The 256,267-nt window shown below is 43.9% G+C and overlaps 1 protein-coding gene and 1 pseudogene across 3 annotated transcripts; one reads left to right on the forward strand and one right to left on the reverse strand.

The window, feature by feature from the left end:
* The first annotated feature begins 56,861 nt into the window (after positions 1 to 56,861).
* Positions 56,862 to 241,107, forward strand: ME3 (malic enzyme 3). Of its 3 annotated transcripts, none has more exons than XM_045038640.1 (15): positions 56,862 to 57,016; positions 57,394 to 57,591; positions 141,278 to 141,411; positions 144,496 to 144,645; positions 175,275 to 175,350; positions 185,668 to 185,829; positions 196,373 to 196,476; positions 218,038 to 218,147; positions 232,275 to 232,372; positions 232,643 to 232,756; positions 234,628 to 234,733; positions 235,339 to 235,481; positions 236,050 to 236,223; positions 239,423 to 239,521; positions 240,870 to 241,107. In XM_045038640.1, exons 2-15 carry the CDS (start codon positions 57,409 to 57,411, stop codon positions 241,029 to 241,031), a joined length of 1,815 nt encoding a protein of 604 aa, XP_044894575.1. In that variant the 5' UTR covers positions 56,862 to 57,016; positions 57,394 to 57,408; the 3' UTR covers positions 241,032 to 241,107. The 3 variants fall into 3 exon arrangements, with proteins under 3 accessions (XP_044894575.1, XP_011284866.3, XP_023095122.2); XM_011286564.3 differs by having other exon boundaries at positions 56,881 to 57,066; XM_023239354.2 differs by lacking the exons at positions 56,862 to 57,016; positions 185,668 to 185,829.
* LOC101082433 lies at positions 108,605 to 112,168 on the reverse strand (annotated as a pseudogene).
* Positions 241,108 to 256,267: the final 15,160 nt, after the last annotated feature.

The following is a 256,267-nucleotide window of genomic DNA, read 5'->3' on the forward strand; positions in this document are numbered from 1 at the left end:
AACTAATCCAAATGTAACCAAACTGGGCTGGGAGTCTTTGCATTGCTTTTTTTCTACTAAGTTTTTCTTTCTAGAATAAAAGGGAAATGCTATTATCACATGGCTTACCACAAATCAAAAAGTATAATTAATGACAAGACATTCAATCTGCATGAGCCTACATCAAATGGATTTAGAGCATGTCATTTCTTTTCATTATAGCTCATGAAGCATGAAGAGTATTTAAAGAGAAAAAAAAAGTTTCATTCATTAGCCTCAGAGATGCCAAAAGGGGAAATGACTTATGTACAAATGACATAAAGCACATATTTTCTTGCTCTGAGTTTACATATCCCATATGGGACGAAAGGAAACCCAATGTCACCATCATACCAAGTGCCTTGGATGAGAAGAGTTCCGGACTTCAAGGATAAAATAACAATCTGAACAATGAGAGGTCAAAGGTGAGCCTCACCAAAGTGGAGTGACCTTGAGTTTGAATAGATTCTTAAGGCATTACGTACTTTCTGCCTTGAACGATGGAATTGTGATATGGTTAACAATTGGTACTGAGACCAACCTGGCTAAGTGTCCACCAAAAATTTGTGTTCCTCCTTCCATTGTATGAAGTTGTGGCTTCTCAACCACGTGCTATATTTCCCAGGCCTTTATCATTAAGTGTGACTGTCTAGATAAATTCTCAACAATGGAATGTAAGTGGAATTGATGTTTGTATCCACTTTGGAGAAATATGAATATAATCCTTGGCCCATTATTATTTGGGTTATTTTTCTTTTCCTTATTGAGTTGTAATAGTTGTTTATATATTCTGGCTACTAGTCCTTTATCAGATTTATGATTTGCAAATACCTTCTCCCATTTTGTAGATTGTCTTCACACTTTTTAAAAAAATTTTTAACGTTAATTTATTGTTGAGAGAGAGAGAAAGAGAGAGAGAGAGAGAGAGAGAATGTGCATGAGGTACGGGCAGAGAGAGAGGGAGACACAGAATCTGAAGCAGGCTCCAGGCTCTGAGTTGTCAGCACAGAGCTTGACGCAGGGCTTGAACTCACAGAACTGTGAGATCATGACCTGACCTGAAGTTGGATGCTTAACCAACTGAGCCATCCAGGTGCCCCCACACTTTCTTGATAGTATCCTATGAAGCACAAAGTTTTTAATTGATGAAGTCCAAGTTTTCCATGTTTTTCTTTTGTTACTTTTGCTTTTGGTGCAATAACCAAGAAACCACTGCCTAATTCAAGGTCGTGTACATTTTCTTCTAAGACTTTCGGAATTTTAACTTTTACATTTTGAATTTTGAACCATTTGAGGTTTTTTTAATATATGGTATAAGGTAGGAGTCCAGATTTATTTTGCCTATGAATATCCAGTTGTACCAACACCATTTGTTGGAAAGATTATTCTTTATTCTTTCTGTATTGAATATTTTGGCACCTTTCTCAAAGTCAATTGATCAGAATTAATTTCTGGATATTCTATTCTATTCTATTCTATTCTATTCTATTCTATTCTATTAATTTGTATGTCTACCTTCTGCCAGTACATGCAGTCTTGGTTGCTATAGCTTTGTAGTAAGTTCTGAAATTAGAAAGTGGGAATTCTTCAACTTTGTTCTTTTTCAAGACTGCTTTTCTTTTTCTGGATCCTTGCATTTCAATTTGAATGTTATCAACTTGTCAATATCTGTAAAAAAAAAAAAAAAGAGGCACCTAGAATTTTATTTATGATTGTGTTGACTGTGTAGATCAATTTAGAGAATATTGCCATTTTACCAATATTATGTCTTCAAATGCATAAGATGTATTTCCATTTATCTAGATTTTCTTTATATTCTTTCAACAGTGTCTTATAGTTTTCTTTTTTTTTTTTTAATTTTTTTTTTCAACGTTTATTTATTTTTGGGACAGAGAGAGACAGAGCATGAACGGGAGAGGGGCAGAGAGAGAGGGAGACACAGAATCGGAAACAGGCTCCAGGCTCCGAGCCATCAGCCCAGAGCCCGACACGGGGCTCGAATTCACGGACCGCGAGATCGTGACCTGGCTGAAGTTGGACGCTTAACCGACTGCGCCACCCAGGCGCCCCATCAACAGTGTCTTATAGTTTTTAAGTGTATATTTCTTGTGCTTTTTAAGTTAAATTTATTCCTGAGTATCTTATTCTTGTTGGTGCAATTATAAATGGATTTATTTTCTTAATTCAATTTTCAGGTCATTCACTGCTAGTTAGTAGAAATAAAATTGATTTTGTATATTGATCTTGCAAACTGAAACCTTGTTGTACTTGTTTATTGGCTGTAATAGGGTTTTTTGTAGATTCCTTAGAATTTTCTATATACAAGTTCATTTTACCTGTGAAAGAAGATAGCTTTACTTTTTTCTAATTTGGATGCCTTTTATTTGTTTTCCTTCCTTAATTCTCATGGCTAGAACCTCTGGTACAATACTGAATAAAAGTGGACATCCTTGTCTTCTTCCTGTTCTTAGAAAGATTTCAATCTTTTCCTGTTAAGTACGATGTTAGCTGTGGGTTTTTCATAGATGACCTTCATCCGTTTGAGGATGTTCCCTTCTATTTCCAGTTTGTTGAATATTTTTTCATGAAATGGAGTTGGGTTTTGTCAAATGCTCTTTCTGCATCTATGAAATGTGGTTTTTTAATCTTTATTAATATGGTGTATTACATTGTTAAACTTTTGTATGTTGAACCAAACTTACATTCTTGGGATAAATTCCAATTGGTCATGGTGTGTGATCCTCTTTATATATTGTTGGATTCGGTTTGTTAGTGTTTTGCTGAAGATTCTTATATCTACATTCATAAGAGATATTGGGTGGTAATTGTCTTCTTGTGACATCTATGGTTTTGATTTCAGGGTAATACTGGCATGATAGAACGAGTCAAGAGGTATTTCCTCTTCTATTTCTTTGGAAAAAATTGTGAAGGATTTGTCTTAATTCTTCTTTAAAGAAGTTTTGCACCAATGAATTGATCCTATTTAAAATTTTTTTTTATTGTTTAATGTTTTTGAGAAAGAGAGAGAGACAGAGAGACAGAAAGCAAGCAGGGAAGGGGCAGAGAGAGAGGGAGACACAGAATCAGAAGCAGGCTCCAGGCTCTGAGCTCTCAGGACAGAGCCCAACACGGGGCTCGAACTTAAAGACTGCGAGATCATGACCTGAACTGTAGTTGGCCGCCCAACCGACTGAGCCACCCAGGTGCCCCTGAGTTGATCCTGTTTTAGACTTTTCTTTGAGGAAAGTTTTTGATGATGCATTCAATCTCTACTTGATATGGGCCTATTCAGATCTTCTGTGTCATTTTGATTCAGTTTCGATATTTGGCTGCATTCTAGGGATTTGTTCATTTTATGCAGGTCATCTAATTTGTTAGCATGCAGTTGTTCATAGTGTTTCCTTGTAATCCTTTTTATTTCTGTATGGCTTATTCCTGATTTTAGTAATTTGGTAATTTGGATCTCCTCTCTCTCTCTCTCCTCTTCCCCCCCCCCCCGCCCCCTCCCCCATTTTCTTGGTCAGTCTAGCCAAACACTTGTCAATTTTGTTAATCATTTCAAGAAAACAACTCCTGGTTTTGCTGGTTTTCTCTGTTGGCTTTCTATTCTGTATTTTCTTCCTATTCTGATCTTTATTATTTCCTTCCTTTTACTTGCTTTAGGTTTAACTTGCTCTTCTTTTTCTAGGTTCTTAAGGTGGAAGTTTACACTATTGACCTGAGGTCTTCTTTTTTTCATAAGCATTCAAGGACTTCACAAATTTTAGCAGCAAACTTATAGAGGGATACAATTGTCCCCATTTACAATATGGAAGCTGAAAGTTAAAGAGGCTAACTGACTTATTTAAGGCTTTACAGCCAGTCAGTGGCAAAGTTGGAATTAAAATTTCAATCCTCTAAATGGGAAATGAGGGATTAGATTCAAACTCACCATGCTTTCTTCTCTGCCACATTACTTCTAGAAGTATTAAAATAGTCCCAGAGAATTGTAGCTCACAATTTGTGTTACACTATTTTATGTGATTCTGTAATCATTGTAACCATTATGTGTGCATGTGTGTGTTTTGACAGCTTATGTAATCTGTGTGTGTGTGTGTGTGTGTGTGTGTGTGTGTGTGTTTGGAAGGCTCAAGAAAAGCACATTTTTTGAAAGCAGAAAGTATTCTATGAACTTCTGTATCTGTAGCACTCAGAATGATAAATTGTTTAATATTTGCATATTGTAAGGGAGTCTACTCGATGCCTCTTCTCATCTATTGTGTTATTTTAATTTCAGCTAAATCCTATTGATAGGTGATGCTCCTAGACCCAGAAACTGAGACATGTTAGTATGTGCCCAGATCACAGGGTTAATAATAGGTGGCTTATAGGCATAAAACCAGGTGCCTGATTCCGAATTTTGTGCTCTCTCTGTTCTGCATATGGTGCTATGGAAAAAATGGAGTAGGCCAAATGGAATACTTTAAAAATAATGTTTCTTTCATTCATTCATTCCAAAAACATCTGTTGAGTTTCTGTTATGTGTCAAGCATTGTACAAAATACTTACTTATGAGAAGTGGCAAGCCAAATTAGACATTATCCTTTTACTTATAAATAGACAGATATTAATAAAGTGGTTACACAAAAACATGTATAATTGCAACTTCATAAATGTTAGAAGGCAGACTCCTTATGATGAGTAAATAATGAGGCAATCTGACTGGTAAGCTAGGTCAGGTAAGGCTTACCTTGGAAGTGCTACTTCACTGAGATCTGAAGTTAACAAGAGCTAAGTCAAGGGCAAGTGAAGTGCATGCCACACAGAAATAATAGTCTGTGTAAATGTCCTGTGGGGGCCTCAGCTCTATGAGAAATGGAAGGGTTTTGTTTACTTCGTTTAAAACATTGTAGTCAAAATCAATATGATATATGACAACTGAACAGTAAAACAGTGCAGTGTATGAGAAAGGCAAGTTAATACTAACTTCTTCAAAGACTGAGTTATCTATCTCTCTGTTTACAAGCACTCACATCACAGGATAGAGAAAAGAGCAAAAAAGGAAGTGAGATTATTACAGTTTTCTAAGCCCAAATCTGTTCATGTCCGTCCTTGCTTTAAAAATGTGGCCATTTCTGGGATGCCTGGGTGGCTCAGTCAGTTAAGCGTCCGACTTCGGCTCAGGTCATGATCTCGTGGTTCGTGAGTTTGAGCCCTTATGTCAGGCTCTGTGCTGAAAGCTCAGAGCCTAGAGCCTGCTTCAGGTTCTGTGTCTCCTTCTCTCTCTGTGCCCCCCACTCGCACTCTGTCTCTATCTCTCAAAAATGAATAAACATTAAAAAAAATTAAAAATCTGTTCATTTCTTCCCTGCCTGTAGCAAGGTTTCTCTACATAAACAAAGTGCTTTTGGGTAGCAGAGAATTCAACAATTTCAATTTCAATGGTAGTATATTTTTTTAAGGTGTAGCAGAAATTACACTAGTAATTTCGTATACATTTCTTCCTAGTGGAAACTTAAGTACTTAATCCCATGGTATGAACTTTACACAGTTGGCGTGAATTACATGTGCCTTTTTCAGCCATGCCTGGTGATCTTTTCAAACATCGGTAAGCAAACCTCTGCCTCTACAGCTCAGAAAGTATACAGTTCAGAAGTGAACTCTGTACATGCAATATGGTTTGCTGAACATGCATCCTCACACCCTGAATCTCCATGTTCAGTGCTCTAATTTTTCCAGCCATACATCCAAATGCTATTTCCAATGATACACAGATACAATGACAACAATCAAATGTTTTTTAGTTCTTTCCAGGTTCCAGGCACTGTCATTGGCCCTTGACATGACTAACACATCATGTGAGGTATCCCAATACCATGAGCTATAATCTCCTTTCTGCAATGAAGAAATTGAAGCCCAGAATGGTGGATAATTTGCCCAAGGTCACACTGTCAGGAAATGGCAACGCTGAGCTACGAACCAGACTGACAATGCAGCACTCTTGCTCTTAATCATCACATTGCAGGGTTGTTCAAATCCACGATGGTGGCACACAACGGAGCAACATTCGGGAAACAGAAGAGTATGAGGTGGAGTCTAACTTCCTCATCGGGGTACCATTCTGGGCTCATTTCCTGTCCTTCGTCTCATGTCTCATTGGGCCACTCGCCACTCCCCTGCTGTGTTAGGGCCCTTCAGCCATACAGACCCAGACACTAATCCCCCATTCACTGCTGAGTGCACAGCCTCCAACACAGAGCCCCGCTCAGTCTTGTCTAGTGAGTGTTAGAGCCAAGAATATTAGAGGCAGAAGAGACTTCAGAAATCATCCAGAAAAATTTCATAATTTTCTAGATTAAGGAAATGAAAGCCTAGGGGAGGAAAGCATGCTGCTCACAGTCACCCATCAGGTCACACATAGACAGGATCAGAACCAAGACCCCGCTCAGATGCCTTGCTTATCCACATGACTCTCAGCCATTTGTCCTTTAAGCACCTCAAGGAAAATGTAAGGAAAAAAAAAATGAAGCACAGATAGCAAAGGACTTTGGATACTTATTTCAATGTTTTTTATTAACTCTTCAGTACATTCCAGTGTACTTCAAAGAGATCTGGAGACCCCAGAGAGGGCCTGGAAGTCAAAGCCATGCTAAGCAATTATAGTATCTATCACATCAACACTTCACAAATGAATCCATAGAGCATCTGGGAGCCTGAGAGAGGCTTGCTCAGACGAAGGGGGAAATCTCTAAGTAAAGATTAAGAGATTTTTCCCAAGGCATGTGGGAACTCACTGGTTTGGGATTAAACTTCACGTGCCCATATTGTCCAACCTGATTCCATCTGACAATCCACCAACTGCATTAGCCTTGCAGTGAAGACACTCATTCATTCATTCATTCATTCAACACATTGGTTGATGTCTGGTCTGTCAGCCAGAGAGCCAGGTATGAGGTCCTAGATGCCTAAACAGAACATCGCTGTCTGGGTGGCATGTAGGCACCTACCCTCAACAGCATGATGAGAGCCAGAATAAGGACAGGAAAGAAGTGCATGTGGGATCCCAAGAGGAGGGAGTCATTCGGTGATGGCTACACGTATCACCGGTTTGAATTCTCTTTCCAACTACCTAGGTCTGGACCTTCAGAAAGCTACTTAGCAGCTCTCAGTCTCGGTTAGCCTGACCTTAAGACGGGAGGAGGAGTATCGAATAATAGTGTCTACTGCATAGGACTGTTGTGCAGATTAGATTAAATAACATCTGTCAAGAAGTTAAGATAGTGGCTGACTCACGAGTGCTCAGTAAAGGGTGTGTTAACTGTCAGAGGTTAAGGGCTTCCTGCTCTAACCCTATTCCCACTAGCCATGTTACCCCAGGCCAGGGACTCAACTTTCCTGCATTTCCATTCACTCATATCTAGATGGCAAGATGTTCCACAAGAAATCAGAGATATGTGTTTCCCCTACTCTTCAGCAAAGAAATGATCAGAAAGCCATTCTGAACTCTGAGAGAGTAGCCTCCAATAGGGAGAATGATGTGTGGTACTCCACAAGTCCCCCTTAGAAGCTCTATTCATGGGCTAGGGCTGCCGTAACAAAGTACCTCACACTGGATGGCTTGAACAACAGGAATTTACTGTCTCATGGTTCTGAAGGCTAGAAGTCCAAGATCAAGGTGCTGGCAAGGTTGGTTCCTTCTGAGGATCAGGAAGGAGGATCTGGTCCAGGATCTCTCCTTGGCTGGAGATGGCACTCTTCCTATGGCTCTTCATCATGTCTTCCCTCTGTGTGTATCTCTGTGTCCACATTTCCCCTGTTTTTATGAGGACACTAGTCATGCTGTAGTTGGCCCCACCCTACCGACTCCCTTGAACTCGATAACCTGTATGAAGACCCTCTTTCCAATTAAGGTCCTATTCTGCAGCACTGGAGCTTAGGACTTCAACATATGAATTTGGGGGTAACACAACCAACCCATAACAGAAGGAAGATAACACTTGAATCTCTGAAAAGAAAGTATCCTAAGAAAAATATATGGCAGATTGTTTTACTACCCACTAGTATCTGGTTTTTTTCCTCTGGGAAAATGATGTTCCCCTGTCCCTTGAAATGAATCTTGGCCGTGTAATATCTTTGGATCAATAAAATGCAAGCAGAAGTAACACTCTGGGCAGCAACTTGTGAGCCAGTTTTTGCTTTGTCAGGCCGCTACTGCTGGCTTCGTTTCAAGTGGCTCTTCCTCCATCAGCCTGGATCCCAGAGCAAGGACAGCTATCAACAACAAGACCCAGAATGTGAATAAAACATAAATCTTTATTTTTACAAGCCACTAGGATTTGGGTGTTCTTTCTTACCTTGACCTAACTAGACAAAGGGTAGGCAAACATTGGTTCTTGGGCCAAATCCTGTCTGCCACAGTTTTTGTAAATGAAGTTTTATTAGAACACAGCCAGGGCACCTGGGTGGCTCAGTCTGTTAAGCGGCCGACTTCGTCTCAGGTCATGATCTCGCGGCCCGTGAGTTTGAGCCCCGCGTCGGGCTCTGGGCTGACAGCTCAGAGCCTGGAGCCTGTTTCAGATTCTGTGTCTCCCTCTCTCTGACCCTCCCCTGTTCATGCTCTGTCTCTCTCTGTCTCAAAAATAATTTAAAAAAATTGTTTTAATTTAAAAAATTTTTAATTTAAAAAAATTAAAAAAAAAAAAGAACACAGCCATGTTCATTCATTTGCCTATTGCCTATGGCTGCTTTTGAATTGTAACAGCAGAGTTGAGTAGTTGTGACAGAGACTTCATGGTCTGTAAATCCTAAAATATATACTATCTGGTTCTGTTTAGAAAACTTGCCAACCCCTGACCTAGACAATTCTTATTGATAAAATATATTTGAGGCTTTAACTTTTCTTTTGAATCTTGTTTTTGCAACATTCTGCAAACTTTCATATGTAGTATAATAATGATCATTTATTTGTAAATAGTTTATAATTTATTTTTAATTTGAGTTATTTTAAAATGTAGAAATAGTTTGTTTCTTAAAGGATACTACCCTTTTGTTGCTAATAAATACCATTACATTGTAGTAAAAGAACAGAGTGTTTTGAATTCTATTGTTGGAATTTATTGAATTACTTTGTGCCCACATACATAACTTACGTTTGTAAATGATCCTCATATATTTGAGAGGAATGTGTATTTTTCTTTGTTAGATGGTGAGTTCTTTCTCTGTCTCTGACTCTCTCCCTCTGTCCTTTTATATTTTTGATCAAAATAGTTAATGGTGTTATTCAGATCTTTTTCATCCTTACTTTCTTTTGGCTTTTTGATTTGCCCATTTCTGAGATAATACGTTAAATTCTTCCTTTATAATTGTGAGTTTGTCAATGTCTAACTATGCCCATCATTTTTTGTTTATATATTTTGAAGTTATGGTCTTACATATATAAAGGGGGATACCTCTTACATCTTCATGGTGAATTGTACCTTTAATGAACTTGGAACATCTTTCTTTGTTCCCTTGAATGTGCTTTGTCTGGCGTTAGTACTGCTACATCTGCTTTCATTTGGTTAGCATCTGCCTGTTATTTCTTAACATTCTCAGTTTTAAGTTTCTCTAGTTAATTGTTTGTTTTAGTAGTGTCTTTGGATCTCTTTTTAAACCACGCTGAGAGTCTCTGTCTTTGAATACTGAGAGTTAATACACTCATACTTGTCATTACAATTTTTTTTAATATTTCCATTTGTTTTGTATTTAATTTTTTTTCAGTTTCCCTTGTTTGTTTTTAATTGATTTATTGAAGTTTCTTTGTTTCTGTCAGTGTTTAGATTAGATGTGATTCCTCTAGTTCTATGCAAGTTAGAATGACATCTTTTTCTTTTTTTTTTAAATTGAAGTATAATTAACATACAGTGTTACATCAGTTTCAGGTGTACAGTATATTGATTCAACAATTCTACACATTGGGGCTCCTGGGTGGCTCAGTTGGTTAAGCATCAGACTCTTGGTTTCAGCTGGGGTTGTGTTCTTGTGGTTCATGAGTTCAAGGCCCTGGTTGGGCTCTGCACTGACAGTGGAGCCTTCTGGGGATTCTCTCTCTCTGCCCCTCCCCTGCTCTTGCTCCCAACCTCTCTCTCTCTCTCTCTCTCCCCTCAGAATAAATAATTTAAAAAAAAAACACAAAACACACACACACACACAATTCTACACATTACTCAGCACTCATCAAGATAAGTGTACATTTAATCCCCTTTATCTATTTTGTCTATCACCCCCCTTCCCATGTAACCACCAGTTTCTTCTCTGTATTTTAGAGTCTATATTTTTGTTTGTCTCCTTTTTCTTTGTTAATTCATTTGTTTTGTTTCTTAAATTCCCCATATGTGTAAATCATATGGTATTTGTCTTTCTCTGACTGACTTATTTCACCTAGCATGATACACTCTAGGTCCATCCATGTTGTTGCAAATGACAAGATCTCATTCTTTTTTATGGCTGGGTAATATTCACTCATGTGTATGTATGTATATACATACATACATACACATATGTATACATACATACATACATACATACCATGTTTATTTTATCCATTTGTCTATAGATAGACACTTGGGTTGCTTCCATATCTCGGCTATTGCAAATAATGCTGCAAAAAATATAAGGATGCATATATCTTTTCGAATTAGTGGTTTTGGTTTTCTTGGGGGTAAATACCCAGTAGTGTAATTACTTGATCATATGGTAGTTCTATTTTCAATTTTTTGAGGACATCCATACTGTTTTCCATAGTGGCTGTACCAGTTAAATTCCCACCAGCAGTGCACAAGGATTCCTTTTTCTCTACATCCTTGCCAAACTTGTTATTTCTTGTCATTTCGATACTAGCCATTCTGACAGGCTAGTAAGGTTATATGTCATTGTGATTTTGATTTGCATTTCCCTGATGATGAGACATGTTGAGCATCTTTTCATGTATCTGTGAGCCATCTGTATGTCTTCTTTGGAGAAATGTCTGTTCAGATCCTCTGCTTAATTTTTAAAGGGATTATTTTTTTGGGGGGTGTTGGGTCATAGAAGCTTTGTATATATTTTGGATATTAACCCCTTATGGAATATATTATTTGAAAATATCTTGTCCCATTCAATGGGCTGCCTTTTTGTTTTGTCAATGGTTTCATTTGTTATGCAAGAGTTTTTATTTAGATGTAGTCCCAATAATTTAATTTTGCCTTTGTTTCCCTTGTCTGAGGAGACATATCTAGCAAAATGTTTCTACAGCCAGTGTCAAAGAAATTACTGCCTGTTTTCTTCTGGTATTTTTATGGTTTCAGATCTCAAATTTAAGTCTTTAATACGTTTTGAGCTACTTTCTGTGTATCATTTAAGAAAGTGGTCCATTTTCATTGTTTTACACGTAGCTGTCCAGTTTTCCCAGCACCATTTATTGAAGAGATTGTCTTTTTCCCCATTGTTTATTCTTGCCTCCTTTACCAGAGATTAATTGACCACTTAATCATGGGTTTATTTCTGGGCTGTCTGTTCTGTTCTTATTGATCTATGTGTCTATTTTTGTGCCAGAACCATAATGTTTTGATTACTGCAGCTTTGTGGTATATCTTGAAATCTGGAATTGTGATACCTCCAGTTTTGTTTTTCTTTCTCAAGATTGCTTTGGTTATTCAGGGTCTTTTGTGGTTCTACACAAATTTTAGGATTGTTTGTTCTAGCTCTGCAAAAAATGTTGGTATTTTGATAGGGGTTGCATTAGGTCTGTTGATTGCTTTGGGTAGTATGAACATTTTAACAATATTGATTCTTCCAATCCGTGAGCATGGAATATCTTTCCATTTGTTTGTGTCATCTTCAGTTTCTTTCATCAGTGTTTTATAGTTTTCAGAATGCAGGTCTTTCACTTCCTTGGTTTATTCCTAGATATTTTATTCTTTTTGGTGCAATTGTAAATGTGATTGCTTTCTTAATTTTTCTTTCTGCTACTTTATTATTAGTTCGTAGAAATGCGACAGATTTTTGTGCATCAGTTTTGTATCCTGTGACCTTACAGAATTCATTTAGCAGTTCCAGTAGTTTTTCAGTAGTTTTTAAGGCAAGTGGATATTCAAAGTATCGATTGTAAAATGAAAAGGGATATAATCATATTTGTACGCCAAGTTTATGGAAAGTTCTTACTGCATATAAAATGGAGGTAATCATGGAGCACCTGGGTGGCTCAGTGGTTAAGCGTCAGACTTCAGCTCAGGTCATGATCCCGTGGTCTGGTCTGTGGGTTTGAGCCCCACATGGGGCTCTGTGCTGACAGCTCAGAGCCTGGAGCCTGCTTCAGATTCTGTGTCTCCTTCCCTCTCTCTCTCTGCCCTTCCCCTGCTCATGCTCTGTCTCTCTCTCTCAAAAATAAACAAACATTAAAAAATTTTTTAAAAAGGAAGATGATCATTCTATCTGTTCTCCCTGTGTTACAAGAGGATAAGGAGATAAAAAGGGAAGTGAAAGCCAGTTCTGTTCTGTTAGTGTTTATGTTAAGCTACTTATGACTCCATTTATGCAAGTTATTTGAACTAATTCTCAAAGCCTTAGTCTTACTTACTAGTTAAAAGTCATCGGATGAATTTCAGGCACAAGAAAACACATAAGCCTGACTCTAGGTCAATATTGACTTTTCCCTATTTGCCAGATTTCCTTTCTACACTGAAGGCCTCTGAGCAGGTAAACAGCTACAAGGTAAAGTAAAGGACACAGTAGAGCTGCCTTGTTCAAGGGCTCAAAGTACCTGTTCTCACCAAGATTCGTAAGAAACCTGTGTCATTTCCTATGAAGCTAAAGAAGGAATTCTATCTGTTCAAAAGTACCTTTAGGTTTTGCTTACGTGGCTCAAAATCTTGTTTATATGTCCTGGCATTTTACTTCTTTTCTTCTCTGCAGACATCTGGTTTATTCTCCTCTCCTAATGTTTCATCTGCCACATTTCATTGATTAGTCCATTTGTTCATTTATTTATGTCGTCAAAATCGATCAAGCGCCTACAAAAATGGTAGGTGCTCATGATATAACAAAAGGTACTTCTTTCCCTCCAAAGCACAGGAGCCAGTTCTTGGAGGATGAATGGTAGGAATTGTATACACATGGCAGGAGGTCTAGGCAGAGTGAAAATTATGTACAGACTTATTCTCTCTCCACGGTTCTGTTCTAATATGTCTGGAATGACTTTGGGGTACTTTGGGATGGCAAATAGAACCCAAGAAAGCCTCTTTACTAGGAAAATTACAAGAAATTCCTCTGTCACATGACCTTTAAGTATTGAAAGAGCCCTCCTACCTGGGATTCAGTTCCACCTTTGGGGACACTGGTAAATGCTACCTGAAATCAGTGTCAGAAGTACCAAAAAGGGTGGCTCAGTTGGTTGAGCATCCAACTCTTGATTTCAGCTCAGGTCATGATCCCAGGATCGTGGGACTAAGCCTCCAAGTTGGGCTCTCGCTCTCTCACTCTCTCTCTGTCCCTCTCCCTTTCTCCCTCTCTCTCTCTTTGTCCCTCTCCCTTTCTCCCTCTCTCTCCCTCTGCCCCTCTTCCTCACTTGTGCTTTCTGTCTAGAAAAATAAAAAATAAACTTAAAAAAAAAGAGACTGAAGACAAAAGAGGCATAGGATGAAGATAACCTTCAAATTAAATCATTTACTCCTGGATTATCTGGAAAGTTTAAGCCATAATTCTCTCCAGCCCAATTTTAAGGAATTGCTTTTCTATGCAGAAAAGTCCTCTGTGGAGCTGCGGCAGATCCAAGCTCTGTGGGGCCTGGTGATTATTATACAACTGGGGCAGGGAGGAGGGTGGATCTTTAAGAAGATGGCTACAAAGTTACAAATCAGAAAGTAGATGCAGAGCCTTGGAAGAGGCCCCTGCAAGGGAGGGGCCCTGAAGCTTGTATCTCATTAGCTTCCTGGTAAACCTGCCTCTGACTAGAGCTTCATCCACGGGGAGCAGGGAAACATTTGAGTTCTGCAGGCATGTTTGGGCCATGAAGTTGCTAGGATATGCTCTTCAGCATGCTTCATAGGATGTAGCTCACCCAGGTATCTTCATGACATACCCTTTAGTGCCAATTTTATTTAGCCTTATTCGGTACCAAAGTTTTTGGAACCCCAGAACCACACAATTAATTCAGAAGACTGTATTTGTTGAGTATTACAGAAACCTTGGGACGCTAGTCTCTTCTCTGGCATGGCTGTTAGTCCTCAGAAGAGTAAGTCCTCAATCCTTTCCAGGTGGGGGGAGGACTGTGAACATCCAGGAGGCTGCAGAGGCCCCAGGTGGTCCCCGAGGCAGAGTAAGTGAGCTGCCCTGCTTGGGGGAGTCAGGCATGTGCCTGCGTGTATTCCTGTGTATTCCTTGAGTTCTGGATTAAAGGCAGTGAATCACCTTGAGGACAAACTGTGCTGTTAATGCTTGCAGCAGTTTAAATGGCCAACTTGGAATCCAACTATTTGGAGGGGAAAAAAATTCACACATAAGAAAGATGTTTCTCTCTCCGACGGAACAAAATAGAACTAATCCTTATTAAGAAGGAGGGACACCTACAATGACTGGTAGGGAAGGAATGTCTGCGGGGAAATAGTGATTTGCTAATTCACTCAGTATCCTCACTTCTGTTTGATTTCCTCCTCATCTAGGAGTTTTGTTTGGCATTTTATGTGCTTAGTCATTTTGTCACGCATCAGTCAGACACTACAGATCCAGACACAGGCAGGAGCTGGAGCTGCACAGAAATCTAAGAAACAGGTCTTGCCTTATAAGAAGTGGCCAGCAGGGAATTTGACCCAAGAAGTGTTTCGTAAATATCTGTTGAAATGAAGAGAGTTGAAGTAAATTAAATGTGCTCATAGTTTGAGGGAGAGTAAACAGTAAAAAAAAAAAAAAGTAATCATCCTACATTGCAGCAACTTTGATCCCCCTTAGAAATGCAAGGTTGTATAGACATTAAGGACTCTAATGTAGAGAGACTAAGGGCTCTAAATGTAGAGTATGAAATCCAGGCTCAAATCCTAGCATCTAGCCCTGTTAATAATCACCAGTGTGACCTTGATCAAATTGCTCAATATCTATATGCCAATTTCCTCAGCTGTCCACTGAAATAAAGGCTAATAGTTATCTCAAAGCGTTGTCAAATTACAAGAGATAATACATGTAAAGCACTTAGTAAGATGCCTGAGCACAAGAGCGTTTTGAATTGCAAAGGATTTACAAGGGCTTAAGGAGCACAATGAAACAGAAGAGAAGGAAGTTTTATATTTGGATGGTTGGGGACCACGGTGTGTGATTTGGGGTGAATTTGAGGATGTATGGAAAGGAAGACTGATGGGAGGACGGATCATTGGATCAATGAGTAGGTGGGTGAATGGATGGATAGATGGATGGATTGGCAATAGGATAACTTTGGTGTAGAAAAGGGCTAGCTCTGGGGTGCCTGTGTGGCTCAGTCTGTTGAGCGTCTGACTCCAGCTCAGGTCATGATCTTTCAGTTCATGAGTTGGAGCCCTGAATAAGGCTCTGCTCTGGCAGTGCAGAGCCTGCTTGGGACTCTGTCTCTCTCTCTCTCTCTCTCTCTCTCTCTCTCTCTCTCTTTCTCTCTCAGATAAATAAATAAACTTAAAAAAAGAAGAAGAAGAAGAGGGTTAGCTCAGGACCTTTTGTTCTATCTGGCCCTAGCAGAAGTTGTTTTTATATCCTAATGGCTCTCATGTCATTCATAGGATGGACAGGTGTGAGGGAGCTCTCTTTCTTTACATTTCTACAGAACCCACAATGTGTGATTCTGGCACAGTGAATTATCAACATACCAGGGTTTTGGAGTTTAGAGAGAGAGAGCCAGGTAGGGAAACAGGGATAGTCAGGGAAGGCATTAACAGTGGTGGAAACATTCAGGTGCTGTGCGACAATGAACACCAACAAGGAGGCTGGGGCAGTAAGATGAGTTTGGACTTGTTCCTGAAATCCGGTGAGATCTAGGGACTCGACCAAATAATTGAGGGCATCTTTGAGGAAGAGTTGAGATCCTGCAGGTGGGGCTGTGAGCTTGCAAACTTGGCTACCAATGAGAATTTATTCATTCCCTCAGGTTAGTAGGACTTGAAGACATTTGGGTTACACAGGTTTTAAGTAGTCACAATATTATTTCTTCCTTTAGAGCTTCTGCTGTGAATTTTAAACATCTTGTTCACCTCTTTCAGTGACAATTTTTAAGGAAAAAAACTAAAACCTAAGTGTCTGTCGAGAAGGACAAACTTTTCCTCTTCCAATTTGAGTCCTGTGCTTGGGGTCTACAAATTAACTGAGAACAGGCAAATTGAAGAGGAGAAAAGACAAGGTTTATTTACAAGAGGATAATGGCAGCTATAGTTTTATGCCATATTTCATAGTTTTCAGTCTATCAGTATTGTACAGTTTCCATTAAATTCCATTAAGTTTGCATTTGTTCCCAAGTATTTTGTATTTTTTGATACTATTGTAAATGTACTTTGGAAAATGTTTGTTTGAATTTTACCTTCCAATTGGTTGTTGCGAGTAAATATAAATACAATTGATTTTTGTATGTTGACTCCGTGGCCTTGCTAAATTCACTTCTCCATTTTAGTAGGTTTTTACAGATCTCTTAGTTTTTGTGTTTTTTCTTTTTTTTTTCTTTAGAACTAAATGCATTTTACTATACAGCTCACTTAGAAACCCTTGAACGCATAACTTAAGATGGTATATATTGAGTTTTGAAAGAAATTCCACCCACATCACTCAGCACAAATGAAAACCAGTGCATTACCAGCTAAAGGCTGAGTTCTCCCCTCTAGAGTTGCCCAAGCTTGGCTGCTCCTCTGTTGGAGGAGTGCCTGTCCTTCCCCCCTTGCCAGTCTGAGATGCTGCTTCTTTCCCCCAGTACTCTGCACCATGATGGCTGCCAGCTGGGTCTTCACTTCTCCTTTGGGGATTGGCTTCTCCCACACCCTCTCTCAGGCTCAGGAGCTGGCCAGAGTATATTCTGTGGTCCAACCACATTTCGGCACTATGCTTCACCCTCCATTAGTCATGGAAAGGAAGAGTGTCATGGAAAGAGTGATTTCAGTGGCTGGGAATAGAGATAAACAAAGGATCTGGCCTTGGCAGGAACATAGGCTTACTGGGCAAACTTCAACCTCCAGGCTGCAGACTTGGTTTCCAACTTGACCTTTGAGATCAGTTATGTAGGTGGTGTAGGGATGAAGGGGTAAAAGGTGGTACATAGAAAATCACAATAGAAGGTGATCACAATAGTAAAGCAGTCATTTTTATTTGACCCAAAACTTTTCAACTCTCTTTATTGCTCAGGAATAGGAAAATAAAGTAATCTAAATGCTGTACATACATATTCACAGCATTGTTTCTTTTAAGACATGAAAGTATGTTCAAGACTTTCATTGATTTGAATTGTTATTGACCTACATTAAAAAGCTGGTCTTCTTTATGCCTTTCCTGGTTTTCGATCTTTCACTATTGTACTTTCCCCTCCTCAGCATCTTTTGTTCTCTATAATGATTCCCTGTCTACTGCAAGACTGAGAGCACCTTATGTCTGGCATGGTCATTGGTTAGCCCTGTATCTAGCACAACACCAGGCACAATAGGAGGGAATGATTCCTTAGCATTTTTTATGTCAACTATTATGTTGTCAGTGAATAAAGACAGTCCTACTTTGTTCTTTCCAATCTTCACGCATTTTATTTATTTTTCTTGCCTTATAGCACTGGATAAAACCTTCTGAATAGTGTTGAATAGAAGTGGTAAGAACAGACATCCTTACTTTGTTTTCACTGTAGGGAAAAAAACATTCAGCATTGAAGATTATGTTAAATGTAGGGTTTTTTTCATAGATGCCCTTTATCAGGATGAGGTGTTTCCTTTCCCTTCTTATTGTGCTAAGGAATTTAAAAATAAATAGATGCTGAATTTTGTCAGCTGGTTTTTTTCTGTCTATTTCAATGACCCAGGGTTTTCCTCCTTTATTTTCCTAACATAATTATATTGACTGATATTTAAATCTTGAACTATCTTTACACTTCTGAGGTAAGTCTCACTTGGTCATAATGTATTATCCTTTTTATGTATTGCCACATTTTATCTAGAGATATTTTGCTAGAAATGCTTTTATCTATGTTCATGAAGAGTATTGATTTTTAGACTCTTTTTATGAATATAATTTATTGTCAAATTGGCTTACATATAACACCCACTACTCATCCCACAAGTGCCCTCCTCAATGCACATCACCCATTTTCCCTTCTCCCCCATGCCCCCATCCACCCCCAGTTTGTTCTCTGTATTTAAAGAACAAATTGTGGTTTGCCTCCCTCCCTCTCTGTTTGTAACTTTTTTTCCCCTTTCCCTTCCCTTATGTTAAGTTTCTCAAGATCCACATATGAATGAAAACATATGATATCTGTCCTTCTCTGACTGACTTACTTCACTCAGCATAATACCTTCCAGTTCCATCCACACTGCTGCAAATGGCATGATTTCATTCTTTCTTATTGCCAAGTAGTATTCCATTGTGTATGTAAACCACGTCTTTTGTATCCATTCATCTGTTGATGGACATTTAAGCTTTTTCCGTAATTTGGCTATTGCTGAAAACACTGCTATAAATATTGGTACATGTGCCCCTAATGCATCAGCCCTCCTGTGTCCCTTGGGAAAATTCCTAGCAGTGCTACTTCTGGATCATAGTTCTATTTTTAATTTTTTGAGGAACCTCCACACTGTTTTCCAGAGTGACTGCACCTATTTGCATTCCCACCAACAGTGCAGGAGGGTTCCTGTTTCTCCACATCCTTGCCAGCATCTGTAGTTTCCTGATTTGTTCACTTTAGCCACTTTGGTGTGAGGTGGTATCTCAGTGTGGCTTTGATGTGTATTTCCCTGATGATGAGTGACATTGAGCATCTTTTCATGTGCCTGTTGGCCATCTGGATATCTTGTTTGAAAAAGTGTCTATTCATGTCTTCTGCCCATTTCTTCGATAGATTATTGGTCTTTCAGGTGTTGAGTTTGGTAAGTTCTTCACAGATTTTGGATACTAGACCTTTATCTGATATGTCATTTGCAAATATCTTTTCCCACTCCATCTGTTGCCTTTTAGTTTTGTGGATTGTTTCCTTTCCAGTGCAGAAGATTTTTATCTTGCTGAGGTCCCAATAGTTCATTTTTGCTTTTAATTCCCTTGCCTTTGGAGATGTGTCAAGTAAGAAATTGCTGTCAAAGAGGTTGTTGTTGCCTGCTTTCTCCTCTAGGGTTTTGATGGTTTCCTGTCTCACATTCAGGTCCTTTATCCATTTTGAGTTTATTTTTGTGAATGGTGTAAGAAAGTGGTGTAGTTTCATTCTTCTGCATGTTGCTGTCCAGTCCTCCCAGCACCATTTGCTAAAGAGACTATCTTTTTTCCATTGGATGCTCTTTCCTGCTTTGTCAAAGATTAGTTGGCCATACATTTGTAGGTCCATTTCTGGCTTCTCTATTCTATTCCATTGGCCTATGTGCCTGTTTTTGTGCCAATACCATACTGTCTTGATGATTACAACTTTGTAGTAGAGGCTAAAGTGTGGGATTGTGATGCCTCCCTCTTTGGTTTTCTTCTTCAATATTACTTTGGCTATTCGAGGTCTTTTGAGGTTCCATACAAATTTTAGGATTGTTTGTTCTAGCTTGGAGAAGAATGCTGGTGCAATTTTGATTGGGATTGCATTAAATGTCTAGATTGCTTTGGGTAGTATTGACATTTATTTATTCTTCCAATCCGTGAACATGGAATGTTTATCCATTTTTTTGTGTCTTCTTCAATTTCCTTCACAAGCTTTCTATAGTTTTCAGCATACAGGTCTTTTACATCTTTGGTTAGGTTTATTCCTAGGTATCTTATGGTTCTTGGTGCAGTTGTGAGTGGGATCAGTTTCTTTATTTCTTTCTGTTGCTTCATTATTGGTATATAAAAATGCCACTGATTTCTGTACGTTGATTTTGTGCCCTGCAACTTTGCTGAATTCATGTATCAATTCTAGGAGTCTTTTGGTTGAGTTTTCCATGTAGAGTATCATGTTGGATTTTTATAACTTTTTAAAAATTTTTTTTAGTTTTTGTTTTATTTTTGAGAGAGACAGAGCATGAACAGGGGAGGGTCAGATAGAGAGGGAGACACAGAATATGAAGCAGACTCCAGGCTCTGAGGTTTCAGCACAGAGCCTGACATGGGGCTCAAACCCACAGACCTGAGCCAAAGTCAGACACTTAACCGACTGGGCCACACAGGTGCACCTTAGATTTTTTTAATGCAAGGTTTTTTATATCAGGGCTGCCATGAATATTAGGAAAAAAATAACTTACACAACGAATTTTACATGGTTACTAACCATTTAATGATGCTAACTATGTTAGATCCGCTTAGTTGCAAGTAACAGAAAGTAAGTTGAGCTAGCTCAGGCAGCTAGCACTGATCCCAAGATCAGATGTGAGACATGTACAGTGGCTGCTAGAAGAAATTGGAACCACAAACCATCAAGCCCTCCATCTTCCTAAGTTATTCTCCTTAATCCTCAGCGTCATTCTTCCCACTTCGAGGATTTTATCTCTGCTTCTCTGATTCATATGGCATTTCCTAAGCATATTACTAACAAACAAATAAGTAAATACATAAATGAGGTCCAGAAAGGTTCAGAAACTTTTCTTATGCATCACTAGTCAAATGCATGCACAATTATAAAGTAATGGACTAGTATTAGTCTGAGAAAAAGGACAAAGTGGATCAGTTCAAAGCAAAAATTTCATTAGTAATGATTATAGCTAATACTCACTGAATGCATACTATATCCTAGACCCTTGGTAAACACTTCATTTGTTTTATCTTACAAGCTCTTAGACACACCCTTATGGATAAAAACTCATATTATCTCTATTTCATGAACGAAAAAGTTGAGGCTCAGTAGGTGAGATAAGTTTGTATACTCCTCTCTGAATTATAAACTTCAAAGTCATCATTGTTGCATCTAAATGCAATGCAGGCCTCTGGGTAGAACACAAATTTTTTGAAACAAAAAGGAAGAAAGCAGAATGTTAAAACTATTAACCTTCATATTGTGTCTGAGGTTGCATTTACTATCTATGGCAGTATAAAGATGGTTGCCAGCAACATGCTACAGGAAGACGTGGAGTAACGGGGATGCTGCATCGTCAAAATTGTAAGATCAATATATTTTTATAGTACAGTAAAGCTTTTGTATTTTCAATAGCCAAATGAGCACCATTATGGCAGAAGATTATCAGAAAGAAAAACAGAACGTAACTTCGGTACTAAGGAAGCATTTTAAATGATGAAAAACAGCCAATAACAGTATAACAATGATTACTACTTTATTAACTGTTTTCTAAGTACTGGGTGCTCCAATAATGCTTTGCCTTTACTGGTTTATTTGCTAGTCATACAACCCCCAAAGTGGAATATTATTGGGCCCATTTTGGAGACAGAAAAACTGAAGCACAGAGAGGTTTAGGAACTTTCCCAAAAATCAGTCCTGGCACTAGAGCCACAAGTTTAGCTTGCATGGTAACAAAAGTTTTACGAGCACAGATGGGCTCTTTGCTTTTGGATTGGTGTGTCCCATTCATTAGAGGTATTTTGAAAAAAGGACTTAATATGAATTTCGAAGATTCCTTGCTCCCCTTTGGAATAAGACAGTATTGTGAATCCAGGAACTCTGAGATGTTCTCTTTCTGGCTCTCAACTCTAGAAACTGCTGCATTTTCTTGACCGCAGAAAACACTGGCTTCTGCGGCCCAGAGGCTCAGGGCTCATAACCATTTCCAGTTCCCCGAAAGTGCTGAAGACTAGAATGTAAATAGTCCTTCAGGATGAAACAGAGAAGGGCAAATACATCCACAGGCATACACAGGCTGGAAAGTTTGCTCAATACACAGAGCTCTAATGGCAAACACAGCAAAGCAAACACGGCACTGAGATGAGAAAAGGGGAGAGGAAAGTCAGATGATCATCTAGACATTATCTGCCTGAACATCTGGTTCCCTGGGAAGGTACAGGGAAGGACCCGGGAGGCCCACATTTGCCTCTTTGCTGCACTGATTTTGGCCTAGCCTACAGTTTGAGCAATGAAAGCCATTTGAAGAGGACTTTGGCCATAGCACAACTCAGCATCCAAGATGAAAACATTTTGAATATTGACAAACATCCCAGATGGATTAAAAAAAAAAAAAAAGGACAAATATCAAACCAAGGTGCTCCCAACCACTAACGTCCACAGGTTTGCTCTAGACTAATGATACCTGAGCAAATGGAAACTTGGAGACTCTTCCTGGGGAAACTTCATGGTACTTCCTTCAGTAAAGTTTGCCTCCAGGAGGTGCTTTATGAGTTAGGAAGAGGAAATCCTTCTCTGCCATTTACCAGCACACACTACTACCATGATCTTCACACCCACCCAAACTAAAAATTCTTAATTCTTTTTTTTTTTTTAAGAGAGAAAGGGAGCACATGAGTGAGTTGGGGAGGGGCAGAGAGAGGGAGAGAGAGAATCTTAAGCAGGCTCCATGCTGAGCATAGACTCTGGGCTTGATCTTATGATCTTATGATCACGACCTGAGCCTAAATCAAGAATTAAACACTTAGCTGACTGAGCCATCCAGACATCCCACTAATAAATCTTTAATATGCTTCTTCAGTGATTATTGATTGATTGGTACTAAAATCTTGAGGGTAGCCATTTGATTATTAAGAGATAGAACCCTCAAAAACCTTATGGTTTTCCATTCATAGAGATAGAAAAAGGCATCACCCATGGATTGGTCAAATCCATTTGTTGGCAAGTCTGGAAAATGCCCTTCAGGTGAACTGACAATAGTACAAAGAGGCTAACTCTGTAGGTTATGAAGAGACAAGGTGAAGTACAATACACAAAGCATTTTCTCAGTTCTATATGAACTGAGAAGTAATGAGTCTCCAAGAAAAGGGGAGCAGCACATTGTAGAAGTAGCCAAGCATATTATGGGGTTTTAATCACCCCACCAGGTCAGGAAAATTATTTCTAAATTATTAGATCCGATGTTTTGAAATTATTCTGAATTATGTCTTGAGCTCCCTGTATGTTGTGGGCACAGGGTTGGGTACTAAAGACAGAATCTCATCAGAAGCATGCGTGGTGGCTGGGGACACAGTCACAGAGACAGACTGTCTCCATTGGTCATGTAGCTGCAGGACCAGAGCTCTGTGCAGGGCACTATGGGAGTACAATGCAGGGGACCACTTAGCCCAGGCTTGGGTGCAGGCAAGGGAAGAGGTTAAGAAGTGTTTCCTGGGAGAGCTGAGCTTTAAATTTTTTTTTTCAACGTTTATTTATTTTTGGGACAGAGAGAGACAGAGCATGAACGGGGTAGGGGCAGAGAGAGAGGGAGACACAGAATCGGAAACAGGCTCCAGGCTCTGAACCATCAGCCCAGAGCCCGACGCGGGGCTCGAACTCCCGGACCACGAGATCGTGACCTGGCTGAAGTCGGACGCTTAACCGACTGCGCCACCCAGGCGCCCCATGAGCTGAGCTTTAAAGAGTGAGTTAGGAGAGGGCCAAGTGGAGATGGGGAGGTGAGGGCACCATTGTGCAGTCTTGCCAGATCCTGAAATGGGAGCTGGGGAGGATGTGGAAATGAAGCCAGAAAGGCAGAGGACTGGTAACGGAGAAGTGTGTGTGAAAGGGACATCTTAACACCCATCCACAGAGCACAAAAGAGATGCTTCGAGAGGGTCGATCAAATGCCCATGATTTGAAGTCAGCCAGTCCTAAATTCAAGTGTCATGTCTGAAACCCGGTCATCAAGTAAACATCTAGCAAGTTGTTTACTTCTTCTTCTTTTTTTAATTGTTGCTATTATCTCTCTCTCTCTCTCTTTTTAATGTTTATTTATTTTTGAGAGAACAAAACCAGGGGAGGGGCAGAGAGAATGGGAGACAAAGAATCCCAAGCAGGCTCCACACTATCAGCAAAGAGCCTAACATGGGGCTTGAAATCATGAACTGTGAGGTCATGAGCTGAAATGAAGAGTCAGACAGTTAACTGAATGAGCCACCCAGGTGCCCCACAAGTTATTTAACTTGTGAGCCCAGTTTCCTCATCTGCAAACCGGAAAAAATGATAATACCTACCTGATAGGGCTGTTGGAAGGACTAAGAGAGGCAGTGTGTGCAAAGCCCTTGCTGTGGTCTCAGCATATTGTAAGCCTTTGATAATGATAAGAAAGTTAACTTTTTAAAAAACATATAAATTTGCTCAAGATCTCACGGGAAATGGCAGAGGGTGAATCCGAAGCCATATATAGTGACACCCAGGAAGACAGTGGGAGTGACCTGTGCTGGGTGCCAGCAAGAAGAGAATACAAACTCAGTAGAGAATTTAAAACTATAATAAAGCTGAGTAAACATTAGTCTGCTTTTAATTATTGTCAAACACAGAAAATTCCAAACATTGTTAGTGATAAAATACTCCCCCCCACCCCCGCCGCCACCTCCCATATGTTTTGTTCGTCTAAGATTTCGAAACAATTGCTACGTGGTTACTGCGGAGTTTAATGATACATATGAAAGCCACAGTGGTCTCCAACATATATTGTAAACTAGGGAGCTTCCCCTGGATCTCATTTGGTGGAGCATAATTTTCAGATGATCACTCCAGCTGCTTTGTTTCCCCCTTTTACATTTGGACAGATAAACATTCCAAATGATCACACAGGGTGACAGCATTGAAGTGACTCAAATTCCCTTTCTCTGTCTTTCAATCACTGCGCTATCACTGTGTATTCTGAATCCATTGTTTCAACAAGGGAATACGTACTTCCTTAGTTAGGATTGGAAAATTCACCTGCACCCAAAGTGTGCTCAAATGACTGTGAACTATTAGGAAACTATAAGGAGTTCTCGGAATTAACTTCCATGTAAATAAAATGTTTATTAAAGATAAGGAATAAAAATGGGCTAATTAAAATCTATTCACCACAAATAGTTTTTCATACAGAGGAGAGTGTTGAAAAGTTACCTGTTCCGGGGCGCCTGGGTGGCGCAGTCGGTTAAGCGTCCGACTTCAGCCAGGTCACAATCTCGCGGTCCGTGAGTTCGAGCCCTGCATCGGGCTCTGGGCTGGTGGCTCAGAGCCTGGAGCCTGTTTCTGATTCTGTGTGTCTCTCTCTCTCTGCCCCTCGCCCGTTCATGCTCTGTCTCTCTCTGTCCCAAAAATAAATAAACGTTGAAAAAAAAATTAACAAAAAAGAAAAGTTACCTGTTCCATGTTTCAAATGTGCTAGGGTCCCCACCTCTGCTGGTCTGTCAGGATCTGCTGGCCCTGCTGATGCTGCCTTTATTCCTTCCGGACTCCTGCAGGGCTCTGATTGTCCCGATGTCTCTGCTTCTCCATGCTGGAGCCCCAACACTCCTATAACTAGAGTCCATTACTCGGGTTATACTGTGTCCATGTGAGGCCTTGTTGAAGTGTATACTCATCACCCCAGATGATCAGCAGCTCAGTGCTTGCAGGGACAGCTTAGCAGGGACGGTGCCCTCTGAAGTAGAGAGCTCTAGATGAAGCATTAAAAGAGTGTGAGGAGAGTGGAGAGAGGCTGGGGTTCAGAGTGAGGGAGTAGATCACCAGGGGTACAGTGGAGAAGATAACCCAAGTGAGGAGAGAGCCCAGAAAAGAGAGGTGGCTTCCAGGGTGGGGTTGGGAGGTAGCATCAACATTGAAGTGTTTCCACTCCACACTTTTGCCTGGGGCAGAGGAGTATAAATTTGCTCTTTGTGTTCTGCTGGTTTGGAGGAATTCCAAGAAAATCCCCAAAGCCTTGGAACTAATTACAGCAGATGATGAGCACTCTTGTAAATACATGAGGAAAAGACAGGAACAGCCTTCTTTTCAAAAGAGAACTTAAGTAAAGTAGCCAAAAACCTGACAGTGACAAGACTGTGGTATCTAGGCACAGAGACCCTATAAACTCTCCTTGTTAGAAGCCTATGTGTGTGCCTTGTCTTCCAAGTAACTGATTTTAGAAAGACCTTTATTAATGAAAGGTTACTGTGGAGTTTGCAGAAGTAATCTACAAAATGACAATGTACTCTGGACATGGCCAATGTCATCAGCTCTTTTCACTATCTCCAGACATTCATCCTGTGTTTTTTGGGCATTTACTTTGCCTCGGGCACTTTGTTTGACCCTGGAGATGCAATTATGAACGAAAAAAAACACAGTCTCTATCCTCACTGGGATTAGAGTCTACCAGTGGTGACAGTAATTAAAAATACAATAATTAAACAAATTATTACACACACAGCAACAAATTCAATGATTTCAAGTGGGCAAAGTGCTGTGAAGGAGAAGTACAGGGTGCAATGGGGATAATGGGCTGGAGGAATTCAACCATGGCAACTCTTAGTAGGAAATCAAGAGAAACATGAGGCTAGGATAACATGGTGGGATCATATACCCACAAATGAAATCTCTGACATTTTCTAAGGATAGCTATTGGAAGCTCTTTGATGCACTCAGACTAAGATATATTTAGGAGTGACTGACACTCATATAACTTTATCTTGGAGAAATCAACATTTCTAGACAGAAAATACATTTCCAAATGGCACACAGACAATGACCATTAACAATGACAGCAATGAGTACGGTGGGAGAGGCCACATGGGCGTAAATACTTTCAGTGAGGACTATGTAAAATTGATGCCAGCCTAGGGGACCTAGGACAAGCCAAATGCACTTAGAGTGAGGAAAGATACAATGAAGAAAAAGACTTACAAAAGGGATGTTTTTCCAGGAGGAAGGGAAGGGATACAGCCTGAAGCAACAGTTTAACATTAGAAAAATGGACACAACAAATTCAACAAATAACTAGACAATATGCTAGAAGATAGAGATGATAGGCAGGAGTTTGCACCAGAACTCAAGAAGGAATGTTAAGTAGACTCATTTAAATGGAAATGGAAGTACTGAAACAAAGTTGGCCATGATTTTGGCAGCAGAAGCAGGGAATAAATCTATAGGGAGCCTCTGGTTTCCCTAATCTGTGGCAAATCACAAATGGTGAATGCACCTTACATAGGTGCTCTCTTACTAGTCTCATTTAGACTCCTCACCTACATAGAAATAAGAGATACTCATGGAACAGTTGGAGGGAGTATAGAAAGTTTATTACATTTGATGGAGTATTGCCCCTAAATGGAAGACGGACTTACTCAGTGAAGAGAATGGTAGTTTTGTTAGAATAGGCAGTTAGTGAGTTTCTAACAGGATGCCTGGAGGCCAGCAAAGAGGAAGCTGTGGCCAGCTACTCGGGAATGCAGAGGCCTGTCCTGGCAGCACTCCATAAGAAGTGGGTTCAAACTAGACAGACCCAAGATGGCGGATGCCAAGACAGGAGACCCCTGAGCAAATAAGGAAGAAAATGTGCACAACCCTGGTTCCAAGAAATCCCCACCTGAGGAAACGAATATTCCACCCCTAGTTAACAACTGTCAATAAAAGATGGAAACCCAACCCCCAAGGTGGGCAGCTCCCTCCCTCTCTCTCTCATCTTGAACATATATTTTTCATTTTAATACACTTTATCCCTTGTGTTGCTCATCCACTGTTGACACATTGTTGTGTGTCTGTCCTTGAACTCCTTTTTCAGATGAGACCAAGAACCTTTGGCAACTCCTTTGGGAGGAGCTGGGTCAAGGCCCCAGAGCCCAGTGTCTCCTCAGTTTACTCAGCAACAGAAACACCTGGATCCATTGTACTGACCCTTACTTCTTATTGCTTTTCATGGTCTGGAATGATTTTTATTTACTTCTATTTTTTACTGTATAAGTCTCCCTACTCTATATAGTTTATGAGAGCCAAGACTTTTCTAGTTCAAAGATACAGTTCAACTTCTCACAGTCCTTGGAGCAGAGTAGGCACTGAAATAAATATTTAAGGAATGAATGGATGATATTACATCAAGATTGGGCCAGGCACTGAAGGAAGTACGTTCCAGATCAGAGATACACAGTGGAGACGAGGGCACACTGCTCCAGACTGCTCCAAGTGAAGGAAACTCTCATAGTGAACAAACCCCACATAGCAATTCTAAGGTTGAACAGGAGATAAATAAAAAATGACAGGTGCTTCACTCTTTGAGAATATAAGCTGAGCCTCACAGAACTCTAAGAAAAATCTGGAGTTTTGGGCATGATGAGTTTGAGATCTCCTGTTCTCCTTCCAGGTGGTATTAATAAAGTAGGCAGTTGGATATACAAGTCTGAAGTTCAGGAGAGAAGTCGAGGCTGGATTTGAGATGATAGTGCTAAAAACAAAATTCGATTGAGTAAATATGAAGATCTAATTGGCTTTTTAAAATAATTTGCATCAGTCAGGCTCCATCCCATATAGCAAGTAGAGGAGTGCTCCTAGGAGTTGTAAAAATTGGAAGGATTTTATAGGAAGGAGGATGGAGCAAGAAATTTATAAGCAAAAGAAAAGAAAGTATCTGTTCCAGGTTAGATCACCTTCCCTTAGGGGTAAGGAAAGGGAGTCTTACCTTGCAGATTACCTCATGTTCCTTTGGGGCATGGAGAGGGTCCCTGTGACAGATTACCTCATTGGTGCTTATCACAAAATTCCTGATTTGGGGTGCCTGGGTTGCTTAGTTGGTTAAGCGTCTAACTAAGGCTCAGGTCATGATCTTGGGGTTCATGGATTCAAGCCCCACATCAGGCCCTGTGCTGAGAGCTCAGAGCCTAGAGCCTCCTTCAGATTTTGTGTCTCTCTCTCTCTCTTTGCCCTCAAGTGTGTGCGCAATCTCTCTCTCTCAAAAATAAGTAAATGTTAAAATATTTTTTTCAAAATTCCTGAGTAATAGGTTTCTGGGAGAGGTTGAAACTGCAATTAGGTAAGCTATCAAGTCCTGATATGATGACTTGGCCTGATCCAATTTACACCATTTGGGGTCTGTGGTCTTCTTTTCAACAACAGAGATTCCATTTACCTGAACTTTAAAGAGTGAGGGAAGTAGCAGTGGAAGAGAGGACTGGAAAGGCAGTTGGGGACAACATGCTGAAGGATTTTGAAAAGAAAGGTACATTCTAAGCCTTGATGATGAAGATGAGGAAGAAGATGAGGATGATGACTGACTTACCTGCTGGACCAGAGAGAATATGAGGGTCAGCGCTCGGCATTGAGAATGTGTGCCCAAGCCCACGGGCCTTCAGGGATGGCATGCTCAAGCATAAGATCTCCCAGATGCCTACGTACTTCCCAACTCCCCTCCACTGAGGCCCCTGAAAGGAAAAGGAAGGGGGCAAAGGAAGATGACACAGTGACCAGACAGACTCTCTGCACAGGATTTCTCCTGCTTGGAAGGAACTGAATGTGGGATTGGTCCTGTAAAAACACACAGCAGATGATCTTAATGGGAATATTGTGACATTGTGATATAGTGAGAAATATATATTTGGTCTTCCCTTGTTCCGGGTATAGAGCTTCTAAAACCCTTGAAAAGTGATGGGAGTGAGAAGAACATCTTTTGTTACTCATTGTTAAGCCCCTTTCAACCATACCTGAGTTTATGCTAATGAGATGACTGGAGGAACTTTCAGCCTTAACCCCTCCCCCTCTCATGGCCTCACCATTGGCCAATGACTTAATCAACCCTGCCTATGTAAAGGAACTTACATAAAAACTTTGCATGAAGAAGTGCTGGGAGGATGGCCCGCCCAGAGAGGGTATGAAAGCTCTGTAACCCTTTCCACACACTTTGCCCTATGCATCTCATTCATTTGGCTGTTCCTAAATTGTATCTTTTATAATAAGCTGGTGATAGTAAGTAAATTGTTTCCCTGAATTCTGTGAGGTCATTGTGGGAAATTATTGAACCTGAGGGAGGGGTCGTGGGAATCTCCCATTTATAGCCAGTTGGTCAGGAGTATGGGAGACCCAGACTTGTGATTGGCATGTGAAGTGGGGACAGTCCTGTGAGACTGAGCCCTTAACCTGTGGTCTGCACTGACTCCTGGGAGGTACTGTCAAAATTAAATGGAATCATTGGACACCCAGCATCGGTGTCCAAAGAGTTGGAGAATTGGTTGTGGATGTGGAAAAAAACCCACACATTTGGTGTCAGAAGTGGTGTTGAGTAGAGAAAAAGTTTTCCCATTATGTATATACACCTGTTCCCTTGACTAGGAGTGAAGAGTTATAGGGCCCTGCCGCCTTAGAACAGCTCAATAACATGGCTCTATTTTAAGACCTTTCTGCATGCCAAATCCTTGCTAAAAGTTTTATATACAGTATCCCACTTAAGTCTGTAGGGGTGGAAAAGTTTTCCCTTATTTCCTTCTAGGTTCTTTGGCTGATCTAATAATTCAATTAATATAAGATGAATGGGAGAAAAACAAGAAGTTTAATTACATGTATGCTTCCTTGATTACATGGAAGAGACACGGGAAAATGGAGTAACTTTCTGAAATGGCCAAAGTACCATCTGCAGCTAAAGACGAAAGGTTTAGAGATGGGGAGTTGGAGAGGTTACCAAGCAAGGTACAGTAAACAATAGTAAGATTGTTATGCAGATTTAAGTTGCTGCTTTGTCTATCATACCAGCGTCTAGAGATTTGGTCATCCTTCTCTTTAGGATGCAGCTTGGAAGATTATGGAGATTTCCCCTATAAATGTAAATGTCTCTTACAAAAAGATGTGGAACTTCTCAGTTTTCAGAGCACCTGTGTTTGTTGATTCTTAAAATAACCAGTATAGGGGCACCTGGGTGGCTTGGTTGATTTGAGCATCTGATTTCGGCTCAGGTCATGATCTCATGTTCATGACTTCGAGCCCCACATAGGGCTCGCTGCTGTCAGCACAGAGCCCGCTTCCAATCCTCTGTCCCCGCTCTCTCTGCCCCTTCCCTGCTCATGCTCTCTCTCTCTCAAAAATAAACATAAACAAATTAGAATTCTTAAAAAAAAAAAAAACTTCTGTTTAAATTCAGGTGGCAAAATCTAATCCTCCTGCTCATGTGTAGTTTGCTCCACAACCCTAGAATTTGCTTAAGTGGTCCCTAAGGCTATGGAACAAAGAAATATGCATTTGAAAGCTTCAGTGAAATAATTAGTTGCAACCTCAAAGATGCACAAATGTTATTTCAGGATTTTTGGCCTGCTTCCTCTTTGTGTGTGGGTAGGGAAGGACAGCATGTTTTCCTTTTTCAATTACTTAAGAGTGATAATGAGTCTTTCTTTGACTCAATATGTCACACCAGGGAAAAACTGGTTCCGATTTTAGTTGACATTTGTGAGAACTGGGTGAGCAGTATTTTTGCCAGAGAACTTTCTCCTCTCTGTCTTGTGTGTGACAGCATTGTGTTAAGGAAAGAAGAGTCCCATTGCTTTACCAGCTTAAGTCTCGTGTCAGACAAGGGCATCTCTGTTGCAGGCTTTTGATGTTCTAGAAAGATGTAGGAGTTTCTAAGCCAGACTCCAGGAGGATTCGTGAACCCACAAAGCAGCGAGTGATAAGTATTTGTGAGGTTTGTGCATTTTTCTAGGATGGGCCCGTCACTTTCATCTGAGTCTCAGAGATGTTCTTGACCTTACCAGATATTAAGATCACCTCTGTAGAGCTTTCTAGAGGTATAAACTAAATACATGGAATAATAGAGACTCTTTATAGCTAGATGTATTGTAGTAATTTTACGTAAATGCAATGTTGCAAAAGAGTAGGAAATAGTTGTATGGTCCTTAGTCGTGATCCCCATGTTTCTCTTTCTCTGAGGCTCCCTGGGTCCAGGCCTTTGTTAACAATGTTCCACCTATGCCGTTGATACTGTATAAGAATGCTGTCCTCCATGGCTGAAATATGATGTAGAGGTGGTATTTTGATTTGTTTTTCTTCCGTTGGAGAGGATGGTCTTGCTCCAACACACTCTCTCATCCGTTCCCCCTGGACTATCAGAAAGCATTCATTCTCTAGTTGATCAGGCTAAATAATGTACGTGTACGTGAAAACATATCTGTGTACACATGATAGCTAATGTTGAAAACTGCCTGCTCTTTAACATTTAGTGTATAACGTGTAAAAGTTTCAACAGCCTGGTGACTCCATCCTCGTATGCTTTCATACTGAACGAAATTTGGCACTGCTTCCCAAATAATCAAAGAGAAGTTTAATCTTTTTTTTTTTAATTTTTTTTTCAACGTTTATTTATTTTTGGGACAGAGAGAGACAGAGCATGAACGGAGGAGGGGCTGAGAGAGAGGGAGACACAGAATCGGAAACAGGCTCCAGGCTCTGAGCCATCAGCTCAGAGCCTGACGCGGGGCTCGAACTCACGGACCGCGAGATCGTGACCTGGCTGAAGTCGGACGCTTAACCAACTGCGCCACCCAGGCGCCCCGAGAAGTTTAATTTAAAAAAAAATGTTTAATGTTTATTTTTGAGAGAGACAGAGAGACAGAGAGACAGAGCATGAGCAGGGGAGGCACAGAAAGAGGGAAACACAGAATCCAAAGCAGACTCCGGACTCCGAGCTATTAGCACAGAATCCAACACAGGGCTCAAATTCACAAGTTGTGAGATCATGACCTGAGCCGAAGTCAGATGCTTAACTGATTGAGTGACCTAGGTGCCCCAAGAGAAGTTTAATTTTTTTATTGAAGTCTCTCACGCAACACTAAATGCAAAATAATGAAAAATAAAAATTATTTGATATTCTCTTTTCCTATCTCATGTCCTCATCATTTCTCATGCATGGTATCTGCTCCAAGAATTTTTTCTTCCCCTACTCCATGCTCCCCAAAGTTTTCCCCAATTCGATGCATTTAAGCTCTAACATCGTCTCTCCTTTTACTGTCTTAATTCAGTGTTCTGTAGATCAGCCTAATTAATGTCTGTGGTTTCTTTCTTTTGCCTACTTGTCAAAACCCCGTTTCTTCCCCCTGTGCAAGAGGGTGCACCTCCCCCAAAAAGCTGATCTATCAAGCAAGGTCTTTTCACAGGGGCAGGGAAAGGAGGGAGGGAAAATGAATTGCATCTGGAGCTTGAATCATTTCTCATGTCTCTGATATCAGTGTAAAGAAAAACACCACATTCATTTGAGGCCAAAACATAACTTCAATTTGGGATTGTCTCTATCTTTTTTTTTTTAATTTTTTTTTCCAATGTTTTTATTTATTTTTGGGACAGAGAGAGACAGAGCATGAACGGGGGAGGGGCAGAGAGAGAGGGAGACACAGAATTGGAAACAGGCTCCAGGCTCTGAGCCACCAGCCCAGAGCCCGACACGGGGCTCGAACTCACGGACCGCGAGATCGTGACCTGGCTGAAGTCGGACGCTTAATCGACTGTGCCACCCAGGCGCCCCGGATTGTCTCTATCTTAATTAACCTGTCTAATTAAACTGTTCATACCTGATTAATTTGATAAAAAGGACTGTTTTTGCACATGCATGCACACACACACACACACACACACACACCCATCTCTTGTTCAGCTTTTCATTTAATTGAACCAATCTTTCACTCTAAGGGCCCCTGTCCAGGAAGGAAGAGCTTTAAGCTCCAGGCAAATGGGAAACTGATTTGCATAACAGTGGCTCTGCACCAGTGAAAATCTGGCACATTCTAAATGCTGTAAGTACTTAGTCTCTCTTCACTTTAACCATTAAAACCTGCAAAACAAACCTCCAGGGAAAACGTCATGAAGAGACTTGCGGAGTAAGCCACATTGGTAACTGTAAGTTTAAGAAGACTTTCATGTATGTTCCCACGGCAAGGGAGCCTGATATGCCACCTGACATGAAGCTGTGCACACATGGAGTTCAGAACGTGCCAGGCCTAAATCCTGGAAGCCAGTAATCCCAGGTAATGACTGTTGCTGAAACCTGCCTGGGTTTCAAAAGCAAGAAAGGCATAGGCCCATCAAACCTGCATATAACCCTCTGAAAATTTCCATCAGTAGTAAAAACAATCCAAACTTGAGAAGTCAACAACTAGCCTTGGGGTGGCTGTATAACAAAATTCCCACTTGGGGCAGGAAGTTTACCTCACCTGAAACAGTTGTCACCTCAGTCCACAGTGATGTGGCGGACCCACAGAAAGAGCCTGGGATTATGGAGGAAGCATCAGACTGGAGGTTGGGAGATGCCTGGCTCTTTTCCTGGCTCTGTCACCAATTACTTGTGTGATTTTGGCCTTGAGAATGCCTTCCGGGTCTAATATTCTCTGATATGAGCACCTTCATAATTCATGATTTCAAATCAATGTGCACGTGAAACCATGTAAGACCGTGAACAACAGAGATACTTTTTGGCTCTGGGCCTTGGGTTCGTCATTTGTAAAATGAGTGGGGACAGAGCAGGGAGCACAAAATGATCTCCTAAGGTGTAGTCCAGCTTAAATGTGTGTGCCTGTTTTATACAAGGAAAACACTGACAGAGGCTCTTATAAAGAAACATTAAAAAAAAAAAAACACCTCTGCCCACATGAGAGTTCCCATCTAGCCAGTAAGAAAATATGCATTCTCTTGTTAGCTAGATGGAATTCTCCACATATGTGTTTGTACACACACACACACAAAATAACACCAATCAAACAATTTATGAACAAGAATTTGACAATCTATGTCAATATTAGCAAGCGTTTGTTTGGAATAGGCTATTTGAAATGATAGCAGTGTGTTATTAAAAAATGCAAAATGTATATAACATAGAAAATAGTGTGAAAGATGGTAATCCTGCATGCTTTGCCTGGCTCCCAGCCCTACTGTTTATGTAGGCCTGACTTTTCCAGATGAATCCCATAACCCTTGTTTGCATGTAGCTCCAAACCTGCTGTCAATTCCCCTGGTTTGGGGAAATGTAAGATATCATGGCAGCAGCTCACTGTCTCAGTAATTTATCACTCCTGCTACTTGTCTTGAAGTTACCTTGGTCCCCTTGCCTGGTACCTCATTCATTCATTCATCAGAGAATCGAAGCACTTTGTTAGGCTATTCAGGGTGCAAAGACTCAGCTTAAACATCATTTCCTCAGGAAGGTCAGATTACCTGATCCCTCAGTGCAGAGACCCACAGCTCCTGTATCCCTCCTGATGTTAGTCCAAGTTGTCTCATGCATCAGGAGTTTGTTCTTTTTGGTTGCTGAGTAGTATTGCACTGTATGATTGTCCCAGAAGATGTTCAACCATTCACTCCTTGAAAGACATTTGAGTTGTTTGCAGTGTTTTGTTACTATGAATAGAGGTACTATGAATATTTGCATACAGGTCTTTGCGTAAGTGTAAGTTTCCATTTCTCCAGGATAAAATGCCCAAGAATGTTATCACTAGGTTGTATGGCAAGTGCATGGTTAGTTTGGTACAAAAAAAAACCTGCCAAACCATTTTTCAAAGTGACTGTACCACTTTACATTCCCACCATCAAGGTAGGAGAGATCTGGTTTCTCTGCAGCCTTTCCAGCATTTGGTGTTATCACAACTTTTTATCTTAGCTGTTGTCATAAGTTTGTAGTGATATCTCCTGTTGGATTAATTTGAATTTCATCAATGTCTAATGATGTTGAAATTCTTTTCATGAGAAAGAGCCTAAGTGTCCATCAACTGATGAATGGATAAAGAAACTGTGGTTTATATACACAATGGAGTACTACATGGCAATGAGAAAGAATGAAATATGGCCCTTTGTAGCAACATGGATGGAACTGGAGAGTGTGATGCTAAGTGAAATAAGCCATACAGAGAAAGACAGATACCATATGTTTTCACTCTTATGTGGATCCTGAGAAACTTAACAGAAACCCATGGGGGAGGGGAAGGAAAAAAAAAAAAGGTTAGAGTGGGAGAGAGCCAAAGCATAAGAGACTCTTAAAAACTGAGAACAAACTGAGGGTTGATGGGGGGTGGGAGGGAGGGGAGGGTGGGTGATGGGTATTGAGGAGGGCACCTTGTGGGATGAGCACTGGGTGTTGTATGGAAACCAATTTGACAATAAACTTCATATATTGAAAAAAAAAAAAAAAGAAATTCTTTTCATGTGCTTCTTTAGCCATCTGTGTCTCCTCTGTAACAAAATATCTGTTTATGTCTTTTCCCACTGTATAATTGGATTATTTGAGGGTTTTTTTTTAACTGTTGAGTTTTGAAATAAAAAAAAAAAGGTTATTTATTTTGAGAGACAGAGAATGCACGAGCAGGGGAGGGGCAGAGGGAAAGGGAGAGAGAGAATTCAAGCAGTCTGTGTGCTGTCAGCACAAAGCCTGACGTGATGCTAGATCTCACGACCACAAGATCATGACCAGAGCCAATATCAAGAGTTGGATGCTCAACCAACTGAGCCAGGCACACCGAGAGTTTTTTAATATCTTGTGAATATAAGACCTCTGTCAGGTAAGTGTTTTGCAAATATTCTTTTTCAGTCTCTAGCTTGTCTTTTTATCTTCTATTTAGAAGTACTTTCACAGAATGAAGTTTTAATTTTGACAAAGTCCAATTTAGTAGCATTTTTTAATGGATTACTCTTTTGGTGTCATGTCTAATAACTTGTCACCTCGCTCTAGGTCTTGAAGATGTTCTATGTTTTTTTCTGTAAGTTTTGTATTTTGCATTTAAATCCGTGATCTATTTTTTAGTAGTTATATATGATGTGAAGGTTTAGGTCAAGTTTCTTTTCTTTTTTTGTTTTTTGTTTTTGTTTTTGTTTTTGTTTTGCCAAAGGAGGTCAAGTTGTTCCTGAACAATTTGTTGAAAAGACTATCCTTCTTACTCCATTGAGTTGTTTTGCACAAGCAATCGACACCTTAAAATTGACTTTCATGAAAACTGGTCCATGTCCTCATGGAGATGACAATCTCTAGAGGGAAAACAGCAATAATCACAGCACCTTAAAAGAAAAGCTGGAACAGAGGTGTGCTGGGGAAGCAAGGAGCTGTGCCTCAGTGCCTGGCTTCCTCTCCATTCTCCTGCATCCATGCCCCTCTGTGGCTGAGTGCCCGGAGCCATGCCATCTGCTTACAGACCCTCCTTGACTAGAATAATAAGGTCTCGCCAGCTGCGTTGGAACAATGGCCCTGAACTATTCTCCAGGATTTTCATCCCAGATCTCCACTTGCTCCCCTAGCAAGTTAACTAGACTCATTCTAGGTCTACTTTAGTCTTGACCATCAAATGTCACCTGAGATGCTCTATTCCCAAGTGTCAAATGCATATTTCTCCCCAGTTTTCTTTGGGGTTGCTTACCCAGACCAAGGATATCAGGATAGAGTAAAGCAGAGAGCTGTGCTTTCTCTGTGAACTGTGCAGACAACCAGTTAGGTATACTCTGACTCTAGCTTAAGGATGAGGGACAGAGAGAAGAAAGGGACATTTCTTACAAATGACACTGGACTCTATTTGAGCTCATTGGCCCACAATGTGTTAAAAATAAGTTAACAGCCATAACAACAACAAAAACAATAACCTGCTGTGTGGCCTAAACTGTCTGGAGTGTTGATCTCTGTGGTTAAAGAGATTAGCCACAGAATTGCTCTACTCTTCCCAGTAGAGGATTTGCTTGGCCCTTATCACATTTTGCTGTCTCTGCTTAACAATTTATGGCCTGAACTGTGAATCAAAGTCTTTGAAGAAAACTCATCCTTGCAAAAACAATTCTCCTGGCATGGGAGAATTTTTCCTGTAGCCACAGTGACTGCTAAAATTGAGAGTTACTTTTTTTCTTGCTGGAAATGTGATTAATCAGTTAAGGGCTGAAAACACTGGACTTTTTCATCACCGAAATGCCAGGAATGCTGATCAATCAGAGTCATCCTATTTGCACAGCGACCTGGTATGTAGTCAAGTCTTAAAAGGAAAAATTCTAAACATGACCTGTTAGTAGTGATGAACTTTCCCTTTTAAAATATCTATTCATTAATGAAGTTCTCTTGTCTTGGGATATGTACTTTAACCAGAGAGATAATCCCTTTTTAGGTAATGCTAGCTCCTATAATACATAAACTCCAAAATATCAGTAGCTTAACAAAATAGAAATATGCTTCTTGCTCATATAAAGTTCAGATGGATTTCCCTACTTAGTGGTTGGTTGTGTTCCAAGTGATAATTAAGGAATCCATGCCCCTTTCATCTTGGATTTCCTTCATTCTCAGTATGTAGATTCCAAGATCACTGATTTGGGAGAAAGAACACAGAGGATGGTCATTAGGTGATTTGATGGGCCAGGCCTGCAAGTTGCTCAGATCATTTGTGTTCATATTTCATTGCCTGGTCTTGTGGCCATACTAACTTCAAGGGTGCCTGGGAAATGTAATAAAACCATGTCCAGGAGGAAGAGAAAATAGGCTTGGTGACCCTGCCATAGTGTCTGCCATAGTCCCTGAAGTCACCGCACATCAATGATCTCAAGCCAAGTAATTTGCAATAATTTGGAGATCTTCCAGGGCATATGGTCCCATATAGTCTTGCTTGCTGAACATGATGGTGATGATATGATGATGACGATGTCAGTAGGGTTGTTGATGCATCAAAGTTCCTGACAAGACAGTGAGCTCACCACCAAAACTTGTTTAGTTGTCTTGCTTCTTTAAATCTGTATATGAGTGAGAATATAAATTGGTGAAATCCTTCCTTTGCCATTGAAATAAATTAATGGTAAAAAGTCACTAGCATGCTTCTCATATCTTCACCCAGAATTAACACACTGTCCATGAGTTAAGCAATTCTTTGCCTAGAGAGGCAATTTGGTGTAGTGGCTATTAACATGGCCTGGAATTATTCCTGGGTTCAAATTCTCTCATATGCTAGTTGTATTAAGACTCCTTAATTACAAGGAACAGAGAAAAACAAGCTAGTTTATGCTAATAAGGAGACTTTGTCATAAGGATATAGGGTATCTTCTGGAAATCAAGGGTAGGAATAGAGCGAGAGCTTAAGAAGGGAGGGAAGAAGGCTATCATGACTGTTTCTCATTTCTGCTTCTCTCTTTGCAGAAGCTTTATTCTCATTTTCTCTGCCTCCTAAGAGGCATTTTCTCTGCCTTCCTTCTTTAACCATATTATTGCAATCTGCCTCCACAAGGCTGTCTAATCTATGTGTTCCAGCTGCAAGCAGAGACTCTCCGTCTCTGAATTCCAATTTTAAATTTCTAGGAGAAAGAACTTAATTAGCTCAGCTTGGGTCACATGTTCATGGGTGATCCCAATCAATAATGACAAAGGAGGTAAGATTCTGTACAAAAATAGCTTCCAGAGGTCAGATCCTGTAGATGTAGGCTCAGTTCCTTGGGGGAGTGGGGGATGGGGTGGAGAGAAAGAGAGAGAGAGAGAGAGAGACTCTGCTAACAAATGTCTTATTTCTGAGTCTCAGATTCCTCAAAGGGTTATTCTGAGGATTAAATGAGACACTGTATACAAAGTCTTGCATGGTACCTTTCACAAAGAGGTATTCAATAAATAGCGAATGGATGGATGGATGTAAAGTAACAATACATCACTCCTTTTACCCAGGCTGCAGGCATTAAAGGATAAATTTGATTAAGTAGGTAGCAGCTCTGATATAAAAGTTATTGAGTTTCAGTTTTATGCAATGACATTTTTCATGTTGCAATTCTGAAATCCTGAAGTTGTTATGCATAAACAGTGAAAATAGGATCTTGAGACCCAATGTCGGTATTCAGGCTTGCCGCATTCTGCATCTGAGCTTTGAAAGAAGTGTTTATGGAAGAGCAAATAAGCCTATTATAATAGGAAACTGTGGTTGCTAACTCATATGATTTAATGTGCAAAGGGTTGAGCCGTCGGAGGTTTTATAAAAACAATTCATTCCCTGGCTTCCAACCTGTCACTGAGTTGCTAGTGTCCAGAGGCAGTCTCTGCCGTCATGTGTATTATTTGGATCTTCCATGCCAGCAAAACAGAGTTAGAGGCAAAACTCCTCCAAACCCCATGCTGAACCCTATTTGGCTCTCACTGTACAGGGTGAAGCAAAGGTTTCAATCCTGCTGCCATGCATGGGCTGCACTGTATTTTTCCTGGAGCAGAGAAATGGCTCCCATGCTTATTCTCTTCTCACCCCACTGCCACAGACCTTCCCAGCCTTGCCCCCCAAAAAATGAATAAATCACAGACTCCTCAGCTTGGCATTCTGATCCTTTAAGACCTGATTTCTTTTCTTTTCCTGTTTGTTTGTTTTTGGTGGTTTTTTTTGTCTTTTGTTTTTGTTTTTGTTTTTGTTTTGTTTTTTTGAGAGCAAGAGCAAGAGCTGGAGAGAGGGGCAGACAGAGAAAAAAGTTTAAGCAGGCTCCATGCTTAGGGTGGAGCCTGAAGCAGGGCGATCCCAGAATATTTTCTAATATTATTTCTCCTCAATCTTCAGTCAATTTGAATAGCTTCCTTTCCATCTTCTAAACACTCTTCAGTGTTTGGACTTGATTTCTCTGCTCATGCTTACATTTCTAACTGGAATGTTCTGCCAACTTCTTTTACTGAGGTCTTGTCTATCTCAACTGAAACCTCAACCTCTCCACAAGGCTTTCTACAATCTCACCAGGTAGCAACTGCTCTCTTTACCTGTCCAGGCACTTGTTACCTCCTGTGGCAAGTCAGTGGTTTGCATCAGTTGTTAAGAATGGCAATAAATAATTCATCTATTAAAAATGTATAGTTAATTCTGAGCAGGTGACGGTAAATTCTGAGAACTCATAGATGCCAAAAGAGGCATCTCTAAGGAAAAGCTTATTTGTAACCTTGAAATAAATTGTAATTTATTTCAAGAAAATTTAACTCTTGTGGGACAGAGAGCTCATGAGATGGAGAAATAAAAAACATGGTCCAGGTTTCATTTTAGTGAAAGTAAGGGAAGTTGAGAGTAGAGAAGCTAACGCATGTAAACAGTCTACTTTTGGTTGGGACTATAATATATTTTTATATCAATAAAGAAATATAGGTTTAATATGACTAAAATAGAAAAAAAACAGTGTAACTCTCATACTAAATAACAGGAAAGAAGAAATTTTAAAAACTTGAATAAACTAGCAAAAAGAAGAAAATAAAGAATTAATAACAAAATGTAATAAGTGGTAGGTGCAAAATATGATGGAAGGAATAAAACTAAGCATATCATTAATAATAAATGTAATAAATTAATTTATCCCATCAAATGACAAATTGGAAGAAAAATCAAAATCTGGCTCTTAAGTATTTTCAAGAAACCGAACAAAACAAAAATGATTTTTAAAATAGTTAACTAACAATGGCATGGGCGCTAACCAATTAGAACAGATGTTTCTTATAAACAATACTGGCATGTCAGCGAATACCAGCTTCCTGTTCGACCTGGCAGAGAAACATTGAAAAGTGTACAAGGCATATGAAAACCAAGCAATAGCAAGGAGACAAAATTAATATCAAATACAGTAGAATTCAGAGCAGAAGTTTCAATAAGACAGAAAAGGATATTTTGAATGATAAAAAGAAAATCTGACTGCCACAAATTCTTATGAACCAAACCAAATAGGAGTGAACTGCATATGACAAAACTGTTTGAAATAGACGGAGAATTTGATAAAACCACAATCAACACCAGATTTGAGTTCTTTCCAATTTAGGGCTATCTGGTTATTATAAATAAATCTATGAACTTTCAAGTAAATATATTTATAGACATATTTTTTTTAAGGTTTATTCATTGTTGAGAGATAGAGAGAGACAGAGTGCGAGTCAAGGAAGGGCAGAGAGAGAGGGAGAGAGAAATTCCCAAGCAGGCTCTACACTGCCAGCTGTGGAGTAAGAGTCAGAGCTTGAACCCATGAACCGTGAGATCATGACCTGAGCCAAAACCAAGAGTCAGACGCTTAACTGAGTCACCCAGGCGCCCCCAGAGAGTTCCAGGCCTTCTAAGGAGAAGAGACACTAGCCGATATTCCAGGTCCTTAACTGGGGCCCCAAAGGGCTATACTCTAGACATGAGGGTGAACTAGAAATAGCAAAGGTCTGTTTAAAAAGGATAGAATTAGTATTTCCTTGTCTTTCTAACCCTCTTGTTCCAGACCCTTAGCCCCAGACTATGTATTTTTTCAGCTGAGGTCAAAATTCATTTTGAAAGTGTTCCTCCAAGTCTATTGATCAGACGTGATAGACATGAACCATATTCTTTTTATTCTCTTTTTGTTTCTGTTGTAATAACTTGTGGATAACCAGTGTCAAAGGCGACTTTGAACAGAAGAAAGGCACCAGTTTTAAAGAGGAAAAAATTAATATGCACAAGATACATAAAATATACTAAAATGCACAAAAATAAAAATTCATATAATATTAGATGGAGATTATGAAACCTACCATGTAAAGCTGTTGGTGGAATAGAAATAATAAATGCGAAGTGTCTACCATACAGTAGGACTGAAATAAATTTATAACCCGCTCTTTAAATATTATCTCAATTGAGAATGAAGATAAGAAGTGTTTATTCCAAGCCCAGCCAAGTATGTGAAAAGGCAGGACACTATAGTTGACTCTCAAGTTTTCCCTTTAATAGCTACTATTTGACATTTTGGACAGTTGTCTATGATCAGTGTTTTTCTGGAACCAGACCTTTGAAGTTACAGCAATATTGAATACAGCGGAGGTTTGGTTAAAGACTCAGAGAGGATTAGAATAAAGGCTTCTCATTCTCAGTTCAGCCTCCCCAGAACCTTAAGCATTTTAGAAAGTAAAGCTGAATGTTCAAAAGCTATTTTCAGCATTAAATAAAGCTTTGCAGAAACCAAAAGCTTGTCCCACCAGGTAAAATAAAAAAAAAAATTTTTTTTAACGTTTTTATTGATTTTTGAGACAGAGAGAGACAGAGCATGAACAGGAGAGGGTCAGAGAGAGAGAGGGAGACATAGAATCTGACACACGCTCCAGGCTCTGAGCTGTCAACACAGAGCCCAATGCAGGGCTCGAACCCATGAACCGTGAGATCATGACCTGAGCCAGTTGGATGCTTAACTGACTGAGCCACCCAGGTACCCCACCACCAGGTAAAATAAAATGTCAATTTTCTTCAGGCTAAAATATACCAACTCTGTATTAACACTGCTTAGCTCATGTTCATCAATAGCTTTGATGGCTTGTTGATAAGATTGTTAGAATTTCTGGGATAACATTGGTGGGTGACATGTTTTTACTGACACACATTGGATGGCTTCAGTGTCCCAATGGAACATGTCCGGAGCAGGCATGACATTGGACACAAGTATAACACAACAGCTGGAGTTAGACCACTAACTGCTGACTTAACTTTTCCCTCATTATTATAATTAGTGCCACAGCCATGACAATGACTCATGTGATTATGCAATTCATAATATTAAATAGAAATGACATTATTGATAGTTACACAATAACTGCCCAAGCAAAAGTACTAACTGAATCATCCCAATTTTTTCTTAATAAATTCTGTTTACATGGGAGATGCACCTTTTCAAAATGTGGAATTCATGGAAGGGAGGACAGGTCTTGATGATGAAGATTTGGGAAATGGCCTGCTTGAAGCACAGACCAAGGCTTTGAGTGGTGGTAGTTCTAAGAGGAAAGATGTACTAAGCAAAGCTTGAAGGGTGAGGGGGATATGAACAAGGCAGCGGAGAATACCTATGATTTAGACATACCTATGATTTAGACATTGTGACTAAAGAGTGCTCAAGGAGGAGGTAACTGCTAGAACAAGAAGTAAGGGGGAGCAAGGTGAGAGCACTTGTGGGAAAATCTAGAACAGCAATTCTCAGTTACCAAACCGGGGTGCCAGAATCAATGCATTTCCTGGTCTTCCTGTCTCAGAAAAGAAGGTCCATGAAATATATTTTCAACACACCCTTTCTTGATGAACTGAAATTGCAGATATCTTGAAAGATAACCATAAGATTGTTAAAGCCAAGGTAAGTAAAGGAGTTTATTTCCTATTCTGTATCTTATGCTCATTTCTCATTTATAAGTCATCTATTACTTTGGGCTGTTAATAATAGAGCTATACCTACAATAAAATGAATAAAAAAGAAACAAAAATAATAATAGAACATGTTGCTATGCCCTATATTTGTATACATATCACACACACACACACACACACACACACACACGTACACGTTAGCTTTTTAAAACCCTGTCACTAAAACGCTGATGTTTATGTTTGCTCCAAGAAATACACAAGATGTAATCATTACTCATGCAATTCCATAAACTTGGGTTAAATATATTGAGTGTTAAGATTTGGTTTTAGTCTTTCTTTTGAAGCTTTTATACTATCCTAAGAACCAAGTAGCTGTTTTAACCTTGTAAAGAGGATCACTGTTGTCCACAAATTTTAAGCACAGAACATTCACTGTGTTCCATTGTGGCAACCAAAGGGTTTAGAGTTGAGAGTCATAATGCGATCATCTTTTCTGCTTTACCAATTCTGGCATTTGGGTGGTTTTGCCTGTTGGGACTCTCCATGTACTGTCCCTATGAGTCAGAGAGGGTTATGAGCAAATATGCTTTGGGCTCCCCAAGGAACCAAGACTGTCTGGAAAAGGCTATGTGGTATAGGATCCCAGGCACTTTCAGGACATCCAAGGCAGAGACACCCAGAGGTTTTCATGTGTCTGCATGACGTTTCACTAATAACAATAGTGAGTCAAGAGGATCCATGACTGGGAATGGGTTATTGAAGGAGATTCAAATATGAGTCATGTTTGCTTAATCCAAATCTGTGTTTCCCATACTCAGTAATCCTTAATGCTCTGGTATCACGATGTAGTCTTAATGTAATTAAGCCTAAACACCTCAGAATTTGATAATAGCATTCACTTTCTTCCTAATGATTAATAAATCGATCCAAGTCTGCTGGGTGACACCTCTACCTCTGCACAATTGGAGTCAGGCAGGCAGTTATAGAACTCTAGCCTTCTAGTTCTAGTTCAGGTGTGTCATCTAATTTAGTAGTATTCTTTTTTTTTTTTTCTAAAATTCTCAATCAGGGGGATGGTATTTTGTCCATGAGCTACAAGCTAGATGCCTGTGCCCCAGAGTCACTTCATCTCTGAACTTCATGTGTTACTTACTTCTCTTGTCAGTTCTCCCTCTTACTAAATTCCCCCTCTAACCCCTTTATCATCATATCCCCGAGCCACCATTAAAGGTGAAGAAAAGGAGAATAGGTTACGTTACCAAAAGTCAGAGAATGGTGGTGACTGGACAACTGATTTTTTCAGTTAACTCAGAATTAAATGGATCTTTTTTGTTTTCACATCTTATTGAAAATGAATTAATCCATTCTTTTGGTTGTTTTTGCCTTGAAATTATTGAAAGCTACTAAATGGAACATGAATTCTCAGTTTGCAGACCTGTATCTATAGGCGTAGAATGGAAAGGCTATTGGGCCAAATGAGATTGAATCTAGCCTTAGGGTGTAATTTTTTTTTACTGAGTTTGATATTACTTCACTTTGCTAGTGTTTCTCTAAAAACGCCAATGCTGCAAAAATAACTAAATAAGAGTTTCAGAGTGTTGATTTTTTTAAACCACAGACTCTGTTCCACCCCAAAGTTCCTGTTAATGAAGTCCCAGAATGCCAATTTACCAAATGTGTGGATGATGGCAAACTCAAGAGCTAACACCTGGGAAAGAAAAGTCAACACTATGAAGATGGCAACAAGTAGAAACATGATCTGAACATGAATGAACATGAACAAAATTACAATTAAAGGACACGAAAGAACAGAGAAGTCTTTAGGTTTAAAATTCTCTGCAATCTTAAAAAAATCAATTGTTCAAGTAGCTAATCACCTCTTCAGCCAGTTCATTTGACTTTGGGACTTCTATTATTAACAACTTAATCTAGCCAGCAGTATGGCAAAGCTCTTACACATTTCAAGTAATCTGAGGCTGCATTATTGAAATTTTAATGGATTGGGGTAGGTAATAGTCACACTGTGCTTTTGTCATCAGTTCATAACTAGAATTGGGGGTGAGGGAGGTAGGAGAGAAATCTGCTATTAAGAAAACTGCTTGTGAGTGCCTGGGCGGCTCAGTCAGTCAAGCGCCTGACTCTTGATTTCAGCTCAGGTCATGATCTCATGGTTGTGAGATCAAGCCCCACATTGGGCTCCAAGCTGGGCACAGATCCTGCTTAAGATTCTCTGTCCTTCTTCCTCTGCCTATCCCTAGCTCTAGAGCACTCTCTCTCTCTCTCTCTCTCTCTCTCAAAAAAAAAAAAAAAAAAGAAGAAGAAAAAGAAAAGAAAAAGGGAACTACTTGTTTTCACTCTTCCTGCTTCAGTGATTGACATTTAATACAATTTTGTAGTTTGGATTTCCAATGAATATTTGTCCCAAACAGCTAGTCCCTTCCTAATATGATGGTCCCTGAGAAAACGTAATATCATGCTTCACCTCAAAATTGTGCTTTTCTTGTTCAAGAAAAAAATTACCCAAACTCTTTCATTAGAAAAGCATAAACTATTAACTAATATTAGTTAATATAATTAGTTTACTGAATATAATTAGTATAATTAGTTTACTGAATATGCTGAACCCAGTCCACTACTACAGGAAATGCCTATTTTATCCCTTTCCATCATGGCCTTTGATTATGCTTGGTCAGGTCTCCCCTTCAGCACTCAAGAAAATATCAGGCAGATCCCAAAACTTCAGAGTTACTTTGAGGTGATATAAGTTTAGTGAGGTACAATTTAAAATTTCAATCTCACATTTGTTTCAAAGATCCTTCTCCAAAGGCCTGTTTCACATGCAGTGGGAAATCTCTGGGGGAGAAAAGGGTGTGTGTGTATATATATATATATATATATATATATAGTCTGTTTCTTCCCTCCTCTTCTCCCTCACCCTATGTGGTCCCCTTGGAGGCTTCTTTCTTTGTCCACCACCAACAAAAGAAATCAGGGCTCTAGTCTTGTGCTCTTGGGGGTGAGAGTTAGAAGATCATATGGCCACTCCCTAGAGACCCTGGATGCCATGCCTGACGGCTCTTTCCTTCCTTTATAGAATGTGGGGTGTCATTTATTGTCCTTAGTTTGGGGATGTAGCTGAAATCCTGAGGTAACAAGAAAAATCACATTCAATATCCCGTAATACAGTGTACAGATCGGTAAGTAAGACTTAAAAAATGCAAACATTCTCTACAAATTCTAATCTCTCTACAAATTCTAATCTATTATCAATCACTTTATTTTTTATTTTTTTATATTTTAGTTAGTTAATATACAGTGCACTATTGGTTTCAGAAGTAGAATTCAGTGATTCATCACTTACATACAACACCCAGTGCTCATCACAAGTGTACTTCTTAATTCCCATCACCCATCTAGCCCATTCTCTACCCATAAACCTTCAGTTCGTTCTCTATTATTAAGTGTCTCTTGTGGTTTGTTTCCCTTTCTTATCTCACCCCCTCTTCCCATATGTTCATCTGTTTTGTTTTTTAACTTCCACATATAAGTGAAATCATATGGTATTTGTCTTTCTCTGATTGACTCATTTCACTTAGTATAATACATTCTAGCTCTAGCCACATCATTGCAAATGGCAAGATTTCATTTTTTGATGGCTGAGTAATATTCCATTGTATATATACACCACATCTTCTTTATCCATTCATCAGTCGATGGGACATTTGGGCTCTCTCCATAGTTTGGCTATTACATCAATCACTTATTATTCTGTTCAAGATTTTCATCTTGGCTTGGTGAGAGCTAACTGGGATTTGTGATTAGATCAAAAATCTCAACTCAGAGTTCATTAATTGCTGTGAACTTTCTCCCTATGCTAGCTCTAATGCTCAGCATATAGATTATTTATCAATCTAGTCTCTCACTTTCTTCTTATAAAGGAGAAAATACCTTTCTGCAACACAAGGCTTGATGAAAGTTAAAAAAAGGAGAGAAAAAAAAATAAGGCAGCTGAATGTGATCATTCTTTTTTAATCATAAGGAATGGCTTTCTGCCTCAAAGGAAAGAATTTCCTTCATTTCGTTAGAAACCCCACTGTTGCATGGATGCTGAGTGTCTTCCTGCTTCTAGAAAGTTCTTCCCAGGGAGCAAAGTTTCTGTTCTTGGCACCATCACTGATGTGTTATAAAACCTGGATGATCTCTGAGGTCCTTTCCAACATTAGAATTATGTAATTTCATACACTCTGTAATCAGCAGAAGTTTTAGAAAGTCCTCAACTCCACTTCAATACTTCTCCTGGTTTATCAAGAAACTCCAATGCTCCCTTCATTTCTGTCACATTTATCTTGTTAAAGCAAAGGTTTTTAAAGATAGGTGTCAGGGCATCTCAACTGAGTTAAGAGCTGTGGTTTGAATGCCGTTTTGTTGAATCGCACGGTTTCTATTGGTGGTCCCCTCCGTGCTCCAGGCAGACAGATGTCTTTAATGTGACAGGGTGCTCAGACATTTAAATAACTGTCTGGGCACATCTCAGATTTGTATGAGGCATTGGAGACTCATGAGGAGAAACTTGGGCTTCACTGCAATTGACCGAAATATAAGTCTATTGAACCTGGTAAGCCAACTGAAGCTTGACTTTAGCCAGGGAAAGTGCCTCTGCTCCAGAAAAGCCATATTGGACAAAGAATGTTTGCAGGGTAGGCTAGAATTAGAAGCCGGGACAGGAGGAAGCAGAAGTTCAGAGTGTGGCAGGAGGTTGTCCTGGAATCCACTTCTGCCCCATCTTTCCTCAGGAACATTTGTGTGCTCTGAGAAGGGCAGAGCTGTAACACATGAGTCCACAGAGGCCCATGCTATTTTGCCAGGTAAATCTGAAAGAACAAGAGGAGTCCTAGACCTTCATCTCTACCTTCCCCTGTCACCACCAAGAGAGCTAAACTTTTTTTTTTAATGTTTATTTATTCTCGAGAAAGAGAGAGAGAGAGAAAAAGAGAGAGCATGAGGTGGCGGAAGGGCAGAGAGAGAAGGAGACAGAAGATATAAAGCGGGTCTGCTCTGACAGCAGAGAGCCCGAGGAACTGTGAGGTCATGACCTGAGCCGAAGTCAGATGCTTAACTGACTGAGCCACCCAGGTGCCCCAAGAGCTAAACTCTTTTATGAGTCCAGCACGAGGGGCACCTGGGTGAGTCAGTCGTTTGAGCATCCGACTTTGGCTCAGGTCATGTCCTCACATTTGTGAATTCAAGCCCTGAATCGAATAGGCTCTCTGCTGTCAGGGAGGAACCTGCTTTGGATCTTCTATCTTCCTCCCTCTCTACCCCTCCACCACTCATTTTCTCTCTCTCTCTCTCTCTCTCTCTCTCTCTCTCTCAAAAATAAATAAAACATTTAAAATAATCATCAAGAGTCCAACAAGAGAAAAAAAGCAGGAAACCACAGAAATTCAGAGACAGGAAGAAATAGCAAAGATTTTCAGGCTTCCCTGGCTGAGAAAGCAGTCACCCTAAGAACTTCAGAAGTTGTAGTGGTCAATTTCACTAAGTGGGAATCTGAGTAGAGTGTCAACAGTGCTGGGGACTGGAACAGGTGGCCCCAGACCCAGGTAGCAGAGGGTAGCAGAGGAGCCATGGGTGTAGCTCAGATTATAAAACCTGCCTGTCTTCTGGGCCGACTCCTAGATATCACAAAGTCTGAGTGAGCTTAGATCCTGGCATTTGATAGGTGGAGGGAGATAGAGTTTGCAAACTAAAGGCCAGTGGTGCAAGTGAATTTAGCAGCAACACGAGATAGGAAGGGCCTGGGGGACATTCACATGACTCCCATTTTAACAGAACCTGATAAAGTATCTGAAAGGTTTATGCTTGTGTGTATGCATGTGTGTGTGTGTGTGTGTGTGTGTGTTCCCTCTATGACAATTAAAATATAGCTAAATCTTACTGAACATTCAGCTTCTACGGTTACCTGCCTTAGAGCTATACCAATATTTTACACTGAGCCTTTGAAACCTGAACTCTTGAAAATTCGGTTAAATGCAATTCAAACAATGTTTATTTGGCAATTATTACATGCCCAGAATTGCTCTATGGGAATACAGAGGAAGTATTGAAATAATTATAGTTAATATTTGTTGAAGATTTACTATGTACCAGATATTTCATCCTCACGAACACCTTATGAATTAAGTACTATTATCATCCTAATTTTATAGATAAGAAAACTGAGGTTCATAAGGAACAAGTAAATCCCCCAAGATCACACAGCTAATAAATGGCAGAGCAGGGATCCAAACCCAGATGTATCTGAGTGCAAAAAGAAAGTTCTCAGCTACCACACAAAGAACTTGAAATTTAACATTGGCAAAACTCTGAGATGAAAACCCCAAATGGTGACCTTGGTTTATATCCCTTATTTTATTGAGCAGTGTTAAATAACATGTTAGTGGAGCTCAATCTGAAAACCCACTTTTATCATCAGGGTCCAGTGTGTAAAAAATTAAAAAGGTGTGTAGCTAATTCTGAAGCCTAAAGAGCAAAAGGGCATCTCTCCAGTCCATATCACCTGGATGCTGCTTGATTGGTCTCCACTTTTACCCTTTGTAAGCCAGTCTTTCAGATTTGAATCCAAGCCCCAAGTGCATGTGAAGGAGAATTAAATCCACCTGCTCTGAGAAGCTCGTATTCTTGAAAACCACCGGCCTGCATGGAACAATTGGTGGGACCTGGAGGGAGAAACCCAGGCCTTTTGGTCAGAATCCACATTCGTTTCACAGCCCAGTGAATGCAGCGCTGGGGGCTGCCGGATGACACAGATAAATCCAGCGCAGTAATAAACTATGCAAGCCAAAGCTCTAGCTGGTGAATCCACAAAGGAAACAAATTACAATCTCTTTGAGGCAAGGCCCAGTGAATCAGGCAGGGGGGTGGGGTTGAGGCTGAATGTGAGCTGAGGGGAGGGGTTGAGTGCTTAAATCTTGTGAGAAGGGGAAACAAAAACCACTTGAAGTGATAAGGAGCCGAAGAGAACCCAAGTTCACCAGGAATTGCCTGTCAAGCTCACCAATTATAGAAAACGTGCTTTAACCAGAAGACAAAAAATGACCCAAACTAGTGCGATCCTCAAGATTCCTCCAGAAAGCTAATGATTTCTGTCCCACTGAGAAATAAAACTGTCAACAGAGGAAAACATTTTTCCCCCATTATGGAAGTGGGTCGAAACTGTGGCAAAGTCAAGGAGGAAGCGGCAGGATATGCTCATTACAGTTTAACAAGCTGGGAGCTGAAGAGGCGAAGGAGCCAGAGAAACAGGGGTCAGCGGTGCAGGGGATGCTGAATGGGCCAGATGGGTGAATCACACCGTGGACAAAGGGCCCTCCCCTTACCCTGCTGGGCCGCTGCCCTGACCTCCAAACAACACCCAGGGCACAAATTTGTTCCCCCTTATCAGCTGCTTAGCTCAGCAGCTGCTGCCATGAATTTCTGTTTCCTCATCTTGCCTTTTTCAAACAGTTGCCTTTTTGTCTAACTTTTGTGTGAGAAGGGAGGAGGCCGAGGGGCCAGGAGCAGAATGGAGAGATGGCGTGGTGGCGGTCAGAGGACTGAGTGCTTGAATAGAGCGTTTCAAGAGGGGCAGAAAATAGATTTTTTAAAACAACCTCTGGGAAATCCGGAGGCCTAGAAAAGATACATGAAGTGCTGGTAATTCATTCTCTCCCTGCTTACTCTGATCAAGGGCGTTTTCTTCTCAGACTTTCTGTACCAGGGCAAAAGTGGCCGGAGTGTATGAAATGGATTATGAATTGTTTGGGCCTAAACCAGCCATGAAAATAAGAGCCGGCCCGGCCCGTAGGCCAGGCTGGGAAGGGAAATGAACCTGTTGAGGATTAGTACGGAAGTAACTGAGAATCAGGCAGGGAGTCTGATGAGAAAGAAATGCAACATGCTGTATCCTTCTATCTGGGAGCAATTATGTTTGGTACCACAAGTACTTGAGTAGAAGCCTGAATGGGTTTATAAACAAGGATTTCAAAGTGTTTTTGTGATAACATTCTGTAGGGATAATGGAGTCTGGTGGCCACCTCTATTTGAAATATGGTTACTTCAAAGATATCCTTTTCTTGTTAAAATTAGGTATTAAAAATTATGGCAATGCAACAGAAGAATAGGGAAATAAAATGCAGTGCAATAGAAAAATAAGAAACATGTTTTCTTCTGTTACCCAACAAAATTACTCTTTCATTTCCCCTTGTGGCATTTTCAGAACACCAGGGAACTGTTTATTCCCTCCTGATCGGAGGAGAGGAGGGTGGCAGGGAGGTGGAGGGAGGAAAAAGAAGAGGGAGAGCCAGTTACCCTGGAAACAGCTCCAAAGGAGGGCGTGGGAGGCTCCAAGGCCCCTTTAACCTCCACATCCTTTTCTAGCTCAAGCCTTCTGTGCCACTTTGTCCTTCCCTATTCAGGTGAATCAAGTTTGGTCTAGGGGGCATTTATCGCACACAAGCCTGTGCCAGGTGTTGTGTAAGATACAAGGCTGAGGAGTTAACAATGAGGATGATAATTGGGGATTGGGTGACCGTTCAGGGTACACTGAGTGCTCACCCGTTCCAGGCCTGGCTAAGCGCTTCCCAAATGTGAGCCCTTAATGTGCTAGTGAATGCCTTGGCCTCCGCAGATTGGGTTAAACCCTGGTCCACTTCGGCAAGTTATTTGACTTCTTCAGGTTTTGTTTCCTCATCTATAAAATGGAGATAATAATTGTACCAACCCATATCAGGCAGGGTCCAGGCAGGAAGTCCAGACTGCAGTCAGTGTAGCTCAACAAAAAGAATTTAACAGAAAGAACTGGTTTGACAGATGCTAGAGGGCTGAATGAGAAGGGAGTTTTGAGAAGGTAACCATAGCAAGCAGTTCCCAGCACTGAGGTGGGAGGAACAAAGGGAAGAGGCTGGGACAGCCTGTAAGGCTGGTTCCAGAATGTGGGAGGATAGTGGAGGCTGACCAGCCACTGATGCTGGGTGTTGGGGGGGGGGGAGGGGGGGAGGGGGAGGGAGACACAAAAAGGAAAAAAAAAAAAGCAAGTACAGGGAAAGGAGGAAATACCCCCTCTCTGGCCTGTCATCTCCTTGGAGTGCCCCCTTTTGGCAGAAATTACTAGGAAATCTGCATCAAAGAAGAACTGATTTGCATAGTCCAGGCACCAGCTGTCAACCCAAGTATAAAAAGGTAGATCTGGAGCTGAGCAAAATAACTTAATAACAAGCTCAGTATTTCATAAAAATATTATAAGATTACATGAGTTGATATTTGTAAACCACCAGAACAGTGCCTGGCATGTGGGAAGTGCATTATAATGTGCGTTTAAAAAACAAATATATACATTAATCCACCAAAATCCAACGTGGGAAGTAATATTAGAATCCCAGGTTTATTCATGAAGATGATGGAGCTTATATCGGTCACATAAAATGCCCAAGGTTATACAAGCTCAGCACTGGTGAAGTCAAGACTGTCTGAATCCAAAGCTGTTGCTTTTACTTCTCTAAGTCCCTTGGAGGCTCAGAGAAGACAGGCACATAAGTAAATTGCTTCACAGAGAGACTGTAAAAGTGCAATAGGACAGATGCATACAATAGAGTTTGGGGAGCCTGTGGGAAACAGTGCAAGCTACTGAAGAATGGAAAATCTGGGAAGATTTACCTGCTGGAGGATGTGGTGTTTGAGCAGAGTCGGGGAAGAATGATCAGGCTCTAATTGGCAAGTGCTGGAAGCAGAGGAAACTATGTAGCAAAGTCTTAGAGTACAGGGTGTGTGCAGAGCCGTGTGTCTGAGGACAAGGACAAAAATGTTCTTCACCATTCTCCTTTGGCATAAACAGTAGAGTTGAAGTATCTTCAAATATTACTAGCACCAATGTGAATTAAATACTTCTTTTTAGGGCAATCACAAACACGAAATGTTGTGTAGAACATTACACATTTGTGAAGCAATGGGAATAGCTGAAAATTAATTAATTTGTAATGCACATCCATTTTTTTTAAACCCATATGTAGAGACATTAAAATCTGCTTACAAAAAACAAATGGTCTTGTTTCAAGATAGCTGACTGAACTAAAACTCTAATTTGAAGCTATTATGATGCCCTTTTAACAATGAACCAAATGTGGTTTCAATCAAGTTCAACTCCTTGGAAATTTAGGCACAAATTTGATTCCTCTCAATTTTATTTAATTCAACAAATCAAGTGCATTCTTGGTGCCAGACACTGTCCCAGCTATTGGGCATGCAAAGAATTGCAAATAGTGGTGGAGTGATTCCAGCCCTCAAGGAATTCAATCTAGTATGGCAACAGATAGTTATGCAAATTTCTGTAATCAGAATGAAAAAACAAAGGTACTAAGTGCACTGTGAATACAGAAACTGGCCAGGGAGGACGGGAATGGGATTTCTTTACAGCGACCCTAGGAAGCAGCATCACAATCATGGCAGAAGTCAGTCAATGGGATGTGAAGGGAGGGTGGCCAAGATGAATTATGGAGACACATTAGTTCTATCTAGTGCTGGACCAGACCACAGGGCTGGCTAGCTAAGGAAGTCAGAGTTGAAGGGAGCTGGAAAGAGTTCTGGAAAGTTCCCATGGCTCTGAACCTGGTCTCTGTAATCCTATGTTCAGCTCTAAAAGTAAAGAAGTTGTCATGAAACCAGAGATGGACACCATGGATGGCAATAATAATAATAGCTAACAGTTTCTGTGTATCCTCTCCATGCCAAGCGCTTTAATATAAAAGTATTAAATCTAGACTTGTAGTTTTCAGTCCCCAGAAACCTATTTTCCCATTCTTTCTTGTGGTAGAATATGTGCCTTTCCCACTACAGACAATATTGTTCAGACTTTCCTGTAGTTTAATGTGATTGTGACTTAGTTTTCACCAAGAGAATGTGAGTAGAATATGGGCAACTTACACACGGCACTTCCCTGAAGGAGTGCCCTTCACGTCCTCTCTCCCCCTCTCCTCTGGCTGGGGCTCTGATGTGGTATCTGCTTCTGGGGAGAGTGGACAACACCCTGGAGAGAGAACCTGGGCCCCTGGATGGCTCTGTGGAGCAGTCACTTCCTCTTGCTACTGCCTTCTGCTGCTAGCACCTCTCCTTTACTGTGGCGAAAGATCAAACGTGCACAAAAGAAAAACAATATTGCTAGAGTTATGTCTGAGTTAAGAAAAGATAGGCCACAGACGGGGACTTGTGACAGACTCTCATATATAAACTATGCATGCTTCAGTGAAGAGATTATATAAGAATTATTATTGGCTTGTTTGGAAAACTTTGTTGTTTCCATCCTGGTTTCCAGCAAAGTTTCAAATGACTGAGGTTACCTATTAAGTGTCCTCCAGGTGGGAGAAAGCTCATTGTATCAAGCAAAGGCAGATTCGTTCAACAGTTTGTGAGGATTTATGTGTCAGAAACCAAAGATGGACACACACACACACACACACACACACACACAATCTACCCCCTTGAGATGTTTGTTGACCGGTGGGAAGATGTGCAAATATAAAAGCAGTATTGAGAGAAAAGTATCAGTTAATGCTCTTGGTTGCAGCAAACAAAAATCTGACTCAAATTGGTTTAAAAAAAAAAAAAAAAGATCATTTACAGGCTTATTTAAATGATCAAGAGTTCTCGGTGTCTGCTGTTGCCCCTGCCTGGAGTCAGGATCCTCTCCTCTCCCTCAGGAATAATCTCCTTCAGTCTCCTTTCCAGTCCAATCTTTATGAAAGTGGCTGTCACTTTCCTTCATTCACCCAACTATTTATTGGGCAGTGAAGCTGGGCAGTGAAGATACAGGGGTTTAGAGGCAAAGGGTCTTTCCTCAAGAAGCTTACATTCTAGGTGGAGACAGACAATAAACAATTAGAGAAATGAGGTAATTATTGGCTTTGGCAAGTTCTAGGAAGGGAAAAACCATTCACTATGTAGTCCCTAGTGGAGGCTGACATTGGATGAAGTGGAAAAAAGGCCTTACGTTGACAATTTAGTGGAGACCTGAGAGAATGAACACTGTAAGTAGAGGCAATAGCAAATACAAAGGCCCTGAGGTGGAAAGGGATTGGATGGGGGTGGGAGGTGGGCCACAGGAAGGAGAGAGGTGGCTACAGCGCAGAGAGAGGGAGATTGGAGTAGGATGAGCCTGAAGAAGTTGGAAGGAGCCCGGCTGTGGGATAACCCACAGGCATCAAAGAGTCTGGATTTTATTCTACATAGGGTGAAATGTTTGCTTTAAAAGGAATTTCCTGGCTACTATATGGATAAAGCGTAAAGTTAAATTCAAGACTAGATGAACCTCAAGGTCTCTGTCCACAGCAATCCATGACAGGCTCCACAGGGTACCCAGGAGCCCTACCGGTAACTGTGGACCTTGTTATCACTGGTGTCTAACAGAACTTCCTGCAAAGATGTAAATGTTCCACACCTGTGCTATCCCATCCCACAGCCACTACGTGCCAGTGAAACTAGGCTAGTGCCACTGAGGAACTGGATTTTTAATTTTATTCCTTTTAAATTAATTTGCTTAAATTTACGGAGCCACATGTGGCTAATGGCTATTGTACTGGGCTGCGCAAAGCAACACTGAGCACCGGGTGTCTGAGGGTGTCTACTTTGAATCCCAACGCCAGGGCCTCCCTAAAGGGTGAGAGAATAAAGGCTATGTTAATCCCTAAACGCTACCCCCTCTGGGCGTTCAGTTTGGCAAGATGGAGCGGCTCTTTAGTCAAGATGGAGCGGCTCAGGAGGCAAGCTGAGCTTCATTTAGGCACTGGGGAGGCACGTGCACACGGTTACGAGGCGCTCCACGCGCGTCCTCAGAGGAAGCCCCGCACTGCGAACAAAGGTTCGGGGACCTCTCTTTCCAGAACGCAGGAGCCTGGCGCTCTCGCGGCTGCGGTTGAGGTCCAGCCATTGGCAGGAGGGGAACACTGGACCGCAGCAACTCGCCCCGCCTGCCACATCAGCTCTGGGCGCAGCACAGGTGGTCTGGGGAAGGAAGGGATCGAGGCAAGCCACTGAGCTAGGCTGGAGGTGCGGGGGGGGCCCTTCGCTGAGCAGTTGCCTCTTCCTCGCGGGGATGGGGGCGGGGATGGCGCGGGAGGTCAACCGCACCGGATCTGCTTCCTGGGCTTGCTTTCGCTTTGCCGGGGGTTTGGCGAGGCCTGCGCACCGCAAGCGAGCCGGGAGAGCGGCGCAGGTGGCCGCCGAGGAGGGGCGGGGGCTAGCGCCTTTCACCCTTCCCGACCCTCTGCTCTTTACCCGAGGACGCAGCCTCGGCTCAGACTCGGTGCCCTGAGGCGCGCGTGGTTCGTGGTTGGCCGTCAGGCGCCCCTGACCTTGGTTTCTCCCCGGTGCCAGGTCTGCGCAAGGACCATGGGCGCCGCGCTGGGCACGAGCGCACGGCTGGCGCCCCTGCGGGGCCGGGCCTGCGGCGCCGTCCCGCGCTGGGCGCCCTCTGCACCCGCCCGAGGCTGCCACTCCAAGCCCGGCGCGGCGCGCCCGGTGCCCCTGAAGAAGCGCGGTTACGATGTTACCAGGAACCCGCATCTCAACAAGGTAACGGTCCGGGAGGGCAGGGTGGCCCTGGGGCTGGCGGGGAGGGGCGCCCCGCCCCCTAGGTCTGGGTTGGATCTTCCCAGGCGCCCTTCCAGCGGTTTTCCATTTTTGCCTTGCAGAGGCTTGGTGTAACTCGCTTCGGCTCACCCCCCCCCCCCCTTTTCTGCATGGAAAGAGGTGACCAGTCATGTAGGGGGGCTTATTTCTTCTACAGGAACAATAAAAACTGGGTTGATATCCTCGTGGCCCGTACGACCTGGTGTCAGATCTTCCCCTGAAGCTTACTAATTCTGTTGGTCTTGGGCAGTTCATTTAACCTCTGTCAGGTTCATGTTTTCTTATCTGTAAATGAGAGACAGTTGTCTCCTGCGTGTTGTGAGACGTAAAGGGAAAATGGAGGCAGAATTCTTAGCACGGTGCCTGATACCCAGTGAGAACAAATGTCGACTAAGGTTGTAATTATTATTCTGTAATTTGAGAGTGGGAATAAGGAAGTCTAGAATTAAAGAACTTTTAGACCTTGACGGGGCATCAGAGAGCCCTAACTCAAATCTCTCCTTTTACAGATGAGGAAACAAAACAAAGGGAACTAGCTCAAGGTCACGAGCTAGTTAGTTCTGGTTCTGCCACTGGAATCCAGAACATGGTGCTTAAGAGCACACGCATTTGTTTCTGGAAGTAGAGTTTAGTATCACGGGTGGTAAAACCCTGGAAGCAAGACACTTAGGTTTGAGGCCTGTCTCCCGACGCCTCCTCAGATTAATTTGGGCATCTCATTTACTGTCTACAGGGTTCAGCTTTCTCCTGCTTAAAATGATAGCATGACAGACCACTATTCCTACCTCATTTGGTTATTGTGACAATTAAATTAATTACTGAAGTTGAAATGATACTTTAAACTATATAGTGCTTGATAAACAAGTAATTACTACAAAACATTTTTAATAATTTCTTTGACTCAGGATTGTAAAATTCAGGTGAGGAAATACACGTGGAGAGGTGTTTTTGAGAAATAGGAACAATTATACAGATGCTAAATATTGGGTTTATTTCCTGCAGAATTAATAGAAGCTATGAAAAAAAAAATCTTTCCCTATCACGTCACTCTTTGCCTCCTCCAAAAGACACCTTAAGTCCTTTGTATATTACTACTTTGGGGTATTTAAGGTGTTTTATGAATTTTAATTACTTTGGTAGCAAGTGTTAAAAAAGTCAACTCAAACTGGCTTAAGCAGACAAAAGCCTTCTTTAACTAAATATCTAGAGGAAGGGTTGCAGGCAAGACTTGACCCAGCAGTCCAGATGGCATCTCTAAGGGTGCAGGTGCTTTCTGGCTCTCTGCTTCTGCAATGTCAGCTTTATCCTCAGACTCCATCCAGGGGAGTCTTTAGCCTCAGTGCTGCCAAAATGTCCTATCTCTTTTTTTCACACCACACTGTGCAGGGATAGAAAGACACTTTCTTCTGGTAGAGAAGGATACTTTCTCTGAAGTCTCAAGAAAAGAGTCATCTGTCCCACCAACTCTGATGGAATTCCCTTCCTATTCTCAAACTGATTACCATAACTTAAGCCTGTCAGGGCTCACTCTTAGAATTAAAGATAGAGTTTAAGGTAGTGCCACTCATACCAACTGTTTTAGAGTAAGGGGATGTGGCTTCTGCACAGTAAATCTGTGCACAGTCATCAGATGAAGGAGGGGTTGGGGCTGGAAAGCAAAACAATAAATTCCCACCACAGACTCCAATTGTTTTGACAATATGTGCCTTAGAAGTACTGGCATGTTACCAGTCAGCACTTAACTGCTTTGTGAATAGTTAAAAAAAATAAAAGAAGGTCTTGAATGTCTTCTTTTTTAGCCCTAGGTGTATGACTGCCTAAAAGCACTCTCTCCTTGTCCCTGATATAAATTTTTTCTTCCTAAATAATATAAATGGGACGTTGTCCATAAAGCTAGTGGGCCTGACCCTTTCATAATATTTTAAGATTTTTTGTATATCCTTGAAGTCAGGTGATGCTGGTCTGGGGTGAGGAAGGTATCTGGGGTGATGCAGAGGGAGTCTGTTGGCACCCCCCCATTCACCCTTGGGGAGGGTGGGAGGAGCAGCAACGGAAGGAACAGCACTGCAGGGCGCTGCTGCTGACACCCTTCACTTCCCCCTGCAGTGCCCCCCACCCTTGCTGTCCCGCTGACCTCCAGCACTCTGAGACTCTCCAGGGAAGGCTTGAAGCGTGCACTTTCCATCAGCCAGATGGGGAGACTTGCTGACTTAAACAGAACTGAGGTTATCACTGAGAAAATAAGAGGAAGGCAGCTTGGAAGGGAGCTGCACTTAGTGGGTGGATCTGTGGGTGGATTTTGTTGTTTTTTTTTTTTTTTTTTTTTTGCTAGACGATGAGCTCCTCCAGGGCAGGGGCTGAGTTTCTTGCATTTGTGGCTGGCGTGGGGTATTTCCTGAAGGATCTAGCAAGGCCATGAACATGAAAATTAGCATTACATTCTTGGAATGTGTTTACGAGGTTCTTTTTAATTTTTAACTTTATTTTTTTAATTGAAGTATAGTTGACATATGATATTCCATTAGTTTCAAGTGTGGTTGTTGCCAGAGGCGAGGTGAGCGGCGTTGGGGATGGGTGAAATAGGTAAAGGAGGTTAAGAGGTACACATTTCCAGTTATAAGATAAATAAGTCATGGGGATGTAGAGTATAGCATAGGGAATGTGTTCGCTAGATTTGCATTCCAGTTTAGATAGGTCAGGAGAGGCATTTAAGAAGAAGCTTGAGGGCAGCACATTGTTGGGAGATGGAATTCTCTAGGAGAAGAGCTGCTGAATGGGCCAAGTATCACTGCTGTTCTGGAATGACTGAGTCTGGTTCCAGCTCGGTCATAATCTGCCCGTGTGATCTGTGATGAGTTCATGAGCCCCTCTGCCCATGTCGCACCACTGCTCTGAGGATCATGGGAGATAACCTGTGAAATCATTTTGCAAACTGAAAGAAACGAAATATTTAATGATCATGTTGACACTCCAGAGGTGGGGGTGGAGGGGCCCTTAGAAATGACCTAGTCTGCAGGTTTTCAGATTACGGGTCACAAATTTTGGAACATGAAGTTAAGCTTAGTGGGTCTAACCAGCATTTTTATTTTAAAGAAATAGGTTAGAATAGAATTTAAAAAGAGCAAATGCATTAAACTTCATAAAGAAAAGTATTAAGTCACCACGTGAAAAACCAGTTTTCACTATGGATTGTTGTAAAGAAAAAAAGTTTTTGAAAATCATTGTTCTCATTCAGTTCCACAGTTTCAGGTGGAGGGACAAGCCGAGAAGGTAAGCCCAGAGAGATCATCATGGTTGCAGAAGTGGATAGAAGCAGCATGCCTTCTGATTTTCAGTCCACTGAATAGCAGTGACAATTCTCATTTACATCTGCTTTGGCTGATTTAGGCATATTCCTAATAATGACAGAATTAGAACTAGAGGATTCTGAGTTCCCTATTGGAGTCTAGGTTTTCTAAGTGATGCAAATTCAATGGTACGTCAATTTCTGTTTCTTTTTTTTACTACCATTTATACTTTTCTTGAAAGATTTATGTAAGGACCTCTTCTATTACCCATTGACAGTGGCAACAGGGCAGATATTTGATACATATTACAAGATGTCAGCTATATTTTACTTACATTAAATAGGTAACTATCAACCCCTATTTATAGGGCTGTCTTCATAGGCAGGTTTTCATCCCCATTCTATTCAGGTAGCAAGTGGGCCTTCAGAACATTTCTGGCCTCACCTTTACCGGTACCCTCTTTTGGGAGGGGCCTTCCTATTCCCTGCTCCCCATACTAGATTCCAGTCCCTGCATTCGTCTTATCTCTCTGTTTCCTTTTGGCACTGAGCACCCTGTGATAATGACTGGTTGGTGTTCCACACTAGGCCCTGAGCACCATGCAGACAGGCTGTTTTGTCGCATGGTGTTCTCTGTGTCTGACTTGAGATGCCCAATGAATAGATGCTCTTTAACGATCTCAATGGAGTTATGACCCCTTTCCTCTCAACTTTATTAATCCTAGTGCTGCTACTTTGCAGGTACCCTAATGCTCTTGTTGCCCGGAGAAATGCCTGCCAGCAGCCTGTTTGGAGGACCCTTACCTCCCCAGACTTAAGGGCATTTCACTGAAGGTATACATTATTTCTTGGAGTTCATCAGCCTCCTCCTTTGACCCCTATGCCAGCAGTGACTTTCGCCGTAAACTTCCACCAGCCCTCCACCTGCCTCTCTGCGGTTTTTTCTCTTGAGCTTGATGGGAAAGAACGAGTGAGAAGGGTCCTTAGTCAAATCACCATGATTATGTGCCAGCACATTTCATGCAGCATTCAGAGACTGCAGGGCCCTGCAGATGACCACCTTCCTACGTGGACCTGATGCATGTAGGTTAGTGAACATGTCAAGGTTTGGTGGCCAGTGCTACAGCGTTTCAGCTGAATCTCTTGTGTCTTCAGTGGTGAGTCCTTAGGTTCTCACACAGCTAGGATTTGCCTTTGGTTAAGCTGTATGTTTTTATTGGTGCCAGCTTAGAACTTGATCTTGCCTCCTTTGCGTGAGGGGAGCCGGTGCCATACTTGGCTCACCGATCAATCAGGAGATGATGGCTGGGTCATATGGGCATTTAGAAGTTTGTTGGTGATGCTGTTTCCTGCACCCAAAGCAGAAAACATCATGTGTCTTCGTGAGACCTCTGCTTTGGACAGGATGTTGACTTGGGCACCCCTGATTGACAGAGAAGCAGTGGGTTAGGAAGTCAACACTATTTCCATTAGCAGCAGTTCACTCTACACTTGAGCTTCGTGTGCAGTGACTCAGGACATTGAAGCTCAACTATCGTTCCAATATTTTAAGAACAAACAAGCAGAGGCAGGTTGGAATTAAATCCCACCTTGTTGGCTACCGTTCTGGCTTCATGAGATTGAAAGCATTTGCTGTTAGGGCTTCGTGCTTGTAATGGCTGACAGAACCCGTATTAGTCTGGCTAAAGGTTAGGCAATTGTAACGAAGCAAACCCAATATGGAGGCTTAAACAAGACAGAGGGTAGGGTCTGTCTTATAAACAAGTTGGGATGGACGATTGCAGGTTGGGGATGTGGCCTAATTTTATTTTTCTCCATCTTCAGCATCCATCTTACGTTGCATGGTCCACGATGGCTGCTCTGGCATCTGCCGTCAGTTCCTTACAGAAGCCAGAGGGAAGGAGAAGTGTCTTTCAAGGGCACAGATTGAATATGGCAGATATCTCCACTCACGTTCAGCATCCCTACTACCACCAGCCTCGTTCAGTCCATCATCCCATGTCTAGATTTTGCAGGAGCCTCCTCATCGGTCTACCACCTTCCAGTCTTATTCCTTCCGATTCTTAACCCCATCTTGAGAGGCTAAAACTTGCACACATCCTCAGCCACTCTCTTTCTTTCACACCCCATAGCCAGTCAACCAGATAGTTCTGTTGCTGTGTTTTTGGACAAGTCTGGAATCCAACCCCTGCTTACCACGGGTCCCACCCTGACCTAAGCCACCAACATTCCTTGGCTGGATAAACTGCAGCCTCCTAGCTGGCGTCCTGGCTACCACCTGAGCTCCTCTTATTTGCTCTGCACACAACAGCCAGTGTGATCCTTTTAAAACTGTTTGGTCACATCACTCTTCTGCTCAAACCCCACAAAGTCAGAGTCCTTAGAACACCTTGGGTGATTTGACCCTCTCTGACCTTGTCTTTGCTACTCCTCAGCCTCATTCACTGCCCAAACCAGCTGGCCTCCTCGATGTTCCTCACACACTGCAAGCATGCTCCTGCTTCAAGTCTTTGCAGTGGCTGTTCCCCCTTCCGTGAACACACATCCCCTCCATAGCCACATGGCCATCCCCTCGTGTTCTTCAGGGCATCTCTCTGTCGCAGTGAGACCTACTCTGCCCCACCAGATGCAGTTGTGAATGTCCTTCAATCTTCCTGGTCCTCCTGAACGTGGTCTACTTTCCTCCATGGTGTTTGGTATTTCCTAATGTACTATTTAATGACCTCACCTAATATATCTCTTGTTTATTGTTTGTATTTCCCCACTATCACGTAAGCTCCGTTAAGACAGGCATTTTTGTCATATTTGTTCATTGATGTATCCAAGCTACTCAGAACAGTGGCTGGCCCATACTTAGTGCTCAGTAAACAGTTATTGGATGAGTGAGTCATTCAGAGACACTAAGAATCTGCTAAGAATCTGCTAAGATTCCTTCCTTTCACCTCCCTTTTCACCAAAGCCCCCATCTTTCACCCTGTGTCTCTGCTCCCCAAGGATCTGCCTGTGTAGTGTGTATATGCCCAGGATCACCTCTATCTGGAGTGTAGGTCACTATGGCCTTCTCTATGGCCCACTATTGCTCTGACCCGTCTCTAACACAGGGGTGGCATTCTTATTCTGTGTCCTATTTCAAAGTTTGCCTGCATATCATTAGTTATCTTCTAGAGGCAATATGTTTAGTTTCATGTAATAAAATGTTAACCTAGGAACCCTGCCACCTGTTCTAAAAATGATTGTAAACAGCAACCTCTAGATCTTGGAAATAGTGACACTGGAGGGCACGTCCCATACAGAAATACGTGTTGTCTGGCTCAGACTTGAACCAGCTGGCATCTCAGCCAGTCCAGCTCTCTGGGCTGTCTGTGTGGAGTGTCTGTGGATACATTTCCAGGTTCATCTCCAGTCTCCCTGTTTATAGTTTCTCTTGGTTCCCTTGGACCTTTGTAGGTTCTGGGGTTACGGCTTTATTTTACTTTGCATTTTTGCCATTGCTACCAAAGGTTTCTTTTATCATCTACCCTCTTCTTTCCAGATGCCCATTTTGTGGCGAGGGGGAGAAAAGGGCCTTTCATTCCTATGGCCGTTGCAGAGGGATCACTAATGCGCAGCACTTTTGTTTGTAAGGACATGGACTGTTGTCCGCTTCCAAAACTTCACTTTGATGTGTGAAAAGTACATTGGGAAATCCTTTGGGGTGATGTCTGACTGCGTCTCTGATGCAGAACACAAAAGATGCTCTATGACGGTGTGATGAAAATCTGAGGGATACCCTACAGTTGGGGAGCTGAGGTCAGCGGTTAAAAGCATGCATTCATTCTGTACCCAAACGGTTGCCTGGCAGCCTGCTTAAAACACAGTTCCGACCAAAAGGGACACAGTAAAGAGTAAAATGTACCAGTCATTTGAGGAGAGGGATATTTGATGGAAAGATCATCAGCTTTGAGGAACTTGAATAAGAGAAAATCAAAGCTGCATTTGCTTTTAGAAGTTTTACTGAAAGCTGGAGGGACTGTAGAGTTGAATTGAATGATTAGCAACTTGAGAATATTTTTTTTTTAAAGCATTTTGTCTGGATTCTGCACTGTTGTTGGCTAGTATCTACATGAAGCCCACAGCACACTTGGTCCTGAAACGTACTCCCCTAAGGTGTGGAACTCTGGAGAGGGCAGACCCTGCTGGGTCCTTTGTTTTGTTTTGTTTTGCTCTTTCAGAAAACAGAAGGACGGAGCCACTGTCTGCACAAGTTCGTGTCTCTCCTGAGTTGCTGAGGTGTCCTGTGACTTTCCCAGTAGGAGAAAGAAAGGAAGCCAAGTGCCTTCATTGTGTAAGGGGGAGCTGGGTCTCCACTTACACTAGACAGTCTCTATTCCCTCTTTCTCTGGTTTCTGAAGGAGGTGTTGAGTTTTCCAAGCCAGGTTCCTACTGTACCGAATTTCCTTCCAGAGTGGAGTGCCTTGTGGAGGGGATTCAAGTAATAATTAAATGAGCTAGAATTTTTTTAGGGCATACAGTGTGCCCAGAATTGTTCTAAGCAGTTTTTATGATTAACACGTTTCATGTAATACCACAACCTTGTGAAGCACGCTGTTATTTTACAGGTGAGGAAATGGAGGCACAAGGAGGTTGGCTGAGTTAGCTAACTTGCCCAAGGTCTTGCAAGTCATAATGGCAGAGCTGGGTCTTGAACCCAGGCCATCTGGTTATAGGCCCGCATCCTCTACCAACCCTGCCCTCCTCCATGATGCACAGCCACCTCCGGGCTGCACGTGCCCTCTCACTTGAGGCTGGCACATGGAGTGTGATGCTCTGGGGTCTTGCCAGGCACTAACAGGGTACTCCGTGTCCTGGAACCTCTAACAAACTGTTACCACCTCCACTGGCTCTGTTAGATCAGACTCTGGGAATTGGAAGGAACTTTAAAGATCACTGGATGCCTTCTCTTCACCCTTTAAATGTGTGTAATTTCCCAAAGACTCGTTTGTGTATCAAATTTATTCAATCAACATTTGCTCAGTATCTTTTATGTTTTAGGCAGTGGAAATCCAAGGTGAATACCACCTTCTTTTGCCTTCAGGGAGCTTACCGTGTAAGAGGGGTGATGGTGGGACCAGTTAGTAAGCAGGAAGTTGAATTCAGTAGGTCAGTGTAATGAGAGGCGCCTGGGTATTAGGGCTCTTCAGGGCTACCTCTGCCACACTGCCTTCCTTAATAGTGCCACATGGAAGCTACTCATTCATCCTTTATACTCCTTTGGCGTTTAGCTCATGCAGTCATGGCTCTTTTCCACATTTGGCCTCAGTATACCTTTATAGTATGCATGATTGTCTCTGTCTTGATATCATTTTCAGATCCAGAGCCATGTCTGAGGCATCATGTGCCCAGCTACAATGCCTTCTTCATAGTACCCTCTACAACCATTAATTATATGAATCACTTTCACATTCCCTCCTGGACAGGTAAGAAATTACTATGGTGAAGACTGATGGTATACAATCCCATCTCCTGTCTCTTCTAAAAAGATGGTGACAATGTAAATCCTATTTAGATCTCTCCATGGGACGTGGAGGATTTTGAAAGCCAGTAGAAATGTGTTATTCTGGTCATATACATTTTGAAAATCCATTTCTTTAAGAGAGTCTTCTGCTCTGATGCTGTGCCAGATGCACGTCATCTAAAGAATAGCACCTTTATGATGAAATTTTTTATTCTCATCCTTGAGGCCGCTTTAAAGACATTAGATTTAAACCCGCTAAAACTAACAACAGGTTAAAGGATTTTGGAGGCTGAGGGGAAGTAGTCAGCTCAAATCGATTGCCTGTGGTTTTCCAGGGGTATGGCCTGGACCAGGTAGTAGGCAGGAGAGCACACAGGCTACAGTCTAGGAATTCGGAGTCAACGTTGTAGTTCCAGCTCTGTCATTCACTACATTTGGGATCTTGGGAGTGCCACTTCATTTCTCTAAGCCTCAGTTTCTCATTTTGGAAGGGAGATGATAATAAAATATACCTACTTCACAGGGTACTCCAATGATTAAATGAAATAATATATGTCAAGCACATTGTAAGTGCTCAGTTAATTATGTCTCAGTCAATCCATGTCTCTGAAGCTTCTGCTCCGTTCCTAACACAAGGCATCACACCATAGGCTGCGGACCTACCCTCTTAGAGAATCCATTCTGAAGGAGAAGGGAAGACCAAGAGATCCAAATTCATTTTCCATTGGCAGGGATACAACCGATTTGGGCAGAGGTTTGATAAGAGAGGAATGAGTCAGGGAAGAGGCAGGTTGGGTGGAGACGTTATGATAATTTCTCTGTACTTGACGGAGCTTAAATTGGTTGATCTAGATGTTTGCCTCAAAGAAACTTGAATAAAAATGTCTGTGGCAGCAGAAAACTCAAGAGCCGTGTGAAGAGCTCGTACTTCTGGAAGTTGAGACTGGGGTGGAAGGGAGTGGCCACCATCAAACCCTGCAGGAATCTCAGGATTTTGTCCCAACATCTTGGCACATTCTAACCAAGCATTTAAAAATGAACTCTGAAAAACAAACCCAAACTTAGCAGATCTGTTTATCTGCCAGTCCATCGGTCTCTGTCTGTCTCTAACACTCTGTCTCAGGAGGTTATGATATCAAGACAGCAAGACAAGAGAATGTCTGCTATGGTAGTTGAGCATAGAAGTTAAAATGTTGCTTCAAATTCAGCTAAATTGGTCATAGCCCACTTCACCAAGCTGGCAGCCAGACTGGGCAGAGTTTAAGAGACTCCTACAATCTCTATATACTCTGCTGTGGGTCATTAATGAATAATTGCATAAAAACATTTTAAATGAGGCTCTGTTAGAACTCAGGATGAGCATCCCTCAAAAGACTAATAGGTCATCTTGTCCAGCCCTCCATCTCTGAGCAGTTACCATGATTTTACAGGTAAGGTTTCAAAGGCCCAGAGGGGCTGGATGTCCTGCCCAGGGAGTGAGTTGAGGTTGGTGTCTGTCCCTTTGACCTGCTGCCTTTGTCTGCCCTCCTAAAATAGTGCCTGAGTCAGCCCCATCAACTATGCAACATGCCTTTGAGTCTCTCCATAGAAAGGGGATGCTTTGATATTGAACATGGACATATGCTGGGTGTCCATTTGTGAAGGAAGAGTAGGCCTGCTCCTGATTCCCACCTTCATTTCAGGTTTTGTGTCTTTCTCTGCAGTAACGTGATCATGAAGACAAAACAGCTGACAGAGAGCTTAGCCCTAATGTCATGCTCTCCCTTCTTACCTCTTTTATTTTTGGTCTTTTCCACGCCATCATTGTTTGTTTTGACTGGTGAAATCACTTCAGGTCATAGAACAGTGAACAATGATGCCGTTGCCCCCTGATAAAGCAAGCATGGATATGGTGTGGGGAAAAAACCCTGTTAACAGCCATTTTTAGAAACAGGCTTTGAAATCTGTCCATCAGAGCTGGAAGATTTCCACTGTTTTCACACTCCAGGAGCTGGCAGGAGCTTCTCCTCACGTCTCAGAAGCCTCAGGAGCTGCCTGGCCATGCCTGTGGGAGATGACAGCATGGGTGTGGGTGCGCATCCTGCCGTGGGGCACTGGGAGGGAGGGCCTGCAGGGCGGAGACGTAGTCCTGCCTCCAGGAATTGGCCCAGGCTGGAGGCCCTTGAGCATCATGGGCTGTTCCTTTGTTGACTGAGCTGTTTGGCATTCTGTGACCTCCTACCAGTCAACTGGACACCGAGTCAGCTCCCTCCTCCGGGACTCATAACTGCTGGAGTAATAATATTAGAAACAATAATAATGAACACTTAGATAATGCCTGCTTTGCCAGATACTTTTATAGATGCCTTACATATATTATTGCCAAGCAGAGAAAAAATTGTGAAGTAAACTTTTCCTGTAGCTGTCTATAGAGAAGGACAGCAAGTAAATAAAAGTATACAGATGGTTATTAGTGGTAGAGATGAAATAAACAGGGCACAATGTGAGAGCATAACAGAGGGTTGACTTCAATGGTGAGGGAAGACCTCTTAAGGAGGCGATATTTGAGAAGGTTCCTGAAGAAAGAGGAGCCAACCAGAGGAGAAGCCAGGGTAAGAGTGATTGGGGCAGAGGGAACAGCTCATGCAGAGTATGGAGGCAGCAAGCAGCGTGGAAGGCCGGGTGCTGAGCCCTGACATAATGGAGTCCAGTGGGAGTGTGACGAACAAGGCAGGGGGAGATGCGGGCCTTACCTAAAATCAGGGTGGAGAGGACTCGGGGGCCAGAGCATGCAGGGCCGTGGAGTCTGGCTGCCGGGTTTCATTCTCTGTACAACAGGACACTCTTACATGATTCTAAGCGAGGAAGTGATGGGATTGGATTTACGTGAATGAACGGTCTCTCTGGTTGCCCTCAGGTTGGAGGGCAAGAGTGGAAGCAGGAAGACCACTAGAGGTGACTGCAGCAGTGGGAGTGAGAGAAGACAGGGCTGGCACGTGGGTGATGGGGTGGAGGGCAGAGGAGAGAAGTGGCTGGGTTGGAAATCGAGTTTGAAGGTGGACTGGATGGGACATGACCCTGTGTCCTTCTTCAGATTGACCAGGACTCCATCTGCACAAATTTCCCTGTCATGCCACCCAAGCTCAATGCAGCTGCTGCTATAGTTGGTGGTGATACTTCCCATACTTCCTCAGCACACCTCATAATAACAAGGACATAGAAGGCTGGCGTTTTACCTTTGGAAGTGCTTCCTGGTGGGTCATCTCATTTGATGCCCACAAAAACCTTGTGAGGCAGACCATCTGTTTTATAGGGGGCAACACCAGGGCCCAGAGAGCCTAAGTGAATTGCCCAGGTATCCCAGACAATGACAGGCAGCAGTAATGAAGGGATCAATCCAGGTTCTCTGAGACTGTTCACTGGTTTATTAAACAGATATCTGTCGAGCACCTTGTGTGTCCAGGCACTGTGTTGGGTTTGAAAAAGAATGGGTTGAATCAGTCATGATCTTGGTCCTCAGGGAGCTTAGGGTTCAGAGGAAGAGACAGACTTGAAAACCCATAAATGTCATGCAGTATAATAGGTTTTATATTACATTAAAATTATGTTATTAGTAATGCCCAAGACATTTTTGCCTTGGTGGGGAGAAGGGTGAAGTTTCTTAAAGTGGATGGCCTTGGATCCTTATATTAAATTATGTAAATAATGTGTGATGTAAAGTAAGAATGGAAATCTGCTCTGACCTCTCTCCTGAGGTAACTACTTAATTTTATCTGTGTCTCAGTGCTAATACCTAAAAGGTATATAGGGATTCCCTGGGTGGACAAGGTGGAGGAAAGGCATCCTGAGCAAATATGGTAGAATGGCATGGCCTGTGAAGAACTGTGGGTGATTCTGAAGGACAGAGTGTGTGGGGTGATGGGGCTGGAGAGCAAGGCAGGGTCAGACATGGGTGGGGGACTAGGGCTGCTGTTGCCTTCTTGAAGAGTTTGATCTTAGTCCTGAAGGGAGGAGGCGCTGGGACGTGATACTGTGGGATTCAGAAGGGCCTATTGTGACAATGGGGAGGCCGACGCATATCTGAGAGGTGCCAAGGAAGCAGAGACTGCATCCATTCCAGAATTCCTTGAGTGCCTAATAGCAGGAGGAGATCAAGATTTATTGTCAATATTCAAAAAAAAAAAAAAAAAGAAGAAGAAAAGCAATTGGAAACCAAATATTTATCCATCATAAATTTATACAGCTTCACTAGGATATTATATTTCTTTGTCTTTGCCTAGAATTAAACAGAGTAAAACTATTAATACTGGTTATCTAATGCCAGGATCAGAAATTCTGCTTGGCTTAGAATGTTGTGTGTCTTAAACGTTGGAAAATTTTTGTTAAGTGCAAGATTTCTGAAAACCTGAAATTCCTTAAGGAGTACTTTGGCACTGGGGGAAATGTGAGGACTTACTGACTTAGCCTTGCTTTAAGTGTTTTACTCTGAATATTGGTTGTTCTGATACTGATCCTTGTTCTGATTCTGTTCCCACAAAGCAGTAATCTGGTTATAATTTTATCTCCCAAAGTGGAGAAAAGATGCTGACTCACTGAGAACATGGTCATTTTTGTCATGAGGGGACATTGCCAAGCCTGGCCTTGCTGCCCTTCCCCCATCACAAAGACTGAGTGCGATTCTATTTTAACACCTTCAGGGTTCAAGGGACTTCCTTTTTCTTCTGTGTTTTCCTTAAATCCCCTGGAAAAGCAATAATTCTTTACACTGAAAATGGAAAAAAATATTCATAGTTCAGAAAGTGTATTTTCTAGATGAGAATTTCCTTCCTCTGTTTTTTCTTTTCTTCCTCTATTTTTTTTTTCCCCTTGAGAAGACTTAGGTGGAATAGAAACAAGGATTTGAAGTTCATGCAGTTGAACCTTTCACAAATTTGGCCTTCCATGGGCAGAGTGTTGTCACTTTCTCCATTGGATTGAATTTTAGCTTGCCTTTCGCTTTGCTGAGTCCTGGTTTGTCTTTGTAAACCATAATTCCTGGGGAAGGAAAATAGCAAATCAAAAGCTTATGGGAATGATTTTTTTTGGCAAATTTGACCCAGTATCAGTCACTTGTCTAGGTAAAAAACTATTTAAAGATTTTGAAAGAGGTGAAGTTTTAAAAGAATCAGCAGCACAAATGCCACAGTAAAACAACTCTTGTTTTTCATACAGTCTTTGGCATCATCTGGGCAAAGCCATCTGTCACATGCTATGACTGTAATCATGAAACTATGAACATCATAGAAAGTCCAATGATGAAAACAAGCTTTCCAGAATGAAAATTCCTGGGAGGCTAATAATCTTACAATTCTTACAAAATTGTCAGAGATCTTTGGTTTTACACCATGGGTTTCCCAAGACTTTGATCTTGGGTAACCTATTCTCTAGTATCACTGCAGTGGCTGTCTTTAATTGACTTCCTCTTCAAAGGAATGAATTTTTATAATGGGGCCTACCACTGTAAACATTTCATAATATTGTAGCTTCAAAGAAGGAAGGCTGTAAACACATTTGCATCCACTTAGCTGATGGTTTATAGATCTGAGGGACTCTTAGTTCCCTACGTTCCACAGGGGAAGCATTTATTTCATTGGCTTTGCCTCTGAAGTAGAGTTCCCATCAAGCCACTCAGGAAGTGCTATATTAGCATCTTTGGAAGAATAACCTCTTCTGATGTACTTTCCTCTGGTGTTTGTGTTATAATTCTACTTCTGCCTTAAACTGTTCTGTGACTTTTACTGTTGCTTTCTTGTTTTCCTTACCAAATGAGTAAGACTTTCCTCCTACTTTCTTTTTTTCTCCTTGGTGTTTGGCCCATTAGAGGTGCATAAGGGCTACTAAAAATTATGCTTAATTTCGATACGTATTATTCACTTGTTCTTTTGAGATGTATTAACTCATACCTTTCATTGACCCTGAGGAAACAGAGATCAGATTATGTGTGCTTGTTGTTGAGCATGATGATGTTAGCCTCTGGGAGTCAGAAACCTTTTTTCCCCCATTTCTTCCCATCAGAACTAAGTGCTCAAGTCTGGAGGCTCTCATCCTGGAGAAGAGCTCCTGGGGCTGAGGTGAAGGGAGGGATGTATCTTGAAGTATCAGGATACACCAAACCAGGAAGGAGAGAAGAGAACCCAAGCGGGGAGGTAGGCCAATGGGAGGCCAAGAAGAGCTGAGTTGTGTGTTATGTTGGAGACCATAAATGAATGAAGAACATGACAGACAGGAAGAGGAGTGAAGAGGGAAGAATGAGGGTAAATGTCCGTGGTGTGTGAGGTGGGACAGTTCAAGGTCAGAATGAGTGACTGCTGGCTGCCTAGGGAGCATTACTGTTTTGGTGGGTCTGGGAACCTCTGAAGAGGTAAGGCAGCTTCCTAAGAAAACCAAACTGGGCTGCAGTTGGCTGCAGATGGCCCAGTGGGTGCAAGAAGCCTGAGGTCCCAGGTGGTGTCATTTGAGCACATGGTAGCCACATGCTGTAGCTCTTGCCCGAGCACTGGGTTCATGGCCACTCACCTCTGCATACTATGACACTTGCCCTGTTGTATAGCTGCAGCTTGAAGGACATCAGAGACCCTGAGGCTCAAGGAAATAAGACCCGAAGCCCTCCAACTTTGGGAAACCCCGAATTCCCCTGTTGCAGGACCCAGTGTACCAGAGATGTTCTTGCAAGAATCTTATCTAAGCACCAAAAGGCTGTCCTGCAGTCGTGTTTTTGTTGTGTCTTCTTCCTCTATCAGGGGCCTCTCAAATTGTTATCATTTAACTGTACCTCCTCCTTACTAGTAAGGGAATGCTAGAAGCTGGGGCAGAACCCTGTAGATGGCTCTGGTTAGACCTTGAGGCCAAAGGTCAGTCCACTCTCTCTGCTCAGTGGTAGATTTTCAGATCACATGCCCAGAGGTAGGTTCTGATTCCCGTCAGCTCTACTCATTCAGTTCTCTTCCACCTCCACCTGACCACACCTGTCTTGGGTTACCCACCAATGACAAGCCCGATGGCCCGCACCATCTGCCCATCTTAGAGACTTTGAATCACATGACTCTTAGAGCAAAACTATGTTTATAGCTTAATTTGAAAGAATATTCACATTTCTTTCACCTTGAAGGTTTCTGCTTTAATGTGGAGCTTCATTTTCATGCCCTTGAGCATTTGAGTTTGTAGAAGATAGAGGGGATTTCTGTTCAAGACATCATTGAGATCAGCATGACTGGGTTTATGAATTATCTTTTTTCCTTTGAGGAAAAATCCTTATTGAACCCAGACACATTAGAAAGCTCCAGTCTGGGACTAGGACTTGAATACACAAGTGTGCCCTCTGAGTCCTTTTTATGAAGGTCATCATTTATATCCTGGATATGGATGCTTAGATGTATGCTTTTGTGCCAGCAGGAATCAGTTATGACAACGTGTGGGGGAGAGTTTATCCCTGGGACAAATATTTGGGTGGAAGTTTTGTGTTTTAAGACACTGAGCACTGATAGTAAATAAAATCATTTTGCTGTGAATTAATCACTTCTTATTCTCTTATAGGATCATGTGGAAGGAGATTGTGTACAGTGGGGAGACTCAGGTCATGCTTTTCCATTGAGTATATCTACTAGGGGAAAAGACATTATTCCCGCCCCAGCTCCGTTTTAGACTCAGATGAGTATAGAAATCTCATTATTAAAACAAAAACAAGAATAACAAACTCTTGTGGGGAAGCACTGACTCCTGAGAGAGCGAGGTGAACACTGGCTAGGGAGAGAGAGAGCTACCCCAAGTTACAGACTTGAGTGACCCTCGTTCTCCGCTCTGGGGCCAGGAAATGTGATCCATACTCATCTCAGAGCTTCTGTTTCTGGAAGATGGGAGTTGATTGCTTTCAAGTCTCTTTCCAGGCTGACGTTGTCTAGAGATAGGATAGGATAGTCACCATGAGAATGACTTTCTCAGGGGCTTCCCAGCCAGCTGGAGAGGCAAAGCCATTCACATTTCCCTAAGGAGATGAGCAGGGTAGAGCAATGGGAGGAACTCAGGCTGTGGAGTTCTTGGAGGGACCTGGGTCTGCACCCTTGCCACTTAACTGCTGTGCGATCTTAGGAAGCCTACTTGATCTTTCTCTCCGCAAGTCTTCTGTCTGCAGACTGGGATAACAATTCCAACCACCCAAGGTCATTTTCAGGATTAAAAAAAGGAGGTAACATGGGGCGCCTGGGTGGCTCAGTCGGTTGAGTGTCCGACTCTTGATCTCGGCTCGGGTCATGATCTCAGTGTTTGTGAGTTCGAGCCCTGCGTTGGGGTCTACGCTGACACCACAGAGCCTGCTTGGGATTCTGTCTCTCCCTCTCTCTCTGCCCTTTTCCCACTTGTACTCTTTCTCTCTCTCAAAAATGAATGACCTTTAAAAAAAGGGGGTAACATATATCTACCATGCTTGCTTATCCCACAATCTGATGCACGGTAGGTACCCAGTACATGCTAGTTAGCTCCCATACTCTTTTGCTAATGTTGATGTCGTATTATATAATAAGAGTTCCAGAAATCTGAAAGATAATGTGTCATCCACTGGCACCCTGCACTCCACATGAACTTCTACCTTTTTCCATTGAGAGCTTTTAGTTTAACAAAGGCACATTAAATACTGCGTATTTCCTTCAGTGCATTCTGTGAGTTGTGGTTGGTTTGGGTTTTGTGTTTTTTTTTTTTTTTGCATTTGTTTATAAAAATCAGTAGTAAATGCTGATTTCCCTTTCCCTTGGTAGCTGTAATTGCCATGTTAATGTAAAGGTCTGATTGCAGAAGTGAACACAGCTGTTATGTGCTCGATCTGCACAGCCCCCGGGGTGCTGTGTGTGTCCAGACCCGCAGCGCTCCCTGTGCTTACATCATTTGGGAGGAGGTTTCCAGGACTACAACCTCACAGGCAGTAGTTAATCACCTCAAACTCTAGGCTTGAGGTTAGTCTGGAAGTGAAAAGCCATTTGGGTTTACCACCGAGGGGAAGTAAGAGGATAGAGCATAGCTAAGGTAACCCCTGGGGGGCTCTGTGGGCGCATGAAGCCAGGTGTGACTCATGCCAGGGTGTCTCAGTAAAGGCAGAACCAGCTGTGTGTGTGTATGTGTGTGTGTGTGTGTGTGCACACATATAGTTTGGGATCTCTTTTCTCATCTGGACATGACTGTAGCTTCTCTATTGCCTTATATCCAGTTTCTTCTACCCTCAGTCCAGCTTCTACTTTAGCCTCCACTAGATGAGATTTGTAAAGCATGGATACTCCCCTTCCTAGAACTTTCTATGGCTTCCTCCCACCCTTACCACAGAGTTCACACTCTGAAGCACAATGTCCAAGGCGTTTCTCAAAGGGACTCACACGGTAGCCTCCTCATCTCTCGTCCTCACCACGTGCTGTGTGCCTGCCTGCTCCAGAGTTGTTAATGTTCTCATGTGCACACCAGGCTGTCTCTCATCCACTTCTCTGTGCCTCCTGGTCCCTTGCTCCTCTTAGTTCTGACAGCACCTGTGTCTGCTCTTTTGGAAAGCCTCCCTGACAGCTCCAGACCAAATACAGGCTTTTCCTATCTCCACGTTATGCCCCTGCTGTGGCTCTTATCGCACTCCTGTGATGAGTGGAGTTTTTTGCTTTTGTTTTTATCTTACCCACTGTGATAGGATCCCCCACAGACTGACTGTTCCATCAGTTTTCTTGGCCCCAAGAGCCTGCCTTGAAGCATTGCACACCTAGCAGATGCTTCATAGTATTTGTTGACTGAATGAGCTCATGAGTTCATGCACTAACTGTGCATGTGTAGATATCAGCTGTGGGTAAGACCCAGCCTTTGTTGGTCTTGAAACCCTTTGAGGATTCTGGATAGAGACCTCTTTAATGACTTCCTGATTTGGGGTTCCAGTTTGTGCTTCTTTTATTCCTTGTGTAGATGCAAGAATAGTGGTAGGGAAATGGCAATTCCTCGCCACACAAATTGTCAGCTTCTCATTTCCTCCTGATTTACTCCTGTGACCTCACAGCACCTGAAAGCCTAGATTTTATTTTGAGAAAGAGAGAGAGAGAGCGTGCGGGAAAGAGAGAGCGGGATTTTATTCTGAGGGAGAGAGAGAGAATCCCAAGCAGGCTTTGAGCTGTCAGCGCAGAGCCCGATGCGGGGCTCAAATTCACGAACTAAACCATGAGATTGTGACCTGAGCCAAAATGAAGAGTCAGACACTTAACCACCTGAGCCACCCAGAAAGCCTAGATTTTAGACCCCACTCTGCTGCTTACCAGCTGCTGGGTAACTACAAGCATGGCACTTAACAGTAAAACAGTACGAACATTTTTAGGGACACCGTGACATGCCTTTCACATTCAATCTCCACAACACCCTTTGAGGCAGTCACTTAGTAAGGTTTCTTTTCTTTTTTTGGTTTTTTTTGGTAAAGAAACTGAGAAGTGGAAAAGTCATGTGCACAAGATCACTTGCATAGCAGACAAAAGCTAGAGTATGTGCTGCTGAGACTCCCAAACTTGTACAGGTTCTACATGACTGCTTTATCCTCTCCCAGTCTCAGTTTCCCCATCTGAGGCCTCCTAGACTGTTGGGGGATGAGGGAAGGACTGGCGGTTGTGCACATGCTCTGCAGGCTGGCACCTGTCTCCTGGTGGCCTCTCATCTGGACCGTCCTCCTGAACCAGTGTTGGCTGCAGCGGTCAAGCAGTGCTCTGCCCCTGCTCTCCAGTCTAGACCGTGACCTCAATCCCTCTCTTTTTGACTGTTTAAGAGGTAAATACCATAATACCATAATTAGTCCCATATTATAGGTAAGAAAAACTGAGGCACAGAGAGTATAATAAACAGGGAATTAACCCTAGAAAGTCTGAGGCCAGACCTCCTTCACCCTGCTTCCCGACACTTAACCACTCCACAGAACCTGCTGTTCCCTCAACACTCAGAAGCATCAGGCTTCTGCAAGGGCCGTTTTCCCCTCTGTGATCCTGATGGGCTGGTAAATGGTCCCGGCCTCCTCTGCCTGATGCCGTGGGAACTTTGTGAGTCTTCCCTGAGACATGGGGACGAGGTTAAACAACGTAGCCCCAGAAGAACCTGGAAGGGAAATAATCAGGTCAAAAGATCAGAGTTCCAATCCTGCCTCTGCTCTTTAACCAGCTTGTGCTGGTCCCTCAATCTCTGTGAGTCTGTTTCTCTATCTGTAAAATGAAAATAACATCACTGAACTGTTCTAGAAAATGACACATGTTCTCTGAAATTTATAAAGCTCTTGTCTTAGCTTGGGTTGCCTTAACAAAGTACCATAGACTGGGTGGCTTACACACTAGTCATTTTTCTTCCCAGTCCTGGAAGCTGGAAGTCTGAGATCCCAGTGCCAGCGTGGCTAGGTTCTGGTGAGAGCCCTCTTCCTGGCTTGCAGGTGGTGGCCTTCTGGCCATGTGTACTCACATGGCTTTTCCTGTGTACCTGCACCTATGGAGAGAGAAAGCTCTGATGTCTCTTCTTCCCAGCCTGAGAGCCCTGCCCTCGGGACTTCATCTTAACCTAATTACCTGCCAGAGGCCCACATCCAAATGCCATCACACTATTGGTTTCAACATATGAATTGGGAGGGAAGGCACAAATACTCGGTCCACCACAGCCCTCAGCCTATGATATTCATCATCATGGTGTTAATGAAGAGAAGGAAGGCGACTGTAGGACCAGTCACCCATACCCCCTTTGGGGACGTATTAAGATCACCTGCAAAGCTCTCACGCCTCAGGTCCATAGACAGTTCCTAATTTTTTAACAGTGCCTGGTGGCATCCAGGATGGAACAGTGATACAGTCTCACCCCTGAAGAATTGCCATGGAGAATTCAATCTAAATTAACTTGTATTGTTCCTTATCATTGATTAGAGTTTCAGTTTGTCCTTAGGGAGCAAGCCAAGGCTAGTGTTCAAAGGAACCTGCCTAAAGTTTCCCAGAAAGAACAACAATGGACAAAACAGCTGCTATTTATGACTCTTTTTTTTTTTCAGAATAAAAAACAAAAACCCCCAGACAAACGCAAAACCCACAACCATTTTCCAGCCCATAGATGTGACCTTCTCGCTTACCTGAGCCTTCAGTAAACATTGAATATGGGACTAAAACGCTGCCTGCCATCCTTTGTTGTTTGGATAATGTTCTTTTGGAGACACAGATCATTTATTTCAAGCCAAACGCCACAGCTTTTCTGGAAGACAGCTAAGTAGCGGATCTGATTGTGAGCTAAGAAAACTGGGAAGTCCAGTGGCTAAGATGCTCTCCCAGAGTCGTGCTGCCTGCCAGCTAGCTGACATGACCAGCCCTCACCGTTAGGATGCAGGTGTGGAGCCTCACGGCTGCTCAGGCTGCTGGGGGCTGAAGCGTGAGCTCAGGCAGGGGTGAAGGTGGCTCACAGATGGAGGCTGTGGCCCCCATACTCCGTGGTTAATTTGGGGAGGGGGACTTTTTCAATTTTATTTGTGGGGGGGGGGATTTAAATCAGGGCCTCCACTTCTGACTGACCAGGTAGAGACTTCCCTGAACACCTCTCTCAGGTCTCCCACCTTTTTCCTCTCTCTTCCTCTTCCTTCCCTTTCTTATGCCCCAAATGGCTGTGTGTTGGAGTAGAAGGAGACGGTGTATTTGGGATAGGAATTGGGGGCTGAATTAATGGACTAAGTGCAAGAAGGAAATTCTGGGTCCTTGTGATTCTTCCCTTCTGGATGCCAAAGACAATGTGATGTCAGAGTCAGCACAGCTCTTATCCCAGCTCTGCTGCTAAAGGGAGGCCAGTCACTTAACTGCTCTGAGTCCCAGGTGAACCCGTCTGGATAGTGAGATGTAACCGTACGGTATCACTGTGATAACCCACCAGGATGGCAAATGTAAATATGGCTTGAGAGGCAGAAAGTGCTGTTTATGTTAACACTTGCATTACTTATAACATTAATTATCAGTCATCGCACTTTCTGTGTGCTGAGTACCAAACCAAGCATTTTACATATGGTAACTTTTATATCTCATGGTAACTTTTGGTGGCCGGTACTGGTATCATTATGATGCCCATTTTACAGAATTTGAAACTGAGGCACAGAATTAAGTGACTTGCTTGGGATCACACAGCCAGTGCATAATGAAGCTGGGATTCACATCAGAGCACTTTAGCTCCAGGGTCTGTGCTCTTGACCACCCTTCTACAAATATTAGCTGTAGCCTTGCAAGGAGAAAGATGCATGGGTCCCAGTGGAGTAGATGTCCGCATTATTCCTTGGCTTCCGCTTGTCCAGTGGCCTCAGTCCTCTCTGCTGGGAGCCACCATGCAGCCCACCTTGACTGCCGCCTCTCTGGGTCTGCTCCATCTCCAGGATTCTAAACTGTCTCCGAAGAAGCTCCCCTCCTTCCTATCCGGTCCACCAGATGCTAAGGGTAGGCACCTGTGGCTGTTGAATCCTTCTATACCTTGTCCCCAACCCTATGTCCCTCCTGTCGCAAAGTCCTGTTGCTTCTTCCTTTCCAGAGTGCCTCTCACTTTTGGATTCCTGGAGCCGCCATCACGGGCCAGCTGTCCCTGTGTGCTGCGTGTCTGTCACAGTACCCTCTTGGCTGTTTGCTGCTCTGCTCCAGCTTCAGTCAACCATACATCTGGCCCCAAGACAGCTTCCAAAGGCTTTGCTCTGTCGTGTACTGTCCTGTTTGGAGAGACTCGGCTGCTATTGCCTGACAGTCAGAACCCAGCCCGTTTGGTCTGTTGCTTGAAGTCTCCTGTGATGAGACCCCTCCAAACAGACTCCCCCCATTACTTCCCTTCACACATAGTGTGATCCAGGAAAACAAAACTCTCCCTTCTTACTGGAAGTGCCTTGACTTTCCTGCCTCTTGGCCTTTGCTCAAGCCAGTCTGCTGACCTCTGCAGGCCACCACCACTCCTCTTCATTTGTGCCTAAGAAACCCTGCCCGTAGCAGATACTTCTTAGGAAAACTTTGATGGTGCATGTGATGGACATGCTGTCTTCTTCCTCAGAGTCTTTCTAGCACTGTTCTATGTTGCTCTCTGTCCTGGGAAAGAGCAAGCATTTGGATTTCAGATCAACCTGGATTTGTTTTCCAGATACCTGTTAATATGTTCCTCTCTCTCACTTCTACCTAGCAATGGGGCCTCAATGTGCTCTCTGCCTCTCTTTTATTTCTCATATTAGATTTCTCCTCCATGCCCTTATTTTCTAGTTATTTGATGTAGACAGTGGAACATCGCATTTAACAAGAAGAGCTCCCAAAACCAGCATATTGGGGTTCAAATTCTGGCTTTGCTTCCCCTGACTATGTGACTCTAGACAAATTGTCTAGGCATTTTGTGCTCAGGTTCCTAATCTATAAAATAGGGCTGTTAATAGTACCCCTCATGTCATCATCAATGAAAACGAAATGAGCTAGTACTGAAGCTTTCAGAACGGTATCTGGTACGGCTAAGTGACGAAATGTCAATCTGGCCTTGGTCACGTCTCTCCTGTGTGTCAACAAGCCTACTGCAGACCATAAAGCCACTTTATCCTTTGCAAAGAGGAGTTTCTGTGGCCAGAGAATAAGAAACCTAACCCCCAGCCAGGCCACACGATGCTCGATGGTGACTCAGTGGTCACTGCTGGAATGCGTATTGGAGACCCACAGCGTTTTTCTGTGGGAACCCTCAACATCCTGACTCTGTGTCCCTGGGTGCTGGGGCTCGTGTGGTGCTGGGAAGGAGAGTGACTAAGAGCAGCCATTTGGCTGTGGTGACTGACTCAGGAATGAGAGGGCTGAGCGGTGGGGACTCTGAAAGCCCACGCCTCTGTGTGTTTCCTGTCAGTACAACCCTGCTCCATAGCCTGGAGCATCCACAGAGGGGTTCATGTAACTACACCACACCCCAGGTTTCCCTGAAGGATACCGCCTGCCTGGGCCACCACTCACACCTCCTGTGCCCACCTAATACCCTGGGAGGGCGGTTCTGCCCTCAGTCTCCTCAGTGCTCCCCCTTCACAGTGGGTCAGCAGGGTGTCACAGACAATCAGTGCCTTCAGGGCTGGAAAGAACCTTGGGATTGGGGCACAGCGCCGCTCCCCATTTTGCAGTTATGGAGACTGATATCCCAGGGGAAGCAGATAGGGGAAGCACTGCCTTCAGGACCGGACCCCTAAGAACTGATTCCCAAGTCTGTGTTCCTACTGGGAAAATCTGTTACAGAATGAATCTGCTTGGCTGTGGTGTGAAGAGGAGGCAGAATCAGGTACAGGTGAGCAAGTTCCAGGTACCAGCTTAGCAGAGCCTGCGCTCCCTAGCTCTACCCGGCTGTGGGTTTCTCCTCTTCGCTTCGGTTCACCACCCTCTCCCCAGCAAGCTGTGAGTCTCTGGGGAAACAGTCGTCCGGAAAGAGGTTCTACTCGGGCTGCACACTCTGGCTCTCCTCATCTCTCGAATGTGCCTCTGTTCCCAGTGCCCAGATCACAGCACGGTGACCTTGGCATCAGGCATGCCACTGTGGGGCCATGGACAAGGCGCTTAGCCTTTTGGAGCCCCCGTTTCCTCTTCTGCAATCTTCTGTGCTGAATTAAATGAGATAATTATAGCCAATCCTGGGAACAACGTCTTGCATAGAATGGGCATCTAACGTGCAGTGCCCATTACTTATGATGACCTGTTATTTTTAAGACCTTCTCTCACATTGCCTTTATTATGCCAGTGGTTCCAAATGCATAAGAATGGCTGAGGGAGCTCTGTAGATGATACAGCCTGATTTAGGAGGTCAGGGACGGGGTTGGGAATGTTCTTTCATTTGTCAAGGAGACTCTGATGTGTATTTAGACTTGGGAACACAGAGCCCCTTCCTTGCCCATTGTCTTCCTATCGTGAGTGTTGCCCTAATTCTTTCACATTTCTTCATTCTCTGCAAATTAAAGGCAGGTTCGTGGGTGGGCTGGCCTTAGCTTTGGAAAATTCTGACTGAGGTCTCTAATTTGTCTGTCCCTCCTAATGAGCAGTGTTCCACCAAGACATGGATGTGCAGAGAAGGGGGCCCTGTCCTCTCAGGAGGCAGGAGAGCGCAGGGGTTGAAAACACTAGGCTTCAGAATTGGAAATCCCCGTGTTCAGATCCAAGGTATGTCATTTACTGGCTGTGTGTCATTTAGCAATTTCCCTTATCTCCCCACACAAGCCCCAGGACCACCATTTTCATACTATTTACTAAATGTTCTACTCAGCGCGTGGCATCTTCCCCACCCCCCAAACCAGCTGTTCCCCAGCCTCCTGTTTCCTCCGTTCCCCAGCCTCGGTGACCTGGGCACATCTGTGACTTGGTGGGTGCATCCTCTCCAGCATCTTTTCCATTCATGCGCTTCCTGCCAGCCTTGCCTGCCCCTTTGCAGGGTGTGGGCAGCCCCGGATCTGTCTCCTGCAGGGGCTCCTGGTTGGCTGTCTCTTCCTCTCAACCCCGCCAGTGCCTCTGTATTGCTGACAGACTCATGCAACACTGTATAGGCACCAACCTCAGCCCAAAAAACCCTTTGCAGATCCTGACTCAGGCCTCTAAGAGCTCCCTCACACTATTAACATGATTATTCAAGAACTAACTACAGTTTCTGAGGAGAAATGCTGGAGGTTGGTGTTCCAAGGAGATGCCAAGAAGTGTGTTTCCTCCAGGCCAGAGGCCTCATTGGATCAGATCTGCTTCATCCTGTCCATTTTTCTTGGCATTTGGACATGTTTGAGGTAAACACTGTGGGAGGTTTGGTTTTTTTACCTAAAATTGTAATGTTGCCTGTGGGCTTGGAAGCTTGGATATAAAGCACCAAGTGGCTGCTTAACCTCGGTAGCAAAGGACAAGCCAGAAACACATTCCCAGTGGTCTGTTTTGTGGAAACCCAGAAGCAGTGCAATCCATAGCATCGTGAGGCACGCAGGAGAGCCCCTGGAGACAAAACCCTCTGAGGCATCCAGCTCAGGCCCCGAGCCTGCAAAGTCCATCTGCACTTACAAAACTCTTCAAGCAAGTGTTCTCAGTCCTGGTCTCACCATCAGACACACATACTTCTGCTGCTTGCTCTTTTTTCCTTTATGAAAAACAGAGGTGAGTCAAGGTGCCTCTGGTCTTTTGTTCACATGCTATTAGTATGGCCTTGAGCTCTTTTCATCAGAATTCTTTGGGGAAACCCTATACAGAAAACAGATAAAAGCAATGAAAGGTTCACCAGGGGATTTAGATCTTTACTGTAAGTAAGTCATTGTTTGCTGAACCACTGTAGTTCCTGGGTTCCGGAGCTCTGAGGCAAGTGCCCTGTAGGCGTGCTTCGTACAGTTTCATTGTCATGGTGCAGGCTTAGCATTAAACCTCAGCAGTTCAGATTGTGTTATTCACATCCACCTTCAATCACAGTTCTTGTCCATCAAAGCTGACTTAGGAGGCGCCTGGCAGCAGCGGGTGGATGATAAGCTTGGCCAGCAGGGTAGTTTCTGTAAGCTGCCTTATTAGGTAAGAATGATGGCTTGGCTCAAAACCTTAGACACCCTGGCTTGTATCAGGTGGGCTGCCTTTGACCTCTGCAACATCAGAACCCAGGGCTCAACAGATAGGCAAAACAGTCAGGACTGACCTTAGGATTGGAAGACAATGTAGACTGGCCAACATTGTTTCTATCAGAGAGAAAATCTAAAGCTTTAATGGGTTGGTCTTCATACAGTATCTGAGGCTCCCAGTGATAAGGAACTTGTAACCAGTCTGAGTATACCATTTCCTAGTAAGTAATAGGAAATCTGGTGTCTTTTATCCATGGGGTGGAGAAAGAACATCTTGTCTAAAGCTTGATATTTGGTCAACCTTTCTTCAGTTTAAGAGAGTGTTCCTAAGTTTTTAAAAACTGTTTTCTAAAGTTAAGGGCTTCTTTAAGAAAACAAATGATTATAAGTACTGCATCTTTCTCTTGTAATGTGTTTTGAAGCCCCGTAGACAGAGCCATGCCTCTGGGAATAGTCCAGCTGCTCTAAATGTTGTAACAAAGGAATACAAGTTCAGGGACATGAACTCAAAATGCTAGACGTTCTCATGACCCCTGTGAGAAAGATAGTAGGGCTCCAGTTTCCAAGCCTGGGTTTTCTTTCCCCAAAAGACAAATCATCAGTCAGGCCCATTGAATTCTCCATATAATCAGTCAGTTTTCATAGGAGCAAGGAGCATGCACGTGGCCCACGGGTTTCTGTCTGCAGGAGCTGTTGGGTGTGTTAATGCAGAACGTCAAGGAAGCAAAGTGGACTGGCTCCACACTTGGGCTAATCAGGTGACAGCCATGGTCACCTTACTTATTTGATTTTTTCATCCCATATTTGCCAGTGGGAAATACTAGATCTAGAAGGTTGTCTCCATGTGAAGTCTTTCCTATACCTCTATAAACTTTCCTCTAGGTAGGACTGTAAAACTGAGGCTCAGAAGCCCCTAATTTAGTCAAGGCCTACATCCTACACTGGTCTGCAGAAATCCAGAGTCTGTATTTGCACCTCCTATCTTGGTTACCTAATCCATTACCTAAAAAGGAGCTGGGATCCTAGGCAGGCTACCAGAACAGAAACATTATTAAAGTCTCCAGGGAGGACTCATGTCTGGATCAAGTTGTAGGCTCTATTATCAAATCATCTACAAGGTCAAGGGCAGACACACTGTAGGATGCTGGTTCTCAACCTTGCACATTGAATTATTTGATGAATTTTAAATAGTGCCAATGACAGTTTCCCCCTCCAGAGATTTTGATAAAATTTGTCTGGGATATAGCCTGGGCATCAGAATTTTTATTTTTTGCTTATTTTTTTACTGTTGCTGATTTACTTTTTTTTTTTTTACTTTTTTTCTTATGTTTATTGATTTTTGAGATAGACAGAGGGTGAGTGGGGGAAATAGAATAGGAATAGAACCCAGAAGGGGGTTCTAGTGGCGCAATGGTATTAGGGAGAAGCCTGGAGGTGGGCAGGCAACAGAGCTCAGCTAAGGCTGGGAGCCACATTGTCATACTAACTACCTGTGATAATCATTGTGGGAGCCAAAAGGTTGATTCTTACCTACCGGCTTGTAATTATTTTGTGTACCTGAATCTTAACTCTCAGAATGGATTATAAGTCCCCTCAGAGTTTGAGATGCCAGTACTCATCCAAAGACGTCTGCCATCTTCGCCATCATCCCCAAACTCTGGGCTCGGAAGGGTGGGACCTATGTTATTCTTCTTAATCTCCCAGGCTGCAGAGCACAGGGCCTGGTACTTGTTGACTAGACATGAGGAGGATGGGGGCATCTTTAGGTAGGGGCATGGTCATCCCTGGAAAGAGTAATATTTTTGTGTGAATTCATTCTAGAAGCCATTCTGCTTTTGTGTGTGAAACTGGGACTGTGTTTGTGTATGCTGACACTGAAGGCACCCTTTCCCGGCAAGTCCATGGGTCTCCTGCCAGAAGGTTAGTCTCTGTGCTTTTCCTTTGGTGCTGGAACACAGGTTTCTGCAGCACAGTAAATCTGCTAGTGCCGATGGCCTTGGCAGAGAGGCCGTAAGGAGATTCACTCGGTCCTGTGGGTTGTGAGTTTGAGGTTGATACTAAATCCTTCAGAGTGAGGAGAAAGGGGCAGACTTCACAAGTCAGCAAAAAAGCTGCCAAGAATGTGCTTGCCAAATGGCTGTGTACATGATTCTCAGAGCCTTGGTAATTTCACTGTGTGTCTGATTGAAAAATTATATTCATGGTCTCGGGTAAGGCAAGAATAAAAGCAATAGTATACTTAATATTTGTATGCTTCTGAGCAGAGAAACTTTCAGTTTGAAAAAGTTGTTCTTTCAAAGTTGAAAATCACAAGGGACAAGAAAATTTGGTTACAGTTTTGTAAGAAGTCCAGCACCAGTCCTTGTAGCCAGGATACAGAAGGGATCGAAGGATATTGAAATTTGTTGAGCAACTGTTTGATTTACAAGTTGTTTTGTAAAGAGTAGATCATTCAGGACTTGCCACACTCTGTGTTACCCATGAACATGTTTTCAAAATACAAAGATGAGACTATAATCCATCTGCTTAAAGACCTTCATTGGCTTCCAGAACTTTTTGGAACAGAAAACCAATTCTTGATGTGGCCTACAGGGTTTTGCTGGGCTGGCCCCACAGTAGCCATGGTCTGTCCACTCAGATCACAGCAGTTTTCAGATGAGCCCCGTTCCTTCCCACCGCAGGGCTCACACCCATGCTTCTCTCTCCTGCAACAGTCTCCACCTGCCATCCACAGCACAGCCTCTACTGACCCTTCACCTGGTTGGGTCCAGCTCTTCCTTGGATCCCAAGGGAAGTGTATTAGTGAGGGTCCAGGCAGGGGACTAAATCCATGCCAGTTATCTGAACCGAGAGGGTGTCATATAACAAACCATTAAGTAAGTACAAAATTATTAATTAGATAATAAAAATAGTGAAAAGAAAACTCTAAGGCAGGGCTGGAAACTGTGGCTGCTGGACCAAGTCCAGTTCATGTTGTATTGGTATGACCAGTGAGTTGAGAATGGATTTTACATTTGTAAAAAGTCATTAGAAGAAAATAATACAACAAAGATAGCACGGGGCCCACAAAGTTTGAAGTATTTGCTATCTGGCCATTTACAGAAAAAATTTGACAACTTTTTTTTTTCTAAGTTTATTTATTTTGAGAGAGAGAGAGCATGCAAGGGAAGGGCAGAGAAAGGTAGAGAGAGAGAATCCCAAGCAGGCTGTGTGCTGTCAGCACGGAGCGTAATATGGGGCTCAAACTCATGAACCACAAGATCGTGACCTGAGCTGAAATCAAAAGTCAAGACCTCAACCCACTGAGCCATCCAGGTGCCCCACAGAGGTAACAACCCGCAGTTGCAGCTACCACCCCTAGGTCTGCGGGAACAAGAGTGGGAATTATTAAAACTCAGAAACTTAAAGAGGGGACCCAAAGGCCCTTGATCCAGACCTCTGAGGAGGGGGCGCCAGCCAGTGGTGCTGCTGTCTCTGAGGTGGGTGTGATGAAGCTGGTGTCACAAGTAGCAGAAAACCGCACCCTCCACCAAGCTGCTGCCTCCGGAAGGACACTGCTACCTGGCAAAGAGGCTTTGCAGGTACAGGTGGCACTCAAAGGTACGGGAAGTCCACAGAAACTCCTCAGGAAGCAGGCAAGAAGGAGCAGCTTCCGTCTCTCCCCTCTAGGCTTTCATTCTCATTCCGTTGCATCTTCTTGGGTGAGCCTTGCATAAAAGCAGTTTGCAAGAGGGAATGTGGTCTGCAGAGTCCCAGCCGCCAGGTCACACCACAGACTGTAGGGGAATAGGTTTCGAGCGTGATCATTCGGTACCAGGTGCAGGAAGCCTTCTCTGAACTTCATGATGTGCTCAGTGCCCTCTATCATATCTTTATCCTATGTTGTGTCTTTTCTCCACAGCACTTAGTACAGTTAACAATTAATAATAGTAAGCATGTGGGGTGCCTAGGAGGCCCAGGCAGTTAAGCGTCTGACTCTTGATTTTGGCTCCGGTCATGATCTCACCCTTGGTGAGATCGAGCCCCACGTTTGACTCTATGCTGACAACACATAGTCTACTTGGGATTCTTTCTTCCCCTCTCCCTTTGTGCCTCTGCTGCTCATGTTCTGTCTGTCTGTCTGTCTCTCTGTCTCTCTCTCTCAAAATAAATAAACTTAAAAAAAAATAATAGCAAGCACTTATACAGATGTGCTTCCACAGTTCTATGTATTTGTCAAGATAAAATCTTCACAACAACTAGAGATAGATACTCATATCATCTCCATTGCATAGATATTGAAACTGAGGCACAGAGAAATGAAGTAACTTACTCAAGGTTATATTCAGCGAGGAGGTCGAATACCCAGCCTTTGAACTTAAGGTGGTTTTGTTCCAGGGTCTGTGTTCTTCAACTACCCTGTGCTGCCCCTCAGTTTCAAGTTAATGTTTGTGACTCTTGATTCGGTGTGTGTCTCCCTCACTAGACTGGCTTCATGAGGGCAGGCATTGGCTCTCTTCCTGCCAGTCATTGTGTCCCCTGTGGCTGCCACAAAGTCTGGCACACAGAAGGCCCTCAATAAATATTTGTTGAGTGGATGAATGCATGGATGAAGAATGGGAGTCACAGAAAAGTTAGGCCAACAGTCAACTGTCCGCGCTGGGATTCCACACAGATCTGTTGGACTCTGGAGCCCATAGTCTTCCCAGCCATGAGCTGGCAGATGAGCACTTGCCAGCCAGTGATGTGTGAAGTTCCTGATGATGGCCTTGAGGCCATTCAGCACTGTTCTCTGTATTTTGAACAAATGAGTGTTCCTTGTGGTCTTGGGGTTATCCAGAATGTGCGACCAGCTATAATTCTGCATTCTCTGATCACGCCGCGTGAGAGAAATCACTGTACTCTGTGGATACAGTCACCAAAGCCAGGGAGCTGGGCCTTCCAGCAAAACTTTCAGAGATGCACACTGTGTTAACTAACTGTAGTTATGTCTGGCGGGGGAAAGGATTCTTGTACTTTTTATTCCATATACCATTCACACGTTTGGATTTTCTGAAAGCGTTTGAAATATCTCTCTATCCGAGAGAGCTCAAATTCTTGCTGGGCTCCACATGCTGCATTTTGCGTCTTTTTCTTAGAACCTTTTGCAGTACCATTCTACTCAGAGCACAGCCAACATCCCTACCACAGTATACGAGGTACTCCGTGATGTGGCCGTCATGGCAGCTCATTTGCCCTGCCTCTTTGCCTCGGTCTGATGCCAGAGTAGCTCAGAGGAACTGGAGGGGGAAAAAAAAAGAGAAAGGCAGAAGAGTGGTAGGTTTTACCAACATTGGTTCATTGTTAACCTTCCAGTTAACTATAAAATGTAATCGGTATGATGGTCCAGTTTCCTATGTGGGCTCCTTTAAAACCAGTGAAATCTATTTTAGTTTCCTGTACTGATTGTATCAGATATTCCTATGAACAGTAGCAGCTCTGTATTAAGTGTGACCTAGGGCAATAATCTTGTTGGATGGGGCATTGGAAGAGGGGAAATATGGGTCTTAAAGCTATATTTGTATAGTAAGCATATTATTTTTACTTGATTTTATGTTTATTAGGTCAGAGAATCCACAGATTTCATAGCCACTGCTAGTAAAAGTAGTGCTAGATCTCTCCTGGCTAAAACAGGCTTGATGTAGATTAAGAAAAGTAGAGAATCAAAGGCCATAGGAGTGTTGGAGAGACCCAGTCAGTGGAATTCAGGCAGGCCTGGGGGAATACTGGGGCCAGGGGCTGGGAGGCCCTCAGAATGTTCCAGCTTCTCCGTTCTCTCATTGCCAATGAGCTAACCTCTTCTACTTCTCAATTTCTCATTGTGGGAAATATGGCTGCTCCACAGCTCCCAAGTTTACATTAAAATTCCAGTTTCAAAGAGATGCTAACTCAGACATCTCTTAGTCCCAATAATAAATTATGAGACTGGTCCAGCCTCAGTTGGGTGGCCAGCCCCAGTCTAGTCACTGGCTGGAAGGAAGAGGTCACACTGTGCATCATGACTGCTGGAGGGTGTGTGGGGTGGTGGTGGTGATTTTGAGCTGGGCAGACATTTCTCAAAAATGTCTACTGTATTAAAAAAAAAGGCATTTATAATCCCTATAGGGAAACATGTGGATACACAGAGTCTTTGATAACTATGTGCTTTTGAGCCGGAAGTGCCCCATGAGATTATCTATTGATTGAGCTGTGAACTAAGCTGTTATTTCTGTAACAGTGCCTTGGTTACTTGACTCTTGACTGGTAGCTTCAAACAGTATGAAGCAACAACAACAACAACAACAACATAATAATGGCAAAGACATTGTACCTTAATAAACCAGACCCTGTTCTAAGCACTTTGCTTTTTGTTAATTCATCTAAATTAATCCTCCAACAATGGCATCAGGTAGACATGATTATTATTTTCCATTTTAAAGACGTGGTAACTGAGGCACAGAGGGCTGAAATCATTTACTCAAGATCACACCGTCAGTGAGGGGTGGAGTCAGGATTTGAATCCAGCCGCCTCGCTTCAGAGCCTGTACTTCCAGGGGGAGTGGATGAGAATGGCTGAAAGGCTCCAAAGACAAAGCCGGAAAGATATCCTGTGATGGATCAATTCACCAAATAACCAAGAGGGACTCTCATTGGCTGATGATGGCAACTAGAGCCACGAATAAGAGAAAGTGCACCAGAAAGTGAAGAGGCAAGAAACCATCAGAAACTATGGATGGAAGAGGGGTGCCCATGTGGCTCAGTCTTGATTTCGTCTCAGGTCATGATCTCACAGTTTGTGAGTTTGAGCCCCACATCATGCTCCACACTGGAGCCTGCTTGAGGTTTTCTCTCTCTCTCTGTCTCTCTCTCTCTGCTGGGCTCCTGCTTGCATGCACTCTCTCTCTCTAAAAATAAATGAGCATTTAAAGATAAATATATGAATGGAAGGAGAAAGAGACTAGGCAAAAGAGGTAGGGAGAGGCAGGAAGACCATAGAACGAACTTGCAGAAAGAAGAGAAATAGCATCCCAGTGTTTTTTAAATTATGGCCTATAGTGCTTGGAACTCTTGATAACAATGCAGTTGCCTAGCCCACCCCACCCTCACACTTGGGACTGAATGAGAAGTCTATTAGATCCACCAAAAAGCCACATGGTTTAACAGACACTGTTAGGGACTCTCATTTCATGACTACTGAGTGAGCAGCTGACAGCCTTGTGCGCCCCCATGACCCTGTAGGCATTACTGGATATGACAGTGTCTTCCTTTAATCTATCTGCCATGGCAGGGAAGTGGGTAGTACGTGTTGTAATGACTTCCATTGATAGGAGGGTTTCAAATGAGAACCCAAACTGCTAAGCTTTGATTCTAACTCTGTCACAAACTAGCCGTGTGACCATTGTCAAGTTGTAGGTTAGACTGGATCAACGAAAGGTATCTGGAATATGTCCTTCCACACATGTCCTTCCGTGTGTCCTGAAGCCTTCCACATCCTCCTCTGGCCATGGCAGACATTAATCAATCACACAGTCCTCACTGAAATCACTTCCTGGTGTTTATCACAGTGCGCCAGGCATCTACGAACAGTTGCTTAAAGTTGGCCTCCAGACACACTTGTTATCTCTAGAATAGATGATCCCCAAAGCTCCTGTAAACTCTGAAAATTCATAGTTCTCTGAAAGGAAAAAAACTAACTTCATTTTTTGCCTCAAAGCGTTAATTTTCATTTATACAAAAATTCATTTGACAAATGTTCTAATATTTTGATTTTCTTTAAGTATCAAACAGACCTTCTCTCTCCCAATTATAGACTGTATCCCAGTCTACATCGTAATTATGATTTGAGTGTTGTTTGTACTGAAAACCTTGTAAATCTTCATTATTAAATTATGCTAAAAGGTTGGACTAACTTGACCTTAAGATTATGTTTTAGGTCAGCTTGAATTTAATACAGCTTTATTTATAAGTACAAGTTTAAAGTTAGGGATTTTCTATTAAAAAAAAAAGAAAGAAAGCCCTGAATTTTAAAGTATTTTAGGAAAAAAGTATAAATGAAAACTTTCTGAAGCAATGAAACGAGGCCTGGCCTGCTGATTTTTTAAGAGAAATTCTTAAACCAATTGTAGATAATTCAAAGGTTTGCATTTTGTTTGAGAATTCCAAAATGATTGCTTACAAATTAGCAAGTCTAAGGAGAAAAGAAGTTTAAAAAATATGGTAGAGTTGACCTTTATTGTTTTTAAGTTCCATGAATTCTGTGCCAATAAAAACATTGTGTTTTTTCCCCGTGTTGGCCCTGGGTTGAAATTGTTGAAAATGGTGATTTTGCTCCTTTTATTAACCTCAAAGAACATTGTGTCGGGATGGGAAATGAATATTTTAAGCAGCAAACAATCCTCCCAAAGTAATTATGGAAAAATCTGGAATTGGCGTGAGTAGGTGGGTTTTGATATTCTGATCTGGACTCAAAACAGAAACATTTTGGTTCTGGACACTTCTTTGTGAGGTCTGGAAGAGTTCCCTTGACATCAATTGTGTCCTGGATCCAAACCTAGACCTTATTTCTGAGGAGGCCTAGTTGGGAGCTTGGACTGTGTTCCATTATTTAACCAATCGCGAGGCCTCAGAAACCTCACACTCTGATGGGAAAATGTACGAAGACAAGTGGCCCCGGGTCAGATGGAGTCCATTATGTAAAACCTCAGGAAATTGGACTGAGGCCCTGGAGGGCAGAGAGATTGTCTGAATTAATGAAATGTCTGAACTGTACAATATTTGACCAGAAAAAGATGTATTATTTTAAGATACATAAGTAGCTGAAACTAACTCCTCAGTGTGTATTACCTGGTAGAGATAGATGCCTATAAGGTGACCCCTTCCTTTGTAATCAGTAGAATCAGTATGCAAATAAATCATGTGATCAACTTCCTTAAATGATACGTGATCGACATCCTCCCTGCAACTGTATGGCATGATGGAAACAGATTACATTTGTAATTCAAAGATCTCAGTTCAGATACTGCCCTGAACCTCTTGCGTAAATCCTGACATATCAGGAAAGAGAAGACATGTATTCTAACTAGCAGAAAAGAGAAGACCCTCGAAAGAGACCATATGACAAGAGCTAACAGTTATCACTGATGCCATAGATGATGCTTAAATGCTCTGCTCTTGAGTTGTGTCATCTGTAAAATGGAACCACAGCCCCTGCCTCATAAGGAAAATCCAATGGCCTATGAGGCCCCAACTGCTTGTCCTCTCCCCAAGCCAGTCTTATCTCATCCAGGTCTTTCTCTTGCTCATACCAGCTGGTCACCTGGACTCCTTGCTCTTCTCTATTCTGGCTTTATGGGCTTTGCTGTGCTTTGTCCTTGGCCTGGAACCCGGTTCCTCCAGACAACTGTTTGGCAAACTCCCTCCCCTCCTTCAAGTCCACCTTCTCAGAGGCCAACCTTTACCAACCTTTTTAATGCCATGGGCTGCTCTACCTGCCATGTCTCATTCCAGATCTTCCATATAACATTTGACTTTTTTTCCTTAATACTAATTGTTAACACACCTCTTTGCTAAGTTACTATGTTTATTGCTTACTATCTTATCTGTCTCCCAAGTAGAACATCCTTTAAAAGGAGTAGAGACTTTTTTATCAGTGTTTTTCATGAATGTTGCACCTAGAAGAGTGACTAGAAAAAGTCACTCAACACATTTTTTAAAAATGAGTAAGTGAAAGCTAAGCCTCCAAGCAACCAGAAAAGCCCATGCAATGTGACACATGTGATTTATTCTGAGGGCGGCCCTAGAGTCCCTTTCATAGAGCCTCTTGGCCCTTAGTTTTAGATAATGTCCCAACAAATAGGCTCTGTGGTTTCCCAGCTCACAGCATTTTAGGAAAGGAAAGACTCAAAAAGGTGGCAATATGACAACAGCTAGCAGCGATCACTGACCCCTTGACAACAGGGAGGAGATGGAAACCTTGAAAACAAGCTGGAAAAATTAGATCACATGTCTGAGACCATTTTATGAAGGCACATAGCCCCAGAGGACTTCAGTCCAGGAAATGTTAGAAATGTTATGCATTTATTATGTTTAGAATAATGATTATAGTCATAAAGATCAGGTTGGATCGTGTTCATCAAACACGACTTAAGAAGGTAAGTAAGAATGTGTATCATACACTGCAGTTTACCAGGACATTTGTTGAACATCTAGTAGGTGCCAGGCGCTGCGCTTAGTGCTAGAGATTGAAAGGATGATATGTGTTTGGAGTGTGAAACAGATCATGTTAACAACTGTATTTTCAATTTTTGTCCAAAAATATTGATGTTTTAGCATTGAAGAATGTATAATTAATTACATTGGAAAATTTACTTATACGGAAGAGCTCATTCCCTGGATACATGATTTGTTGCTGTGAATTATTGTGAATCCCAAAGTTAGAGGAGCATTAGTCAGTCGGTCAGCCTTACGCCAAAGGGATAAATTTGCTGCCCTAATTAATGTATGGTATTTGATCCAGATTCTTCCTTCCATCCACTTCCAAAAGGTACTGTGTTGACGAGGAAGGTCAAGTTTGGCAGCAGAAAGAAAGCGGACCTTAGTCAGTACCATATTTTTAATACTCAAATTAACACTCTCTTATGCAGTTTCGGTGTTATTCTGTAACTTTTCATAGGAATCTCTTTTTCACCAACAAGATTATGGATTCCTTAACATTAGAAACAAGGTCATAAATGTGACCAAGTCAGCATTGTGTATGTTCAAATTTAGATCTAGCTAATATTTTTTCTTTGTCTCTTCTATGTGACCTCTCTCTGTGCAAGGTATTTTTCACGCGATCTTACTTGATCCCTATATTGTCTCTTAAAGAATCTTGTGATGTAGATCTTCTTATCACAGTTGCTGGAGTGAGGAGACTGAAGCTAGTTAGGTTATGATCCTACCTCTTGTAAGCAGATTTGAATTCAGGTCCTAGACTTCAGGCTAGGACCAGTGGTGTTGAATAATGGGCTTTGGCCACGCTCATACTTAGTCTTTCACTGAAGTTTAATGTCATCTCAGAATATTTTTTACATCTTGGATTATTTATTTTCCTTTTGTCATTTGGACCCTAACTTGTAGATCAGGTTTCACATCTGTGCTGCAGTTTAGCACCCAAAAAAGAAATTTTATATATGGTAGAGCCAGAGTGTATTTGTCTTTATCCTTTGGTTATTTTTCCTTTCCTACTCACATAGCTTGTGGTTAAATTATTTTCCTTAGACTTTCATACAAAAATAATTTGCCTTTGGGTAGAGGCCAAGCACAGACCATTTTCAATCCTCTACAAGATTGTTTTTCTAAGCAGTTCAAATGAAAGAATTCCCATGTCTCACAATGGGCATTTGTAAGTTGCTTATTTTGGGCAATCAGTGCTAGAATGTAGTTTCATTTCTACTCACTCGCATCTTCTCACTACACCTACCCTTAGGAAATGACCCAGTAACTACACAGAAAACAAGAACAATGACCCAAAAGCCCACACCAGTTACTGTTTCCAGATTCATGAGAAGTTTGTCTCCTTTGTGTTGAGTTTGAAATTTTAATGAGGCTATTTAATTTTCCACATTTTACATAGCTGTGCATAAAAATTCCTTCTTAGGGACAACAGAAAATTAGAATGACGAACCTTCGAACTAATTAAAATAATCATATGGCTTACATTTATCAAGCACTTACCTTGTGCCAGGAATAATGCTAGGTGTTTTGTATACATTATTATAACTAAGACCTACAACACCCTGTGGTAGAGAATTTTCTTCGTATTAAGTAGACGAACCAACACTCAAAGAAATCATTTGTCCAAGGTCACTCAGCTGTAACAAATGCCACATCCAGGGCTCAAAAACAAATTAGACTGGCTCCAGAACACTTGTCCTTTATCTTTTTTAAAAAAAACTATTATTTTGCAATATTTTAGATATACACCAAAGTTACAATGATAGTAATATACCCCTCACCCAGTTTTCCCCATGTTAGCATCGTATGTCCAGGATCATTTGTTAAAACTAAGAAACTGATATTGGTACATTGCTATTAACTAAATTCCAGTTGTTATCATATTTTATCAGGTTTTCCACTAAGGCCCTTTTTCTGTTCCAGGATACCACATTGCATTTGGTTGTCCTGTCCCCCTAACCTGTCTGGTCTGGGTAGTTTCTGTCTTTCCTTCTTTTCCAACCTTGGCAGTCCTGAGAAATACAAGCCACGTATCCTGTAGAATACCCCCCAACTGGGTTTGTTTAATGTTTTCTCATGATTAGACTAGGGGTATGAGTTTTTTGAAAGAATATCACAGAGGTCGAACCCTTGTTCTTAAACACTTCTGATACTGTGTCACTTTCAGTCATGCCTGTATTGTAGACGAGCAGAATATTTCTGTTTGTCATTCTACCTGAGACTGAACTACATCTGTAGTGTGGTTTGGAAAAAAAACCCCAAAAGGTCAAGGTTCATTTAAGCTTGTAATATAATTAGAAATCACATGATGGCTTCCTTATTTCCATATTGACAGCTGAGAGCTCAATAATAAATGTCAACACTGAGAAATTCCTAATGAATTCTTAATGTTCAGGTGAAGAGAAGTTCCACTATTTTCATGTTGGAAATCCTTGCAAGAGAAGTAAGCCTAAATATGGCAAAGGTTTTATTCAGAAAAAAAATTTCTTTAGTGCTACTTATGATAATAAGATGTTTAAAAAATAACATAAATGCCCGGCAACAGAGGAGTATTTATGTAAATTGTAGCATATTCCTGTAATGGTATAATATTTAGATAATATTTAGTGGAAAAAGCGAGATTCAGTACTGTGTCTTTGTCAGAGTCAGAGCTAACGATGTGTGCATTGTCCAGAAATGACTGCAGGAAAATACATACCAAAATGTCAACAGTGGTCATTGGGTGGTGGGATTACGTGTAAGTTTTACTTCCTTCCACTTCTCCATACATTCCATGCAGTTAGGATGTTTATGTTTTCCTTTGTTTAAAAAAAATATTTTCAAAGGAAGAATCTCTGAGAGCAAGACACATGAATTAGGTTTCATTCTGTCTCTAACCCCCAAGCCATAGCACACCCAAGGTCAGCATGCCTTAGTCTGAGTGTGGGGGGCTAGGAAGAGGAAGGGGGTACTCACCATGACCCACCTCACACCACCAACACCCCATACACAGGTGCCCATACCTCGACAGGCCTCCAGAGGCAAAGTACACCCCTGGAGCCACTTGACTGTAGATGGAGACCACGGTGAACACTCACTAGCTCTGTGATCTTGAATCAAGAGGTAAAGGTGTGATTAAGGGGAGTCCCACAGTCTGGATTTGAACCTTGTGCAGGTAATTTTACTCTCTGTGCATCTGTTTCATCATCTATAATGGGAATAATAACAGTATCTACCTTCTCAAATCTGGGAGGGGACAAAGTAAGCTATACCTCTAAAGTGCCTAGAACAGTACATGGCACGTAGTAGGTACTCCGTGAATGGTCTTTAATATAATGGCTTGTGATAGAACAGTTAATTTTTATTCACCGGGAATTCGAGAATGCCCTATTAAATGATTTCTCGGTTAACCTCTGACTCTAAAACGCTCTGATTCCAATTATCCAGAGGCTACAGCTTCTGAAACTGTGACTCTGAAAAATACATGTAGGGTCTGAATGTGGCCAGAAGCTCACTAATGTCTATACGTGTAGAAGAATAGTGTCGAAATTCCAGCTTAGATTTCTGAAAGTCAGAAAAGCGTGTCCCAAAAGGACCTCCAGCTGAAGGCCATAGCTCTTGGTTTGTCAAGCTGGATCACATAAAAAAAAAAGAATGTGGTTCTGCCAGAGTGGATGTATTCTTACAGCCAAAAATCCTAAAAGTTCTCCTGTGGCCACATGTGACATGATTTAACATTTCAGACATTATATAAAAAAGTAGCTCATTAATTTATTTGAAGCGGTAAGCTCTATAGAACTGGGAATGCCCAACACTTAATATTGAATACAATATTAAGAATAATACCAGTATAAAAAGCTTGAACTGTTCCTAGGTTAATGGATACAGAGAAGCTATTGAAAAGCTTAATTTCCAGAGCACTTAATTCAGGGAAGTGTTTGGCAAGTGAAGTGAATGTTTGGGTTTGAGGACTCAGCTTTGGGAGACTACAAAATAAATCCTCAGGCACCTGGTTGGTGACCATTGCCAAGAAACTGTGCAGACAAAGAACTGAAGTCCAAGGTATAAGCACCATGCTGGGAATTGGGAGACCCAGGTTCCCCAGGGAAGGTTGTTCTTGCTTTGGGGAGCCCTTCATGTCCAACCTGGCTCACTGAGTGTCCAGACAGAAAGGAAAACAGGTCTCCAGTCTGCTCGTAGGGAGCAAAAGGGGTCTTGGACTCACAGCAAGGATGTAATCCAGCCTGTGTGTTTTGGATCTAAATTAATCCCAAATCAGGCCAGTTCAAAAGAAAGATTTTTTAACCTAGTTGAGATGAGTTTGCAACTTCTACATGAGTAGTAGAAATAACATTTTCAAAGCACTTCACAGCCTCTAGTGCTATAAGTCTTTGGAGCTAGGCGGACCTGGGTTTGAATCCCTGACACACAATTTATCAGCTGTGAGACCGGGGCACATTACTTAAGCTGTCTGTTCCCCAGTTCCTTCTTAGAGGTGCTGAGAAGTTTACAGGAAATTCTGTTTCAAAGTCCCAAGTACAGAGCTAGGCACATAGTACACACCCAATGGTCACTATTGTCTTTGTTCCTCATGACAACCCTTCAGGTGATGGTCATTATGGCTCCTGTTTTACAGATGAGAAGACTGAAATTAGGAGAAGCTGAGTACTTAGGTCTAAGATCAGATATGCAGAAGCAGAGGAAGAGCCAGTATTCAGGCCCCATCTTCAGACTTAACTTCTGGGTCTTCCCATTGTGTAACAAGGCAATGCCTTCCTTTCAGTGCAGTACCAGCCAGATAGTCACTCATTTCAACCAATCAAACAAGTGGTTTTTGACCAGCTACTTTTCTTTGTGCACTTGGGAAACGAGCTTTTGCCCCGAGAGGCTGTGGCAAAGTATCTAAGGCTGTTAAGTTGTGTTGTCCACAACTGTGAGTTTCTGATCCAGAACACCAGCAGTTAAAACAGCTAGAGAGAACAGGTCAGCAGGGTGAGTCCCCATAGATATAGATGGTGGAGAGATGAGTGGAGGCGGGGCCAGGAGGGAGAGGCTGAGGCTCGAGTTCAGGAACAGTGTCATCTGGATTGGGGCGATATCTGGACTTTGGGGCTGTCTGGACCCAGAGCCACAGCTGCCTTAACACTGGACTGTCTGAGGTCTTCTATTGTGCCCTGGCCTTTCTGAGCAACGGTTGGTTCTGTTCCGTTCCGGAAACACTTGCCCCCTATGGTCAGCCAGTCACTGCCTGGGCTTTGAGTTGCAGCAAGGCCCCTTCATTCCTTCCCAGACTCAAAAGCAGACACTCTGTCAGTCGTTATTCATGCCAATAAGCACAGACTTCCACATCCAGCCAATCTGCTTTGGGTAGCAAACAAGAACACCCCCTCACACACACACACACACACACACACACACACACACACACACACACACAATCTGAGGGAGAACCCCAGGATGCCAGATTCAAGCATCCCCAGCCACCCCTGCTTGCTCCTAGCAGAGAGGCCGATGCCTCCCACTTCTCTGGCCACAGAAAGGAGGGCAAATAGACAGTGGAGCCACCAAGTCCTGGGTCTCCATCCCTCAGACTGGGCCTCCCAGGGGCCTTGGATTTCAAAGTGGGAGGTCTTGCAGTCGGAGTTTTCTGTGCCTTCCACCTTTGTGCATGGCATCCTGCGCCCAGCATATGCCCTGATTTCCACATTTGCTAATCCTAATCAGAATTAGGTCCAATTTGAACGTCCCTTTCTCCATGCAGTATCAAGAATGATGTTTCTTTACCTTGAGCCTATTTAGTATTTAGGGATTTAGTTTATGCTTGTTGGTCATTTTCTTTATTATGAAACATTTCAGACATAGAAAAAGTGTAAATATAAAGAACATCTGTGTAGCAGTCATCCAACTTGAGAAACAAAGCACCGTAAATATATTTGATATCCTCCTGGATCATGGCCCTCTCCCTTTCACCATCACCATCATAATTTTGGTATTTAGTGATTCCCGTGCATGTTTTTTTTTTATTTTTTATTTTTTTTGGCAGAGAGAGAGTATGCACATGGGGGAGGCATGGGGCGGGGAGAGAAAGAGAGGGAGAGAGAGAGAGAAAGAGGGAGAGAGGGAGAATCTTAAGCAGATTCCATGCTCAGCATGGAGCCCAATGCAGGGCTCGATCTCATGACTATGAGATCATGACCTGAGCTGAAATCAAGAGTCAGACACTCAACTGACTGAACCACCCAGATGCCCCTCCCATGCCTGTTTTAATACATATGGATGTATTCTTAAATCATAGTCTTTTTGTATATCTTTAAACACCTTAGCAATTATGTCATATGTAGGAATACTTCTTCAACTTCGTCATTTTAAAGATGGGTTTGGTGATAATATCTACCCTCAAAGCGTTCTGAGGGCTAAATGAGTTAATACATGCAAAGCACATAAAGTTGTACCTGGCACCTGAGAAGTGTTAAATAAATGTTAGTTGTTATTATTATCGGTATGTCTTCACTTAACCGTCTTTCAGGAGTTATACATGTAATACAGTTAGTTGTAGACCATTTATTTTAATCACTGTGTATAGCATTCCATTTTATCAGTAAACTTAAATGTACCTCCAGGCCTCTGTTGATGAGTATTTAGTTGTTCCCACTTTCTGCTCTTAGAAACAATTTTGTAATTTTATACATGTCTCCTTGTACATGGGCACATTTTCCTGGCTTCATAGGAACAAGAATGTGAAATTGCTGGTACACATCGTTAATATAATTTAACTCACTTCTGAACTAATATTAGGATTATACTGGGCCCTTTGTGTGTGTGTGTGTCTGTGTTTGCACAAATCTTAAACATTTCTAGCATATTGTAAACTCATAGAAGGCAGCCAATGTCATTCAATCATTCTTTGATTCATGTGCCCAGTAAAGGGAGCATACAGGTCTAGGTGGCAGGATAAAAATTAAATTGCATGGACTGACTCCCAGGGGTCTCTGTGCTGTAAAAGACACACTCAGGACCCAGGTAGTCAGATTGGCATGTCATTTTACAAGGGAAGGTTTTCACTGAAACTTCGCAATGGACCATGCATGCGTTGGTCTCCTGCCCCTCATTAATGACACTGCTCACTTGTTGGGTGTTTAGAACTAGTCATTAATCCTACAGAGTCCAGTTTCCTCTGATGAGAAAGGACTATTTCATTGTGTTTAAAAGCACAGACCAGGGTTCCAGGCCTGGCATCAGCACATATGAATTTCATAAACCTGTAGAAAGGATTTAGCTCCTTCAAGACCTTGCTTCCTGGTCTGTAAATGGTGCTGATACTAGTGTCTATCTAAAAGGGAGCTTGTGAAGATTACACAGGAAAATGCAAGTAAAGTATTTAGCACAGAGTCTGGCACATGAAAAGTGCTTAATCATTGGTGGCTATAATGATGACCATGTTGATTATGTCATCCATTAACCGGAAGATGCATACCTTTTTAGAAGTCAGCATACCTGGGAGTCATCAAGAACTTTTGCTTTCTTCATTGTGCCGTCAGGCATCAGCCTATTACCCAATTCAAAAATTTAGGGTATTACTAGTTACTACCTCTTCTTTTTTTTTTTTTTTTTTAAATTTTTTTTTTCAACGTTTTTATTTATTTTTGAGACAGAGAGAGACAGAGCATGAACGGGGGAGGGGCAGAGAGAGAGGGAGACACAGAATCGGAAACAGGCTCCAGGCTCCGAGCCATCAGCCCAGAGCCTGATGCGGGGCTCGAACTCACGGACCGCGCGAGATCGTGACCTGGCTGAAGTCGGACGCTTAACCGACTGCGCCACCCAGGCGCCCCAGTTACTACCTCTTCTATATGAATGTATATTCACAATGTATTTGATCCCAGCCTTGCTTTATTTGGAGAATAGAGATGTTTCATTTTATTCCCTAACTTTTTTTTTCAACCATCAGATTTGGCTCTAACAGGAAAAAAAAGGGTAACTTCTTATATGTCTCTTGATTCCCTGCTGGACACTGGGGCAGGCTTCCAAGCCCAGGAACTCTGCTGGCAGCTGCATTCTTAAGCCTCTAGAGGGAGCTTGCAGGGTATTTGAGTCCATTGCTCTGCCTCTGGGCAAAACTGCCTTGAAACCATACCTGAAAATATCACTTTTGTGAGTAGATTCTTGGAGAAAAATTCCAGGATCATTTTCCAAAATAGATCCAGACAGTGCCCAACCTGCTTCCATCACATGCATACTTAATTTTACTGTAACTGGGTTTCATTTCAGAGTGGTCTCCAGCTCCCCACAGTGGCCCCTCCTAGGAATTTTCCTAAATTAAGCCAGTGTGCGTGAACTCCGAGAGAGACACATATGCCTTATCTTTTGGCTGCCTCTTTGTCCCTTTTCTAGAAGCAGGCATAGTGTTTCACAAATAACGAGCTGCCACTAAACTTAAACCTGCTAGATTTATCACAGAATGTGTGGAGCTTTTTCTGTCTCTAAGAAATACCTCCTGTTATTTTTATTTCTTATTTTCTTCATGTGTAACCTTATATTTAAGAGGGGTATACTGCTTAGGCCTAAGTTAAGACTGGAGTAAAATGTATTTATGTTCCTCCCAAACAACAGCCTGGTGCCAGGCACTTGGGGAAATAATGTGATGGTTTATGGGGCAGTCAGGGCATGATCTTCTTTCTAGCATGCCTGAAAGAATGATTCTGGAACCCCAATCTCTTTCTGAAGGGCAGAAGGCAGAGGAGCACCCTCCTCAAGTATCTGAAGGGCCATCAAGCAGAACAGGGAAAGACTTATTCTGCATGTACAGAAGGCAGACCAAGGGCATGTAGGTAGAGTGTAGTATCAGGTCAACTTTTGCTCAATGTCAAGAAAAACTTTGTAAAAAAACACTGACTGCTCCATCTCTGGAAATGCTTGATTGGAAGCTGAAAAAACATCTATTACAGATACTGTGGAAGGGGGTGAGGGGGACCCTTAGACCCCTTCCAACTCTGAGATTCTGTGACTCTCCTTTGGAAAGGACCTGTTTTCCTAGCTTGCCTCTTGCTGATGGTATTGACTTGATTCTTTTGGGATATTTTTCCCTTGTAGTGAAAACACTGTGTCTCTTAAGTCACTGGTGTTACACAGTCATTGGTGTTACATATATTGGTGTCATTAGTGTTATGGAGTCAGGACAGAACGACTGTGTGTGGTGGGAAAGGGAGAGAAGAAGGGGTGAGGGAAGGCCTTGTATCATACCTGAGATCACTGAAGGATGAGAGGGGTTAGGAGAAGGTGGGGGTCTCCAAGGCAGACTTATGAGAAAATGAGAGACCTTGGTTTATTCAAAGCAGGAGGTGTTTTCTGGAATGGCTTGACTTAGCGACATCAGAGTAAGGGAAGAAGTAAAGGTTAATGAGCATGTGTGATATTCAAAATATTTAGTGACCTGTATGGCTAGGATCTAAACCAATCAAAACGGCAGATAGCTGTTGTCCCAGTGCTGCTGGAATACCAGGTAAATATCATCCCAGTCCATATGTCTAAAATAATTTTTGGCCAGAATATCCCAAACAAGGAGTAGGACAATCACATTTGTGATTTAGAAAGATCACTCTGAGAGGAGAATGGATTGCTACAATTCTTGCTGGCTGTGAATGTCAGTTGAGTAGAATTGGTTCAGCAAGCTCAAGAAGCAATGCTACATTAAGCCAGAAACCCAGCTCTGGAAACTAAGCCTGTCCCTCAGTCCAGAACAATAACAACAAAACCCACAGTGTGCCAAAATGAAAATCAGGCTGTTGGTTTACAAGAAATGTAACCCTATCTCCTTCTGTTGTTGGTGGTGCCAGACTGGTTTTCAGGCGAAGCCTGGTTTGGCATCAACTCCTGGGCGAATTTGCTGAAAACAGCAATCTCACATGTTTACACTTCTTTCCCCTGGTGACACATGGATTAGAAAAAGAAATAGGGAAGATTAAGTCAGGAGGGGTAAGCATCAGATAATCCCAAGCCAGACAAATGACCTCCAAATCAAAGCCAGTCAGCCAACCAAAGTCTCCACGCCACTGCACCGAAACTTCTCCACTTTTCCACACAGGGAGAGTCATCAGCACTGTGAATGATCAGTCAGTTAGTTCCCACTGGGTAATGGTGTATTTTTTCTGTCATCCCTGTGTAAGAACACAAGGCCTGAGCAGCATCTGGTGAGCATCAGTGACTGAGGTCGTCAGGGGTATTTGGAGGTACTGTCAAGCTCATGGGTCACAGGAGGAAGGAAGCCTGTGTAATGGAATGTGAGAACACTGATGGGGACCTGGAAATAGCTTCACTGCAGGCCGGCCACTGATTGATTCTTTAGGGTCAAGGCCAGGGTTCCATTTGAGTGGCACTTGTGTGTGTAGCTGTAAGTAGCCAGGGACACCACTTTCTCTTTGCTGTCCACAAGGAGAGACTTAGTAAGGCATGTTGCGGAGATGTGTCCCCAAACTCTAGCTCAACAGTATGTCAAAGGCTCAGGAGGGAAGTGATGAACTTGGAGCCACATATGTGATTGTGGGCAGGTGAACTCCTGAGCCTCAGTCTCCTCATCCATAAAATCAGTCTTCGCTTAACTTCTGGGATTGCTGTGGCAGTATCATAAGATAAAATACAGCAAGGGATCAATTGCTCGTTGTTACGTAAATGTCATAGGTTATTGTTGTTACTGCTATTCTCAGATGAGCTCAGATAGCTGTGGGGGTGTGGGGTGAGGGGAGGTGGAGTCTTTCTCTGTAACGTGCAGTGGTCTCCCAGATCCTTCTCTGGGAGGGACACACATAGGCTCTGGAAGCTCTTAGAAAATTGGAGTGGAGAAATAGTTGTTTTTGGGCCAATGGGATGGGGCGTGGAAGCAAACGCAGGGAGAAGAAAATCATGGAGAGTCCTGGAGGAAGACACTTGAAGTGAAAAACTTTGAGCTTCGGAGTCAGACTGTCTGGGTTTGAAGCCTAGCCAGCCCCTCCCTCTCTGGCTGTGTGACTCAGGGAGGCCGCTTGTCTCTTCTGACTGTAAAGCAGACATGATTTTTATAAATCCATTTTTAAAGGGTTGTTACAAAGATTGTAAACAATGAAATTGAATAGAGCCTAAAATAGTAAATATCAATGAATAATGGCTATTGCTGAGTACCACTAATTTCAATGTAGTTCGCCCTTGAACACACAATGTGGTCATTACTGGCGCTGACCCCCAAGCAGTTGAAAATCCATGTATAACTTTTGACTTCCCAGAAACTTGACTACCAATAGCTTACTATTGATTGGAAGCCTTACCAGTAATATGAACAGTTGATTAACACATGTTTTGTATGTTATATGTATTATATATTGCAGTATCACAATAAAGGAAGCTATAGAAAAGAAAATCTTATTAAGAAAATCATAAGGAAGGGAAAATACATTTACAGCACCGTACTGTATTTATTTTTTAAAATTCACATAGAAGTGGACCCAGGCAGTTCAAGCCTGTGTTGTTCAAGGGTCAACTGTAATTCAACAAAAAAAAACTCCTGTTTTGTATTCATACAAATACTGCATGGTGTCACTTACACGTGGAGTCTTAAAAACAAAAAGAAGTTGAACACATAGAAACAAAGTAGAATGGCAGATGCTTGGGGTGGGGTTAATAGGGGGAAGTTAGTAAAAGGGGGCAAACTTTCAGTTATAAGGATCTGATCTAATGTATAACATGGTGACTATAGTTGATGATGCTGTATTGTAGAACTGAAATTTGCTAAGAGAATAGAACTGAAGTGTTCTCTCACACACACAAAAAGAGTAAATATATGACGTGATGGATACGTTAATTAACTCGTTGGAGAGAATACTTTCACGGCATGTACATATATGGAATCATCATGCTGTATTCTTTATTTTTTTAAATACTTCATTTATTTTTGAGAGAGAGAGAGAGAGAGAGCAAGCGGGTGAGGGGCAGAGAGAGGAACACACAGAATCTGAAGCAGACTCCAATCTGAAGCAGGCTCCAGGCTCTTAGCTGTCAGCACAGAGCCCAGTGCGGGGCTTGAACCCACAAACAGTGAGATCATGACCTGAGCTGAAGTTGGACGCTTAACTGACTGAGCCACTCAGGTATCCCTGTATTCTTTAAATATATTACAGTTTTATTTGTCAGTTGTACCTCAGTAAAGCTAAAAATAAATACTTGTTCATAGAGGAAATGCCAGTTCATAGACTGAAAGGGACTCTGAGTTCCCCTGAATTACAGATGGGAAAGCTGAGGTCCAGGGAGGCTGGCCCAGGGTCACACAGCGATTGGTGGCAGAATGGAAGCCTCAATCCAAGTCTTCAAAAGCCAGAGTAATTCCCTGTCCATCAAGCCTCTGAGATGGAGGCCTTCCCAGGACCCACACCTCATTACAGGTGGCAGATCTCATGACTCAGAAGCCTTCTGAGTGCTCATGGAACAGCATGTGCAGGTGCTCTGAGAAGTTGCAGAGGGCAGTGCAGACTGGAAACCAGGTTGGCAGAGCTGGGCCTGGGGCCCTGGGGGTCAGTGTCAGAGAAGAGGCTGAAGAGTCACATCACCAAGTCTCTCTCTGAGGAGAGGGAGCCACTGTGGGGCTTTAGAAGACAGAGGAACACAGTCAGACTTGTGTTTTCGAAAACTCACTCCAGGAGTGCGGTGAGGACACCATGTGACCTGGTTTGCCCAGTACAACACCAGTACAGTGGATGAAGTTTATGAAGTGCTTGTGTGTGTGTGTGTGTGTGTGTGTGTGTGTATGTGTGTGTGTGTGTGTGTCTGTGTGTGTGGTGGTGGTGGGGTGGTGGGTGGGCAGGGGTATTCCATAGAGCTCTCAAAGGCCTTTGTGTAGATTCTCATTTTTCTCATCTGATCTTCACAGTAGCTGTCAGAGGGAGGCAAAGCAGTTACTATCAGCCCTGTCCTCCAGATGAGGAAAACCAAGGGGCAGAAGTAAAGCACCTTGTTTGAGCTTCACTGGCCAAGAGGCTGGACTTTCATTCCAGCACTTTCCCCACTACAGCACACTGGGCTACGTATGCTGTAACCATGTCAGTAGTAAAAGTCATTTGGTCCAAAAGTAAATTAAAATACATTAAGGACAAGAGACATATTAGATGGCTTAGTAAATACTTGTTAATTTTTTCTACCATAAACTACAAAATTTAATAACAAATTTCTATAGCAAATTTTAACAAATGTAGTTTTCCGTTGCAAACAAACATCTATAGTCTCAAGGGTATGAGATAACAGTACTTATAAATATTGAAAGAAACTGTTTAATATCCTGAGAAGTCTCTTGGAGTAGGAAACAGACTTAGAAAGTCAGCTTTAAGGTAATAAAATAACATACAGAATGGGAGAAAATGTTTGCAAGTCATATATCCAGCATCCAGAATACATAAAGTGCTCTTAAAACAAGAAAAAGAAAAAAAAAACTAAAAAATGAGCAAAGTTACTAGAACAGACATTTCTTCAAAGAAGATACGCAATGGCCAATGGCACATTCAGAAAAGATACTCCACATCATTAATCATCAGAGAAATGCGTTATCAGAATCACCATGAGATACCACTCCACATCCGCTAATATGGCGGTTAAAAACAAAAAGGGAAAATAGCAAGTGTTGGTTAAGATATGGAGAAACTGAAACCTATATACGTTGCTGGTGAGGATGTAAAATTGGATTCAGCCACTGTGGAATTTGTTGTGGGGGTGCCTGTAAAAGTTAAACACAGGATTACCATATGACCCAGCAAGTCCACTCCTAGGTAAATGGCCAGATGAGTGGAAAACAGGCACTCACGCAAATGCATGTGTAAGAATATCCCCAGCAGCACTCTTCACAGCGGCCAAAAGGTGAAAGGGCGCAGACATCCACCAACAAGTGAATGGATAAACACATCTTAGTGTGCATTTACAACGGATACCAATCAGCTATTAACAAGAGTGAAGTATTGACACGTGCTATAAGACGGATGAACCTCAGGGACATGCTGCAGTGAAAGAAGGCGGACCCAGTCGGTCACCTCTCTCGTATGATTCCATTTAGATGAAATATTTAGAATAAGTATATCAATACAGTAAAGTCTATAGACACAGAAAGTAGCTGAGTGTTTGCTTAGGTCTGGGGGACGGGAGAATGAGAGTATGGGGAGCAGCTGCTTAATGGCGACAGTGTTTCTTTTTTGGGGTGATAACAATGTTTCAAAAGTACATGAAAGTGTTGGTTGAGCAACTTGTGAATGTACGAAGTGCATTTTAAAATGGTTAATTTTAATTTTTAAGATACATAAAATACAGATGATGGGTTCAACTTAAATTAGGGTAAGAGGTATATTAATATTCAGTAGTAATTTTCTTCACTATTAAAATGTGATTTCTAATGTAGTGTTTTTGTTTATTTTTTTTTTTAAGAGTTCAGCTTTTCACTGAACAGGTTACAGAAGAGGTTAGTCAAAACACCAAAGCCCATGTCATCATCAGACTCTTCCGATTCTTCTTCCTTTGCTTCCACCTCCTTCTCAACAGCTGGGGCAGCGGTGGTGGAGGGGGTGGGACCTCCCGCTGGTGCAGCGCCAGCTGCTGGGGCAGGTCCACCAGCCCCTACACTGCAGATGGGGCTCCCGATGTTGACACTGGCCAGGGCCTGCCTTTGCAAACAAACAAGCCTGGCCAGAAAGGTTCAGCATTTACACCTGCTGCTTCTGTGAGGGCATTGTTATCCTCTGTGACTGTCACCGCATCATGGTACAGGTTGAGGGCTGAGGAGATGCCGGCGAGCTGTGGGAAGGAGGCTATGGGCTGGTGAGCACTGAGCGGGTGCTGCTGGGCACAGTGCTAGTCACCGGATGAAGTGAAGGCCTCACCCCAACACAGCCTTAGCTTCCTCTAACATACTGGATTTTCTACTCAAGGGTTAACTGCCTCCCAGATTATTCACAGGAACTGTGCCACAGTTTCCTCATCTGTTAAATGGGAATAATAATTGTACCTGCCTCATTTACTTGTCCAGAGGATTAAATGAGTTAGGAGACGTAAGTCTATACCTACGTAAACTACTTACATCCATGTAAACCTAGTTACGTTATGTAATTTTGATATATTTGCATATGTTTACATTTATATCATATATAAATTCCCTACTTTTTTCTGATTCCCAATTATTTCTCAACAAAACAAGCCGTTATTATATGCAGAGAACTTCGGCTTCATGAGGGGAAACTTCTTGGCTCTTTTTTTCTTCTAGGAGACAGCCCCCTTGCAGCAAGATGTGCTGTCTTCCTCTAAGGCATTTCCCGTGTAGATATTAAGTCCTCACGTTAGCAGGTCATGCTGTGTCTGACACTTCACAGAGTTGGATGGATAGATAGGGAGCTACAGCAGGACTGTTCTCAATAGGTGTCTAGTTTGCCTCCCCTTCCTCAACAACAAAATGTGTGGCTTTTATGGTCTCCACTTCCCCTCACAGTCCTTTGGCCAGAAATAATCACAGGGTCCTAATCCAGCTGCAAGGGATGCTAGGAAATTTATGGAGGTACAGGGCCTCTTTGGTCAGCTACTAACTGTCTCTCCCACATAGGTTTGGAGGAATTTAAGGGACTCTGGGGAGCAGTTCACTGCTCGTTCTGACCTGACCTTGTAAAACGTGTTCCGTGGAACTGAGTTCCAGGTTCTGGTTCCAGTTCCAAGTACCAGGACCCCTGTAGTCACATCCCTGCCTTGGTACCATATCTCAGGTTTTATGAACATGAGTCCTGTCACGTGAGTCTGGGTCCCTGCTAGCTGCTGCTTACCTAATCTGCTTATATGCATCTATGTATTATCTGATGTTGAATACCATCCATCTCCCCGAGCCTCTGCCTTGTGCTGGACGTGTCGGCTAAACTTTTTCTGGCTGCCTGTTGCCAGACCTTTCCTCTGTTGCTCCCTTGCTGTAGCTGTCTTCCACAACCTGATCTACTCTGGTTTGACCCGTCTCGTCATCATCAAAGACCTGGTTCTGACCGAGGAAATGGAAAGCATAACCAAAAAGGAGAGAAAGTACAGAAAAGGAAGAGGCAGGTGACATAATAAATAAACATTATGTGTAGAATGGGTTCAAGTCTAAACTCTGCTACTTACTATCTATGTGACCTTAGCCAAGTTTGGAACCTTCCTAAAACCAGTTTCCTCAGTTACAACATGAGAGGGGTAGGCCAAATGATCAGCCAATATTTTATGATTCTATGTGTAGGTAAGAAACCTACTGAACGTCTCTTGGGTTCTTCTGAGAGTAAGGAAGGAGGCCAGAGCATAGGCTCTGAGTGGAGGTGTTATGGGCAGTATTTTGAGTGGTAACTACTTAGGAGTATCCAGTCCTTCTGGGTAAATGTTTTCCTGGGCTTTACTGAGTAAACCCCGAAACTTGTACTCTCAAAAATGGAGAAGGGGGAGAGTTGGCTTTAAATATATTTCATTTGACTATGGTGAAAGCATTAAAATTGCACAAGTAGGAAATTTATAGGGCACTTTACATTCTGCTCATTTTTGCACTCGTCAGAAAAGCTGAAATTCAGTATGTTCTCAAATTAGCTGAAGAAACCCCTTGTCAAAGACCCCTCAATCCATCTGGTTATCGTTATTAAATCATTACGGGGCGTGTGTGCTTTCCATAGGAAAAAAAATGAATAATCCCTTCAAATATGTAATTTTATAGGTTTTGAAATATGAAGGCAACTATTAAGGGAGCTATCAAAGCAGTCTGAGGTATAGTGTGAGTTGTCAGGGGAAAAATATAAGAGAATTTTCAATAACTGAAGGTTCGGCTGATTCTCATGCCAAGGCCTGGGATTGTAAGAACACTTCTTGGAATTCCTGGAGACTGTTCATTGCGTGGAAGAATCTGGACCAAGGAGATAAATTCTGAATCACCTGGACCATATTAAAGTGACTGGGGGCTTGAAGGGGTAGAGAGGGCCCCCCACCCCCGCAGACGTGTCTTCTAGCACAGCTGCCCTCCCAAAGCACAGCAGAGCCGAGAGCCTCTGTTCTTCTCCCTGTAGCATTTTGTTCCAGGAGCACTTTTGCCTGTGCCAGCATTGCCTCTTAGACATCAACCCAAACAGGAAAACATTTTCCCTTAAGCAAGACGTAGTAGAAAGAGGGAGAGCCTGGATTCAGACAGATTTTGAGCCAGATCCAGGCTCCCAGGCCTCCCGCTGGTAAGCTTTGTGACCCTGGGCCAGCACAGTGCCTAGTCTATGGAACACTCCTGACCTAAACTGTTGAACCACAGCACTTACTTACCTGACTTGATCAGCAGTTTCCTTCCTATAAGATAGTGTTGAAGAGCACAGGACTTAGAGGCGTCACAGCTGGGATCAGATCCTGGCTTCACAAGTACTTAACCTCTCTATGCCTAAGTGTCTTCATCTACCAAATGAAAAGGATAGTGTCTATGTCTTAAGCTGGTTATAATGATTGTATGGATCAAAAGCACTTAAAGCCGTGCCTGATACATAGTAACCACTCTTTATGTGTTTATTGTAAAAAGAGTATTCTGAAATTTTCTAACACATGATAAATGCTCCCAAAATATTATAGATGATGTTTTCATTTTCTCTATGTATTTTATTCACGTTTTTAAAATGTATTTCCATACATATTATAAGCCCATTTTTAAGTCTTCAGCATCCTCCAAAGGTTTCCATGAAGAAAACAAAACTCCCTTCCCACCATTCAGTGCTTTATAGCTGACCAAGTGCTTTAGGGAAAGAACTGATTTGACTCTGACTTCAGTCCTGCCCTGCATAGAGCCCACCTGGCTTGTCCTGGCTGGTCCCCCAAGGAGACCTGGCATTTGGGTGGAGAAACTTGCTGCTGACTGGGCTCCCAGGTGCATCAAGCCCTAACAGGACACGATTAGTCATCATCATTCCCTGCTACCATCAAGGGCTACCTTGCAAAATATAGGAGGTGAATTCACTGTTGCCATCCCTGATTTGGGATGGGGATTGTTTTCTCACTAGAGGAAAAAAGTACCTTTGAAAGTTGCCACCTGGATGGAAATTTAAATGTCTCTTTAATCTACTTCTACCAGCTTTGAGAGTTGGTAAGTGATGAGGGCAGAGAGGAAAGGGGGAAAGCCCTTAAAGAATGCAATATTGCCATTAATATGAAACTGTCAGAAAAAATTAAACCATAGTACTCAGTGCTAGTGGAAATGCAGTAAGACAGTTACTTCTATACGGATTTGGCAATATGCCTAAAGAGACTTAAAACTGCTTGATCTCTCTAGGATGTAAGCTTCATGAAGGCAGGGATGTTTTGTCTGTTTTGAATTTTGTTTGTTTGGGTTTTTTTGTTTTGTTTTTTGCTTATTACCAATTTAGAATGTTGTCCAACACCTAGCAAGTACTCATTAAATATTGAATGAATGAATGAATGAATGAATGAATGAATGAGTTATCTCTAGAGGCCCATAGTAGTTTAATCTAAAACACAGTCAGAAAAAAAAATAAAATAGGGCCACCTGGATGGTTCAGTCAGTTAAGTGTCCAACTTTAGTTCAGGTCATGATCTCACGGTTTGAGCCCCATATTGGGCTCTGTGCTGGTGGTGCAGAGCCTGCTTGGGATTCTCTCTCTCCCCCTCTCCCTGCTCCTTCCCTATGCACACACACTCTCCCCCACCCCCACCCTCAATAAACTTTAAAATATTTAAAAAGGAAAAAATAAATAAGAGAAAAAAAGTCAGAGGGCACCTGGGTGGCCCAGTTGGTGAAGTGTCTGACTCTTGATTTCAGCTCAGGTCATGACCTCATGGTTCATGAGATCAAGCCCTGTGTCTGACATTGTGGAACCTGCTTGGGATTCCCTCTCTTCCTTCCTCTCTGCCCCTCCCCCATATGTGCTTGTGCACTCTCTCACTCTCTCTCTCTTTCTCTCTCTCTCAAAATAAGTAAAGTTTAAAAAAAGAAAAAACAAATGCAAATGAAGTAGGTGCTCATCAAAGCATAACTTTGTGAAAGTTTGGAAACAATTATACAAAACAGGATTTATTAGATAGTTGGAGTGTTTTTCAGTTTTTTAATAATGTTTTAAGTTGAAGCTTCAGTATGTGGGAAAATGCTTAGATAGTTTTAAGTGAAAAAAATTTTTGAAATTTTGTATATAGTATGATCTCAACTTTGTTTAAACAAATTTTTTTCTTAAGCATAGAAAAAATAGTAGAATAAAATAGACCAAATGATTCAGTGGTTATCTCTGAGTTATGAGAATAGGTGTAATTTTTATTTAATTTTTAACTTTTCAGTGTATAATAAGCATATATTTCTTTTATATTTAGGAAAAAGATATATGTTACAAAATCCCTGTTGAACTCAGAGTTAGATGGAGATCAGGCTTGTGACCTAGCAATTTGCTGATTGTGTGTTGATGTTGCAGAGACTGCGTGTGGCTCATGTGACGTATGTGAAACTGTTGTTTCCCAAAATGTTAAGCATAAAACCAAAGTATGTGATGATAGCTGTTGTTACCATTCTTACTATTGTGGTAGCAAAGTGGCACCTCTGGAGAAAGTTGTCCAGAGTATCGTAAGATCCTTCCGTGATGGGTGGTAAAATACCCAACAGGCTGGGAACGATATTGTCAGTTCCTGGAGGGGGACCCTGTCCTTTTCGGCTAGTACGAGGCCGGCATGTTGCAGGTGCTTGCTGACTTTCACTGTGTGAGCAGAAAGGTTGAGGAATTGCTGATCCGCTGCCTTAACTTGTCAGGGTCACCGTGACCTGCAACACTGCTACACAGAAGTAAGTCATTCTTCTGGCAGTGAGCTTAGTTCACAGACATCACCGCCATGCCACTTCTTTGTTATCTTGTCATACACGGTCACACCGAATCCTTGTCATAACCCTGTGCAGGGCGGTCTGTATTACGCTAGGTTTTAGATGAGGAAGCTGAAGCCAGTGGAGAGGTAAACAAATCGCCCGAGGGCACATATGTGGTGACCAGTGGAGCCAGGATTCTCTTTGACTCCTAAGTTCTGTGCTCTTCCCCTCACTGGCCCTCTTTCCAGAGGAGTGACCAGGCAGTTTGTTCTGAAGGTCTTGCTGAATTTGAGGGCTTCCTCAGATATTCCAGATGGTACCGTTCAAACCTTTTTGGTGGTTCCTAGACAGAAACAAAGAAAACTCAAAATCTCAGAATCTGAATAGGAATTGAGTAAAAATGCCCCCTTGTTGCTGGTTTCAGTAAAAATCCTTAGATAAATGGCGTATCTCAGATGTGGCGACTGAGCTGGCTACATCCAGCAATTGTCTGTCAAAACCATGGCTTCCCATTGGTTCCAATGAGATCCCCTGTGTTTGCCTACTTAAGGCCACAGGCCTCATGCTTCTCTCTCCTTGGATTTAGTAGTGAAGTCACCACAGGTAGGGAAGTGTTCCTTGACCTCTCTGATAGCCTTTGCCTTTGCCTTTGGAAGGTGGATTGTGTTTATATTATTCTTCCAAATTGTATTTTTTCAGTGAAGCTCAATAATCATTGTGGTATAAGTGGACAATTCTCCTTCCCAGTGGCTAAGAAACTAGCTCTGAGCATATGCTGAGAGCTGGTTTGTGAACCAGTTTAGGGACTCTAGAAAACAGCTGCAGGACACTACTGGTGACAACCCAGTGCTATTCTTCTTCCAGTGATTGAATTCTGGGGACTTACCTGCCTGTCCTTTATCATGGGGCCATGACTGCAGTAACAAAATAGGCCAGTGGAGAAGCTGGACTGGCTGGAGAAATGAAAGGGAACATGGCCCCAGTTCCCAACCCTTGTTTATCCTGCACGGCTTCGACTCTGGGTAAGATTTTGTTCACAGGAGGTTGTATTAGTTTGCCGGGGCTGCCATAACAAAATTCCATGACTGTGTGGCTTAAACAGCAGAAATTCACTTTCTTTCAGCTCCAAAGGTTAAAAGTCCAAGATCAAGGTGTTAGCGGGTTGGGTTTCTTCTGAGGTCTCTCTCCTTGTATTGTACATGGCCATCTTCTCCCCGCTTGTCTTCACGTGGTCTTTCCTCTGTATTGTCTATGTCCCAATCTCTTCTTTAAGGGCAACAGTCATAGTGGATTAGAATCCACTGTAACAACCCAATTTTAGCTTAATTGCCTCTTTTAAAAGCCCTAGCTCCAAACACAGTTATGTTCTGCAGTACTAGGGGTTAGGGCATGAATTTAGGGTTGAGGTACGGAGGGACACAACTCAGCCCATAACAAGAAAACTGCAGAGAATCAGAATAGAATGATTGAACAGTCACTTGCCACATTCCAAACCATGAAGGTTGGTGTCAGCAACTCCTCCAATGCTGGGGTGTCTAATCAGACCCCAGGAAAGGGAAAGCCTCAAGCAGACTGTGAGGACTCCAGCACAGACGCCTAAGCAGTGCTGAGAAATAGAAATGGGCAGTGGCCTTGATTTTCCAGCTTCAAACATCCAAGGCCTGCACGTGTTTTGTCTTCCCCAGATAGCTCAATACATCAGGAGGCATCATATCTTGCTTTCTCTCCCTCTGAAATGTACCTTGAAGCTCTCCCTTTTCCTCCATTCTGTTTCCTCTGCTCTGCCCTGGTATAGAGCGGCTTCCTCCATAGGGACAGTGACAGCGGTCTATCCCCGCCTCATAGCCTCAGGCTCCGCCCCTCCCGTCCACCACTCAGCTGTCAGAGGGCTCCTTTAATGTAAAGACTGGACCAGTACCTGCCTGCTTGATTGCCTTCCCTACTGCCTACAGGATAATTAGCATTCCTTAGCATGGTACATGAAGACCATACTTGAAAACCTTCGGGAGTTCCCTGCTGCCTCCAGAGTAATATAATTAGCAAAGCTTGCAGGCTCAGACCTGCATTTCAGTCTGGTCAGACCTGTTCCGCCATTATGACTGCCTGACATACCACTACCCCTCAGCCCTGCCCCTCCCTCCCCCCCAGTATGGTCCAACTCCCCAGCTCTCCTCCTCTTCCCTCAGAAAGTCTGCCCTACTTTCCCTCTCCTGCTTCGAAGCTTGAAGAAATGCCCAAAGTCAAGGTCACTTTTCTGTGGAGGCTTCCCCACTGTTTGCCCCAGCCCTCAAGGAGAATCATTCTCTCCCCCAGAGCACTTGATACATTTCTCTGTGTGCTTAACATCTTGAATTGTTTCCTTTTCTTGACTTTGTCTCCATCACTGGCGCGTGAGCTCCTTAGCAAATGGACTTTATATAATCCATCTCTATATCTCGCTGCCCCACACAGTCCCATGCCTCGTAGGTGCTTCATAGACCGGCTGTAGGTGAGTAAAGAGATGAAGTCACAGGAATCTCTCCAGAACCTTGCTGATGGCCTGTGCTGTGGGCTTTCCAGGTTATCTGATGATGTCCTTTACAAACGTGAATGATGAGCTGTTCTGTGATAGTGTCCCTTGACCATTCTGCCTGCCACAGCACTTCGGTCCTGTGAGGGCCGAGCCCCCTCCCAGTTTGGGACAGTCAGCAGGACTGCTGTAACCCTGCACCCCATCACTGTGATGTGGGGCAGCACATGTGGAAGAAAAAAGCACATGTGGGGCCAGGCAGCAGTGGCTTAGCTGTCAGAGTGCCTGCCCAAGCAGAGCACACAGTGGATACTTGGCAATTGAATTCCCTTACTCATATCATTCCTCCTGGGGCTGTCCAAGAATAAGATGCAGCAAAATGTTCTAGCAGTGCTCAGAAGCAGAAGAGATACAAGTACTTGCCCACCGTGGAAAAATAGCAAAGCTGGAAGGGACCTAAGGGGGGAAAAACCAGTCCAATATATTTTCAGACACTTTTCTTTACCATAGAACCTTCTTTTTTTTTTTTTATTTTTTAAAATGTTTATTTATTTTGGGAGAGAGGGAGTGCTCAAGCAGGGGAGGGGCAGAGAGAGAGGGAGACACAGAATCTGAAGCAGGCTCCAGGCTCTGAGCTGTCAGCACAGAGCCCAATGCGGGGCTCAAAATCACAGACTGCAAGATCATGACCTGAGCCAAAGTCAGTCGCTTAACCAACTGAGCCACCCTGGCACCCCCTACAGAACCTTCTTTCAAACAAAATCTCAAATAAGGAAGCCCAATGAATATCATAAAAGCTGGGTTAAACTGTGGTAGAGGAAGTAAGACAGACCCCCATTCCCACACCACTTCCTGCACAACACCACTGTGGAAACTCCTAATCTAGTTGTCCAACCTTGAAGACCATTCATTTATATTCATTCGTTAGTTTTCCCTCTCCTCCCTCCCTGTTCTCAACATTTGTTAAACACCTACTACAACGCAAGCACTAAGGTAAAAACCTAAGTGTCTAAATGGGGAGACAGACTTGTAAACAAACACTTGCAGTATCTGACAGATATTTTTAGAGCTCTAGGGTGGCAGTGAGGTTACCAAGAAAGGAGACAGCCAGTGATTCTCCAGTCAGTGCTCAAAATAAGGTTGCCGGAATTCCCAAGCCAGGAGATATATTCCCTAGCGTCTGCTGCTAAAGGAATAAAAGAGGGAGCTTTTGTGTTAGGAGCATGTGCACCTGCCCAGGCCTCCCAGCTCAGGGAGGTCTCCCCAGTGGAGTGCACAGAGCAGGCCCTGGCAGGTGGCAGAGGGCAGGGGGAGGAAGTCTCTCTCCAGCAGCTCAGGACACACAGCTGCCATCTCACAAAGAGCAGGGCCAGTGCCTTGGCCTGATGCTTTTGTCCTAGGGCACTAGGGAGTTAAGAGAGCCTTTGTGCCCAGACATCTTTGAATAACGTTGTCACTCATGAGCAAACCTGAGAGAAACCCAGGATTTCTTTCACCAGGAATGGATTGAGCCCATTAGTAAGGAAAGGGCCTTCCCCCACCCCTCATGTTCCAGCAGCATTTTGGCCCCCTCACAGCCCGAGTCCGGGACAACGCCTTACCCCGTCAGTTGAGGTGTTTGCCCTTTCTGCACTAGTGAGCCAAAGGTGTTTGGAGGTTGAAATATGTGATTTGATATGGTCATTTTGAGTCTCCTTTGCCTTAGATGCCTGGAGAGGACATGACTTTAGTCCCCTTGCCGTGGTCTCCTCAGGGCCCCATCTGTGTTTGTGAGTGCCTGAGATAATACCTGTTGACAGTGAGAGCCCCTGAACACTTCCAAAACAAGTGATTGGCATATACTTGCAAATAGCACTTGTTTCGTTCCTCTGAGAGGAGTTAAGAAAGTGAGGGAGCTAATTAATGTGGGCTAAGGGTGCATCCTGAACCGGGCACCCACCTTGGTGCCTGGTTCCCCTTGATCCTTACACCAGCAATTACTGTGATGCTGTCTGTGTAATGTCTCTCCCTCTGACCTGCAGGCTCTAGGAAAGTGAGGGAGCCTGTCTCGTGCACTGCCATAGCCCAGCTATGGCACGTACTAAGGCACACAATACATAACGCTGAATGAATACACAAATGATTTTATATGACCTCCTGACGACCTTGTGGAATTGGTATTGTCCATTTGCAGATTAATAAATTGAGGTTCTAAGAAGCAACTTACTTGCATAAGGCTACATAGCCAGTCATTAACTCCAACATTTATTAACCCAGGGCTTTGAAATTGAACCCTTGTTTATACCTGAACCTGAAGGCACTCATCTTTTTTTTTTTTTTTTGATAGTAAAAAAGAAAAGAGAAGGAATTCTTTTTTCCATGCTCTAGGAACAATTCTTGTTCTGCCTTCTCTTTATTTTCCTAAAAAATTTTTTAACGTTTTTTATTTTTGAGAGAAAGAGAGACAACATGAGCAGGGGAGGGGCAGAGAGAGAGGGAGAATCCGAAGCAGGCTGTCGACACAGAGCCTGACATGGGGCTGGAACTCACCAACTGTGAGATTATGACCTGAGCCGACGTTGGACACTTAACCAACTGAGCCACCAGGTGCCCCTGCCTTCTCTTTAGATGAGAGCAACAGGTTACCCTCTCATAATTACAACTTTATGTCCTACCAGGTCTCTGGTAGTTGAGAGAGGGTGCTTGCTAGCACAAATGCTGAATGGTGGCCTTTTCCACGGTCTTTCTTGTGGAGTGTGATTATGACTTTAAGAATGGAAAATGTCTTGGGAAATGGAAGAAGGTGTGGACTGCAGTAGCTTTGAAGGGCTTTATTCCAGGGCTAAGACTTGAGTTAGGCTTCGGATGAGTAGGATTCACCAGAGGGTTGAGGCTGGACTCTCTAGGGACAGTGTGAGCCAGAGCATGGAAGGGGCAATGAGGAATGCAAAGTCACCCACCTGCCTGGAACACAGACAGTTGGGGATCATGCCTTGTCTCCACTTAAAAGCCTATAGGAAGGAGTTCCTTGAACCACAGGCTTCTCAGCTGGACCCCAAAGTTCTCCATGACTTGGGCCTGCCTGTCCTCTGCTTGCCCAGACCTCTGACCTGCTGGGCCCAGCTGACTCCTGAAGCAGGCTGCACTGACCTTCAGCAGTATATCTCCTGGGCCTCAACATCTTACCCGGGATGCATTCTCCCTCCTTTGCCTATCGGCAGATCTTCTACTTGATCTTAGCTTAGATGTGACAGCCTTTGCAAAACTTTCCCGTCCACCATATTTGTGACCACAAGCAATTAGCCCCCTTCTTCACACTCCCAACTCCTCTTCTATTTGCATCTATTTTCTATCCAGCTTTCATGTCTGTACATCCTTGCCCCTGACCCAGCTTTCCCTTCCCTGCTCCATACCCTTCCACTTGGGTTATGGGAAAAACACCCTTCCCTTATATCTTCAGTCCCTTCCAGAACATTCTCTCCAGCTCTATCTAGTAACATCTATAACTCTCACCCTGAGCTGACTTCTTGTTAACCCCTCTCACGCTTGATTTTGCACTCCTCAACTCTCCAAGTCAGGACACAGGTAGGTACCCTTTTATTTGTTCCCTTTTATTTTAAAGCTGCCTTCGCCCATCCTCTTTTTTAAACAAACAAATAGCTTCCACAGCAACCAGGTCTGCTTCTCTGCTCCTTTTCTTAAGAGTTGTGCTGTTGAGAGATACTGACCTTTTCTCCTTTTCATCGCCGTCCCTTATCACCTTTCATTCCTTGAGGACTTTGGCTCCAGCTTACAGACTTTCCCCAGCCCTGCCATCATCTTGGATGGCTCCAGCATCGGTACGGCTGGCTCCTCCAACGCCCTGGCCTCTCCCAGCTGGAAAACTTTTCCTCCGCATTCCCCCACAGCGACTCCCAGAGTCACACCCTGGACCTTGGCACTGGGCGAAATTCCTCTGTGTGAATCACATAAATCCTAGAATCATAGAAATTGGTGATTCTAACCACACACTCCGGCCAGAGACACTGCATGGTTGGCCAGCCCTCTGAACTCCCCAAGTCTCCTGTCTCCTGTGCACCTCTGTGTCCCGGTCATCACTCCTGGCCACCAACCTAATCCAGTCCTGCTTGGAGTTCATGATCCGCCATTCCTGCCCCTCCTGTCAGTGCCCCAGATTTTGTGCACCTTTATCTTTCATTGCACTCTTTTGAGAGAAGTCACAACTCTGGATAAACCCGGCGCTTGCTTTCTCCATGCCTGTGGCAGGTGGTCAAGCCGTGTTAGAGGAAAATGTGCAACAGAGGAAAGGGGACATACATAAATTTACGATCATCAGTCTGAATGGAGCCCAGTGATGTCATTGTTTCTCTGATCACCTTGCTCTCACACTCTCCACAACCTCTCTTTGGAAACCTCTCCACTCTGACATCACCAACCCTCCCTCCCCGCAGATGATTTCCGCATGGTGCATGTAAGAGCACTGCACCTCCACGTGGCCGTGCCTCTCTCCCTCTTGTTCCAGCAGCTGAGGGGGCCTCCTCTGTCCAGGACCAGTCCCTCCACCTGGGCTCTGGCTCCCATCCTCTCCCTTCCTGAGCAACCCCTCCCATTAGCATTTCAACATGCTCAAGCCTCTCCACCTTAAGCCACTTGCCTTTGGTAGCCAAACTTTTGGAGAGTTGTGTGTGTTTGCTGTTTGTTTTCTCACCTCCTGCTCTCTCTTCCAACTACCCCAGTCTTTCTGGAGCAGACCTTCACTGGCTTACAGGGGACCTCCTCTTTGCTGAATCCAGCAGACAGTTTCCAGTCCTCATGTTACCTGACCTTTCAGAGAAATTCAGCAGTGTTGACCACTCCCTCCTTCCTTCCAGAAATGCTCCTCTTTGGCCATCTTGTGACAACCCAATTTCTCGTTCCCCTTCTGCCTCTCAGTTTCTGTCCCTTCTCACCTTCCTCTAGCACTTTATCCTCCTTTATCCAGCTTTCACATGCTGAAGTGTCTTCAGGCTCCTGCCTAGGCTCTTCCGCATTCTTTTTTTTCAACATTTATTTATTTTTGGGACAGAGAGAGACAGAGCATGAACGGGGGAGGGGCAGAGAGAGAGGGAGACACAGAATCGGAAACAGGCTCCAGGCTCTGAGCCATCAGCCCAGAGCCCGATGCGGGGCTCGAACTCACGGACCGTGAGATCGTGACCTGGCTGAAGTCGGACGCTTAACCCACTGCGCCACCCAGGCGCCCCATAGGCTCTTCCGCATTCTAAAGTCTCTCCATGGAGTCGCAATTACCACCTGTTTGCTTCCAGGTTCATTCTCTAGCCCTCTCTCTATGACCCAGATTTACAGATGCCCAGTTGCCCACTTGACATCTACAGGTGGCTGTCTCACAGGCTATCAGGCTCAGGGGGTACAAAGTGCAATTTGAGATGTGCTCCTTTCCTTCCATCCCCTCCCCACAAGTATCCTGGTCCTCACTCTTTGGCATCCCACTTCAGGGACACCGTCACAGTCATCTACTCAGTTCTGTTGGCAATTTTCCTTCACCCCTGCCTCTCACTCAACCCCAAATCTTGTCCATCACCAGCTCCTGTGCAACTCTTTCCTCCAGACATCTTATCCTTCCAGCTCTCTCCATCGGCACCCCACCATTCTAGTCCAACCTGCCATTACATTTTACCTAGATTATTGCAGGGATCTTCCAAGTTATTAACACATTCTTAGTCCCCTCCAAAAATCCTCACTGTAGCCAAAGTGATCATTTGCGAAAAAACTGCAAAGTGAATTATGTCTCTTCTCTTTCAAACCTTTCTGGGTTTTCCCATTGCCCTGTGGCTGAAAACAAGTCCTTAGCAAAGTCACCCACCTGCTGCACCATCTTGGTTCGGCCTGTGTTCATTCCTCTTTCAGAGTCTTTGAACATGCTGTTTCTTCTCCACTTAGTGTGTTTGTCTTTTCTCTGCTCAACTCTGCCTTGGCCCCTGGCCTGATTAACTCTTTATTTATCTTTCATATCTCATCTTAAATGTTGCTTCCTTAGGGATGGCTCTCCTGATCACCTCCTCCCTCCAAAGGAAACCACATCAGGGATCCTGGTTCCTCCCTTGCTGTCATAGCATCCTCTGCATCTGCTCTGTAGTAGTTCTGTGTGTGTGTGTGTGTGTGTGTGTGTGTGTGTGTGTGTTCTTTTCTTTAATTATATTTTTTATTTTTTTAAATTTACATCCAAATTAGTTAGCATATAGTGCAACAATGATTTCAGGAGTAGATTCCTTAGTGCCCCTTATCCATTTAGCCCATCCCCCCTCCCACAACCCTTCCAGCAACCTTCTGTTTGTTCTCCATATTTAAGAGTATCTTATGTTTTGTCCCCCTCCCTGTTTTTATATTATTTTTGCTTCCCTTCCCTTGTGTTCATCTGTTCTGTGTCTTAAAGTCCTCATATGAGTGAAGTCATATGATATTTGCCTTTCTCTGACTAATTTCACTTAGTGTAATACCCTCCAGTTCTATACATGTAGTTGCAAATGGCAAGAGTTCATTCTTTTTTATTGCCGAGTAATATTCCATTGTATATGTATACCACATCATCTTTATCCATTCATCTGTCGATGGACATTTTGGCTCTTTCCATACTTTGGCTATTGTTGATAGTGCTGCTATAAACATGGGGGTGCATGAGTCCCTTTGAAACAGCACACCTATATCCCTTGGATAAATGCCTAGTAGTGCAATTGCTGGGTTGTAGGGTAGTTCTATTTTTAGTTTTTTGAGAAATCTCCATACTATTTTCCAGAGTGACTGCACCAGCTTGCATTTCCACCAACAATGCAAAAGAGATCCTCTTTCTCCGCATGCTCTGTAATATCTCTTATCATGAAAGGATTCCTTAGATAATCATTTATTTATTGTCTTCCCTGCTGGCACATGAGCTTCTCTTTTTCACAGCTGTATCCCCAGCCTAGCACACTGCCTTGTGCACTCAACAAATTTTTGTCAAATGAATGTTGTTGACTTGTTTTGTAACTTTGTTTGAATGAGTGACAAATCACTTTGTCTTGTATCTTCTGTGTTAATTTCCCCTACTGGAACATAAGAATCAGGCTTTTTCATCTCTCTTTAAACCTGTATCTAGAATTGTGCATGTCATACAGTATGTGCTGAATGAATGAATGAATGAATGAATGACAACTAGTTTGAGTGAGAAGAGTGGGCCAGATGCTGGACATCTCAACAGAGATAGCAATGAGAAAAGTATTCTAAGGTCCTTATCTGTAAGCCTTGGGTTATCTGGTTTGCATTAACTTTCAGCCATAAAAATACTTTGGAGATTTGTTCCTTATAAAAAGCCAGCCTCTGATCCTGGTTTCTCACCAGGGTTTAATTGTCCCAAAAGCCCAGATACTTAACTTGAAGCTTCTGTTCTGTCCTTTTTTTTTTTTTTTTTTTTATGGGAAAATAACAGAGAAATCCCTTTGTTTCAAACTGAATAGAAACAACTTGGCTTTCGTCTTCTCCATAGGCATGGGAGCTGATGTTCTCTTTCTATTATAAACCTACCCAGTGCCAGGACTCTCATTAGGATTTTCCACTAAGGACAAAGAGAGATCTTGCTACGACAGTGTATGATGATGAGTACTATCATTGTGCTTTTGTGCTATGCAGTCTTCATACTTTAAGGCAGTAACGTTAATAAAGAATTGTATTAAATAGCAGTATTTTTCCTTCTTGTCATTGCTGCTCATTTAAAAAGCTGTATCTTTACTGGGGTGCCTGGCTCAGTTGGTTAAGCGTCTGGCTCTTGGTTTTGGCTTAAGTCATGATCTCGCAGTTTTGTGAGTTTGTGCCCTGCATCAGGCTCTGCCGCTGGTGGCATGGAACCTGCTTGGGATTCTCTGTCCCCCTCTCTCTCTGCCCCTCCCCTCTCACTCTGTCTCTCTCAGAATAAATAAATAAACTTCAAAAAAAAAAAAAGATGTACCTTTACTAATAAGTCAGCATCCACCCACCCATCCTCCTTAATTAAGCAATTGTCCTAAATGAATCTGTATTGAGATAATTTCCAAGGACAATACCCTCACCTTTCCTCCTGAATCTGTGTGTTGTGGATTAGAACTTGTGCAGGTGAAAGAAAAAGCCCAGACTCTCTGTAATCAACATTTAATGGTACAGGCCTAGGACTTGAATTTCTAGCCAGCAACCCAGGCACTCCTGATGTACAGTGAACTTAGAGACTCAGAGTCCTTAATTATAAGTGTAAGTCCTTCAACCTTTCATCCTTCAGTGCACTTTTGTGATTGGCAGACAGGCATAGAAGGGTGCTCTCTGTAGAGGAACCAGCATATACACACACAGAGGCATGAAAATGCCCAGTTTGCTAGGAATGATCTAGTTTGCTGTATTGAAGGCTACCCATGGAGGCTGGCAAGAGATGAAGCCAGAAATGACACACAGCTTATGAAAAGCCTTGTAGGCTTTAATAAAGATGCTTTAGGTTAGGAAGTGAAATTATCTAATTTGGTTTTTGGAAAATGTCTGGCAGAAGTTCTAAAAGGTATATTCCACGGGCAGGACAATGACAGCTTGGGTGAGAGTAGGGAAGACCAGAGTCCAGCTGTTGAAGAACCATTGGTTTATTAGAGACCAGGGAGACACTGAAGAGATCAAGAGGATGAGAATGAGGCACTTGGACAAGAGAGGAAAAATTAGAACCATTTAGGAGATAAAACTCCATCTGAATTTAGCAATGACTGCATATATGGGTTGGGTTGTAAGGAATACAGGATACCTCTGGAGTTTCTCCTGGGCTAATGGACTTTCTCTGGAGTTCCATTGTTGAGGAGAGAGTGGAAGATGGAGTTCTGGCAAGAAAGATGAGTTTGGTTTGGAGCATGTGGTGTTTGACAGGCCTATGAGACATGTAGGTGGTGATGCCCAGGGAGCAGATGGATATACACGGCTGGAATTTAAATGATTCTGGGGACATGATGCAAAGCATTGCCCTTGCTTGCCACCAGCTTATCACCCAAAGCGCTGTATTTAACGTAACGATAGCTGGCATTTGGTTTAGTAAGTCCTTACTAAACGTCAGACACCCTGTTGCACAGGACACATTATGAAATAGGTACTGTTACCATCCCCGATTTAAAGGGGAGGAACCTGAAACTTTTAGGTAATGTACCTAGGCCATGTATCTTGTAAGGGTCAGAGCTGGGATTCAAGCAGCTGTCTAAGTCCACCACTGGTAATCACCATCCTGTGTTACATTGTTTCTCAACCGTTCCAGCCACACCTGCAGTTAAACAGGCACTTTACATCACAAACCAGCGCCCATAGATACACACTACCCTGTGTGCACCACTCACACAGGCAATTAAATAAACAGTGAGCCAAACAGTACTCACCCTCACTAAACTGATGCAACCCTATATTTTCTATTCAAATCCATCATTTTTTAAAACGTTGGTTGTTCCCAGGGTGCCTGGGTGTCGGTTTAGTGTCCAACTTTGTCTCAGGTCATGATCTCATGGTCCATGGGTTCAGCCCTGCGTTGGGCTCTGTGCTGACAAATCAGAGCCTGGAGCCTACTTTGAATTCTGTCTACCTCTCTCTCTGCCCCTCCCCTACTCATGCTCTGTCTCTCTCCACCTCTCAAAAATGAATAAACATTAAAAAAACATTTTTTAATGTCAGTTTTTCCCTAGTAAATTGATTTCACAGCCAGAGTCTGAGTCTGACAAACACTGCTCTATTTTGCTCTCCTGGGGAGAGCATTTCATTTCTATTCCCAATCCTTGTCATTCCCTGCACCTTTGGAGAAAGAACACTGAAATGGTGCTGCATGTGTCCTACTTTTGTCTCTAGAGAAGGTATTAAAGGTAAAAGCTTGGGAACACTCACTTGCATAGACTGCTTGAGCCTCGTCTTTAATGTGGCTGACCGAGGTCATTGTAGAATGTGCAAAATCACAGCAAAGAATGCAGTGCAAAGCAGTGTGAGCAAAATAGTGATTGCCAGTATGAGCTTCAGTGGCACACAGGCCTGGGTTCGTATTCAGCTCTATACCTTATTAACCGTATAATTTGGGGCAGATATTTTACTTCAGAGGGTATTGTAGAAGGATAAAATTGAAATAGTGTGCTGATTCTTTCAACAACTACACAAGCCTAGCCCTTAGTAGACTAACTTACAAACTGAATATTCATCTGTAAATGCAAATTAAAATTTCCAGGATATTTAGTAATGACCCAATCATTCAATGATCAGCAAGCTATTAGTAAGTCATTTAAAGGAGGCTTTATTTTATTTTATTTTATTTTTTTAAATGTTTATTTAATTTGAGAGAAAGAGAGAGAGCAGGGGAGGGGTGGAGAGAGGGAATCCCAAGCAGGCTCTGCACTGTCAGCACAGAGCCCAATGTGGGACTTGAACTCACGAAACTGTGAGAGCCGAAACAAGAGTCAGACACTTAACCCACTGAGCCACCCAGGGGCCCCTAAATGAGACTTTGAATGTTGATTTTACTTAACACAGGATGAAGTAGGTCTTAGAAGAGCCTGGTGGCTAAGTGTCACTAAATATAGCCCTGGGCACAGAGTTGTTTATTTCAGGACATTTGGAGGGGAGGTTACCCTGTGAGTTTTCCTTCAGAGTAGACAGTGTCACTCCAGAACAGCTGTGTTACATGTGCAGGAATCCCAGTGCCCTTACAGGAAATCATCAGTGGAAAGAGCTGTTTGATTAAATACAAACCTATACCGAAACTTATAGGTCCCAGAGCTGATAATGTTTATGAAATGAGAACTCTTCTAGAAGACTTTGAAATTAATGAGGTGAAAAAGTTAGATTCTGTCTCATGAGGGAAGAAAGAACCAGTTCAATGTCGATTAGCGAAGCAAAGTACTGGGTACAAATAAACTCACAGGCTTACGGTTCTACATTTCCTTTCCCTTTCTTTTAATATAAATCTAATTAAAAATGGAAATACAGTTCAGAAAGCATTCCTGGTACTTGAACTTTTAACTTTCAGTCCAGTCCCCTTTGACTTTCTCTCATTAATTTTAGATTTCCATCAGGTTGTCACTACTAGTTAAAATTTATCAGGGGCATACTCTTAACCCCCAGGTAAATGGTGTCCCAAATGTGAGTACCAAGAAAGATAAATACACTGGACTGAGGATAGAGTTAAGAGAGGGCACAATAAACAGGATGAGAAATTCTTTTTTTTTAATGCTTATTTATTTTTGAGAGAGAGAGAGATAGAGAGCGAGCAGGGGAGGGGCAGAGAGAGAGGGAGACAGAATCCCAAGTAGGCTCCGTGCCATCAGCGCAGAGCCCGATGTGGGGCTTGAACCTACAAACCATGAGATCATGACCTGAGCCAAAACCAAGAGTTGGATGCTTAACCTACTGAGCACCCGTGCGCCCCTCGGATGAGAAATTCTAAGGACACTCTAGGCTGCTGTACCTCTCAGGAGCATGATATCCATGAAGTCTTGCATTCTTTGCCATGCTCAGCATCTAGTAAGGACCCGGACACAGCTCTGTTTACTGAGTGCCTCAATGAGCTGGGCACACCATGCAGGGGGTTCTGTTAGTCCCCACAGCAGTCTTTGGAAATGGGTATTGCTATCTTCATTCCATAGATGAGGAAACTGAGGATCAGAGAGGTTAAGAAAGCTGTCCAGGATCACACAGCTGTTGGGGACAGAGCCACAGTTTGAATACAGGGCCAGTGACTTCGAAGCCTGATCTCCCTTCTCCATGGTCTCTCATGGGCAAGTCTGTACCTGAAGTCTAGCAAAAAACACCACCAGTGTTATTTTGCTGAGCACCCCAGCCTGCCAGGCACTAGATTAGTCCGCATAATTCCAAATTAATTCCAAAATATAAAATGGTGTAAAGGACACTGGTTTGAATGAATAGATCACTAAACTGAAATCCCATGGAGGCAGAGGACATATATATTTGGTCCCTCACTGTATATCGGATGCCTAGTATGTGGCTGATCCTCAGAGCATACTTGTTAAATGAGTGATTATGTAAAAAATTAATGAACCAACAATTTGAAATGGAATTCAAAGTTCAAGTCCCATTTCTGCAAATTGCTGGGGCTTCGATTTTAGGGAAATCATTTCATTGTCTTAGCCTTAGTGTTACCATCTGCAAGATGGGCATAACACTTTCATAGCCTGCCTTATAGGGGACTGGTCTTTACTGTACCTTGGGACAGCCTGTGGCTGTTTAGAAACTCCTCATCCAGGCATCCATCCCAAGAATTCTGACTTGATGGGTATGGGTTGTGATCTGGGCATTTAAAGCTCCCTAGGTGGTTCTAAGGGGTAGCACAGTTTGGAACCACTGTCATAGGGATATTCTTTTTGTTTGGGGGGATTGTCAAACACAGCAAAGGAAATAAAACTGCTTTGTAAAATCCAAAGATGCAGTTAAATATAAACAGTTGTTAAAAGTCAGTGCAGAATGACTCTGGGCCTAGAACTCCTGCTGCCTAATGACAGAGGAGACGGGTTACTCTGATCTCTTCTGTGTCACATCAGTCATCTGTCTCCAGGACAAATGACCTCCTTCTTGGTTCATCTGATCAGTGGGCAGAGTTGAGGCTGAGGCCCAGTAGGAGGAGGATTTGGTTGCCCTCAGGGCTCGAACAGGTTAACAGTGACCTGCTGGACAGTTGCCCTGTTGGATGAACTTGCCTTGGGCAGGTTCACGTGCAGTACTGGCTGTCCCACCCACTCATCCGCACGCACTAGGCATATGTGTACAATGCCTATTCAGAGACCCTCCCAAATGCGCCTGTTTGTTTGATTTTTCCTGGTCATGGTTCACTTTTTGACCCAATCCTCCCAGGCTGGGCCTGTCAAAGAGCTCTTGTATTGTTGTAGGAAGGAAGCGGTCCTCCCTTGTCCTCAGCCGGTCCCCTGTTCGTCACCTTCCTCTGCTGCTACTCTGTTGAGGGTCAGCTGAGTAAGAGGGCCATCAGTGTGCCAAGAATAATATTATTTAAATTTTAAATAATGGTCTCTTGGGAAGAAAGGGTCATGAGGCATTCAAACTGCCACAGAGAATTTTGCCAAGAGAATGATTCATAAGCCTTCCAACTATCTACCCCTCTCCCCTTGTTCAATTAGGACAAAATCCTAAAGTTGCCAAGTATTTCAGGAGCAGATTCTTCCATTTCCCTTGCATGTTGGTCCTTATCCAACAACTCCTCAAAAACCAGTCTTCTCATGGCAAGACAATTGAAATGGCCATTATTCTCACATGCTTTTGAATAGCATGTATTAGCCACGTGCCCTCAGCATGTCATTGACCTGTCAGAGCCTCAATCTCTTTTATACCTGGTGATATAACACCTGCCCAATCTAGGACCAGATGCCATGAACCATCTGAGACCATTCCAGAAATAATAAAGCAGTAGAAATATGCAAGGCATGCTGGACCAAAAGGGCACACAGCTCATATAGTCCTAATCCCTGCCCTCAAGGAACTTACTGCCTTGAAGGGAAAAGAGACAAGAAAGGAAATAAATGCCATCCAGGGCAGTTGCTAAGTAGCTTCTAGTCCTGAATCCAGAGGAATTTGAAACAACAACAGTCCCAGTCTTTTTTTTTTTTTTTTTGTAGCCTTTCTGACACTTTTTTGAATTAATGAAATCTCAACATCCATGTTCTCATTTGACTGACACAGTCACCCAGTGAAGGCAGCAGACTCAGAGAGGTGAAGTAAGTTCCCTGGAGTCCCACAGCCTGAAAGTGGAGGAACTGATGTAGGCCCTTGGCCTGAAGCTCCCTTCCCACTCCCCCACACTGGCTGCATGAGCACAGCACCTCTGTGTGGGGGGCCTTATGCCATGGAAGGAAAATGGGATTGTATTTCTCAGTAGAACAGGAACTTTTCCATACATTTGCAACCCACAGCACCAAAGCCCAGTCTTGGAGCCCAAAACTGGGTTAAGGTTAGCTCTGGGCATAATGAACAGCATATCCTCCACTTTCGGGAATTTACAGTCTGTTTCTGGATCTGTGATTTTGCACCGATCCCAGAAGTGTGTCTGGGGGGAAGGCCATTCTCAGATCTGTGTCTGTGAAGACTTCCTGATGCCTGTGTTTCTAAGACCCCCAAATATCCATCTCAGGAATGTGCTCAGGGGCTCTTCACAAACCTGGGATTCAGTGAGAGAATGGCAGCCTCAGTCACCCCACTTCCTACCTACAGCAGTCCATGTCACCCTAACTTATAAAAATCCCAAACGGATAGGTCATGAAGTACTATGCAAAAGGAGGAGGAAACGCCTTCCAGTCCTCTAGCAGCTAATCAGCTTCAACTGTACCTTTTGGGAGCTGGTGGCACACAGCTCTGTCCCAGCTGCTGCAGTGAACGGACGGAGGAAGTGGGTTATGGCATATGCAGTCCGCTTCAAGCGTGATGTAATGATGGTGGAATGCAATCCCTTTACACGTGAGTCTGCTGTCCTTCTTCCATAGTTATACTGGTCAGAGGAAACACGGCTGCATGTGTGTCACGAGCTGAGTACATGATTGCACGGGTACAAGCGCATCTGCTTGCAGACGGGCTGACTGGCCCAGTGCTGACACAGAGGTCCACTCAGCAGTAGCTGAACTGTTAAAGTCACTGGCTCTATTTGGAGAAGCAGAATAATTTCATCTCCCCTGAAATAAAAGCCAGCTCGATCCACAACCTGTTGAACCTGTTAACTCTCAGGAGCACTTGCCTTGCTTCAAGAGTATGAATACTGGAAACATACGGACCTGGGTTCTACTCCTGCTTCTTCCATCAACTCACTGTGTGACCTTGGGCAAATTAACTTACCCCCTCTGGCCTCAGTCTCCTAGTCCATAAATGGGGATACTAATCATACGATTGTTAACCCAGGGTTGCTGTGATGATTGGAGATGACAGGTAGAAAGTGCCTGTCTCAGTGCCTGACACAGCCCAGTAGGTGCTCAATAAAAGCTAATGGTTGCTGCTGTTACTGATGATGACACTGCTGTGCTGTAGCCACACGTGAGCTGCTTTGAAGTGTCTGCTTTTTACCACCCTGAGTTTATTACCTAGTAATTAATGCTGAAGAAACCAAACAAAAAATACATTTCATTGCTAAACTGTATGACAGTGACTCTGAGGGAAGGGGGAGAGATGTGTGAAATGGGGTGTCAGGGACAGCCTCCTGGAGGAGGGGCCCTGGACTGTGGATTGGGAAATGGAGGAGGGAAGCTGTCAAAGCATAGCGGGCCGGATACAGATGTGAGTCAGTGCATGGCAGCAGAAAGAGTGTGCCCATCGGGGCGTGGGGAGGATGCACAGAGCAGCCAAGGCAGGAGCCTTGCACAGCCGTGGATGGGCAGTTACATTCGATGTGATGACATCACTCCAGCCCCTACTCCTCCAGCCCCTTCTGCCAGACTAGCTCCTGACCACCCTTTAGGGCTTATCTCCAGCATCTGCCAGTGAGGTCTTGTGTGCACCCTGTCCCATGGACACAACAGTAATGATAATAGGGAACAGCTAGCACTCACGGAGCACCTCCTATGTGCCGGGACCTGTGCTGAGCATTTTACAGGCATTATTTCATTGAATCCCACAACAGGTGAAAGAGATCAGGGCGTGGCTTGCTCAGGGCAGAGTCCCAGAATCTCCATTATATGTTAACCCATGTGACTCCTCTAATAGACTCAGGATGGCAGCAACCAACACCTCTTTCCTTTCGAACTCCCCAGTGTCTAACGTGGTAGTCCTGGCACAAAGTAGGAACTCATAAATGCATGTGGAATGAATGAGAAGAAATTGTCAAGTGTCCAGCAAGGCTCTGGATCCAGAGGCACCAGGCAGGTCACCAAGTGGGTTGGGGAGGCCTGCCCTCAGAGGAGCTAAGTCACAAGGCACCGAGCACTGGGAAGCTTGGATCTCTGAACAGCAGGAGGCTGGGTCAGGGGCACAGCCTGAGGGGCTTGCTGCCCCTGAGCCCTGCCATTTGATGATGGGATCTATTCAGACATCTTCTCTCTGAAGTCAGAAAGTTTTGTCCTGAGAACTTAGGCTATGCTGAGCCCATAGGCAGAGTTCAGTAGCTGGGCTAGAGATCATTCGGAGAAGATGATAAACTAAGTAAAGTTGGGGGTGACAGTTAAGAGATTAACACTGGTACAGCTAAGCACTGACCAATCAAAACAGTCCCAGGCCTTTAGTTCTAGAATAGGGTCTTGAGGCCACCCACTCTGCCAGACATTAACTCCTCGGTCATTGGATCTTGGCGAGGTCCAGAGATGCCCTGAGAGAAGCCAGAGCTGGGAGGTACACTTGGCTGAGGGAGTGGTCAGAGCAGTGGCTCTGTAACAGTAAAAACCTTATAAGAGTAGTAACTGTAGGTCCCTACTCATGTGGGCTGAATACCACAAGGGTATGAGGTTGAACTATAATGAAGAGAGCCATTTTTCAAAAGCCACTTGTTCTATTTTGAGGGCTTTGTTACAATTAGATAATACAATGCATAACTCTTACTTAACCAGGCACACAGAGACTATAATTTCTCAACGTGGTAAAAATGAATAAGGGCCCCACTGTGAACTCCTCCGTGTTGTACAAGCCCTACTTTTACCTCAGGATTCCTGGTATACCTTATGGGAATTATATGACTTTTTGACATACAGATCAAGAGTCTTGAGTGTCAATTAGCAAATTTTATTTATTTTTTAGAGAAATATAAATTCAAATACTTCTCTGCTATGTGCTAGTGAATCATCTTGTGCTAATCCTATTTTGGAGGCCATCATACAGCTAACGTGCCTGAATTTCTGCTTGACAAACTTGTAAATCTGAAGTTGCCTTCACATTAGCTTCAGGATGAAAAGAAGCTTCTAGAAGTATTTTTTTAATCCCTGAAATTACCAGTTGCTAAACCGTCGTAATTTTTCCCTCAAATACAAAAGAAGTTGGTGGCAATCAGCCAAGAGAAACACTTAGCCTTGTAGAGAGAAGAGGACTATTATTAAAAGCCACAGCGGTCATTAGCAAAGATGATGTCATAATTCAATGCCTGGGCCTCCCTGGGATCCCCGGGGCCAAGAAGAGACGATCACAGTCTTTACCAAGCCAGTGAACAGTCTCCTGCCTAATGGTGTTTGGTGAAAGTGCTCAGTGTCCAGGGTGGGCAGTTTCCTGCAAAATGATCGGGGACCTCAGTGTTGCACCAGCTTGCAAAGCCGGTGGCCAGCACAGGGGATTTATGAACTGGTGACTTTGGGCTTTGATGAAGAAAAAGTGTGGAATTTTATGTGTGAACAGTACTTTGAGAATTCTTTGTGAGTCATACTTTCAAACACAGTGGAGCCTATCTTAGGATAGAACTTTCTTACACCTCCAGCACATTGGAGAGGGGGGGGAACAACTCTTCAGGATTTTCACTAAGCTGAGATGTCTTTATTGCTTTTTAAAAACACTGGAGGAGCCCAGTATTCATGGTTTTAGAGATTACAAAACAAAAACAAAGAGAAAATTGGGAGTAACCAAGGAGTCTAACTTTTATTCACTTCTTTATTTTTCTTTCTTTCTTTCCACTTATCTGCCACCACCTGTATCCCAACTCACATTTTTCTGAGGCCTGTCCACCAAGGCCCTGGTAGGGAAATATGGTAATGGCAACACATGAAGCCTGTGATCACATCTTGGTTCTGTCACTTGCTGCTAGTCAATGAAATCATGAAGAAATGATTGGCACCAAATGTGCTCACTGATTGTAAGATGCATCCTGGTTAAGAAGCAATGAAATACAGGCCACAGCTGGGCAACTTCTAGAGCATGATATAACCTCTCTTGGTTAGACATCTCCTCTAGAAACGTTGTAGAACCTCATCTAGTAGAGGTTGTAAAACCTCTGCACAGTGTGGTTGTAAGGATAAAGTAAGATTGGGTATTTATGAGACCCCCTTTCTTGGAGCTGATGATGGCAACAATCCTAACGTGTGGACGATCAGCATGCGGGCTTGCATCTCCATCATTACTGAACTCTCTCTAACAGAGCTTGTAATAATCGTAGGAGAGGAGGTATTTTTCAGCTGGCAGGGCAATGCGGGGAGCTCTGGTGTTCAGGGGCTCTGGGGGCAGCTAGACTGCCCTGGGAACAATCTAGCTCTCGCTTACCACGCATAGCCTTCCCCACTTGTGGGAGGAACATTGCGCTACCTGGGGCTCATTGTGGATGCAGGGCTTAACCAGAGTTTCTCCAGGTGCCATCAGCCTCGGATACGATGGCGGCCACACTGACAGAATAAGCAATTAACTAATTAATTAATTAAAAACTGCTCTCAGTCCCCTACAAAACCCCCGTGGAGATTCTGCTCTCTTCCTTGTTGATGTCCTCCACCCGTGGCAGCCACTCAGGAGCTCACTACTGTCGTCACTCCCAGGACCCTTTATGAGAAAGCCAGGAGCTTCTAGGCTGTGCCGCCCGAGCTCTACACAGAAAAGGTCTTCTTCACACCGTGGGTGGCACTCTATCATGTTGGGATAAAGGTAGGGCAGCTGTGGTCCCCGTGTCTCCCAGTGTCCCTTAGAGAACAGTCCCTGAACTTCAGCCAGCAGACGCTGTCTCCAGAGGGCTTAACAGGCCAGGGAGCAGATTCCATGACGTCCCACTTGTTCCCCATCTCCCTGCCCGCGCCCAAACCAGAAAAAGCTTGTTTGTGAAAGACTCTGGTAAGAGAATGAAAAGACCAGCCACATACTCAGAGACATAGTTAGAAAATACATGTCTGATACAAGATTTGGATCCAAAACACACAAAGAATTCTTTTAAGACAGCTTTATTGAGTTATAATTCACCCATGTAAAGTGTACATCTTAATGGTTTAGGGTATAATATGTTATTAATTCTTTTTTAAAGTTGTGGTAAAGTATAACAAAATTTGCCATTTTAACCATTCTTAAGTGTACAATTAAGTGGCATCAAGTGTATTCACAAAGTTGTCCAACCGTCACCACTGTCCATTTCCAAAGTTTTTCATCATATCCCAAACAGAAATTCTGTAACCCTTAAGCAATAACTTACCACCTCAGCCCTTAGTAATCTTAATCTACGCTGTCTCTGTGAATTTGCCTATTTTCACATTTCATGTAAGTGGAATCCTGTATTTGTCCTTCCATACCTCGCTTATTTCATTTAGCATGTCATTTTCAGGGTTCACCCATGTAGCAGAATGTATCAGAACTTCATTCCTTTTTACACTTGACTAAATCTTCATTGTTCCTGTATACATTTTGTTTATCTCCTCATACGTTGGGTTGATTCCACCTTTCAGCTATTGTGAATAATGCTGCATTGGATGTTGGTGTACAAGTGTCTATTCAAGTCCTTGTTTTTCATTCCTTTGGGTATATATCTGGGTGTGAGTTGCTGGGGTCATCTGGTAATTCTATGTTTAGCTTTGAGGAACTGCTAAACTATTTTTCCATAGAGGCTGCAACACTTTCCATTCGTACCAGCAGTATATGAGGGTTTTAATTTTTCCACAGCCTCATCAACACTTGTCATTTACTGTTGTTATTACAGCCATTCTAGTGGGTATGAAATGGTATTTCATTGTAGTTTTGATTTGTATTTTCCTAATGATTAATGATGCTGACCGTTTTTCATGTGTTATTGGCCATTTATGTATCTTCTTTGGAGCAATGTATATTCAAGTTATTTATTTGCCCACTTTTCAATTGGGTTGTTTTTTGTTGGTTCTGTTATAGCAATTATTTATAGATTCTAGATATTAAATGCCTTATGTTATTTCCAAATATTTCTCCCATTCTCTAAGTTGTCTTTTCACTTTCTTAATAGTTAGTGTCCTTTTTGCACAAAAGTTTTCAAATGAAGTCTATGTACTTAATTTTTCCTTTGTTACTGGTGCTTTTAGTATCACATCGAAGAACTCATAGCTATATCCAAGGTCATGAAGGTTTACCCCTGTGTTTTATTCCAAGAGTTTTATGATTTTAGCTCTTATACTTAGGTTATTGATCCACTTTTTGTTAATTTTTGTATTGAGTATGAGGTAGGGATCCAACTTTATTTTTTTGCATGTGGAAATCCAGTTATCCCAGCACATCTCTTTAAGAGACTGTTCTTTCCCCCATTGAATGGACTCAGCATTCTTGTCAAAAAGCAATTTGCCATAAATGTATGAGTTTATTTCTGAACTCTTGATTCTATTCTGTTGATCTATTTATCTATCCTTAGGCTAGTACCCTGTTTTGATTATTGTAGCTTTGTGTTACATTTTAAAATCTTCTTTTTTAAAAATGGTTTTTGGGGGCACCTGGGTGGCTTAGTCAGTTAAGCATTCAACTCTTGATTTCTGCTCAGGTCATGACTTCATGGTTCATGAGTACAGAGCCCCGGGTCAGGCTCTGTACTGACAGTACGGAGCCTGCTTGGGATTGTCTCTCTCCTCTCTTTGCCCCTCCCCCATCCATGCACTTTCTCTCTGTCTCTCTCTGTCTCTGTCTCTGTCTCTCTCTCTCTCTCTCTTTCAAAATAAATAAATAAATAAATAAATAAATAAATAAATAAACAAACAAACTTAAAATAATGGTTTTGTTTCCTGTCACACATATAAGTCCTTCATCCATTTTGAGTTTATTTTTGTGAATGGTGTAAGAAAGTGGTCTAGTTTCATTCTTCTGCATGTTGCTGTCCAGCAATTTCTTACTTGACACACCTCCAAAGACAAGGGAATTAAAAGCAAAAATGAACTATTGGGACCTCACGAAGATAAAAAGCTTCTACACAGCAAAGGAAACAATCAACAAAGCTAAAAGGCAGCCGATGGAATGGGAAACGATATTTGCAAATAACATATCGGATAAAGGGCTAGTATCCAGAACCTATAAAGAACTCACCAAACTCAATACCCAAAAAACAAATAATCCAGTGAAAAAATGGGCAGAAGACATGAATAGATACTTCTCTAAAGAAGACATCCAGATGGCCAACAGGCACATGAAAAGATGCTCAACATCACTCCTCATCAGGGAAATACAAATCAAAACCACATTGAGATATCACCTCATACCAGTTAGAGTGGCTAAAATGAACAAATCAGGAGACTATAGATGGTGGAGAGGATGTGGAGAAACAGGAACCCTTTTGCACTGTTGGTGGGAATGCAAACTGGCACAGCCACTCTGGAAAAGAGCATGGAGGTTCCTAAAAAAATTAAAAACAAATCTACCCTATTACCCAGCAATAGCACTGCTAGGAATTTACCCAAGGGATAACAGGAGTGCTGATGCATAGGGGCACTTGTACCCCAATGTTTATAGCAGCACTCTCAACAATAGCCAAATTATGGAAAGAGCCTAAATGTCCATCAACTGATGAACGGATAAAGAAGTTGTGGTTTACATATGGAATACTAGTTGGCAATGAGAAAGTATGAAATGTGGCCATTTGTAGCAATGTGGATGGAACTGGAGAGTGTTATGCTAAGTGAAATAAGCCATACAGAGAAAGACAGATACCATATGTTTTCACTCTTATGTGGATCCTGAGAAACTTAACAGAAGACCATGGGGGGGAGGGGAAGGGAAAAAAAAAAAGGTTAAAGAGGGAAAGAGCCAAACCATAAGAGACTCTTAAAAACTGAGAATAAACTGAGGGTTGATGGGGGGTGGGAGGGAGGGGAGGGTGGGTGATGGATATTGAGGGGGGCACCTGTTGGTATGAGCACTGGGTATGGAAATCGATGTGACAATAAATTTCATATTAAAAATTAAATTAAATTAAATTAAATTAAATTAAATAATGGTTTTGTTTGTCCAGGGTCCCTTGCTATTGCATATGAATTTGAGGATTGACTTTTCTATTTCTGCAAAAGAGGCCATTTGAGTTTTGATATGGGTTACATTGAAACGTAGATCAAAGAATTGTTCAAACTTAACATTAAGGAAAACAAGCAAAAAAATGGGTAAAATTCTGAGCAGATACCTCACCAAAAAAGGTACACAGACGGAAAATAAGCATATGAAAAAATGCTCACCATTAATATGTCAATAGAGAGTTACAGATTAAAACTACAATAATATGCCATTACAGTTCTATTACAATGACTAAAATTTTAAAAACTGGCAGTACCAAATGCTAGAAAGGATGTGGAGCAATAGAAACTCCATTGCTGCGGTAGGAATGCAAAATAGCACAGCCACTTTAGAAAACAGTTTGGCAGTTTGTGTAAAAAGCTAAACATAGCCTTACCATATGATCTAGCACTTGCACTCCTACGTATTTACTCAATTGATTTGAAAACTTATGTCTGCACAAAAACCTGCACATGAATATTTATAGCAACTTTATTTATATTCACCAAAAACTGGAAGCAACCAAGATGAATAGATAAACGGAGAAACTAGGGGACAGCCAGACCATGGAATGTCCTCCCACGATGAGAAGAAATGAGTTAGGAAGCCACAGAAATAGATGGATGAACCTTATGTGCTTCTGGCTAAGTGAAATCAGCCAATCTGGAAAGGCTACATACTGTGTGATTCCAGTTGTATGACATTCTGGGAAAGATAAAACTGTACAGACAGCCAAAAAATCAGTAGTTGCCAGAGGTCCAGGGGGAGGAAGGGAGGGATGAATAGGTAAAGCACATGGGATATTTAGAGCTGTGAGACTATTTTGCATGATGCCATCATGTTGGATTCAAGACCTTATGCATTTGTCAAAACTCCTACAACTTTACAGTACGAAGAATGGATCTTAATGTATCCAGATTTTTTTTCCAAATAATCTAATAGGCTACTGGATCAAATGCACACTGTAACATGAGAATACAACTGTGTTATATCATACATAAATGTATGATACAACCTCAGTGAAGGAGTGGAAGGAAAAGTGCTGACCTAAGTAGCTGTGGAAATAAGTGAAGTTTGGAAGACTAAAGGCAAAAGGAACAGCTTATAAGCACTATAATCTAGTGAATTAAGTTGTTTCCCATGGTGGCATGGGTTAACAATTCTGATACCAAATGTGTATACTGGAATTGAGTAATTAAGTACATGGGTGGCAGGTGGTGGGAGCTTAGTCTCTCAATGGTGCAGTAAGAATTTACAGATTAGCAAAGTGATGAGGCTAGAATGATCCATGCAGTAATGGATTAGAGATATCACTATGAAGTTATGTTTAGCTTAATATAGATTCATTTCCTTGCTCTTTCAGCTGAGAGGGACTAGAAACAATAAAACCCCAGTAGTAAGTAGCACATGTATTGAGTAGTGGTTTCCAGTGCCATATTTCAAAGAAGGAATTAGGTCTCCTTGAATCAATGGCTGATTCTAGGACCGGAGCAGGCTATAACATAAAAGGTGATCCTAGATCATCTTGTGCCAGAAAGTAAGAAGTAGATGAGAGAGAGAAAGAGATGGAGGGAGGGAGGCAGGAAGAAAGTGAGAGAAAGAAAAGAGAAGAAAATGAAAAGAAAGAAAGAAGGAAGGAAGAGAGAGAAAGAGGAAGGAAGGGAGAGAAAGAGGGAGTGAGGAGGAAGGAATTAGGGGAATATGTCAAAGGGACACAGGAGCCATCTGAAAGAGTTTCCAATGGCCAAAGCTGGAACAATTTGAGCAACAAAATAAATATTAGATTATAACCCAAAGTATAAAATAAGTACCCATGAGTCCATTCTAATATAAATAAATGATTGAATAAATAAATGGGGAGAAGAGACAAATCTTGCATGCAGAAGATTCCAAAAAAAGAGTCACTTTATGGTGGAGAACGCTGACAAGCACTACCCAGCCAGGTGATCAGGGTCGCGATCAAGGTTGATATCAACAGTGATAAATCGTGTTGACAGTATGTATCTTGATCTGATGTGTAAAATGGCACTTTGTGTCTTCCTTCTAAAAACCCATAACCCCAGTAGAGTCATGAAAAAAACATCAGACATATTCCATAGAAGGGTATTGTATAAAATACATGACCAGTGCTCCTCAAAACTCTCAGTCATCAAAAACAAGGAAGGTCTGATAAACTGTCAGACAGAGGAGCCTAAGGAGACATGATCACTAGATGTAGTGTGGGATCCTGCAAAAAGAACAACAGAAAGGGCCATAGGTAAAAACTAAGGAAGGCTATAGGGCACCTGTGGCTCAGTTGGTTGAGTGCCTGAGTCTTGATTCCAACTCAGGTCATGATCCGAGGGTTGTGGAATTGAGCCCTGCATCAGCCTCCACGTTGAGCATGGTGCCTACTTAAGATGCTCTCTCTGCCCCACCCCCTGCCCCTCTTCGCTGCTCATTTGCTCTCTAAAACAAAAAAAAACTCAAGGAAGCCTGAATAAACTATGGCGTTTGCTTCATAATAATGTGTCACTATAGGTTCTTTAGCTCTAACAAATGTACTGAAGTGATAGACGATATTAATAATAGAAATTGGCTGAGGGGATATATGGGAACTCTCTGTACTGTCTTCTCATTTTTTCTGTAAATCCAAAATTGTTCTAAAAAATAAAACACATTTAAAAAAAAAACTAACCAAAAAAACTGACCACGTAGATATTTTCCTCATTCTTCCAGGAAGAATCTGAAACTCAGAAGAATCCAAGTACTTGGCACAAGATTGCCCGTCATTTAAATGGCAGAGGTGGGATTCAAATGCAGGGCCCACTGTTGAATCAGTGACTTTTGCCTGTCTGTGGATGGAACCTTTCTGTTCTGTAGTTTTACACATATCCCTTCATGTGTGTGTGTTTCTTTCTTGTTCTTCCCAGGGGATGGCCTTTACACTTGAAGAAAGGTTGCAGCTTGGAATCCACGGCCTGATTCCCCCCTGCTTCCTGAGCCAGGACGTCCAGCTTCTCCGGATCATGAGATACTACGAGCGGCAGCAGAGCGACCTGGACAAGTCAGTGCCTAGATCTGCTCTCTCTACTCGAGCCACAGGCTGAGCTGTTTCTTGTGGCCCATACAAGGTTCTCTTGGTTCTCTGCAGCAGGGAAAGGCTGAGAGCCCTGAGACATCCCAGACCCAGCCCTGTCTTCCACAGGGTGGTGGTCTCCCTGAGGGATAGAGCTTGTCATGATAGAGGCACTGTAGACATGTCTTGGGAGAACTGGGAAGGGAGACTGACGTCCAACCAGTGGAATCTGGTTGGGCCTCTGGGAAGTGATGTTATCTGAGTCAGCCAGAGAAGCACTGATGGGACTTCAGCAGATGGCACTGGGGTTCATGGAAGGCATTTCACTCAACAGGGAGAAAGGGAGCAAGGGGGAGAAGGGTGGTACATGGCCCAGGTTCATATGGTAAGGGGAATGTGTGGGAGAAGAGAGGAGGTGCACAATGACACCTCCGAAGGGACCTCAGATGTCATATGTTAGAGCCGTTAATAACCCTGCCTCCCTTCTGGGTTCTCCCAGTGGAGATACTACACGAAGAGCCAAATGAGGGATCACAGGGTCAGCTTTGTCAGTTTTTACTAAAGAAGGTGGTGACCTCCCACGTCACATGGCTGTGAATTGGTACAGCCAGGATTTGAACACAGTTCGCTCCAGAGTCTGCTCTTAATTGCTCTGCTGTGCCATAGCTAAGAGGCATTAGAGCTCAGTGGCTCTAAGACTAGACTCCAGTATTAGACTGACTTCAAATCCTCATTCTATCACTTAACAGCAAAACTTACTCAGCCCCTCTGGTTCATTGCTCATCTGTACCATACCAGTGGTATCTAACTCATAGGGTTATGATAAGGCTTAAATGCATTAGTATTTGTAATGTGCTCAGAATAGTTACACAGTAAGTGTAACTTACAACAATAGGCACTGTGCAAAAATAAATACGGCGCCTTGCTGGGCTCCGGCAGAAATTTGGGGAGAAGATAAGAGACCCCCCCATATATCTGTAGAGCTTAATGGCCAAGACTTTGGGTCGTTGATGGTGTGGCTGTCCCCCTCAGCAGGATGTCAGATCCTGCACCTGTCTTCCCATGCTTCCCCCATAGAGTCCATGTTTTCTAAATTGTAGTGAATAATGAAAACTCTGCTTCCCCCCTTCCCTCTATTCCGGAACAGGTAAACTCTATGGGTATCACTCCCATTAGCTCCAAGGCCATACTGCAGCCCAGGTCAAATATTCTTTCTTTCTTGTTTATTCCACTCAGTAGTCTAACTATGTCACCCTGAAGACCAAACCAGAAAGTACAAGATTAATCCAACCAACAGCATTACACATGCTCTAACTTTGAACAATCTGAAATTCCCCCGTTTGTTAAATTTACAAAGAATTAAAGTCTAATGTGAAATCTTTTTTCCTAAGAATTAAAAGTCCTAAATCCTTCCCTGTCCCCAGTTTTTTTCAGCTAGATAGACTTTACTCATATGCCTGGGAAGACATGCCAGGCTCAGGGAGCAGGGGACGTGCCTGATACTGGCTGCTCTACAGGGCTTGCTCCTGATGGTCTGTTGACTCCTCTGACCCACTCATTCCCAGAGTCCCTTATTTCAGCAGGCGCTCAGGGAAATGCTAAGGAAGCTCCCTGGCTTCTTTTCAGTAAGGGTAATGGTATGCTGGTAAATTTATAGTAACTGGTTCTGGGGCATGAGGAGAACCCTGATTTATAGCATTGGCCAATTTCCATGATATAAATACTCCCAACCATGACCGATTTCAAGTTATCAACTTGACATCACTGGATGCAGAACTGGGAAGAGATGAGTGCAAATGGCTACTGAGTAAGGGAATGAGCTCAGAACACTAGTAACGAGCTGAGATCCTGGCTATGCAAGCAGAAATCCTCCCTTCCTTCTAAAACACTGTTTTTAGTTCTAGACCAGGGCCTTTGGTAGGGAAGAGGCTGAGGCCCCAGGAAGTCACATGACTTCCCCAGAGTCACAATGCTAGTTAACAGCAGAATTGGGGTTCAAACCCAGGACCCTGATACCATGCCCAGGGATCATTCCCCTCTGGGTACCTCTCTCCCACCCCATTGCATGCCAGGGCTCAAGTGCCTCCATACTCTCCTACATTGTTGTCCAGAACGGGTGTGATATCAGTAGTCACCAACACCTCACCTTGAATTTCAACCCTTGGATTTTTTTCCCCCAGGGTTTTTGCGTTTTCAGGACTCTGAATGAAAGACTTTTTTCCTGGCTTACTGATTTCAGGCTTCAGGCAATAGGTGAGAAAGAGATTTTTTTGGAGCACACCTCCTGAGGTCAAGTGGTACTCAGCCACTCGGGGAGCTCTGATTGTGACAGGGACCAGCCCTTTGTAAGTGGGAAAGTCCAGCTCTGGTGTATTCTGTATTTTCCTCAACTCTATGCCACCTCCAGTATATTATTTTTTCTTTTTTAAACTTTTTTAATGTTTATTTTTGAGAGAGAGAGAGAAATAGAGACAGCACGAATGGGGGAGGGGCAGAGAGTGAAAGGGAGACACAGAATCTGAAACAGGCTCCAGCCTCTGAACTGTCAGCACAGAGCCCGATGAGAGCTTGAACTCTGACTGGCGAGATCATGACCTGAGCGAAAGTCAAGGAGCTTAACTGACTGAGCCACCTAAGCGCCCCTATTATTTTTTCATTCAGTAATGTCCACACAGTAATAACATAACTAACCATTTTGCATCATGGTTGTGATTCTGGAGTCAGATTGCTTAAGTTCAAATCTATTTCATTTCTCTGTGCCTTACCCTCCTTATCTCTAAAACAGCCAGAATTATAGGACCTACCTCACAAGTCTTTGGGGGTTTTAAATGAGTTAATGTAAAATATTTAGAATAGTGTCTATGCCATGAATAATGATAAGTACTATAAGGCAGACAATATCCTCCACATTTTACAAGAAATGAGACCCATGCTTAGGGGAGATAGTGATTTGCCCATGAACGTGCCATTGTAAGTAGCTGAGCGGGAGCCCTGGGTCTTTGCATCAAGGGACCTCTGCACGGCCACTATGGTGCTCATGTGACCAGTGGGATTCTCATCTCCCTTTCCAAGGTACATCATTCTTATGACACTCCAGGACCGGAACGAGAAGCTCTTCTACCGAGTGCTGACGTCAGACGTGGAGAAATTCATGCCCATCGTGTACACCCCCACCGTGGGACTGGCCTGTCAGCACTATGGCCTGACCTTCCGCAGGCCCCGGTGAGCCATCCTGGGGCGTGGGCTCAGGGAGGGGCCGTCTCATGTTGGGGAATCTATTCTTCCCTCTGGCCTTGCTTAATGGGACTCTGGAGGCTATTCCTGGTTGAGCCAAAGGCTCGACAAGACATTTGATCTTAAGCTCTTGCTCAGGAAGTTACCCCACGCCCAGAGAAATTAGCTGAGAGAGGGTCTAGCAAGGGAATAACAGAGCCCCTCCACCTCCCAATGATAAATGCGCAACATGTTGTTCAAAGTTGGCCTGAAAGGTATTTCAGATTGTTTTTCTCTCATTATCTACCTACCACCTACCCCCTCTCTTGTCATCTCCACAGTGCCGACGGCTCTCTTGCCAGTTCGGGCCAATGAATAATGGAGTGTTGGATACCAAAGACTGAATTCTTTTGCTGACTCAAAGAAGCAGTATTCCTTCATTTGGGCTTGACTCAGATTCCACTTAAAATGTCATTTTATTAGACAAAAATTTGGCACTACAGTTTCTTTCAGAGCCAAAGAATTTAGAGGGCAGTCTTTCTAAAAAGATTGCTTGTGTTTTTTTTTTCATGATGAGTTCAGAATATATATTTTTAAAAATGTATAAAAAAGGAAAAATGAGTGTTTTCCAAAGATCCTCAGTGCAAGGTGCCTGGTTATTATCAATACATATTTCTAGCACTGCTGATAAAAGATTGGCCTGGGTTTATTATATGTAATGGAACATTGTTTTAGTCTGTGTTAGAATATGTTAAGATACAGTGTGCTGTGCACTGATGTGTAATTTATGTTTGCATAGAATTTATAAATCTGTGTTTATAAATCCTTTGGTATATGAGGAGCATGTAATCATGGATCTAGAACATCTTTTGTTGATTTGGAAAAACATTCTTCCAGTTGTGAAGCCAGCATTTGAGATGAGCCTGCCGCCTGAGCACGTGGAGGCCCTGATGCCGGTTCTCTTCCTCTTCTGGCCCCACTGTCACCTTTGGCCAAGGGGCAGTGTGTCACATCTCACTTCTTGCGGTGGGGGGGGGGGGGGGGTCCAGCTGTTGAAGACAGCTGTTGAAGACAGCTGTTGAAGACCTGACCTCATCACTCAGAGCAGCCATGGGGTGTCTGAATGGCTCAGTCAGTTAAACGCCCGACTCCTGATTTTGGGCTCGGGTCATGATCTCATGGTTCGTGGGATTGAGCCCTGCCTCAGGCTCTGTGCTGAGCGTGGAGCATGCTCAGGATTTTCTCTCTCTCTCTTCCCCCTCCCCACTCACTCACTGTCTCTGTCTCTCTAAAAACAAAGTAAATAAACTTAAAAAAAAAAAAAAGGAGCCATTCTTCTGCAGTCCTATGGGGGGACTGCACCCAGACCCTGTAGCAGTGGTCTTCAACCTGCCTTTTTCAAGAGGAAAGAGACTCCTTTTCTCTTACTCTCATTCTGAAACCAGTAGTGGCAGAGACCTTGGGAGCTGGTAGAACATTTCTAAAGGATGTAGGACCCTGTTTACCTGCCAGTTTTTACTCAGAAATGATCCTCCCAGGTCCTCCCTCCTGCAGAGTGCAGGTCAGCTCATTTCCCTCCTCCAAGGCCATCAGCAACCTCCAAGTCTTAAAGAAACAAGTCCAGCACTTTGATGAAAGTAAGCCTGTCACAGCCCAGCTCCGGCTCAGAAATCCCATGCTCTGGCTACACTGATCTATTCCTCATGTCCAAGTACGTCTGGTGCTCTAATCCTCTGTGCCTTTGCACATGTGTTCCTCTCTGCCTCAGACATCTGCATTCTCTTCTTTCCTTGTTCTCTGTCCATCAGAATTGTTGCTGGCCTTCAAGGTCACCCAAGAGTCAGCTTCTCTGCCCTCCCTGATCCACCAGGGCTGAACTGCTCACTCCTTCCTCTGCCTCCCCCTCAATTCATTACACGTAGTTCCATTCCATAGTTACATTTTTTGTGCTTCATGTTTTTAATTATTTGTATATCAGCCCCCTCTACCAGAACACAAATTTCTTGAGGCGTTAGTCAATACTTCAGATCCATTTGCATATACTAGACCAGTACTTGGCAAGCACTTGACACTCTGATGGGAAAGTAGCATTGTGTACTGACTAGAAAGAGCTGCGTCTTTGCTGTCAGCCCTGACTTTTAGTCTCCTTGACCTTGGGCAATTTCCTTATCCTCTCTCAGCCTTAATTTCAACATTTGTAAAATGAAAGTAATAATACTACCTATATCAACTAGTCATTGTGAGGGTAAAATGTGATGTGTGGATTAGGTATCTGTCATACATGTGAGTGTTTATTTGTCTTCAGTGACTGTTGTAGGAGGAAGGGAAAATTGCTACATGTAGAGTCGTACATACACACTTTTACATTTTTAAAAAGAAAATTGAGTCATTGAACATTTAATGAACTCACACGTTTAACTACAGACACAATTGGACTCTTCCAGAACCTACTGTTTCCTGAAGTCCTTCAGCCCTTATGACATGGCTCACTGCCTGTACTGGCTGGCCACTGAGGTCCTGTGGAAATGCAAAGCTATCCCACTCCCAGGCTACAATCTAGATTGTAGATTTGGTTGTTGGTTCCGGACGAACCAGTTACTAGGATCAGGATCCTGCACATACAACAGGTTCTTAAGGTAGACTTTGCCTCCAGAACCCACTCTAGAATCCAGGGAACACACAAAACTGAACTTGAGTTAATGAACACTTATTGATAGAATTTGAAGTAGGGTTCGTGGGCAAATGGCCAAGAAAATTCTTGAGATGTCTTTGGGCAAAAAGGTGATTTTACTAAAGCACGGGGACAGGAACTGTGGGCAGAAAGAGCTGCACTAAGGTTGTGAGGAACAACTGATTATATACTCTCAAGTTTGTGCAGGGAGGGGAGGTATGGTAACATAAGTCTCCAAGGAATTTCTGGATGCTGGAAGCAAGGTCTCATAGGACCCTAAAGATTTAGCTATTGTCAAGATAAGGTTGCTTTTAGTTTTTAAGGAAGTGTAAACATTAAGGCATTAAGGCAGCCATAAGCTTCTTGGGGAGCGTTACACGCTGCATGTCTCTGACATCTATCAGTGGGCTGCAAGCTATGATAAGGGAATTTAATTTGAACTGCATTTCTCTTCCCTTTGTTTCCCTCATCACTGATGGAGCAACTACTAGGTGCTGGGCATCATGTTACATGCTGTGAAATTACCCCCCAAAGAACAAAATATGGTTCTTGACCTCAAGCACAGTGAAGGGCCAGGCAATAATGATATAAGTTAAATATAATAAAAGTTCAAAAAATAAGAGATTTAATAGAGACAAAGAATTACAGGAGTCCATGGGAGAGAGAAATTTCTTTTCCCTGGAGGTGGTAGGAATGCTTCACAGAAGAGATGATATTTGAGCTGGTCCCTGAAGGTTGGATAGGAATTCTGTGGGTAAAGAAGAAGGGAATGGCCATTCCAGGAAAGGGCTTGGTATTATAGGTTTTATAGACACCTGGGTGGTCAGCTCACTTGGGTATCTCCCCACCTCCTGTGCCTGGCAAGGAGGGTCAGGGGAGGGGAGATAGGCTTTTACATCCATTGGCTCATAATGGATCCTCCCAATGTCCTGTCAGGTTAGTCTGGGAACAGTACCTCCATTTCACAGATGAGGAAACTGAGGTGGCCAGAGGAAAGGAACTTGTGTAAGATCTAACTGGTAGTTAAGAGTTCTGGCTACCAGAGTCAGGGAAAGCCACACCAAAGAGATGACATTTGAGCTGGGCTGTAAAAGATGAAAGCAAAGAATTGAGACAAAAAGCATTTGTTTACAGTGATCCAGGCACACCCTTCTCTCCCTTGCTAGAATGCAAGTCCTCTAGGACCCCACAGTGGGTGAAACAGGAGAATAGAGGGGTAGGAGAATTGGCCAGTGGCTCTGCCCAAAAAGAGGAACGAGCTTGGTCTCCTTCCCACAACACAAGGTGTTTGGAGTCACAGGGAGAGCTGTGTCCACTTGGACCCAGGCCCCATTGGCAGTTCTCCAATGGCTCAGCAATGGAGAGGGGCATGGTGGCAGAGTGGGGGTTCATATGGGTGGAAACAAGGCTCTGCCAACCACTTGAGCCCAGAGAACCAGGCCAGCCCTGAGTGAGGGCCGTCAGGGTACTACAGAAGCTGGACACACAGTGGGGAAAACAAGAGTGCCATGGTCCCAGCCCAAGATGTGCAGTTGAACTGGAGCAGGAAAAAAGCATCATAGTAATGCATAACTGTTTGCTGAAGGTCAGGCACATCCTAAAATCTTTGCATATTAACTTATTTAATTCTCACAGTCCCCTATGAGGTAGTTACTACTGCCATCCCATTTGTAGATGGAAACACTGAGACACAGAGAAATAACTTGTCCCAAATCACACAGCTCATAACCAGCAAAGCCAGAACTCAGACCCACGCAGTCTGAACTAGAACGTGGACAGGTAACCACCGCACTACACTGCCTGCTGTGGTTTGGGACTGTGCACATTTATTTGGTGGGCATTTAGGGATGGGTGCCCTTGCAGCTCCAGGAATGCTTGATTGCTCAGGACTCTTTGGTGGGGATTGCTACATAACCTTTTCCTGAGCCTCTCCTGGGAGAGAATGATCCAGCTAGGTCCTGAGCCTGAGGCTCTGTGGGGCTGAGGCAGGTGTGGGCAGACTGAACTGTGTTCTTGGATTCTTCCCTCACACTCTTGGTACAGACTTCCCGCATATGTTTTGCACAAACGCTTCTTCAGATGATTACCCAATTAAGCTACTTGACATGTGACAGTCTGAGCTGTTGCACCAGGTTTCCATTTGGCTGCTTTCCAGGTGTTGATTCCACACCTGCCTTGCTCCTGAAGGAAATGGGAGTTTGGGCTCCACCCCAGCCCTGAGCTTCATCTGAGGCCTGGCTTGGAATGGCTTTATGGATTAGCATCTGAAGGGAGGACAGCCCCAAGGCCAGGAGGGAGAGAGCCAGCTCCTTCTCAGTTTCTGAAATGATAAACATTCCTGCCAGGTTCCCAGGAACAATGGAGTCCTCTGTGAAAGGGCCTGTCCCCCTCCAAAGCTAATTAGGTCCAGCTGATGCTAAAATGGAACTTCCAAAGTGCCTCGGGCTCTGCATCGCCTCACAGCCTTGAGGGAGATGCTAGACTATCTCTGGGGCACCTGAGTATCCCTGGGTAGATAAACACAGCTGCAGGTTCTGGATTCTGTGGAGCCTCCTCTGCCCCTTCCTGCCTCACCCTTTGCACCTCCCGTGCGTGCTTCTCCATGGGCCATAGATACTGGATAGCTTGGCTTGAAGGAATGGCCTTGAATGTCATTAACATGTGCAAGCCCAGGGTGAGGCCAGGCAGGAGTCCAAGATGCAACTCAGCTAAGGAGGGGCTATGAGGGGAAAGCCAGTATGGTGTAGGCTGCTGTCCAGTGTGGGAGAATACCCTCCCTTCCCTAGGCACCTCCATCTTGACCAACCTTGTCTTCACCTTCATCGTCTTGGGATCTAACAGATATGCACATGCCTGTAACCCTGACATTTCCCAGCCTCTGTGTGGAATCCCATCCACATGGGCGGTGAGGGCTGGGTTATGGGTAGCAGAAGGAGCATAGACTTTGAAGCAGGAAGACTTGGACTTGAATCCCAGTTTTTGATGACTTATGACCATTTAGCGACCCCCACCCCCCCCCCACACACAGTCTCCTCATGTGTAAAATGGGAATGATGCTTGTTCATGTGGCTGCTTACGAGCATTCAGTGAGATTCCATGTGTAAAAGGCCCAGCCCTAGCAGGTGCTCAGCAGCTGTGACCTGCTCAAGACACCACCCTCAGGGTCTGTCATCTGACTCTGAGTCACCCTACCCAAGAGTCTGAAGGGTAAACCAGCTGAGGGCATCTTGGCCCTCTGAAGTGCCCCCATTCCTCTGTTGTGTGATACAGACCTGAAAAGATCCATACTTGTGCCTAACTAGCAAACCTGTTAGCAGGTAAGGGGAAGATGTGGAGGGAGAGGTGAGGGTAGGAAGTGGGCCTTGGCTTCACTGGTGGTCGAGATCTTGTAGAAGATACCTGAAGTCAGGTTTGGATTTGGACAAAGCCAGCAGCCCTTGGCCCTGAGCCAGGCTGTTGTCTTTCTTATCTGCAGGCAGGTGGGGTCCTGCACACAGGCCAGTAACATGTGTGCAGGATAGTAACTGCTACCATTTATTGAATGCTTACGCTGCTCATGGTGGGCCCTAGGCTAGACACCTCAGGTACTTTATCCCTACACAACCCCAAAAGGGGCTTGTTACTTTACCAGAGGAAAATTAAGGCTAACTTGTCTAAGACACCTGTGTTTCTCCTGAGCTCACTGGTGAGCTTCTTGTGGCCCTGTGAACATGACACTTCAGAGATAAGCATTTGCATGCATGTCTTCATGGAAGCTCCCTTGCATGAATGGCCTGCACACATGAGGGACACACACACACACACACACACACACTGTACCATGGCAGTCAGAGCACTGGGGCTGGAGTCCAGAGGGAATGGGTCAGCTCCCCTGTGAACCGTGTGGCCTTGGAGCCCGGCTGCTCCTGTCCCCAAGTCTGGACCACGGGAACTGTCCGCCTCTTGGGGTTGTTGTAAAGATCGGATGAGCTACATGTGTGTGAAGGTGCTTTATCCACTGTAAGGTTCCTCACAAGCATAAAGGGACATTGCTTTTTCATCGCTTCTTCTCCCTCACCCCAGCCCCCTGGAAAGGTGTGGTTGAGGCTCATACTCACCTCTTTGGGCTTTCCTGATTATCACTCATTATGTCTGTTAAGCCGTTGCCTCATTTGGTTTTTGTCTTTGCTGTTGAAGCCCTAAATGCTTTTTATTTTCTCTTTTATTTGTTTCTGTTTTTACATTGGAACCTTTTTATCTTCAGCCGTCACCACCACTTCCATCGCCTCTACCCACGTACACAAGGGCCCCCAGGGTTCATGCCTCTGCTTCCCAAATGCCAACCGAAGCCATTTCTAGCCATACACAGGACCAATGGACGCCAACATCTCGACTTAAAGCCACTCTGGAAAACAAAGACAACCCTATCTCAGCAAGTGTCAGAAGCCCGCTGACACCCAGGGCACAGCACTTGAGCACATCACAGTCTGGACTCCAGCCCAGCTGTCAGTTGATCAGGAACAGGCACCCGTACTCCCAGCATGATTGGAAGGCAGGCAGAAAGTGAAGATTAGCATCATCAAACCGGCTGCCTCTTCCCCATCCTCAAGGCCCCAAGGTACCAATTCCTTTGGTCGAGCCCGTTCCATACCCAGTTACATTGGGTTTCTCTGCCAAGCTGTTCCAGCTGTGCTGTGCAAAGGTTCCCTGGAGCAGAGCAAGAGTGAAGTCTACGGCTGGGCCTGCTTAGCTTCTCATCTGGCATCCTTGCTCCTCTGCCTTGGTATTGTGCACAGAAGAGTGAGGGGTCATGAGACATGGTTTGTAGCTTTGGCCACCTCCTTCCTGGCTGACTCTTTTTGGCAAGTCACTAAGATCCTTAGTCTCACGTGGAAGTGTAGGGTTGAACTGTGTGGCTTCTGTGATCTCTTCCAGCTCTAACCACTTAGGATCTAATAACCCAAACTCTATAACCGAGGTAGGAATGAGATCTTTAAGTGAGCCACAGTCACATTATATAGCCGAGCCTGTTTCCCCAGCTGTAAAATTATGAGGGTCAAGTTAGACCCGTAGTTCTCAGTGACAGCTGTGCATTAGAAGCATCTGGGAGCTTTAAGTCAGAATCCCCAAGGTGGGGCCCACGCAGCTTTCATTTCTCAAAAGCTCCCAGGGATTCTCGTGGCAGCCCAGGGCCACAAATCACTGAGCTGGGTGATCTCTACAGTTCCTCCAGCTTGGATCTTCTGTGACTTCTGGGGAGTTGGTAACCAGCAGTCCATATTTTCCAGGCCATCCCGGCCTGGCAGCATACTGAAGATTAGGATCATGATAATAGAACTTCCATCTCCAATCCAACCCTTGGTAAGCCTAACTGTTAAACCCATTGCCAAGTTCCCTCATGTCTCATTCCCAGGATTAGTGGAGGGGGAGGTCAGAAAGAGTCACCCATGTATGCTTCCTTCCCCCTCCCCCAATTTCCTCCTGAAGCTTTTAGCACTGCATGGAAGTCGCCCCCCCAAAACCCCATCCAAACTGTACACTTATCTTATGTCAATAGTTGATTAGACAGGAAAAAGCATCAGACCAAAGGTGACGAAGCATTTTGGGGTAAGCATGGGACCAGTGTGAACTGACTCAAAAGATGTGCTGGGTCAGTTGGAGTCCTTTTCAGGAGTGTAAACCGAAAAATGGGAAAAGTTACATAGGAAGAATTTTGCAGTTAGGAAGAGAAATTAAGGCAGAAGGGATGCTATAGTTTAGAGTTCAGAGTCGGGTCATGGTACAACAAAAGCAGATGTTGGCTATGAAGGAACAGAAGAAAGAGAGGAAAGTTAACGAACAGATCTGTGGAAAGAGGAGAACTGGACAGGTGGCAGCGAGAGGAAGAAGCAGGCAGAGCGAGTGCCAGTCCCTGGCTTTCCACCCCAGTTCCAAATTTCCAATAAACTCTTTCCCCAGAGGTAAATTAAGTGGACCTCTGCCTTAGGTAACAGGAAGAGCCAAGCTGAAAAAGGGCTGTGAAATTAGATGGATCCGATTAGTGCCCTGATCTCCTTCTTAATCTGGTGGATGGGGCAAACAGGTTAAGGTAGGGCGTCTCAGACTTAGCGTGCATTGGGATCACCCGGAGGCTTGGCAAAACACAGATTCAGGGTACCCTGATGCTGCTGGGGCAGGGACCACGCTTTGAAAACCACTGGATTAGGAGCTGGTAAAAAGTTGCTCACTGAAAACTAAGTGGAGGCCATCTGAAGGAAGCAGAAGGAATGGATACTGCCAGGCCCCAGTGTGCGTTAGTAGCAAAACCTGGGAGTCATGAGACCTAGGCTCTGGTCCCAGTTTGAGCAGTGTGACTGTCACTAAGTCTCCTCCTTCCTGGGCCTCACTGTGCTCATCTATAAAACAAGAGAATTTTATTAGGTGATCTCAAGGGCTCCTTCTAAATCCAACCCTTGTAGTCTATAATTTTTGAGCCGATTAGAGCACCGTGGCTATAAATTTGCCTCTAAAGTTTCTGGCATTCAAGGGAGGAAAATGTAAAAGTCGACGAAAACACATACTTTTCATTTTCTGACAAGAAAAAGCTTGCAGGCTTATCTGCAAAAGTGTCATTTTGCTGAGAGCTCTGACTCATGCATGGGCACCTTCCCAGGCAGACCAGCCGGGCAGTCCAGGGTTTTTCATGGGTTGTTCCATGCTGGGGAATTGATGCTGGAATAGATCTAAGGAAGGTGGCGCAAGGAGTCCTTCCAAAGCATGAAGGACTTTAATAGTTGTTCAGTTATTATTTTACATGAATGTCACATGGAACAAGTTAAATTGTGTCTGGATCCCACATCGTTGAAACGCTTTGGAACAGATTGATCTAGAGGAGAGAAGAAGGAGCATTTATTCTCCTTTCTAAACTACTTTGCTTTCAGTCCCTGAGGGAATTGGCTTTTTCTTTCTTAGAGGAAGTTTGAACATTTACATACCAAAAAAGAAAAAATGAGTTTGTATTTAACTGCACATGACCCACTTGGGACTTTAGCATCCAGAAGGAGCAGACTGCTGTTTGGGGAGGACAAAGGAACACCTCAGCCATCCAGAAGTTTAGGTGTAGGGGTTGAGAGTGAAGGTAGAAAAGATTGAGCCACTCCACACAAATGCAAAGATTATAGTTTTCTGCTCAAGCTGGAAGTAAATGAGCCTTAGTAACTTGAACAGGATGTTCTGGGTTTGACTTCCTTTAGCCAAAGGCAGATTTCCCTGGCAATTTAAACAAACTGATTTTTGTTTCTTTTTTATCTGACTCTGTCCTTTTCCTCCTTTGTCTCTGGCAATCCCAGCCATGGTGATCAAAAGAATAGGGGCGGGAGAATTTCCTTACTGAGAAGGAAATACGTACATACAGGCAGGAGTTGAGTAGACCTTTCCTCAAATAACCTTGATCTCTCATTAGCCTGTAAAATGCACTAAAGCTTGTGTTTGCTGACACTAAGTTTAGTCCAGAAGTTTAGTCCAGAAGTGGCTTCTTAAGAGATGCTGCAAACAGTGTAAATGTTTTGAAAGCTTCTGGACTAGAGAAAGAATAAAGGGTCATTGTTGTAGAATTTCTCAAAGAAAAGGGGATTTCTGCCTTGCCAGGAAAGAACTCCACCACCAGCAGGCAAACCCCTAAAATCCATGATCATAGTCATGTCCTTGGGACGGCTCATTGCACCTATAGGAGTCCCCTCAAATTTTCTGTGTGCCCTGGAAGGGTAACATTGAAAACTTTATTTATGAACTGATTTCTTAGAGACTAATCTTAAACCAGAATCTCCTAAAACCATAGCACTTGAAACTTAGGAAGGATAGGTTTTATGTGAAAGGGAGAAGGATGGGAAAGAATAGATCAAGAGGATTTCAGGTCTGTGATACTGCAGGTGGAAACAGGGCTCCAGCGGGGTGCCCCACTGAGACCTCAACATTGTCCAAAGGTTACTGGAGGGGAACAAGTAAAAAAACCAAAAGAACAAAAAGTAACATGGGTAGAGGAAGATGGACTTCTCCAATTTCATATCATTCATCATATGAGCTCCTGTCCTGAACTACAAGGTCCAGGAGGGAAATTATGTGTTTTGTTCTTCTCTGTGTCTCCCATAGTGCCGAGCATAGTATCTCCAGGTACCTACCAGAGAGACCACTTCAAGGCTGTCTTCTGATTAGGTTCAACAAGCATTGATTCAACAAGGATTAACTGTCTTTGTGGTTGGACACCATTAAGTACATGGAAGATCCAAATGGAATAAGATAGTTTATTCAGGGCCTGTGACCTTGAGATGTTTACAGGCCACCTGAGGAGAAGAGCATCTCTAAAGCAACATAAGCCAGTTAGTAAATTGTGGTGTGGATTGTCTAGCTCACTTGGAAAGGATGGAAGTAATTCATTGTGGTAAGACATCTCTTCCCTGAATTGTTGTTCTTGATCTAAACCTTGAAAAAAGGATTTTGATTCATGTTGGGAAGGTAGCCCAGCACATACATAGCCCAGGCATACAAAGCTTTAGTGGATGAGTTCCAAGCAGGAAGAACTGCATAAAGTAAGACATGTGGCTGGAACAAGCCAAGAATCACAGACTCTCAGCACTGGGAATACAAAAGACACTGCTGATGGCCCCTTCCGCCTCCTTAACAAAACCCTGGTTGTTGTTTGCTTTATTTATTTTTTCTCCATTATCTTTTTCCCCCCAAATGGCCATGTGCTTTGAGGAAGTCTTGGCCTTTCCCAGCACCAAGCAGTGGGTCCTAATTAATCCCAGCCAATCCTGTTCTGGCCAAAGAGATATGAGGGTCGTCCACCCGAGGACTTCTGGGAAGGTTTTTCTTGTTGCAAGAAGGCTCCTTCTTCCCATGACACTTTCATGTTTGCCCAGGATGCCTGGAACTGTGATGATCATCCTACGGTCATGGGATAAACAGCTCAGGGTCCAGGCCGTTAATGCCCAAAATTAATGTGGGGAACTTGTGTCCTTGGTGACATGGTTGAGCCACTAAACAAACAAATCCTGGAGCTGCCTTCCCCTGGACTTGTTATATGCAGTGAATTTCCTCTTCCCAGCCAGTTTTGTCTTGCCTACAGCTGAAAGCAGTGCCCCTTCCTGAGAGGATGCTTGAGTCATGTCTGTCACTGAGTGGTAGCTCACGTTGGTTTATTCAGAGCTTCCGATGCACCAGACACTCTTGTAGGTGCTTCACATGTAGTCCCCACGACATCTCCTTGTGGTAACTAATCCTATTAGGCCCATTTTAATGAAGAGGAAACTGAAGCACCGTGAGTTAAAGTCACTGAAAAAGGTTACACATCCACTACATGGGAGCACTACCCAGGCTTCAGACCACACACCCTCACTGCTGCCTTCACGAGCCTCTTCTCTCTGGTAACTGAGCATGTCCGGGACGGAGGACTCACTACCACACTGGCCCACAGCACGTGCAGGGTGTGTGAGGAATTCACTCCATTGACGGGGTGGGGAAGATGGAGCTGATGTGAGGCGGAGTGAGGGGTTTGGATTGCGTCAGTCAGAGATGGCGATACACTTTGGAGCAGGAAGATTGTAACAAAAGCATTTTTTTGAGGAAGATAATTCAGGAAGACTAAAGAGCAAGGCCACAGAGAAGTGCTGTATTCCCTCAAGCACCAGGAGAGAAGAGCCAGAGAGAGTCCCAGACGTGGAGATGAAGGTGAAAACCCAGGACACTGCAGCACACGGACACTGGCGTGATGTGGCTGTGAAGGGAGATTTGCTGGCTTTGAACTGCATCGCCGCATAATGACAGTAGGGAAAAGTTGAGATGAGGCTCTGGAAATGGAACCTCAAGTTGGATTACAACAGCCACGACTACCACTGCCTTTAACTGTGTGGCCAGTACGGTGATGATCACAGTACCTTTACCATCTCTGACTCTCACAATAGCCCTGAGAAATTGGAAGGCATTATTGTCCCCATGTCACAGAGGAGAGGTTCAGAGGTGATGCGGGTCTTGTCGAGAGCCATCTGGCTGGTGAGTGGCAGTGTTGAAACCCAAACCTGTCCTTGTCCACTACCTCGCCTTCCTCATTGGAGCCCTCTCTAGTTCTGTGTTGCTGAAACTCAGCATTTCTGAATCATGTGCACACCCTTACCCCACAAACAATGGTGGCAAAGCAAACACGTTCCTTAGGCTGAATGGAGTTACAGCAGGTGTCGGCTGGAGTCCCCTGGGGAAGACGAGGTAAAGTGGGGCCGTGAACAGTGCTGCCCTGTTACAAAGCATCAGGAAGAGGGCCAGGGCTTGCACCTTGGCGGGCCCTTCGTACCTGCACCGTGCCTTTTAGGCACGTGGCAAGGACATACCAAGCACTTCATGGCTCCTGCTGCCATGATACTCCCTTGAGTTGGTGTCGGGATATTAAATGGCCTCCAATTTTAAAAGCACCCTATACAACCAACACAGATGTTACCTGTGTGCCACCTGTAGCCCAGTCCCCCAAAACTCCCAGATATCCCCCCACTGTGGGTTCCAAGACAGGCTGAGGCATCGGCTTCCTAAGAGGACTTTGAAAAGAGTCCTATCTCCTCAGGATATCTCAGGTGGAGCCCTGTCTGTGAGGGGGTGGAAGGGATTAGCTCTGAAGACACCCTGGGCTCTGTCTGCATTTCTGTAGGTTCTCCTCCCTTTGCAGCACACAGTGACACGATCCTGATTCTATAAATCAACTTTCTCAAACTGAGGCCAAGAGGGGACATGACACCCTCCTCAACCAGGGGTGCAAGTCAATGGAAATGGTAGGACTAGAACTCAAGTCTCCTGCCTCTTTATTCCTTTCTACTGTGTAGAGAGATAGATGTTCCCCCATCATTTGGGGGATCAACCATAACTCATAATTATTACTTATATTTATAAAGTATCTTGAAGTTTTAGTATGACTTCAAATACAGTCCTGCCAGGCACTCTCTGAAACAGATAGTGCAGCCCCTTTGACTTGAGCAAATGAGGATTCCTGAGGTTGACTCCCCCAGGCTGTATAGGTAGTGAGAGAGAGGTAGAATTGAACTATTTCTGTTTGCCATGCAGGACTCTTCCCACACTACTGGACTGTAAGCTTGCTATGGGCAGGAGCCATATTTGTTTAGCTTACCATTGGACACCCAGCCCCCAGCACAGAGCCTTGTTAGATGGGCCTTGTTGGATGGAAGGAAGGTGTAAGGAAGGACCAATAGTTAGAATAGTAGCAAGGATAGAAGAAAATTGGAATCTCATTTTCCTGATGACTGTTAATAGAATCCTAGATGAGTGAGATTCTATTACTAATGATTCCTTAAAGACAAAGAGCTTTAACTCTATTAACTTTGTTTAAAATGCAGTGTGTCTTAAAATTTTCTTTTTAACATTAATGTAAAAGGTGATTTGATTCCTGTAAGAATCTTCAGCAGGTAGGGGCGCCTGGGTGGCTCAGCCAGTTAGGCGTCCAACTTTGGCTCATGTCACGATCTCACGGTTTGTGAGTTCAAGCCCCGCCTTGGATTCTGTGCTGACAGCTCAGAGCCTGGAGCCTGCTTTGGATTCTGTGTCTCCCTCTCTCTATGCCCCTCTCCCACTTGCGCTGTGTCTCTCTTCCTCTCAAAAATGAACAGACATTTAAAAAAATTTTAATAAAAATAAAATAATAATTAAAAAAAGAAAAGAATCTGCAGCGGGTAGACCTTCACAGGACCTAGGACAGAGTGGCACTCAATAAGTGCCTGGATCAGTGTTTCTGGAATTTAACAGAATGTAAAGCTAAGCTGGAGAGTGTGTCAGACAGTGTGTCTTATTCATCTTTGTTATCTTCATCCTTTCTGTAACTCCTGGCATGGCAGGTCCCGTATACAAGAACGGATGAATGAATATAAGCTCCAGAAAGCAGTAGGTTTCGTCTGTTTTATTAACTGAAATAAATATGCCGAGTGCCTACAACAGTGCCTGTTACATGGAGGGGTTTAATAAGGAATTGTTGGAATAGTTCATGAATGACTGCTTTCACCTTATAGAAGCCAGTAGAAAAGAAGGACTGGACATGCTGTGTTTCTCAGTGTAACAGTAAAAATTACTCATAGTGGCACCAATACTATCACAGTCTCCTGAATGGATTAAGATCCTCTTTTGATATTGCTGTCATCTAATAGTTGGGGTGTTAGCTATATAGACCCAAGGTATTCTAATAGAGAAAAAAGCAATAATGTTGCAAACATATAGTTCATACATAAATCAGATCGAGTCAGCTTTTTTTAGCTTTACTTATTATGTTTCTTCTACTAATAGTAAGCCCAGGATGCGAAGGGTTTTTTAGGATAGTTTACACGGAATAATAGGAAAAATAGGGGCGCCTGGGTGGCGCAGTCCGTTAAGCGTCCGACTTCAGCCAGGTCACGATCTCGCGGTCCGGGAGTTCGAGCCCCGCGTCAGGCTCTGGGCTGATGGCTCAGAGCCTGGAACCTGTTTCCCATTCTGTGTCTCCCTCTCTCTCTGCCCCTCCCCTGTTCATGCTCTGTCTCTCTCTGTCCCAAAATTAAATAAACGTTGAAAAAAAAAATTAAAAAAAAATAATAATAGGAAAAATAGCTTCCATGTATTGAGCCCTTGCCGAATGTGCCACACAGTATACTGTTCTCCGTATATTATCTCTTCTAAGTGTCACATACAACTTTATTAGAAACGTCTTGTTATCCCTATTTTACAGATGAGGAAACTGAGGCTCCAGCATAGTCATCTGTCAAGGTCACTCAACTACTAACCAGAAGACTTGAGAGTGGAGTGTGTGTCTGTCTGAGCCTCTGCTCCTAAGCTTGACAGTAACACTGGGGTTTTGAATTGAGTGGGTCCAACTGGGACTTATTTCTGACCAGAGAAGCACACAGCTTTCCCTAGGCATTTCAGAGAAATGCTTTCTTGTCCTTGAACATTCCTGATCTTGAGTTTTGTGAGACTTCTTCCCTTAACATTTATAGTTGGGAGACTCAACTCCATCAGAATGACAAGTGAAGTTAAATGTCTCCCCGCCCCTGTTACTCCTGCTGAGCGGCCCTTTCAGACATTTGGTTTCAGGCACTTAACTGTCTCTTACATTTGCTTCCAGTGATCAGGGTCCCTGAGGTTTGCACATATGTTTTCCCAGTGAACTTTTGTCCTCTTTGAAAACTGCATTCTGTTCTCCTTTATTAAATTCCAGCTTTCATGACTAATATGCAGTGATAGCCCCAGAAATGTTTATATAATAAATTAAAGTGGGCAGAGTCTTCCGCTTACAAATTGCTTCAAGATAGAATGCAGATGCCTGCCCATAGAATTGTCTCATAAATGCTAGCATGAAACTTTCGAGCTTTTACAGTTTCAGCTTGTCCTTGGCGTGGGGCCCATTGTTTCAGTGGGTTCGGATAGGGTTCTGAGCTCCTAGCCTATTTCTCAAACTGAGGCCTCAGAAATTTATGACTCAGTGGAAAAAGAATATGTGGGACTACTTCTCAAATCTGCTTTGGAAAAACAAACAGGATGTTTTTCCCTCCCTATCTCGCAGGTACCTGTAAACAAGCAGCGCATTGGCCTCTGAGTCGGTGGTATCACAATTTCAGACTCTCAGGTTTGATGATTATTTGCTTGGATAAATCAGAAGTTTATGTTAGAGCACAGCCATGTTCCAAAATACTTATTGCCCAGAGACCCAGATGAGAGTTCTTCTCGACCCCAGGAAGGTGTTTGTTTGCTTTATGAAGTGGAAGCCTGTGTGGGTCTGTACCATGTTCACCACCATAAAAGAAAGTGAAGAGTATTAAGTGTGACTTCTCTGGGAAGAGGGGGCCTGAAGCCTCTGTGATTATTATTTTTGGAGGAGTAAATATTTCAGTAGAAAAAGAAACTCCTTTGTACCAACTCTGTCTGCATTTTCTTGGCACATTTTAATATTTTCAAGTAACAGCTGAAACCACATTAACCTTCCCTATTCTAATTGGAAGCATCTGTGAATTGCAAAATTAGAATGTTTAGATTCTGAACCGATTTGCTGTTAAGACAGGGGTGTCAATTGCAGCTGAAATTTCCATCTATGGGACCTTTTTTGTCCTCCTGATTATAAATTGTTCAGTCAGCCAATGACGATGGAGATACAAGGCACACTCTTTAGCTCTTCCGTGTGCGTGCTTCTTAAATGAAAACCACGCTTTCTTCTTCAGTTATTTGTACACCTTATCAGGATCCTTTTAATTCAAAGAGAACAGATGGAGAAATTCCTCTCCAACCCTTGGAATGCGCCTTGAACAATTTTCTCCTGCCAAAAAGCATTCATAATCAATGACACCAGAGGAATAGCTGAGATTTGCAAATTCCGGGAAGAAAAAAAATAGAAAAATAATTAGAAAGTTACTCCAGTTTTTTAAAATTTTTTTTTACTGTTTACTCATTTTTGAGAGAGCCAGAGCATGAGTGGGGGAGGGGGAGAGAGAGAAGGAGAGAGAAAGGGCGGTTGGGGGGTTGGGGGGGGGGGGAGATACAGAATTGGAAGCAGGCTCCAGGCTCTGAGCTGCCAGCACAGAGCCTGACACAGGGCCTGAACTCAGGGACCGTGAGGTCATGACCTTAGCCGAAGTCAGATGCTTGACGGGCGAAAGTTACTCCAGTCTTTGTCTATGCTGACAAAAGCTTGGTGTTTTACAAATGTCTCCTACCACTTCAACAACACACCTGAAGGCACAGTGCCTTCTTTCTGTCTCGGTGATGTTACCTCGTTTCAGCCAGCCTCAGTATTTTCAGATGGAAATAGGAACTGTAGCTGGCTCCCAGGTTTGTGGCAATGAGTAAATGGTATAGTATTTGTAAAGTATTCCAAGTGGGCATGTCTTAGTCCATTCAGTCTGCTGTAACAAAGTACCACAGACTACGTGGTTGACAAACAACAGACACTGGAGGTTGGAAGCCTGAGCTCAGGGCTCTGCATGGTTGGGTGAGGGCTGTCCCAGGTGGCAGATTTCTCCTTATTCTTACATGGAGGAAGGGACTAGGGAACTCTCCAGGACCTCTTATGAGACACTACTCCCATTCATTGAGGGCTCCAGTCTTATGATCTAATCACCTCCCAAAGGCGCCACCTCCCAGTACAATCACGGTGGGCATTAGGATTTCAACATATGAATTTAGGGGGATGCATTCAGAACATAGCGTCCTCCCCAAATTCTTTTTTTCTTTCTTTAATTTCTTTCTTTCCTTCCTTCTTTGCTTGCTTGCTTGCTTTCTCTCTCTTTTTTTTCTTTCCTTTCCTTTCCTTTCCTTTCCTTTCCTTTCCTTTCCTTTCCTTTATTTCTTTCTTCACACAGCAGCTGAGGTAAAAATGATGAGTTACCTGAGGCCAAAGATCAGACCCACAAGGAGGCAAGACTAAAAGGTTTGCAGGTCTATCACCTTGAAGGTTCCATCCTTTGTCTGGGTTCAACACCAACTCTGCAGAGTTTGGCACAAAGTATGCTGTAGACTTTTCCTAAAAGTTGAGAGAGCAAAAGACTGGGTGATATTAGCCACTTCACAGGTCCTTTGTGTTACTAGTAGGGTTATAATTAATGACAACACAGGAAAAGGATTCAGAACAACAGCACCAGAAAGATGGGCCTGACTTTCCACACTAGGCATCCCATAAATGTCTGCAGTATTGAGCGTCATAGACTGTGCAGATCAATATGTTTTTGAAAGTGAAAAGAAAATCAAACAATAATTGTGCCAAGACACAGGCAAGCCATAATATGTAGTCACCCTGTCTGTGACCCATGGTACAAAATTCAGCGTCCCTTTGAGGTGAACTGAACTGATACTTGTTCCTTTGGTAAATATTTATTAGGTTCCGACTTAAGATTTGATGGAGAGGCTACTTTGTGATTGACATTGTATTATGTTATTTAATGCTCACACAAACTTATGAGAGGATTTAATTATTAAATTAATTACTAATTAGAACTCCATTTAAATAATAAGCAACTAATACTGAGGTTAAGTAATTTGTCAAAGTTGCCCAGCAAGTGAGTAAGGGTTGGTTAGAGCTGGAATTTGAACTGGGGGTCTCTCTAGTTCCAAATCCGTGCTCTTGCAACAGATCCAAAAAGTGCATGGATTTCTTTTTTTCTTTTTCTTTTTTCCTTTATTACATTTTTTTTTGCTTATACTACAAAAATTTATAAAAGCTTCATTTTCATTATATGTTTTTATTACTCAGTTTCCCCTTTTGTACATATTTGTCATGAACTACAGTATTGGTGTCACTGATTCATTGTCTTTGCTCATGCCTTTGCATCCTTGCAGATAACAACCTGGAAAGTACAGGTCTTGCTAGATTATGTCACAGAATCCTAAATTTCTCAGATGGAGAGGCAACCTCAGAGAGGTCTGGTAACTTTCTCAAATTCACAGGGCTAGATGTGGTAGTGGACACACTGGCACTCTGGTCCTGACTACTCCATTCCCACATTCAGGGAGGGAGAGAAAGGAAGAGATCATCTCTTTGGAAATCCCTTTCTGAAGGGATACAGTGTCCATAGGGCTATATTGGGGGACCTGTGGTCAATGGAAACTGTGGATTTGGTCCCTGCCCATCTGAGGCTTTGAGTCTGCGTGGGGGGCATCATCCCACAGCAGCAAGAGGAAGGGAAAGGGGACAGCGGAACCAAAGGGCCCTAGACTGGGGACTCTGAGCCCAGCTCTGTGGCTCTTTTCACCCTGTGATTTCGCCGTCCTGGGCCTGCTTATTCTGTAGTTCTCCCCGTCCTCCAGCAAGCTCTCTGTTACACCACAGTGTACTTCATTTTTTTCCCCCCGATCTGCCTCCATCAGAAAACCCCACTGAATCTGTCTCATTCATGTGCCCTGCACAATGCCTGGCAGGAAGCAGAATGCATGGAACCTGTGCAGGGGGCAAGGCAGATGTTAACCTCAAGCACAAGGGATCCAGGAAGCCATGCCCACTCCGCACTCCCACTGAAGGAGTCACGTGGCAAACATCTCAGTCCTCACCCTTATGCCTCACTCCAAGGGCAGAAACACTCCACATCACTTGTGATCTGGGAGGGTCGGAAGGAAAGGGGGCCTCCACAGGCCCCTCGTAACATCCCAGCTAGAGGGCGACAGAATGGAAACAGGATGGGCTGTCCAAGGTACAGGAAATTAGCTATGGTTGTTCAGCGGATTAAAATAATCAAAATGTTTCTCAAGATAGAAAATAAAACCAAAGGATTGTGAGAGACCTACCACAAACTCATCCCTTACTTTAGCCACAGTCCCTGAGGACACTTGACAGAATCAAGGAAAGATATGATTTTTAAGTTTCTCCAAGGCAGGGACAGCTTCCTCACCTTGGCCTCAGGCTATGCCTCACCAGAGGCTGGGCTGCAGAAGCCCTTGGCACTTCTCATACCTACCTTGTCCCACTGTGCTGCTGGCTCCGGGAGACCATTGCTGGACCCTACAGATAGCCTCTTGCAGTATTTCAGAGGATAGCTTCCCTTCCTGCCCAAAAATGTGTCTGTCCTGCCAAAAATGTGTGGAATGGTGGTTTCGTGGCAACAGTGAGCCTTTGTTCCAGAGTTGAACGTGTATGTCCCTCCTCCTGAGCCCAGCCTCGGTGTGTTGCCTTGTGTCACCAACCCTGTTTTAATTAAGTCCTTCTTTTGTGTTGGACTTGGTAACAAGAAGCCTAAATGAATGTTGTCTATTTGAGTGGATTTTGCTAGGTTTTTATCCCCCCAGTTCTATTTTAGGAAACTTCTAAGGGTTAGTCCTCTGCAGGCAGAGATAAGGGTTAAGAGTCTTTTTCTCAAGAAATAACACTCTCCTAAGTGAACATTATCTTTGTTTCTCTTTCTCTTTCGTGTAACTGAATTCTAAAATTTAAGCGGATTTTTCTGGCTCCTGATGGAAACTGGAGATAGTGATGTAATTTACAGGCCTTTGTTGGATGGAGGAAACCTCACCGGCACCTGCCCTTGCAACATTCCATCCCACTGGAGTTTTAGGAGGGAAAGAGTCGTGATCGCCACTGCTCGTGGCTGCTGCACGGATGGTGGACAGCTGGTGCATTAGCTTCCTGAGGCTGCTGTAATAAAACAGCACAGACTGGGGGCTTAGAACAACAGGAAGTTATTGTCTCACAGTGCTGGAGGCCAGAAGTCAAGGTGGCCATAGAGTTGTGCTGTCTCTGAGATCCTAGGGGAGAATCCTTCCTTGCCTCTTCTAACTCGTGCTGTTTGCCAGCAACTCCTGCATTCCTTGGCTTATAGATGTATCACTTCAGTCTCCCCTCCGGCACTACATGGCCATTTTCTCCCTGTGTATCCCCACTTCTTGTTCTAAGGACACCTGTCATATCAGATCAGGGTCCTCCTTGAGACCTCAGCCTCATGACATCTGCAAAGACCCTATTTCCAAATAAGATCACAAGTACCGTGGCTTAGGATTTCAATATATCTTTTGGTGGAGACACGAGTCAACTTGTAGTAGTTGGCTTGGAGTTTTTCTAACCTAGAAAATACTTGGCCAAGACTGTCTCCCTCTCTCAAAAAAATAAACATTAAAAAAAATACTTAATTTCCTAAATACCAACTACTAACTCACAGTGCCATAGTACCATTTCCAATCAGGAATTGTTTTTCTCTGCTGTCATTGCCCGAGATCTGTTGTGGGAACAGTGCCGAGATGAAGAGCACCAGGTGGTCCCTCAGAGAAGATGGGCCCTCGCCTCTGCTTCACCAGAGCCCCAACATTTGTCTTACGTACGGGGCACCTCCGGGAGATCTTGTTGCACAGGGAGTACCATGGCTGGCTTACGTGGCAGAACAAACAACCCTAAGAATCTCAACTCTTAAAATATATTCTGTGTTCCTGCATCCTGTCCTCTGTGGGGCAGCTGGAGGTGGTGCTTCATGGATTCCTCCCTCCGGAACCAGGCTAGTGAAGTAGCTTCATCTGGAACTGGACAGGTTGCCATGGCAAAGGGAAAGACCAGGTGGTGAATCGCACGCTGGCCCTTAAGCACTTGCACCCCAAAGTGTCACGTCAACTGTGCTCCACGGTGAACAGTCCATGACAGATACATCTGTCAGGCCATAAGTGTCATGTATGTGAAAGAAGAGAGCATAAGCATCATTCCATCCCTTCCCTGTCTCTGCATGTTTATGCCGAAGCTCCATGCAGAAGGGCACTGCCCCACTTCTCTGGCCACTTCACCACTTTGGTCAGTGGGTCCTGCTGTCCAGGCACCAGCCAAGAGAAAATCTAAGTTCTGTTTCTAGAAACTGAAGGATGAAAGCCCAAATTTGTGAAAGACATAAATCAGGGGACAGTGATCTACATTTGCAAACAATTCTCAGCAGGTCCCCCTAAAACAGCAACCTCCAAAGTGCATGTATAATATAATTTTACGTATAGATATTTTATTTACTCACAGCTTTTTGAGAACAGGCTGTATGTTATATAAAGCAGGGCGTGTATTTATTTAAGCCCTGGATTCCAGAGGTTGGCAATTGGCCATATTCACTATATGTATTTTTTCTTCCTTCAGCGTCCAAAAGTGTTTCCCAGAAGTAAACAGGAAAAATTTGGGGGAAGTAGCCAAGGTTATTTTTTGTTTTTTTGTTTGTGCTGTCCCACTTAATGACTGTTAACAAGGAGAGATTCCCAGGAGTGCCTCTGTCCCAGGTGCCCATCTTTGTTAGCATGGTGCAGGACATTCTGTTCTAATTACTCAGAGGAGTCACTGGCCTTGATGAATGCTCAGGCTACATTAGCTCACTGCAGGATGTTCAGTACCTTGGGATCCCCCAGGGCAGCCTATAACTCATTCAAAAGCTGGAAACGCCTCTGAGTCTCAGCCCTGGGCTTCCTGGAGCTTCCCACCTTCCTACCTCCCTTTGTGCCTTGGAGCAGGATAACATCACGCCAGCTGTCAAAGGTAGTGCTACATAGGGCATCATTCATTTCCGTGGGGTTCTGGCTCCTTCTCATGGAAAGAAGGCTGAAATAGACCCAGCTGTGGGCTCAGATAGCTTCTTGACACCTAACTTCATCCATCAAGGGCCCCCAGGAAACCAGAAGGACTGGCATGCTCTTGGAAGACTTCACGTTAAACCCCTCTCAGACTCACCATATTGGACAAGGTCAGACAAACACCAAGATTCACGTCTGTAGGGTTTTCTGGTGTGCAGAGTTTTTGTGAACTTGCTTGTTTCATCCACAGTCACTCCATAATGGAGAAGCCATTGTTCCCATTTAGTGAAGAGAAAACTAAGGCACAGAGAGTTGAAGTGACTTATCCCAAATCACACACTAAAGGAACCACGTTTCTGGTATCAAGAGACCTGTGCTTCAATCTCACCTCTACCTCCACATCTGTGCTTCTTAATCTCCTTTATCAAATGGGGGTGTTGCCCACCTGATAGTTTTTCGTGAGAATTAAGATATGTACATAAAGAGCCTAACCCTAATAGTGTTCCTGGAAGAGAGATACTCAAAAAAGCCTATGGATGGATGGATGGATGAATGGATGGATGGAGAGATAAGTGGATGAGTGCATGAGTGGTGAATAAGTGACTGAATGAATGAATATTGCCCATTTGTGCCCTGTATTTCCTTTCAGTCTGCCCTTGATAACACTTTCGTTGAATATTAGCTCTTGCAGGGAACATGGAAAACTTTTAGTCCCAAGTGTGTATCACCCCAGTATTTTGCCCTCACTCAGTGACCCACATAATGAAAAGATTTTCCACCAAACTTTATGACTGTTTTCCTGTTTCACCAAAGACACATATAACTGCCAGTCGTGGCTCTTAAAAACATGCACATTGATTTAGTATAATTCTAGTTAAAATACAAGTTAATAATTAGCTACTAAAATCTACCGAACATTCACTATGGGCCAGGTACTTCACTGGCATTTTGTCAGCATTTGAACCCAGGCGATCTGACTCCTGAGTCTGGACTCTTTATTTTTTTAATTTTATTTATTTATCTTTGAAGAGGTGGGAGGGGCAGAGAGAAAGGGAGACAGAGGATCCAAAGCTGGCTCCGCACTGTCAGCGCAGAGCCCAACGCGGGGCTCGAATTCATGAACCGTGAGATCATGACCTGGACCGAGGTTAGATACAAGCGACAGCCACCCAGGTGCTCCCTGAGTCTGGACTCTTACGACACTAGCTCAGCAACGCTAAGAGCTGTCACTTGTTGAATGCTTACTGTATACCATCAGATACTCTGATAAGCTAAATACGCATTGTCTTAGTCCTTATAGCAAATATATGAAGCAGCTGGTGTCATCTTGTCATGTTACAAACTGAAGCTTGAGGAAGGGGAGTAACTTGTCCATTGCCACATCGCTGGTGAGTAGCAGAGGCAGGCTTTGAACACAGGGGCTATCGTTGTAAAGCACATACGTCTAACCCCTAGTCTGTGCTACCTTCCATCTGCAATTTCTCCAAAACCACACTTGCGTCGCTTGCAGCCCCATCATTTTCAGTGCTTTGGATTATTGGGAATTAGCTGAAAATCCCTATTCCAGCCTCAGGGACGCCTGTGAGTCTGAGGTCTCAGGGTGAGACAAAGCAGGTGCAGGTAGGAGATCCTCCCGTGGCGCTTATGTATTTACTTCCTGAGGTCACTAAGAAGGAATGCAGAGGAGTGAATGTCTGCATTTCTCACTTGATCAGAACCTCATGGAAACAGACATAGCAGCCAACCCCATCACCAAGTACTGCTGGAAAAGATAGTGTCCCCTGACTAGAAAGTGGCTAAACATGCAAATAGGTTGCTGAAGGCATTTAAGAGGTTTTCTTTCTTCCCAGATGCAGTTCTGCCAGGAAATGGGTGGATGGGCAAGAGAACCCCATAGGATCCTGCTGGAAACCTGCTGTCCATTTGTTTATCATCAGAATCCCTCACTCTGCACAGTTTACATTCTCACCAACATGCATCAAAGAGGAATGTTTCACTACTGGCCACAGTGGCCTCTCTGGATGTCCGTTTCCTCTTTTATAAGATGAAGTCTTCGGAATAGATATTTCAAAATCCTCATCCAGGGCAATCAATTTGGGATCATTTGTAGCTACAGTTTGTTTAAAAGTCTATTTACTTATTTTGAGAGAGAGAGAGAGAGAGAATGAGAATCCCAAGCAGGCTCCCCCACCATCAGCACAGAGCCCATCGCTGGGCTCAAACTCATTAAATGCGAGATCATGACCTAAGCTGAAATCAAGAGTCAGACGCTTAACTGGCTGAGCCACTGAGATGTCCCCACTATAGTTTTGATAATAGATGTAAGAGCACTTTGAGAAGTGATTAAAAGCTCTTGATACATTTCAAAAGGTGTTATTTTTTATAGCATGATCCCTGCAGAGCATATCTGCAAAAAAAGAGAAAAAATCTTTTGAAATTTTAGTAACTCAAATTTAAATGTGAAACATTCACTTTAAGTGAATGTCCCTCCTCCCTCTCCTTATCTTCAACGAAGAGGGAATGTTTTAATGTACCAAAGAATTTTTCTAACCATACTTTTTCTGTGTTTAGGATTAATCACACAAGAGCTTTGCTAAGATCTGGAATAGTGTGCATGGATCAAACCCCTTAGTATGTGAGCTTTTTGTTAAGTATCACTAGTAAGCCTTGATCTTATCAGGGGAATGTTGAGAGCCAGAGTTGTTTGGGTGGGGACATTTCCAGAACAGAGCCAAGTTAAGACCTTTAAGAGGCCAGGAGTGCGTCACTGGGATTAATTAGTATAGGTAAATGACTTCCCCAAGGTCACTCAGTGAGTCATCAGTGAGCCTGGGACTCAGTTCTTCCAGCTGGAAAGAATTGGCATCCTGTTGGCATTATTATTCCATGTGACTAGCTCTGGACAACCCCAGGGGGGAAATCACTTATGGATATTAGAAGTACAACTGTGGGGAAGTAAAAACTAGCAGAAATACACCCCTAACAAGACCTCCTCAGGTCAGGCCTCAGAGCAGTGGCTGGTTTGGGAGGTGGAGAAGGTGGTTCTTTAAAAGTTCTGGGCTTATGTATTCACCTTGATCCATTTACCCTTCTACTGCCACTAGGCAAGTACCCCTATTTAAACTTCAGGAGGCCCATGTGTGGCTACTTTTCTCATCCAGGTCATTCTTTGAAGTTCATTATTATGAACATAGTGTGATTTTCCAAACTCACATTTCCTGGAGATCATTCATAAAAACAACTTCCAAGAAGCCAATCCAATGCCTCGTTTTCATCTTCATTGATATGACTGAGTGCCCCTTGGTCATTTCAAAATGGCACAGCAAATGCTGGAACTTGCTCTCAAACCTTGTGAATAAGGTCATTCCAACACCCACATTGCCCTCCATCAATGTGATGGAAGGAGCCCTGCATCCCCCAGGTCTTAGACTCCGGGGTTTTCTTCTTCCCCGGCGTGTCCACCCACTTTCATATGTGCATTCCCCTGGTCTAAGCCACAGGGCACAGTCTAACCCAGCCCAGCCCCACCCAGCTTTAGTGATCCCTGGTGCATGAAACAACCCCACATGCATAAAAATTTTCTTCTCTCCAACTTTATTCGGCACCTTTCATTCTCATCCCTCAACCTCCAGCCATTCTCAGGTTCACTTGCTCACTCCATTGATTCGCAAAGCAGGTGTTGAGCATCTGTTATGGACTAAGCCTGGATGTACAGTAGTCAACAACAACAAAATAAATGTTCACCTTGCCCCAGTGAAGCTTACGGTCTAATTAGGGAGGTAGCGACATATTAACAAAACAGCCACGCAAATGAATGTAAGAAGTTTGTGTACGCAGGGATGGTACTTTGAGAACGTGTAACAGAGAGCTCTGGCTTTGACTCGGAAGTCATCAGAAGAATGAGGAGGATTCACTAAACAAAGAGTGAGGAGAGGGGCGCCTGGGTGGCTCAGTCGGTTGGGCATCTGACTTCGTCTCAGGTCATGATCTGGTGGTTCGTGAGTTCAAGCCCCGCATTGGGCTCTGTGCTGACAGCTCAGAGCCTAGAGCCTGCTTTGGATTCTCTGTCTCCCTCTCTCTCTGCCTCTCCCCCACTTGCACTCTGTCTCTCTGTCTCTCAAAAATGAATAAACGTTAAAAAAAATTTTTTAAGTAAATAAAAATAAAAAGAGTGAGGAGACGCAGGGTGTGCCCGGCAAGGGAACAGTATGTGAACTAGTCCTGGGGTAAGCAGATCATGGCACGTGGAGGGATGGAAAGAAGGCCAGTGTGGCAGATGCCGGGAGAGTGAAGTAAGGATAATAAGTTGGCAAGGGCCAGACCACACAAGGCCTTGCAGGTCGGCCATGTTAAGGATTTGGGTCTTCATTCCAAGAGTCATGGGAAGACAAGCACAAGGAATAACGAAGTAAGACTTTGATTTCAAGAACCTCTCTCTTTATACTGTATGGAAAATGGATTGGAGACAGACAAGAGGCGGTGCCCCAAAGGACACCCCACTCTCTCTTTAGGGAAGAGAGACTAGGAGCCTGGACCAGGGAGGTGATGTTAGGGTAGAAAGAAGCATATGAACCAGGAACTACACAGAAGGTAGAATGAAGGACTTGGCATTGGGTTATGTTAAAGGGGAGAAGATTGATTCCAGGGGACTGGGATTGTTAAACTAGATGTATATACTAGATGGGAGTGTGGGGTGAGGGGTTAATATTCACTGAGAAGAGGAGGAAGGGAAGAGAATCAGGTTTGTCTTGGGTCTTTGTTTTGTTCTGTCTTTGAGTCATAGTGGTGGGAGATTAGGATCAGAGACTTGGTTTTGGACCTGCCGAGTTTGAAGTGCCTTTGAGACATGCAAAGGGATGTGTCAGGTACACAGTTAAATATAAAGGGCTGGAACGATGGCTCTAAATCCAGAGGTGACACTGCCTCCCAGGAGACATTTACAAATGTCTGGAGATATTTTCGGTTGTCACAACAGAGTATGGGGGTGCTATTGCCATAGTAGGTAGAGACCAGCGATACTGCCAAACACCCTACAGTGCACAGGGCCACCTCACTTCTCACAGCAAAAATTATCCAACCCAGATGTCAGTAGCACCAAAGGTGAGAAACTCTGGACTGTGGATATCTGAGAGTCACTGGCCCAAAGCTTTGGGGCACATACAGTAATAAGGGTAGGAAGGAAAGTGGAATAGTACAAGTTTTTGAGGAACTATAACACCTAATAGCTGGATGGCCCTACATGAAAGATGAAGAACTTCAAGCAGCCAGAGGTAAGAGGAAGACTCAGAGAGAGTCACAGAGGCCAAAGGTTGCGTGGGAGTAGGTAAAAGTGTCCGATGCTACTGGGAAGCCAATGGCAATGAAGAATGAAAATCCCTGTTATATTCAGGGATATGGAAGTCATTGGCGGCCTTAGCAAGTGCAGCTTTGGCCGCATGACCGTGAGAGAAGGCATGCTGCAGCTGGAGACAAAAACCGGAGGCAGCCAGTGTAGACCACGCTTTTAAGAAGTTTGGTGATGGAAGAGAGGAGAGAGAAGAAACAGTGTTGGCAAGGAACGTGGAAGCCAAGAATAGTTTGGGGTTCCATGGTGGTCTTTGTTGTTTTGTTTCAGTTTTTTTTTTTTTGATGGAAAATGTCTAACATGCATAAAGTAAGCAGAATATTCTAAAGGAGCTCTGTGTAAAACCCTGTCTCTCCAGATTGGCAGCAACTGAAATCTCTGTTGGGGTTTTGCTGCTCGCAGCTGCGGCTTCTTTACCAGGCCCTCGTGTGTGCCCAGGTGATGGTCGGCAGCTTAATGATGTGGGCGGGTTTTATACCCAGACCTGGGAGTTCATTCTTTCTGTGGCTCCTTCCCTTCCAGAATGCCCCCTTTCACTTCCTGGCTGTTCTACCAGCCCTAACTCCCCTCTCTGACACCTCGAGCTGGGAAGGCTCTCTGCTGCCCAAGTTGCCTTCAGACTAGACTCCCCTCAGACATGAAGCTGCAAATTCGTAAATCTCGAGAGGTGTAATTCCTGCTTTCAAAGGTAAATTCCCTTTCAGTTTCTGCCTGCTTTTGGCCAACCTCCATTGCCTCAAAATGTATATTTTATACACTCTTAAGCTTTGTAACAATAATATAATCGTTTTAAAAAAATAACAGTTTTATTATTGTTATCTGAAGAAAGTTTAGTCCGTTCAACAGACTGTCACTAACAAAAGCCAGAAGTTTGTAAGATGATAAAGGTTCGGGGATATTGTGGGGCTGATGGGAAGTTAATGGACAGTGCAGAGGAGAGAAGAGGTAATTAAGTGTAAGACTTTATAATATTCATTGGAACAGAAGGAATGAAGGAACTGTCTGCAGATGCAGAAGTTTGCAGGTTTGGTGGTGGGAGGTTGACAGAGATGCCATCCCGTGGCTTCATGTGACATCAGAGGCGAGGTCACTAGGGGTGTTGGGGGAAGGTGAGGCTGTTTGTTGGAGGTTTGAGAACAGAGAAGTTTAAAATGGTCTTTGCAAAGAGTAGAAAGAGTGGATTTTGACCGGAGAAACACTGAAAGAACAAAGACCGGTCGGTTGTTGAGAGTCCACGGTGGGGGGGTGACAGTGACGGATTTGTGGAAGTGCCATTCAGTCCTGTGGTAAGACTTTCTCCGCCTGCCTTCGGCCGCCTGGGTGGAGGCGTACAGGGAGCAGAGAGGAGGTTTGTCCACAGTTGGGAGTTTTACAAGACTGCTGAGACTAAAGAACAGGGCCCAGGGTGTTGACAGCATTGACTAGGGCATGATTTATTTTTTTTTTCAACGTTTTTTTTTGTTTTGTTTTGTTTTTGTTTTTTTGTTTTTTTTTATTTTTGGGACAGAGAGAGACAGAGCATGAACGGGGGAGGGGCAGAGAGAGAGGGAGACACAGAATTGGAAACAGGCTCCAGGCTCTGAGCCATCAGCCCAGAGCCTGACGCGGGGCTCGAACTCACGGACCGCGAGATCATGACCTGAGTCGAAGTCGGACGCTTAACCGACTGCGCCACCCAGGCGCCCCAACTAGGGCATGATTTAAATAACAGATCCAAAATGTGAGTATCTCATGAAGCCATGAAGTACTGTTGGGAAGTCTTCTCTGAGTTCGCCAGGGCAGTGCGAATGGGGGAGGCTGTTCTCCCACAACTCCCCGGCCTCCTCACATTGGCAAAACAGTGAGTGCTTCATTAGCAAAAGGAGTCTTTGGGTGTATCGGACAAAAGGGAAAGAAGGAAGTGGCATGAACTATCCCATCTTCATACCCCGATCCCAGGGCAAAAGACTCAGGTCCATATACAGAGGGCTGAACTTTAGAAGTTCTAAATCATGCTAATGAACTGTTAGGTAAAATAATGTTCCACCCCCACCCCCGCCTATACAGCTACACCTTCATGCTGGTCTGGAAGGCCAAGTTTGAATTTAGAAGTCACAGGCTCTAGTGCTGCAGGGAAAAGTGTCTCACAGCTGGCAGCCCACCCCTCCTCCTCTCCCCAGCTCCATCCCCCACTGCCTGTGTCTGGATGCCGCAACCCACACGTCCATGTTCCAGCCACAGCCCCAGGCGTAGGGGTCTTCCCACCGTGGTGTGGTCTGTACTCAAAGGAGTACAGTGGGTACTCTGAGTGGACCTCAGAGAAGAGGTCGACACAGTTTCCTGAAGCAGCTTTGGGTCCCTCAGAGAATTCTGGGGTCCTGTGTGCCTGGTCTAGAGGGCAGAAGGGAGGGGCAGTCTCTGGAGAACACAGGCCCCAGGAGGGCACAGCACTTAGCCCCGTGGACTCCTTGCCTTGAGGAGTCCACTCCTCTCCTTGAGGAGAGGAGACATTGGAGGAAGGCCAGGGCAGGGCAGGCAATTTAGAGGTTGCCTTTGCCCAGGTCTGTGGGAAAAATTAAATGATGCAGTGATACACAGTATTGTGGTCTTTGTTCTGTTCCTAATCTGACTGGCTGGTTTCTCTGTGTGTACCTGTTTTGTTTTTCCTAGGGGGCTGTTTATCACCATTCATGACAAGGGCCACCTTGCAACAATGCTGAACTCTTGGCCAGAAGACAATATTAAGGTATGGTCCCATTTTCTTTGCTACTGTTCCGTGGTTGGGTGAGTCCTTTCAACCAGGACCAGAGGCATCCCCAGCTAGAAAATGAGCCACTGCAACACCAAAGGCTTTCCCAGGCCCAGAGCACAGGCCGGTGAGAGCCAAGCATAAACGCACCATGGAGCAGAGGTTTACATTGACCCATAGCCATGTGAAATTGCCCTTATCATCATCATCATCAGTGGTAGTAGCAGTAGTAGTCTGAAGACATGTTCAGCATGTATTGAGTACCTACTAAATATACACTGCCAGTTTCCACGGTGGATTTGGGGAGGATTCAGAACTTCTCCGCTAGCTGACTTTTCACGAGGAAAATAAGACAGAGATACAAAAGACTAACAAGGAACCTGATCAGAGGTAAAGGAAGCACACAGAGAGAGCTGAGGGTTGAGGGCAGAGATTACTTCTAGCCTAAGGGGAATTTAGAAAGACTTCATGGGAGAAGTGACATTGGAGCAGGGCCCTGAATTGAGGGGTAGAGTTTGGCCACGTAGGCTTTGGAGAGAGGACACGGGATGAGGATATTCTTCAACAAGAGGAAAAGCTTATGATGAATGGTACCTTCATGCCTGGGTGTATGCAGTTAGTGGAGGTGGTCCATATGGAGTGACAAAGTAAATCTGCTTCTTCCTGGAATATCAGTTTTACTGAAAAAAATCTAAGTGGAAAACATGTTTATATCATAAGCAGGATATAATACAGAATGCACGCTTTGTGTTGGTTTTAAAATGTAAGACATGAAGCTTTGTAGGAACTTGTTAGCTTCTGGCTACATGCCCAGATCTCCTCCTGCCATAGGGACTTTTGTGGAAGAGCACGGGGGGCTTTCACATTTAACATCATTGTTACTTTTGGGGCACCCAGGTGGCTCAGTCGGTTAAGCATCCCAACTCTTCGATTTCAGCTCAGGTCATGATCTCATGGTTCATGAGTTCGAGTCCCGCATCAGGCTATGCAGTGACAGCGTGAGGCCTGCTTAGGATTCTCTTTCCCTCTCTCTCTGCCCCTCCCCTGCTCGAGTTCTCTCCTCTCTCTCAAAATAAATAAATAAACATTAAAAAAAAGTCATGTCGCTTCTGCAGATGAAACATGTGAAGCAAAAATGCAGAACATCTGCTAGCTGCTTCATGAGGGTAGTTCTGGCCCACAAGCTGGGGAGGGGCTAGAGCTGACTGAGCGCAGTGTAAATACCTCTCGGGGTGATGCCAGCACCGCCCTGCTGGACTGGGAGGCTGAGGCACCCCAGCATTGCTTCCTCCCAGACCCTCCCTCCCTGTTCCTGCCAGTTCCCTGAACGACTCCCACCTCTGCACTAGGCACTGAGTACAGCTTCTTTCTGCACACTTCTCTTTGCATTCCACCCACTTCGGCCCTCTCTGGGAGTGGTAGCATTCAGAACCAGAGCATGGAGGCCAGGACCTTGGCTCTTGGGGCCAGGCCGAGCCACGGCCAGGACCCTGGGACTTCAGTCCTGGCCACGGTGAAGAGCTCATTTCGTACCTCTCTGGGTGTGATTTTGCCCTGTGCTTCTCTTCCCCACTTATCTGCTTAGACTCCAGTTACATGCAGGCCTTGGCCCTGAGGGTTTTGGTCTCCATCCCAGAAGAAGCAAGTTCCTAGGGTGTGTCTAGTGAAGCTATAATAAAAGGGAATAAGGGAATAAGGGAAGCCAGCTCACTGGATGGGAAGTTAACTCCAGCCTGCCCTGTGCAGACGTGCTGCTGATGTCAGCAGACGAATCTGTCTACCTTCCTAGGAGGTTCAGCCGTGGTGAAACCTTGTACATAGGAGGCATGCAGTAGATGCCTGCTGAGGTGAATGAACTCAGCGGACATGATGAGGGCCTTCCGTGTACCAGGCACAGTGCCAGGAGCAGAGAAATGGGGTCTCCACCAGCATGCACCGTGCCTTCGTGCAAGCTATGAGGAATTCAAAAGAATGACAAAAAGCCATCCCCTCTTAAACAGTAAGAAGAAGGTGCCCGTTCCCCCGGGCTGGCAGAGGCTTGGTGAGGGGCTCGTGGACTGGATTTCTGGTTCTCTTTGCTCCTTTGGTCAGGGCACAACTTAAAAAAATACTCGTTGACTTCAACAAACATAGTTTGAGGCCCTTCCAAGGACTGAGCGCTAACTACCAGAGAGTTGGAGACAGCAACTTTTGTGATTTTAGAGGAAGAGAAATGGAGCTTTAGGTCACCCCAGATGGGGTGGGACTGGAGCAGACCGCAGACAGAGACATCTGAAGCCTTTAGGGCAAGCAGAGGTTCCATGGGCAGATCTGGACTGGTGCATCTAATTTGGTTGCTTCCGTCTATCACATGGTAAACATCTATATGATTTCCCTGTAGTTTCCGGGATAAAGAAGGTATACAGGCCCAAACTCAAGGAGCTCAAAGTCTAGTTGGAGGGACTGACCCAGAAACAACTGCAGTAGACTGTGTGCTGCTCAAGAGAGGAGCCCAGAGACAGAGGATCAAATGTGCTGACTGGCTGACCACTACCCCTGTAGTAGCTTAGAGCGGACAAGTGAATGGCTGGGGCCAGCTCCTCCCCTCCACCCTGTCTGTCTCACTTGGGAGAAACCCCGAGATCAGTCCCTGGTAACTCTACAGAAGAATCAGCTCTGGCTTTGTGGTCAGACATCTTGAATCTGCCCTTTACTTGCCGTATGTGTAGATAAGCTCTCTGATCTTTGTTTTCTTCTTGTGAGGACTAACCATAGAGTCTGTACAACACTGAAAGGCATCAAATGTTTGTGGTCATTGCTGGAAGTAGAAGGGGAGGCTGTAGGGCAAAGCATGGCAGGGGAAAGATTGCAGAGGCCTTGAGAGCAGCCAAGGAGGAGGCTGTGTTACCTGCAGATCCCAGGCCACAAAGGGGAAGCCGGCCGATCTGGCCCCTGGACGTGTTTGATTTGGCCTTCAGTGATTTTTCAAATTTTTGAATTGGTAGGCAAGATTTAAAAAAATTTTTTTTTCAACGTTTATTTATTTTTGGGACAGAGAGAGACAGAGCATGAACGGGGGAGGCCCCTGGACGTGTTTGATTTGGCCTTCAGTGATTTTTCAAATTTTTGAATTGGTAGGCAAGATTTAAAAATTTTTTTTTTCAACGTTTATTTATTTTTGGGACAGAGAGAGACAGAGCATGAACGGGGGAGGGCCAGAGAGAGAGGGAGACACAGAATCGGAAACAGGCTCCAGGCTCCGAGCCATCAGCCCAGAGCCTGACGCGGGGCTCGAACTCCCGGACCGCGAGATCGTGACCTGGCTGAAGTCGGACGCTTAACCGACTGCGCCGCCCAGGCGCCCTGGTAGGCAAGATTTTAAAATCGGGAGACTTCATTTGAGAAAGGAAACATAGAAACTTGGATTTCTGGCTTTCTCTAGAAAAACCAGGAGCCCATAGCTGGGCTAAATATTGGGTCCATAGTTTGTAAATAAGTCAGTTAGGACTGATCAGGCTGCCCCTCTGCTTACCCCAGCCTCTGGCCTGCCCCACCAGTCTTTTCCTGGAGGATCATCCCCCCCCCCCCCCCCCCCCCGCCACTCGTAAGGCTGCCATTTAAAAGGTTCAGAATGTTCCAACTCCTAGTCTTTCTTGTTTGCTGGTGTGTTTTCTCCAGTTGCCTTAAAGAGGAGTGAGAGACACCTGGGTGTCTCAGTTGGTTGAGCATCCGACTTTGGTTCAGGTCATGGTCTTGAGGTTTGTGAGTTTGAGCCCCATGTTGGGCTCTGTGCGACAGTGCAGAGCCTACTTCAGACCCTCTGTCCCCTTCTCTCTGCCCCTCCTTCACTCATGCATGCATGCTCGCTCTCTCTCTCTCTCTCTGTCTCTCTGTCTCTCAAAAATAAACATTTCATAAGACAAAAAAGAGGAGATGAAGATCTCCCTCCCTAGGCAGGGAATACCCTTTCATGGTACTTAGGGGCTGGTGCAGATTCCCCATCATTACTTCCTTTGGTTCTGTCAGCCACTGTGATGAGAGTGGAGGAAGGAAGGTGTGCCATGAACACTCCAAGGTGGGTCCTTGAAGAATGGGTTGGGGTGTGTCGTTCCTCAGGTGAGCAAGCTAAAGTGCTGTGACTTGCCCATGGTCAGCCATGAAAGGTGTTGGATGCCCACAGAGCCCTGAAGCTGAGCCTCCTCTCCCCCAGCTGCTGAGCCCAGGAGGTGGTTTTCCAAGGCACAGGTATCTTTAGACCCTGATGCTGTTGGCCTCTTGGCTGGAGGGGAGGCGTGGTCCAGAGGAACTCAGAAGATAAAGGATGACTTTCCTTGGTTTCCCAGCCAGAAAGCAGGACTGCAGACAGGTACAGGAGAAGTAGGCTGGGAGGGAAGTGAGGCCAAAGCCCAGGGCTGCGGAGGCCATGAAGTTTTGTGGGCCCCTCTTGTTCAGGGAGGAGGGGACAGGCCAGGCTGCCCAGAGCTGTCCAGCGTAAATCACAAAGAGGAGTGAGAACTGCTTTTCTGACTCTTTCCCACAGTGGCCACAGCCTTGAGCCTGAGGAAGGCTCAGCTGAGAACAGCCCTTCTCCCCACAGCTTTCCCAAGATCCTAAATCTCTCCCTCATCCCAATCCCAGCAGCTTCCAGGGGGAGGTGCTTAGAGGTGGCTGGGCACAGGAGCAGCCCCTTCCACGTGGGCAGGCAAACTTATGAGGTGCTGGCACCAAGTGCCCACCTGTAATGCACAGGCCAACTCCCTCCTCAATGTCAGAAGGTGGGTTTCCTGGGAAACATTCTCTGGGACGGATATCAGCATATCAGGGAGTGCTCTTGGGATCAACACCTCTAGCAGGGAAGGAAGCAGGAGAAAGCCCAGAGAGAGGCTGAGCTGGGTGAGGTCTCAAGGAAGACTCAGCTGAGCCCATGAGGAGCCTCTGTAGCTGGGGTCGTCCTTCAAAGTCAAACCAACTTGGGGCAGAGGAGCCAGGCCTTTGTAGCCCTGCATCCACCAGTCATTGGTTGTGGACTGCTACCCTTTGGAACAGGGTGTGACTTTGGGCAAGGTGGCTCTCTTCAGTCAAGGAAATTCTCAAAGCGGGCTGACAGCTGAGGGTACGGCTAAGGGAATCACTCCTTCAGTCCTGAAAGGGAGATGTGGGCAGCTCATCCCCATATCCACCTCACACAGCTCTGCCAAGTGCTTTATGTAGATTACCGCATCTACTTCTCTTCATGACTTGTAAGTGGTAGGGATTATCCCTATGGTAGAGACAAGGAAGCTGAGAGGTTAGGTTGTTTGTGAAGGGTGGAACCAAGAATTGAAACTGCAGACTGTGCATCATTTATGTTGTGGATAGTAGGTGGCGAGGGGGGAGGAGGAGGAGGAGGAGGAGGAGGAGGAGGAGGAAGAGGAGAAAAGGAAGGAAGAGAGGGAAGGAGGAAGGAGAGGGATGCATACACAGGGCTGTGGGCAGCCCATGACATAGCTACAAGTCCAGGGAAAGCAGGGCTACAGCAAGCAAGGAGTCATGACCCTCAGGTCAGTCTGAGGTCGACCCCATTGGGTCCACCTACACTAAGGGACATGGACAATAAGTCAGAAAATGCTGTATGTCCACGCTACGTGGACAGAGGAAGAATGTGGCCCACCCTCCCCCTAGTCATCTGAAGTAAGAAGAATTAGGAGTTGCACATGCCATCCAAACAAGGAAACTGTGATCCTGTAGTTCACATAGTTATTGCTGGACTCTAAAACTCCACAGTGCTACTCAGATTTGTTCTCAGCCTTTTGACCTCTACTGCACTAGTGGCCCTTGGCATCAGCTCCATTGGTGTCATGAAAAATAGGATCCAGTATCTCCTCTCCCAACTCATTCATTCACACAAAAGGTCTGAATTAGCCCTTTGGAGATCTTTTGCTTTCTATGTTAGATCTGTCACATTGGCCACTGTTTATTCAGTTCATATCACACTGCAGGCACCAAGTACAGTGCTGAAGAATCAAAGATGACAAGTCCCATTATTTGCCCTCAAGACAAGCTAGAGGAGGGAGTGATGACTTCTGGAAGGGGAGAACATCATGGAGGAAGGTGACTTGTGTACAGCTCCTTAAAGCACACAAGGATGGTAGGATGTGGATCAGGGAGATCATAGGGATTGAGGGGGTAAAATGGCATGTAGTCAGGAAAGTACAAACCTTATACAAGGTTAGAATTACTCTATTTGGATAAAGAAGAAATTCAAAGAGTAGATTGGACCTGGACCATGGAAGGCCTTAAATGCCAGTCAAAGATGTTTGAGCTTTGTTTTACAGGCATCGAGAGCCCCTGGAGGTTTAGAGTAAGAAAGTGACAAATCTGGGTGTGCTTTGGAGACCTGCAGTGGGGGGGGGGGGGGGGAATCCCAAGAGCGGAGAGACCAGTCAGGAGACCACTGCAGTGGTTGATGAGATGGATGGGCTGACCTAAGGCAAGTGGCAATGAAAGTGAAGTTCATGGAACAAATGGAAAAACAAGGAGCAAATCAAATCAGCAGAACTTGGTAACCAATTGGCTGTGGCTGAAGGAGACAAGACAGTTTTGAGCTTGGGAGATAAAGGTAACAAAGGGCAAGAAGGCAGCAGAAGTGAAAGGTTTAGAAGAGTAAAAGGGAAAAGCAGTCATTTGGTTAGGGACTCAAGAATTTGGGAGGACTATTGGACATCCAAGTGGCAATGTCCAACAGATAGCCAGCTGTACATGGGCATTAAGAATGACACTTTTTGGGATAAGCACTAGGTGTCCTACGTAAGAGATGAATCACTGGGTTCTACTTCTGAAGCCAGGACTACACTGTATGTTAGCTAACTTGAATTAAAAAAAATAAAAAATGACAGCAGAAACCACAAGTTTTGCATGGCTGACTTTCTCAGCCATTAGCCACTGCATCTCTGCTTGGTTTCCATTTCACTCACTCATTTAACAGATAGTTACTGAGTGGCCTTTCTGTGATAATGCTGAACTAGAAAGAAATAAAACAATTAAAAATTTAATATGGGATCTTTGCCCCAAATAATAACTACCATGGTAATCATAAGAGAAGCAACCATTTATTGATCACTTACCCAACGCACCTGGTGAAAATGAAACTGTTATTTCATTTCATCTTTACAACAATCTGATGAGTGAGGTATGATTATTATCCCTATTTTATGGAAAATTAAAACTCAGAAAAATTATCTGTTTACCCAAGTTTACATATGGTACATTATCAAGAAGCCTAGATTTAAATACTGGTTATCAGACTCCAGAACCCCTGCCATTAACCTTTAGGTTGTTTGGTGAGATAAAATGTGCATTTTTTAAAATGTTAAAGTAGCACCCTATGCAAGGATTGGCAAGCAGTAGGTGCTTAATCAATGTTTGTGGAAGGCAGGCAGACAGACAAGGAGGGCGAGCAGGCTACCTGTGCAGTAGCTATAAGAAGTGCTAGGAGAAATCACGTTAGATTGTCGTGGGCAGCGTTTGCATGCTGGAAAAAGAGAAGGAGCATAGGGGCTGAGAGGGAGGAGATTATAGGTGAGTTCAGAGCATGTCTGGGAGGAATGAGGAGGCCAGTCTGGCTGGAGGAGGAGCTTGTGTGCAGATGCGTAGCAGGAGATAAGTCAGAACATATATTGGGTTCAGATCATTAAAGAGTTAAACGTTTTGGACTCTATTCTTTGGACTGTTAGAAGCCACTAAAGGTCTTTGAACCTAGGAATGGCATAATGAAAATGGGCTTCTGATACAGTGAATCTAGCATTGGTTGGGAGGGGAGATTGGAAGGAAGATGAGTGTGGCTTGAAGCTGATGCAGTAACCCAGACATTCTCACAGTGGGGTTGAGAGTGGGTGACAAATGGAGCGAGACATGCCCTCAGAGGAGGTGGGCATGAAGTGGAGTGCCCTTGAACATTTCAGGAGCCCCATCACCATTGAAAGACCCCAGAGTTGTAGGGATAACACCCTGGAGTAGTCACTGACTTCCTCTGTTTAACTCACTGCCCCTCAACGGAGAGAAATTCTGAGACAGTGGGGATCAGGATAAGGAAGCTTGGATTAGGAGAGATGGGAGATTCCCAGAGTGAGAATCCCAGAGATTCATACGAAGGCACAGGCTTCACCAGGGAGAGCTGCAAGGGGGAGGTCAGAGGCGGGCTGTGGGGAGGGTGGCAAAGAGGCAGGGCAGAACTTTACCAAGAACACATGTGCTTTAATGGTGCTTCTGCCAACTGAAATGTGGTAGAAGGAGCCCTGAACCAGGAACCCAAACCCTAATTAGGATCCTGCCCTGCCACATGCACAAAGTGACTTTAGTAAGTCATCTAAACTTCCCTAAGATACCCAATGTGCAAACATCCAGTCCAGTGCCTGGCATCTGGCTGATACGTAACAAATACATCAAACATGAAGGTCTTAGAGCTTCTGTTTACTCACCTGTGAAATGGGCTAACAGTCTCAGACTCACCTACCTGCCAGGGCTGTGGAGAGAATCAGGTGACATGTGGGTTGAGAACATTCTCCATAGAGACAGTAGAGCAGTCTGAGGGGGAATATCATAATCTTCATGGGTCTCTTGTACCACGACCCTGTGAGTCCCCTTTTCAGAAGAGGAGGAGTGTTTTTAAGAATCCCTATCCGTGGGGCACCTGGGTGGCTCAGTCATTTGAACTTCTGACTCTTGATTTTGGCTCAGGTCACAATCCCAGGGTCGTGGGATTGAGCCCCATGTCGGGCTCCATGCTGAGGGTGCAGCCTCCTTGGGATTCTCTGTCTCTGTGCCTCTCTTTCTCTTTAAAAAAAAAAAAAAAAGAATCCCTACACCTGTTTCTACCAAAAGGCAGCACCAGCCCATGTGCACACTCACACTTAAGAGAGCTAGAGAAACAGAAATGATAAGTTGTCATGGACCCCTTGGGTACCAGATCATAAACTCTTCCAGGGCAAGAATGGGTCTTCATCTCTTGATCCCCAGGGCTGGAGTTGTACCTGCATGGAGTGAACTGAGCCCTGTGGTGCCCATGAGCACCATGCTTGGGGCACTGGGACCTCCATAGCTCAGAGCTGGTCCTAAGACCTGGCCAAAGCCAGGCTCCAGAGGAGGGATGGGTGGCCTCATAAACTTAACTCATTTCCAGACAGAGGAGTGATAGCAGGTGGAGGTGACCTATAGACAAGTTCGTTGTCACCCTGAGGGGATCCCTGTGGCTTTCACAGTCTGACTCCTGCCTGGCATTTTGTTCTGTGCTTTCATAGGACCGGCATCTCCTTGTTCCCCACACATAACCCACCCCCTCCCCATCTCTATCCTGGATCCTCATTTCCTCTTGTATCAAGCGCCTTCCTCCCCAGCTGCAACCCCTGCAGACAGTCTTCTCCTGTGTCAGGTGTGGCACATGTGTCCCCTCACCCGTGAAGGGTTCCCCTACAGAAAGTGACTCTCCCTTCTCTGTCTCTGCTGCCCTCATGCTGTTTATGCTGTACCCACTTTCCTTCCAGACTCGTTAATTATAAATACATATATTTCATCTCTTGTTTTGCCCCTTAGTTCTTGAAGGCCTGAGTCCGTACATACTTGTTATTACAAAAGCACAAACTGACGCTCCTTCCCCCAGGATCTGGCATAGTGTCTGCGAAGTGGGTGTTGTGTAAATATGTGCTAAAGGAATGAATAAGTGAATATCTATCATAATCACAATAATTTCAGTTACCATCAGCTTCATCGGCATCTGTTCGTTAACAGCAAGGAAGTCCCGAACCAGCACCGTGTCTGGCACCTAGGTTGCCTTCAGTGAATATTTCCCAGAACACGAATCCCAGTACATGTCTAGAATCCTCCTGGTTTCGTGTGGAGTAGTGACCCCAGCAGCTGTCATAGGAGCCCTGCCCTGTGCAGGGTGGGTTTATTACACCCTAGGAGCAGGTCTGAGAGACTTCATTGGCTTCTATGCCGGGGGCTGGTGGCAGTGGCATGAACACCTGTTTTTCATTGTCTCTGTTCATTATGTCCTTCCTTCCCTGCCCCCAGATTCCAAGCTGAGAAGATCTGCTTAGTTTCTTTGAGGGGGAGCAACTAGATGTGATTTCCCTCCAGCTGTTTCTTCAGTCCCCGCCCCAAACCTCAGAGCAGGGCAAGGTGTTAGCTCAGTGGGGTTTCTCACCAGCCTGCCAGGAAGGGGAGGGCATGGGAAGAAGAAAGCCTACCTGCAGCTGAATGAATCCCTTGGCCTTTCCACAGACAGGCGGTTTTGTTCCACAGGGTTGATAAGATGAGCACTTTGTCATGAGAGGTGCTTCCCGATTGTTTTGTTTCCAGGCCGTGGTGGTAACTGATGGGGAGCGCATCCTGGGCCTAGGCGATCTGGGCTGCTACGGCATGGGCATCCCCGTGGGCAAGCTGGCCCTGTACACAGCGTGCGGAGGGGTCAGCCCGCAGCAGTGCCTCCCAGTCCTGCTGGACGTCGGCACCAACAATGAGGTAACATGCCACCCTGAACTGGAGCCCTGGGGCCAGAAGGTGGCAGCTGGAGTGGGGTGGGGGGTGCCTTTGAGGGGCAGGGTCCACGGGGACCGCCCTGGGAAGTGGTGTTTGTGCGTGTCTGCAGGCTCCACTCTGGGTCTCTGTGTCAGGGAAGACAAAAAATTACCCAAGAATTCCTTCTTAGTGACCTTCATCTCTGAGTTTAAAATCAGTGCAAATTCATCTTTTAAAAATTGGAAAAAATTAGGGTGCCTGGGTGGCTCAGTTGAGCGTCTGACTTCAGCTCAGGTCATGATCTCGCAACTCAGGAGTTCGAGCCCCCCATCAGGCTCACTGCTGTCAGCCTGTCAGCGCTGAGCCCACTTTGAATCCTCTGTCCCCTTCTCTCTGCCCCTCCCTTGCTTGCGCTCTTCAAAAAATAAATATTTTAAAAAATTGGAAAAAATTTGAGAAAATCAGAAGTGTTAAATATAAAATAAAATATCAGTCACACAACCAGTACTAATCATGGTTTATGTTTTGGTGTATTTCCTTCCAGGCTTTTCCCCACCAAAGCATTTATAAAAACAAAATTGGGTTTATATTAAATTTTGCATCGGAAACCTTCCACAGATGGACACCCAGGTTGCTTCTAGTTTTTTTGCAAATATAAATTTACTCTGAGCACATTTTTGTAGATCAGTCTTTGTTTCCAGGTGTGATTATATAGTTAGGATAATTTCCTAGAAATGGAAATATTGAGGCAAGGGGAGTGGTGATTTTTTAGGTTCTTGATTCATACTGTCAAAAACATTATACTTACTTGGATTGTGCAGTGATCTTTCTCAAGATACTTGTCACGAGTCTTTGCATGGCCTTCCTCCTCCCTGTACACTGTACATCCCCATTGCTTTTTTATTTTTTAATGTTTACTTATTTATTTTGAGAGAGGGAGGGAGGAAGGGACAGAGAGAGAGAATCCCAAGCAGGCTCTGTGCTCAGTGTAGAGCCCTATATAGGGCTTGATCCCATGACCTGAGCCAACATCAAGAGTCAGACACTTAACCAACTGAGCCACTCAGGCATCCCTACCCCCATTTCTAAACATGAATGAGCACTTGTACCTCCTAGCAAGGAATGATGCTTATTTGGGCTTCATCCACAGATGGAATCAAAGAGGACAGCTAGGCAGACCTTGCTAAGAGCTGGGAAATCGTGGGGCGTGGGAGGTGAAGGAGGACAAGGGAAGTGGGAAGCAAGGACCCTGGTCCTGCATCACTGACAGCCAGGTGAGTCCCTGCACCCATTCTGGTACAATGAGGAACTGAACCAGAAGGTTTTTGAGTGTTCTACCTCTAAAGCTCTTCTCCACATGCCTCCCCTCCAGCCTCAGAGACAGGAGGCAGGATGGAGACACAAGCCTTAGAGTTGCTCCATAAGACCAGTCCTCAAGGTCTGCTGTATGCTGTGTGTGGTTCTCTTTCCTAGACCAGGTGCCTGGGTTTTGCTGAAATTGTCCTTTGGTCTCAACATGCATGGAATCATGCAGGCATGGATGAGTGTAGCGAACTTTAAAAAAAAATTTTATTAGTTTTCTTTATTTTTGAGAGGGAGAGAGAGACAGAGTGCATGTCGGGGAGCGGCAGAGAGAGAGGGGAACACAGAATCGGAAGTAGGCTCCAGGCTCTGAGCTCTGAGCTGTCTGCACAGAGCCCGATGTGGGGCCAGAACCCACGAACCATGAGATCATGACCTGAGCCCACGTCAGACGCTCAACCAACCGAGCCACCCAGGTGCCCCAAGTGTAGCAAAGTTTTAATTGTTCTTCCCATCCAATAATTGTTCTTCCTGCTGTGTTCCCACTGGATTTAAATTTTTTTAATGTTTATTTTTTGAGGGAGAGAGACACAGAACATGAGCAGGGGAGGGGCAGAGAGAGAGGGAGACACAGAATCCAAAGCAGGCTCCAGGCTCTGGGCTGTCAGCGCAGAGCCCGACGTGGGGCTCAAACACACAGACCACAGGATCATGACCTGAGCTGAAGTCAGACGTTTAAACTGACTGAACCACCCAGATGCCACTCCAACTGGATTTAATTGAGACCTTTACTCACTGTCTCCTAAGAACCCGCTCCAAGCAGCATTGAATCTGATCCTAAGACCTCTGTATCCCCTGGAAGGGTGTCAGTCGCCTGTAGCACGTGCATAAGGTCCTGTGTCATTAAAGGTCCAACACCCTTGCAATGATGTGCTAAAATCTAGAGCCCCAGCTTGTAATAAACCCACCAGAAGAGATGGCAGGAAAATATGAGTAAATCATGGCCAGGCAGCTTTTCACAGACCACCCTGTTTAAGCTTGACAACCCAGAGAAATTAATTTGCCCACAAAGATCTGCTAGGAGTGACAAGGCAGGGATCCTAATCTGTATCTGCCCTCCTCTTCCCATACCACAGCTGCCTGCCTGGCTTCCTGCTGCTTTGTAAGCAAAGGTCATTTCTTGATTTTTAGAATTTTTATTACTAAGGTCACTTGAACACATTATTCAAAATCTTAAAACAGAAATGACATTTCTCTCACAATGCTACATCTATGTTTCTTTCCAGTATCTGTCTATGCATAAACATAGATGGAGTAATGTGCCTATAATTTTGTTCTGATTTTTTTCAATGAATGGTATTTCATGAACACTTTCTCTCTACTTACTTAGCAAGAGTTTATTGAATGTTGAGTAGGTGTCAGGCATTGGCTAGGCATGAGGAAGATAAATGAGAGCCAGGCGTGGGTGGAATATTCTACTTGTCAGTGTTTCAATACTGCCACCTAATTGATCATTTTAATGGCTAATGTGTTACATCTCCACCAAGTGTCTGCTTCTCCCCCTGAGGCTTTAGGACTCTGAATCACTTCTCCCTCTGGGTGTGGAAGTGAGAGAGCTTCCCCTGGGTCTGCCTACTCCTGTCAGGAAGGACCAGAGTATGTATCCCCCGCTGAGAGGGGAAAACACAAGGTGAGAGGAGGCACTGCCCCACAGCATGAGGTGAGAGAAAGCAGTTCCCACCCCGTGCAGTTAGACCAGTACCAGTATCTTCAATGTGCCAGGGCTTTATAGATTTTTCATAGCCTTTATAGATTTTAACAGATTTTATAGACTTCAATCTCATTTAATTCTGAGAGCAGCTGTATGAGATATTGTCCTCCCCCATTTTATAGATAAAGAAACTGAGACTGAAACATATTAACTACTTACCTCAGGTACCACAGCACTGAGTGTCAGAGCTGGGATTTGAACCTGGGTATCTCTGATTCCAGAGTTGCCTTGTCCACTGTGGCACTCTTCTTCAAGGGGTCAGGCATTCGTGTTATAGACTAGGTAATGAAGACTGGGAAGCAGGTGTTTCAACCAGTCAGGGTCCTGTGGACACTCAGGCATAGGTGTGCTGATGTTATCTGCAGGGTCCTCTTGCTCCAGAGAAAGGCAAGCTCCCACCAGACCCTCCTCACAAAATTCAAGACACAAAAATCCAAAGTTACAAAGCGGCCCATATCAGGAAAACAGTGGTTTCATTCTTTCCAGATGCATTCACTATATGATGTCCCACACTACAGTTCTTTTTTAAAAAAGGAGTCAATTTGCAAGATTCTCACCCCCGGCCCAGAAGTCTTGGGGCATATCTCCCCGAACCCACCCCCAGAGCAAGCCAGAGCAACAGGAGACCCCCGCCCCCCACCACACACACACACACACACACACACACACACACACACACACACAGCAAGACAGAGCAATGGGAGAGAGGCTTAATCTTGCACCTTTCATCTCACATGTCAGTGCAGGGAGGGTGCTGTTGTGGGGGGCTGTAGGGTCAGGATGATGACACCATCTGTGTGTGCAGCTCTGTGAAAACCCCTGAGGCAACAGGAGCTTTAATCAGAGTCAAGGAAAACACCCCTCCATGTTTCCTGTTGAAGGAAAACATCTGCTGCCTGCAGCCCTGAAACTGAGTCACTTTTACCTGCTGCCCCCAAGGAGGTTTGGAAAGATAAATATGGTGGGCAGTGATCCCATGAAAAGGGGACATCCCATGCTTAACTTCTAAAGGGACAAAGCCAGGGAGCCCCTCCCAGATAGGCCCACCTGCTCTGGGCCTCTGTCAAGGCTGTGTGTGGATCGGTTTGTACGTTTTATTTCCTACACATGCAAGGCCAGACGGCATCATGCACTGTCCACATTAGAAGGGACTGGAACGATAATTGCCCCTTAAATAACCCAGGAGTGAGGGGTGCTAACCCCCATGCAGTTGAAAATCCATATATAACTTTTAAGTCCCCCAAAACTTACTAGCCTACTATCCACAGGAAGCCTTACCAATAACATAGTCGATTAACACATACTTTGTATGTTGTATGTGTTAGATACTGTATCCTTACAATGAAGTAAGCTAGAGAAAAGAAAAGAATATTAAGAAAATCACAAGAGAGGGGTTCCTTGAGTGGCTCAGTCCGTTAAGCGTCCGACTTCAGCTCAGGTCATCATCTCGTGGTTCATGGGTTTGAGCCCCACGTCGAGCTTTGTGCTGACAGCTCGGAGCCTGGAACCTACTTCAGATTCTGTGTCTCCCTCTCTCTCTGCCCCTCCCCCACTGTTGAGTGTGCACGCACTCTCAAAAAATGAATAAGCATTTAAAAAATTTTTAAAAATCACAAGAGAAAATACATGTATGGCACTGTACTGTATCGAAAAAAAAATCCCTATGTAAGTGGGCCTGCACAGTCCAAATCTGTGTTGTTCAAGGGCCAAGTGTACTTGTCCTTCAAACCCCTTGTTCCACCCAGGAAGAGGGGCCTCCGAGCAGAAGTGGCTTTCCCCAGGTCCGGGTTTGATTCTGAGCCTAGTGCTCTTGTCACTCTACACAGTAGGTCCTACAGGGCAACCTGGGGACGGGGGGGGGGGGGGGGGGGGCTTGGCTCTAAAATGGCCTCTGAGCCTTAGGAGTCTTGAGCCTTGATGGATTCTAATGGGTGGAGAGCTCCTTGGGGACACATGGGAACAGACTGTCAACAGAACTGGGCAAACAGCCTTGGATGTGTTACTGGACTGCTGAGGAAGCATGGGTTTGCCAGCAGAGCTGGGTGTTGAAGGCCTGCTTCTGCCTCTCGAGAGCATCGTTGCTGAGGCTGATGAACAGCCAGCGTTCACCATGTGGTGCCATTAGAGGCACTCACTCCCTGTATGCATGTGACCACTGAGGGTGCCCCTCCTGGGATCTTTGTAGCTTACCCATGGGTTTGGCTGAGCAACCAGGGACACATGTGGTAGGCATAACTGCCATCCTGAGGGGGGGGGGGGTGTGCTGTGTCCACGCATGAACCTAATCCCATGACCTCCCCAGACCCCCAGATGTTCTCTGGGTAACCTCTTAGCGTGCCTGTTGCTACTTAAGATACATATTTTTCCAGGCCAGGAAGTTCATCTCTCTTCCAGCTTTAATCCAGTACTCAGAGATATGGCAAGTGAAGAGGAGGAAACCCATTTTGTTTTCCATGACATTTTGTCTCCAAGAAACACCCAAAGTCACAGACCTAAGTGACAGAGCCTATATTCGAACCCTGGTCTGTCTAATGCCAAAGCCAGACCAGACTGAGGGCGCTCAGAGGGAGCACCCTGACCAGTACCACCCAGCCCGGCAGTGCCCTTTGCTCTGCATGCAGCACACTGCCTCCCAGCTTCAAGATCCCTTCTGCCCCTCTTGATGGGGTTACCAGATTTAGCAAAGAAAAATATACGATGCCAATTCAATTTAAATTTCAGGTAAATAGCTAATCATATTTTGGCCTGTGTTCCATGTATGTTCCTTGCAACACTTGGGATATATTTAGGCTAAAAGAAAAAATTATTGCCTAGCTGAAATTCAAGTTGAAGTAGGCGTTCTGTATTTTTTCTGGCAATACTACCTACTGAAAACTTCTAAACACGTACGTAAGGAAGTGAAGGATAGAGGAGGGGTGCAAGGAGAGAGTCCAGGTCAGTTACAGCCCCACGCCTTGCTGGCAGCCATTGTTACAGGTAAGTCACTCAGTGGGACAGAGGGCAGAATATGGACTTCTTGTTTCATGGTGTGCCAGGACAGAGTGAGTGCTCCACCCTGTGCTGTTTTGGAGAAGCCATTCCCCCTCCTGCCAAAGGAGATCCAGCTGGCTAGTGATGGGGACTCCATCACTGCTCCCCGGCCTCACGTGCAGGATGATAGCCTGACCTTCCCAGCCACTGCTGAGTTCCTCCAGAGGACCAGGCAGAGGACAAGCCACCCCCAGGTCAGCTGTTCCCCTCCTACACGGAATATTGGGGAGAAGGGACACTGTCATGAGGTCCAGTCAAAGCAAGGCTTAGCTGCTTTCTGGCTGTGTGCGTTTGGGCGATTTCCGTAAACTGTCCACCTTCCTCATCTGTGAAATGGGGATGAGAATAGGTAAGACAGAAGGATCGAATTACTTTTGATTCAGTAGTAAATTACTTGAAAGTTCTATACAAATATTTTCAGTATTTATATTTCAGTATTATCTCCATATAGAAACTTTATTTCCAATTTTTTATGCGTGCTTAGTTAGGAAGTATTTCAGGCATAAAACATTTTAATATAAAAGCAAAATATGAAGACTCTTCTAAAGCTTTCGTAGTCACTCTTATGTCTCAGTAGTACCTCGTTATGGTTGACCTTTGATTCTAAACTTAGATATACTGAGAAAGTTTTGGAAAATCCTAAAATTCTTCAGTACCTCTGGAGAATTTGCCTTGCCCCACAAACCACACACGCAGCACTGAGAAACTCACTTTTCGCTGCCTGATTGTACCAGTGATTCAAATCTTCACTTTGGCAACATTACAGATTGTAACTCACTGCTGGACCCTTTAAGTCTGTATAAGAACTAAAACTGTGAGTCTTTTCTGCAGATGCTGAGAATTATACTGTTTCTATATGTGTATGCCCTTCAGGGCTGTGTGTGTGCGTATCCGTGTGTGTGTGTGTGTGTGTTTCGGGTAGCTGAAATTACATCTGTGCCCTTTTATATCCTGCTTGTTTCACTTTAAATAATCTCATACACAGGGCCCCCGGGTGGCTTAGTTGGTTGAGTGTTTGATTTCGGCTCAGGTCATGATCTCACGATTCGCAGGTTCCAGCCCCATGTTGGGTTCTGTGCTAACAGCTCAGAGCCTGGAGACTGCTTCAAATTCTGTGTCTCCCCTTCTCTCTGCCCCTTCCCCGCTCATGCTCTATCTCTCTCCTTCAAAAATAAACATTAAAAAAAAGGTTTAAATAACTTCATTAAATAACCACATTTGTCCAGGTGGCTGCACAGTTTTAAAAACCACTAACTTTAATGACTGTCTAGCTTTCCATCAAGTCCTCATAACATTTACTTTATGGTGTGCCCTTGGCTGGATGTTTCCTGCCCCTAAGTGGCTTTTTCAGGGTCACCTTGAAGGTGGCACGTGAAGGGTGGGCACCTAAATGCCCACCATCATCCTTTAGTCTAATAAACACACATGCCTGCTGGGGCAGAATCCTAAACTGTCTCAGGGAGGTATAATCTGGAGGAGAAGAGAGTGAGAGTCGAAGGGTAGGGCTGACCCTCTTGCTAAATGTAGACTGTGGTGCTTGGCAGAAAGCTCTACACCTACCTTGGGTTGTGTGCACTTGGGATTGGGGTTGAAGGTTTAGGAAGGCAGATACTTCCTGCCTAGTTTTGTCTGTCCCTTACACCTTTGCATAACCACGTCTGTGGCACTATCAAGACAGTATGGGTCTAGAGCAGTGCCTTTAACAAAAATAACCCCATTCTGGTGGATGTGCAAAAGAGCTGCCCAAGCTGTGTGGCTCTGTGGGGAGGACCGTGGGCTCTGAAGCCAGGCAGCCTGAGTTTGAGTCCTGACTCTTCCACTTACCAGCCTGAGGTCTGTGCAGCCGATCCCCTGAGAAACAGAGGTGTGAAAGGTTTGTTGGGGAACACCCAGGAAGAATAAAGGGGGAAGCAGGAGCAGCTGGCGAGTGGGTGGGGCCTTCAGGCTACAGTGTAGATCTGACCCCCTTGAAAGGAGAGGAGGAAGGAAGGAGACCTCAGTCAGAAGACCGCAGCCTGGGTGGCTCAGTTGGTTAAGTGTCTGACTTTGGCTCAGGTCATGGTCTCATGGTTGGTGACTTTGAGCCCCACATCAGGCTCTGTGCTGACAACTCAGAGCCTGGAGCCTGCTTCGGATTCTGTGTCTCCCTCTCTTTCTGCCCCTCCCTTACTTGCACTCTGTCTCTATGAATTAATTAAGAAGATCCCAGTCTGCAATGTGGTCCTGGGAAAGCCTCAGGAAGGTTGATGGAAAACCCAAGCCCGGGTTGCCTGCACAGAGGGTTGGCCCGGCATTGGCCAGCCATCTGCTGTGCGTGGCCATGGCTGGGAGCAGCCCAGAGACAGCATGGTAGCTGAAGGCTGTCCACTCAACTCCTCTTCCTCAGCAGGTTCTCTTAAGGGAGTTCTGAGCCACACACCTCTGTGGATGTCCCACCTCTTAGGGGAGAATTGCATACTTAGAATGTTCCTTAGCATGTGGCACATACGAAGCGCTGTGAAAGTTAAAGCTGCTGTCATCACTTTACGGCGTATGTTAAAACTCACAAAGCTCTCTCACAGACATTATTTCTTTTAATCATCATAAGCACACTTTCCAGCTGGCATCTCATTCCCTTTTGACAAATGAGAAGACAAGTCCAAGGGGTCCTGTGATTTGCCCAAGGTCACGGCTAGTCTGTGATGGGGGTCAGATTTGGGGTGGGAGGGGAGGTTCCATTTGAGGGCAGGGCTGTGGGGTCTTTGTCTCTGCATCCTACAATGTAGAAATGAGCGTAACATGATGCTTATCCTCAAGGAGCTCATAGTTTTGGTGCTGCAGACACAAAACTTCTGGAGACGCTCACACACAGAATCACTTACTGTTTCCTGAATATACCAGGCACTTTTCCCTCCTTCTGCCTCCAGCCCCCAGCCTTTCCCTATGCTGACTTCACCTGGAGAGCCCAGCCTACCTGTCAAAATCTGCCCATCTTTGTTTTGTTTTTTGAGAGAGTGTGCAAGCACGGGAGTGGGAGAGGGGCAGAGAGAGAGAGGGGGACAGAGGATGTGAAGCAGGCCCTGCACTTAGAGCAGCGAGCCTGATGTGGGGCTTGAACCCACAAACCGTGAGATCGTGACCTGAGCAGAAGCCAGATGCTGAACCCACTGAACCACCCAGGTGCCCCACTGTGTCTTTTAATGCTCGACTATTTCCCCCACGACAGTCACTGCCTATCCCCCAGTGGGAATTACTTTACTCCTTCCCTGTGCTTCCATGTGCCAGACTTAGTGCCAAAACAGTGTCACTCTTCACTGTAGTAGAGTTTGTTTACTCATGAGCCCCCTGCAGTAGACGGTGAGCACCTTGAAGGCAACAACCACTCCTTACTCATTTACAGACCCCAGGAGGGCCCAGTGTCAGCAGTAACAGACCGGCAGTAAATGTGCATGATCGGGTCCACTGATTGTGTAGGGTGTGTGTGTGAGGGGTTAGAGAAGAGGTGGGAAGTTGGCCAGTGGCAGACACAGAAGATAACCAGAGTGTGTGAGGGCTGTGACAGAAAGAGCTGCAAGAGGTGGAATGGGGGGACCCCTAACACAGGAGGTATTCCGCAGGGGGACATCTTTCTTGAGCGGAAATGTCTGCTTGTATCATTGTATCCTTGTACCCTCAGGGACTAGCACAGTGCCAGGCATGTGGTAGGTATTCAGTGAGATTTCTTTTGAATGAATAAAGTGTTTTCTAATTTGAATTCAGATCTGTGACTTTGGACGAGACCCAATACCTCAATCCAGATGCTGTCTAGAGCCCCAAATAGACGTTTGGCAGTGTTTAGAGACATTTTTTCTTGTCATAACTGGGGGTGCTACTGACTTCTAATGGATAGAGGCCAGAGATGCTGCTAAATATTCTACAATGTGCAGATCAGCCCTCTCATCAAAGAATTCCAAGCCAAAATGTCCATAGTGCCAGTATTGGGAAACCTTGAAATAAACCCAGAACAGGGGCACCTGGGTGGCTCAGTCGGTTAAGTGTCCAACTCTTGATTTCAGCTCAGGTCAAATCTAATGGTTCATGAGTTTGAGCCCCACGTCTGGCTCTGCACTTACAGCACAGAGCCTGTTTGGGCTCTGTCCCTCCCTGGCTCGTTCTCTCCCTCTCCCTCTCTCAAAATAAATAAACATTTTTTTTTAATTAAAAAAAAAAAAACCAGAGCACCTGCAGCCAGGGGTTGGAAGACCACGTCTGAAAGAGGATTTTCTGTGTCAAAGCATCCTTGTTTCCTAACATTGGAACCACCTAGGAGTCCCACATCAGTCAGTGGCCTAGCCTCCAGACCCTTCTAGGCATGACACCTGGTGAGGCAGGTCGGGCAGCCAGCATCCAGCTCCCTCTGCCCCCTCTCCCTGGTCCTTCCCACTAAACCAGGACAGTTGAACAAACGGATGCTGTCTTCTCCAGGAGCTGCTCAGAGACCCCCTGTACATCGGGTTGAAACACCAGCGTGTGCGTGGGAAGGAGTACGATGACCTGCTGGACGAGTTCATGCAGGCTGTGACAGACAAGTAAGTGGGTCAGCCTATTCCTTTTGAAAGAGGACTCTTGGGAGATGGTCTGGATCAGGCCAACACCGTATCTGACTGTTCAGCAGATGCACAAACAAGAGGCAGGAGATGCATGCTTTTCTGAGTGTTCTGAAAGTTGCAACTTGACCCCGTGTATCTGGAAGACTCAAAGCCATTGGGTTTGTTCCATGGGAGACTCTTTGAGAACAGAGGGGAGAGGGAAGAGGGTTGATGAGTGAGAGCCCAAGTGCCCGATGTCCCAGAAAGAAAACCCCTTTGCTGAGCTGTTCTGGGCTCTTGGCATGAACAGGGATGTAGTGAGCGGTGGAGAAAAGAAGTGTGCCCTTCTGACAGACTGGCTTGGGAAGGCAGCTTGCCACACCAGCCGTCATTTCCACCTGTACGTGAGGACCAAGCAGCATTAATGAACCACGATAGCAGGTCACACGGCTATGGGCCTGCAGGATTTATGAGGTGTCATCTGTGCTCTGGGATATGTGATATCGGTGGCTTCAGCCCCCCTCACCTGCCCCATCTGTGTGCCATCACAGCCACCCACATGCCCTGCTGTGGCTGGCATGGTCCTGGGATGGAGTTCTGGAACTAGCCTCTCCACCCACCCGTGTATAGTCTGACAGGCAAGTCAGTCAAGACAGACTTTCAGCAGCTGGGCAGACCCCTGCAGACCTCGCAGGTCCCCTAGTCACTTGAGAACCTCCAGCCTTTGTTGCTGTCCCAAGAGTGCCCAGGTCATGGCAGAGCTGGACTGGGCATCTGGGTCAAAGTACTCCCTTGCCTGCGCTCAGCTGCTCAGAGCAAAGCACTGGGCTGGGAAGAGAGCTGCTCTGGCCTCTGCAGCTTTGAGGGCAGGAAAACTAGATCTGACTCTTGACCCCATCTCCTCTAGGTCTATGATGTCATTGAGTAGGTTCCTGAGCTTTTAACTTTCCTCATCTGGTACCTATGAGGGGATAAGATGCAAGCATTTTATTGTTGTGTTTTTTGTTTTTTAAGATGAAAGAAAATAATACTGTAATTACATGGAATGTGAATGATCCTGTAGAAAAGCAGAAATTAGTAATGGAGTGTGGGGTCAGGAGGGTGGGGTCCAAAGTTCCCAAGTAAGCAAGAGGGTGAGAGTCTGGTGCACACCTGAAGAGCTTACCTTTAGATGAGCACACAGATACCCATCCACAGGGACAGAGAGGCACAGGCATGGGTAGGTGGGTAGATGTGGTGGGGGCTGGGGATGGAAGGTCCACTAACCGAGGACAAGGTCATCCACAGAGAGTAAGGATGGGGCAGAGGTGGTGGAGGTTTAAGGCTAGAGAAGGTATGACCTGAAATGTCCAAACTAGGGTACGTGAGGATGCTTGCTGGACAGCCCCATGGCCCCCCACAAATCACTAGTCATGAATTTAACCTATTTCTGTGTTTTTTTTTCCCTCTGGCTAGTTTCAGCTATCTGGATGCAGGACAGGAAGAGGCAGAAAGTAGGATTTAGTCAAGGTTGGATTTTGATAGGCAAGAGAGAAAAAGAGAACTGTGAGTGTATTCAAGGGGGTGATTATAATGATGTGTCCTGAGGTCTATGCTAAGAAGGGACATGAGGACATGGCAGGGGCAGAGGAGAATAGGGGACAGTGACATGATCAAGGGATAGTAAGTCCTAATGGGGCTTAAGAATTATTGAGGTAGGTAAAAGATCAAATGAGCTGGCCACAAAGGACGTGGTAATCAGAAAGCTAGGTGCTCACAACTGAGATTATAGAGGAAGTGCTTCTATTGAGATATAACCACCAGAGCACCTGGGGGTCAAGTGCATTAATAGAGGCATAGTGTCTAGAACAAGAGAGGTGAATGTCCCAGCTCATTCTCCCCCTTTCAGGCCATCCTGAACACCAGATTCAGTTCTGGACAAGACACTTAAGGGTCATAACTTACCTGAAGTGCCTTTGGAGAACAGTAACCATGACAGTGAGGGAGGGTTTCAAAGGCTTAGCCTGGTGGGGAGGAGGCTTAGGGGCTGCTTTGTCAGTATCAGGGTGAGGTACACCTCCAGATAGCTGAAAGCAATTGTTCCAGAAGAGGGCTCAACTTGTTTCTGTATACCCACCTAGAGAGGAACCAATTGGTAGAATGCCAAAAGAGGCAGTTTTCAGCTCAAAAGAAATTAGAACTATCCCATGGTGCACTAGACTGTCTGTGGGAATGAGTTCCTCGTCACAGAACAGGTTCAAGAGTAGATTATGGGTGATGTGATTATAGGAGGAAATTTAAGCATCAGAGACTCTTTTTTAGGATGGTTTCTACCCCGTATTACTTTTGGACTACATAAGATCCCTGCATGGCTGGCAGGATAGGTAATACTGTTCCCATTTTATGGAAGAGGACACTGAGGCCCCGAGAGGCTAAGGAAGCTGTCTTAGGTCCCACAGTGTCAGGCAGGACTGCAGGCTGAACCTGGGTCTGCTGGCTCCAAAACCAGACTGCTTTCCACAGTGCAGTTACCTGCAGAGGAAGAGAAGGGAATGGAAGGGGCTTGGAGAGCCCGGTTTCTGCTTCCTGTTTCCACGGCCTACTGCTTATCTGATGAGTCAGAAGTCGTTCCTCGATTCCCCAGAGAGAAGTCTTGCTATGCGTGTGAGAAGGTTAGATAAACGAGGATATAAGAGGCTCTTCCATTTATCATCAGAATCAGCTCACAGTCTCAGACATGCAGGCAGTCAGGGTGGGGGGCTGGGGAGGGGCGTGCGTCAGCCAAGAGGAATGTGTCCTCAAGTGGAGATGGTGATGAGTTGACAGTTGCTTGTTTTGACTCTCTAATAAGCTAAAGCAGATGTTTCTGTGGATACTGTAGGTGGGAAATGAGCTGGTCTCCCCAGGCACTCTGGGGAATATAGTAGCCCCGAGATCGGATGCCCGGACAGGGGGTGAGTCAGCAGCCCTGAAACCAAACACAGTGTATTTTAAGAAAGAACTTTGGGAAATGTTGACTCCTGCCTTCAACTTCCTTGTCTTTTTCCAAACATCCTGCTAATGAAAACCCCCTATCCCCTGATGGGGGTGTATCTTAAGGTTTTTTTGGCCTTAAAGAGTCGCTGTAGCTCAGTTACTATTCCTGGGGTTTGGCCAATGGGGAGGAGGACCCTCCAGGGTAGAAGGAATCTCAGCAGTAAATATCTATCAGTGGGCTGCTCAAAGCTGAGACATAGCCTGCCACTCCAGTAGGGAACACTAGTCATTCCATCCTCCCTGCTCTCTCTGCAACACGGTGGGACCCAGAACACTGCACCTGAGTGACGCATTTGCCCCTGTGGTTTCCACTTACATGTTTGGTTACTTACAGTAGAATGGATGGGAATGGTCTGTTTTAAGTTTGCACCTGTAGCCTTGGCCCCATCTGATGCTTGGACAGAGTTTGTGGTCAGCAGCCGCGTCAGCCTTTTGATGGGCTTGGGAGGGAAACCACCCCCTTTTTCTGTAGCTCCCAACTCTAAACTAGAGGTTTCTAAGCTGTTGAGAGGATTGATAAAGAAGACAAATGAGAGTTTAAAAAAACAGTAACAACAACAAACCTTTTTTTTTTTTATGTTTATTGATTTTTGAGAAAGAGAGAAACAGAATGCAAGCAGGAGAGGGGCAAAGAGGGAGACACAGAATCTGAAGCAGGCTCCAGGCTCTGAGCTATCAGCACAGAGCCCAACATGGGGCTTGAACTCATGGACTGTGAGATCATGACCTGAGCCGAAGTCGGACGCTTAACCGACTGAGCCACCCAGATGCCCCTTGACTTAAAAAAAATTTGTGCTTTTTAGTTCAAGAAAATTTTCTTTTTGAGTCTCTTCAGCTTTCTGTCTCTGGTTCTCTCTTTCAGTCTCTCTCTCTTTCTGTCTTCTCTCTCTCAGTCCCTCTCTCTCTCACACATAATCCTACACTTGATACCTGAGGCCACACCATAGCGGGACTGGCACAATAAAACTTCTACCACATTCCACTACTTAAAGCAAATTATAGATCCATACCAGATGCTAAGGGAGGAGATAACACAGGACAAAAATACCAGGAGTCATGGTTCATTGGGGAGCATCGTCCCCTTGCATAACTGAACATCTCTTTGTGTGGCATTTCTTAATACAAAAATGAGAAACAGAAACTTGCCCAAGAAGAAAAAATCACTAAACTGCCTTGAGATTACCCAACCAGTTCTGACATCTAGCCCCCCTGTACTGTGCTCTTGGAGCTGGAAAGAAGCCTTTGATGGCCTCACCTGCCACCATCTCAGCTCCACTCACACTTGCCTTGCTCTTCCTTCCACGTGTCATTTTGTTAGAGCCGCATGCAGAGCCTTCATGCTTCCTTCCCCAGTCATGAATGTGCTTCCATTTGCATGGCTCTTTCCCTCTCATCATTCAGGCTCAGAGATGGATCCCCACACCCACACAGCAGGGTCAAGTGCTGAGACCCGTACCAGGCAATATGTTGGCACCGACAGTCCTGCAGAAGACTGGGAGCCTTCAGTGGCTGACGCTCTCAGTGAAGAAGAAACAGGCTGTGCTCAGCAAGCCTGACAAACGACAAGGTGCTTGTGAGGGGGAAGAATGTTTGGAAGAAACCAAAACCTTAAGCCTTCACCACATGTGATTTGGAGTCCACATTTATAACATACACAAGGTTAAGAGATGAGTACAAAATATTTTCCCCTGCCAGTGATACAGCTGGGGAACCTGGCAGAAGGACAAAGTAGAGGTGCCTGGGTGGCTCAGTCGTTTGAGCATCCAACTCTTGGTTTCTGCTCAGGTCATGATCTCATGGTTTGTGGGGTTGAGCCCCATGTCAGGGTCAGCACTGAGGGCACAGAGTCTGGGAGTCTTTCTCTCTCCCTTTCTCTGCCCCTCTTTTTCTCTCTCTCTCAAAAATAAATAAATTAAAAAAAAATTTTTTTAACGTTTATTTATTTTTGAGACAGAGACTGAGCATGACCAGGGGAGGGGCAGAGAGAGAGGGAGACACAGAATCTGAAACAGGCTCCAGGCTCTGAGCTGTCAGCACAGAGCCCGATGCAGGGCTCGAACTCATGGACCGCAAGATCATGACCTGAGCCGAAGTCGGACGCTTAACCGACCAAGCCACCCAGGCGCCCCCCAAAAAAATTTTTTTTAGTTAAAAGAAGGAAAAGTAAAACTTCTCTATAGGGACACTCCCACAAGCCATGCTGTGTGGAATTCCTTGAGGGGAAAACAGCTCCCCAATGAAAATAAATTCATGCTTCACAATAATCCACATGGAAACAGTCCACACTGTGGGAAAATCATATATACAGCTAATAGAAGACTTAGAACCCCAGAAAAATGAATTATCCTCAGAAAGATTATAAAGCAGCTTTACTTAAATGTATTAAGGAGATAATTTTCACAAGAATGATGTAATGAGGAAAGTACCCAACACTTGGGGAAAAAAAAGAAAAAACGCAAGCAAATTTGAAAAGGAACCAAAACAAAACAAAAGCCTCCTGCAAATGAAAAACAGAGTCCTGGAAATCCAGCAGAGTATGCTAGTATTAGGGCAGGACACCTTCAGAAATCCCAAGCCCTCAAAAAGTACTACCTGTGGGGGGTGAATGGGTGACTCAGTCAGTTAAGCGTCCAACTTCAGGTCATGATCTCGTGGTTTGTGACTTCGAGCCCCACATCGGGTTGTGTGCTGATAGCACAGAGGTTGGAGCTTGCTTCAGACTGTAGCGCGCGCTCTCTCTCTCTCTCTCTCTCTCTCTCTGCCTGCCCCCTTGCTCATGCTCTCTCTCTCACTCTGAAAAATAATATATAAACATTAAAGAAAAAGTACTACCTGGGGGTATTTCAGGCACTCTCCATTCCTATACCTGATTATCCAGAAAGGAAATGGGACACCAATGTGTTTTATCAGGAAAGATTTTTTCTGAGCCACTACTCATGAAACGAGCATTTCGCAAAGAAAAGAAAGGATGGATAAGCCCAGAGCCCCCAAGTCCAAGCCTCATCTCTCCATGCCAGAGGGGATATAGCAATTCCAAACAATCCACAGCACAGTACATTACTAATTCTCATTTTCTCCTTCTCTGTATTGTGTTCATTCACACACAGTTTTTTCTTATTCTATCAGATTTATTTTATTAGGCTTAACCAGATTGCTTTTTCATAAGTTAGATAACTGATAAAAATTCTGAAAAACAAATGATTTCATCAAGTTTTTTCTAAAAAGAAAAAACTATCTGGATGCTTCTACAGCAAGCTGTGAACAGTGACTACAGTTAAGGGATGCAGTTGCCAGGGGTGTTTTCTTTCCAAGGCATCCATTTCTGTAACATTTGATTGTGGACAGGCATCTGTTTTGTGATTAGAAAAAATAATGAATTGTTTTATAATGAGTTAAGCAGCTGATTGTTGCCCAGAAATAGTTCCTTATGTTAAAAAAAAAACACAAAAAAACAGTCCACTAAAGAAAGAAAGAAGAAAGCAACAATCTCACTCTTCTCCCTTTGGTGAATTCAATGCTAGGCTAACCTAGGCTCTTCTAGACAACAAAGCAACTCACTTACCTTAAGTCATTTACTACAATAGTCCTATTAAGTAGATAACAACTATTGTCCTGTCCCACTAAAATAGAAGTTCCAAGGGAGGGATCTTTGACTCTTCTGTTCACTGCTACCTCTCAAGCACCCAGAACAATGCTGACTATGCTGTGGATTTTCAATAAACATGTGCTGAATGCACAGTTTACATATGAGGAAACCAAGGCACAGAAAGGTTAGGGAGCTTGTCCAAGATCACACAGCTTGGTGGAGCCAAGCTGTGAATTGAAGTGGTCTAACTCCAGAACCCACCCTCTAACTTGGATACTTTCTATTTCTGTTATTTTACATGAAAGACCATTCAACATAATCCGGACACCTTCTTGTTACGGTCGTCAGGGGAGATAAATGGGAGGAAGGTCTTTTGGAAACTATCCTACTTAGCATACTCATGTCTTTTCTCTCCGGCTTGTTCTAGGGCATGGTTAGTGACCCACCCATCCTCACCAGAAGGGGGGCTCTGGAGGAACCAGCCATCAACTCTCATTTTCAAAACTCCATAGCTACCAGCAGTGAGGGAAGCACCTTCTTTGTTTTTTATTTTTTATTGAGATATAATTGACCTATAGTGTCCATTTAGGGTAAACAACCTGTTGATTGTATGTGTGTGTATATGTGTGTGTGCGTGTGTGTATTGCAGTATGCACCATAGGGTTAGCTATCACATCACTTATCATTTCTTTTTTGTGATGGGAAAATTCTCCAGCATCTGGGTCAGTTATCTGGCACTTCTTGATTCTTCCTTCTTTAATGGTGGTCCTATTGCCCCATCACTCACCAGAGCTGGGCGCCCCCTCCAGGGTTTTTCGTAAAGTACAAGTCTACCTCATGCACTCAGCCCCCAAGGGAAAAGCTGAGGCTCTTTGGCTCTAAGCTTCTCCCGGTGGTTTTAAAATGATACAAACAAAGGAAAAGCATGTGACATCTGGACTACAAAGAAAGTTTCAAGATTTCATCTTAATTTTAAGAGATTGTAAAAAGCATAATTGTTCGCTCCCAGCCCTGATAATAATGTTTCAAGGGAGTGTTGCCTTTCTGAGTCGTTCTCAGCAGAGACAGTCAGTACTCAGTATTTTCACATATACTGAATTTTAGGATGCCTTCTGCGGTTCAATCTATGTCTTCCCTCATTTTCCCATTTCCCTCCTTAGGACTGTAATCCCACAGTCTTAGAACCCCAGAACAAGAAACAACCTGTTCACTTGATCCAAGTCTGGCACTTCATAAGTGGGGAAACTGAGACCCAGGAAGAAAATTATTTCCCTATGGTCATATAATGATAAAAGCAGTGGGAAATTAAGGGGAACCTCTCCAGTTGTTTCCTCTCCTTCACTTAATTCATGAAATTTCTTCCACATTTCCTTTCTTCAGCCTTTATCATTTCCTTCTCTGTGCCCCAGAGTGTGGCCAGTACAAAGTGCACACCCATCCCAAAGAAGTCAGTTCTTCCTAAGATTGTAACATGGACACATAAAATCATCAGAAAAATAGTCCAAGGCAGCACCTGTTTATTTATTCATGTATTTATCTGTATATTCATAGTGGATAAGTGGTAAGTCAGAACATAGTGGTAAGTCAGAAATATCCTTTGCTCTGAAAGAGTTTATAATCAACTAGGGAAAAAAAGAAAGATGCTGAAATAATTACTATTGAGTTGTATAGATTTAATGTGTGCCTATTTAATGGCCCTGCCTGCAGTGTCCTTCAAGGCTGATAGGGGGAATACAGTGATCAGAGCACTTGGGACGTTTGGTTGGATTTAAAAGTTATGGCCTTCTTCCCAGAAAAGAGCTAGCAACTCACTTTTACAGAGCACCTACTCCGTGCTGGGGTGCTTTACATTTAATTATCACAGCAACCTTTAGGGATAGAGAAACTGAGCCTCAGAGAGGTCAAGTAACTTGTCCAAAATCACCCGGCTAGAAATTAACAAGAGTTTGGGCTCACCTCAAACCTATATGACTCCAAAACCTGAGGTCATTTACTACTGACCCTCTGCTGCCTGCTCTCCCCGCCTGGCTGAGAATGTCCTCCACTAGTGGCCTTATTTTTGTTAACTCGACCCTCGAGTTCAAGGGAATGGCCTGAACTAAGGTGACACAGAGATACCTTGCTGTGGTCTCAGAGGAGCGTGTGGCTCCAAGGGGAACTGATGTCATACCGATGTGTACAGTGGGGCACTCGTGTGGAGGGACTGTTCTCTGGCATTCAGTCATTCCTGCTTCCATGTGTTCATGACACTTACTGAGCCAGGAAAGCACAGGGCACTGGGCACACAGCAGCATGTTTGTTGGGTCTTCTAACACGGGTATCTGAAGCTGACGTGTCCAGAGCTGGAAGCAGCAAAGGGGGTCAAACAATGGCAAATAAGACTTTTCCCCTGTCCTCAAGGACACTGCTTCATGCTGCTTTGATCTCGTCTGTCCCCTAACCTAGCTTAGTCTTTCCTGGAGGGGGAACCTCCCCAGCTGTGCCTCACTTCCATCCAGAAAGCCCACAAACACAGACTGGGATTTCCAGTCTTAATGTCTTCCACCCCCAACTAACTGTCATAATTAGGGTAGAATTTAGCCAGGTCTATGAGAGGCAGTTGAGACTCTTAGAAGGTTGGAGCTGTGACTGCAGGGCAGACTGTATGGTACAGGTAATGGAGTAGTACACCTGCAGAGAGAGATCGGAATGAGCCACACTAATCAGAGAAGCTTCATGGAACATCAGCAGCTTTACGACAAGTAAAATGTACAGCCTGTGGGCAGACCAGAGCTGGTGGAAATGCTGACACCCCCGAGCCGGCCAGCAATTTGGTTGCTGGGAAAAGTGCACAGGCTTTCTGAGCAGAAGGTTAAGGAGTGAGATGCTGTGCCCTAGAAGAGAAATCCAGTACTGACCTCTGACCTTTAAGAAGTCAAGAGTTCAGCAGATCAGCCACCATCCTCTTTCCACACTGGGATTTCTGGCGCCATTTATGTGCTTGCCCAGGAACTCAGACAAACTGGGAAATTGAGGAGGAAATCCAAATTGTTCCTGAAGTGTTTTCTGTCTGGCCAGGGGTGGCCATCAGAGCAGTGACTGAGGAATTGCCACATTATTCTGGTACTTTTGCTTAGAAAATCACTGCTTCCTGTGACTGTCTTGTTACTTGATGGGAATTTTCCCCATTAGGCCAGAATGCCAGCTATAGGAGCCCGCCAGTCTGGCTGCCAGAGCCCAGCACACCGGGGGGATCTCCCGGTGCCAGACCTAGGAAGGGAAGGACCTTAGAGGTCCGCCCGCACCTCCTGGCTGGAATCCCTTCCACAACTTCCGTGCCAAGTGGCATTTCAGTGACTACAGAATCCCTTCCGGTGACCCAGCGCTTGAAATCTCTACCTTATATATCACTGGAATTTGTGTCTTGCTGACTTCCACCTGTTGGCTCTACTTTTTCCTCCAAGGCCACATAAAATAAGTCTACTATATTATTCCTTGTCCACAGAACAAGCCTTCAAGTCTTTGAAGAAAATCATTATGCCTCATTCCTCTTGGCTTTCTCTTTTCCAGGCTCAGTATTCCCACCTTCTCCAATCCATGGTTTCCAGTTTCCTCACCTACAGGATAGTTTCCCCATCATGCTTGTGAATCCCTTCCCAACTCCTGCCCCAGCAGAGTGAGTCATTCCCTCAGGCATATCTGTGGTGGGGCTGTGGTGTGAGGGCTTTGTGTCCACCCTTCCACTGGCTGCGAGGTCCTGGAGGGAGGGACCATGTCTTCTCCAGGCTCAAACTGGACTCTGGCTCCTACCTCCCCCATTTCCCTGGGACCTCCCCCATCACTCCTCTCTCACCTCTCTTCCACGCTATCTCCCTTACTTCATAGGGACAGCCCCATCTCAAAAATGAATCCGTCTTGGGGCACCTGGGTGGCTCAGTTGGTAAGTGTCCAACTCTTAATTTCAGCTCAGGTCATGATCTCATGGTTTATGGGATCAAGCCCTGTGTCCAGCTCTGTACTGACAGCACAGAGCCTGCTTGGGATTCTCTCTACCTCTGTCTCTGCCTCTCCCCTGCTCTCCCTTTCTCTCTCTCTCACACCTCCTCCCACCAAATAAACATTTTTAAAAAATGAATCCTTCAGTCCCTCATCCCCCAAAGGCTGTCATCCTTTCCCTACTTCATAGCCAACCTTCTTGAAATTCATAATCACTGACATTTCCTCCCCATTTACCTTTCAGCCCTCTGCAGTCTGATCCCCCTCCACCACTCTCGTACAGGTAGTCTGGAAAAGGTCATGAATGACCATCTAAACGCCAGCTCCCACAGACACTTCGAGATCCCCTTCTCACTTGACATCCTGGCGACATCTGACACTCCTGACCACGGCCTGTCACGTGGCTCTTATGGCAGCTGCTGTGCTATCTCCCCCGACTACCTCCCTTCCTCCCCAAGCCCCACCCAGGCTCCAGCTCTGTTTATTTTCGTGCAGCCCCCGGAAGGCCCCCTCCTCTCATTCCACATGCATGTGCCTGAGACACCTTTCTTCCTCCCCTGCCCTACCGCAGTCTGCCGGTGAACCTCTGCTCCTCCTTCGGGCCACACCTGCGAAGCCCTCACTGCCTTTCCCTCCAGCAGACCTGCCTGCTCCCTTGGAGGCCTTCCACATACCTAGCATGTACCTTTACCATTACCCTCGCCACAGTGTGCTGCAACTGCTTTATCTTTTTGCGTCCCCATCAGACTGTGAGATCCTTGCGTTTGCCTCTATAATCTGGTAACGTACGGTGGTCCCTTGTTCACCGTGGGCACTTAGACATGTTTGCTAAATTGAATTCTTATGTCATACCTAGGATGGTTCCTGACACAAAGAGAATACCCTGCTGGATACATTTCTTTAGTAATTGAAGCTGAAATGTCAATAAATAGTTGCGATGCAATGTGGTACATAGGCTGTGATAAAGATCTACCCAGAGTGTCATGGAAGTCCAGAGAGGAAGAGAATTAGTACTACCCTGAGAATAGGGAAAGCAACATGACAAGAAAGCCTTCCCAGAAGAGGTGACATTTAAGCTGGGCCTTACAGTTTGAGTACGAGTTGGCCTGGGTGAGAGGGGGCCTGCTAGGCCCTTGAGCAAAAACACAGAGCTGTTCAAGGACCCACAATAATTGAAAGACAGCAGGATGTGTCGAGGGTATGGGAAGACATGGGCAGGGTTCAGGCATTAAGGTTGGGGCCAAAGTGAATACCAGCCAAGGAGTTTGGACATAATCCCAAGGGCGGTGGGAGCCCCATATGGATTTTCAAAAACTAAGTGTACTGCACAGATTTGTGCTTAGAAAGATAGGGAGGATAGATTGGGGGAAGGGGAATAAACCTGGAGGGGGTGAGATTAGTTATTATAGGATCCATGCCAGAAGAGACAATTGCAGTAATCCCAGGGAGAGATGACCTTGCTCTGAATTCACCCAGCCCTACCTGGTACAGAGTTCTTTGTGTGGAGACTTGTGTCTGTCAGCATGTTCTCTGCCACACATAGGTGGGGAGGGTGGGACACAGGGTAAGGTCTCTAGTCAGATAAGTGTAAAAAATGCGGGGTTAAACAGGTGTCTCAATGCAGGATTTTTCAGAGCCTTCAACATACACTGCATTATACTATATGTAACATTCAGAGTTTCTCAAACATATTTAGCCACAGAAACTTTCTGAGAACCTCTCAAGAGACTAGAGTTTAATGGAATATATAAATTTTTTAAAAAGACCAAGAGCTTTCATAATTCTGTTAGCTGTAGTTCCTGGAAGGAAAAAATAAATCAAACACATAGCTTTCCACTAGGTGACAGCTAATGTGCTCACTGAGCACTCTGCTGTGAGAATGTTGTATGTGTGGGTTGGGCGAGCAGAGAGGGCTCCCCTGGAAATACGTATGTTGCTTTTGGTCATTTGGTTTGGAGACAGGCTGAGCAAATTCACCTGCTCCTCTCAGGTCCCTTGTGTTTATTCAGGCCTGAAAGAGGTTGGACCCAGGTATTTGAAAGAATGACAGGTCCTGACCTCCGGAACAGAGAAACCAGGTCTACAGAGCCAGGAATGTTCTCCTCTCACCACGTCCCTCACACAACATTCCATCAGCTTGCTGGGGGGATGGACAGAGCATCCACCTCAGAATCTCCTTATCCTGGGGTGGCTGCATCCCAGATGGCAAGTACCTGGTTCTGTCAGTCTTGACCTGGGTCTCGTCCACTGTCATACAAAGCTCACTAGGGTTCCCAGAGACAGGTTGCCATTTTCAGGCTTCCACTTGCCTGAGCACTGGGGGTGGAATTGAACAGCCATCCATCATCCTTGGGACTTTAAGTGAACCCTGGCCTTGGAATGCCTTCCCTGGCAGCTCCAAGGCCATTTCCCAGCTGAGTCCCTAAGGTGGAAAAGTCTGGGCAGCTCCGTGTGTGGCTTGGGGAGGTGCCTCTTTCTCCATTGCAGGAATTCTCCCCTGGAGAGGCATCAGATATTCCTCAGCCCCTGCCAGGGCTTCAGGGTGAAGAGTTCAAAAGTGCAGAAGGGGACAGACCAGCAGGAGCCTCTCCGGTGAGGGGCAGCTTCCAGCAGGAAGAAAGGTCAGCAAGAGGCTGCCAGCACTAAAATCAGAAAGCTGCCCAGCCCCCTGAATAGTGTGCCTGAATAGGTACCCTTCTTAGGGTTCCTCTGCTCCAGCCACACTACCTGGAGGGTACCTGCCTCAGCCCTGTTCATTTAGCTGGTTCGTTTAGCTGTGTCTCGGCTCAAAACAGACTCTGAAAGACTCACTCTTCAGCTTTTCCTGACACATGTTGCTCTTCCTGAGAATGGTCAAACCTCCCTACTCTAGACTTCTAGAAAAATCTGAGTGAAGCTCATAGTGTTTCTACCCCAACTGCCCATTAAGTAGCTCATGCTACAGTTCCACCACTCAGAGCAGGAAACTGAGACCCAGAGAGAGAGAGACTCACCCAAGATGCAGAGCTTCTGTCAGAGACAGAGAGAGAACACGGTTTTCCTGTTACCCAGTTGAGCGTTTTCTTACCACACGGCCCCGTCTTTCTCCAGAGAGAAAGAAATCCAACATTATTATCTATTTAGTTGTATCTTTTACAAAATCACACTGCTGTTAAGGTTGAGTTAAAGGCATCATATTGCTAATGAAGATAAGTTCTAGAGTCAGACAGAGCTGGATTCAGATTCCAGCTCCACCAGCTTGCACCTGCAGTAGAGTTTATAACCCCTGGGCAAATAACTTCACATCTGTAGCTCAGGATTCCTTCTCTGAAACAGCACCTACTTCATTAAGTCATACGAAAATTAATTGAGATAATGTATGGTAAATAGCTCAGCGTGATGCCCAGAGGGGAATAAGCACTCAATAAACTTTAGCTCTTTGTGTTACTGTTGTTAGTAGTAGCGTATTTTAAGTAATATGTAAGGCAATTACAATTAACGTTTAAATTGGTGTTTTGGTCCATTACCTGTATTTGAACGTATATGGATGAAATGAGAACAAATTTTTTTCACCTAGACCATTTAAATTTTCCCTTTGAAATTTTGTGTTTATTCTTAAGGGCTTTTAATTAGATTAACAAGTTAGCAGGCCAACTAAATCTCTACCAACTCTTTCATATATCCACCCCTTCCTAAACATTTATTGAACAACTCAAGTATCACCTTTTCATAGGTGCTCAGTGATGCTTTGGGATGGGTGAGTGGACAGATGGATGGATGGATGGATGATGTTGAGAACAATTGAAGTAGCCACCTTTGGTTCACACCAGCCAGTGGTTGGGTTTTATGAAAAGCCATGAGGGACTGAGAGACTGAAAGAAAATGGTTAAGGGCCCAAAGGTCTCAATGGAGGCAAAGAACAGGTGTAAGGTGCAGTAGGAATGAGGAAGGCAAAGGACAGGCTGTCAGAAACCAATATAGACAGTATGACATTCTGGAGTAGGAGTGGTTCCTGGTGAAGAAAGGTCCAAGGAGTAGCCATGTGGATGGGTATCTGAGGTGGACAGGAGTTCTGGAGGTCCTTAAATCCAAGGAGGTGTGGGAACTAAGTCTAGGTTATCAGATGGACAATTCACATAGCACACTGCACATTTTGTGCAATTCCAAGTTAGGATTAAAGTGACCTGAATTAATGAAATTTTACTCTATTTCATCAAATTGCTCACTGGGGATATTCCCTTATGTAAAACTGAATGTAGGAGGGGGCCAAGATGGTGTAGTAAGAGGACTCTAAGCTCACCTCATCCTGTGGATACAACTAGAACACACTCGTGTCAGTGCAAATAACCCAGAAAAGGACCTGAAGACTAGAAGAAAAAACTCCGCAACTAAAGGTAGAGAAGAGGCCACATCGAAGACAGTAGGAAGGGTGGACACCTAGTGGGGATCTAAATGGACCAAGGCCACCCATGGACAGAGGGAGCTTTGAAGAGGGAGAGAAATAGACTACCACACCAAGGAGCTAGCACAGGGACAACAAATCCCCAAAACATTTGGCTTTGAAAGTGAGAGGGGCCAAATTTCATGAGTTCTTACAGATAGCAAGACTTAAAACTTGGAGTTTTAAAAATCAGAAGGCTCAGCCCTCCAAGAGCCCAAAGGGCAATAGGAAGCTGAGTCCCTGCACTTAAAAAGAAGCTCTACAAACAGCCCCCATAGAAGCAGCAGTCTGAAAATGCCTGGGGTAAACATGAGGGAATTTTTTTTTTTACACTTCTCAGAGCAGGTCTTGGAGGGGCAGGTCTCCCAGAGGGACTTCCCAGGAACAAAGGAGCTAACCAGCTCCATCTCCCTTCCCCACCCCCTAGCATAAACATATAACCACCTATGGGAACCAGCACAGTGGCAACATTCTCTACCTAACTTGTGTATGCCAAGCCCCACTCCCCCTCACTTTGGCAGATCTACCCTTCTCAGTCACCCTTGCCTCAGTCCAGGCACTGCAGTCCCCCTCCCCCAGAATACCTGCACAAATCTTGCCAACACCATTTCTCTGGACTTGGGCTTTTGCAGGGCCTCTGTCCCTATGGTGATGGCTGTAGGCTCTGTGGAAGCCCAAGGCTCACATTGTTAAAACTGCACACCACACCCTGAAGCCCTGGTCCCAGCAGTGGCCCCACCTTACTAAAACTGCATTCCCCACCTGGGCCAGGGACCAAACTCTGCCTACAATAGTCAGAGCCTCTGCAGATGACTGGACTGATGGAAAAAAGGCAGCCAGGACTCAACAGCAGGGCACACACAACACACACAGGAGACAACCCTGAAGCACCAGGTTCTGATGAACAGAGGACACTGCCCTGCATGGCACTAAAGGACCTCTTCTTCATAAGGCTATTACTTTCACAGAGCAGAAGATGTAGCTGACTTTTTCTAATACACAGGAAACAGGAATATGGTCCAAATAAAAGAACAGGACAAAACCACAGCAAGACACCCAGGCAAAATAGATAAGATGCCTGATAGAGAATTTAAAGCAATGATTATAAAGATACTCACTGGACTTGAGAAAAGAGTGGAGGACCTCATGAAACCCTTAACAAAGAAAAAGAAAACATAAAAAAGAACCAGAGATGAACAGCACAATAGGTGAAATTAAAAATACACTAGAAGGAATAAAATGGCAGGCTACAGGAAGCAGAGGAACATATTAGTAACCTGGAGGACAGAGTAAGGGAAAGTAATCAAAACGAGAAAATGAGAAAAGAAATTATGCAAAATGAGAATAGACTTAGGGAACTCAGAAACTCCTTTAAGCATGATAGCATTTACATTATAGGGATTCCAGAAGAAGAAAAGAGAGAAAGTGAAGATGGGGGGAAGGGGGCTGGCTGGCTCAGTTGGAAGAGCATGCAACTCTTGACTTCAGGATTGAGAGTTCAAGCCCCATATTGGGTATAGAGATTACTAAAAACTAAATAAATAAAATTTAAAAAGAGAGAAAAGGGGGCAGAAAATTTACTTGAGGAAATAATAACTGAAAACTTTCCTATCTGGGTAAGGAAATCGATATCCAGATCCAGGAGGCACAAAGATTCCCCCAGCAAAATCAACCCAAGGAGGTCTACACCAAGATGCATAGTAATTAAAATGGCAAAAAGTAGCAATAAAAACAACAACAACGAAAAATTTAAAGCAGCAAGAGGAAAGACAGTTACATAAAAAGGAAACCCCATAAGGCTATCAGGAGGTTTTTAAGCAGAAATTTTCCAAGCCAGAAGGGAGTGGCATGATATATTGAAAGTGTGGAAAGGGAAAAATCTGCAGCCAAGAATATTCTATCCAGCAAGGCTATCATTCAGAATAGAAGGAAAGATAAAGAGTTTCCAAGACAAGCAAAAGCTAAAGGAGTTCATGACCACTAAACCAGCCCTTCAAAAAATGTTAAAGGGGACTCTTTGCATGGAAAGGAAAGACAGTAATTAAGAGTTAAGAAAAAAAAAAAGCACAAAAGCAGTAAAAATAAGTGTATCTGTAAAAATCAGTCAAGAGATGCACAAAATAAAAGAGTATGATACCATATATCAGAAATGTGGTGGGGAAAGGAGTAAAGAATAGGCTCAAACTTAAGCTACCATCAACTTAAAATAGACTGCTATATATAGAAGATGTTATGTACAAACCTAGTGGTAACCATGAATTGAAATCAGTAATAGATATGCAAAGAGGTGAAAGACCTGTACTCTGAAAACTATAAAATTGATGAAAGAAATTGAAGACAACACAAAGAAATGGAAAGACATTCTATGCTCATGCCCTGGAAGAACAAATATTATTGAAATAGCTACACTACCCAAAACATCTACAGATTTAATAAAATCCCTAACAAAATACCAACAGCATATTCATTTTTCAAAGAGTTAGAAAAAACAATCCTAAAGTTTGTATGGAACCACAAAAGATCCCAAATAGCCAAAGACATCTTGAAAAAGAAAAACAAAACTGGAGGTATCACCATTCTAGACTTTAAGTTATATTACAAAACTGTAGTAATCAAAACAATATGGTACTGGCAAAACATAGGCACATAGATCAACAGAATAGAAAGACCAGAAATAAACCCATAGTTAAATGTTCAGTTAATCTTCAATAAAGGAAGCAAGAATAAGCAAAGAGAAAAAGACAGTCTCTTTAGCAAATGGTGTTGGAAAAACTGGAAGGCAACATGCAAAAGAATGAAATTGGACCACTTTCTTATACCTACACACAAATAAACTCAAAATGCATTAGGGACCTAAATGTGAGACCTGAAACCATAAAAATCCTAGAAGAGAATATAAGCAGTAATTTCTTTGACATCAGCCGAAACAACCTCTTTCTAGATATGTGTCCTGAGGCAAGGGAAAGAAAAGCAAAAAATGAACTATTGGGACTATATCAAAATAAAAGTCTCTGCATAGCAAAAGAAATAACCAACAAAACTAAAAGACAACCTACAGAATAGGAGAAGATACTTGTAAATGACATGTCTGATAAAGGGTTAGCATGCTAAGTGTGTAAAGAACTTATACAACTCAACACCCAAAAACCTAAAGAATCCAAGTAAAAAAAATGGGCAAAAGGCATGAGCAGACATTTCTCCAAAGAAGACATACATATGGCCAACAGATAATGAAAAGATGCTCAACATTACTGATCATCAGGGAAATGCAAACCAAAATAACATTGAGGTATCGTGTCACATCTATCAGAATTGTTAAGATCAAAAATTCAAGAAACAACAAGTATTGACAAGAATGTGGAGAAAAAGGAACCCTCGTATGCTGTTGGTGGGAATGCAAACTGGTGCGGCCACTGTGGAAGACAGTTTGGAGGGTCCTCAAAAAAACTAAAAATAGAACTACCCTATTATCTTATAATCACACTACTGTGTATTTACACAAAGAATACAAGAAAACACTAATTCAAAGGGATATATGCACCCCTGTATTTATTAGTGTTATTTACAATAGCCCAAACCATGGAAGCAGCCCAAGTGTCCATCGATAGATGAATGAGTAAAAATGTAGTATATATACACAATACAGTATTACTCAGCCATAAAAAAGAAATCTTGCCATTTGCAACAACATGGATGGATCTAGAGAATATAATGCTAAGTGAAATAAGCCAGCTAGAGAAAGACAAATACCAAATGATTTCACTCCTGTGGAATTTAAGAAATGAAGCAAACAAACAAAGGGGGGAGAAAAAAGACAAACCAAGAAACAGACTTAACTATAGAGAACAAACTGATGGTTATCAGAGGGAGGTGGGGGGGATGGATAAAACAGGTGAAGGGGATTAAGAGTACACATTTCATGATGAGCACTGGGTAATGTATAGAATTGGTGAATCACTATATTGTACACCTGCAACTCATATAACACTGTATGTTAACTACACTGGAATTAAAAAATAAGTAAAAAATAAAAAGTAAAAAAAATTTACTCATAAAAAACTGAATTCAATATGAAAGAGTAGTAGTGCATTGAACAAAGGTATTTATAATTCTGCCTTATTTTTATCTCAGATTGGTATTGCTTAAAGGTCAAGTGTGTGTGTGCGTGTGTGCGTCTGTGTGTGTGTGTGTGTGTGTGTGTGTGTGTGTGTGTGTGTAAGAGAGACAGAAAGAAAAAGAACGTGCATCGCATTGCTTTGTTATCTGACCTTTTCAGCATTTTAGCTCCAGGCCAGTCGTGGAGCAACACTGGGAGTCTTGTGAGGATTATATATAGCAAAATGTCACCAGCAACCAAAGACATTCTGTCCCCCTCCCAATCCAAATACTTGAAATTCACACCCTGGAAAAAAATTCACAGTAAATTTTGGGTCAGCAAGAATAGCACTGTATTTGTGCATAGGACGTTTTATTTTTCAGTTGTATTCACTGTAAAAGGAGAACAGGGCTGGATGTTGGGTTGGGAGATACAGAGAGCCCCCTTCCCCACCCCAAACAGCACTTGCTCTGTGAATGAATAGGAATTGTGGCCAAAATGACATGTGTGCTTAGCAATTTACAATTTCAGAATAACCCCAGCTTTTCATCCTCACAACAGCCCACTGAAGTTGGCCAGGCAGATATTACTGTGTCCATTGACAGACGGAAAACTGAGGCAGAATAAAGGAGTGAAGGGATAGATGTTAGACCATTCAGAGCCAGGTGAGGCCCACAAGCCTGCTGACCCATGCCTGGCACTCTTAGTACTGGACTATGGCAAGTCACAGCCTCTCCATTTCTGCCGCTATGACATGAACCCACCTCCAAGTCCCCCCACCAACAGCTTTAACTTGCTAAGGTTCTGGAAGGACCATGACAGGAGCAAATATTTACCTGCTGCTGGATTTCTACCATATAGGGTAAGCCAGGCACACAATTATGAAGTTGAAATAGAAGTTTCTGGGCTATTTCAGGACTAATCACCCATCATAGACAACAGCCTCATTGGAAAGATGCCCCGGGTAGCACAGGAAGCCCACCAGGTATGCGCCCCACCCACATTTTCTAGCAGGGTCATAAATCTTTCTTTCCACAGCTGGTCCCACACTGGTCCTAAGCCTGTAGTTCACACCAGGTTGGGAGTGACAGACCCCTTCTCTCCATCTCATGCTTCAACACTCCTGGCTGGTCAATCAAGGCACTTTTTCTCAATGAACATGAACTTAATTAAATATTCGACACAAATGGACCCATGAGATGAAATTTTTTTGTCTGTGCATTAGGTAATTTTTAATAATTTGTGTCATGCTTGTTTCCAAGAAAAGACACAATAGATCAGAACTATCAAAATGACGATCAAAAGCAAGAATGGAGTAAGGGAAGGGTGTGTGCAGAAAGGCTGGCCTGATGCTGCCTTCAGCCCAGGAGCAGAAAACTGAACTCTCAGCTTTCTCACAATGTCAACAGGAAAAATGGGTTACAGATACAGCCATTTTGTAGGAAAGACAAACTTTCCCTGACCTTGAAATCTAGGAGTGAAATCTAGGAGTCAGTTGTAGCATAGTTTTTAAAAAGGCACATCAGGCAGCTTAATGGGCATTGTCTTCACCCACCCAGGCATTGTTTCTCAGAGTTCTCTAGACTGTGAGAATCCAAACAATGTGGGGTGCTTGATAAAGATGCAGATTCCTGTTCAGCATGGTGACCACAGTCCATGGTTCCTACTGAGTTGTATACTTGAAGTTTGCTAAGAGAGTTTTCTTAGATGTCCACACCACACACACACACAGCATGGTGTTGCTGTGAGGTGATACATGTGTTAATTAGCTTGGTTGTGGTAATCATTTCATTATGTATATCACAGTATCCCACTGTACATCTAAAATATGTGATTTTTGTCAATTATGCCACAAGAAAGCCAGAGGGAAAAATATATATACATTCATGAGCCCTGCCCCAAACTCACTAAGTGAGAATCTCTGGAGGATGGGCCTGGTGGTCTGTATTTTGAACAAGCTCACTAACTGATGTTCTATACCTGCACATTGGTTAGTGGAGGAACTCCAGGTATCAAGACTCACCCAGAGAGATGTTTGAAGGCTGCAGAGGCTCTCCAGGCCCCCCAGGAGTTGGAAAGTCGAGGTTTCTTCATGCACTTGGGCGGGTAGTGAGCTTTCTGCTAGAATTTCAGATGGCCACAGGCCCCATCTCAGTCTTTCCATCACCCCTCAGGGTCTGCCATCCATAACTCATGGTAGCCACCAGCCTACATTAGAGACAAAAATATGGGCTCAGCTGACCCACCAAGCCTCGTGTTCCTACTCTCTCCCTTCCCCATCCTCATTCATAATGGGGAAAGCAGAGCCAGGGAGTCCAGGAGCCATCCAAGTGGCAAAAACCCCACTGAATGAGCCACATCACCCCCCACCATCTGTCCTGTGCCTCCCCACTCCCAGGGCAGGTTGGGATCTGCCAGGGACTGGCCTTGGGGAGACAATCATGAGTTCTTTCCTTTCCCTTCCCACAGGTTTGGAATAAATTGCCTCATCCAGTTTGAAGACTTTGCCAATGCCAATGCCTTCCGCCTGCTCAACAAATACCGCAACAAGTATTGCATGTTCAATGATGACATCCAAGGTAAGTTTCCACCCCACCTGACAAAGCCACCAAGGACTCATGCCTTCTCACAGATTTCCCCTGGATGCCCAAGTGGGGGCACCTCCTAGCTAGTTTGCTGCCAGCAGCTGTGGAAGAAAGAGCATTAATGTTGGATTCAACTCCCACTTGGCTAAACTTAGTTCTGTGACTTTGAAAAAGTCCCTTAACTTTGCTAAGCCTCAGTTTCCTCATCTATAAAATGGACGTCATTACTGCTTCAAAGGAAAGTAAGAATTATGCGATTTAATACATGAAAGAAATAGTAAACAGTGCTGTCATTTTCCAGCTGGTTGAACTTGGGCTAATCATATCTCTGAGCTATAGTCTTCTCGTCTAGTCAATGTGGATGATAATAACTGCCTTGGGAGATTATTATGAAAATTTAAAGAGCTAGTATATGGAAAGCACTAGCACAGAGGATTCATCGGACCAAAGCATCAATTACCCTAAAAATGTCCTTCCCCAGCCCCAATAGCTCGCTCTTGGATTTTCCAAATATTAGGTGCAGCACTGTCAGAATCAGGACAGTCCCTTCTCTTAACTTGGCTAGAATGTGTGTTACTCAGAATGATAACTGTGGAAGGCATTGATGCCAGGGCCCCAGGGTGCTCCAAAAGCCAGTAGAAAGCATTTTCTAGTTCAGGATCAACTTGGTTACTTGGTTACATAGAACTTCTGTTCTATGGACCAGAAGTATCTGAAGGCACTTGCTTCTTGCTGTGGAGATGCCAATATGTGAAACTGGAAGGGAAGGGTTGGGGGGGAGGGGTCCCTCATAGATCATCTCTCCTGATCCAGGCATTCTCAGTAAGAGCACTGGGAGCTATTCCTAATGTTTTGTAAAAGTCAACAGAAACACTGATGACATGTAGTTAGCATCTAATAGAGGGAGTTTGGCAAGCAGAATGTTTTAAAACCAAAGATGCATGTCAGGACAAGAACAAGTTGGTGGGGGACAGGTGTTGGTCCTTCCTTGGGAGTAAAAGATTGGCCAACCTTTCATTTTGCAGATGAGACCCAAAGAGGTCACAACTTGTCATCAAATGAGTTAGGGTTAAACCTAAGAGGGTTCAAACCCAGATAATAATAGCTGAGGTTTAGAGCTGAACATGTATTATACATCAGACACTGTTCTAAGCACTCTACACATTTAATCCTATGTGATCTTATTATCTCTGTCTTAAGAATGAAGAAACTGAGGCACAGAGAGTAAGTAATTTATGCAGAAAGTAAGTATAGAGTTGAAATCTGGACCCTAAATTCTAAGTACATAATCACTCGTCGTACTGTTCCCAGACCATACTATTACAGAACCAAATGTTTCTTCCTTTCCTGTGGCCCACATTAAGAGCTAAAGAAATGTGATAAATGGGGTGTGTTTTTGGATTGGGCATACATTTTTAAGAGGCAGGATAGCACAGTTTAGCATATTTTTAGATAATTAAGATCAAAATATATGAGTTCAGCCCTTGAAGAGTGGGTAGCCAGAGAGGGGAGACCCAGTAAGGGAGAGCTGACATATGGCAACCCCCCAGCCTGTCACCAGTCTGTCACCCTAGATGTATGGGCCTGGGAAAGCCCAGTATTACCCAGAGAAGTGGGCACTCTGCACAGACAGGGCAGCACAGTCCAAGAGCAATGGTTGGTGGCAGGAAGCATTCCCTCCCTGCCCTCCTGCTGGTCACCTCACTGTCAGCCCCGTGGACAGGGGTGTGGCCACAGCCCTCAAGGAAACACCTGCCGGCTAGCCCCTGACCGGCTCCCCCGTCATGGCACTCACTCATGAGTCAGAGGCAGGACAGCCATCCTCCTGAGCCCACTGGGCTGCCAAGACCAAAAGGTGGGAGTGGAAAACAAGTCCATGTGGGTGGCACACCTGGTGCAGACTCCAGATGTACACACACACACACAGAGTCATGTGTGTACATCCTCATAAACAGGGGGACACATCTGGACCCTGCAATCCACCTGCCTCCACTACCCCCTGCTGCTGCCAGAAAGCACCTCTAAGATGAAACTATGGCCGTCAACCCCCTCTTCATGAGCAAGTTCACCCTGCCCCACTGCAAGTATCAGGCCTCGAGGATCTGCCTCTTTGGGCCCCACTCCACCCCCACTAATCTCTCTGTCCTCTGACCCACTGTTACGTTTACTCCTCTAACCCCTTTCCTTGTCAGTTCTCTCTGCATGTGAAAGTTCTGCCCCTTAGTCACTCATATGTACCTTTCAAGAATCAGCTTAAGGGTGTCCTGTCCCAGGGAAGGACTCACAGCAGCCTTTGCTCCCCCAGTCTGATTCAGGTGCCCACCAGGTGCTCCCACAGTCACCTGTGCTCCCCTGTCAGTTCTCTTACCACACTGTACTCCAAATGTCCGCGTGGAGTTGTCTGTCTCCCCAGGAGACAATAAGCTTCCAGAGGCAGAAACTATGTCATCTATTCTCATTCCCCAGTTCCCAGCACAGTGCCTGGCACATTCTAGATGCTTCATAAGTATTTGGAGAATGAATGAATGAATGAAGTCTACACACACAAATTGACATTCTCATAAGCATACCCGCCAATTCCCGTGGGCATGTCTACCTTGGACACCTGCCCCTGCAGCCTCTCTCTTGTCCAGGTCATCATACATGTACTTACACAGTAGTGCCCCCCACATGTGCTTACACTCAGACGGATTTACATCGTCGTGTGTACACATGTAGCATTTTTAATTTAGTCAGTTCATTGTTAAATTCATTGGTTTTGATTTCCTGTTCATAGCCAGTCCCAGCAGAGTCTATTTCGCTCCCAGGCAAAGCTGGATGGAATAGTTTTCTGGGTCCCACAGCAGACAGCAGAGGACTTTCCCATTCTTTTCTCAGCAATTAAAAACTAAAGTCATGCATCTGAAATGTGTGATGAGAGCTAGCGAATAGTACCAGAATGTCAGGAGCCCTGTAATATCAAGTCTTTGATAGGACAGGCTGACTGTTAGGTAGGAGCATGTAAGTAATAACAGTAAAGAGGTGGGGGTGGAGGCACACCACCCAGATCTTCCTTCGAGAAAAGACTTGATGCCCCAACTACTGGCAGGGCTGTCAGCTGCCTCGGGCAGAGTCCCAGCTCCAGAGCTGCCTCGCCCATGGTCCTGCCCTGCCGGGGATGCCCTCACCCCGTGATGAGGGAATATAAAAGCCCAACCATTTTGGCCCAATGCAGGACAAGTCTGAGGGGACATTGAACTCCAGAGCTCCCCCACAGGGTTGGCTGAGGCTTTGGGGACTGCATCATAGCCCAGCTTCTCCTCTGCTCCCTCCTGCTTTCCCCCTGCCCCACCCCTTTCCCACTCTCTTCCATAGGTGCCAATCCCAAGGGCGCTTCTTGGTAACATACTGAACACTCTACATGTCTCAGAATGTGCTTCCCAGGGAGCCCAAGCTGTGCCAAATAATATTTTGCATGCACAGAGAACTTTAGGTGTGAGCTATTTTTTTAATCCATACTGCCTCGTAACTTCCTGGCAACAGCCCCCCACCCCCTCAGGGAGGACAGACATTGCTGTCCCCTGTCACTGGTAAGGAAACTGGAGTTCAAGCATTAATTTTTGCTCCAGGTCACATAGCCAGACAGACACAAAGTAGGACTAGAACCTAGTTGTTTCTGACTCACAGCTCTCCACTCTCTCTCCATGACATCAGGCTGCCTATTCCCCTGTGTGGGTGAGGCGGTGCAACGAGTCTTCTTGCTAAGGATTAAATTCCAGATCCCACATAAGTGGGGATATCACTAGTCTCCAGAAGCCTGCTGCTCCCATCTTTCCCATCCCCTCCTCCCCTGGTTTACAGACCAAAGAGGAGATCCAGAGAGGGGAAGGGGCTTGACCACACCATCAGCTGGTTACTGATGAGTCCAGGACCAGAAGCCTATGATGTGTGTTCTCAGTGCTAAGTGGGCAATTAGGACATTGGTGAGCAATTCCAGGACTCAGGGGGAAACATGGAAGATGAAGCTCCTGCTTAATCTTTAACTCCAAATACAAAGTTAAGAGAAATGAAACATAAAACTATATAGCCATGCTCAAAAATAGAAAAAGGAACACCGTATGCAGAATTGAAAAGGGTTGAGAGGGAGGGAGGGCAGAAGGGAGGGATGACCGTGGCAAACAGACCCCAAAAACAAGTTATATGTGGTTGCTGGGAACAGACCCAATGCACCCCAGCAGGACTCCTCATCGGAATCTACCTGAAACTCCACATATGGGAGGGGCTAGAACCAGGCTGCCACGTGAAAATGACACTGGGGCCATGCTGCCGGCTCCGAATACCGGCTCAGCATCACATCCTTGGTGGAACAAGGAAGGTGGGACTGAGGGCTTGAGGATCACAGCAGACAGCTCCAAGAGGGCAGGGCCATGCCTGGAGCTGAGCAGGAACTCCAGCACATAATTTGAACTGTCTCCCAGCCAGTCCGGCTGTACCACACACCTTGGACTCACCCCACAGGGCTGACCACACGGTGGGGCCTCTGGAAACCCAGTGCTGGAAGGGTGAAGCGCTCCCCAGGACTGCTGACTGTCTCCTCTGTGCCCACCCCAGCTGGCTCACAGAGAGCCTCAGCCGCCCCAGGCTGGTCCTCGGTGAGCAGGGCTGCTCGTGTGCTGACATACTGCTGGCAGTCTTTTCGGGAGACTTTGGAAAAGACAGAGGCTCAGGTGACTTGTTTCAACTGGGACCAGAGAAGCCTCCCTGCTCTTAGGGGAGGAGGAAACTGGAAGGGGGACAGCAATAGGAATGATCATGCTGGAGGACAGGTCAGCTGCCTTCTTCCACAGAAGCCAGATCCAGGATGCTGCTGGCCTAGTGACCATGGACCTCCGGCCCCCACTGCTAGCTCCTCACACAGCGTGGCTCGGGTGTGAAAGTCTAGCTGGCGTGTCCAGTCCACAGCATCCTCCTACCCCACCGGCCTGCCCTGGACCTGCACTACTCCCGAGTCCTACCACATACCTGGGGCCAGATGGCCTGTCAGTGTGCCCTGTGGCATGTCAGGCCATCATCACCCCCTCACACTTTCAAATTTTAATTTGTGAGTCTGAGTGCTTAATAGTCAGACCTTGTATTGAGACAAGCCTAGGTCTGAATCCCCATTTTTCTCCCTTTGGCTTTGGCCACTTGACTTAAATCCTCACAGCCTTCTTTATCTGCAAAATGTACATCATAGTATTAACAGCCCGAAATGATAATCGTCAGTATGTACAGAATGACCAAGATGGTTTTAAAAGGCCAGCATCTATTCTAGTTGGCTGGACTTTACACCAACTTTACACCAGAATTACCCCAGTTTATGGCACCAGGTCATTATAAGGACAGGAGTCATGTATAGGCAGGGACAGGCACGTAACAGTACTTAGTTCTGGTACCTAGCACAAATACCTCTGGTGCATAGTATGCTCCTGGCACATAGTATGAGAGGGAGGGAAGAATGGTTGATACCCAGGATAGAGGCGCTTTGGTGGAGGTGAGGAAAGAGATGGGTGTGAGCACAGATCTGGGCAAGCCTGAGAAGGAGGCAGGACGTTTATCCACCTTCCACATATACCCTATTCTTCCAACCCATTGAACTCCTCACGGTTCTATGAATTTTCTGCCAACTCTGTGATTTTGAATGTGCTGATCCCTTTGCCTAGAATTCTCTTCTGCTCTTGGCTGACTTCTGTGTGTCCTTAAAGTCTCAGGCTTCACCTCCTCCAAGGTACCACACCTAGGTCCAAGCCTGTCCCACTGGTGTCTGGCTGATCCCACCTTTCTCCAGAGCTCAGGAGTCACCCACTTTGCAGAACGCTTCTAAGTTCCCCAGAGCTAAGTTTGTCATGATACCAAAGGGGCAGATGGGAAGGAGTGGCCAAGCTCTGAAGACTCTGTCCAGCTGATCTGTCCTGTTTACCAGACACCGGGAGTTATTTCCGGCTCTTGGGGGTCTGCTGCCCTCTTTCCTACACCATGGCCACACACATGGAACAGTACTTCCTGGCCTTTCTGTTCTCTTTCCCTCACAGTGAGGCCTCCCCTGGCCTTTTCAACCTTCTCTCTCCACAGCCTTCCTTTTCATGAAGCCCTGTGTTCTGTGCCTGCTGTTCACTTACAGGGCCGTCTCTAGCCCTGAGATTCCCATGGGTCTCTTACATCTGATCCTGGCTCCTCTGTGACCTCCCATTAGTCTGCTGCATCAGGTAAAAGCCCAGGGAAGCAAAAAGCTGGTAATTACTCTTTCTGGTTCCTCCAGAGTGTGTCTGAATAGGTCTAACCCATCTTCTGCATGGGCCAGGAACTGCCTTCTAGAGGGTCCAGCAGTTTCAGAAAATTCTCCTCATGACACAGAAATAGGACTGAAGTTGTTTAGAAGGCCTTTGCTTGGTATCATTAAGGGAACTTGAATTTTTCTGAACATATAAGCTGTTAACTACCTACAGACAGACTGTTCTATTTATCCTTATATCTGCAAGGCCAGGTGCAGTGAAGGCCCAGAAACAGGCCCCCAGACACACTAATGAACAAGTGAGTGACGGTAGCCAGCTGCTTTGGGAAGGTAATTATGCAGATCCTGGAAGCAGGCCTGGCCTTGCAGTGGACAAAACCCAGTCCCCCAGGGCCCTAGGCCTCCAAAGCCACTTTGAGCAGACCCTGACCAAGTCTAACTCCCTGCCCTTCTCCCTGTCTGGGACAGCAGTCTCACCTCACCTACAAAATGGCTCTTTCCCTTTTCTCCAGTAATCTGTTGTTCACCATGGAAGTTCCCTATCACTTCGTCAAATGTGACTATTAAAAACAAAATAGAAATTACATTTTCAGCTCATCCTTTTCTGCATTTCCTGAATGGACAGCCTCTGATCCTCAGTTTGCAGGAAGTGTAATTATGGAAGCTCCCTCTAAAGAGGAAAACTTGTTTTTCTTTCATTGTGAATGGGAAACAGCCAGTCACACTTTAGGTGGCCCGTGGCATTTATGGGCACAAGCCATGTTCAACAACATCCTGCACCCCTGGGTTTCTTCAGGTGGTTACCTTCAGAAAGCTAAACAGCTTCCTTCCTCTCCACTTTTAATTCCCTAACACGTTACCCAAGAGCTGCCCCAAATGAAAGTTAATGATGGAGATAACTGTATTTGGCCAACTTTATAATATGGGGCTCAAGAACTGCTGTTCTTCCTCTTGAGTTCCGGTCTATAATCAGGGTAACTTGCCACTTCACAGGGTAACTTGCCTCAGAGGAAGGTTCCAGAAAGGAGAGCATGAAGAAGTAGCCAGCGAGGTAGCCGATGAGTGTGGGGCTCCAGGAGCCAAGTGCAGAAGGAGTTTCCCAAGGGAAAATAAGCAGTAGTATCCAATGCTGCTGAGAAGTCAAAGAAGAAGTAACTAAGGACTGACAACCGAATGTGACAAGGTGGTGGCACAGGTGACCTTGTCAAGAGGTGGGGACAGTTGATTGACTTGACTGGTTTCAGGGAGACTGAGAAAAAGGGAAACAGAGGCAATAAGTATACACAGCTCTTCCAAATAAGAACTAGGGTAGGACTATAGAGAGTCAAGAGGAAGCCTTTTTAAAGATGGGAGCTTGATGACATGTTTGTGTGCTGATGGCAGTGATCTGGTAGAGGAGAAATTGATGCAGAAAAAAGAGAAAATTACAAAGGAGAGCAGGCAAAAATGATGGGACCTGACACACACCTGGGGGTGGCTTTAGCTAGGAGCAGGGACAGTTCATTGGTGGTAACGGGAGGAAACACAAAGCAAATGGATATGGAGGAAAAAGGTTTACAGACTTGGTGGTAAGAGGATTCAGAAGTTCTCTTCTGACTGTTGCTGTTCCCTTTGAACCTCACTTTCCACTTCTGAGATGGGGAGAAAACGGAGCTCATAGTACTTGTTTGGTAGTTATTTTGTGAAGATTAAATGAGCAAATGCAGGTAAGCACATACATAGCACAGAGTCAAGGTCACAGTGAGAGGGATCAATAAATGTCAGTTGGCTTTCTCTCCTCTCATCGAAATGTTCCCTTCTTTCCTATCAGATTTCCCACTGTTTCGTGTTCTCCACCCCTGCCAGAGCCATTGACATCCACTGCCTAATTCACTTCTTTCTACCTCCACCACCCCTCAGTTCTCCCTCAAGGAGAGCTCATAATGCCCCACCTGCTGCCTACAAGTCCAGACTCAGGAGAGGCTGGCTGAGCTTCATGGGCCACGAAGGGGTGGAAGCAGCACTGCAGGTATCCCTGCTCTGCTTCCAACTGATTGACTGAAAGGGGCCCCAGTTTCCTCACCTGTGTGCTTGGGGTAGGTCATGCTCTCCAGTCCCCATCCAGCACTGGATTTCTGCAGGTAAGCCCAGATATTCAGCTTGCAGGTTCTAACCACAATAGATCCCTGGCATCGGAGAAGGTAAAGAGCCATCAAGCACAGCGTCTTCTCTGATGGAATATCTTTGGCGCCATCTGGTGGCACATGTTTTGCACATCTCCTTGCCGGAGGCAGATGTCCCAAAATAGAATCAGATGAGAAGACTCCCTCTCTATCCAATGGAAGGAAACTAGTACTTCAGCTAGAGAAATCGTCTAGTTCAGTGCATCGCAGACTTAAATGGCCATATAAGTCATCTGAAGACCTTTTGAAATACAGGCTCTGACTCAGTAGAACTAAAATGAAAACAGCTCTTGGGGGCCAGAGAGTAGGATGGGTAGAGTTGTTTCCAGAAAGAGAAATGGGGACTAGCTGACACAATAAGTGGACTTCAAGAAAATAAGAGACCAAGGTATTTAGGAATTTAGAGGAGCACCATACCATGCAATTCTCACTACCTATGTAAATGATTTCAGTAATTACTTAAATTGCTTTTTGATGCTTTCTTGGCTATCAGTTTGGTGTTCCTTTTGGATGCAGTACAGTGCTGAGCCTGGCCATGACATAGCCCAGCTTTATTCAGGTTAGATAAAAAGTAGATCTGGGAAAAGAAGGAGAGGTTCAGGATGCCTGGCTGGGAAAAGCAGAGGATATCTGGCAGAGGAGATCATTTGAGCTGAGTCTTAAGGAAGAAATAACAACGCAGAAGGTCCTAAGCTGGTAAACAGCATGGGCAAAACATAGAAGTGTGAAAAGACGTGACCTGTCAGGGAATGATCAGTAGTGCGCCTGGGACACAGAGTATGTGGGGAGGCATGAAGCTGCAAAGGTAGGTTGATGCCAACAGTATACTTAACTATAACTGATGCTTCATAAATAACTGAATGCAATTAGCCCTAAACAGTGACCTCTAACTGCTGATTATGTTACAGTTATTTGTGCCCAAGCCTTGGTGAACAGGGAGTCCCTGGGGGCAGGGACCATGTTTGATTCATCTTTTGTAGTGCCTAGCATGGTGCCTGTCACCTGGTAAGCCCTCAGTACATGCACAATGAGCTCTTGGGGACCCTCCAAAGGATGTTAGGAAAGCCCCCAGTAGTCCTCAGCCCTGGCTGTAGGGCCCTGTTACACTTTAGCAGTACCCCCCACCCAGGCCATTCCTGTGTGCAGGCTGGAGCCTGTACCCCACCTTCTTGTTCCTACCTCAGGTCCTACCTTCTGAGGTCCACAACGATGACCGTGCACTTGTTAGGCTCCAACTGTTTGCTGTGCCCCCTGTCTTTGCCCAATACATGGCCTCTAAGCCAGACACAAATCCAACCCACATTCTGGGATAAGGCCCTTCCCCAGAGCTACCAAGGTACTAATCCCTTAGAAAACTGGAAAGAGAAAACAGGAAATTCACTCATATTCCCACCCTGCAACCTTTAGTTATATTGTTCCTTCCAGATTCTGTGTTTTTCGTTACACAGAACAACCTTTTAAGTTTCTCTTCCTTCCAACTAACTCAGTGAAACGCAGTTTAGTGGTTAAGAGCATAAGACCTAGGGGCACCTAGGTGTCTCAGTAGGTTAAGCATCCAACTCTTGATTTTGGCTCAGGTCATGATCTCACATTCATGAGTTTGAGCCCCATGTCAGGCTTATGTGCTGACAGTGTGGAGCCTACTTAGGATTCTCTCTCTGCCCCTCCTCTGCTCTTTCTCTCTCTCAAAATGAATAAAATAAACTTTAAAAAAAAAAGCACAAGGCCTAGAGCCTGGTTCCCTGGGTTCAAATCCTCACTTTGTTATATGATCTTGGACAAGTCAGAAAACTACTCTATATTTCATTTTCCTGGGCTGTAAAATGAGGATGATAGTAGTTAGGATTAAACAAATAAATGTCTTTACAGTTAGACATCTAAAGCACTTAGAACAATTATCTGATGTTAGTTACTCACTTAATAGCCTCTTCTGTGTTGCCACATCATCTTCATAATAATTTTTAATGGCTGCAATATATTCTGAGTGTCCACACTCTTTACTTAATAGTTACTCCTTTGTTAGATGTTTAAGTTATTTCCAGTCGTTCTGTATTAAAAATAACACTGTCATAAAGATCCTAGGACATGCGTTTTGGATTTTTCCATACATAGATTACCAGAAGTAGAAGTATGAGGGTAAAGGGCACAAGCATTTTATGCCTTTGGTCTATATTGGGAAATTGTTTTCCAAAAAAAGCTCATAGCATTGTAAAATACAATTTATGCTGGAATTTTTTACTTTTCACTACTCCCTCACCAGCCTTGGACAACATCAGTTTCTTTGATTTGTGCAACTTTAACATTCCACAGATAGTCCCACTGTAACTTTCTTTTCTTCGACTATCATGGAGGATTCCCATTCCCCATGTGATTACTGTGTTGTGAACTCTCTGTCAGTAAGGGTCTACACCAGTTGCTTTAAGAGAGAAAATACAAAGAATTGCTGATTATGTATTTAAAAATGTATTATGTATTATTATGTATTTAAAATCAACCTACTGATTATGTATTTAAAAATGAAAAGCATTAAGGACCTACTCCTCAGGGAACAAAGGGAAGACCAGGTGGCAGCCGGCTAGCGTTGTTGTCTCTGAGGGGTGCACTATGAGGCTGCTTCTGCAACTAATGGACAGACTGCAAACTGGATTCATCCACTGCTTCGGGAACAATCTATTGCTGTGGAAGTGGAAAACCAAGGCTGTGGGGTTTCCAGATTTAGCAAGGTCAAAATGCAGCATGCCTACTTAAATTTGAATTTCAGATAAATAATGAATTTTGATAATAATGAATAATTTTTTAGAATACTTATGCTAATATTGGATGGGAATGCTTACATTAAAAAAAAGTTATTTGTTGTTTATCAAAAATCTAAATTTAAGTGTCCTACATTTTATCCAGGCAATCTCACAAGGCAGGGATGATGCTGCAGAAAGCATTCTTCCTTCCCCCTAACCCAGCCTTTCAGTCACCCTCTGGTGCCCCTCACTGGCAGAGCCCAGCATAAAGCCAGTTGACAAAGCTGGCAAAGCTGGTCTGCAGACAAAGCAGAGTGAAGAGTGGGTTTGAAACTAAGAAACAGTTATACCCAGTAATTGGCACAGTCGATCCTTTGAGCTACTCAGCATCCGTACACCGCGTTGTATGCACTGATACTTCCAGAAAACAACAAAAACAACTCCAACAAAACATATCTTTGCAACAAATGAAGACATTCTCACCTTCTCCTCAAAATGGGGAGAGGCAAAGTCTGTACAGTCATTCTCTTCATCTCTGGAAAACAGTCACACTACCCATCTCTGGTCAGGATTAACTATCTTAAAACTCTGTCACAGTCATGTTTGAAAATTCTGTTACCTAAAGACTAAATTATAGGATTAAGAGGAAGGAGAAGGGAGAATAAATTAGCTAATATTTACCATTACATATAATCACATAATACTCAAGGATGAAAATCTGCATGGCTGCTGTATTCCTTGTTTCTGTAACCAGTCGTGAGGCCATAATTGATGTTTATACATTTCTCCCTCAACATCCCATTCCATGCTTTCTTGTCCTCAGACAAGACTTCAGCTGGCCAGGGTCCTTTAGTGGGATGACCCAAACCTTTTATATCTGAATGGTGTGAATACTAAGTGGTCCTGCCTCTGTTTTGTTGCAGTAATATTCATTAATATCTACTATTGAGCCTGGAAGTACTAAGACACACCCCAGAGGATCCCCTGGGCTCAGATCTAGTCCTCCCTATCCTCAGTTTCCCCTCAGTTATCAGGATGAATAACCACACCCTCTCTTTCTTTGCCCATTGGTTTCATGGCAAAAAATAAAATAAAATAAATAAAAAAGAAAAAAGTACCAAATGACCAGGTGGCACTCTCACCCCTCAATTTGGTAGAACCATGCTGTGAAATCTAATACAGGCATTTGTTTCTTGGGGACCAAATACCTCCAATCCAGAGAGCACAAAATGGAAGAATGTGTACAAGTGCGTTATCAGGTGAAATGGTGAAAGGAGCCACTTCCACTTCAACCCTTTGCTTTCCAGACCCAAATATTCTGGCCATGGAAGAAAGAACACAGTGTAGCATGTGCTAAGTCAAATTGCATCCTGTAAAATAGAATTTCACCATCTTCATAGGGTGTTACCTTGACTAAGTCTTAAGTAGACCATTCTACTGATCTATTAGGCCAGCTGCTCCTAGGTGGTAGAGTACATGTTAAGACCACTGAATTCCATGGGCATAAGCCTATTGGTGCATTTCCATTACTGTGAAATGAATTCCTGATCAGAAGCCTTTTGTCTGGAATATATCAATGGTGAATAGGCTATCCACAGATTCCAAACATCCACAGATTATGGCACTGGTAGAGTATTACATGTAGGGAAAGAAAATCTATAGCCAAAATATATTTTTAGTCCATTGAGGATAAATGTCTTTCTTGTCTATAATGGAAAGAGTCCAAAGTAACCATTCCACTGCCAGGTAGATGTTCTTCCCAGAGAATGGTGTCATACCAGGAGCTTAATGTTGGCATCTGCCATTGACAGGTTAGTCATTCAGCAGTAACAGGTCAACCTTGATGAGAGGAAGTCCATGCATAGCCTCTGTCCTTGCCACCATGTCTACTTGGTACATAAACTCATTGAGCAAACCCTAAGTGGCAGAAGAAGGACACTGACTAACATATACATGACATGCCATTTTGTCCACCTGGTAGAGAGAACCTATTTCATTATGCCCTTTGCTCAATTTTCATGTGTGGCACAACTTTGTTCACACTCTATACCTTTCCCAAGATGTCCATCCACACACCCCTATCCTAGGCTTCCTCATCACCAACCTTACTGTTTATTTTATTCTAAGTCCCTGACCATCAGCTAAACCATTAGCAACTGCCAATGAATCAATATAGGTCTAGCCATCTCTTGGACCAAAATGGACAACCAAATTTATAACTTGAAGTCATGTGCATTAGGAATATTTTCCTCACTGTTACCCTTTAGGACTACTTTTCATTGGGGCTGTGAAGCTGCAACATAAATTTCTCATTGATTCCAGCATATCATTAAGCATGATCTGTAAACCAAGCCCAAGCTTTTTTCTCCTTGATCATATGAGGCCCTAGGTGTGCACTGAAGGAGAGGACATCATGCAGCAGAAGTAGGTGTCAAATGAGTCTGATCCACCTGCTCATGCAACTTATTTGTACCTTTCAGATGGGCTCAAGCCATTTGATGATGTTATGCTACTGGGCACACCCAGCCTTATGACTTGGTTGATAAGATAGATAGCTCAGATCACATAGTCACTTAATGGCTCATGGCTACTTTGTGGTTTCATTTTTAATTTGTTTTTTTTAATCCATTTATACTGTAAACAAATTATTCTATGAGGTTCATGCTTCTTTTTGGCCTCTGTTATGTTTGTCCTTGTCATTTCATTTATGAATGATGGTGGTAGCAACACCTGACTATCTGATCTTCTCTCCCAGAGTCTAGTAACAATCCAGGAGCTCTTTCTCAAAAGGACATTTTTCTACAAAAGAGGACATATCTTTGCTCCAAACCTGCAGGCTTACAGGCTTCTCTAAGGGCTAAGGAAAGTTGCTTCTTTGGCTACACATTCTAGGTGTGGGAAACTCTGCCAAGGGTCTTCTCTTAGGGTTTGGGAGCCAATGACCAGAGATTGATCTCAGTGCCCTCTGTTATAGGCACAGCCTCTGTCGCTGTAGCGGGGATCCTGGCTGCTCTGCGAATCACCAAGAACAAGCTCTCCAATCATGTGTTTGTTTTCCAAGGCGCAGGTGAGGTAGGTGACATCAGGAGAATAAGGATGGGTGGAGAAGCATGAAGGAAGGGAGGTGTTCGGGGGTGCTGAGAAGAGGAAGCAACACAGGTATATTGTGATAATTGCAGCTGCCTGGACACCAACATTTGGGTGTCTCAAGGACTTAACCAAGCCTCCTAGGAGTGGGGGGAAAGGTATGGAGAAGAGAGAATCTTGGTAAAGCATCTGATAAATGGTGAGCAGCCATTTGCCTTGTATCTGAACATCTACCATATGGATGTTCCCTCCCAGGCAGCCATGGGCATCGCCCACCTCCTTGTCATGGCTCTAGAGAAAGAAGGTGTACCCAAGGCAGAGGCCACAAGGAAGATCTGGATGGTGGACTCCAAGGGACTCATTGTCAAGGTACTGTCAGTCTGGAAACCTAGAGGCTTCTTGACACCTACAGCTATCGGAACTGGACTATAAGAGGTCTCCAAGGGGCAAAGTACTCAAACAAAATAGAAGGCAAACAGGAGGACAAGGTTCTAATCTCCAAAGCAAGAAACACACCCCAAAGTAGCTCTTCCCAAAAGCTCTCAATATGTGAGCAAGTTTGTATATGTATGCCTCTTCCAGCTTTATCTCCCACCACTTCTTGCCTTGCACTAACCTTCAGCCACAGTAAATCATAGTTTTCCAGAAGTAACATGCTGTCTCTCCCACATCCTTGCATATTTTGTTCCTCTGCTTGAAATGCCCTTCTCTTTTTCTACATACCCACTCTCAACCATTAACCCCATCTGTTTCCTCCTTGTCTTCTGTTACCTCCTCCAAGTTGCTTTCCCTGAACATCTAGGTGTCAATTCATTTCCTACATTTATGCTCATATAGCCTCCATACATTGCACTTGCCACACTGTAGGGCAGCTGCCCTTTTAATTGTCTCTCTCGCCCCTAATCTATATAGTCTTTATACCAATGCCTGGCATGTAATGAGTACATAATTATGTTTGAGGTGTGGGCCAAAGAATGAATGAGAGAGAAACAGTCCAGCTTCTGACTGGAATGTGGTGAGGGACACAATTGGATGGCCTCCTCTTTTAGGACTTCACTGAGCTCTCCATGTTTTAATGCCCCAAATTTCACTAACATAGAATATCAGTGAAAGATTTTTTAAAAAGATGACAGATGGGGCACCTGGGTGGCTCAGTTGGTTGAGCATCCAACTTGATTTCAGCTCAGCTCATGATCCCAGAGTAGTGGGATAGAGCCCCACATCAGGCTCTGCACTGAGTGTGGAGCCTGCTTAAGATTATCTCTTGCTCTTCCTCTGCCCCACTCCCCCACTCACAGTGTCTCTCTCTTAAAAATTAAAAAAAAAATAATAAGATGACCGAGATAGGATGAGGGGAGGCCATGGGGCTATCAACCAAGAACAGTAGAGACCTTCAAGAAGAAACTGACCTTCCCTTGTCTCATATAGAACCCAATTACCACTAGAAGGAATTCTTCCTCTCACCCCAGTTCATTCCAGAGCATAGTGCAGGCACAGGTAAAAGCTGCCAGAGATTGCCACACTTCCCTCTTGCCACCTTCCAGCATTATTTTGTTCATCCCATGGAGCTCATCACTACTCAAATATCCCTCAAAGCTGGTGTCTTCACTCTGATTCTCAGGAGGCCAGCTGACCCAAAGGAGTCATCAGAAACCTTTGTGCTATTTACCGTACTGTCACCCACTGATTCCTATTTGAACAAATGGAAGGAATCCTGAGCTTGTTGGGAACAGCCAACCTTGGCAAGCCTTCTCTGGAACTTAGCTTATTGTTGTTCCTGGGGAGGTTAATGGCCCTTGTAAAATACATTCACATTAGCTCCCTGACCTTGGCGGGAGCACAGGCCCCCCATCACTCAACTGCCCCTGTGAGTGCTGGACACCTTGGGGCCAAGGGTCCTGGTCAGTCTCAGACATTTCACGAGAGCCTTGCTGTCCTGGCCCCAGAGCCATGACCCTAGCAGCACAAAGAAAGGTTTTATGGATTCTCCACATGTGGCTTGGATTAAAGAAACCTCACACACCACCCCCACATGATAACACAAACACACATTAAAATCCTCAGGTTCCACCTTAGGTTTTACCAGGAGATCTGCTCAAGAGGATAAGCCACCAGGCTTCTGATAGCTCAGACCAAAGCACAGGGCTCTACAGGGAATGCTCTCAGGATCTCCAGATGCATCCATGTCCTGCCCAGCAGTTCTCAATGCCAAGCCACATTGTGTTTTCCTTTCCCTGCAGGGGAGGAGCCACCTGAACCATGAGAAGGAGATGTTTGCCCAGGACCATCCTGAAGTGAACTCCCTGGAGGAGGTGGTGAGGCTGGTAAAGCCCACAGCTATCATAGGTAGGAGGAGGCAGGAGACCCACTGTTCAGCCCAGCTAACCCTCTTGACTTGCAGGTGGAAACTGAGGCTCAGCAAGGAGGCCTAAGTGATCAATAGAAACACAGCTCTCTCCCCTATCCCATGTCTGCTTCAGTGCCACAGTCTTTTATTGAGTGACTACTGTACAAAAATCATAGAACTAAGGCACCAAGTTGGGGCTTAGTGATGCAGAATTATCCAGTGCAGTGGAAAAGCACAGGGCTGGTCTGGGAGCAAATGAGTGCTGCTCCCCTAAAGAGGGGACCCTGGCACCTCTTCCTGGCCTGGGAGAGCAGCCCACTCTAAAGGACAATGCCCAGGAATTCCTTCACAGGTACATCTTAACCAGGCAGGGACCTGAAGTGGACCAGTGTTCCCTTAGGGATTAACTGGAGGTCTTACCCAGCTTGAGCAAGAAGACCCTTTTCTCTTTGGCTCCCTCCATTCCTATGGCAGACGCTATCTCCAAGACTCCTAAGTCTTTCATGTTGCACCTGGCTCCCTACCACCACCACTACCACCAAGAGAGGAATGGGTTGTTTATAAAGAGTAGGCATCCCTACTACCCCCCACCTTTTCCCTGTAGGTGTTGCTGCCATCGCAGGAGCCTTCACGGAGCAGATTCTGAGGGACATGGCCTCCTTCCACGAGCGCCCTATCATCTTTGCCCTGAGCAACCCCACCAGCAAGGCCGAGTGCACGGCTGAGAAGTGCTACCGGGTCACTGAGGTCAGCGGGGAATCCTTCCTTCCCCAGGCTGAGAGGACACAGTAACAATAATTATGAGTAACCCTGTGAGGGTGAAAAAAAATCCCCACATCTCTGATGAGCAAAATGAGGTTCAGAAGGATGAAATAACTTGCCCAAGGTCACCGAGCTAATAAGGAGTAGAGCTGGCCCTCAAACCCAGGTCTGGCTCCAAAACCCAGGCTCTTACCATCCTGTTATACTGCTCAAGGTTCCTCTAGTAATGTAGAGTTTTGACCAGAACCTGAGGCATTTGTAGACTCTAGGTCACTTGCACACCTGTCATGTCCTGGGATAGCCCTGTCAGGAGGTGACAGGTTAAAAACCTTCACCTTTCAGTGATTTCTTGGCTGCCAGGTAACTCAGTGGGAGCTAAGCTTTCTGGTCAAATGAACAAGTGTGCTCTCAGCACCTGTAATGTGCTCAGCACAACACTGAGCCTGTAGGAGAGGATGAAGACGGGCTCAACATCTGGGAAAAATAATTAGGCCACCATTACTGCCTGAAACCAATCTCCAGGTTCCATCTCTGGTTTTCTTCCTGCCTCCAGGGCCGAGGGATCTTTGCCAGTGGAAGTCCCTTTAAGAGCGTGACTCTGGAAGATGGCAGGACCTTCATTCCTGGGCAAGGAAACAATGCCTATGTGTTCCCTGGAGTGGCTCTGGGAGTCATTGCTGGGGGGATCCGGCACATCCCAGATGAGATCTTCCTCCTGACGGCAGAGGTATCGCTGTCCCTCCTCCCTTGCATGCTCCCAACAGGGCCTGTGATCTATACCAGGTCCTACACTGGGCTCCCAAAGAATCCTTCTCTCATCTCTTCTACCCACCTGCCCCTCACCCTAGCAGTGGATCCTCAAAATGCTTGAACCTCAAGCTTCTCTCAACATCACCTTGAGGCTTAAACTTCTCTCAGAACACGCACACAATTTTTAAGGGGGAATAAGGAATAGTCAATGGGAGGAGGCATTGGCAGGAAGCACTGGTAGTGAGGGGACATACCTCAACCTGCTCCTTGCCTCACAGCACTGCCCATATACTTGCCTAGAACAGAGAAGATGCCACCAAAAGCATCTGAAACTAGGCTCATGGACCATGACAGGCATTGGATTCTTCCATACACTGATCTTGACCATGTTACTAGGGTAACTTGTTGCAGAATAAGCCCCACTAGGGGCTTATTAAGGGATAGGTTGCAAGTCTGGATCTGAGTACTTGGATATTAAGCACAGATATGGGGGTGCTCCTGCTCCAGGTTTCTAACTAGAAACTCTCCCAAAATGATTCTTTACTGGACATGATGAAAGCAATGAAAGAATATATTAAGAATGACAGCACACATTCCTAATAATAGTGATTAGTAATAACAGCTATAGTGGCTTACATTTACCAAATGTTTACTAATGCCAGGCACTTCACAATTATCCTCACTCTGAGGAAACCAAGGCATAGAAATGTCTGTTTTGGGAGGTTAAACTAATTAAAACCCTAAACAAATACTAAATCTATTTATCCCCACTGAGCACCAAAGGTTCTGCTGTGATTTCTGACATGTTTGCATTTCCCCATCACCATGGCACTGATGAGAGCCCCGAACCCAGCAAGACATGGGAATGGCTTCCATGCAGCCCTATGTAGCTCCACTTCTATGGGCCCCACAAGGAACTGTCTCATGCTCTAGGTTCCTTCTTACTACATCCTGGTCCACAAGGACATGCGAGTAGTATAGACCTGCAAGCACAATAGCCCACAAGCCATATGCACACTAGCTGTGGCTTCAGGACATGGCTGTCTGACCATCTTGTGTGAGTATTCTGGTATTTCTTCTTGTTGCTGTGTCATTGGTGGTGGTGTGCCATGGCCATGGGTAGAGCTATTTGAAACCCCCATGGGATGGAAGAGTCACTTCCTGCTTGGAGTTAGCATGAAAGCAGATCCCCCTGTTGTGCAGAAACGTGATTGCTAGAGCCTTCCTATGTAACCCCAAGAGACATCTGCATGCCCACCTCCTAGTGCTGTGGGACCGTTCAGCTCCATCATTTCATCAACAGTGTCCATCAATTACACAGGAACCTCTCCTCAATGCATGTATTAGTCTCTTGCTGCAAGCAGGACAAGATCACTCCCTTCTAGAGCTGACAGTCTGGCCTTCAAAGGACTGGCAAGTTCTATTTCTGAAAGGGGTGCTTTTAAGTTAAGACAATTGAAGTTGAATCTGATTTCCGTATGGAAAAAAAACTAATACAACTTTTAGGAGATTTACATATTTCACCTTGACCACTCTGTAAAATAAATACAGTGATTATCCCTGTGTGATACTCAAGGGAAGTGAGGCACAGAGAGTCTAAGTTATCTGCACAAGGTCACTGGGCTTGTGAGCAATAGCACCAGGATGGTCCCAGCTGATTTACCCCAAGCTGCAGCAGAGCGTTACCAGTGCCCAGTGTCTTAGAAGTGACCATGCCTCACTCTACAGGATACCTTTTCCAGATGCAGATCTAGCCATGGAAATCCTGCTTCCCTCTGATCCCATCTTCTATACCTCCACCAAGAAAATCCTTCAAAACCCAGAACAGTCCATCTCTCTCACTTCAGACATTCAAATGGCTCCTCAGTGCTCAAAGAATAAAGCCCAAACTCCTTCACATGGCTTCTATATAAGATGCATCATCACTGAGCCCTCCTTCCTTCTCAAGCCTTTAGCCTCCCCCTACCATCAACCTGGTCAAGGTTCTATTTAGAGTCAAGAACTCACGCTCTCCCCTCCCTCCCTCTCTCCAAGAAATTGCATGTGCTATTGCCTGTCCCTTTTTGGGTAATTCAAACTTTGTCCTTCAGGTCTTAGCTTATGTCTCTTCTCCTGGTAAGCTTTTCTGAAGATGGCAGACTAGGCCCTGCCTTCCTCTATGCCTCTATGCCCCTTCTCCTTGCACTCACTTCTATGTTAAAATTGTTGTACCTGTTTGTTAATTGCCCACTGACTCCAGACTACAGGAGGAAAAGGGCTTCTCCACCATGGATCCTCAGCAACTAGCACAGAGCCTGGCATCTCACAGAGCTCAGTTAATGTTTGACTCAATGAATGGAAAAGAGACATAGGATGAGAATGAGGCAGAAGAGGAGGAGGCCCTTTTTCCTAATGTCAGCCAAACTCTGAGGCAAGACCAACTCCTTTGGCTCATCCATTCTTGGACATAGTTCTCAGAGAGCACCATGGCTTCTCCCAAATTTAAATCTGACACAAGAAGATTGAGTGGAAGTGGATTCAGAGCCAGCACATAACAGAGGCTGTTCTGCAAGGCTGGCTGAGCACCAGTGCCTGAGGCTGAAGGATGAGGCTTGAGGGGGAGAGTTGGGCCTCAGAGACAGGCTCTGTGGGAGGTGCTGTTCCCAGGATGATGTGTGTAGAACATTCGTTCAGATAAAGCCCAAGGCCCCTTTGTGGTGTCACTCAGAGGAGAAGCCTTTCCTCAGGGCTGGACGAGAGCTCAGGGAGCTCTGAATACAGACAAGATGGCCTAGATGGGTACCCAGTATGTTACTAAGCATGTGGGAGAGGATGGAACTAGGGAAGTGAGAGTCTCAGGGATCTCTGTGCAATAGGCTGGACCAGCCAAGGGGATATCCCAGAGTCTGCTTCACAAGCCACAAGTTTATTCACCTTGGTCTTAGTGATTCTTCTTTAGAATTCAGGGTCTCATATTGCTTAAAGCTTCAGCCAGTCTCTCAGTACAGAAAGGATGCGTCCTTGCTTAAAAGCCCAAGCATTAAGCTCCCAGTGGGCCATGAGGTGGCAGAGACTACAGTGGGGAATGGCCACGGTTGGCCACCTGTGTGGGGTGAGGTGAGTCTCTGGGGTAATGGATTGGGCTTGTTCTGGGAAGGCAGAAACTCAGCTTATTCCTCTTGGTTCTCTCTCCCCAGCAAATTGCCCAAGAGGTCTCTGAGCAGCATTTGTCCCAGGGGAGACTGTACCCACCACTCAGCACCATCCGAGATGTGTCTCTGAGAATCGCCATCAAAGTAAGGAGCATCCTGCCCCCAGAAATGTGGTTAGTGAGGCTCAACAGCCTCCTCTCTCTGCGAGTTTAGGAGAGCTAAGGGGATGGCAGCGATGGAGACATCCTGAGCTCCTTGGGCTGCACTGCAGGCAGCCCAAGGCTGGGTGAGAAACTCCTATCTGCAGCTTGAGCCCCACCCCCAACACCCACTCAGGCCAGTTCTGGGAAAGCTCCTGGATTTCCCCTCAAACACCAGGCAAAAAGGTCATTAAAGTCCATAGTCTTGTGGATCAAAATGTGGGTGGAATTTTTAAAAAAATGAATCATAAGTGCCCATTTATACAGAAAGGTCAGTTTTTATAGTAGCATGGAAAGAGTTCAGGCTGTTGGGTCCCAGCTCCACCAACTACTTCATTTTCCTGAGCCTCAGTTTCCCTCTTTTCCAAAGGCACCAGTAATTCCTTTCTCCCAGAGTTTGAAAAAGATTAAAGAGGATAGGGAAAAAGCTCCATACTCAGTGCCTTTCTTACCAGAGTAGATGCTCATTTCCCCCCTTTATCTCAGAATGACTGGGCCATGGGGTGATCAGGTTCATGAAATATTCCAAGGAAAAATGTCATCCTAGAGACCCTGCAGAGATGATGGGTTTTCGGGGAATCAGAACATGGTACAATAAAGACTGGCCCCAACACTGATAATTATTGATACAGATAATGGTTGTATTAGAGTTTATTATACTGTCATTTTTATTAGTATATATATTTTACATTGTCCATAAGTTTTCAAAATAATTTCAGAAGACACATTGCACAAAAGCATCTATTCCCCATGCATTGTCCATTGTAAAATCCAGATTCAGCCCTCAAGACCAACAGTTCAGCTGAGAGTCCCAACTCTGCCCTGTCCATTTCCTTCCTTTGGGGGATATTTAGACTCATGCTCTTCTGAAGCAAAATCTAATATGCAGAGAACAATGTCCAGGCTGTTGTCCCAATTCAGCCCACATTTAGCAGGGGATAGGGGAGATATTACGTGTCCAGTATTGGACACCACTCCAGAGAAAGGTCACATTACTCACACTTTACAGATGAGGAAACTGAGGCTCAGCAATGGTAATGTCACTGCTCAGCACCCACCAGCAGTTGGAAGCAGAGGCAGACATGAGTCTGAGGCCTCTTGATCCTGGCCTAGTGTTTATTTCTACCTAGGCAGAAAGCTCACCATCCCTCTGCTCCAGTGGCTTCAGGGACAACAGTTCGTGGTTCTCCAGGGGGAATTCCCCTTCCACAGGCTCCCAAGCAACCTTCAGGCAACTTTTAGGCAGGTTCCTCCTCAGGTTCCAGTTCCTCAGCCACTATGTTTTTCCCTAGGTCCTCGACTTCGCGTACAAACACAACCTGGCCTCCTACTACCCAGAGCCCAAGGACAAGGAGGCTTTTGTAAGATCCCTGGTCTACACTCCAGATTATGACTCCTTTACACTGGACAGCTATACTTGGCCCAAGGAAGCCATGAATGTTCAAACAGTCTGATGCAGTTTCAGAGTCTGGAATGGGGCTGGAACAATCCCAGCGTAACACTGACAATATAAATGGGTTCTAAAATGGCCATCTTTGTCACTGTGTTTTTCCTTTGAACTTGCTGGTGTGATGGGAGCTACCCAGGCACACAGTGAATGATAGCCTTGTTCCTGAAAGCCCTGAGAATTCCCTTTTCTGTAACCCTCTTCTGACTTCCTCCCCAAGAATTTCTTAATCCAATTGCCAACAATTAGCTAGGCCTTGTGGGAAAGCTAGACTCCTTTCTAGAACTCTGCGTTGACAGAGTTCAGAGTCTAGTGAAGTAGAACAGGTATGGACACAATTCATTTTGCCACAGGGGAGAAAGTGGTAAGTCCATGAAAGAAGTGCAGATAAAGGTCAAGCAAAGGTGCCCAGAGAAGGGAGGAGACACTTCCTCTGAGGACATTAGAGAAGGCTTCAGGGAGAAAAGTGTGCACACTGAGTCCCAGGAGTGAAGGACAGGTAGGGGTTGTGGGGAAATGAGGAAGGTAAGGGCAGCCACTGGCCAGAAAGCATGGTCCACCCATGAGGGAGTTCAATCCCTGTTGGAAGAATGTACACCCTTCAAGACTCAGATGGATATGAAGGCTGAGTAGCTGAAGGCAACTCACTAGTCAAAAATAGTCACTGACATGTGGGTTATTTAATGTTAGGATTCCTTTTTGGTTATTACTAAAAGGAAAACTATAAATAAATGTGGGTGTGGAGGGGTCAGCAAGCCAAGGAGTGAAGAGGAAGAGAGACAGGGGAAGAGAACCATGGAATTCTAGGGAAGACTTGATTTCATTTTCCTGGCTCTGGAATTCTCTGTCTCCCACCCTTTACTCTGAAGGAATTCAGCAAACAAGGGCAGTATTCTTATAAAATGTCTTCAGTATGTCCTGGGGGTTTCTTAGACAAGTTCAGCCATAGCTTTCACCTCCCTCATGTCCAGCAGAGGACACCTGGGATGGGGAGGTGGGGACAAGCCTACAGCTCCTGAAATCAAAAACCCTGATAAATTGCTAGGACCTATTGAGATGACAGCTTCCAACCACTAATTTTATTGTATAACACAGAAAACAGTAAACCATGCTTAGGGACCTACCACCACAAACCCCTGCTGCCAGCTCAGCCTCAGAAACCTCACTGCCCACCATGAGTACGTTCTATGTAACCACCTCCCAGTGACAGGACTGCTGGGTTCCTAGAAGAGCAATTAGCTAAGACACCAATCACCTCTTGCCTAGGTCTTGTTCTTCCAACATCTGCTTCCTTGGTGCTGGTGCTAAACCAAGCATATCCTGAGAAAACATCCCTGTTCTATAATCCCTGGGTTCACAGACAATGAGAAACTCTTCAGAAGAGGATTTGAAGTGAAGCAGGCATGTGAACACCAGGGAATATTTACACTGTCTTTTCTATATCCTGTACCCCAACTACATGTCCTTTATACTCAGTGTAATAGAAAAGAAAAATAGTAGAGAAAGGCAATGAAACAAAAATAGGTTCTTTGAAAAGATCAACTAAATTCATAAATTGTAGCTATACTGACCAAGATATCAAGAAGATATAAATTCCATTCCCTTTGTTTCAACCACACTGAACAGATGGCACTAAACACATGCACTTTCAGGCCTGTGCTCTTACACATGTTTGGTCTCCATCTATAGAGTCCTTCCCTCCCATTCCCTTCATCAATTAAATCGAAGTTCACCCTAGCTTTCTGCCTGGAGGCATCATTCTTTCTTAGAGTTCAAATGCAATTGGCTCCTGAACTCTTCCTGGACAGAGTTAATAATTAAATTGGAAAACAACAACAGAAAAAAAAAAAAAGGAAAGAAAGAAATTTCTAACCATTTGGAAATTAAACAATACATTTCTAAATAACCTGTGGCTCAAAGAAGAAATTGCAGGGTAAATTATATGTGTGCTGGATGAAAAAATATGTATTAATGAGTTGTAGCTAAAGCAGTGCTTGGAGGGAAATTTTATATCTCTAAATAAATGCCTATCCAGGAAAAAAAAAGTCTCAAAGGAATAACATAAACTTCCTTTAGAAACAAGATAAGCAAACAAAATCCAAAGCAAGTTAAAATCAGAGCAGAAATAAATATACCTATAACAAGTAAAGAATTTGAATTAGTAATTAAAAATCTTCCCACCCAAAAAAAAACAAAAAAACACTTCACACTAAGAAAAGCACAGGCCCAGATGCCTTCTTTGGTAAATTTTATCAAATATTTAAAGTAGAAATAACACCAATCCTTCACAAACTCTTTCAGAAAATAGAGGAGGGAGTATTTCTCAAATCATTCTATGATACTAGTATCACCCTGATATCAAAACTACAGACCAATATCCTTCACAAATATAGATGCAAAATCTTAAAATATTAGCAAACTAGAGAGAAGTGAAGATGACAGAGTAGTATGGGGACCCTGAGCTTGTCTAGTCCCTGAAACATAGCTAGATCAACACCAAACCATTTTGAACACCTAGGAAATTGATCTGAGGATTAATGCAACAAATCTGCCTAATTTGAACAAGAGATCTTGGCAGGTATTTGGTGTAGACAGGAGAATTGTGAGAGAGAAAAGCCATGGTGCTACAGAGTGTAGGGAGTCGTTTTTGCTGAAACAGGACAGAGAAAGACGGAAAGAGTGTAGCACATCAGGATCGTGATAGTTGAAAGGGAAAAAGAGGGTTCTATACTGCCAGTTTTCTATAAACAGTGGAGCGCAAAGTCTGAAGGTTTGGAGCTCAGTGTCTGGCAGTGCTCCAGTGAGGAAGCAGGGTCAATCTCCAGGAGCGGGCAGCATATTCTGAGGGTTCCATGTGCAGTTCCCTGCTTGGAATGCATTTGGTAGAGGTAATATGGCTTCTCCAGGGGCAAAAGTACCAGCTAACTCCAGAGAGCTGCCACATTTACTGATATAGGAACAAAGACAGTAACGGCAGAAATATCTGGCACTGGCTGTGTCTTGCAATTTACCATAAACTCAGCCATTGTGTCTGCACAGTTGCACAAACATTTGCTGGGACAAGTTGGTACCTGGCCATTGCTTGGTGAGAAAATCCCCTAGATGATCAATGCAGGTCTGAGCTCCATGGGTCTGAAGTGTGAGGGTGTGAAGCACAGCCCCATCAGAGATAAAACTCTAGAGGGAGGTGCTGCCTGGCAGGCAAGCAGCTTGGACACAGACAGGGTAAAGGCAGGGAGTGGACAGAAGCCCGAGACAAAGGAGGGGTACTTGACAGTATGTCTGTGTGAGTGTGAAATTCCTGCTCTGGAGACTAGAGAGGGGGGGGTGAAGCCATTTTCACCTCTAGCCCACCCACACTGATCAATCACAGTGAGCTAAGCAGTGCCACCAAGTGGAGAATGGAGCCATTATACCAAGGCCCACCCACCCGCGCCCTCCAGGCACATCCACCAAAAGACCAGCACAAATCCCTCCCTCCTGCTTCATCTACACATAGTGTGCTGCAAAGTGTCATTTCTAGGGGAAACTGGGTCTAGCTTCATTTGAGTTTCATTTTGCTTGCTTGTTCATTTCTTTGTTTCTTTGCTTCTATTTTTATGTTGGTTTTTTTCTTTTCTTTTACTTTCTTGGATACAGAAAGCAAGTCTTTTATTCTACTTTATTTTCTTCATTTTATTCTATTTTTAAAATTTTTAATTTCTAATTTTTTATCTTTCTCTTTTTTCTCTTTTCTACCAAGCTTCTCTTAAGCAGACTGAAACACACCTAGGATCTAGCTTCCTTTATTTGATTTTTTTCATTTTAATTTATTTTATTAATTTTTTTCTTCCTCCAAAATGAAAAGATGGGGGAATTCACCCCAAAACAAAGTACAGGAAGGAATCACAGCCAGGGAATTAATCAACACAGATATAAGTTGTCTGAACTAGAATTTAAAACCATGATTATAAGAATACTAGATGGATTTGAAAAAATCATAGAAGACACCAGAGAATCCCTTTCTGCAAAGATAAAAAAACTAATATCTAATCAGACTGAAATTAAAAATGCTATAACCAAGATGCAATCTCAAATGGTTGCCATGACAACAAGGATGAATGAAGCAGAGTAACAGATCAGTGATACAGAGGATAAAATTATGGAAAATAATGAAGCTGGGGAAAAAAGAGGAAACAAAGGCAAAAGATCATGATACAAGACTTAGAGAACTCAGCAACTTATCAAAGAGGAATAGCATTTGTATCATAAGAGTCCCAGAAGATGGAAAGAAAAAGGGGCAGATAGTTTATGTGAGCAAACTGTAGCTAAAAACTTATCTGGGGAGGACACAGACATAAAAATCCAAGAAGCACAGAAAACTCTCATTAGATTCAACAAATGCCAACTATCACAAAGGCATATCATAGTCAATTTCACAAAATACACAGACATGGAAAGAATCATGAAAGCAACAAGGGAAAAATGTCCTTAATCTACAAGGGAAGACAGATCAGGTTCTTAGCAGATCTGTCCACAGTAACTTGGCAGGCCAGAAAGGAGTGGCATGCAATATTCAATACGCTGAATCAGAAAAATATGCAGCCAAGAATTCTTCATCCAGTAAGGCTATCATTCAGAATGAAGGAGAGATAGAGTTTTCCAGACAAACAAAAGCTAAAGGAGTTCATAACCTCCTAAACCAGCCCTGCAGGGAAATTTTATGGGGGACTGAGTGGAGGAAAAAAAAAAAAACCAAGACCAAAAGCAACAAAGACTAGAAAGGACCAAAGAACATCACCAGAAACACCAACTCTACAGGCAACACAATGGCACTAAAGTCACATCTTTCAGTAATCACTCTGAATGTAAATGGACTAAATGCTCCAATGAAAAGACATAGGGTATCAAAATGGATAAAAAACAACAACAACAACAACAAGATCCATCTATATGCTGCCTACAAGACACTTGTTTTATACCTAATGACACTTGCAGATTGAAAGTGAGGGGATGAAGAAACATCTATCATGCTAATGGATGTCACAAGAAAGCCAGAGTAGCCATATTTATATCAGACAAACTAGATTTTAAAATAAAGACTGTAACAAGAGGTGAAGAAGGGCATTATATCATAATTAAGGGTTCTATCCGCCAAGAAGATGTAAGTGTAAATATATATGCGCCCAATGTGCTATCGCCCAAATATATAAATCATTTAATAACAAACATAAAGAAACTCATTGATAATAGCACAATAATAGTAGAGGACTTTAACACCCCACTTATAGCAACGGACAAATCATCTAAGCAGAAAATCAACCAAAAAATGGCTTTGAATGATACATTGGACCTGATGGACTTAAGAGATATACTCAGAACATTTCATCCTAAGGCAGAAGAATACACATTCTTCTCAAGTGCACATGGGACATTCGCCAGAATAGATCACAACTGGGTCACAAATCAGTGCTCAACAAGCACAAAAAGATCGAGATAATACCATGCATATTTTCAGACCACAACACTATTGAAACTTGAAAGCAACCACAAGAAAAAATGTGGGGAAAAAAACCCAAAAACTTCAAGGTTAAAAAAACATCAAAAACATCCTACTGGGGGAGGGGCCAAGATGGCGGAATAGCATGGAAATTTTTTTGCATCTCTCATGCCTGAAATGCAGCCAGATCAACACTGAACCATCATGCACACCTAGAAAACTGATTTAAGGATTAACACAACAATCTGCACAACGTGATCCACAGAACTCAGCAGGTACACAGTGTGGAGAGGTGAACTGGAGGAGAGTGAAGCCAGAGAGGGCAGGGAGCTGATTTTGCTTGTGGAGAGAGGACAGAGACAGGGGGAGAGTACAGGAAAAACAGCTGGAGGGAAAAAGGAAAGCAGCTGGAGGGAAAAAGGAAAAGTGGGAACTGCTGCAAGGGTTGGAACAAAAAAGGGAGAAAAGAGAAAGGAGAGGGTTTAAATTCCATTAAGACTCTATAAACAGGGGGAGCATAGAGTCTGAAACTCCACAGCTAGGCACCTAGCGGTGCTCTAGTGGAAAGGATGAATCTCTAGGAGCAGAAAGAGAAGTCCAAGGGGTCCTCAGGCCACATGGGGAGTAGGGGTTCCCCTGCTGGGAGCACATTTGATACAAGCTGTGTGTCCCCCAACAGGCAAAGGTCCCAGTGGACCCCAGAGAACAACCACATTCACTGGTGTTGGAACAACGACATTAAGGGTAAAGCCTGGTGCCAGATGTATGTTATGATTTGCCATAGTCCCTGAAACACTGCTGCTACACAATCACACAAACTTTTTTGGGGATGGGCTGGCATCCAGCCACAGTTTCTGGGCATCAGCAGCAGCAGGGTCTCATGAACGTTCCTGGGAGCGGGCTGGCACCCATCCATTGCTCACCAAGACCCTCCCCTGGAGGGTCAGAGCGGGTCAAAGCCACAGTCCCTCAGAAGTGAGGGGTTGGGAAACACAGCCCCATCTGAGATAAAACTCAGGAGGAAAGTGCCTCCTGGCAGCCTGACGGCTTGGTCATGGATAGTGTAAAAGTGAGGAGTGGACAGAAGCTAGAAACAAAGGAAGGGTGTTTGATTGCCTGTCGGGGAGAACACAGAGTTCTGACACTAGAGACTAGGTAGCTGGGTGACAGCATTGTCACCCCTCCCCTGCATGCACATACACATATATGCCTACACATGCCATAACAATTCACCCCAGTAAGCTAAGAAGCACCATCCAGTGGAGAACAGAGCTGTTACTCTAAGCCCCACCCAACTCGGCCAACTATGCTCTTGATGAACCCAAGTCTCTCCGCCTGCTTAGTTTACAGACTATAAAGTGTTTCACAATTTGATTGGGAAACCAGATGTAATTTCAATTGTATTTCATTCTGTTTGCTGGTCCTTTTATTCAATTTTTTTCTTTCTTTTCTTATTCTTTTTTTTTTTTAATTTTTTTTTAACATTTATTTATTTTTGAGACAGAGAGAGACAGAGCATGAATGGGGGAGGGGCAGAGAGAGAAGGAGACACAGAATTGGAAGCAGGCTCCAGGCTCTGAGCCATCAGCCCAGAGCCTGACGCGGGGCTCGAACTCACAGACCGCGAGATCGTGACCTGGCTGAAGTCGGACGCTTAACCGACTGCGCCACCCAGGCGCCCCTTCTTATTCTTGAATATAGAAGGAGAAAAAATTTATTTTTATTAAAAAGATTTTTCTTTAAATTTTTCTACTATATTTTTTTACTTTTTTGTAAATTTTTTAAATTCTATGTTACTTTCATCATTTCATTGTATTCTCTTTTATTGTATTCATTTTTTCAAATTTTCAAACATTTTCCTTTTTTCTTTTTTTTTTCTCTTATGTTTCCTTTTTTCTATAATCTATCAAGCTTCTTTCAACAACCAGACCAACACACCTAGGATCTAGCAGCTTTTATTTGATTTCTTTGTGTTGTTTTTAATTTTTTAATTTTATTTTTACTTTATTAATTCGTTTTCTTCCTTCAAAATGATGAAACGAAGGAATTCACCCTAGAATAAAGAACAGCAAGAAATGATAGCCAGGGACTTAATCAACACAGATACAAGCAATATGTGTGAACCAAAATTTAAAATCACAATAATAAGAACACTAGCCGGGGTAAAAATAGATTAGAATCCCTTTCCGCAGAGATAAAAGAAGCAAAGGCTAGTCAGGATGAAATAAAAAATGCTATAACTGAGCTGCAATCTTGAATGGATGCCACAGTGGCAAGGATGGATGAGCTAGAGCAGAGAATCAGTGATATAGGGAAAAAACTTATGGAGAATAACGAAACAGAAAAAAAAAGAAAAAAGAGGGAGACTAAGGCAAAGAGCATGAAATAGGAATTAGAGAACTCAGTGACTCATTAAAAAGGAACTTCAGAATCATAGGGGTGCCAGAAGATGAAGAGAGAGGAAAGGGGGTAGAAAAGTTATGTGAGCAAATCATAGAGGAAAACTTTCCTAACCTGGAGGACAAAGACATCAAAGTCCAGGAAGCACAGAGAACTCCCAATAGATTCAGCAAAAACCAACCATCAACAAGGCATATCACTGTCAAATTCACAAAAAAACTCAGGCAAGGAAAGAATCATGAAAGCAGCAAGGGACAAAAAAGTCCTTAACCTACAAGGGAAGACAGATCAGGTTTGCAGCAGACCTGTCCACAGAAACTTGGCAGGCCAGAAAGGAGTGGCAGGATATATTCAGTGTGCTGAATCAGAAAAATATGCAGCCAAGAATTCTTTATCCAGCAAGGATGGCATTCAAAATAGAAGGAGAGATAAAAAGTTTCCCAGACAAACAAAAATTAAAGGAGTTTGTGACCACTAAACCAGCCCTGCAAGAAATTTTAAGGGGGACTCTCTAAGGGGAGAAAAGACGGAAAAAAAAAGAAAAATTACCAAAACAACAAAGACTAGAAAGGATCCAGAGACCACCACCAGTAACTCCAACTCTACAGGCAACACAGTGGCAATAAACTCATATCTTTCAGTACTCACTCCAAATGTCAATGGTCTAAATGCTCCAATCAAAAGGCATAGGGTAACAGAATGAATAAGAAAACAAGATCCGTCTTATGTTGTTTACATGAAATCCATTTATACATAAAGATACCTTCAGATTGAGAATAAGGGGATGGAGAACCATCTATCATGGTAATGGTTGCCAAAAGAAAGCCAGAGTAGCCATACTTATATCAGACCATCTAGATTTTAAAATAAAGACTGCAAGGAGAGATGAAGAGGGGCATTATATCATAATTAAGGGGTTTGTCCACCAAGAAGACCAAACAATTGTAAATATTTATGCTCCAAACATGGAGGAACCCAAATATATAAATCAATTAATCACAAACATAAAGAAACTCATTGATAACAATACCATAATAGTAGGGAACTTCAACACCCCACTTATAGCAATGGATAGATTATCTAAACACAAAATCAACAAGGAAACAATGGGTTTGAATGACACACTGGACCAGATGGACTTAACAGATATAGCCAGAACATTTCATCCTAAGGCAGCAGAATATGCATTATTCTCCAGTACACATGGAATATTCTCCAGAATAGATCACATACTGGGACACAAATCAGCCCTCAACAATTACAAAAAGATTGAGATCATACCGTGCATATTTTCAGACCACAACATTATGAAATTCAAAATCAAACACAAGAAAAAATGTGGAAAGATAACAAATACTTGGAAACTAAAGAACATCCTACTAAAGAACAAATGGGCTAACCAAGAAGTTAAAAAGGAAATTAAAAAGTACATGGAAGCCAATGAAAATGATAACACCACAGCCCAAAACCTCTGGGATGCAGCAAAGGCAGTCATAAGAGGGAAGTATATAGCAATCCAGGCCTTCCTAAAGAAGGAATGAAGGTCTCAGATACACAACCTAACCTTACACTTCAAAGAGCCAGGAAAAGAATAGCAAAATAAACAAATAAAAAAAGAAGAACAGATCAGTGAAACCAGGAACTGATTCTTTGAAAGAAGTAACAAAATTGATAAACCGCTAGCCAGTATGATAAAAAAGAAAAAGGAAAGGACACAAATAAATAAAATCAAGAATGAAAGAGGGGAGATCACAACCTACACAGCAAAAATACAAACAATAATAAGAGAATATTATGAACAATCCAGGCCTTCATAAAGAAGGAGGGAATGTCTTAAATACACAACCTAACCTTATACCTGAGAGAGCTGGATAAAGAACAGCAAATAAAACCCCAAAACAGCAGAATAAGGAAAATAAAAAAGATTAGAGCAAAAATCAATGATATTGAAATCAAAATAAAACAGTAGAACAGATCAACAAAACTAGGAGCTGGTTCTTTGAAAGAATTAACAAAATTGATAAACCCCTAGCAGGACTGATCAGAAAGGAAAGGACCCATGTAAATAAAATTATAAATTAAAGAGAGATCACAACCAACACCACAGAAATACAAACAATAAGAGAATATTATGAGCAATTATATGCCAACAAATTGGGCAATCTGGGAGAAATGGCTAAATTCCTAGAAACATACAAACTACCAAAAGTGAGACTGGAAGAAATACAAAATTTGAACAGACCCACTGCCAGTAAAGACATTGAATAGTGGCACAAAAACAGAAACTCAGATCAATGGAACAGAATAGAGAATCCAGAAATGGACCCACAAACCTATGGCCAACTAATCTTTGAGAAACCAGGAAAGAATATCCAATGGAATAAAGACAGTCTCTTCAGCAAGTGGTGCTGGGAAAACTGGACAGCAACAGGCATAAAAATGAACCTGGACTGCTTTCTTACACCATACACAAAAATAAACTCAAAATGGATGAAAGACCTCAATGTAAGACAGAAAGCCATCAAAATCCTCAAGAAAGCAGGCAAAAACCTCTTTGACCTTGGCCGCAGCAACTTCTTACTCAACACATCTCCAGAGACAAGGAAACAAAAGCAAAAATGTGGCACAAAAACAGACACATAGACCAATGGAATAGAATAGAAACCCCAGAACTAGACCCACAAACGTATGGCCAACTAATCTTTGACAAAGCAGGAGAAAACATCCAGTGGGAAAAAGACAATTTCTTTAACAAATGGTGCTGGGAGAACTGGACAGCAACATGCAGAAGGTTGAAACTAAACCACTTTCTCACACCATTCACAAAAATAAACTCAAAATGGATAAAGGACCTGAATGTGAGACAGGAACCATTAAAACCCTAAAGGAGAAAGCAGGAAAAGACCTCTCTGACCTCAGCCTTAGTAATTTCTTACCTGATACATCCCCAAAGGCAAGGGAATTAAAAGCAAAAATGAACTACTGGGACCTTATGAAGATAAAAAGCTTCTGCACAGCAAAGGAAACAACCAACAAAACTAAAAGGCAACCAACGGAATGGGAAAAGATATTTGCAAATGACATATTGGACAAAGGGCTAGTATCCAAAATCTATAAAGAGCTCACCAAACTCCACATCTGAAAAACAAATAACCTGGTGAAGAAATGGGCAGAAAACATGAATAGACACTTCTCTAAAGAAGACATCCGGATGGCCAACAGGCACATGAAAAGATGCTCAATGTCGCTCCTCATCAGGGAAATACAAATCAAAACCACACTCAGATATCACCTCACGCCAGTCAGAGTGGCCAAAATGAACAAATCAGGAGACTATCGATGCTGGAGAGGATGTGGAGAAACGGGAACCCTCTTGCACTGTTGGCAGGAATGCAAATTGGTGCAGCCACTCTGGAAAACAGTGTGGAGGTTCCTCAAAAAATTAAAAATAGACCTACCCTATGACCCAGCAATTGCACTGCTAGGAATTTACCCAAGGGATACAGGAGTACTGATGCATAGGGGCACTTGTACCCCAATGTTTATAGCAGCACTCTCAACAATAGCCAAATTATGGAAAGAGCCTAAATGTCCATCAACTGATGAATGGATAAAGAAATGGTGGTTTATATACACAATGGAGTACTACATGGCAATGAGAAAGAATGACATATGGCCCTTTGTAGCAACATGGATGGAACTGGAGAGTGTTATGCTAAGTGAAATAAGCCATACAGAGAAAGACAGATAGCATATGGTTTCACTCTTATGTGGATCCTGAGAAACTTAACAGAAACCCATGGGGGAGGGGAAGGAAAAAAAAAGAAGTTAGAGTGGGAGAGAGCCAAAGCATAAGAGACTGTTAAAAACTGAGAACAAACTGAGGGTTGATCGGGGTGGGAGGGAAGGGAGGGTGGGTGATGGGTATTGAGGAGGGCACCTTTTGGGATGAGCATTGGGTGTTATATGGAAACCAATTTGACAATAAATTTCATATATTGAAAAAAAGCAAAAATTAACTATTAGTGCCTCATCAAAATAAAAAGCTTCTGCACAGCAAAGGAGACAACCAGCAAAACTAAAAGGCAACTCATGGAATAGGAGAAGATATTTGCAAACGACATATCAGATCAAGGGTTAGTATCCAAAATCTATAAAGAACTTATCAAACTCAACACCCAAAAAAACAAATAATCCAGTGAAGAAATGGGCACAAGACATGAATGGACACTTCTCCAAAGAAAACAGATGGACAATTGACACATGAAAAAATGCTCAGCATCACTCATCATCAGGGAAATACACATCAAAACCACAATGAGATACCACCTCACACCTGTCAGAATGGCTAACATTAACAACTCAGGCAACAACAGATGTTGGTGAGCATGCAGAGAAAGAGGATCTCTTTTGCATTGTTGGTGGGAATGCAAGCTGGTGCAGCCACTCTAGGAAAGAGTATGGAGGTTTCTCAAAAAACTAAAAATAGAGCTACCCTACAACCCAGCAATTACACTACTAGGTATTTTTCCAAGGGATAAAGGTATGCTGTTTCAAAGGGGCACATGCACCCCAATGTTTATAGCAGCACTATTAACAATAGCCAAAGTATGGGAAGAGCCCAAATGTCCATCGACGGATGAATGGATAAAGAAGATGTGGTATATGTATACAATGGAGTATTACTCGGCAATCAAAAAGAATGAAATCTTGCCATTTGCAACTATGTGGATGGAACTAGAGCGTATTATGCTAAGTGAAATTAGAGAAAGACAAATATCATATGACTTCACTCATATGAGGACTTTAAGAGACAAAATATATGAACATAAGGGAAGGGAAGCAAAAAGAATATAAAAATAGGGAGGGGGAAAAAACATAAGAGGCTCTTAAATATGAAGAACAAACAGAGAGTTACTGGAAGGGTTGTGGGAAGGGGGATGGGCTAAATGGGTAAGGGGCATTAAGGAATCTACTCCTGAAATCATTGTTGCACTATATGTTAACTAACTTGGATGTAAATTAAAAATTAAATTAAGTTAAAAAAAAGGGAAATTGAATCAGTAATCAAAAATGTACCAACAAACAAGAGTCCAGGGTCAGAAGGCTTCCTGGGGGAATTCTATCAAACATTTAAAGAAGTTATTACCTATTCTTTTGAAAGTGTTCCCAAAAAATTGAAAATGAAGGAAAACTTCCAAACTCATTCTATGAGCCCAGCATTACCTTGAATCCAAAACCAAAGACCTCACTAAAAAAGAGAACAGACCAATTTCCCTAATGAATGTAGATGCAAAAATTCTCAACAAGATACTAGAAAATCAAATAAGATACTAACAATGATATATTAAAGGAATTATTCACTGCAATCAAGTGGGATTTATTCCTGGGATGCAGGGGTGGTTCAATATCCTCAAATCAATCAACATGATATACCACATTAATAAAAGAAAGGATAAGAACCACATGATCCTCTCAACAAATGCAGAAAAAGAATTTGACAAAATAGAGCATCCATTCTTGATAAAAACCCTCAAGAAAGTAGGGATAGAATGATCATACCTCAACATCATTAAGGCCATATACAAGAGACCCACAACTAATATCATCCTCAATGTAGAAAAACTGAAGGCTTTCCCCCTAAGGTCAGGAACACACAGGGATGTCCATTCTCACCACTGTTGTTCAAGATAGTACTGGAAGCCCTAACCTTAGCAATCAGACAACAAAAAAGAAATAAAAGGCATACAAATCAGCAAAGAAGAAGTCAAACTTTCACTCTCCACAGACGACATGACACTCTACATGGAAAACCTGACAGACTCCACCAAAAAACTGCTAGAATTGATACATGCATTCAGCAAAGATACAGGATATAAAATCAACATACAGAAATCGGTAGCATGTCTATACACCAATAATAAAGCAGCAGAAAGAGAAATCAAGGAATCAATCCCATTTACAGTTGCACCAAAAACATTAAGATATTTAGGAATAAATTAACCAAAGAGGTAAAAGATCGGTATGCTGAAAACTATAGAATGCTTATCAAAGAAATTGAAGAAAACACACGTGGAAAAACATTCCATGTTCTTCCATGGATTGGAAGAACAAATATTGTTAAAATGTCAATACTATCCACCAAAGTAGTATTCAATGCAATCCCTTTCAAAATAACACCAACATTCTTCACAGAGCTAGAACAAATCTAAAATTTGTATGGAACAAGAAAAGACCCTGAAGAGCCAAAGTAATATTGAAAAAAGAAAACCAAAACTGGAGGCATTCACAATTCCAGACTTCAAACTGTATTACAAAGCTTTAATCATCAAGACAGTATGGTACTGACACAAAAACAGACACATAGATCAATGGAACAGAACAGAAAACCCAGAAATGCATCCACAAACATATGGCCAACTGATCTTTGACAAAGCAGGAAAGAATATCCAAAATCTATAAAGAACTTATCAAACTCAACACCCAAAAAAACAAATAATCCAGCAAAGAAATGGGCAAAAGACATGAATAGACATTTTTCCAAAGAAGATATCCAGATGGCTAACAGACACATGAAAGGATGCTCAATATCACTTGTCATCAAGGAAATGCACATCGAAACCACAATGAGAGGGGCGCCTGTGTGGCTCAGTCGATTGGGCAGCTGACTTCAGCTCAGGTCATGATCTTACAGTTTGTGAGTTTGAGCCCCACATCAGGCTCTGTGCTGACAGCTCAGAGCCTGGAGCCTGCTTCGGATTCTGTGTCTTCCCCTCTCTCTGCCTCTCCCCTGCTCATGCTCAGTCTCTATCTCTCAGTAATGAATAAACGTTAAAAATAGAAATATTTTAAAAATTTTAAAAAATTAAAAAAACAACAACATAATGAGATACCATCCCACACCTGTCAGAATGGCTAAAATTAACAACTCAGGAAACAACAAATATTGGTGAGGATGCGAATAAAGGGAAACTTTTTTACACTGTTGCTGGGAATGCAAACTGGTGCAGCCACTCTGGACGACAGTATGGAGGTTCCTGAAAAAATTAAAAATATAACTACCCTATGGGCCAGCAACTGCACTACTAGGTATTTATCCAAAGGATATAAAAATTCTGATTCCAAAGGGCAATGTTTACAGCAGTGCTATCAACAATAACCAAATTACGCAAAGAGCCCAACTATCCATTGACTGATGAAGGGATAAAGATGTATATATACACAATGGAATATTAAGCAGTGATCAAAAAGAATAAAATCTTGCCCTTTGCAACAATGTGGGTGAAACTAGAGTATATTATGCTAAGTGAAATAAGTCAGAGAAAGACAAATATCATAGGATTTCACTCATAAGTGGAATTTAA

Source organism: Felis catus, chromosome D1 (assembly GCF_018350175.1).
Source record: "Felis catus isolate Fca126 chromosome D1, F.catus_Fca126_mat1.0, whole genome shotgun sequence".
Lineage (NCBI taxonomy): Eukaryota > Metazoa > Chordata > Mammalia > Carnivora > Felidae > Felis > Felis catus.

Coding starts and splice junctions, on each gene's coding strand:
- ME3 (XM_045038640.1), top strand. CDS start 57,409: ATGGGCGCCGCGCTGGGCACGAGCGCACGGCTGGCGCCCCTGCGGGGC. Junction 144,646..175,274: donor CTGACCTTCCGCAGGCCCCG/GTGAGCCATCCT, acceptor TGTTTTTCCTAG/GGGGCTGTTTATCACCATTC. Junction 235,482..236,049: donor AGTGCTACCGGGTCACTGAG/GTCAGCGGGGAA, acceptor TCCTGCCTCCAG/GGCCGAGGGATCTTTGCCAG.